Below are 288,358 nucleotides of genomic sequence, written 5' to 3'. Positions count from 1 at the left end.
CAAGTTGCCTTCGAACATGTTTTAGGAGATACAAAAATTTTCCTGGGTTGGCTTTGGATCCCCGTTTCTGTTGATGTTGAGAAAAGAATGGAAGGGCAGAGAACACGCGGTTGTTGGCATACATTAACTTGGGCTCAAAAAGACACAAAGAGTCTTTAACATTAGATAAGACAGTTAGGAATAAAAGACGACCAAGGCTTAACGACACAACTAGAGACTCAGTACCCTTAAGTGTGGGTACCTTTGACCCCTTCTCTAAGGAAGAGACCATTACCATACTAAAACCTTCAAAAGAAACTTTTGGGAGCCCCCATGCATACTTATTGCAAAGTACTACGCTCCTCCGTTGGAGGATTTATTACAAAGTAAACTTATTTATAAGGTTTTTTGTTTTCAACATAATAATCTCACTATCCATATAATTTAATACTCCTTTCATCCCACTAATATTGTCATATCGGAGAGAATTATTTATTAAAAAAAGAGAGGCATGAATAAGGTGGAAAATTGATCAAATAATACAAGGAGTAAAATAAGATAGTTACCCTAAGATAAAGAATTATTATACTTTATGTATATAGAGATTGAGTAAGGATATAAAATAAAAGATAGGGTAATAACAATTTTTCGAAACAACCAAATAAGATACACAATTTTTTGTACGCGGCCTGTTGTACCGTGCGATAGGGGTTACTCGAGTTACTCGGTCAGGGGTTATTCGAGTTTCTCGGTCAGGGGTTACTCGAGTTGTCGGGGTTACTCAAGTTACTCGGTCAGGGGTTATTTGAGTTACTCCTGACCGAGTAACTCCTCAAGTAACCCCTGACTGAGTAACCCCTCAAGTAACCCCCGACTGAACCCTCAAGTAACCCCTGACCGAATTACTCGAGTAACCCCTGACCGAACTCCTTAAATAACCCCTGACCGAGTAACTCAAAACCCTTGATCGAGTAACTCGAGTAACCCTGACCGAATAACCCCTCAAGTAACCCTTGACCAAGTGAACCCCTCGAGTAACCCCTGTCCGAACCCCTCAAGTAACCCTTGACGGAGTAACTCGAGTAACCCTAACTGAATAACTCGGGTAACCACTAACAAAATAACTTGGGTAACCCCTGTCACAAGGTGTGGCCTGCTGCACCAAAAAGTTGCCGAATAAGATAATATAACCATTCATTTTTATGGAGGAAATATTTAAAAACAATTAGTAGTGTTATACACTTCCCTCATTCAACTTAGTCATAACGCTCAGCAATTTATTATGAGGTATAAAGCATGGCACAATTTTAATTGAGTATCTTTTAATTTACTACCTCTTATACTTATTGAATCCTTCTCACAATTTTCTTTGTTCTTAATTATATGCAAACATCATTTAAGCTTTTATAGAATTCACACACTCTCCTTTAATAATTTTTAATTTCAAGGTTTATAAAAGCAAAGATGTAGTCATGGTGATGAGGAGCATTGTTTACCTGCGTAATTATATATGAATATATTTAATCACAAAACATAATACTTATTTACGTAATTAATTGGATAAAATGGAGGAAAATGGGGAAAAAGAGGGGGAATGGGGAATGTTGTAGAAAATTAATGATTTTCCATCAAAATTGGTTATTCTTGCTTGAGATGAGGTTTCTTTCATCATCATGTATACTTTCATGAACTAAGATTTCACTATAAACAATTGTTGAATTGCAAACAACCATAATCAACCATGATTGTATAGCACTATAAACAACCTATGCATCAACGAACAATGGTCTTGGGTGGGTTTGGGTTTGGAAAACCAATGAAGAATTCTCAACACCACCTATATAGGACCCCAAAATGCTAAGTTAATTACATGATTGGAAATTTGGAATAACTCTTAACTATCACAACACAAGAAACCTAAAATAGTCATATAATTGAATTGAACTCATTATTAGGATATTGTAGACCTATTGGTAGGTTTATTTGATGACCTAGAGGGATCCCCCCGTCACATTCACTTCAATTTAGGAAAATATTCTGAATCCAAAAGTATGGATTATTATAGCCTGCTTTAAGTTTGGAAAATTTTAAAGTTTTTCAAGGTCTGAAAAAAGAGAGGACAAAGTGCTTCCCTTGAGCGGTTGGAATCATCTACTTTGCTTTTAAATTATAAATTTAGCTAGTTAAATATACACACATGTCTATTTTAATTAACTTAATAAAGTCACCACTGGCCTTTATGTAGTCAACAGGTCATAAACGGATCCAAACATTATTATATGTCCTTAGGATCCATCCCTTACCATCTCTGGACTTTATGACACCATGTCCAAAAATCATTGAAAATAGTCCGATTTAGGGTGTTATAGCCTTCAAAAATAACCTTAAGAGTACATTTTATGACCTAGAAAGGTTAGGCATCAAGGTGCTTCTTAGGGAGCTAGGTCTACTTGATGTCTAAAACTATATATCTTACTCATGCCTTGGCCCACAACCCTAAAGGGTGTGTACAAGCATACATCAAGTGCAATGGCATATAAGATCTAGTGTGGGTTCAGCACGGGTTCAATGTCTATAAGAATGTTATTGGTTGGCAAGATTGCTTCCTCTCCATAAATGGTTACTCCATATTATATTCTCCGTAGTCCGTAGAGTATATATTGGATAAGGGTAACAATTTAAAAAAAAAGCCTCAAAAAAGTACGGAGTAATTAAAAAAATGTAATGATAACTAAAAATTCAACGAATCAATTGCCAAAAATAGAAGTTATTCTTTATAAAACAGAGGTAAATTGAAAACATGCGTACTAATATAAAACTGTACATAATTATGCTGCTAAAGATTCCATATTGTTTGTCTTCAACGTATGTTATAATGCATGCATCTGGCATCCCTGCTAGTTCGTATATAAATTTGGTTCAGAAATTATCAGATTCTTTCCGTTTAAAAAGGGGACAATGCTCCTATACAGGAATTAGGAAGTATTCTTCACCTTCTAGTGAAAGAACCATCTATCAATTCAATCCATTCTTCCATGTAGTACTAAGATTTTTTACTCCTATTTTATTCTATGAACAATTGAACATAAATAATTATTTAGAGTAATTATCATTCCTAACTGTATCACATGTGTTTCCAAAAAGCGGTTACACTTTTGTTAATTAAGATAGAATTAAGAAATGTATTATTGTATCACATTGTAAAGATAAGTTTAAATTATGTTAAGTTTCCTAATGTGATTAGCTTAGGGTTAAGGAAACTGTTGTACTATATAAATTGTGCTACCTTTTTAAAAAAAAAATTATAAATTGTGCTGTGTTATAGAATTTGATTTTAATCTGTCATGATATTTAGGTTAAGCTAAAAAAAAATTTGAGTTAAATTTTTAAAGTTGAGGTGAGTATATATACAGAGTATAAAGTGATTTTTTTTTTTTTTTTAATGAAGGGATAGTTCTAGAATCTTATATTCTTTACAATTCAACTAAACTTAATCTTTATATCCTAAATTATTCATTTCAGTAAACCAATAAATGTCCATGCCAATTTTCATGGTAATGCACGCGCCTAAACAAGTTTTTTTAAATTATAATTTATTTACTGCAATTTCTTTGTCCGTATTCTCACTCAACTTTAATTTGCACGGAGAAATAATGTGTTTTATTCAATTGATTGTCACTAACCTGAACTAATATGAGTATTTTATAGGAAAAATTGTCAAGAATGATACGACATTTGGTCTGTCTGGTCTGTCTTCCATAAATAAAACCACTTTTTGATTATTCTGCAATAAAATGACCTTTGATACCGATCTTTCACAAATAGGATAAAAAACCGGTGAACGATTTCATAGGGTAAGAAAGGACACATGTCACATTATGATTGGTTAGAATTTTTAAATTTCAATTTTAACATATTTCTTTTTTTTTTTTTTAAATTCTTCTTCTCTCTCTCCTCTTTCTCTCTCCGCTTTTCTTCTACTCCAGTTAGCCCATGCATCACCAATCTCAACCCCAAAATTCTCTCTTTCTCTCTCTTCGAATGTCTTCCATGGCCACCCAATTTTTGCGTCGAGCTGTCGAGCTGAGTGGAGTTTTGGATTTTGGGGAATTTTATTTTGTTTATTTATTTATTTTTATTTTTTTTGGAGCTAATTGAATAGTTCTATATATGCACAATTGAGATATCTCTAATTTTATAATGAGATCGTGAGCTTTTAAGAATATTCTATTGTCACCCCCACAATGGATTTTTACGACAGTATGTCATGTGAACATTAATTTTATGATATACTCTTTTCTCGCCTTTAGATTAAAACTAGGTTAAGTCCCGTGCCATACACGATCATAATTAAATTTTACAACAAATAAATTATAAATAATGGTGTTAATTCAACAATAATTTATTTAAAAAAATTATAAGTAACAAAATAACTTGAATTTTAGTTTATACCAACACCAAATACGTAAAGGTTATTGAATTGGATTGTATAAAAAATATATATATATATATATATATAATAATAGAAATTTAGATGCTATAAGGTTTTATATAAGAAAATTAAAATATTTAGCTTAGGTTAGTACCCATATACGAACTCATGTACATTTATCCTTACATTATTGATACACTTTGCCCGGCATAATATGAAATTTTAGTTGATTTTATTTAACTTTAAAATAATTAGTATTCCGTAATCAAATTTTCAAATATATTTTTAGTGAGTAGTAGGGGTTTTTATTTTTTAAATAATCACATCAATATTTAGAGTAATTAGTTTAAATTTTCCAATATATGTTATGTATACTATAACAAAATGATTTTGTTCTTAAAATTTATACAAAGGATGCTACCAAAATGATTTTTCTTTTTTAATTAAAATAAATTTTATTGTCAAATGATAAAAGTTGGAGAAAAAAAATTGATATTGATAATATTATAATAATCTTGGAAAATAATATATTACAATCCTTATTTTTAATCTATGTTAGTATCTTTGTAACTAAAAGTTTCCTAGTATGTAAAATATATGTAAAACAAAATGAGTATAAATGGATTAAATATGTTGTCAAAATGGAAATAACTATTATTGTAGGTTATAAAATGAATGTCATTAAAATATGGAAAAAAAATAAATAAATAAATAAAGGAAGAAAAGAAAGGCGGAAATTTTTTTAACCAGGGTCATTTCAGATTCCGCCTTTAGTATATAGTTATTGATATATTTTTTATTTATGGTTTTTTAAGGCAGACAAATAACTATATGTTAGAATGTTGTACTTATTACTATATATATTTATATTGCGTTTAAGTGAACCTTTTAGACACGGTAACAACTCAAAACATAAATTGTGAATTCAAAACGAAAAGTAATTAACTTATCCAAAGCAAGCGTATACCAATATTAGGCACTAAGGACACAAAATTTTATGTTATATACTATTATATGTACAAGATTATAACAAAGCTAAATATCATATATGCATAAATGAGACAACCTTAATTAGTCCAATTACAAGCATAAAAAATAAAGATCTCATAAAATTTAAATAAAAACAAACATAAAAGCAAAGAAATACTTGTAATAGACCTAGAAATATCTAGGTAGCTAGTTAATTTCATAAACACAAGGTCCATGTATGATACATGATAAATATGATCATCTAGCTGCTAAAATTATTAAAGGGAGAGTTTTAGTGAGATGTCTTCTTCATAAGTTATGGCAGAAGTGTCAAAAAGATTCAACCTCAAAGTTGTATCTAAGTCATTCATCCCCTTAGTCTTTGCCTTGGAGCTTTCAGCAAGATCATTGAATACCTTGTAGCCATGAGACCTCTTATCGGCTTCTTCTGGCACATAAAACACTTTGGTAGCACCATCATTCACCGCGATTTCTGACCATGGCAATGTCGCCAATATTGAATGTTGCAGCAGCATCTTCTGGTCATCACCACCAAGAAAGTGCTTGTTCAAGGCTTTTTTTATGAGTGAATCCTTGACATGTTGTAAACGAGTTTGCCTACGAGATACTGGACGAGAGGTAGGCGAGTTTATCATCTCCGGAATTTGATTAGTCAATTGCATATCCTTCTTAGCCGCATCCACGGCTTCTACATTTATAGACAAGGAATCTTATCAAACGACACACAAGAAAATAACTAAGAATGATATATAATACGTAGTATTATAAACTTACAGAAAATACAAGTCTATCTCTTTTTTTTATCATATGTCATTTTCGTAAATACATCAATAACATTTTCATTAAAAATAGGCCTCACATTTAATGATGATTGGGTAAAGTATTTGATTTATTTACCAAAATATCATGTCATATTGTGAATTTGTGATCGACATTTTTTTATCACACATATAAACCTGGGCCTCCTCCTTAACTTATTATCAACGATAACTTGCTCATGCACTTTGATTGTACAATTATATAAAAGATCAAGAATGATGGATAGTGTTAAAAATAATATTGATAATCTCTTAAAAGTTTTGAATATACTTTAAACCCGAAATTTAAATAATAGGGACATCAACTTATGTTATATATACAAGTATATCTCTTGCATTGGTATCGTACTTTGACAATAATCGTATCAAATATTATAATCATATCAAGTATACAACCCGAAAACTTTCTCCAAATTAGAATGAAAATTGTGAATAAGAAATTTAGCAATTGTAAAATTAGGGTGGTTCTTGATAAATCTCAATAAATGGCTTACAAATCTTTGAAAAGAGGTGCTCTGATTTGAGGTGTTAGAAATATGATAGTTATGGAGTTGTTTTCATGGAAGAAGGAAGCAAATCTGCAATTATATGTATTGGATTGGACCTTTTAATTTCTTTTTAGCAGGTAATATTTAATTTTTAATTTTGGCCAGTTTACTGTTGCACGCTAGGTATTGCATTAAATGATTTGTAAGGTTAGGATTCATATTCATTTTGTATGTTGATAGATTACTTGGAACTTGAATGTAGTCCTTATATTAAGTAATTCAATTTTAAGCCCTAATAACATCATAATCGTTTAATTGTTTGTACTATAAAATTTTATCGCATTTCTTTAAATGTAGCTCCATCACTATTGTGCATACCAAAATTTGAAGAAAACATTTAGTAATAGAGATAAATTCAACTGTGATAACAAGAATGAATGTAAACTATATTGTACTGTTTATGTACTCTTTCAGTACGAACTCCTACAACATGACGAAGAAAATACTAAAAAGTCAGCCATGCAACAAAAATTAAATAAATAAACTATATTACATAAACAGTTGATGTATCAATATTTGATGAATATGTACCTTGAATTATTGATTCTTGTCGCATGCTTCGGTACATCTGTTTGGTACATGAAAATTTGATTCATCAAATCGTCTCGTTAATTAAATATGATTAGAAGCTAATTAATACTGTAAAAAATTATTAATTAATCATATGCTTTAAGAAAAAATGCGGGGAAAAAAAATGTTGTACTTGCAAGTGGCTTTTAACATGCGACACGGTAATCCCGTCAACTCCCATCGCATGCAAAATCATATTAGGGGTAGCCCCTAAAATACAACACCAAATCCATAGTTTAATTCTTAATAAAATAAGTACACCAAAATATATGTATCAGAGAACAAAAATAAATTAAATTTTGTAGCAATTTGTAGGAATGAAAAAAAAATTACTACCTCCGTTTCATACTTTTTGCAACTTTAAAATATTATTTGTGAGATATAAAATATTTCAAAGTTGCAAAAAATATGAAAGGAAGGTAGTAACAATAATTGTTATTAAGCATAGACAAGAAAAAATTAAACGTAGTAATTCTGAAGCGCATATAATAATTTTGTAGGCGATTAAACTTACTGTCTTCGCCACCAAGTTTCATAACAGCGCAGACAAACCTACGGTGGAGATCATCTGTCCACCTTAGTCTTGGCTTCTTTGATCTTGCATAGGGCCTTACGACACCTTGATTAACACCATTGTCATGATCGACATTCATCATTTTTTTTCCTTCTAGTGAGAAAAAAAGAATGAAGAAGAGTTGGAAATGACCGAGTAGAAATGAAAGGAAGGATAGGAGGAATTTGGGATGAATAAAATGCAACCAAAGGGGTATAAATAGGAGAAAAATAGAGGAAAATACTCGTGTATGTGATAATAATTACTACACTTTGTCCTTTACTTGTACATACTTTGATAGGATTCCACATACTAAAAAGACTAGTTATGGTTTTTGAGATATATAAAAGAGGAAAGGAATTCTCAAAAAAAAAAAAATGTTTTTTACATTGTAATTATGGAAACAAATTAGAAAGCAAAGCATAATTCATTTTGTATGCTTTATTTTCAATTTACTTTTGGGTTAACGCCTTTCCCATTCATTTGTTCTTTTTGTTGTACTTATCATTTTAATTATTTTATTTTGCTTCTTAATTGTAAAGTAGGAGTAATATTTACACAGTTATTATAGGAAATAAACTGCTATTTTTAAAAAACAACTTTCTATTTTATTACTCATGCTCTTTGATTGTTTCAAATTTTTTTTAATACGGAGTAGTATTTAATTGAATGTGAGAGAGCGCAAGATAATACTCTCTCTGTTTTTTTTTTAAAAAAACCTAATTGTTTTTGCATAGTTTCCATCCAATCTAATATTCTAATTAAAATATCTCAAGCTACATTTATAAAAATTTCTAAGAGAAATAAAAAATCAAAATGAATCCAACAAAGTCATACTTGAGTATGAATTAAAAAAAGCCGTTAAAATACTAAATTCTACTTGCATTAGAATCTCTCAAGATTCCAAATGGGAGAGGAAAAAAAAAAGAAGAGGGAAGACCTTTTTTGGCAATTAAAAGAGAGGTGTATTACTCCATTCGTATCTGAATAACTACAACAACTTGACTTTTGCACCATTCACATGGATACTAATTTTGATTTGTTTTATACTACTTCTTCCGATTTTACTCGCAACATTTAAATAGTATACTTAACTTCAATAACATTTCATGAAGTATACTTAAAGAAAAGCATAGTGACATGGAATCTTGCTAAGTTTGCCTCAATGTCTACTTTAATTTATTAAATCTTGTTTTTATAATTTTTACATATGTATGAATTAAAGACATAATTGATTGAAGTTAGGCTCGACAAACATGAAAACAAAAAATGTTGCAAGTTATAAAAACAGAGAAAATATATTATATACTAGACGAATTAAATGGATTATTAAGTAATTATGTAAAGTTTTGCTAGATAGTGTCACGATATATATGTGTCCATAGTATTCATTAATTTTGCTAATAGATAATTAAGAATTTTATTGGTCAAAGTTGTGTATTGCATTAACATGTGTCGATTAATTAGTTCAGTGTAAATAATATCAGTGCAAGTCAGTAAACATCATTTTAGTTCAGTAAAATTAAGTTCAGTTCAATAAAAATAATTTTAGGTAAAGAAAAAATATAATAGAGGATCAGTCAAAATAATTTCAGTTCAAAAAAAATAATTTCAGTTCAGCTAAAATAATTTAAGTTCAGCAAAAATAAATTTCACCTTATTTTTCCTGAACTGAAATTATTTTTTCTGAACTAAAATCATTTTTGCTTAACTGAAATTACTATTACTGATTGTCTATTATATTTTCTCTTTAAAATTACTGATTTTTATTGACCTGAAGTTATTTTTACTAAATTGAACTTATTTTTATTAAACTAAAATTATTTTTATCGACTTAAACTATTTTTACTTAATATTATTATTTTAATGTGAACTAAACAGGGCTTTAAAGTTGATTTTTTTTTTTAATTTTTAAAGGTAAGAAAAATAGAGGGCATTAGGAGACCCTCCTCAGGAGAGGAACTCCTAATGCATCAAAGGAGAGAATAGTAGAAAGACTAAAGTTATTACAAGGAGTAATGTCCATACTATCACTAACTAGATGACCTACATTAGCTATCCAATCAGCTGCCCGATTTGACTCTCGAAAAATATGTCGTATGCTCCAATTATCAAATTTGGTGAGAAGAGTGCAAATGTCTTTAATGATGAGCTGAATCTGCTAGGAAATTGACCAAGTGCCCTTGAGAGAGTTGATGACTAGGAGATTATCTCCCTCGATTTGAATATTTTTTATCCCGAGCTCAAGGGCCAAAAGAATACCTTTGTGAAGAGTTGTCGCCTCAGCAATGAAGACTTTGGTGTTGCCTAGATTGAAGGTACGCACTCCGGAAGAAGTTCTGCTGCTGTCTCTGATAATTATTCCTGCTACTGCCGAGTTGTTGAGAACCGAGCCGTCAAAGTTGAGTTAGTGGAAGTTGAGGGGTGGTGCCTCCCAAGAAACCATGATGGAATTAGGTGGAGGAGGATGGGTAGAAAGGGAGAGGGGAGCTTCTAGATATAATAGGTTACCCCAAGGAGGAAAAAGGTATATGTGAGAGTTCTATAATGCCACTAGTGAACGCAATATGTGCTCGATGGTAAATTCTCAGTATATCAAAGGAGTCTTGCATGAAGATAATGGAGTTTTGCTCTTTCCAAATACTCCAAATGAGGAAGATAAATTTCTTTGTAGCTATTTTGTAATGTTTAAGAAATATAAATGCTTCTATTAAATCATTAGGGAATGGTATAATCTAGCCATTGTCTAACCAAAGAATGATTCTAAACATCTTGAATGCGATAGCACGTAAGGAAAAGATGGTTTATTGTCTCACTTAGACTATTGCATAGAATACAGGTACCACAAGGGGCTATCCGTTGCTTATGGAGAATGTCGCGGGCACTAATACTATTATGCAAGATTTGCCATAGGAAGATTTGGAGTTTTGGTGAAATATCTAGTTTTCAAATCCAACGATGAGTCCATTTGTTGTCACCTAGGTTGAGATCATGAGCTAGCCATGTGGCTGTTTTAATTGAGAAGTTTCTAGATGGAGTAAGACCCCACACAGAACTGTCTCTTACTGGGATGGAGGGCAAGGGGTCCCAATAATTTGAGAAACAATATAAGAAGGAAGAAAAGCTCTAAGTTTCTGACGATCCCATTGATTATTATCGGAGATAAAATCAAACACCCTGGTGTCCAAGTCTACAAGGTTGGGGTCCATATGTAGGAGCTCAAGTAGGCTTTGGTGTGTGACCTAATTGTCAATCCAAAAAAAGATATCCTGTCCATCCCCAATTTTCCAACAAATGCCCTTTCTCAAAATATCTCATTGGGCTAGGATCTTTCTCCAAATAAGGGAGTCTTTGGCACTTAGCATGTATTCAAAAAAGGAAGCATTATGAAGGTATTTATCTCTAACGATCTGAACCCATAGGTTGGTCGGGTCCGAAATTATTTTCCAACCCAACTTTGCTATGAAAGCCTTGTTAAGAGGTAGAGTACGCCGTAAGCCTAAACCCCCAAAATCCTTTGGTCTGATCTGCACACCTTATCCCAAGAGATAAGGGGAATGCTATTCTTGTCCTTGTTTTTCCTCCAAAAGAAATTTCGATGAATGGAGTCTATGTTCTTTGCAACATCTACATGAAGGAGGGAGGAGGAGTATAAATAAGAGGGTAGAGCCTCAAGGTTGCTTTTCAAAAAGTGTATGTCTACCGGCTTTGGAGAGGTAGCCTGCTTCCTAGTGTTGGATGCACTGCTCTGTTTTTTATATAATATTCCTGTAATCACGTTTAGTAGGATGATAGGAACTAAAATGCACTCCTAAGTATCTACCTAGGGAAGCCTTTGGCGTCATGTTAAAGTTGGCAGCTAAACTCGCTTTTCGATTATTAGCAACGTTCTTGGAGAAGATAATAGATGATTTATCGAAATTTACTAGCTAACCAGATATCCCACAAAACTCATCCAACACTGATTTTAGTTTACGACAAGCCAAAGAAGTGGCCTTGCAAAAGACAAGGCTATTATTAGCGAATAGCAAGCAAGGAATATTGAACAATCTTGGACAAATTTTTAAACCAATACCTGATTTGCGATTCGAGCTTTCTAAAGAGAGTTTCCTGATCATTACCTCCATACATAGGATAAATAAATAAGGAAATAAGGGGTCTCCTTGCCGCAAACCTCGAGAAGGCTTAAACCATTCGGTCGTTTCCCCATTTATTTTTAGAGAATACGACACAGTAGTAACCCATTCTTAAATCCAATTAATCCATTGTTCGGGAAATCCAAAAGCTTTAAGGCACTCCCAAAGAAAGTCCCACTCGATCCTATCGTAGGCTTTTTCCATATCTAATTTTAGTGCACACCACCCCGTTTATTCTTCAATTTTTGAAAAGTATTCAGTACTTCTTGAACGATAAGTATGTTATCATGAATAGAACGATCTGGCATGAAAGCATTTTGTAGCTGGCTAATTGATTTTTTGAGAATTGGACATAAGCGGGTGACCAATATTTTAGAAATGGCTTTATAAACTGTGTTTACCAAGCTAATAGGGCGAAAATGGTTAGGCGACTCAGGTTGCTCGATTTTTGGAATCAGAGAAATAATAGTGTGGTTCGGCTTTAAAGTAGACTAGATGGAAGGCCGTACGATGCACGGTTTTTTCATCTAAGATTTTTAATTCATTGATTTATTGTATTTAATAATTTTAGACAAAATTACAAAATTTTAATATTTACTTTTTTTTTTACTATAATTTATAATGAATTTATTAAATATAAATAAATTATAAATATGATATTTTTTTCGTTATATAAAATTTTTAATGTGAAATGATAAATTTTTATAAATTTAAATCCTAAATCATTATTCATTGTTTTACCATATCTTTTATTTCGATAGAATCACCAACCTCGTCCACAACCAGCCTACTACATCAGTGGATAAATTGAACCGAGAAATGTTAGCCAAACTAAAATTGATATAAATTAAATCTTTACATTTATATAAAATAAATCAATATATTTACCAATAAATGAAAAATTGTTGCGATATAAAATCAAATCTATGCATTGGAATTTTTTCATCATCTCCAAAAATAACCAAAGCCATCCATATATTAAGTATACAATATCTAATCGTATGTCATTACATAAACAAATAATCATTAAGTATCCTAAATAAATACAATGTAACTAATAATTACAAATATGAATTTAAACATAATATTTTAAAAATTATCGGGACATTGATGACCTAAAACTAACACAAGATTACTAACACAACTAACACAAAATTACTAACACAAAATTCGCTTGATGGGGTTTTGTATTGATACGAAATTTTATTTGTGTCGTATGATGTGTTAGATCTGCATGTAAAAAAACATTTAGTAAATAAAACATAAACATATAATCGTTGAGTATACCAAATTAATACAATGTAAGTAATAATTAGAAATACTAATTTAAACTTAGGATTTTAAAAATTAAGCTAAAAATTACCCGGCCATTGATGACCAAAAATTAACAAAATTACTAACACAAAATTCGCTTGAAAGGGTTTTTTATTGATACGAAATTTTGTTTGTGTCGTATGATGTGTCAATTTATAATGGTAGGTATCACAAATTTTAATTTAATTATAATTAACGAACAATTTGTATTTCTTATCATAAATACTATCAAAATTTATCTTATAATGATAGGTATCAAACTTTATTATAAGCGTTTATCATTTAAATATTTCTTAGTATATTTTTTTTTGGATTTCTTATACGTATTGAATTAATAAATTTATCTTTTCCTATATTTTTACTTTTTTTTCATTAAAATAATTTAATTTGTAGATTATAATCTACTTGGCATTAAAATTTTAGATATATCAAATCGAATTCGTTACTTTTATGTAGGTGGCGATATAATTTTTTAATTCAAAAATAAAATACAAATCTTTCTTTATTTTTATTGGTCGAAATAATATCTTTTCTTACGTGGCGCGCCGAATGCTCTTGAAAAATGCTTACTTTATTTATATATATATTAGATTAGTTGGGGTATTTTTTAGGGATTTGTTAAACATCGCCCGCAAATCTCCACATAAAGCCCACAAATTAGACATGGTTTGACAATTTTGCCCATTTCTAAAACCGTACCCAAAGTGAACAAATCTCGATCTAACAAATGTGGAGTCAAACTGGGTTGCCCAGGGAGGCCGGAGAGGCGAGGGTCGCCGGAGATACGTCGTCTTCGACGGAAAACGAGGTGGCGCCTAGTTTGGACGCCGGAACCATGGCAAGGACGTCCAGGCAAGGCGCCACAACCAGTGCACTGGCGTCCAGGCCAGACGCCACAACCAGTGCACTGGCGTCTAGCCCAGGCGCCTCAACCAGTGCACTGGCGTCCAGGCCAGGCGCCACCACCAGTGCACTGGCGTCTGGTTTGGACGCCGCCCTTACTTTTTAATTTTATTTTTTTTTTGCCTTTTTTTTTTAAATTATGTTTATTAAATTTATGTTTTGATTTAGGATGTGGAAATTTATGTTTTTTATTTGATTTTATAAAAAATATATATACTAGACTTATAAAAAATAACACATAAAATTAATAATTATTAAAAAAAAAAAATCAAACACATTAAAAAAAAATTAGAAACATTTTCTGATTTTCCAAAAAAAAAAAAATAAAAAAAAAAATTTAAGGCAGCTGGGGCGCCTGGCCAGGACGGCCCGTGGCTGGTGGTGGCGCCAGGTCCGGCAGCCACGTCCACCGGCCTGGCGTCTGGGCAGGACGCCCAGCCACAGTGACTGGCGCCTGTCCCCAAACGCCACTCACCGTGGCTGGGCGTCCTGCCCAGACGCCAGGCCGGTGGACGTGGCTGCCGGACCTGGCGCCACCACCACCTTGCCGCCACGAGCCAACCACCTTGCCGCCACGAGCCTCGACATCCCCGTACTTTGATTTTTATTGAGGTTGTGTTTTTTTTTTTTAAGGTCAAGGGCAATATTGTAACTTCAATATAAGTTTGTGGACTTTATGTGGAGATTTGCGGGCGATGTTTAGCAATCCACATTTTTTAGTGTACAAGTATACGTTGAGGGAGTGAAGCATAGGTCTGAAACTCTTAAGAGTCTTAACAGATGTCAACATGCACCATATACAAAATTCTCTTATTCTTTCAGTTTTAAAATACTACGTATTTATTTTGGATTTAATTTCCAGGAGCTTTTAATAAATTTAAATTTAATATTCTCTTCTAAATTTTTTGAGAGTTGACAAATAGAGAAGGTTGACGTTGGCAAAATTGGAAAGAGGGCACCGTCAAATAATTAAAAATTAGGAAGTTCAAAGTGTAACTAAATTTTCTTCGATGCATGCAATCGGTGGGTTGATGAACTTTATAACTTGCTTATTTTTGCACTTTTTAATTATTTAATAATTTTATGTGCATTGTAACAAAACGGTTTTGAATATTTTCATATATTATTATGAGGTCATATATAGATATTAGATATATATAGTATAATATTTGTTGCACTTGCACGAGTATAATCTTTCGTCCTTTTTTGGGGAGGGTTTAAAGGATGTAACGATGCATGTCATTTCCCAAAATTTATGATTTTGTCAATGTCAAATTTTAGTTGAATATATAAATCTTTATTACGTAATTAATTTTTTTTATATTCTGCATATGAGACTATATGAGCATTAATTCATGACAGTTGTGTTGCATACAATTATATATGTTTTTTTTTTTTTTTTTTTTTTTTTTTGTATGTGTGTGCGCTATATATATACTTGTATGTATGAAATACGAAGTATTACTTTATGAAAATTCTTGTGTTGGTACCACTTAATCAATTGTTAAAGTTACTTCATATATATTGAGCTAAAATGTTCGTTTATTGGAAGTGTTATATTTATTTTGACGGGATATTGGACGTGTTCGTTATATTATTGTTTACATAGTACTCCCTCCATTTTATAATAATTATCGCAATAATTTAACTTTTGCATTATTCATATGCTTACTTTGGCTATACTTTTTATCAATATATAAAAAACATATATTGTCATGTAAAATATTTTATATTAGACTTTATGTATATTTTCATTAGATCAAGGCTTTATACTTCTTAATAATATATAATTATCAAAGTTGTGCATCGACATGTGTGCTGGTCAAAAATTGCGATTATTATTAAACGGAGGGAGTAGATACTTTATGATCTCTAACATTAAACTTACGGGGTGTTTGGTATGAGGGATAGGTATAAGGAGGATAAAAGGGTGAGATAAATTTTGAGGATTAGTAAGTGGGATAAGTATAAAAAAGAGGTTGTCTTTTGTTTGGTATGAATTGGGAATTATATTGGAATAAGTAAGAAAGTTAATTAACTACCTTTACTCAAATTTCTCCTCTTTCTTCATTCTTTCTTTCATTAAGGGTAAAAATGTATTTTACCTCCTTTGTTTTGTCCCCAATCCTCATACCACCTCCCCCTAGTTATTATTTTGAAGGGATAACTTGTATTTTTATCCCTATCCCCCTCTCTTATGTTATCCCTATCCTCCTAAACAAACAAGAGAATATTTAAATCCCTTTCCTTTTATCCGTATCCTCCTCTTTCTATCCCTCCAAACAAACACCTTCTCAAGGCATAACTCAAAATTTGAATTCACACTTTCCTATTAGTTTAAGACTACTAATTAAACCCTCACATGATGAAATGATCAATGAATTCAAATTTATTCCCGAAAATGAACTAAAACAATGGAACTAGAATTACATTTTTGCAATACACTTGGGAGATGAAACATGATACAACAATTCCTAATTTCACAACCTACTAATTCAATCTCCTCCCCCTAAAACAAAGTTTTTCTCGTAATGTCATGGCAATATTGTTACATAAGCTCGAATATAATTAATAAACTATGTCACCCTCTCGTGACCCTTTAAAATAAATCATACACTAATACTCTGTATTGCTTTAGAAAGAGTGTGTTGTGTGGCTCAGTTCGAGCACTACTCGAATTTCCGAGAGTGGCTCTTAGGTTTGAACCCTCGTCCCCCTTTTCTAGACTCCTTACTCTCTCAGTCTCCCTCTCATTTTCCTGAGGTAGGAAGTTGAGCGAGGACTCGACTTGCCTAAAATAAAAAACTTATATAGGACGTGTATGACGCCCTCTAGCCCTACCACAGAGGAGTGCATTCTTAGGAATAGGATATTCGTCTCTCCACGAACGAGAGGGAGTCCAAACCCTCATGTAGAGCTGTTGTCCCAAATATTGCCTTACCCAATTCTCTGATCTTATGTTCCACATTCCTACATTGTCCAATGACACATATATGGCGGTCCATGCCTTTGGATACACCTGAATACACATAGCATTTCCCTTGTTATTAGTATGCAACATTAATCACTTGCTGACTTGCACTGTTATTTCTAAGCAAATGTCCTCAGATTAACAAATTTTTCGAGATACTACAGCACACAAAAAATAAATTTGTGCTGCAATAACACGAGATATGGTGTTACTACTAACGTGTTAGTGTAGATGATTTTAGAGTTTAGAACATGTAGTCATGCTCAAGTGATGTGGAGTTATACCTGAACGGTGGAACGAGTAACTGCATCTCTCAAGTTATAGCTGGCTCTGCTCCTAGGAGTCCATTGTCCCCCATCCATCCTGCTCGTCCAAAATAAAACAGATTTTAGGATATGTAGTCAATGGATTATATAAAAAGGGGTATGATATGACAAGATATGTGGCTCTTACCCGACAACAAAGAAAGCGTAACCATCAATGTGGTAAGATTGAACTGAATCTTCCTCGTTCTGGAACACAATTTCAATAAACGTCCTGTAATCAGTCTGCAACACCCCGGTCTTAAGGTATGCAGGGCGCCATGTAGGGTAACTAGGCACACTATTAGGGGAGTACACGCCAGGGATGTTGAAGTAGTCTGCCAATTTTAGGGGTGTATCTGCCTGCACGTATGACACGCTGTTGATAGCATACCTCTGCCTTTGGTTAATATATGCAGCAGAGTTTGCAAACACGATGGTTCGTTGTAATTTGATCAGACCATAATGGTAGGATCCCTGTGGGTTCGGTCTAGGGCCACTTGCACTCAGATTCATCCTGAGTAGAAAGCGCTAACCATGGTCATATATCATAAATTTCCAAAGACAGTAATTAGATAATGCACTGAGTAATAATACTGTAGGATAACAACGTAAGGCATAGTATCGTAATGTAGCACGCGCATATACCTGATAGAATGGGCCTGGTTGAGAGACCAACCAATTTGTGTGGTGGGGCCGGGAGGGAGAGGGCCAGAGACTTTCTTCCAAGAGTTTCTATAGTGAAGGACGGCTGTGGTGGTGAGAACAGGTTTAGTGAAGCGCGAAGAGACAACAACGTAATAATCAACAGGAGGCTGATCAGCTGTCACTAGTACTGAGTAAGATTGCCCTAAGTGAATGTCAAGGGAAGTGTAGCTGGTCTGCATGGTATGTGTCCCTTCAACCTCTACAAGCTTAAGCTTGTGGCCTGCGATTCTGAAGTTGATGGATGTTGCAGTCCCAACATTCGATATCCTAAACCGGTAAGTTCTCCCTACAGAGCACACAACCATTAGCTGTTTAGGTGTAGTAAAAGACACTAAAAGTCATCAGTACCAGATATTAAGGCTAACTCCTATTATTTACTTCCTGTTTCGTTCTTTTGGTGATACACAAGTATTGTACTAAAGAGATTATGAAGAGTACTGATATATAATAGTTACCTTGTTCAACTGTGAAAGTATAACCATTCCATCCTCGGCCATTGATAAGAAGACCATCAGGCATATGGATGTTGCGACCCCTTTCTAACATTCTTCCCAATTGCTGCAAAAAAATACACAAGTTGATGTTATACAAACATGTCTAGTGTAATTTAGCGTGTAATGTCACATATGTATGCCAATACGCCCTTACACAAACTGACTAGTGTCAGTAGTACTCAGTAATCAGCAATATGAACTCACCCTGTGGCTTTTTTTGTACCAATCCCCTGCAAGAACGGTGAAGTCTCCAGCAGGAGGAGGGAAAGGGACTGGAATTCGAGGACGACTATAGATTCTGATGGCACCAAACCCACCAGAAGCCTTATGAAGACCGATAGAAGGGAAATAGTAGAAGCTCCCAATTTGATCTTTGGCTTGGAGGATGTATGTGAAGTTCCTTCTAGGTGGTATTGGACAAGTTGTCCCTGGCATACCATCTTCAAATGAGTTCCTCCTTTGTTGCAACCCATTCCTGCATAATTGAGGCCACAATAATTATTCGACTATGTAATGCATGGCAAAACCCTATATGAAACGGCCTCATAATATTGTGACTTTTTAAAAAATTTAGAGTAAATTGGAATCTGCATAAAAAAAACTATAATAGACCCGCAATGTCTTTCTCATCATATTAACTTCAAATTCAAAATTATGAGACTAATAGGTTTTAAACTCAAAATTCTATACGAAGTACAAAGTAATTTTTATATCCGGCTAGATTTCTCTTGATGGTATATCTTTAAAATATCAATTTCTATAATATTTCTTGTTACGTAGTTAAAAATGGTCATTTTGTAATCACTTTAATGTCGGTTTAATGTATATTTTGAAGACGGATGGAATACGCTGCAATACAAAAAATTAATCAAGTAATTTGAAACGGATGGAATACGCTGCACTACAAAAAATTTAATCTGTATTGATAGAATGAGTAGCAACAATATAGCACACAATAACATTGGAGCAAAAAACCCAAAAGGTCCAAAAAATAATTGAAAAAAAGCTGAAATTTGTAGTGAGTAAAGTGATGAAAACGTAAAGCCCAATTAAGTTAGTGGAGTGACAGACCATTATAAACATAAAAATAATAATAATTCCTTAAAAGAAAAGGATTATGCTTAGTGCTTGAACTTGACCTACGTGTTAGGTATATCGTGCGCCCATTACCCAAATCAAATGCTCTGTCTAAATTAGTCGGCACCAGAGATCTAATCACGTGTGTGGATCCCACGTGATTAGTGATGACTGAAATACTCATAAATGATTTTTTTTTTATTTTTTAGGAGAGTCACGAGGGTGGGTATTGAGAATCAATTCCAAAATTTTTTAAAATCGGAAGAGAAACTCTAATCACTTAAATTATCCCTTACTCTCAATGATTTTCGTTTAAATGTAAATAGATAAGAAAATATATGGGGTTTACAATGTAACACACTAATTACTAGGAGATCTTTTTCACAAGAGAAATAAATACCGTAAACAATATTGAGTAGTATACTACGTGTAGTATCGTATGACTGTATCATATTCAGTACATTGAAGTTTGGACTTTGGAGTACACATATTTGTTTATCTTACATGTTACTCCGTAAAATATGTGCGGACTATAATTCGCTCATCATGTTCATTTATTAGTCAAATTTTAAAAAAAATTCTTACATTTTACGCCATTAACTAATTATGTTACACTATTGTTACTCATACTACACTTATTAATCAACAAATGTAAAGAGTGAAGTACCAATATACCAATAGTATAATTTCATAATATACTACTAGTCTACTACGTACTAACTATTTATAAGCTTGTCAAAAAAAAAATTTATAAAAAAATTTCCTGTGTACTCGTATAACATGATAATTACCAATTAACCTGAGTACTTATCAATTTTCATAATTAGCAAGTTAAGACATTATTATGATCTCTAACTTTTAACAGATGGCATTTTGCTATCAGCAATTAGTCAATGATTAACTAGCTCATGCATGTTACCTTTCACATTATTCTCTTGAACTATAGTCTACATGTCTCAGTACATTGTCCTATTGTAAATTTGTAATCAATAGACTAGTAAATATTTCTTTTTTCTCCAAAAACCTTTTTTAATAATTGGTATCGAGTGGTGAAAAAAATGGAAAAAAAAGAAATAAATAAATAAATCAATAGTACTCCGTATTATTATATAAACATGAACCTTTAATTATTTTGCAAATATACATATAAACTCATTACTAAGTCTTTAATTATCAATTTTCCAAACGTCCAAATCGATAGTAAGTTATTTTCTCTCAAATAAATTGAAATAATAAATTAGATAAATATTTAATGATATAGGAAATTAAATATTTTTTATTTTTTGAAATGTACGTTGCTATGAAGATTTCATACGAGTCAGTGCTAAACTGCTAAAAAACGAGTTTCCACAAATCTTTGCCATAAAATATAAAAATAGCATCTACATTTAACGCTTGATCTACAGTACTCGTAAATTAGTATTTCAAGGATGATATATATAGAATCTTTAGGGATTAATAAAATAAATAAAACATAAAGAGATTAATAGGTGTAGTAGTTAGTTACCATGAAAGAAGGAATGGTTCATTCAAGTAATTATGAACACTTATAATCAAGTTGTCATTGGTCACACAGTCAATTTGTGGCCCTGGAAACTGTCCATTGATCAAAATCACCTGGCAACACAAACACATAACCCAAACACATTAAAATCGGAATCAACTAACTAGTTACGCGCATTAAGGAAAATAAATATATAAGATTGCATACGTCTGAACCTCCACAAATCACTAATAATATACATAGACAAAAAAGACTTACGTACATTTTGCCTTACACCCATAGGGTAACGAATGCCATAATGCACTTTTAAGTAGATAAATCGATAAGGGCTTTCGGCATAGATGACATTTACTAGGAGAAGGAGAAGGAGAAGGAAGAGTAGTTGTAAGGTTGAGAAGCAAAGTGATTTGCCTCTCATTGTTTTTGGGTTATTTTCTTTAGTCTAATTAACCAGTTTGAGCACTTGTATTTAACTATTTATAAGTGTAAAAGCTTAGATAGATGTTTGGTCACAGAATCACCGCTCATAGATTGGGGTTATTCACGAGTGGAGGTTGTGTGGGTGAAAAGAATTAAGTACTATTGGAAATTTGGAAGTGGTAGTAATTTATAAAGTTGTCTCACTAATGTATGTGTTGTATTTATTTTGTCTTCTATTCTAAATAACTTTGGAATGTCTTTGAAACGTTTTCACATTTCTACAAAAATAGTACTAGTAACTTAAGTACTCTGTAGAAAAATATGATTGAACTTATAGTTGTTATGGGTGAATTTGGTAGGGGTTAAAGTCAAAGAAAGTCAACGACAGAGAAATAGAATTGACGTCCTTCGACAAGTGGAATGGGTGTAACTGGAAGAGATAAGCATGAAAGACTAAAGTCTTGTTTAGTTCAACTTATTTTTACTTATTTCAGAAAAAATAAGTTCAGATCAGAAAAAATAAGTTCAGATCAGAACATCGTTTTATGTGCGGTTTTTTATCGCTAAATATTCTTAATTTCGTAATGAAAAAAATTGTGAAAATTACATATTAATAAACTACACATTATTACGAATCTAACAAAATCCCACTTGATATATTTTTTCCTTATAAATTATCGTACACTTAAGGTTAAAGTTTGGTCAAATCAAATAATCAGATCAGACCAAATCACATCAGTAAAAATAAGGTGAACCAAACAAGGCATAAGTCTATTAGCAGCAGGGTCAAGCCGTTGTTAAGCTGGGAAGTGGCATATTTGAAAATAGTAGCCTTGGAGTTTGTATTATATTGTTATAATAATATTGTTTTGATGATGTGGCATTTTAACTCTCGTAACTTAACGCCGTTTACTAGAAATTCAAAAGTGAAGTACTTTTAGAGGAGTGAGAAAATGGTATTCTTCATATTCAATTCATGGATTCAATTAAAGTCGACCATGTTTCTTCGGCTTTTATTTCTTTATCACCTTCCCGTACGTCCGTACCTATCAATGGTGGCGGAGGTGAAATCTTTGTAAATTCAACTTTAATTTTGCCATCGAATTTAAAGAAAACCCTAAGTAAAAATTATAAAATGAAGGGAATAGTTAACCCTATAGGGAACAAGTGTTTGTCGTGAAAGAAGATCTTCAACAATGGATTAATGGAGTTAACATGAGGAGAGAGAAAATTCATCTTGGGGGTGGAGAGAGAAAATTCAATTTGGCATAGAATAGACATTGCAACCTAGCTACTTACACCTACCTATCATACATTGTAATCATGCAATCGTCTTATATAGTGAAAGTTTGGTAGATCCTCATTCTACCCGTGGTTTTTACCTTCTTTGGGTTTTTCGCATCACCAATTCCTCGTGTCATTTACTTATTTCGTTATTGCTTTTCTTTAAGGTTTTATTTAGTTGATTCGTAACCTAAATTTTACTATTCAATCCCACTTTGCAAAAGATGATTGAACTTTGGAAAACCGTCTTCGATATATATAAATTAATGATTTTTGTGCTTGTGTCAAAAATAATTATGGGGTTACTATTACAAGAATTGAATAACTATAGTAAACAACATTTTAGTGAAGTACTTGAATACCATACAAGTGTTTTGAGACAATGAAGCTACCAAATATGAGAGTTTAAGAAATTTACTGCATATAGAAGGTCAAAACTTGTATACATATACATCTAAAAAGCTCATGTAGTTATATGAAGCAGCTAAAAGGATCAAGTACAAGCGCAATCAAAGACTAGAGTAAATTTCGCGATTTCTATTAATCTAACATTCTAACCTAGCAACAATTTTATGGCGGCATAAGCCACCATCAAAAACATTGATATGGACGGAATTCTCTCCCGATCTAATAATCTATCACCCCTTAAACTATACCGGATAAACGAGTTTGTGTCTACACTTTATTAACACAGTAACAGATCTATATAATTATTGATAGGCCGCAAAGGCATACAATTGATCACGAATCTTAAAGCTTTTCCGACTCTTTTTTTATAAAACATTTCTCGCGTTTCTTTAGTCACGTTTGTCAATACATAATTTCAACTATTAATATCTTTAATTATTGATAAACAAAAATTATAAAAAATTTGATATTTTGAAAATATAAATCATGACGAATCTAACAAGATCTCATATAACTATATTTATCAATATGTATAATACAAAATACGGTCTAAGGAGAGTGAGTGAATAGTTTTAAAGTCAAAACGTGTCAATTAAAATACAAACGGAGGTTACAAAGAGTTTCATTAACACTATGAACCCAAAGAATAAGAGGTTTGAAATGAATGTTAGAGTTAGTTAAATCACGTGATATAAATTGGACATCATATAATGCTCTTAGTTTTAAGATCCAATTTGTACTCCCTAGGCCATTACATGAATATCCAACTCCAAATTCGCTAATAATGCCAAAATAATTAGGAAAAATAATTACTCCGTAAACGAGAAATTGGACCCATAAAAATTTACTGACACAAACTAAATGACTGAGCTAACTGTGAAAGGTTTCAATAGATATCACATGTTTGATCTTGATACATTAAAATTAAACATTAATTTCATATATCATATGCACATAAATCACTTCATACTCCATTGTCCATTGATATACGTAGTAGATTAATACATCTAAATTACTTAGTATTGCTTAGCTAAGAACATGTTAGTTGTCTTTTTTGTTGGTAGCTTTGCTAGTTTTAGTATCTCTAGTAAGTAGACGGCCCATTTGATGGGGATATTTTTAGGATACAACCTTTTTTTAATTTATATCGATTAGATCAAACCTTAAATGGAAAGTTGCATTATGAGAAATACACCATAATAACAAAACAATTACTAAAAGTAAATATAAATATACAAGTATATGTTAGTTTAGATTTCTGAAAAAACACATACGAACTTGCCATATTTATGATAGCACTATTACTTTCAGATCTAATTATAAAGCATCACTTACTATTTTAGTGCAAACAAAAATGTAGTATCTTTCAACTAGAAAATTAATATAGCATTATATTTCACAACAAAATCATAAACACATAATTTCAACTATATATGAACATGAATTTTTCAATGAAACGTATACATGAATATTAGATGTCCCTTAGTCTCCAAAAGTTCTTCCTGTATCGACTTTTTGTGTGTGACAAATCAGACAATGACCGTCCAAATAAGAAGAACTTTTGGAGACGAGTTGGTGGGATTAAAGAACTTACTTGTTGTTTGACACCCAAGGGATAAACATAGCCATAAGTAACCTTCCAGTCATACATTCGATATGGGTTTTCACCATTGATGCCATTTACAAGAAGAACGAGAAACACTACTAAACTTGAAAAACAGAGTGCTCTGTTTTCTCCCATTTCTTGGTTTTTTTTAAGTATATTTTTGTGGGTATTTTTTCTTTTTTGGGAAATTTTCCCAATTTACAGTGAAATTATTTAGTAGATCTCTTTCTCTCTCTAAAATGTAGAGAGAGAGTGGGAGGTTGTAGTTTGAGAGTGTGAGAAGTGGCGCAAAAGAAGTGTAGAAGATGGGGTGACTTTTAGTATGGTAGAACCCACTCACTGAGTCACTGAAATGGCCTAACCTCTGACTTACATTAAATTTTAATTTTTGTATAATAGAATGAATTTAAGAACTCATTAGCTGTGCTCATTAATGGTGTCATATTTTTGGGTGATTAGTAAAACTGGCTAACGCAGTTGAAGGAATTGACTATTGGAAATCACTACTGAAAAATAGGCCATTTTTCCGACGGAAATTCCGTCGGAATCGGTTGTCGGAAAGCTATTTGTAGGAAAAACAACCTTTTTCGACGGAATTTCCATCGGAAACACTTCTTCGACGGAATTTCCAACGGAAATCATGCATCGGAAGAGATATTCCGGCCCGGAAAAGTCCTTCGGAAAATGCTTTTAAAAAAAAAAAAAAAAAAAAAACGCCCCACACCACCCCTACCAGCCAACCTAACCCGTACCACCACCCCATCAGACGCCCAACGCCACCTAGAACCCGACCACCAAAACCAAAACCCATAAACACACTAACCCCTACCAGCCCACCTAACCCGTAAACACACTAAACCACCTCAACACCCACCAAAACCCGTAAACCACCACCAGCCGTCACCACACACCACCAGCACCCACATCACACTATCAACCCAAACCCTCACCAGACCCACCCAAACCGAAAAAAAATAAAAACAAAACATCCAAAAAATTCGAACAATACAACCTAGATCTACTAACCACCTCGCCACCCCTAACCCAAAATCCGAACTCCAAATGTCGCCACCCACCAACACCTGCCGCCACCATAATCCGAAAAAACAACAACAAAATAAAATCAAAATTAAAATAAAAGGAGATACATACCTTAATTCAACCACACAAAACCTTGAAATCGGGTTTACAAAGTCAAATTCGACCATCAAAACTCTAGATCTAGAGTTTTCATGGTCGAATTTGACCTGAAAACCTTCGTTTTGAACATGGGAAAAGAGAGAAAGGGAGAAAAAAGACCGTTTTGCCTAAAACTGAAAACCCGAACTGGTTATTGTGCGGTTTTGTTGTTGTTGGTTGTTCTTGATGTCGGTGTTGGTTCAATTTCGACGATCAGTTTCGCCGGTAGTGGTTAGAAGATGAAAGAGAAGAAGAAAAAGAGAAGAAGAAGAGAGAAAGAGAAGAGGAGAGAGAAGGAGAACGAGAAACAAAGAGAAGAGGAGAGAGAAGGAGAACGGATGAGAGAGAAAGGGGAAGGAGAAAGAGAAGGGGCGAAATGGAAAGAGGGGTGTGTGTAGTGTGTTTTAGGGTTTTGCTTACAAAAGTTTTTTTTTTAAATATTCCGACGGAATTTAAATCCGTCGGAAATTGAAATTCCCGGCGGAAAATTCCGTCGGAAATTTTCGACGGATTTCCGACGAAAATTTTGAATTCGTCGGAAACATCCGACGGAATTTAAATCCGTTGGAAATTTTTCCGTTTTTCCGACAAACTTACGTGTTTGTCGGAAATCGACCTGATTCTAGTAGTGAATATAGGCTAGTTGAAATAATGATGGCTTAAATAACACTATACGAGTATCAGAAAGAAAGAAAAAAAAATAGAGATTTTTTTTTTACAAAAATAAAAACAAAATTACTTGTTGTTGATAAAACGTCATACAACATCGAATTACTCCCTCCGTCCCAAATTACTTGCAACGGTTTGACTTTTTGCACTATTCACACATCTCCCTTTGACCATCTTTTTTAACTATTATATGAAAGTAAATGTAATCATGTAAGATGTTGTTGGGTCTATTTTAATGTATAGTTTCTTAATGTAAACTTTTTATAACTTATATAAATATAATAAAAGATATCAACGGTCAAACATGTGCATCGGCAAACGTGTTCAGTCAAAATGTTGCAAGTAAACTGGGACAGAGGGAGTAGTTTTTAAAAATTATGATTTTTGCTTATAGAACATACATCGTATTACAATGCAATTTAGAATTTAGATCATTTATACTCGTGAATTTGATTAAAGTCTAATTTATCTAGTTACAATTGAAGAATTGACATCTTTTATCTCTCATAAACCACCACCATAAGGGAACTCTAAAACAAAATTATGCCCATAAAGTGAAGAATTATTGAAACTCAGATAAAACAATTTCATGAAATACTGTATATTTTAAGATAATAAGGTTAATATGAGTTATCCAAGTTCAGTATACAAAGCTTAGTCTAGGGGGAAATATTACATTTTCCAACCTTAAGGTATTAGGGACACTTTGAGGGTGGAGATGAGAGTGAGTAATAGCTCAGGCGGTTAGAGGCTTAGCGCTTCCCTCCCGAAACCGTAAGGGTTGAAGTCTAGTCAAAATCCTCTTTTGCTCCGTCTTCCCAAAGCAATCTCCCCTTTTGATTATTCCAAACCAATCCCACCTTTCGATTATTCCAAACCAATCCCACCTCTCGATTATTCCAAAGCAATCCCACCTTTGGCAGAGATCTTCTTTTAACGATCTCTTTGACTTATAACCTGTTAAAATCTTCTTTTGTTCTAAGTCTCTCTCCTCCCACCATGGCCGCCTGAAGTCCTGCCACCATAACACCATCCCGAAAACCCACTTGCCCCCTGAACTGCAGTCCTGCGCCATGATCACCCCCACCCCTAGCTGCTACCTCCACTCACCACTAGCCATGCCGGAAAAACCCTCTAACACCCCGAAAACCCAACCTCAGCCCTGAAAATCCCTACCCCAGCTCATATAACGCCGGAAAAACCCTCTAACACCCAAAAAATCCCAAACGTGTTTTATTTTATATCACCCATATTAACACATCGAAAAACATTTGTTTATCTTGGGTATCCAGGAGTCTAATACCCAAAAAGGACAACACTAGCCATAACCATTTACAAAAACACAGTTTGCATTAGGAATTCCCCTCATGAGGAGGGTTTCCTAATGCTTTCATTTTTTTTTACCTTTCAAAAAAAACAAAAAAAAAAATAACAAAAAACAGTGGATTTAGAGTCCAAAACAAAGATCATGCCACACAAAAAATGTCATTTTACTTCTACAATAAAACAGACTAGTGAAATATATAGTACTCATAGGATATTCTCTCTTAGGGGTGCTTATCGAGCGAGTCAATCACGAGCTGAGGGGTGTTCGAACAACTCGAAAACTTTTAACATGTGCTCAACTTGTGCTCGCTAAAATTTCGAGCTAATAAAACCTGCTCGACTCGTGCTCGTTAAAGTTTCAAATTGAGTCGAGTAGCTCACAATCTGTTCGTTAAAGTTTTGGCCCTTCTATAATTATATGCCTTTATTATTATTATTTTTTTCACTTTACATTGTTTTCTTTTTTTTTATATATTTATTATTAAAGATTTACTCTTTCTTTTTTATAATAAAATTAACACTTATTAAGTGTCTAATTTGTTAAAACATGGTAACTTTGTTTGTAAATTCTATATTAATAAAATATATTATCGAGCTGCTCACGAGCTTATCGAGTCGAGTTAGAGTTTGCTCAACTCGTGCTCGTTAACATCTCAAGTCGAGTCGAATTTGAGTCGAGTTTTAACCGAGCGTTGACCGAGTCGAGTTCGAGTTGCTCGCGAGGTGCTCAACTCAATTAGCACCCCTATTCTCTCCTTTTAAAATCGGAATAGTACGGAGTAATATTTAATCAAATATTGATCGTGTATTGTTGTATGAATTCTAAATCAGCATGTAATCAAGTACATCAATTATGTACATACTGTATCGTTTTAGACAGTTGTATTAACCATTCTATATAACTTGGAATGCAATATAATAGCCTCACATATATATGCTTGATTTAAACATTTGAAAATGGTTGAAGAAGCATCCCAACCTTGGATAGAATCATAGAATTAATGAGCATTTGTCCTTTAAGTTATCCAATTTGTTAGAAACTCAAATCAAGCACTAGACGTAACTCATTGAAAAGATCGAAGAGAATAGAGGCATCCGCAATCAGATGGAAACCCCGTAAATTATGTCACCAAATTGGTCGGTTTTTTTTTTTTTTTTTTTTTATCTTTTAAAATAACTATAAAAACGCATACATTAAAATATTTACGTCAATTATTTTGTAAATCATTTGAGTGACATAATTTGGACTATGATATGCTCATAGATTTCAAGATCTACAAAAAGGTCCTAGGGCATGGACATGGAAAACCCCAAATTCCATAATTCATGACCAAATAATTAATAGAAAAATAGGGAGTGATTGAAGGAAAATTTGGACCAAATAAAATCACCGTCAAAAAAAGAAAAAACTGAGCTCTTACTGTAAGCCTGGCTGGATATCACATGTTTTAACTTGGGACAGCCGTATTTGTTTCATAGTATAACAATATTTAGAAAATTATTATATGGAGCTTAGATTATTTTATACTTAGTAGTAATTTTTTTGTATTTGAGTCTCATTGACCTTTATTACAAGTATTAAGTATACAATACTAATACTGTGTGTTAGTTTGAATACTTGCATTTGTGACAACTGATAATTTGTCACATTGTCAGTCATTTCCAATTTGCTTTTATTGGTCTATTGATTACTCTAAACTCATTCATTAATCTAATTAACTAATAACAAGATGAGTAATTTCGATCCTTATATTTATAGGTTTGAGTACATTTATAGGTATAGGTGTTAATGAGTCAAGCTAGTTCGAGAACTATTTAAGTGAAGCTCGATATATGCAAGAGATGAGCACAACATCACTACTCAGATCAGCTTAGCTTAACTAATAACTCGTGACTCGGCTCTAGTTTGAATGAAAGTTTAACCAGCCTAGCTGGCAAAGCAAGCTCAAGTCTTGCCTTGCTCGATTATCAACCTTAGGTATAAGTAGGAGGGAATTCTAATCACCTGGTTTTATAAATCTGAGGAGTAGCCTAGTAGGAGTTAAGATGATCCAAACCTACTTTAACACTAGTCAAAAATAAATTTGGTACCATTACCATTTTTTTTAATTTAAATTTATTATTTACAAATGATCATTAAATATAATGTTCAAAGTTTCTGGTGACAAACTTCAGAAGCTTTTGAAAGTATTACGGTATAAAACATAAGAACTTGTTGAGACATAATAATAATACAGTTTAATAGATTTTAAATAAATTGCGTTACAAAAGTTCACAATTTGCGGGGATAGCTCAGTTGGGAGAGCGTCAGACTGAAGATCTGAAGGTCGCGTGTTCGATCCACGCTCACCGCATTTTTTACCTTGTTTTTTAAGGAATCACTGAACAAGTGTACGTAATGTATGAACTATGAAGTGAATAGCTAGTTTAAATTAGCCACATGCCATAATACGCAGTTACTCATAAACTTATACCGCAATTCATTTGTCTAGTATTTGGATCACCTAGTTAGGAGAGGCTGTACTAAGGATAGCGATCCTTTAAACTTGTTAATACGCTTAATAGCCAGAAGTTACTGCAGCAAATAGATCTTGTATTCAAAACATATTTCATTACAATGAAAGAGTTGAACAAAAATCATTCTTTTTAATCTAGCAGAAGATCCATATACAAAACCTCAGAGCACAATTCTCTGACAAAAACACATCCATTCCGGCTATACAAAAGACCTGCCTAAACAACGCCAACAAATTCATGGGAAAAGGGAAAAACAGGCGTAGTAACCCTGTTATCCTATACAAAATCTTGGCCATCGTACTACTTAACTGCTAGTAATGGTCAAAAGTAAACCAAAGTGATCACTAGGAAAAACTGGAAGAATCAATTCTTGAATCCTGTTCTTCAGTTTCTTCTGTTTGCTGAATGTCAAACCTGGTATTGCCTCAGTTCCAATCATATCTATGCTGATGATCTTAAAATCAGTCAAGTGGCAAATAAATCTGTCAAGCCGTTTTTGCAATTTACGGTTTCCAGACAACATATTGTTGGACTTAGTATCGTATGTCCATCCCATCTCAGCAGGTCTCAGCCTCTCCCAAGCATCAAACCATCCTTCCAGAAATGGAAAATGGCCATCAAGATTATCATCCCAGTTCATATCACCACAGAATATGACATTCGGATGTCTTTTAAGCTGGTTTATGGCCTCCTTTGCCTGTTCAACCCTTTCCTTACTGTTCATTTGATCCCATGTTGGGGGTCCTGGGGTAGGACTCTCAAGATGGCTAGTAGCAACCACCAGCGACTTGTTTTGATTCACTACGATTTCAGCTATACCCAAATCTCTGCACATTTGTGAGTTACTGAATGGTTTACGACTGAATGATTTTACAGGAAGTTTGGCCAACTGCAGAAAAAAAAAACATTAAATTACAGGCTACAAATGCAGAGAAATATTTAGAGAAAATTATAGGATAATAGTCAGCTTTGAGGCCTCTGACTAGCAGTGTTCAATGAAATTTAATGAATTAGGAAGTCGCAACAACTAGCAATTAGTAGACATAAGACCCAGAAAAAGCTTACAAACCCCAATAGTTACAGAATCACGACATAGGGAAACTACAACAATTATCACATGCATTTAAACCTCTAGGTCTGGTTGGACGAGCAAATCCAGGCTATAAGATCAGTTTGAGTTATATTAGGGTCAAAAACCCATCTATCAGTAATTTTACAGGTAAAAGTAGTTTTTAGGTAAAAATGTCTTCAAGAGCTCAGTCTGAAGGGGGAGGGGGGTGTTCCTGATCGGATTTTGGATCACCGAGTAATGTAACAATAACTTTAAAATATTGGAATAGATGAGCAAGGGGCCATTATATACATGTCAGATCAATCTTAAGCAGCATTACCAGCATATACACAATAAAAACGGACTTGTGAAGAAAAATGATGGAAAAATTGTAAGGTCTATCCTGCTACATAATCACAACTTGTTAAGTGAAAAAGATTCCAGGTGAAAAGGTCAAATGGGGAACTGAAATTATTCACCTGTATGCAATAGTACATCTCAGAGGATGCCCGTTCATAGGTGACAGAGCACTGATATTTCTTCCACCATTTAGATTTTCGAAAAATGTCATAGATATTGGGAGTGACCTCCTAAAAAGCCAAATACAAACAAGTTACAGATGCTACAAATCATAGAAATAAACAGCAGTTATCTCATGAAATTGTAAAACCACAAATAGAAACCTGAAAACAGATAACATCAGGAGAGTGTAGCTGAATAAGGTCGCCAATTGCTTGCATCCTCTTATGCACCTCCAATTCTTCGTTGAACCACACATTGTATGAAAGGATCTTTATCACACCTGAAACTTCCTCAATTTCAGTATTTTCAGCAATTTCCTTGGAAACTGAAGCACCTGTTTTGGCCTTTCCGACCTCTAAGTCAAAGCCATTTTCAGAACCTGAAGCACAAAGTAAAATCATATATCATTTTTTGCCAAATCCAAGGCACAAGATGTCAAGATACAGTAGTTCCCATAATGAAATATATTCTGCAAAGAACTTTAATTGTAAGAACTTTAGGGAGCCTGAATTTCATGAAAATGAATAGGGATAACAACCAAGCGACTAATAAAAAATCACTTAATAAAGGAAGACAACGCAAAATTGTTAACACATTCAAATTAATCAGTAGTTCCCATGGAAGTATTTGTAATCTGAGTTAGTTTAGCTTCAGAAGTGGATTTAAGAAATCGACCGTGGGAATTAGAAACATAAAAGAAGCAACTTATATGAGTTTCAAAGCATCCTACAAAATTTGCACTAACCTTCAACCGAAACAATCTTTCTGGAAGATTTAACTTCGCGAAATCCATCTACTATGATGGGTTTCTCAATAAAACCACCTAAATCACAGAGTTTCCTCTTGAATGAGGCATTGCCCACAGCATTGTCAGCAATCTTTGCCAACTCGGAACTCTTAATTGCTACAGTCTTTTCTTCTTTCTTTGTAGCAAGACAACTGACAGCATCGGCGTTATCTGCCATACAAATCACCCAGTAATTATATGCATTCATGATCATGAAACCTCATTTGAAATGAAACATTCCCCCATTATCCTCCCAGTGTTGTGAGGTGTGAAATCATAGCAATATGTAAACAATAATGCCCATACACTAGTCTTAGATAGCAACATTGATTTGTATCTTGCAATATGATTATAGATAACAAAACGCTCAGCAACTTTATTCTACAGGGTCCTAAATCAATTGTTGTTCAAACACCTACATATATGAAAATTAGCGATTTAGACGACAGACTTGGTGGTTTGGCGAGAAGAAAAAATGAAGGAAATGATTAGTTGTCAAAGATACATGTATGGAATAAGTTTCTTGCCTAGTTCCCAGGTAAAGGGAAACTTCCTGAAGGATGTAGTCCATGTAGAACTTCCTAAACTTCCTATATGGAGCTAAATAGTCTAACATTGAAAAACTTTATGGGAAGCACAGCTTAAATTCCAAAAAAAATCAGAACTTGGAAGTCATGAGAAACTTATAAACATGTAAAAAATGAGCCCTAAGATTCATCTGAATGCAGATGAAATCTTTTTTCGTTTTTGCATGCGTGTATTTATGTTTCCATTTATTTTGGTTCTAGGGTCAGGAAGATGGTGTTAGCTCTGAAATTCATAAAGATGAATTGGAGCAAGCAGCAATAGGCCTAAAACAAGAATAAAAAAGAGGACTTTGACAAAGAACAGATTAGAGCACTTTGTGCCATCCGTATATAAGATTTAGAGTTAGCAACAGCCTACAGGCGATCGACTGGATCGCACAAAGTTGAAGCTCACCTTTTGGCCGTTCAATATTGAAGTGTATATCAAGATGAAATAAGAGACTGACCTAACTATATATATTTAAAGATCAATGGAAAGTTCCAGTGAGCACATAATTGCGGGAATTATTTCTTTTCATTGGATCAAACAAAGTCTTTAGTAAACACTGTAATAAATTTGATAAGTTAATTACTACATTTTGTGTAAAACAGTTTGCTTGGATAGAATTTAACACTTCTCTTTGACAAGTAAACTGTGAAGTACAAGATAATGCAATTTGGAATCAATCTACAGTTATACACCCGTCTGAGCTTTAATCTATCAGTCTTAATTGATATCGCTGAAAATATGAATTAATGGAATCCATGTAATGAAAAGCCATACGATTCAGTTGCTCCAAATCATGACAAGTAGCGTAAGTAGCCTGAGTTTGCGTAACCATGTCCTACACTCCTACCTAGTACATCAACATAAATATTAAGAAGGCTTTGAATCACCATCCACCCAAAAAAAAACAATCACATGAGCTTTGGGCAGCTTAGGTAGCAAAACAGATAATGTCGATTACTGTAATCAACCCCCTAACTTCTAATAATAGCTATTCACTAAATATTTTACTTGCAATAAACATTTCACACCAAGTAGCCTACTACTCCAAGTCAAACTAATTCTTGAAGTCCATCAAAGGTAAATCATACCAAGTATACATCAGTTTGTGTGAACTTGAAAACATCAAGTACAAAGTAACAATGTTTCTACCTATGTAACAATGTTACTCAGACTATTCAAATTACATCAAGTAGACAAGTGCCAATGTCAGATCATTGACACCAAAACACAAGTATGGAAATATGGACAATTCAATTCATTTTAACCCAAAATCAAGGAAAATATTCATCAAATATCCAAGTCTTACTCAAATAATGACACTAATGTTTTATATTTCTGATAAAAGCTCCCAAAGTCCCAAGTCTGAGCAAATACGGATTACAATTACAGCAGATGTTCAAGGTTAACAGGAAACATTAAGTATAACAATAACAAAATATTACTTTGCGGCTTAATAAATCATGCTCAAAAGAGTCAAGCGAGATACCATTAGAAGTTAGTAGGGGTTAATTACAAGTTTAGTATAAGTTCAGAGAGTCCAATTATAGTCATAAGAAAGTAAAATTGGACAAAATTAAGATCCAGTGATAGCAGCTAACACTTGTACAAACAACCACAAAGGTTAAAAGACAAAAGCATAGACTTAGAGCTAAATAAAATAATCACATAAAAAATTGATCATAGTATAAGAGATCAATCACATAAATATAAAATAAAAATAAAACCCACCAATAGCCAGAAATGAAATTAAACATAAGACTGCAAATAACCCATATTTGATCATAGAAAAGAAATATCAAATTCAGCCAAAAAAAATTGATCTTAGGCCAACAGATACTGCTATAAGAAAAACCAGAAAAAGTTTAAACCTTTGGAAACAAAATAATGTGAAAAGTTCTGGGAAAGGGAAAACCCACAGAAAATCATTGGTATGGGGGGTCTTGGGAAGGAATTTCATTCCAAAACCCAAAAATGAGTGAATTGGATTCCATACTCCTTCCCAAGCACACCATACCCATTACTTCCTGTAGACTAATCTCCCATTCCCACTACTTCTCTTTGTTCATTTCACCAATGCTTGGAATTTGGAAGGAAATAATGGACATTTTGGTTTAGAAGATAGAAAATGAAATGAACGGTTGGATTTATAGAAGAGAGGGAAAGCTAGGGTTTAAAGGTACAGTGGTACCCATATAACCGCGTGAATTAGTCATAACTCAAAATGCTCCTCTTTTTTTTCTTTGCTACTAGTCAAGGCACCCTCTTTTTCCTTATCTTTTCTTTCTCTTTGTTGATGGAACAAATGTTTTTGACTTTTAAGGGTTTTGCCCACCAAAAGATGCCTTAACCGGGCAATAATCCATGTTACTCCGTATATAATACTAGAGCATACTTGTGCTAATGCATTAGAATGAATTCAATTTACAAATGAAAAATTATAAAAGAAATCTTTATCACGAGTAGATAATTAGGTAAATTATCAATTAAAATAAAGAAATGAAGTTTACTACGAGTAAAAAATTAAAAAACAATGGTTATTCAACATGTTTTTAATACTTATATCTTTTTATAATTAGTAGAGACCAATGGAGCATAAACAAATACTTTGTCGATGTCAACTCTCTTAGTTAAGTCATTTAAGAGCGTAAGGTAATCAAGTCACGGGATTCAATCACTTGTTTTATATAATGCAAAGTACAATCCATAATCATTTTCAAAGCTCTCACTTTACCAATAACCAATGGGGGATCTATGGATCAAGTAACCTCATTTGATTCAATATGACACTTAGTGATATCATGCACACAATATTGTGCCAATCAAACAAACATTAACAATCAATCAAAAATACAAATATTTAAAAAATTAAAATACTAGTAAAAAAACGTAACACAAAGTTTAGTTCATACTAACCAGAACCTAGGTCATGGAATTTACGCTTATTAGAACCCGAATTCCGAAGCCCACCCAAATGAACAACTTGATCAACAAATTGACCAACACCCATTTGAGATTGAACATTTTCCTTAGTACCCGAATCATCGGGTTCTTGAACCCGACCCGAATTACAACGGCGCAATGGAAAAAACACTGAACCCACAGAAGAAACTCCAGAAAGATCATCATCATCCGGGTCAATAGAATCCAATTCTTGCAAATTGGATCGAGTGTCGCAAATTTCGCAATTTGAAAGACTGTAAGAATTGAGAAAGGTGCAAGCTTTGCAGGCCCATTTAGAGGGTGATGAAGAAGAGGAGAGAGAAAATGGAGTTTGGCAAATTTGACAGTTTGATTTTTGGGAAGGTGGGTTGAGAAATGTGCATTTAGAGCAAGCCCAAGAAGATGAAGAAGGAGAAGAAGAAGACATGGTTGATGAAAAAGAAGAGAGAATTTTGAATTTGAGATTAGGGATTATAAGGGTTTTGTTAGGGTTTTTGGTGGGTTGAATTTGAAGAAGAATACGAGGGAGGGAAGAAGAAGAGAGTTGGGGTTGAAGAAGAGTGAACAGCATTTGAATTTTGAATTTTTTTAATTGGAATTCACAATTTCTTAATATCAGGTTTTTGGTATGAAAGATTGGGTGGATGCCCATATCTTTCTTGTATTATTCAGAATATTCTAGATTTAGAGTTTATTGTTATCCAAACAAATCTTAATTATGTTATATGTATATATACCCCCATTATATGAAATAAAGCTATACATATTAATTCTCTTTCAATCTCTCATGTTTCTCCCTATTTCACAACACGTTATCAGCACCACGGCTTTACCCGAACATTATATTAAAGATCATGATTGTACCTTGATAATCTTGCCAATTTGATCGAAAAAAGGTACGTTTTTCCTCCCAATGGTTTGTTATTTACCTAATATTCTGTGTTAATTTGAAATTTGCTTTTGTATTGGTATAATACCATGGCACTATTATTAATTTATTAGCAAAGTATAATCTGTCAGATTTTATTTTTTTTGGTTGATTTGATAAACTTAAGAAAATTATTAATGGTTGAAAGATAGCTAAAAGCATAATTTTAATGTGTCGTAACTCATATTTTGAATTATTTCACTCTTCGAGGGTTTTCGACTTTTTGAGTGCAGAGTTCAGTAAAGTGAATTGGGAATTTTTGGTACATACTTCGTATGAAATTCATTTTGCAATTATCGTAATTGATATTCTAAAGAGTTTTAGAAAGACCTGGCCTTATTTTATGATTTACGAGTAGTAATAAATTGTTTCGTGTTAATTTATAGGCCCTTTAATTATACAAACTTTATAATGATATTATTTTTTATTCATCTATTATGTTATTGTTACTATTTATTGATTACATGATGTTTTGCGTAATTGTTTATATGGCGAATGATCGATTTTGTATAGCGTTGGAGCATGTTATTGAATTTATTGCCTTTTAATTTAATGATTATTATGTTTGATTTATGATCTTCTTTCCTTAATACGATAAACCATGATATAAGTATTACTAGTCTATTGGATGATGGGTGTTTTAATCTCTAGATTACATATAAATTATATTTACTTATGTTAATTAATTTTAAGTTACTTTATCTTGTATATATCTATTATACTTTTTCTACTGTGTTTTATGTTCAGCCGCAACTTAATACGTTCAACTATACTTGTTAAATCAAATTATCAAATTTATCATGACTTTCCATGATCCTATACACCTATGGGCTAATTATATGTTTAGTTTGTCTTTTATTGGTTTATTATGTTCATATTATTATATATTGTACTTTGTACTTACGTTGCATGTTAACACTCAAGACATAATCTTTAACTTGTTAATGTGTTTTAATCCTTATCCTTGAGAGTTAGTTAATGCTGATCTTGAAGTGTCATATAGTTGATATTTCGTTCTCTCTAGTCTACTAGTAAGCATGCAATGTAAAGAACCAAATGTTTTGAAAGAAATCTTATTGACACTAGTTTCGTCTTAGAAAATCATAATGTTTGATTTTCCTAGTTGTCCTTACTTGTCTTGCAGCCCAATGTTTTACTTGATGGCATTGTGTATATACTGCATCTAATGCAAAGAAACAATTGCAGACTATAGAGAATTATCTCTAATTAATTTGCATAACATACTTCATATTAATTTGCATCAAATACTAACATACTTCATATTACTTTTGTGAATTATATATACAGGTTATATGAATATCAACTAAATTTATGCATGGTCACTAAAATAATACTATATACTTGCTTAAATCGTGATTTGTGGGTTCAACAATTACATATTTATAACTTTATATTATGCAACTAAATATATATGATTCCAATTCCCTTTCACAAGCCTATGATGTTTGACTAGATGTCAACACTCTTTATTTTTCTAGTTGACCTCAAATTATGTTAATCACAATCTATCTTGTTTTTCCACCTACAATGTTGAAATTCTTTTATTTTGTTAATTAGATGGGAATGGATTTGATTGATGAACAATAGTTTGTGATGACAATAATGACTATTACATGAGATATATAAGATATTTACGAAATGATCGATCCAGACATATAGTGTCATACTAGTAACTTGCAATCTAATACTCTATAATTACATATCTCTCTCCATTTCTGGGACTTGAAGTTTCAAATATTGTTCTTTTAGTACTTTGAACTATCTCAAGTACATGCATTATAATTGACATTAACTAGGTATGTACCATATATGGTCATATTGTCAGTAACCTTATAAGTGGAACCTATTATGAAACATAATGCCTTTTTCAACATTGAAATTATTGAGTGATGGGTGATTGATTTCAATATACATGATATTATATGCCAACATTATTAATTTGGATTATAGAAATGATGAATAGGTTGAACATGAAATACTCATACATATGAACCTGAAGTTCCTTAAATTTATGAAGGTTTAAAAACCCTCAAAAGATAATATGAAGATACATATGTGACTTAGAAATTCTGTTAGTTTCACAATACTAATGTGATTTTATAAACATAGTGTCATGAGAAAGAATATACAAAAGTTATTGAATAGTATATCGAACTCTGAATCAAAATTGATGATTTATAATTACTAGATTTACTCACTCCCAGATAAGGGTGTACACCGGTCCAAAACCGGACCGGACCTGTTTGGACCGGGGACCTGAATTGGGTAATTATGAGGACCGGGGACCGGACCTGAATTAACAGGTCCGGTTCCGGGCCAGACCTGAAAAATCAAGTCCGGTCCGGGTTTGGACCTGAATGGACCTGTTTTGTGTCTTTTTCGTTTTTTTTTTTAATACAAAACCTGTTGGACCTGCATATGGACCTGTTTTGTGATTTTTAGACCTGTTGCATAATTTAATAATTACATACAAACCAAAATTATCAATTACAAAACTACATAAAGTCTATAAAGTCCCGATTCTCAAACACCAAAAATACAAATGAGTCCACCGAAAATACAAATAAGTCCACGAAAACTCAGTTTCAATTTTTCAGAGTTTGGTTTTCTTTTTTTTTTTTTTTTTTTTTTAATTACTATTTTCCCGGGTTTCAGGTCCGGACCTGAAAACCCCGGGTTTGGACCGGGTCCGGACCGGGACCGGGAACCTGGATTTTTAAGAACCGGGACTGGACCTGAATCAACAGGTCTGGGTCAGGTCCGGTCCGGTTCAGGTCGGTTCAGGTCCGGGCCAATTTTTGTACACCCCTACTCCCAGAAGTGAATGAGAATTTGTATGATTGGAAAGAAACATGTTTGCATGATGTTTTTGTTATTAAAATCATTGAAAAGTTTAATTATAATTGCTAACATGATTATATATCAACTATTTGACCGAGAAATAATGTTTATGAGTTTAAAAAATTAGACATGACATTGTGAGCAACTAACTTGAAAAAATATATTTATTATATCCATACTTATAAGAGATTAATATAGTTGGGCAAGAGTTACAAGTAAGAGTATATAAGAATAATTTTATTATGCTTGATACATGCATTGGTAAAAGAATTTATGCTTTAAAAGGTGAAAGAGATTTAAAGGTTGTTGAATTCATTTCATGCCCCACATGCAAGGATTAGGGGGGGATTGTAATTATTCCATTAATTTATGTAATCCTTGCACATAAGTAATAAAATATATTGATGGTCAGTTTGGTACATACATTAACTTAAATATTAATGATTTATTTCATAGAAGTGGTCACATTTTAATTAAATATTTTGAAATGATATCATCCTGCAGATGGATATAAATAAATGTCATTGATCATATACTAGTTGTAAATGCTCTAATTTAAAATTGATGTCCTAGAAGGACAACATCAATTGCTGAGGAACCTATAGCACGTCTGAAGCATGATAGATCAATAGGTTCTAAAGACCATTAAGTATATTGATAGGCCGTCGTCGAGCCTACCAAAGATAATAATTCCTATCTTGGTCTCACTAACAATAGTAAGGGTAAGAAAGGGTCGAACCCAAGAGAGGCGTTGAATCAACCACCGAGTACTACCGTTTAAATAAGCTAAACGAATTCTAAATTGGGTTGGTTTTTAGTAACTTCTTCTAACACAATTCAACTAAGCTAAGAGGAGGTTAACAATATTAAGAGGAATCTAGGGCTTGGGTTATACCACTCAACTTCATCACAAATCACAATTAGCATGCAACAATCAAGGTAAATTAATGGGATAAATTAGGGGAAGTCATCTAAAGCACCCAACTACTCTCTCAAGCTAGAGGGATTACTTGAATCATGAATACGACCTACTCTCGTGGTTACATAGCATAAAACAAGTGTTAAAGCATAATCACGATGACATAAACATTCCCTTGACCGGTAATCCCTATTCTCATGGCATTTCGGGTCAATCAAGCATAAGGGAGCTAACTCAAGTTCATCTCTCGATCCTTCGTTGAGAAAGCTTGGATAAATAGTTCTAGCAATGGCCATATACAAGAACTAAGCAATTAAACCACTTAAGCTCAACTAATTAACATCCCACAACAACCAAATTAGCACATGCAACAAGTAATTAGTGACTACATTGAGGGTTTTGCCCAAACCCTAGAATTTAGACTACTCACAATCCATGGGGGTTAAAGCAATTAAAGATTTCAAGCAATTCATGAACAAATTCAAACTAAGGATTAAGCTAATTAACAATCCAAATCATGCAAGAACTAGCAAATAATTAACAACAAAGTAAAGAGAAGTAGAAAAGATGAGTAAGAAATGGTTACTATGAAGCTTCAAGGTGAGCAACAATGGTGGATTTTGTCTTCTACAATGATTGAATTTGAATAATTCCAAGCTAATAATTGAGAACTAACTAATGATTTGAGAATTTAATGTTCTAAGACTACAAACTAAGAGAAAAGCTCTGAAAAACTGCCTCCCCCGTACAAATGAGCTCTAAAGGGGTATTTATATGACCCCCAAATAAAAAGGACGGAGAAAACAAGGAAGGAGTTCGACTGCAGGTCTGCACGGACGTGCCAGATTTGGCACGGACGTGCAAGGCTAAGCACGGCCGTGCCAAGTTTGGCACGGACGTGCAGAGGGGGCAGAATTGAGGCAGAACGTACTGCTAAGAATCGAGCAGTTCCGCACGGACGTGCAGATATTGGCACGGACGTGCAGCTACATCTGCACGGACGTGCTTAATTTGGCACGTCCATGCAGGCCTTGGCAGAATGTTCTGAGTTTCTGGAGCACTTCTGCACGGACGTGCAAAGTCTGGCACGGTCGTGCACCCTCTTCTGCACGGACGTGCCAGATTAAGCACGGCCGTGCAGGACTTGGCAGCTTGCTGAAGCTTTCTGGAACCTCCTGCACGGACGTGCAAGGTCTGGCACAGCCGTGCAGGGTCTTCTAAACCCCTTTTTTCATCTTTTCTTCTATAATGCTCCTTTCCTTGGCTTCTTTCATCCATCTTCTTGCTTCTAACCTCGGCTTTGTATCCATGGGCTCCATTTGGTCGTTCTTTTGAACCTAGAATCTCAACAAAAACACCAACAACCCGTGAAGCATAGGATACACAAGAATTGCATAATAATAGAGTAAAAATGAACCAAAACGCAATTTATATCAAGTAAACTAGGTTCAAAACACCCTAAAATCGTATCAAATAGCAAGTTATCAAATCCCCCCAAGCTAAGCTTTTGCTCGTCCTCGAGCAAAACAAAAATGTCAAACCAAAGGAGGAAAACAAATTGCTAATCATCAATCCAAGGAGAGGCAACAAGGGGGAAGCATACATAAACAAATCCGCATGGTGACAACCATCATCACTTTTAGCACAAGTGAGAAGCAATTTAAACCTCTAAGTCGCCTTAGAGGACGAGTTTTTATCTCGTGAGGGTTTCCAATGAGTTTGCCCCACAACTCACGCAGTCCACAGCACATCGCCAAAAATCGCACAAGTTCAATTTTTCGCCCAAGTCAACTCATCGGGATATGAGACACAAGCAAGACAAGTGAACGACTTTCAAGAATTACCGATCATACAAATGTACACATGAGTTGGGGGTAGAGAGGAAAACTAAAGAAGGTTTCACTAGGATACTTCCTTTGGCCTTTTACTAGTTCATTAGAGCACACCTAGATATTCCAAAGTTGTAATGAGCCCTCTTTCGGTTATAAAATCTCAAAATGCTAGTCCACCTCCCAAAATGCACACCCAAGGCCCCTTAATTACACTCTAACTCGGGAATTTCACAAGAAACAATAAGCAACAAATTCGACAATGTGTGGGAGGCATCCACAAGTTGACCTCTAAAGAAAAGAAAATCAAAATTTTGAGAATTTTTGGGGGAGTTTTTTTTTTTTTGTTCTCCCTTCTTTTCTATTTTTTATTTTTATTTTTATTTTTTTTTCTCATTTTTTTTTACATTATTGCCCTCGCCTCTTTTAACTGTGAGCGGCTCTTTCTTTATTCGAAACGTGTGGCTTATTATGCCACTTATTACACATAATACAAGTATAACCAATTCCCTAATAGAGTTTCATTTCGGGGAGGAAGTGAGGCACATTAAGGGCACAAGGGACCGCAATTTGACTCAAACATATCCTACTTTGGGCAAATTTAACAATATCCTATGCTAGATGTGCAATTGAGCATTCATCGACTTTCATTTCATATACACTAATGCAACCAGGATTAATAGACCTCTAAATGACCCCATCTCTTGCATACACCCTTCTAAGAGAACTAGTACTCATCGCTCAAGAGTCAAGCAAGAAAAACATATAAGCATTGTCATTTGAGTCTCAACCTTGGGCAATTTTATTTTTTTTCATTTTTCAATTTTTTCATCATTTTTTTTTTTTGAAGAGAAAGCGAAAATATTCACATTACTAACTAGAGAGGGAACACTAATATTCACATGACAAGAGGTTTGGATTACAAGGAAGCTAAATTGGATTAAGGGCCTTGGATATTAGGGAAATGAAACAACCAAAACAAACGCAACCAAACAAACCAACATGTCAAGAAGGCATGCAAATGACTCCCCCCAAGTTATCATAAACATTGTCCTCAATGTTAAGCAATAAAAGCTCATAAAAAAAAAGGAGAAAGAAGACTAACTCAAGGATCGGGTCTTCTTCGACGCTTGAACCTCCTTGGTACCTTTGTTCCTGTTGGTTGTTGTTGGAAGACATGCACTTTGTGCTGTTTTTTTTTTCTTCTTTTGTTTTTTCTTTTTTTTTCTTTTTTTTTTTTTAAGTTAATCCACTACAAAAATATTCGGGTTGCCTCCCGGAAGCGCTTCTTTAACGTCACTAGCTTGACGACATTGCACTATCCAAAATTAGGGAGGGTCAAGGCACACCTTTTTGACCCATCTCATTGTTCCCACACACTTGCCATTTTCCTTAGGCAAAATAATCACATTGCTATCATCACTAGAAATGCAACCAAACATCTTGTCTATCAACTTGATCTTGTTTTTCTTTTTCTTCTTGGCCCTCTCTTGCTTTTTCACCTCCGGAGCATGAGTCGATTCATCTTGTGACTCCTCCATGTCTTCTTTCAAAATATTAACCAAAACATCAACCCGATGAACTTGTTTAACCATGGGGTCATTCAACGTTTCCGGAAATGAGAAAGAGATTCTTTCATGCCCAACATGTAAGGTAAGTCGCCCTTGTTTCATGTCAATATTAACACCCGCGGTTTTCAAAAAGGGCCTACCCAATATGATAGGAATTTTGAAATCCTCATCCATCTCCATGATTACAAAATCACAAGGCACAAGAACCTTCCCCACTTGAATTGGGATGTCCTTCAAGACTCCCAATGGGACTTTAACCGAGCGGTCGGCTAGTTGGATTGACATTTTGGTGGGGCTAATCTCCCCAAGATTTAATCTTTTTGCCATAGAGAGAGGCATAAGGCTAACACTAGCCCCAAGATCACACAAAGCATTTGTTGATTCAAGATCTCCAACCTTAACCGGTATAGCAAAACTACCGGGGTCACCAAACTTCTCGGGAAGCTCATTTTGAGGAATAGCACTTATCTCCATTGGAAGAGAGATAGAATCACTCTCCTCAAGCCTACTCTTGTTAGAAAGAATATTTTTCAAAAACTTTGCATATGTAGGCATTTGAGACAAAGCATGGAGAAGTGGAATGTTTGATTGAAGTCCTTCCATTTCATCAAGGAACTTAGAAAGTTTCTCATTTAGCATCTTCTCTATCATTCTATGAGGGAATGGAATATGAGGCTCATATGCTCTCAATGGAGCTTGACTCTTCACTTCTCCCTCATCTCTCTTTGAGGCACCCTCATCACTCATTTTTGACCTTCCTCTCGCCTCCTCACTCACTTCATTTTCAAACTCACTTTCATCTACCCAACTATCTCCCTCATCTCCCTTTTTGGCAACATTTTCTCTCATAATTGGAGTTTCATACCCCCCTTCCATAATCAAGGTGATTGATTTCGCTTGCTCTTTTGGATTCATTACCGTTGTGCTTGGAAATTGACCACCGGGGTTAGAGGTGCACCCAACTTGTTGTGCAATTTGAGATAATTGACTTTCAATCATCTTGTTGTGTGCTTGGAGTTTTTGAATTGAGCTACTAACTTCCCCATTGATATTTATTTGTTGAGTCATGAAAGTTTCAAGAACGGACTCAAGGCTAGTCTTTTGAGGAGGTGGAGGAGGAGGAGCGGGTTGGTTATATTGTGATCTTTGGTGGTTTTGATCCCTTTGGTTGGGATGGCGGTATGGAGCTTGTTGGTTTTGTGATTGAGGTTGGTTGTAGTGGTTTTGAGGTTGGGTTTGATTTTGGTTGTAGTTATTTTGTGGGGGGCCTTGGTTGTATTGCTTCCATCCCGTGTTATGTTGGGGCTTCCAACTTTGATTGTGGGATTGGGAGTATTGTTCATTCCTTTGCCCAATTGCCGCCGCTTGCTCTTGATTCGTTGAGTTGCAATAAGAGGACAAGTGATCATTTCCTCCACAAGTCTCACAAGACATGACTTGCGAGGAAGAGCTTGAGGGTGTGAGGGTGGCTTGATCTAGCTTGTGAGCTAGCATATCAAACTTTGATGCAATAAGATCTATTGCACTAAGATCATGAATTCCGCCCTTCTTTGTTTGAGGTTGCCTTCTATCACCTCCATATGCATAATGCTTGGCCACTTCTTCAATCATCTTGTATGCATCGTCCACCGATAGCTTTTTGAGGCTACCACCGGCCCCGGAATCAAGGTTGGCCCTTGAAATAGGAGTAAGACCGTCATAGAAGCTTTGTACAATGATCCATGATGTAAAACCATGGTGGGGGCATTTCCTTGTGTAATCTTTGAAACGCTCCCAAGCTTCACTCAATGTTTCATCAATGTCTTGATTGAAATTGGTGATCTTTCTTCTTAGTTCGGCGGTCTTTTCCGGAGGACAATACTTTCCAAGAAAGGCTCTAGTGACTTCGTCCCATGTACTCAATGATCCCTCTTCAACCGTTCTCAACCAATGTTTTGCTTTATCACGGAGGGAGAATTGAAACATGTGCATACGGATGAACTCTTCCGAAATGTTGTTTTGCTTGATAGTTGTACACAACTCAAGAAAGTTGTCCAAATGAGCAAAAGGACACTCATGAGGACTACCTCCGAATTGATCGCTTTGAATCATACGGATGAGTTGAGGTGAAAGTTCAAAGTTGTTTGCATTTGTGGTGGGAAGACGTATGCCACTCCGAAGTTGGAATGCGTTGGGGTGGTCATAGTCTCTTAACAATGGTTGAGGAGGATTCTCTCCCATGTTATCTTCTTCGTTAGTTCCAAAAACCTCTTCCGGATCGGAATCCGAATATACAATGGAAAACTCGGGTGTGCCTTGCAAGAGTCTCCTCACGTTTCTCAAAGTCCTATTTAGCTCTGGATCAACAGAAATAAGCGGTGATTGCTTACTCTTTCGTGTCATGCAAAGTCAAACAAAGCTAAGAAAAACGTTAGCAATGACTATCGCAATTTAAACACACATAAACAAAAATTAAGGTAAGAAAACTACTATACATATACACACATCTAGTCTCATTCAACAATAATACATTCAATGTGACTTTGTCTCCCCGGCAACAGCGCCAAAACTTGATAGGCCGTCGTCGAGCCTACCAAAGATAATAATTCCTATCTTGGTCTCACTAACAATAGTAAGGGTAAGAAAGGGTCGAACCCAAGAGAGGCGTTGAATCAACCACCGAGTACTACCGTTTAAATAAGCTAAACGAATTCTAAATTGGGTTGGTTTTTAGTAACTTCTTCTAACACAATTCAACTAAGCTAAGAGGAGGTTAACAATATTAAGAGGAATCTAGGGCTTGGGTTATACCACTCAACTTCATCACAAATCACAATTAGCATGCAACAATCAAGGTAAATTAATGGGATAAATTAGGGGAAGTCATCTAAAGCACCCAACTACTCTCTCAAGCTAGAGGGATTACTTGAATCATGAATACGACCTACTCTCGTGGTTACATAGCATAAAACAAGTGTTAAAGCATAATCACGATGACATAAACATTCCCTTGACCGGTAATCCCTATTCTCATGGCATTTCGGGTCAATCAAGCATAAGGGAGCTAACTCAAGTTCATCTCTCGATCCTTCGTTGAGAAAGCTTGGATAAATAGTTCTAGCAATGGCCATATACAAGAACTAAGCAATTAAACCACTTAAGCTCAACTAATTAACATCCCACAACAACCAAATTAGCACATGCAACAAGTAATTAGTGACTACATTGAGGGTTTTGCCCAAACCCTAGAATTTAGACTACTCACAATCCATGGGGGTTAAAGCAATTAAAGATTTCAAGCAATTCATGAACAAATTCAAACTAAGGATTAAGCTAATTAACAATCCAAATCATGCAAGAACTAGCAAATAATTAACAACAAAGTAAAGAGAAGTAGAAAAGATGAGTAAGAAATGGTTACTATGAAGCTTCAAGGTGAGCAACAATGGTGGATTTTGTCTTCTACAATGATTGAATTTGAATAATTCCAAGCTAATAATTGAGAACTAACTAATGATTTGAGAATTTAATGTTCTAAGACTACAAACTAAGAGAAAAGCTCTGAAAAACTGCCTCCCCCGTACAAATGAGCTCTAAAGGGGTATTTATATGACCCCCAAATAAAAAGGACGGAGAAAACAAGGAAGGAGTTCGACTGCAGGTCTGCACGGACGTGCCAGATTTGGCACGGACGTGCAAGGCTAAGCACGGCCGTGCCAAGTTTGGCACGGACGTGCAGAGGGGGCAAAATTGAGGCAGAACGTACTGCTAAGAATCGAGCAGTTCCGCACGGACGTGCAGATATTGGCACGGACGTGCAGCTACATCTGCACGGACGTGCTTAATTTGGCACGTCCATGCAGGCCTTGGCAGAATGTTCTGAGTTTCTGGAGCACTTCTGCACGGACGTGCAAAGTCTGGCACGGTCGTGCACCCTCTTCTGCACGGACGTGCCAGATTAAGCACGGCCGTGCAGGCCTTGGCAGCTTGCTGAAGCTTTCTGGAACCTCCTGCACGGACGTGCAAGGTCTGGCACAGCCGTGCAGGGTCTTCTAAACCCCTTTTTTCATCTTTTCTTCTATAATGCCTTTCCTTGGCTTCTTTCATCCATCTTCTTGCTTCTAACCTCGGCTTTGTATCCATGGGCTCCATTTGGTCGTTCTTTTGAACCTAGAATCTCAACAAAAACACCAACAACCCGTGAAGCATAGGATACACAAGAATTGCATAATAATAGAGTAAAAATGAACCAAAACGCAATTTATATCAAGTAAACTAGGTTCAAAACACCCTAAAATCGTATCAAATAGCAAGTTATCATATATTCGAAAAGGAAAGGAACCGCTATTGACAATGACAAGTTTGAGGAAGTGATAGATTCCGTTACATTTCTAGAAGAAATCACTTTTAGTACAATTCATATGTACCATGATCACATAAAAGACTCCGGAAGAGTATGAAATATCCAACAAGATTAACATGTATCAAGATTATAGTCAAAACTCCAGCAGAGTATGATTAATTATTGGATAAAATATTAGTTGATTGTCTTGCCAATGGTATAAAAAAACACATGTTGGTGTTCAAATATCACATTATATTCATGGCCATACATAAAGTAAGTTTAAAAAGTGATCACTAGTGTTGAAAAACTAACCAGAGTTCAAATTTAGAGAAGTGATTGGATGTGATAACTAAATTAGGTCATCTGGGTTTAATAATTAATTACCCGTCATGGAAACTTTAACTTTAACTTGATATGAAAGAAATAATGTGCTGACGCTCTCTCATACTAGATATTATGAAATGAATTGAATGGCAAGACATAACGTTGAGATTGAGCTATATTTAGATTATGATTTAATAGTTTTTTTTGAAGAATTTCAAGAGATTATTATATGCTTTTGCATGTGAACAAGTAATAATTGGCCATAAGCTCACTAAAACAACTTGTATGTGTAGAGATTTTGAGTAACTAGAAATTCATTATTAAAGTATTTGGAGAATTAGAAGATCAGTGGCTTTTCATACAAGTGATTTAATGGTAAATTAATCTCTTGATTGGGGCTATTTTATGTCAGCACATACGAAATAGAATAAGAAAATAGTCAACTGCACAAAACATGACTCCCTATTAAGATTGATCTCCAGAAGAGATAGAAATTAAATTATTGTCCAGAAGAGGTGAAAATTGTTGAATATGACTATTTTCTTGCGAGATGAAATTTGTTGAATATGATTATCCTGCGAGATGAAATTTGTTGCACATGAAATTATATTCTAAGTTGGTGAAGAATTGCCCCGATATTTGAGATATTTTACCAATTTAGGGGGGAGAAGAATTGGAGTAAGTTGGCAAAATTATAAATTTATAAATTAGTTGATCCCTATAATAATACTTTGTAAAGTTACATGCCAACTTTTGTATCAAGATATGTTGCACATTTATGATTTGATTTATATACCGTTATGACCCAACCAGAAGCATAGAGAGATACATTTTGCTCATAATGATAATGATATTATGTGCATACATTAAGATAGATCTTGCCAATTTTTCTTTAAATCACTACACCTGAAGTGTAGATTGTAAGATCTGTTCCAATATATGTGATATATTGCAAGATAGTGTAGTTGATATTAATACCATAATGTATGAAATAACGCAGATAGAAGTGGTATATATAGATATCTAAGAATTATAATAGATGGCCTATGATATGAAAAAGGTTATAATGGTACCAATTGGAGATGTATTCAGATATCATAGTAAATTAGCATGCGAAATTGTATCTTGCTGAATTTTATAATACCGGTATACTATGGAACCGATAAATAATATGCATATGCATTATAGAATGGCTTAGTGAATAAGGGATCTGAAATATATATGTCCATTTTAATATCGACATAATGATAATAATTAGAAGTTTATCATGGACCAGAAGTCCAATGAAATATGGATTTTTAAATCCACACTGTATAGCGTCTTGCATTATTCTGAGTCCTATGTATGTTCATATGCATGTGTGAGTCTTAGGTTAATGGATTATTCATTGTATATGTCAGAAGTTGTTAGATGCATTACTCATTGTATATTTTGTTTAATATGTTTATATCTCATATTACATGCATTAGTTTCTATACAATAATTGTGGTGAATGTGAATGTTCATTCAAAGTATAGTAAGACATATTTACAACTTTAATGGAAAATTAGAAAGAGATATTTATATTCCGATGGGCTTATAATGTGATGAAATTATTGATGAAACCGATTTAATGGCATGTTATGAATCATGTAAGAAGAGTTACTGAAGAACCTATATACGATGTATTTAAATATCCAGCCCTACAAAGCTTATATCTTGAATATTGCAATTATTATATATCAAACTCTTGAAAAGTCTATGTGACTACATCATTGACATCTCAACCTGTAGTTTGAGCATATGCAAGTTAGTGAGATTTACTATTTGTATTTGCAAGAGAGCTATCATGTCAATTATGAAAATTCTAAAGAATATCAATAGGATACTTATACGTGAATTGTTTTATTATGGTCCAGAAGAACCATGATCAATGAATATAATTACGTGTTATATTATTAATTCATACGAGATTGAAGAGCAACATGAATAATATCATATGTTGCCATATAATTACTAAAGAATGTTTTATTAAATAATGATCATCAGTTTCTATTATTCACGACCTCCAGAAGAAGGCGTAACCGTATAAGTTTAACTTTTAAATCAACTATTAAACAGAGATTTGAAATTAATGATAGTAAAGATAAACACATGTATGATGAAATGAAGACACTTCACATGTTCACGTGAAGACTTGGAGACTTGAAGGTGCAAATTCAATTTAGGAGGATCGAAGTTCAACGAATGATATTTTACTACATATGAAAAGATATCCAACCATATTGGATTCATTGCTGCGGCACTAGAAGATCTCAAGTTATGTATTCATCAGGGGAGGAAAATATGCGTTGTACTATTTTTCCCTTGACCATGGTTTTGTCCCACATTGGGTTTTCCTGGTAAGGTTTTTAATGAGGCAGCATCTCGAGCGTATTACGAAGAATGTTGTACTCTTTTTCCTTAATTAGGTTTTTATCCCACAGGGTTTTTCCTATTAAGGTTTTAACGAGACACAATCTTCAATAATAATGGACATCCAAAGGGGAGTGTTATAAAATATTGGGTGGATGCCCATATCCTTCTTGTATCATCCAGAATATTCTAGATCTACGGTTTATTGTTATGCAAGCAAACCTTAATTATATTGTATGTATATACCCCCATCATATAGAATAAAGATATACACATTAATTCTCTCTCAATCTCTCATGTTTCTCCCAATTTTACAACATTTTTTTTTTAACTATTATTATTATGAAAAAAGTCATTCGTTTGGTCATGGGCTATGGAAAATGGATTGCAAGTATTATGTATTTCTATAGCTAAACCTTTACAGTACTCGGTAAGTTCGTATATGATCAATGTTTTGATTGTAGATTTGTAAATAGTCGGATGAGTAGGGTATGAAGTATAGTTCTCTTCTTCGATTACCTTTTTGGTCACACCAAGATAGAGGGAGAACTATAAAAAGTGTTCGTGAGAATCATAAGTCATAAGTCATGACTTGATTGTCAATTTTCGATCCCTTCCTTTTCCAAAAGGTGATGTAAATCATGTAATGAGAGATTGGCATAAAAATAGAGTTTTTAGCCCTTGGGATCATGTAATGAGAGATCATGTACTCTATAGTAACAATAAAACTCGGCAAACCTCCAAACGACACTCCTCTAAAGTTCAGTTACTTCGGCAGGATCATAAATAACTATCCTTACTAATACCATATTACCTACAGTCCTACACCATATCGAATAAATTACAACAAGATATTACAGTTGCCCAAAAAATCACCTTCTATCATTATGTACCTAAAGATCCTCAGCTACTTACTAGAAACATGAGTTGGAGAAGTAACGCAGAAACATAATAGTACACAAAGATATCAGGACATTATCCATTAAACTTTTTCGATTGCTTCCATATCTAAAGAATGATCCACTAGTAACTTGAGTTGAATTTACCACCTCCCTTGTGTTATTTCCTTCCTTCTTACTGCACACGAAGAAATAAGATAAGACTTGTTAGTAAAACTTCTAATTTGTCAAAAGAAAGTATTGTCAAAGTTTCTAACTTAGTGGCAAAATTGCCCTTCAGTCACTTGTTAAATGAATTTGTTTTTCCAATATTTCCTTGGGAAAAATTTTCGAAGGCAAGACAAACAAACAATAAGTTATCATGAGATCAAGGTGATAGTTATCAATTTCACATTTTAAGGGGGTAAAATATGAGTGTGGACAGCACCCAAAGCTCGCTCAAATATTTTTTTAGACACGCTTTGTAAAAGAACGTCCTTAAAAGCACCCTTCACAATTACCAAATTACCCTCAAGTTGGGAACATTCAATATCAAAGGTAAACCAGATTTCTTTCACTCACCTTCCAGGAAATATGCAGCTCCCATGACCTACAAAATTTCAGATAAATAGAAATGTTTAAGTGCCAAAATCAATAAATAAATAAATAAATAATAATAACAACAAAAATATACTAGCATAATATTGGACTAGTTGCATTGACATTTTCAGTAGCAAGATGCCCAACATATAATAAAAACATATTAGGTCATTCCAACTGAACAAAAAGCCAGACTATTTTTGCTGTTTTGCATGATGCACTCCATAAAGGATGCAGTCAGACTCAGACAAAGTATGGTTGGGCTCCATTTGTCAAGTATTTCCAGTACAAAGCATCAGCAAATTAACACAGTACTGTAGTTTTTTATATTTAAGATTTCCAGATTATGAAAAGGTGTCATCTTTAATCTTTTTCACTCAATTCCCTCTAAATTGGACCTCAATCCAGGGGAAAATAAAGCTTAAAACTTTAGCAGTGTTTCTTCCCCTTTTTAGGCTAGAAAAACTTGCTCTTCTTTTGCAATTGTTCTCACTCATCAAATACATCGATGCTCTAGTCCGATAATTTGGAGACTCTTGTTTGCAAGTTGCAACCATAACTGTCTGGTTTTCTTAGCATATGTGTGTTAACTAGGTTACTAAACTGTTCAAGCAATATGTTAAACAGTTCAATAATACTACTATATTATATGGAGTAGCAGACGAGAAATAATAATGGATGGGCATGTTATGTTTTAAGAAAAAATATCGTATGGCGGAACCCACTTTTATTCCTTGTCTTTTGTAGTGTTGTTATGCAAATTTGGTTCAAGTTAGGCTAAATGGCTAACAATTAGACAAGGGGGCGAAAAATCCTACCATGCTCATATTCTCTCCTTAACCAAAGCTAACCGTAGTTTGGTTCGTTGAGGGCATATTAGTGTTAGTTTCCTAACTTTTTAAGGCATATGACTTTTCCTATTCCCGACTGTTGTTATAGACCCCAACATTTCTCATTTTCTGCATTGTCATAATGCAGCTTATTCTTTAAATTGTCACCCCATTTGGTAAACATAGTGTGATAAAGAAAGACTGGAAAATCAAATAGAATTTCACTGAAGAACAAATATGCTCATGACGTTAGAAAATCAACATCACTGAAAAGATTCTTCCTTTTTTTTAAAAAAAAAAAAAAAAAAAAAAAAAAAAAAAAAAAAAAAGACAGACAGGATTAGCAGCATGAATCATGCTTTTAAAAATTTGAACTATTTTTAGACTTTACACCTACACATTCGTGCTGCGAGTGATTTACCGACATAGTTAAAGCCATTTTTTAATCTGTAATAAGATGCTTATAAAAATTAAGCAATAACAAAAGTAGCAACCAAAGAGTGTGCCTTCAATTCTTCACCAAGAGGTTATGCATAGTGACTTTATTGTGTTCACTAAACTTTACACTTAACAGTTAACATCTCCCTGCCTTTTATGCATAGAAGAGTGAACTGGTGGCAAACCAAATTCCTATCCCATCCTGTATGCCTTTTGGACTTCAGACAGCTAGGTTATTCATTCATAAACTTCTTAAAGATAGTGACGAAAATCATGTTTAAAGCCAAAAATAATTTATTAGGTACCTAATAATGGCCTTTCTGGTTAATTTAAACACAGGAAAGAATGGAAATATAATATTAGATTTATTACTTCATAGAATAAGATGCTGAGATAAGGTGGAAAGACTTACTAGGATCAGAGGTAGTGATCGTGGCAACGCCTTTGAAATCACAGGATCCAGGAGACTTTCCCTCCATCTGGTAGTAGCTATCGAACGCATAAGAAGCATGATTCTGGACATTGTTGGGCGAATAGCAAGGTTCTCCCGGCTGAATTTTGCTACAATTAGCCCTTCCAGGACCACATGCCCAGTCTAATGCTGTCTGCAAAGTCTTCGTATCTACTCCTTCCATGGCAATGCAGTAAGTCTGGTTTGTTGTGTCATTAGCCAAGAAAGTCCCACTTCCCGAAACATGTAACAAATATACCGGCGTAGTATTTCCATAAAACAATCCCCAATTGGCTTCAGAGATTGGGAGTGACCTCAGATCCTCATTGAACAACTCATATAGATACACGCTAGATGTGATCTCAGGGTGAAACGGGGAGCCAGTCTTGTCGAAAACATGCTTGATGAGATTCGAATTGTATGTATCAGCATTGTCCATAGTGGCATAAGGCTCTTTGGTATCCCCCTTAGAAGGCCATCCAGTCTCACTAACGAGCACTACAACATCAGTGACATTAAGGTTCTTCATAGAGAAATAAGCCGAATCAACCATTGCATCATACACATTAGTGTAATGAAGCAAAGTATTAGGGTCAACCATTTCCTTGGAAGGTGTCAAGGGCTTAAACAAAGCGTTATCCAAAGGCACAACACCCTTGTTCTCCATAAAAACATAGTATGGATACAAGTTCATCATCAAAGGAGATTGAGTCCTAGACAAAAACTTCACAATTGGCAACAAATATTGAGTCATAGAGGTGTTAAAAAACGCCTGAGACGGTGGGAAAGGGTCTAAAATCAGTGAAGCCGATTGTGGGGTTGAAACCTTAATTTGAGAATGAAGATTTGAAGCCACAAGTGCACTATAAAGTGACTCAATAGCAGGCAAAAGCAAAGGGGCAGTTGAAGGCATTGTGGTCAAGACTTCATCACCCACAGCAATGGCAATGATGGTGGTTTCCGGGTAATAAGCAACGACATTCCGGCCCACCCAAGTCGCGGCAGTGGCATTGGAGGATCCAATAGCAATAAGCTGGTTATTAGGTACACCAATTATGACCCTAATCTTTGTTTTAGCAAGGGCTTTCAACAAATCAGGGTCAGCATCATAGAGCCTCACATGGTTAATCTTCTGTACTTGAAGAAAAGATACCAAATCTGATGGTGATAAAAAATTTGAAACATCTGTTCCAATGTTTACACCAATATAGGGTTCATCTTGCCCTTGTTTTTGCTTAATTTCTGCTATTATTTCCCCTTGAGCTGAAATTCATACATCACTGTTCATTAGTTAAATTTCAAACTGGGTTTCACTCAATTTAGTAAACTAACACATGGGTTTGGCTTAAATTCAACTAAAATCATCAAAATACAATCAAATCCAATTTTTTTTCATCTTCAACATAGCTGAATTAAACTGAAAATTGACAAAAAAAAAAAATCCACCAGCTAATGTGTGACAAAAACTAGGTTTTAACATACCAAATTAAACTATTGAAAACTGAAAAAGCTTACATTTTTCTCCAAAATGGTGAAAAGGGTATGCAAAAATTGAAGAAAAATGAAGAGGGTAAGAACCAAAATGTGAGAAAAGTACCTGGAAATGGAGAAAAGAGGAAGATGAGTGAAAGAAAGAGGCAGAAAGCAGCCGCCATGAAAGCAAAAGCTTGAGCTTTAGAGCATCATCCTCAGTTTCAAGCTCAGCTACAGAATTGGAAGAAGAAGAAGAAGAAGTGTGCATATTAATTCCCTCTCCTCATCTTTGGAATTCTCTTTTGAATTGCTATTTTTGAGCAAGTAGTGAAGCTACAGGATATTTCTGAAATTATAAATGGAAGTTTATAAAGATTATGCTTACTACTTGTATATTAATTTGGTAAATATTATTGTTGGTAATCTGTCACTTTTTCTTGCTAGTTTATTCTAGTTCTAGTATCTTAGAGAGAATTTGATGCAAAATTTTGGTAGTAGGATGTGTATTTATACTAATGGACAAGATAATATGTGTAGTAATATCACTTTCTAAGTTTATATCATTATTTGAAATTGAAAATTAAGCACTTCTTTGCCATTTGGTATACTATGTTCTTTAATATCAATTTATATCATTTATCTACGGCAGTCTAGTAGATATATAGGTTCAATTTTGAAATTGAAAATTAAGCACTTCTTTGCCATTTGGTATACTATGTTCTTTCATGCATGTGATGAACTTTGGCAATGGTGATAAATAATTCTATCCCGGTCAACTTGATTTAGGAATATTTTTGATTGGCGAGACACATTGGCTTAAAACTAGTCACCTTTCAGGTAAAATTTACGATCTAATCTATGATATCACTGTTTTTTAAAAATTGATAACTTTATACTCTCCTCCTCACTTTTATTTGCTATGCTCACTTTTAGTAAGATACATATCGGCTGATGAATAAAAACATAAGGAAAAAAAATATGGAATGTGTCAAGGAAAAGTGAAGAGAAGTTATTAACCTTACGGCAATCTGTAATATGGCAAGGCTATTGTTGACTAACTAATTGCACACATGGATTATTATGTGTAGCTTCTTAATACACAAGGCACAACTCAAAAAACCCAATATTATAGGGTTACTACGTAGAAAAACCTTGAAATGTATCAAATAAAACAATGTAGACAAATAATTTTGGAAAAATGTACACGTAGGAGGGAGCAATATGTATCTTGTTGAACATGATTAAGGATCTCGTTTCTTCATTTAAAATAAGGATTTCCTGTATGCTTTGTTAGAATCAAACATGATTTGATTTGATATGACTGAGATTTAAATGCATTTATACATTGATATTAAAGGGAAATATACAAGTAAATGAGATCTCATTGAATTCATACTGATGAGTTTTGATAGAGAAATAGTATCTTCTAAAGTTGCAAATAAATACATAATACAAGTGTACAACTGTACAAGTATAAATTTAGAGAGATATGGGACCTTTTAAATCGAATACATTTTCTATTTACAAAAACTAACAAAAAATTTGGGGATATGATAAAATTCATAGGGATGCCTTATGAGTAGCAGCAACAAAAATGGGCAGCTGGCAAACAACATATGCCACATATCATTGAGCTTAAACAGTAGTTTGCTCAGGCATTGGTTCCTGGACTACACTCTGGCCATTTTCCAGAGAATATTTAAGTTTCTATGGCATTTGTATTTCCCAATTTGACCCTAGTGCTATGTCTTTTGTGGTTTTATTTATAATAAATAATAATAATAGTAGTAGTAGTGCGTTTTTTGTATTGCTTACTAAAACACCGATTGAAGTAACGCTGACCGAAACTTTGTGTAATAATATTAATGAAATTACACCATGCAAACTCACTCCAAAGTAGTGCTGGACTCCCACCAACATATAATTTGCAGTGGCGGACCCAGGAATTTCCGACTGGTGAGTCACAATCGATAATCAAGTATCTAAAAAAAAAAATTTACCGAACAACCAAATAATAGTACTAAAAAATACATCCAAATATTCAAAACAGTACAAAATACAACCAAATGTATGTGGAAGATTAGCAAATTCATGTTCACAATCGATAATCAAGTATCCTCTTTCCTGGATCTTGTGGAAGATTAGCAAATTCATGTTCACTTAATCTTTCACCAAAGATTGGGGCATTAGGAGAACATTGGCCTTGTTCATTTTGAGGGGAATTTTGAGTGGAATAATTAGATGGAGATGAATGTTGTTCACTTTCTTGAGGTGGACATATAGTTTGTTCACTCTGTTGAGGTGGAGATATAGTTTGTTCATTTTGTGTGGGATGTGGAAGAGAAGTTGAAGTAGGATTCTTTTTAGCAAAGAAGCTAGTAATGTTTTGCAGTTCATTTGGAGTGCGTTTTCTCTTCATTCTGAAATTTGAATAAATAATCAACTAAAGCAAGCAAAATTCCCCAGAAAAATTATTTACAAAGATCATTTTACCAAACAAACCACAATTCACATAATCACATATTCACATGGTCAAAAAGGTTCAAACTTCATCTAAAACCCAACAACATTATTACATTAAGGTCATTACTCATTAACAAAAGGTTCAAAGTTTACCAAACAAACAAGTGATTGAAGACTTGAAGTGAACAACTAACAAATCAACCAAAGTTTAATAGAATTAACTAATTAGACTTGATTAAATTGAAGATTAGAATTTTAAACTAAAAATTAGAAATCAACTTACTAGCAAAATGAGAATAGGAGATTAGACTTTAGAAGAAGCGACGAAGCGAAGAGCGGTGAGCGCAGAGCACGCTCTCGACTCTCGAGCAGTGGAGCAGGGCAGCAGGCGACTGCCGACTAGGCGAGCAGCAGGCCAGCAGGCAGTATCACAGCTTGAACAATTAACAAATTCACCATTTCACAGCTTGAAATCACAAGCTCACAGGGCAGCAGGCCAGCATCACAGCATCACAGCTTGAACAAGTATGTAAAGTGTCAATTGTCAAACATTTCACAAATTCACCATTCAGAATTTCATTGAACAATTCACAAAATCACAACAATTAGGGATTATTGAAATTGAGTTGATTATTGAACAATTGAGTTGATTATTGAACAATTAGGGATTTAGGGTTCAAAGAATCAAATTTAGTATTACTAATTCATAACTAACAAGTAATATCAATTATCAACAATTAAACAAATTTAGATGAAGACTAAGTTAATTAATTAATTTATGCGAAGAGGAACTGAGGAAGACGAAGAGGAACTAAAGTGTCAAACATTTCACAAATTCACCATTCAGAATTTCATTGAACAATTCACAAAATCACAACAATATATAACAAAATTAACAATTAACAATAATCAGTACTCAGTAGGCGTCTAGGCAGCGTCTAGGGCCACTGGGCGTCTAGCGATTAGCGAAGCAATCAAGCAATTATCAAGACAATCAAGTTATCAAGTTATCAACAATTAAACAAATTTAGATGAAGACTAACTGAGGAAGACGAAGAGGAAGACTAACCTCACCTGAATTTATGCGAAGAGGAAGACGAAGGGTCGAAGGCACGAACTGCGAGTCTGCGAAGAGGAACTGACTAACTGAGGAGTGAGGAAGATGCTTACTTGCGAAGTTGCGAGTTGCGAACTGCGAAGAGGAGGACTGGAGGAGGCGATTATGGAGGTGAATAGGTGATTGATGATGGCGAAGGATTGAAGCCTTGAAGGGAATTAGGGAAGAGGCGAATTGGCTAGGGCATGAAGGATTGAAGGCCATGAACTGAAATACTGAATTCGTGAATTTGGGAAAACTGATTTTTTTTTTTTTTTTTTTTTTTTTTAAAAAATTAACTTAAAATTTTTTTTTTGGGCCTGGTGAGTCACTTGACCCACCAGGTCTAAGCCCAAGTCCGCCACTGATAATTTGCATACTCATATAATTTTAGCTGATAGTCTTACTGATGTTAACGCAAATACTTCATTTGTATTTTTTTAAATGCATCACTTTTGATAATATGGATTTTTAGATAATTTTTGAAGTAAAAAAAGAAATAGAAAAAAAATAAGGAAGGTCATTGTGACATATATGAAAGAGGTAGAGAAAATTTTTAGTTAAAAAGTAAAATTATGTATCTAGATTGAAACTTCCTTTTATAAAAATTAATACATCTAAAAAACAGAAGAAGTAATAAGAAGTAAAAATTAGGTGAATAGAATAAGTATTGCTTTAAGCCTTTAGCCCAGTTGTTCCCTCTATCACTTTGACCTTATTAAACATTTTGTTTATAATATTTCGTGAGTATAAAATATAAACACTCGGAAAAAACGTATATTACTAGTACATAATACTTCCTCCATTTTTTTATACTTGTAACAGTTTGACTTTTACACTATTCACTTTGACTAGCATTGATAATTTATAACTAAGAAAAAATATAGTCCCCGTCAAAAAAATACTCCTATATATAGTCATGTGGGACCTTATTAGATTCATCTCAATTTATACTATTTAAATATCAAAAGTTTGTAATTTTTACATATTGGTAATTAAAGATATTAGCAATTGATAAATGTATTGGCAAGCGTGAAAAAAAAGTGTTGCAAGTATTAAAAAAAAAAAAAAAAAAAAAAAAAAAAACAGAGAAAGTAATACATTAATTAATTGAATTCATGTGAGAGGGCGTGATAGAATATATAAATCAATCATGGGTTTCACCCATCAGTTTAAATTTTTGATTGAGATGATCTTTTAATATGGTATCAAGAATATATAATTCAATTCTAAGCTAAGATAATCTTTTAACATGGTATTAATAGACAACATGACTTTAAATCTCATTCACCCATCCTTGGATTTCTAATGACTATTTTAAACTAAAAAACATTAAAGAAATGGAACAAATATTCATATTGTTTTCTTTAATTTGAAATAAACAAAAAAAATCTAATTGGGACCATTTATATAAAAACAAACAAAAAAAAAAAGTATTTATTTTGAGGACAATGTTTTGTAAATTTTGCTGCTGCTTTGCCTTGATCATAAAGTATTTATTTTGGGTTTTATATGAAGTTTCCTTATGCAACCAACATTATACTCTACGTAGTACTTTATGTGGTTTCAAAATTTATACTCCGTACTTGTACAACCTATCAAAAAAAAATAAAAATATTTGTACAAGTGTTGAGTGCCTTTCAGAATTTATGATTTTATTTCTGCTATTGCACGGTGGTCCAATCAAATAATGTTTTATTTATCTGCTAAATACTTTTTAATTATAAAGTGATAAAGAAGCAAAAGATATGGTCCAAAGAATATATTCTATCTCAACATAATTATAACACTATTATTATTAGTTTTATCAAATAACAAGAAAATTGAGGATTACATTCCATCATAAGCTACTCAATTAAAGATGGGGTGTTGGTAAGAAAACCAACTTGATTAAATTAAATCAAGACCTAATGGAATTATAAATGATTCAATTTATGATTTGTATATGTTTGGAAGTTCAAATGACTTTTCTCATTTGGACCTATTATCTAATAGCCCATTTAAAAGCTCAGAACTCAGGTTCAAGTGCAATTTGGTTCATTTAATGTTGAAGAGGCCCAGAGGTGTTCATTTTGTCTATTTGAGCACATCGGATTACTTTGGACAACCCAAAAGTTAAATTTACGGATTGAAATGTCAAAAATGAAACATTTAAATAAAAATAGAGGGAGTACTTATATAGTTATATGTGTGCAGGTTTAACATGCAACCCAATTAAAGTCTTTCATAAGCTTCAAGAAACAAATATCTAACTTGGTGATCGTTTAGATTTCGAAAAAGTGCTCAATATGATCATTGTTACTCACATTAGATTCCTTAAATCTTGCAAAGAAAATAAAGACTTGAGATCAAATCTTTTGTAATTTCTCACCAAAAAACTATCTTACCAAGTTTTAAGGTTGGGGGACGGGAAATCAAACTAATTGTGGAAAGAGTACATTTTATTCAACTTCAGGGGCGGACCTATTAAGGGGTCCGGGTGGCACCGGCCCCGCCAAAAATTGATTTTTTATTTTATTTTATTAAGGTGAAGGTGTAAATTTATAGGTTAAATACAATTTTAATGCAATAAATAGTACTCCCTCCATTTCATAATATTAGTTCCATATGGAATAAATCACATAAAATAAGAAAAGAAGAATATTTGGAATCTAACATTAAAGTACAAAATAATTCATAATTAGTTTACCTTATTTAAGTTTTTTGATTTTTTTTTTTTTTTTTGGGAAAGTATATGCATAATTCAAGGTAGAGATTTCCTTACTTAGAACCATGTCATCAATCCACAATCAATTAATTCCAAAAAAATTAAGTTAAAAATGGAACATATTCAATATGGATAGATCTTTTTGAAACGCCCAAAATAGTACTACCTCCGTCAAATGTTTCGTGCAACTTTTGCCAAAAACGGATGATCAAGGTTATGTGCAACTTTCCATTTTCTTTCCTTTTTTAGTAAACAAAAATGCTTAAAAAGACTGATTTACCCTTACTTAAAAAATCTTAATTTCATAAGTATGCTCTTATCTTATTTTGATTTGATTATCATAAACCTAATCCACCAAAAACATCCTATTTCCCCCCAACTACCACTATTTATTCATTTCCCTAACCACCCAAAATTAATTGCGATGGCTGGGTTTTCCCCCTTTTACTTCTGGAGATTTCTCCAGAACATAAACCCTAGATCTTGTTCTTCAACCTTATTACTCCTCTTCAACCTTCATTTTATGCAATCTCTCTCTCCAAATCTCTCCTTCTCTCATTAGTGGTTTGAAAAATCGAGTCCCCCAACAAAATGGTTAACCTTGAACCTCTTCACGGCGCGTATATCGCTACTAATTTAGCAGGAGGGTAATTTAATTCTTTCCCTCATTCAATCCTTTGAGACAAACTCTCCTTTTCCTCGCCAATTCAATGAATTGAGTGAATCTAGTCTCTATTGTACTGAGACGACTCACAAGGCTTTGGGAAAGGTTCTTGAAAACATTGATGAGGAGGAGCAATTGAAGAGGACTGAGGGTCAGGGTGAGTCCTGTGGCAAGAAATCGCTTGATTTCACCCAGGAAGCTATAGATCTGGCTGTTGAAAGCGGTGAGGGGTGTTCTGTCCCAACCAAAAAGCCCAGATCTAAGAGGGCTAGGCCTCCCACTAAGATCCGGGCTAGAAGGAAGGCAGCGCTGGTGGCTCTAAGGCGGATGCGTGGTCTTCCTGATAATGAGGTTATAGAAATCTCTAATGATGAGCCTGAGAACGAGGAGGATTCATCCCCTCCTTCTAAGAAGCTTGACAGCAGTGTTCCTCCCCTTGAAGTTGGTGAAATTCAGGGCCTTGTTTATAAACACTATGTGAAGAGGATGAACCCGAAGGTTCAACCCTCTGAGTGACTGCTTGGTAGAGGTGATCATTGGGCGGGCCGGGCTAGAGCTAAAAAAATTTTCCCACTTCTCGGGCCGGGACGGAATTTTTGTGCCCAAACCCGCCCAAAATGGTCGGGTCGTGCGGGCTTTTCGGGCCGGGCCTAAAAAATCAACTAAATATGCATAAAAACGCATTCCCAAACCTGCCAAAAAAAAGTCGGGCCGGGCCGGGCCCAACTCGATTTCGGGCCGAAAAATTCTACCCAAAATCGGGTCGGGTCATACTTGATCAGGTCTACTGCTTGCATAACGATCTCTAACCCTAACTTCTTTCATTTCGATTTTGAGTCCCTTTCCTTTTATTATTTATCATGCATGTTGTTCATTGATGGATTAAATTTGATTTGAGTCCCTGTTGGTGTTGGTTGTTGTCTGTTTTGTTAATTTATGTTGTTGGGTATGAAGTTGGGTAATTTGATTTGCTATTGTGTTGGATTAACTTGTTCTTGCCTTTCTGATTTGCTGACTGTGTTGGAGGAAATTATTGTTGGCTTGATGAATGTGTTCAAATTATTGTTGTTGCCTTTCTTATTGTGTTGGATGCAATTGGTTTTGCCTTCCTGATTTTGTTAGATTGAATACTTTTGTGGTTGATATGTTTTTGGAATATTGATTAATGGTACATTGGGGAATTTGGTTGATGAGTGATGAGGCTATTGTGTGCTTGGTATTGTGTAGTTGGACTATTGTCAACTTATAATGTTCTCAATGATCAGTTGTGGAGAGAACACAGTCAGTCCCTTTTTGTTGTTGTTTTTGTACATTAAGGAGTCCCCTTATGTTGGTGATTTTGTATACCATGTAGTCCCAATGATAGTGTTTTCATACACTCAACAACTGAGTCCCCCATTCCCTTGACTTGAGTGTTGTTTTCTAATCCAAATGATGAAGGGACTCCATTGAATTTCACTTCATACAAGAGTTTTGCTCCAACAATTTCTGTATTGAGATTGTTGTTGAGGTAATCTTGTTTTGAAGTGTTGTATTCAACAATCACACACACTCTTTTGATGGATTTATTGTCCACACAACAAAAAAGATTTTCAATTTCATTCCATTCAAAATGTGGATACATATGGACCATTACATGATCAAAAGTTGTTATATATGACTGCCTTAGATGTTTGGATCATCCTAATAAACAAAATACACCTAACCACCTATTCATTAACATAGAAATAAAAAATAAAAAATAAAAAAAGGAAGAAGAGTTAAGTGGTTATGTGTGGCAGTCCATGTACTTCTGGTCTTGTGCTCTGGTCTGATGAGTCCCCTAGTTTTCATCAACCTCCATTTCTTCTGCTGCATCTCGAGTGCCTTGATTTTTTGGCCTAAACATAGTGTTTAGGTACTCCACAACTTCCATCACAACTTCCTTCTTCACCTCAACTTTATCTGGTGAAATTCCAAGATTTTCAAGCTTTTTCTTGTTCATGTGGGGTATTTTGTACTTGTTCACACCTTGTGCCTTTAGAATTTTGATCATACATCTCTGCAAAGTCACCCATATGTACTTGTTTGACTTTATGGTTGAATGTGTCATATGACTCAATGAGTTTCTCAACTAGCTCATCTAGGTTGCTAGGATAAGATTGATATTGCAAAGACTGAATTGACTTAAACAACCCTAAATCCAACACATTCAAATCAAGTGATTGTGCTGGTTGGAATACAATTTGAATGTTGAACCCATTTTTTGTTGTTGCTACTATGAACTCTTCATCTCTGGGCACTTGGTATGGCCTTCCATTGTCCCATTGAATGACCACATTTTTTGGAAGACTTGGAGGCCAATTTGACACAATGGCTGGTATGACCTTGGTCAGCAACATCTCCCTAATTACCTCTTTATTGACATTCTGAAGCGCCTTTGTTTCCCATGTGCCAGCTGCTCTGTTTTTGCTTGACTTCTTAGCTATCTCTTTCACAGTGAATGGGAATATGCCATACTTCCCATCATAGAGTAGTTCCCCATTTGTGCCATACAATGGCTTCCCAATGATTGCCATGAACATTTCCTTTAGCTTGAATCTTCTTGACTGTTATGCCTTATAGGGATATTCCTCTTTAGGAAGGAGATAAAATCTCCTCTTATCAGGATTGAGATAGAACCATTTCTCATCTATGTGTATGACGTGGCTCATGTCCATAAAAGTGGGGTCCTCATTTGCTGTCAGTGGGTTTATATGTGACAGAACCCATTTCATCCTAGCTACCTTGTGATTTGATGTCAGTGCAGGCTTGTTACTGCTTGTGTGTGTTCTCAGCCTACCCTTTTTCTTCAAATTATGAAGAGTGATATGAGAAATCTTCAGGGCTGCTGCATAACTTCTTTCTGACTGTCTTAGATGTAAAGGGACTGACTATAGGAATTCATCTGAAAATTATGTAGGAATCAATCATATTCCCCTATGCCATCTATTTTTTTATGTCACTGAATATTCTTGTGATTGTTGATTTGTGCACATTGAATTGAACTGATAACAACTTCTTGTGCCCCCTTGGTAAGTTCCCATCTTGCATTTTCAGCAACATTGCATCAACAATTTCCCTTCTTTACTGTAAAGTAAGTTGTTTCCTGTCTATTTTTGTTGAGTGCCATTCTCATTGAAAGCTTGCATGTCATGGTCATCTTCACCTTCATGTAGAATGTAGACAGCTTGTGTGCCTTGTTGCCCATTTTCTTCTTCTTCGTTTCAGAGTGCTCTAAGTCTTCATCCTGCATTTCCTCTTGTTGATCATAGTAGATTTCTGCCATTGTCTCCTTTGTTAGTACTCCCTCCGTCCCAAATTACTCACAACGTTTTGTCTTTTTGCACTATTCACACATCTCACTTTGACCATCTTTTCTAACTATTATATGAAAGCCAATGTAATCATGTAAGATGTTGTTGGGTCTCTTTTAATGTATAGTTTCTTAATATAAACTTTTTAAAGCTTTATAAATATATAATAAAATATATTGACGGTCAAATATGTGCATCGGCAAGCGTGTCCAGTCAAAATGTTGCAAGTAATCTGGGACAGAGGGAGTATATCAACATCAAAGAACAGAGCTTCAATAAATTCTGCCATGCCTTGTGTCTGATTTTTTTGTCCTCAGATTGAGGTTGATGATATAGGGCTGGCTACTATTTTTTTTGGGAAGGTGAAGCTGCTCTAAGTGAATATGTAGATGTTGAAGCTTGGTAGATGATGAAGATTGAAGATGTGAAGCACTAATTGTAGTTTAGGAGAATTTTTTGGGTAAATATGGGCTAATCGTGGGTAGTTAGTGCTAACTTTTTCTTAAACATTTCAATATTTGAATAATTTATGGTCCGTAATTAATTTTTCAACATTGAATTCTTTTGGATGTTGGTGGATGGTTTTTATAAGCCTCTTAAATGATAAACGCATGGTTTTAAATTCACAATTTAATTTGAATGAATACTAAAGTTTGGTGGAAAAATAGGAGGGAAAACTAAACCCACCAAAAAATTCATTCAATTCGAATTTTTGGTGAGAAAATGGGAGGGAAAACAACTCTCTCGTAAAAGAATCAGATTTTCCCACCATTTTGCATGTGGGCGGGTCTCCTTTTCTCTCTCCTATTACTTTAATTACTTCACAAAACTTTCCCTAATCTTTGCCCCTTAAGTTTTGCCTTGGTAACAGCAACCCCCTCCAAAGTTACACAAGATATTTAACGGAGGTAGTATATAGGACTAACATTATGAAACGGAGGGAGTATCAAATAGACTTATAGTGGTAATGCAATGAGTTTGAGCTAAAAGTCTTAGGTTCAAATATTCATACAAGCATTTTACTTATTTTTTTTATTTAGTGCCCCTCCACACTTAATATTCTACATCCATCATTGTTCAACTTTACAAGGTACGATAAGTTGGCAAAGTTTACATATACATATAGCCCAAGTAACCTTATTATGTACCTGATTGAGACACTGACCAGTGGCTACTGGCTAGTACCCAACGTCGAAATTGATCCATTAGAAGAGATTATGGGCCTCTGGTAGACAGAGAAGCTATTCCCATGCCCATTAGCAGTTACAACATGCCCAAACGAAGGCGGCCCATTTCAGCAACCATATTGTTTTTTTACTTGTATGTAGTTTGATTATCATGTGATAGTTTGATTGGACTTACAAAATTACACAACTTCATATGTGATAATATTTATGATAATATTTGTTCGTAGATAGATTTTATGTACTATGTATCCTTATCGTACTAAGTTTTCTAACGTAATCAGGACTAGTATTGTAAACTCAATATATATTGATTAATGGTACACACTCCAATTTGAGGAGTTTTTCCGAAATCTAACATGGTATCAGAGCTTAGATTTTATGACAATATTTGTCGCAGAGTAGGGTAGATTTTATGTATATTATGTATCCTTATCGTACTAGGTTTCCTAACGTGATTAGGACTAGTATTGTAAACTCTATATATATTGATGGTATACATTCCAATTTGAAGAGTTTTCCAAAATCTAACAATATGAAGTCGTAAACTCGTAACATCAAGGAGGGTTAATTCCAAGGGAGCTGTAAAGTATACACCACAAGTAAAATGGTGTCACCTTCACATTTCCAAAAGGAATATGGAAGGGAACAAATGCATTGGAAGTCAAGAGTTGGACCGAAAGAGAAATAAACTAACTACAATTGAACCAACCTTAATTAAGTACAAAATCCGTGCTCTTTAATATTAGCTTTGGCCTGACCAGCGGTAATGATGATTCATCTAGCATGCTTACAAGAGTCACAACTCACAAGGTACTCAAAGAGTCAAGCTCGGCTCAAGTGAGCTCAACTTGAACAAGTGAAGCTGAAGAAACAAGCTGACTCGAAACACTCACGAGTAGTCTCGGCTGTGTGCCTGTATTGATTATATTAGGAAAATGTGCTCCTTAACTGTATTAGAAATTTTAGTATGTAAGAACAGATTACCGTCTCACGAGTAATTACAGCAAGTATAATTAGTAACAAGCAGAACATCAGAAAATAAACCTATTCCTGAAAATTTTGAGCTTCACAAGCTTGAGTTATGTTGCAAGCTAACCCAACCTTAAGCATGAGTCATTGTCACCCTAGTCCTAGGCATTGGCGGACTTGGCCTTATGCCTGGTGGGTCAAATGACTCACCAGGGCCCAAAATATTTTTTAAGTTTTTTAAAAAAAATAAATAAATAAATTATTTTCTAAGTTTTTTTTAAAAAAAAAAAAATACTAACTTTGAACCTTTTGTTAATGTTGTTGGGTTTTTGATGAAATGTGAACCTAATGCTTGTACAAATTTTAATCTTGTCAATTATTAATTTGTTAATTATTAGAGAGCTAAGCTTGTCATGTTGTCAATTATTAGCTTGTTAATTATTAGTTTGTTAATTTTAGTCTTGTCAATTTTAAGCTTGTTAATTATTAGTTAGTACTGTAATCTTGTCAATTTTCTATTTGGATGATCTTTGTAAATAATTTTTCTTGGGAATTTTGGTAAATTTTTTCTTTTTACATATTTGGTTATCAATTGTGACTCACCAGTCGGAAATTCATGGGTCCGCCACTGGTCCTAGGCAACTAACACTGGAGTTGATCAATTTCGGGTTAGACAAAACAAACTGTTCCAAACCTTTAAGTGACTGAATCAGTGCCGGTGCTCGGTGCAGCCTGACACACTGTTCCTGTAGTGAATTAGCCTTGATACTACATTCATCGGTGTATAGCTATATTCTATGCCTTTTGAGATGTAGGAACAGATGAATCAGTGTTAAATAAATGAACAAAATTGAAACCATTTCCAGAAAAACTCAGATTTATTTGGTGTAATTTTTCTGATACAGCAAATGAGATTCTAACACAGCCCTTCACAATGTACATATAGCCTCACCATTTGAACACCAAAATTTTATACCCTTTCCCATCAAAAAACAAAAGAAAAAAAGAAACAGAGATTTAAAAGCTATATAAACATGCCATCTCCAACTTGTAACTAAACAAGTCATAATGTAGCTCACTATTGACTACAAAAGAACCTCCCTTAGAATCATAAGGGGGATCATATCCGGTAAAACTGAACTAGCTTCTCGGGTTATCTTCCAGTTTGCCATCATTCGGTTATGTTTTAGCTTTCTTCTCTGATATCTACGAAATGTATAACAGCTGTTTAACGCTGATCATTATCTGAGAGCATTGATGAAAGCCAAGAGTGAATCCACATCACGGTTTTCTGAAGGGTACTTGATGGGCTGAGATGAGTGTTTTGGGAAGAGAAGGATAGTTGGGAAGCTTCCGAGCTGCAATTCACTCTTGGCAAATGCCTTCTGATCACCATCGGCCCTGAACTTTCCTACCTTGACACCACTTCCAGCCAATTTGTCAGCCAGCTCTAGGTATGAACCTTCCATTGCCTGTTCAAACATAAAAAATAAAAAATATCAGTTAGTATAACCAACATTCTGCTAGATCAATATCAATGCAGGCGGATGCAAAAGAAAATCGGTGTCTAACCTGGCAAAATTGGCACCATGGTGCATAGAGGACGACAACCCATGGGTCTCTCCTGTCTTCCAATCTCATCAAGTTCTCAATTCCAGCTCTAGTCAACAAAACTAAGTTTTCTGACTCAAAAATGTCAGCAACCTCTTCATTTGATTGAGCACTACCATTCTGATTTTCGGAATTTTCTTTAATATTACCCTTGTGAAGGCCACACTCCTTCGCCTTGGCATCTTCCCACCACCACCTTCCTTCTCTCTCGTGCTGTCCAGGCAAAACAGGCCTTGTGCATGGCTCACACCCGATTGAGACGTATCCTTGGGAGTGCAATGAGTTAACAGGCACATTCATAGTCCTAAGGAAGTTCCACACATTGTCACCCTCAACATTGGCAACAGGGTTCCACTTCACAAGGCTACCAACACCACCATCTAAACCCTCGAAAACAGGGTCCACTTGAACAACAGGGACTTCAGAGCGAGTCCCAGGAGACTGGTCCTTCCTCTGCCCGGTAATCCAGGCTCGTAGACCCTTCAAGGCCCTCCTAAGTGGCCTCACCTTCCTTACACGGCAGCACTCCTGGTGTCCATCCTCGTAGAAAGAGAACAACCCCTTGTTCCTAACTAGACCCTGAACTTCTACTGAATCAGGGAACATGTACTCAATGCGGATGCCATAGTGTTTTTCAACCTCATCGAAAAACCGGTAGGTTTCAGGATTCAATCTTCCAGTGTCCAAGCTGAAGACTCTGAAGGGTCTGCCGGTTAATTTGGCATACTCGATCAAAGCAACATCTTCCGCACCACTGAGAATACAGCAGAATACATGTTAGGAGCTAACCAACATACATAAAAAAAATATATATATATATAAAATAAAATAAAAAGGTCTAATGAATGAATGACCCATTCTATAACATGTAGACAATGTTTGATAGCAAGCATAAATTTGAAATGTTGAAAGATCAAATACAAGCACGAGTCTGAAAATAAAATATTTGTGATACCAAGCCTAAAATTCTTGACTAATTAAGCACCAATTTAATGTATTCCAATTTGCAACATTGTGTATGTAATCACCATTTATGATGTTCTACACAATATGAGTTAATTTGAGATCTTAAACAAAATTTAATGAATTTAAAATATTTTAATAATTTACTATCAACACCATATAAAATCAAATCTTGTTTAAAGTAAATAATACTCGTATTACATCTAGTGGACCAAAATATTAAATAAATTCAATAAATTATCCCTAAAAAAGGTACTAGTCCCAACTCCCAACAGGACCCATAATAGTCAAACCACTGAACCGCTCTAGAAATCAAGTCTACATTCATTCTAGGGTCAATACTGTAACTGCACAATTTACACTATTTTATTAATTTCATTCATTATTTTACCCCTAACCAATTCACATTTGAACCTCCCTGAAATCCAGTCTACATTCATTCTAGGGGCAAAACTATAATTGCACATTTTATACTTTTATTAATTTCATTGCTACTGTATTATTTTCCATGATTAGTTCACATTTGAACCTTCTTATAATCAAGAATACATTCATTCCAGGGGTAAAACAGTAATTAATCCTTCATTAATCATATAATTTTCCCTAATTAATTTACTAATTGGAACAATTTCTTCAATAAAAAATCTAGGAAATTCATCTTAAACAAGTAAATTAACCATAAAAATAACAACTAAAAATAATCAAATTAATGAAATAAAATTATACCTGAAAGCAATGGCAATATCATTTCCAAATTTAGCAAGTGCCCTGTCCATAATCTCAAGCGGAGAAGCATTTGCAAGCTCTTTCGCCAACTCCTCAAAATTCTCCTCTTCTTCAACAAATTTCACTTCCTCTTTTACCCCTTCCTCTGAAAATTCCAACCAAGGTCAATACCGTCATTTCACATTCAAAATTTCCTAACCAAAATTTTCAAAAATAAAATCAGAAAACAAAAAAATTACCAGTCTTAGGAGCGGCAAAGGTGGTGGCAGTGAGTGGCGCAACTGAGTCACTCCGCCGTGACTCGGCGGCGGCTCGTAACGGCTTCACGGCTGAACCAGCTCGCCTTGTTGATAAATTAATCGTAGTCGTTAGATTATTGTATTGACGATCCGACGGTTGAAATGCACCTATGCTTGGAGCTGTATATAATCCACATTAAAATTAAAATCAATAAAATCAAACATAAACCATAGGCAGGATACAAGATAATAAAATCACGCATCGATCGGTGTAATAAATTCGAAAGAATATAATAAACTGACCTTTGAGCTCGGATGATAGAGAGGATGTAAGAGCCAATGCCATTTTTGTTGTTGAAAATGTGTATGCAATTGATATTCTTTGTTATTGAGGTTTTTGAGTTTGGGTTGTAAAAAAGTTTGGAAATTTGATTTGTGGAAATTGTGGTTTGTTGAAGAATTGGAGAATGGGAGGGAGGACAAATAAATGGGAGGCGAGAAAAGAGGGTGAAAACAAGGTTCATTGAACCTGGACGTAATTTCGGAGGAGAGAGAAAAATTTTGAGCTTGCTTACGTGGGGGAAAGTTATTGGTTGAAGGGTATTGAGGATTGTCTCAGCGCTGTCGTCACGTGGCGTTTTTTGGCGCGTGGCTTTCTTTCTCCTTTGTACTAGATCCTGTCCTCTTGGTTTTTTGACACCCTCTTTTTTAAGGTTTTTAATAAATTAATAATAATTATAGGAAAATGATATATTAAGAAACTAAAAGAGAAAAGTATTATTGAAATATATTCATTAATTACACTGATTTGCGTGTGATTTTATCATGCATTTCTAAACTAATACAAAATAAGGAAAGATATATAATGCTTATTTGTAGCCCTATGGGCTACATATAGCATTACCCATAATTATAATTATAATTATAATTATTAATTATTTTTCTTTTTTTTTAGATTAAGCAAAAGGAGCCTTATATTGATAATTTGTCTATCAAAAAATACGGAGAAACCTCACAAGGATTATGATTCTCCCAAATTTGATCAAAACCAAAAGGCGTTAAGCGGGCTAAATTATGGGCAACAACATTCCCACCCCTCTTAACATGGCTCCAAACTACAGAAGAAAAATAAGAACTAGAAGATAAAATATCATCTAATATAGAATCTAAGTCAGCGAAAAAGATAGTTCCCTTACATAGCCGTTTGATGACGATTTCACTATCAGATTCGATGATGATGCTGGAAAGCTTGAAGCTAGCATTTGGCCAGTTTAATAGCTAATGTCGTATCCTTGCCCTTTGCTATGATCGGAGGCCAATGCGCTCTACTTCGATGAGTCGTGGCAAAGAGAACTTCACCCTCATAATTTCTTGCCACTACACCTAGCCCAATCCACCCATTTTCACTCAAAGATGCATCACAGTTGAGCTTGATGGTCCTTTCTGGCGGGGCTTTCCAGGTCTTTGAGCTGCTGCAAGAGTGCTTCCTAATACCACCATAAATTCTCTTTGCATATGACATACAATCAGTAGCTAGGCGAAAGACCCGATCAATGATTGTGGGATGGTACATTTCTTACCATTGAAAATCATCTCATTCCTCCTGTACCAAATATTCCACAAAAGAAAAGCTCCCCTGCATTTCTTCTTATTGTCCAGCTTAGACCATGAGACAATTAAGACTAAAAAGGACATACCTAAAGGCCAAATGGACATTTCAATGCAATCACACTCCACCCAAAGATCACGCACAGTTGGGCAATCAAATAAGGCATGGCACACGGATTCAGAACAACCAACACACCAAGGACAATCTATGAAATCAGACATCTGTCTGAAATTGAGATACGCATGAGTGGGGAGAGTTCCTATACATACTCTTCAGAGGAAGTGGCGGACCTTGGGTGTGACATCCATGTTCCAGATTTCCACCCAAGCCTTATGAAAGTTCTCAAGATTGCAACCTTTCTCAAGAATATAGGCCGTTAGCATCAGGGCTGCCTTTAGAGCTTAGAGGCAATGCAAGAATGCTATGAACATCACTTTCATTGAATAAACTTTCAATACACTGAACATCCCATTCTCTTGAACCATGGTCGATCAAGTCACTCACCAGCGAGACATCCTCCGAGCTAGGGGTAGTAATGAATATGCTTTCCCCATTATCAACCCAAGGGTCATTCCATATGTTCACAGACGATCCGTTTCCAATTTGCCAAATTAGCCCCTCCTTGATTATGCTCTTCGAAGACCAAATACTAAGCCATGAAAAACTGCCACCCACCCCAAGACTAGCACCGAGAAAATTCTTTCCATTGTAGTACTTCGCACTAAGCACCTTATTTAATAAGGAGCCCGGATTGCTAGCTAGTCTCTAATCTTGACGACCAAGGAGAGCGTCATTGAGCACCTTTAAATCTCTAAACCCCATACCCCCTAAGCATTTGGGAGTACAAAGGTTCCTCCAACTCTTCCAATGAACCCTTCTTTTTGCCTCATCTTGCCCCCACCAGAATCGCGCCATCATAGCATGGATATCATCGATCACCCCGGCTTGAATTTTATATACTCCCATGATGTAAGTTGGAATGGCCTGAATCACTGACTTTAGAAGCACCTCTTTCCCCGCTCTTGACAGAAATTTTTCTTTCCACCCCGATAATTCTTCCATATTCTATCTTTGAGTGCCGAAAAAATCATCTTTTTTGACTTTCCGATTATGGTTGGCACCCCAAGATATATATCATGATTATCCACTCATCACATAGCAAGGATTCCTAACATTTCATCTTGGACTGTTTCGTTAACTCCTCTACTAAAGGAGACCTCCAATTTTTCATAGTTAATTTTCTGGCCGGAAGCCTGTTCATATATCTCGAAAATTTCAACAATTTTCGAACACTCCCTTCGGTTGGCTAGCCCTGGCCCTATGAATAGAGCCATCATGTAAAGCTTTCCGAAGTAAGCCTGAAAAAGCATCTGCAACAAGAATAAACAAATACGGGGATAGGGTTACCCTTGACGGAGACCTCTGGAGGGCACCACTGAACCACTAACATTGCTATTGATAATAAAAGAATATTTCACCGAGGTCACACAATCCATGACAATATTAACCCATCTATCCACAAATCCCATCTTCAGAAGTAAGTTGTTGGTTGTTAGAGGAGGAATGTGTTGAGATTATTCGTGGTGCTTGGCATGATTTGGGAGGGCGGGTGTAGGACCAAATAAAGAATGTAACGGGTGGACTTCAGATTTGGAGTAAGAGGAAATTCAGTGGCCTTGAGTTGCAAATTGAAAAACCGGAGAAAGCTCTAAAAGAGGCGCAAGGTGAGGCTGCTTCGGATGATTCTTTTTCAAGGTGAGCCGAACTTGAAAAGCAACTTGATGAGCTTCTAGAGAAGCAAGAAGCTTATTGGTACTTACGGTCTAGAGCTTCGGAAATTAAAGATGGAGATAGAAACACAAAATATTTCCATCAAAAAGCCTTGCAGAGAAGGAAGAGAAATGAGATCTTGGGCCGTTTTGACTCGGATGGCATTTGGCGTGAGGCAGAAGCTGATTTGGAAAAGGTGGTTCAGAGCTTCTACCAAAATCTATTTACAGCCAGCACGCCCTCATAGGATGCTTGTGATAGGATTCTTGACTAAGTAGACCGACTCATCACTCTAGAGATTAATGCGGAACCTTTGCGCCCCTTCCCGAAGGATGAAATTTTTGCTGCTCTTAATCAGATGCACCCTTACAAAGCCTCGGGCCCCGACGGTATGCATGCTATATTTTTTCAGAATTTTTGGCATATTGTTGGTGATGATGTCTCTAGATATGTTAGTAACGTTTTACAGGGTAACGAGTCTATTAGCCTTGTTAATTTTACTAACATTGTTCTTATTCCGAAAGTCAAGTCCCCTACTACGATGTCTGAATATAGGCCTATTGCTCTCTGTAATGTTTTATATAAAATAGCTTCGAAAGCCATTGTTATGAGGCTTAAATCAATTCACCCTGACATTGTCTCGGAGAATCAGAGCGTCTTTATTCCATGTCGGCTTATCACTGATAATGCTCTTATTGCCCTTGAATTGTTCCACACCATGAAATCGAGAAGTAAGGGAAAAAAGGGTACGATCTCTATAAAGCTAGATATGAGTAAGGCCTACGACATAGTAGAATGGAATTTTGTTAAAAAATTACTTCTGATTATAATTATAATTATAAATATTGAGTTTGAAATAATTCAAAATTTTGTTTATATTGTCTCGTCGTTAATGTATAATGTTGAACATTAACATACATTGGGGTTAACTAAATGAGTATTGTAAAATAGTAATATGTATAGGTTGTAAGCCTTGTACCCTATAGTCCCTATGCTATACATTATGTCGTAAAGACTTAAACTATTTCACAATTTTTTTACATAAAATATATAATCAAGGTTAATATATGAATAGTGCACGAAATATAATTGAATCAATTATTCAAAAATTTAATACGGAGTATAAGATTTCTTATCTTTTTACCTAAAATAAAAAAAGGTAAATTATGTACAAAATCCTTCAAGATATTTTTTTTCAAAAACAAAAATCCTTAAGAATAACAAGAGTTATTATTGGAAATATTAAGGTAAATCAAATAATCTATTAAACATATAGATTAATTTGTGATTTTATCATGCATTCATGAATAATTAATACAATGTCAACTTAAAAATACGGTGTACTAATTTGGTGATTTTTTAAAAAATGGTGTTGATATTTGACAATTATGGTTGTTGTTTTGATACTAAGTATATGTAACAATATTAATGTTAGGATGTATATATAGCTATAAATAGGGCATGAAGGGGGATGTTAATGAACCCAAAGAATCAAGTTCAAATTTGGTAGTTTTGCTCTCAATTCTTGCAAGCAAAGGTCGTCATTAATCATTTAGGTTAAGTCAGGTGAGAAACGTGTTGAAGTAATATATGTTTTTCAAAACAACACATGTAACTGTCCCACATTTATTTTTATTTTTATTTTTTTTAAAGAGAGAGAGAGAGAGAGAGAGAGAGAGTTAGGCCCTGTTTGATTTGATGTAAAATGTTTTCATGTAAAATGATTTTCCCATTTTCCTTTTTTTAGTTTGTGAAAGTGTGAAAAACAGTTTTCCCATGGAAAACATTTTCCCTTACAAAACAAGGGAAGCCACATTTTACTCCATCCTCCTTATCTCCTTTTTACTTCCCTCACATTCCCACTCATATTTTTTGATATTTCTTGAACTTTTCTTGTATGCAACCAAACAAAAAAAAAAAAAAAAAACTAATTTGCAATTGTGCTTTTCCTTGAAAATATGTTTTCCATGAAAACTAAATTTTCATTGCAAATGTTTTACATCAAACCAAACGGGACCTTAGTTAAACATTTTATAAGGTTAATGGGTTAACCATATGATTTTGAGATGAAATTTCTTTGAACTTGTAAAGTGGACACTTTCTCTTGATGACGAGTGCGATCCAAACTTGTATTTAACAAAATATTTGTGTAATATCGTCTTACCATCACAAAATTAGGGTCAAATTGCACATAAGGTATTTTTTAAATTTTGTTTTTGAGAAATCACACAAGGTAATAAATTTCCAAACTTTTAGCTTAGTTGAGAAACAATTTCTTACAAGCATGTGCTAAGAGGTGATGATCTAAGTACACCTTTAATTAAAGCTATCACTCGCAAAAATCATGTAATCCATTATACAACTATTCAAGTGGATGATTTGTGGCTTGACTCGCTCAAAATGGAGGGTGGGGAATGGTTATACAAGCAACAAAAATTGTAAATATATGGAATTTCGAATAATGTTTAGTTGCAATGTTTTCTTATCCTCCTTTTTTAGGAATTTCCTTCACCTTATATGTTTCGTACGGACTATAAATATATGGAATTTTATTTATTACTAATCTATATTGTTTTTATTAGAAGTAGCACTTGGCTAACAAATAAAGAGGTCGTGTGTTAGACATGAACTGTACTGTGGGCAGCTAAGCGATGGGAATTGCCTCAACTGAATTGCAATGTTGCAATTTTATGCGTTTGTAGACTTTGTAGTTTGTACTAAGTACTCCGTGTATATATATTTTTTTGGTGCAAACGAGGGGCTAGGCCCCAGTACTCCGTATATATATAATAAGATAACATGTATGCTGGAAAATAGAAATTATAACTAAGCTATGGATGTTATTGGCCTTGACCTCAAAGTACAATTATTATCTTGTCCTTCTCATAGTATTAATGCTTGAAACTTGAAAGCTACTGATGTTGAAATAACGAGTAAGTATTAGCGCATAGCACTTATGTGCTTAGAAAATATATAGGATGACACTGGTTTTCTAGTGGTACAATTTAAAGTACAAACCGTACGTACCACTTTGATTAAATGTACCAATGTGATTTCAGTGGTACATTTTCGGAGTATTAAATGTACCACTAGCACAGTTAAGTGGAATATTCAAGTTTTTTAATGTCTGATAAATTACGCTTTTACCCTCCTATACACTTCGTTTGTCAATAGGTGCTATGCGCTGATATGCACTCTGAAATAACACCGACCACATATCAATGATGACAATAATTCATAATATAAGTATCATACACAATTTTTCGAAATAATATATATATAGTCGATGCATGCAGTCCACAAACGAACATATAATTGCGTGCTAATATGGTTAACCAAACTTAGCCTGGACTAGAGTTAATTTCGGATATACTAGAATATGAAGGAGATTCTCTATTCTTCCATTCATTCTACATTATGCATGGTTGAGAACACATAACTTATTGCTTGGTTATTGTATACCTAGCCAAAAAGTGACCAGTTAGTATTAATTAGTAGAAGGGAAAAAAATTACGAGCACAAATTTCTTTATTTGAACTAATTTATTGCCTTGTAACGTATATATATAGTATCACATGATTAGGGATTATTGCATCATTTGCATGACAATATAAAATTCAAAATTGCATATAAATAATTCTGAATTGCGTCCTTGACCCAAGTGTACATAAAACTTGAATGGACCTAGGGAGCATAAGAATATGGTTCTTGAAGAGGATATATGGATTGGAATTTTGTCCAAAAGATTGCTTAAATGTTCATCATTTCATCAAGCATTAAAGCTAGGAATGTCTCCCAAGTCCAGAAAACATATAGCATTTGTCAGATGTCCTCTTGATCATAAGGTACACTATATAATACTAACTGGATAGAAATTAATATTGGTCTTAAAGATCTAACTTGAAGATTGTATTCACGTACCAACGTACGGAATATATGAATCTCTTGTAATTAGTAAGTTGTAACAAACCAATAAAAAAAAAAACAAAAAAAACTATTAAGGATAAAATGGTCTAAAACTCACATTCTTATAAAAATGGCTATACTTTATGATGGACACTAAAGTTTCAATCTCCAATGGATTTGTTTTGCAATAGTCATATGGATGATGACTGTACATACTTTAATGGACGATAGGAAATTCTTACTATTATACGAGTGATTAATATTTATAAATTATAATAGAAATTAATAAAAAGTTAAAAGCTTTAACTTTCACTTTGAACTTACAATCTTATACAGTTATACTAGTATATGCTTTGTCCTTTTTTTATAGACGCATTACTTTAGTTTTCACAGACTCCTATTTTGATGCATTAGATCGAAATAAAAAATTAATATACAAAGTATATAAAAAAAAAATGTTAATTTGTGATAGCTTGCTTCATTAGTTTTCACAAAACACTATCCCAAAAGCTAAAAACAATCTTTGACTGTTGATGCTAATTATAATTTTTTGAAAGAAGATGCTAATCATAGTTCACAAACAACAATAACCAAATTAGCAACGTTTCAAACAAACAGTACGGTTACTAACAATTTTTGAAAACGTTATCCAATTCAATATGATTCTTCATATTATAATATAAATAACGCTAATGATAAAAACAATACGACATATGAGTAATCAGAAGATTCACAATAAGGCAACTAGTCAAGTCTAAGTACTGATCATCCACTTTTAAGAGAGGATCAAATCAAATTAGTGTTTGCAAAATCTAAGCTGAAAGACGTAGAATTCTCTACCTATAATAATTTGAGTTATAAACGAATTTAATAACACCCGTTGATATTAAATTATACTACTACTTTAAATGATATTATTATGATACTAACATACTAATTCAGTAGTACCATCAAATATAACAATATTTTGTTGGTATCAATATAATTCCTTATTGGTATTTAGATAATACCATCTAAACACAATTTAATAACAACGTTGTGTTATTAGAATAATTCATTACTCAGATTATTAGAGGCAAGATCCTCGCCCGACCTTTGAAATTGGCAAAGGGTTAAAGCGTTACCACTTAGATTAAAATCTCAAGAGAATATACCAAAGCTTTTTAGTGTGCTTTTACGTCATCATTTTAACAACTGATGAGTTGAATAAGTGAGTGCCGGCTATAGAATTTAGAGGGACCATGCTACTATATATTGTATGGTGTATGCAAATTCAACCAGATTCACATTTTTGTCTATTTCTTGGATGTTTCCTTGCGAACATTAAATATGACCACCAGTTTATACTTTGAATTCATTAATCACCACTTGTAATAACATTTTTCCATTTTTTTTTAATCATTTTTGAATAGTTAAGTCATACCCAACCTGGCAAAACAAAGTATTAGATGGGTTTAAATGTCCTAATTAGCCTCAACGTCTAGATTTGTATATATATTTTTTAAATGGTAAACTATGAGAAGGGCCCCCCACCCTATCACATGAATGGAGATTATGAGGAATTGAACCCCATCACTTGGGGTGGGAGGGGGGAGATGGAGGACTAACCATCCCTCCATCTCCTCATTCCTCTTATTGTAAATTTGTATGGATGTGTAATGTGTGTGTGTGTTTTTTATTAATATTTTTGGTAAAAATTGTACAAAATTAATAAGGGTTCTGATGATGCATTTGATTCGTCTAGTATGTTATCCATTTCTTTACTATTTACTCCATAATATTTATATATAATATAATTATATTCTTTGCATATACTTGAGTGATAAATAATACATCAATAATTATTTGAATACTTTTGGGTAAAAACATAGTGTGGTTTAAATGTTGGATAATAATCTCTCCTCTTTATAACACCAAAGTAAAGTTGGCAAATATTCTGTATTGTGAAATCTTCGTGGTTGTGTTATTAGTTAAACATGTAAGAAAGCATCAACGCTAACCCGACCCAAATAATCAATGTGCCGTGTCGTATTGACTTGTTTAATAAAATGTGTCAGAAGCTCTTGACACTTGCCCCTTTTTTTTTTTAAATTTTTTTTTTAATCCAGTGATTGTTGTGTTATACAAAAAATGGTTTGGCTCATTCAAAATATTAATCTTTAGTTAAACGTGTTTTTTTATAGGTGATGTTAATATCGTGTTGGGAATCTCAACACTAACCCAACCTGCTTAATTATATGTGTCGTAGAGTGTTGACATGTTTAACTAAACGTTTTATTAATCTTAGATACTAACCCATTTTTTCGTATCCGTTCATGTCTTGCTGTCGTGTCAACTTTTACTAGTTATTTTAAAAACTACTTCCTCCATTTCTATTTAGTTGACACGTTCAATTTAGGCACACATATTAAGGAGAGCGAATGATAAAGCAAGTGGGGTACACTAATAAATGTAAGACAAAAAAGCTTACCAAAAAAAAACGTGTCAACTAAAAATAAACTTACTAAAAAGAAATACGTGTCATTGTGTCAACTAAAAAAATGGAGGTAAGTACGTATGTATCAACACCGGATTCTTTCAAAAAAAAAAAAAGTATCAGCACCAGATAGGTCAAAAATTACCTAAACAATTGGGCCAAAAAAACTGCATAAGCACATTATTTTTGGGCTAGATTTGTTTTTCTTGGGACCAACCTTTCACCCATTAGTACTTCACTTCATTGGACTGGATTTGGTCCATCAAAAAATCTACCAAAACTATAATTTCAGGCAAAAACCCATTCACATTTAATACAAGTACGAAGTAGTAAGATTAGTAACTGAGAAAGCCTTGCACCATTTTCTCCGTTCACCGGCGACCGAACAAAGAAGCCTATTAACCAACTTTCCGCTTTCTCTCTCCTCCGTTGTTCGTCGGATTTTCCGGCGAGGTTTTTCTCTCACCATTTCTATTTCTTGATTCTGTGAGTAAAATTCGATGATAATTCTTGTGATCTTTCGATTGTTGTTTTCATCTGATTCAAATTTGTTGGTTCAATTTCAATTCAGGAGCTGTTGACTAGTTTGAAGCAAAAACTTTAGGTATTTGTTCAATTGTGCTCATTATTGATTCATGTTTTGAATTTTGAGTTAATTGATGTCAATTGCAGTGGAAATCTTGTGATTTTGAAATTAGGTTTTATATTTTGATTGAAATTGGTTTTTGTTAGGAGGTGTTGAGGATAGATTTGAAGTGAATTTGACAGGTGTTGTTGAAATAAATCGAAATGAATGACCTAATTGTGCGAATTGGCGAATTTTTATTTGATCTGATTCTCCTCTTATTGGTTTTTCTAATGCAGCTTACATTGCATTGATTTCCTGGTTTTGCGAGCAGTTGATCATTGCATTTTGTTCAGTTGGCGAAAATGGTTTCGTTCGAGATGAATGACAGAAAAAGTGAGCAAAATTTAATGTTTTCTTGATCTTTACCTATTGCACATTTTGGCTATGAAGAAAACTTGTCGAATAATTTGAAAGAATACAATCAAGAGTTGACATATCTATTTTTATCGTGTCAATTTGATTTTCATACAATTTAATTTGAAGTTGCAATTTTTTCTGTGATTTTCAGGTGTTGGACTAATGCAATAGTCCTATTCTTTCTAGAAAGAATGTACTTTGTATGACTAATTGACTATGTAAAAAATTAAAACAACAATTTCATTATACTAAATTTTGTACTACATTTGTTTTGTTTTACCATTATTTTGTTTAATAGATAAAGGAGAATTAGTGAACTTACAGTTGAGCAAACCTATCAGTGAATGTTTTTAGGAGGAGATTTTTTGGACACATTGCCTTGTTTTAGAAGGTGATAGTGATTATGAATACCTTGAGTGGACTATAGGATAACTATCTCTTATGAATCGGAGTATACACTCAGTTTTATGACATAAAGACCAACAAGAGTTTTGGTGTAGAACGTAGTATACAAAATGAATATGTGACATTCTTGTCGAGATGTCGTGGGGTGGTAAATGGTTGTGACATTTGTGTGTGGCAGAATTTCTTTTCAATTCAGGGTTCTTTTATAGGAAGTAATTACAAGCGAACATATCCTGTAATTTTTGGATTGTAATTGATTGATAAGATCATAAGACTACAAATGATTTTGAGATATATCTGTTGTGTTTTGACAGATGCCTAGATTTCCTTTTTATTGAATGTCATTCTTCTATTTTATTTCAGTACTTCAGGTTTACTTGTTTCTTTAAGAAGCTTATGAGCTTAAGTTTGCGCTTGTAAGGATCTTTAAGACTCTAATCATTGGTATCCATCCTGTGTTCTATGCCTCATCTTTTCGGCCCTCTAGTCAACAGAGAAAGTATTATGCTGGCTTTGAGTTATGTACCTCCATCTTCATATGCAGTGGATACTTTGTGTGAGTTCGATAATAGTTTTTGAGTAGCTTTTAGCCATAAAACTACTTTAATTTCAAGTATAGTGACGGCGTAGTAGTGATGACTCTGGTGAGCACTGGTATTTAGAGTTTAGGGTAGAGGTTTTCAAAAGCTTCCTTAATAGCTGTATAAATATCTTATTTATTTATTTATTTATTTTGTCAACGTATGCATTTAATAACTAGTTTAAGAACTAACTTCTAAGTGTCTAACGACCACATCATACCAAAAACATCTGCTACAAGACTAACAAGACCTATTATGCCTATTAGAATATGTAAGAACAAAATAAGCTACGAGAATATGTAGCTAGTACTCTTATAGCTAGTTTGGCCCAATAAGTGTGGTCAGTAGCTTTTTTTCTTATAGGTTTTCTGCAGAATTTTGTTCCTGTAAAAAATTCATCTGGGGCCATACTTTGTTGAGAATATATGTTGAATGTAAATTCATAGTTATTAATGTATGGTTTTCACTTCTTGGTGCACCAGTCAAGAATTTACTTTGTGAAGCCCAGATTGAACAAAGTGTAACTTCAATTATTGGACTTGTCTAATCTCTATACACTTATTTTGTTTGTATCTTGGTGATATATCTCATCATAATGAGATTTGGCAAAGAAAATTGGTAGTGCGTTATCCCCTTCATATACTTGTGATTTTGGCCATGCTTTTCTTGATGTTTTCCCAATTGAATACAGAGATTGGATTAGGCTTGACTGGATTTGGCGTCTTTTTCACATTCCTTGGAGTTGTTTTCTTGTTTGACAAGGGATTACTTGCCATGGGAAATGTAAGTGCCTTGCTCTTTTCACTATCTCATGATTCTGACCCTTTTTATTCCTCCTATCACTCAGTACTTATCCTCATTCACGATTATGTTGCTCTCTATGCTTTCTTTGCACAGATCCTCTTTCTGTCTGGGTTGGGACTAACTATTGGACTGACGTCCACTCTGCAGTTTTTCATGAAGCCTTCAAATTATAAGGCATACTTCTCTTCAACATTGTTTACCACTTTCTTTCCTTTTTCTTTTTCTTTTTCTTTTTTTGGTTTATGCATTTCTAGGTGACTAGGTGTTTTATACTTACTACTATTTTTTGACGATGCTCAGGGAACAATCTCCTTTGGTGCTGGCTTCTTTTTTGTTGTGATAGGCTGGCCAATAGTGGGCATGATTTTGGAATCTTATGGTTTCCTTGTACTCTTCAGGTATGTAATTACTCTCAAATAGATGTTACTTTCTTATACGGTGTTTCCTGTTACTGAGGATTGGTTATTTTGGACAGTGGTTTTTGGCCTACATTGTCAGTTTTTGTCCAGAGGATTCCTGTTCTTGGTTGGATATTCCAACAGCCATATATCAGATCGGTATGTGTATATATTCCTTTTGTCACAGATAATATTTGGTTATGTTAAGTCAGATCTGTAACTCTCATTTCTTTTAATCTCACAAGAAGTGTCTTTTTCATCTCATATACAAATTTATATGAAGTAATATTTATTGGTTGTAGTTGCTAAGATTGCTGTATTATCTGGTATTGTTTGATTACTTAATTCTTATGAATTAGTAAAGTGCTAACTCACTATAAGGCACCTGGATAGAGGGTGTGAGTTATTCCCTTCCCCTTGGCTGGCTTATAGAGAAAGAATTGTTGACGAAGGCTATCAAAATTATATCATATTTTGATGATAGGAAGCCAAAAGCAGGAAATGACTAGTCTTTTATTTAAATTTTATTCCTTATGCAGCTCTTCATCTCAAAAGAAATGAGTTGGAATCAACCCGGATGATTACTCTACTAGAGTTGTTGGGTGTGGATTATATCATGTTTGGATTGAGGATGCAATTACGGCGGACTTTTGCCTTGCTTAAAATGAAGATTAAGGTCTTGGGTGTCTAGAAATGGGCTGTCTAGAGAAGATGAATTAGCACTCTTGTTTTTTTCATTAGTATGACTCAGTTGATGGAAGCAAAAAATAAAATAGTTGAATAAATCACATGCATAATTGATGGTAATTTTTCCTCCTGTGTTTAGACTCTAGATGGGCATGGTTTTATCCTCGAGGAGTCAAGGGCAATATGAAAAAACTGTGTGGAGCGATAGACTTGCCAATGATATTGAGCATAACCTCTGTCTCCATACCAATATAAATTTACTAAAGAGTGACACAAATATATACTACCATTGTTACTACTAAAGTGGAAAATTGGCCATATATCGGCACTAAAATGAACTTGTAGATCTTTGTTATTACCATAGCTACTTGAAATGTTACACACTATTATTTTCAAGAGAAAAGCTTCTCTGCTAGTTTTGACTTGTTTGGAGCCAAGGCTGTGACAAGGAATGTCACTGAATCCTGTTGTTTGATCATGGAGACAAGTAGAATGAATACTCCCTCCGTCCAAATAGAACTCCGATTTCTCCAAAATTTGCATCCCTATTTAAAAGCCCCATCTTTTGTTTGGGTGGACTCCATCATCCACTTACTTCTTTTTCCATTCACTTTTAATCTACAAAACCTCTCTAACCCCACTATATTTTCTCTCACTTCCCCTAAAGCCAATAAACTATCCCCATTAGGCATTTAAGCCATTACCTTCCTTATCTATTCAACTTTGATCAACAATACCCAGTACAATCCCTCTCCTAAATTTTACTCCCCTGTAAGATGTGGGGCTGCTGTTTAGGTACGGAGGGAGTAATAATATCAGACATTCTGTGATTTCTGTCTGTATCTAAGGAAAACTATGATGCCACTGCTATTATATTGTGCTTATTCCAACATATTGAAGCGATGTCGTTTGCCAGTTTTTCATATTTAAGTGGAGGATGTTCTTTGAATTTCTTTATTTCTCCATGCTGGTACATTTATTCTGGTGGATGTGGTATCTAAGTTATCTGACATCGGGACTGGTTTTATTTCCCTAGACTTTATACATATTCATTAAGTTGTGATTAATTTAGTTCATATCACATAGTTGTGCCCTTTTTATTAGGGATGGGTGGGGGTTAGGCTTGGAAGGAAATAGCCATGGAATGATGGATTCTATTTGTTGGGCTTTTGGATTTTGTTTGTAGGCACAGTGCTTGCATTTTGCAATATGTTGTTGTTCATGACTTTGCAATGTATCTTGTAGAAGTTTACTTATATTTTCTAATGTACCGGTTGGACAAGTTGAAAGAGCTCCTGTAGTTAGACTCTCTGTCTTGCAAATCATGACTCTTGCTAGTTTAAACTATTTGACAAATAATGGCATTAGTGCCTTGATGAATAGCACTATATTTATATCATGCTTTAGGAGCATGACTTTAAGTTTTTCACAGAACTAGTTCAAGTAGGGTGCTTTGTGCTTGTTTTAGTCTTCTTTCTTTCTTTTTTTCTTTTTGGGCGAACAAACTTGTCAAAGAATTTCTGTTTTTTTCGTCCACTAAATTTGTCAAAGCAGTCGTTATGCATTATATTTTTGATGCACTCTGCAGATGGACTCACTTGGCAGTGAGATTATTAGAGCTCCCGAACCCCTGCCAATAGGGGATCCATTCTAAGTGGTGGCATTTTACATGCTGAACATGCTTTTGCTCTTCATTTCTCTTCTAACTTAAGACTAATTTTTCCTTCAGAAGCATAAGTTAATTGGTTTGAGTTAATTGTTTTACTCAAATCAACTTTGTGAAGTTTATTGTATGAGTTGTTTTTTTTTTTTTTTTTTTTTTTTTTTTTTTTTAACTTGTTATTCAGAGTTTGGTTTGGATTGTAACCTTTTTATTAATGAACGGAAAAAACCTTTGGTTTAAATGACTTTTGTTTTGTCTGACTGTGCCTCCTTTTCGTATTATTAATCAAATAGCTTGGATACTTAGAATTCTGGCATTTGATTACTATATCTGTATTTGTTGAGTTCAAAGAAACACTATTTTCCTTTAGTCTGAACTTACTGTTTCTATTTGTGCAGTTGTTAAATCGATACCGTGGGAAACGCGTGCCTGTTTGAATCCAAAGCCGTGAAATGTTTGCATTTGTAGTCTAACACTGTTGGAGGAACGTGTAACCTCTCTTGATTCTTCCTAAGTGGTGGCAGTGTACAGGTTCTATAGATGATGCTTCGTACAACCTCATCCTTATCATAGTGTATGGAAACCGTAAGCTCCTTGTTTTGATTTTGAATTGCCAGTCACTATTTCCTCTCTTGGTAGACATATTCTTTGTAGTAAATTGTCTTTGTACAGAACCTTTTCTGATATATAGCAATTAGTATAGTCAATATTGGATTCTAAAATTCTGTTATAGGATGCTTGTACCAAATTTTTCCTCGTTTATGATTGCTTTTGGAATGCGTTTTTGTGTGAAGAGATTAGCGTTTGGATGTTGCATTTTTGTTTTCTGTTCTGTGGTTAACTGTATTCTGAAATTGAGTTCATTATCTGAGATTCTGAGGATGTGCCTGTGCTTTAAAAATGACAGTATATATCAAAACGAAATCCCAAGGTTTTAAATCATAGCACAAATTATACAGTCTACCTGCCACATGGGAATCCTGCGCCCGTGATGGGCATGGTTTCTAAGAATGATGCATATTACAGTGCATAAATCAAATTATTGCGATTATGAAAAGGAAAGAGTTCCAATATGGCACTTGTGAAATTCGAGGCTGTGGCATAATGTATCAAATATTGCAGCTAAACTAGATGTCATTAGATTTCCTGAGCTGTAGAACAATTATGTTCACAAGGGGTATATTTCTTCAGAAGTGGCAAGCAGCATAATAGCCTTTTGGAATCAGATGCTGCATACAAATTGAAAAATAATTTTTTTTTGTTGATTTGAAGGTTCACTACTTTGCTCGGGTATAAATGAACACCATTTTAACCGCAAAGTCCAAACTCAAGACCCTACGAAAAGAACAAGATTCATCATTCGAATGTAACTTTTCCAAAAGTGATTGACTCATAATATAGAGCATATAAAATCAGTGAATCGCGAATAAATAAAAATAAAAACCCTCTATCTCTTTCCTGTCAAACATGCACATAAAGCCTTATTGCCTTATTAGTCCTTACAAGACTCGCAAATTCTGTCATACACTTCACTTGACATATATTGCTGAGGATTTTGCACCAAAGTGTCTAATTGTCTAAACAGCATAATAAAACTCGCAAAATAGTCGCAAATTCTATCATACACCTCACTTGTGCGATGTACACCATTAGGAGTAAGAGCACCCGAGCGTATGTACTGATGTACAATTGTACATAAGTACACTCAGCTCGAAAGCATTATTACTGAAACAAAGAAATCGTGAAATTCATGTTTTTTGTGGTGGGTCCTTTACTCCTTACTCTGGGCCAAATTGTAGGCCTTTAGCTCAAGAAATTTACGCAAATAACCGACACACATAAGTCTAAATTTCGACCGAAAGCAAACACTCAAAACAATTGTTCTATAAATTTACTTATTTTTCGATAAAAACAACATAAAAAACTACCACATGAAACATCATTTCTAATTTTCTATTCAATTTTTAGAATTAAATCATGAAGGGTGCATAGTTTATATGATTATATCATGGCAATTCATCTAAAATCTCTAATACTCCGTATATTTGTAACTTTGTCCAATATTACGAAAAAAAAGCCATAATCATATGCATTATTTTATTTATTGTATTTGGTTACTTCCTCTTATTTTAGAATAATTGATACTCCGTAATTTTTTCTTTTAGCTAGATATTTAATACACTACTATAAATAACAAGGACTAGTGAATCATCATTATGAAGAACTCTATATTAAACTATTAATATTGTATTTGGTTACTTCTTTTATTTTAGAATAATTGATACTCCGTAATTTTTTCTTTTAGCTAGATATTTAATACACTACTATAAATAACAAGGACTAGTGAATCATCATTATGAAGAACTCTATATTAAACTATTAATATTGTATTTGGTTACTTCTTTTATTTTAGAATAATTGATACTCCGTAATTTTTTCTTTTAGCTAGATATTTAATACACTACTATAAATAACAAGGACTAGTGAATCATCATTATGAAGAACTCTATATTAAACTATTAATATTGTATTTGGTTACTTCTTTTATTTTAGAATAATTGATACTCCGTAATTTTTTCTTTTAGCTAGATATTTAATACACTACTATAAATAACAAGGACTAGTGAATCATCATTATGAAGAACTCTATATTAAACTATTAATATTGTATTTGGTTACTTCTTTTATTTTAGAATAATTGATACTCCGTAATTTTTTCTTTTAGCTAGATATTTAATACACTACTATAAATAACAAGGACTAGTGAATCATCATTATGAAGAACTCTATATTAAACTATTAATATTGTATTTGGTTACTTCTTTTATTTTAGAATAATTGATACTCGTAATTTTTTCTTTTAGCTAGATATTTAATACACTACTATAAATAACAAGGACTAGTGAATCATCATTATGAAGAACTCTATATTAAACTATTAATATTGGACATGTTAATTATTCTAAAACGGAGGGATATCATCATACTAGGATTTCTACGTATTACTGACGGACAAATCGAAATCGTTGACTCATCCTTAAAAGTTAATACACCTGTCTGTCGTACCGAAATAACTCACAATTGAGCATATCTGCTCTTTTCTAGAAGTCTCTATAAAATCCCTTGAAAGTGTAAATTTGATCATAGTATCTTCTTCTTCTGTCACTACTTCTCATCTCCCAATTTTCAGGTATTTTCTCTCTCCTCTCTCATTTTTAAAGCTTGTGTTCTGTATAAAAATTCTTTAATATGCATTTGCATGTATTTATAGTGATAAAAATTCAATCTTGTGACACAATTTTTGTTAGAAATTCTGGGTTTATATTCTTGTTCATTGTAATTCTGGGTATAGGATTATTTGCTAAGTTTAATTTATTGACAAAAATGATATAAAGAATCAAACTTGGATTTGGATGTTCACGTTATTTTTGCTGAATAATTTAATTATAAATTATATGATTTCAAGCCTATAATTTGATTCAATGTGAAAGCACATTTTATTACATACCCTAAGTTTTTTTTCGTTTTTTTTTTTTTTTTGGTGAAATTACATGACTTGGGTGTTTGTAATTTCCTTTCCTTCGATCACCTTGCCTTGTAACAATTAGCAAACACATTAAGAAAACTATGTTACAGCCATAAGAAGAACCTTTCATAACCCTATGTTGGGATCATCACAACTAGCCTCAATCAATCAGGGATAAATTTGCGTATATTCGACCTCCCGAGACCCTGGAAATGACGATCTAAGCGAAATTGCTTGGGGTTTTCGAGTTTCGTATGGCAAGGAGACAAGGATTGTGGAGTATATGTTTGTAGTAATTGTGTTGTTCGATTGTAGCAGTATATCTGTATTGTAAGCACTATATTGATCATCCCTTAATTTTTCGAGAACTAGTTAATGATATTTTAACTATGGCTTCTTGTGTTGGAGGATGATGTTTCAATATAACTCGATCTTGATATGCTGTGCAATTCAACTCTGCAAAAATTGTTGGCTTGTAATAGTATAATGTTTTGGATTGGCTTGAGGTTTTACTAAGTGGGACTTTGAAGGCATTTTCTCAACTAATTAGTTACGAGTAACATGCTTACTTCTTGACCACTTGAGACTTAGCAAATGGTGGAATGAATGCTGGATTGTTGTGTGATTGATGATAAAGTTTTAGTATTGGGTATGACTTTATCTTGATGTATATACCGTTCAATACTTAGCATACAAGATGATCTTCCTTTCTGTAAGCTTTAATAGGGAGAAATCAGTTACCATTGCAAATTGAGTCTCTAGTAGTAGTCGATTCTATTCACAACATTCACATGGTTTCCTGGTTTAGTGTGTCCGTGGTGCTAATAGCTTAATATAGCTTTATTTTGGTGAATCCACTAGCATCTGAATGGGCTTTTTTTTTTTTTTTTTTTTTTTTTTTTTTTTTTTTTTTTTTCTCTCTCTCTTTAGTCTTTATTTATTATTGCTGATAGTATTTCTTGAATATATCAAGAATTATATGCTATTGTTGGTCTAGATTCTTTATCAAGTTAATAAGCTAGAGTTTATTGGAGGCTTTTTATCTCTTTTTCTCTCATGTATGGAAAGAGCGGTTTTGCCATTTATGATTGTCTGATAATTGTCTTTTTTTTTTCCCCAGCTAAGTTGCATCAATTTGGAAATGGCTGAGGGGGGAGCTGCTGCACCTAATGCAGAGTTGTTGGAATTCCCAAAGAAAGATAAGAGGAGATTTCTGCATGTTGTGTACCGTGTCGGAGATCTTGACAAGACCATTAAGTATGCCCTTGGCAGACTTCCAGCAGTGATTATTTGTGATACAAGTGTCTCATATAACTAAGATCTCTCTCTGTTTATTTTTTTTTTCCTTCACATGTCAGGTTCTACACAGAATGTTTTGGAATGAAGCTGCTGAGGAAGCGAGATGTTCCAGAGGAGAAATATTCCAATGCATTTCTTGGGTTTGGCCCTGAGGAGTCCCACTTTGCAGTGGAACTAACATACAGTGAGTAAAATTGTACTATATGTCTGATTTTTATAAACCGTCTTTACTTCCATGCTACTATTATCTGTACCTCTGGACTACTTCAGAGGAGGTAGGGTCAGGTTTGGAATCCTTTTAGATATTATTCTTCAGCTGGAGTCATATTTTCTTGATCACAGCCTGCCTTGTGGATTTAGTGAAGGAAGACCTAGAAGTTTCTTTTGGGAGTTCTTATTTATTGTATGGAGATTGTTAACCATGTGTGCAAGAAGGAAAGCTCTTACTCTTAGATGACTCTATTGTCTCTATACACTAACATTGTACTTTTATATTGGCCTACAGACTATGGAGTTGATCATTATGATATCGGGACAGGGTTTGGACATTTTGCAATTGCTACACCAGATGTAAGTGACATTTGTCTACATGAAGGTTCAATATGAATTTTAGAACTTGATTCATAACCTTCTTTTCTTCCAGGTTTACAAAATGGTTGAAGACATCCGAGCCAAGGGTGGTACCATCACCAGAGAACCTGGGCCAGTGAAAGGAGGGTCAACTGTGATAGCTTTTGTGAAGGATCCTACTGGTTATGTCTTTGAGCTGATTCAGAGAAGTTCAACTCCTGAACCACTGTGCCAAGTAATGCTCCGTGTTGGTGATCTAGAGCGCGCTATCAAGTTCTATGAAAAGGTATCCAAAGGCTTTTATTTGTGCTGATTTCACCGTGCTTGCACGAAATTTCGTAATCATGTCATGATGAAGAATTTTATTTTGGATGTCAAAATCCTCGCTTTTGGCCAACCATTAGATACTGTGAATTTCAGTGGCTCCTTTTCTATCATATGCGATGGTCTCATTATTTTACACTAATCTTTTTTTTTTTTTTTTTTTTTTTTTTTTTTTTTTTTTTTTTTTGGGGGGGGGGGGGGGGGGGGCGTGGTGTGTGTGTGGAGCGGTTGGAATGGTCTATGTCTTTAGGATCATTACATGCTAAATACGTCCTTAATAAGGACTTTGCATATTTGCCTGTTTCTTAGTTTTTCTTCTTTTACCTGTTCACCCTTTACCTTAACATGATCATATCATGTATACCTGTGAATCCTACGATAAACGCTGCTACAATTATCATTGTACAATGCAGTGAATGAATAACCATTCAAGTTCTATTTATCGTTTTTAAAGTCCTTTTATTTATGTCGTTCTTTAAACCCTTTTGTTATCTTAATTTGTTTACAACTACAGAGCCTGGTGAATATAGCCCAAACAGATAAAGACACGTTGTATCTGATGCTTTAGTTTGATTATTCTTGGTAGTTGGTTAGCAAACTTCACTATTTAAGGAACTTAAGGAACTATTTGCTCTTATACTTGCAGGCCCTGGGGATGAAGGTAGTTAAGAAAACTGATAGACCTGAACAAAAGGTATGCTAAGCTGTTACTCACAAATCTCTATGAAGCTCTAGTCTTATTACTCTTGAATTCCTGTCATGATTTTGCTAATTTGTTAAACTTTTTCTTGATGTGAAGTACACCATAGCTATGATGGGATATGCCCCTGAAGAGGAGACAACTGTTCTGGAGTTGACTTACAATTATGGTGTGACTGAGTATACTAAAGGAAATGCATACGCACAGGTTTGTGTGAACTTACGCCTTCATATCTATCATGTTCTTTGTGAAGTTACTATAATTACTGATATTCTGAATCTGATATCCTGAATAGGTTGCTATTGGTACTGATGATGTCTACAAAAGTGCTGAGGTTGTCAACTTGGTTCACCAAGAACTTGGAGGAAAGATCACCCGACAACCTGGTCCTATTCCTGGGCTTAACACTAAGGTTGTCTCTTTTCTGGACCCAGATGGCTGGAAAACTGTGAGTGCCCTTATTCTGTTTTACCAAGCAAATAGCATTGAACTGTTTCTAACGCTCAATATGTGCATGTGTAGTCATATTTCAAACTTGGCATTTAAGTTGCATACTGTAGCTGTAAGTTTTGAGCTGTTAAAATAATTTTCAACCTTCCAAAAATCATACTTACAGCAAACCTGATGACAACTATCCCTTATTCCCTTTCTGTTAGAAGTGACTTTACTATGGATGTAATTGTTGGTAATGAATCGCCCTATAAACTCCTTCCTGCTTGGTGTATAAATATATACTATGGCAGACAAAATTAGGCATGTTAGTCATGTGTTTTTTTAGCTGCACCTTTCTGGTTGATGACATGAAATGAGAAATTTCCAAAGTGAGAAGGTGAGGAACTACTGATTTCAGAGTTTTCTTGAATTTTAATTTTGAAGGTTCTTGTTGACAATCAAGATTTCCTCAAGGAGTTGAAGTGATCGAAATCGACTTCCAAGCAGTTTCTTCTATGGATAGCCGGCTTGCATAAATAAATGTCTCTCCACTTTGCTATGCATCTGATCTTTAAGGGTTTATAAATGTATGAGAATTCTAGTGCTAATTATCATGTGCAAATAAGTTGATCTTGAGTATCATATGGTCTACTCTATCAGATTGATCCCACGTACATATACAGCACATATGACCAAAAAAAATAAGGTAATGAAAAGGAGAAAAACACTAGGAGATCCTTTACTCGCATGAACTGGAGCTCGTAATGTATTAGCAACAAATATGAAGATGACTAGAACTAGTGCAGGGCAAGGCTCGATGCCCATTTGATGGGAAACCATATGTTCTCCATTCGCTATGCATTTGCTATTTAATTTGCTTCTTGATTTCCTTCCCTGTAATTGGTACTTTATCCATCCGTTTTTCAATATAATGCTACAACAGACTAGGCAAAAAGTTTGTCAAAAAAAAAAAAAAAAAAAAGGGAAAAAGACTTTACAAGCTGCAGAACCACTGTGAGACTATCCTTCAAGAACACAATATGACCTTACCAATAGCATTCGGAGATACATTGATGCATCTCGAATGGTAAACAAAATCCTTCACACATGATTGGTTCATTGTGATACCAAGTCATCTTTACAATGTTACGCGTGTTGACAATTTCCCTGATATCGTGGCACAAGAAGTTTCATATGAGGCCACCTCCCTATGCTCGTGAGCTTGTATTGATGCGTGTTCTTAGTGCAGGTTAGTGTCATTGCCGAAAAGAAAAGAGATCGGAATTTTTCTCATGGACTACATGACACCTTGGAAAACTATTTGGGTTGTTGAAACATACTGCTTTGTCTTTAGTTTGTCACTTTAGCTGTTTACGTACACACCTCCCTCGGTTAATTCAAGGTCATCACGAGCCTTTATATGGCCGAATAGTGGTTATATATGGTTTCAAACAACATTATACTACTATGGAATACATCCCCTACCATATCAAAAGATTTTGACACCAGATCCCAAAACCTCCAAAATAAGTCTAAAGACGTGGATTATAACCTTCAATTTTGGACAATATTTTACTTTTCTAATTCGGGGTGTTGCGCACGGACCCCACAACACCTTGAGAGATTATTTGGATTGTTAAAATCATCGACTTTGCCTTTAAATTATCAATTTAGCTGATATAAATTTATTTATAAAAATGAAAAAATTATTACATCTAGAGGAGCCTCTTTTATTTATTTATTTATGAGCAAATGCATGTTTATAACAATGAGAAACGTGAGCTGTTTATCAAGGGATGGTATTGTACTTTCATCTGAAAACGTAAGGGCAATAGTGTCATTTGCAATGAACACCGTTAGGTGATTAGAATTGACGACATTAGGTGAAATTTATAGTTAATCCTCCTTTAATTTCTCTCTCCTCTTTACTTCATACGAGTTGAGCTACCATCACCATTGGAGCCAATTAGAGGTGGGCAACTACTTGAGAACTCGAACCATTGGAGTGGTGCAATTACTAGAGAACTCGAACCATTCTACTAAGAGTTAACCATACCATTCTTTTCACCCTTTTCAATGTAGTGAAGTGGTCTGGTGTTCACGAGCTACGAGTGGGAAAGAGGCCTAGTGGTGAAGATGGAGGAGTAGAAAGCAGGTGGAGGAGGAAGAAGATGTTGCTTTAGAAGTTAGCGTCAACGTTAACTTGCTGTTACCAAGCTCCACAAGTGCCAGCTAGCAAGTGAGAGAATATATGATATAAAAATACAATTTGCGAAAAACGAGGCAACTTATTTACTTCTTTGCCATTTGATAAACGATTTAAGTTTATCACTTTGTGAAACCCGAGCTTCCTCTTTATTTATTTTTCCAAAAAGAAAAGATTTTGAGCCTCTGAGCAAGATATAAAAATAAACCTTCACAGAAAGATAATTTGCATTTTTCGACTGTGGTCATCAACTAATAATGTACAATTAGTAGCTCAATAAATATTCGAAAGCTAATAACAGTTTCCTGTTGTAAAGGAGTCCTGTTTGCTTTCCCCGTTGAACTTGACCTGCAGCAGCTTATGGACTTTTGTTTTTTAAAACATAGATAAATAAGAATAAAAAAAAAAAAAAAAAAAAGCTTTTAACCTTAAAAGCAACAAAAGAATGGAGTGAATACAGAGAGACAAGAAATAAGCTGCCTCAGCAAGCTCTAGCTCACGTCAATGAGGAGAAAACATATGTACGCGGTGAAAAATGAATTGGCGATCTTTATCTAGCTCGCATGACTTATCAATTACTCAATTAGGCTGTTGTTGGCAATCCATAGGATAACTACCAAGGACTCGAAGAAAGCTAGCAAATTCCTGCAACAAGATGAACAAATGCCTTAGATCTGAATGGACCTTTTATTACACCATACTTTTAGCAATAATTTGGCAGTAAAATTTATCATTGAAATACAGCCAAGCATAAATACCAAGCAGTCCATCCTATCTCACTGCATACATAATATCATGAATAACAGAAGTATTTAAGTATTCGTATGGTTTTGGATATTGAAGCAGCTAATTCATTTAAGCAACAGAAGCAGAAATAATATGGTCAAAAGTGTAGATGATGATGATCTGATAATTACAACTCAAAGTAAGAACTGACCTGCAGATGCCCCAAAGCAAATTGGGCTTCAGGTGCTGCCATCGATGCTTGAAAGTCAATGTAGAAAAGGTAGTCAAAGTATCTGGCACAACAATTAGACAGTCAAGAGAATGACAACGATGAAAAATGCTCAACTAAAGTATTGCTGAAGAAAGTCTGAAGGCAACCACACACACCTCCATCCCTACCCCAGGAAAAAAATCTCCTAGTAACACTATCAACCAAATCATAAATTTATTTGATTGCGATCAAGTTCTAATTCGTATTCTTGTCTCACCTATCTTATTGTATATCATCTCTTATTGACAACACCAGACATTATTATTAATAGTGAATGCCGATGGTGTGGTAGAATCAGAGACAATGGGACATAAGATGACCAGATGAGATAGAGAATGGAACATAAGATGACCAGATGAGATAGAGAATGGAACATAAGATGACTAGATGAGATGCAGAATGGGACAGAGGATGACTAGATGACCTTTATCATCCCAGGTCCCAGGAGATTTTCGAGCATTTTTTTCCCTACACTTTCTACCGGGGTGCTATCTCTAAAGCAAATATCAATCCTTTGGATTCTCTGATTTGTTGAAATTTCTTCAATCATCCAGCAAAATATCAGTAGTACACTTCCTTATCTTGCAGCTCTCAAAACAAGTTTGCCCCAAAACCCTCATTGTTCACACTTCTTAGTTTCCATCATCCTCTACTGAGCTCGAAGGCACCAATGTTCCTAATTTTCTTTCCAACGTATCTCTAAGCAGATTTCTCATTTCCATTTCTTTGCTTGCAATACTCTTATTTTTCCCTAGTTCACAACCATTATAGTTAGTCCAGGTGACTTGCCAGCACCAATGTTATTTGGACTCTTTACAAGTATGGTGTTGGATTTTCAACACTCTGATATGGCCATATGGATAAGGAAACTGCCACCTAACACTTCATATTGGACCAAAGACAAGGAAATATATCAAAAATAGCAGAGTAGAAACTCTTGGACACATACAATATCCATGTCTCATACCCTAAGTCCACACAACATATCTTGCCAGGGATACACTCCTTTAATTAGAATAGAAGTCCTATTTTCTAGTCCTCATCTACTTATTATTACAGATGAGGACAAATAAAGAATGAGGACTGGGGGTCTTGAATGAAAAATAAGATGTCTACGATGGAACAGAAGAGGCTGATTTCTGCATCTAAATAACTCTAACACGTATCACTATTTAAAACCTCATCCCATACTCCGCTAAAAAAACCCCTAAGAACCCAGCTCGACAGGAAAGAACATTAACTATTTTGTGGCCACATAAATTGATAAACTATGCAGAAGCTTCAATAGCACCCACTATCCAGAAATCCAATGCAAAGTATATTAACTTAGAGGCTAGAGCACTTCAAAGACTGCAGCATGAGCTAATGATGGCATATTAAAGCAAAGTTCTAGAGATCTGAAGTTAATTACTACCCCGTAAAGTATAATCAACTTTATCTGGTAAGAAAATTCTACAACACACTAACACACACAAGGAAAATTGGACAATTCCCTTATGTCATTTGCAGATGAAAAACAAACAAATTCTATGCTTCACCACAGGAAGGGGATAATATGGATAACAACTCAAAATGTCAAACACTCCAATAGGGTAAACTTTCTAATAATCCACAGATAAGTTAATGTCTATTTTAAGAAAACTGATGAGTTTATCCTACTAATTGCAACATGACAATATTGGTCACCAAACAAAAATATTACTTGCAAATCTAAAGCCTTTAGTTTATCACTTACTTTGGACTACCCTTATTTGAGTCATCTACAATGCGAAGTGGGCGCTTCCTTTGCGGTCTGCTCTCAATCTGAACACTCATGGAAATAAACAAGCTGAGTAAACACTGAGTTACAATGATTAGACACACAAAAAAAAGTTCCGGTTAAACTGACCTTTGTTAAATTGATATTACGAAGGGCAAATGCTGCTAAGGCCTTGAAAAGTACACCAGGACCTTCCTCCAAAGAGAAAACAATACTTGTCTGAAGCAAACATACCAGTTACAAGAAAATTCATAAATACAACCTCTATAGTCTTGTTAACTTTGGTAAAAAAAAAATCAAAAATTCAAAAAATCCTGATTCCTGACCAATAACTTTGGATCACAAGACCACAACTCAAAAAAGAAAAGAATCGGCCATTGAAGATTTAGTAATGACAGTGGGAGTAATACCCTTTCTTCAATTTGCATTATCACATAATGTAAAGACAGCTTATGTTTAGTCTGATTTAGGATGAGATAGAACTATACCTTATAAGGCTTGTCTGTGCCTGGAATAATAGGCTCTCTTGCAAGGATCATAAAACGGGTAACATTATCATCATCATCCTGCAAAGTGTGTCATGAAACTGAAAACTTAGGACACTTACGTTGTTTGGTCAGAATTAAGATAGTATTTTTACAAAGTGAATTAAATTCAAACTCAGCACATACAAATCCCGTGACATGCTAGTTAGATATATAAAATTATAAACCACTTGCAGGTTGCAACAACACACTTTTCTTAACAAGTTAGGTTTCATTGACAAGGAAGACAATCATAATTGATGCCGCAACTCAGGCATTGCAAGCTCACTCCAACTGTTCAACATTCAACTTATAATAAGCTTATCTTGGTCCTGTTCTTAAAAGCATTTATTTTTTACATAAAATCAGGTCTATATGTACATAACAAAGTAAATTCAAAGCATGGGTGGTGGTTTCACATCCAAAAGGTTCGCAATGATTCAGCAGACATTTAACAAAACAAATTTATAGCCTATATGAATCCAAAAACAAAAGTAAATACAATCAAGTATGATGAGCATAGAGGACAAGCAAGTATGATAACAGGATCCAATAAATCCAAGTTGACAAAAGACTACCATTACCACCATTGAATCTACATGAAACAAATGTTAATCACCTGACATCGATATGATGGATACAGATAATATACTACTGTTTAAATGAATGTTCACTATGTAATTTTTTGTGGAAAGTGGGAGGATTCACCTGTATTCTTTCTTCAAGGATATTAAGGCCATATATAGCTGCAGCACGAGCACTAGCCACTGCCCCTGTATCTCTTTCACGTTCTGAAGCTACAACCTGGGTCAGAAAAAGCAACAAGATGAGCATTACAACATCTTCAGCCTTAAATCAACTGAGTGTCCTTTAAAGTTTTTGAGTACCACCTGTGCAGCACCAGCAGCATCAGCAGCACTGATTCTAATTAGGCCCAAGTCGCTTAGAGTCTTTTCACACTGATCAAGTGCCTGCAAGAAGGAATACTCGCTAATTGAAGAATGCCTCATTAATGATCTTCTAGGAAGAGTTTAGTAAACATATTCAAATAAGTCCACTACATCTTGTGTTAAGTATGGAGAAAAATAAAGCCTAAGCACCTGAGGATGACTCAAAACACGCTTTAGATCTTCTTTTCTGATCCCAGGCAATCCCATCAAACAATGGTTAACATCTAACTGAACCTCGCCCACTATATGTAACCTGTGCCGGAGGAGTAAATCATAATTGCGGTGAATACTACCAGCCACAGAATTCTCAATAGGTATAACTGCTCTATCCACTAACCACAGTTCAACTGCCTGCAGATAAGACAGCACAGAAATCACTAATATTGCAAGTGGCAGACCATATAGATGGTAAGAACACAAGTTGAACCTTGAAAGCAGCTTCAAATCCGTCACAAGGAACAGTCTCACAATTTGGATATGCTTTTAGAGCAGCATCCTCACTATACGATCCTGGTATCCCCTAAGTTAATGTATACAAATCATATATTAGTAAATAACAAAGAATTTAATCATAAATTGAAAATACAATAAATAACCATTTACTTGATAAGCGACCCGGACTTTTGAGCCACCATTGCGAGACAAAGCGAGATCAGTTGCAGACAATGGTTCTGCAGTTGACATCATGTACGCAATAAGAAATTAATCAGTATGATCCATATGAGAGTGAAGCCACTAATACGCAGATAATAATAAGTTACCATAAAGTTAAGATTTTCAGAATAGCCAGTATATGACAATGTAACCTTAAGTTGTAACAGTCGACACAGATCAAACTTACACAGAGGAGAGAGAGAATATTGTAGAATTGCAGTAACTAGACAAGAGCAGTAAATATGTAAAATATCACGGGTAAAAACTATGGAGGTCCATCCATAGTTACTAATACAATGCTCAAGTAATCTCTAGAAATCAGATCACCTAGAGCAACATTTGTTTCATTAAATTAGGTATATATTCATCGCTTCCTAGTGCCCTAAAGATTCCCAAGTGTAATCATTTAATGGTTTATTTTATAAAAGATTACAAATATAAGAAATGACAAAGATTTTGTAATTTAACAAGGATTATCCATTATGGTGACACTTCACTACCAGGTATGTATGTTATCTTCATTGATTCACATTCCTTGTAGAGGTGTGAGAAGGTGATAAATGGTTTTAAATTGCTGTGTAGTAGCGATTGAGGATTTGAGGTGATAGTTGGGAATCACAAAAGGGTAGTTTTAAGCAGCATCAAATCATAGGAGTCCAATAGCCCATCATCAGCCATATAGGCCTTCCATCATTCCATTTAGGCCTTCCATCATTGGGTCTTTATAAACCTTATCGGGCAATATTTACCAGGCCTTCTACAACTCAGAAAATATCAATTGATTCGGTTTGGTAAGTTAATACGTAATTGACGAGATTTACACCTTGAAGGAGAGGCAATTACTATGATTTACAACCAAAGATTATCCCAAGAAAGGAATGTTTCACTTATGTTAAAACAGACAACAAAGTGTATTGTTTTAATCATATCATGATGGAGGACTAAGTAGCATAAATAAATTATCATGGGCATTCCAAGTGGTGTTGTAAGCCTTATGTTTAAAGACAGCGTCATTTTCTAAAACTACAAAATGTCCAAAACAAACTTCTATGGTGGAGAGAAGCTTGGCACTTGGCTTTAGGAAATGAAACAAAGTAGCCACTGGCAACGCGACACAAAAATGCTTCCACAACACATAGCATTCCACTCCAAAAGTATTCAGTTTCAAACCTTAAAACAGACACCATGGTACACCAATACTAATAACACTTTCTAAATATAGCCATGTGGGCCCACGTCTAACCCTTAAATGGATACACTGATCTGATCCTTGTACCCAAGTCCAAATAAAGCTATATCTCACCCCTAGAATAAGCACACAACTCCTAGATCATACGGGGTAAAAAAAAACAGGAAACATTCCTTGCATCACAATCACATAGAATGCAGTAAGGTAAACAGAGTTATATACGAGGATAGACCATACAGAATATCACCAAAATGCTCAAGGATATCTCCCTCTATATCACTAATTGCTTCAAAGAAAGGATTTTACAATAATTCAAAACTATTAAAGCTTATGACTCAAGAAACATTACTTCGACAAGTTGATTAACCAACTTGTACCAACTGAGATTTAGTCAACCAAAATAAATGAAGTAAAGGGCATACTTAATAGCAAAAATCTATTACCATGGGATATTGCGTGGCAAATTCCAAGTAATGATCCTTTAAATTCGTAACCATTACCCTTACTTTATGAAATTTACAGAGGCTGTAGAGTAGATGAAAACCTCATAGTTCGTTGGCATGGAGTATCCTCTACCAATGCAACACAATGTGGCTCTCACAATTAAAAGCATTCAATTCCTAACCTTTGAAACACACCGCAATAAGATATGTGCAAAGTTTAAGTTATACCAAAATCCAATAACAATTCCTTGAAACAGCCACGTCTGACCTTTGGATGGCCACTTCAATCTAATTCTTATTGTTAGGATCCATTCGGACCATGACCCTTGCCCCCTAGTCTCGATCAAGCTACATCTCACATTTTACCAAGAACAATTACGCAAACTCTAATAGGTTATATCTAAAATAGGTAGCATCACAATCACATACAATGCAAGATCATCATGCAAACAATTACCAAAATTCTCAAGAAAATAACAATTTCTACCATTCACTGCTTCAAATTAACACACAAAATTCAATAACATTGCAAAACCTAGAAAAGCTTGTATTTTTCATCCTACGCAGATCTCAACTAACAACACTCTCATCCACAAGAACAAAGTCATAATAATAAAAAATAAACATCAAATTAAATCAAACCAAATTCAACAAAAGTGATACAATTTACAGCAAAAATCAGCAGAAAAACTCACTAGGAAGGGAATTCAAATCCCTGTGAAAGCCAGTATGCTCAGTTCTTTGAACCACCCCAGAGGATTGAGGTTCAGCAGCAGTGGGCCCAGGTTTCAATGGCTTCTCATCTTCAACAGGGGTGATTGCCCTTTGTCCTGAAACACTACAACAACACTCCCATTTCCCTAATTTCTTAAGATCTTTCCTAAATTTCAACCCTCCAAAACAAGGGATAGTACCCAAATCATGAGATGATGAAAGAACCCCACATCCCAAAATGATTGTATCAGCTTTTAGAGCCATAATTTAGGTCAAAAAATCAAAGAATCTTCAATCTAAAGGCTTAAACTGAAATACCCAGAAATAATAGAATTGATTTTGGTGGGGTTTTGAGGCACCCAATTCAGCATTGTTCAGAAAAAAAATGTGGGGAGAAAACTGAAATTGGACCCACTTTGTAAGAAATCTGTTCTTATTTAGGGTGATTATAATTAAGCAATTAATTTGGTAATGAAGAAATAAAAAGGTTTCAGAAAAGTATAATCTTTTTTAGAGGGTAGATGTCCTGAGGGATGTGGGTAGGTGAGCAGAATGAATTAATTAAGTTAACAAGTAATCAAAGATGAATTACAGAAAGAGTAGATTGAGATTTATACTTCAATTGTAGAATGTGTTGGCATAAAAATATTGGATATGACTTTGAATTTGAGTCTTTAGAACAGTGAACAGCAATGGGGAAGAGAGAGAGAGAGAAAGAGAGAGAGAAAGAGATAGAGATAGCAGAGGAAGAAATATACTACTGTACCAGCTAACGAACGCCTTGTTTTTTCCTTTAAAATAGAAGTCCTTGTCTTTTAGGTCCTATTCACTTCACCTTTAAAAAAATAATATTCAGTAAAAATATTTTCACATTGGTAAAAATAATTTCAATTCAGTAAAAATTAATATTCTTCTTTCAAAGAAGAAATACAATAGAGAATCAGTAAAAATAATTTCAGTTCAGTAAAAGTAATTTAAGTTCAGCAAAAATAATTTCAGTTCAGCAAATATAAGGTGAAGTGAACAGGGCCTTAATCAATGTCCGATCTTCATATTATAACACCTAAATTATTTCTACTAGTACGGAGTAATTAACTTGTGGAATATGAAGCAGTGGTGTATCACTGCCATCCATTAGAGTTTAGTTAGGATAAAAATTGATTTCTCAATTTGATACCATGTAGATTTGGTGAATATCGGCTTGATTCTCATTAATCATAAGCAAAGCAATATATTTCCTCCGTTCTTTTTTATTGCATCATGAGAGATTTCACGCTTTTCGATGCATTACTTTAGTTATTAATATCTTCAATTATACTTTTGTAAAAATTAAAAAAAATTGATATTTGAAAAGTAAATTTCGAGACGAATTAACTACATCCCACGTGACTATATTTTTCCTATTAGATAAATCACAAATGATGGTAAAAAAAAATCAAATGAACAGTGTAAAAGTCCTTATGGTGCAATAAAAGAAAAGATGGAGGAAGTATATGGTACCTGCTCTCAACAACTCTAGAGAAAACTCTATCTTTATGGCAACTCTAGGATTTAGGCAAATAATCAATATATATCCTATCAAGGATTAAACTTGCATGGACCAGGTGGACCTAAGGTTTATACGCACGTAACTGGCGTTATATTGAACATAGTGACCTTCATTATTCATATTGACCAGTATATTAAAAATTTAATTAAAAAAAAAAAAAAAACTCTTATAGCCTTTATAATACCATAATGACTTTTATTTTAACATAATAACTTTTATTTAAATATAGTGAGCTTTTTTTTTATTAATAAAACAATCATAGTGTCTCTAATGTTAGTGATCTACAACAAATTAGTGTGAACTAGGTTCATTTAAGAATTTGTATCCTATCACAAGCTATTTTATCTCAAAATATATCTCAATAAACACTCGTGTTTTTAAGTGACCTATAGACTATAGTTTTACTCCGAGTACTTTTTATCCAAAGGTCTTGATCATAAGCGGGTCTAAATATTGTTTGGTGTTTTGGACTTTTCATGTAAATCAGTTCTATTGTTTTTTTTTTTTTATTATTTTTAAAATGGTTGAGTAACAATATCATAAATATGTTTACCTTAGTTTTACCTGCTTATCAAGTTAAAGGAGGCAAGTAAGGAAATCCTAACTCTCAAACAAATATAATTGGTGTAACTCGAACTTGTACTGTGACCTCAAAATCTTAATGTAAGTTTTCAACAAACAACACCAAACTTGCTTGGTACTACATACTCCTATACGAAGTAGCACTACTCCGTAAAATGAATTTCAATAAGTTATGGGATATCTAGTTAAGAAAATTGCGGGTAATCAATTAATAATACATATTAGCTAGCTTAGGAAACATATTATTTCAACAATTTGTTAATTGAAATTATGAAGATACATTTAAGGGTAATTTGGATAAAAAAGCAATGAGTTTTGTCTTCCCCTTACGTAAATGTATGGAGAAAATTCAACATTGTCTTGCATAAAATAAGAATATAGTACTTCGTATTGTTTATAACGGGGTACAAAAGTTAAGTGTTTGACAACAAAAGGTAAATATAGAATATTAGTCATACAAATTAGATAATTAATACAAAGAAAATGACTAAATAGTTCATATGACTTTAAAAATGAGTTGTCTTTTTCTTCTAGACAAACTTTAATTATAAAATTAAAGTGGAAAAAAAAATTTGTGGAATTATAGCAAAACATTGATGTTATTACTCCGCCATTTTTCATGAGACAAAGTCTCTGGCTGCAATTTCATATACTCGTAATTATTCTTGCTTTTTCTTGACCAAGCATGATTAGCTTGACTTCGTTAAGTCTCACTGATTAATTAAGTATTACCAAATGTTTAGTACTAGTAATCCTTATTAATAAAAGGCTCCGTTGTCTTGAATAAAATGTTCTCATTAAAAGCATTTTTAATAGTTACATCTCACACGTAAATTATTAATTGTGTCAATCTGAATCAAATTTTTTTTTTTTTAAATCGGATCGAATTAGACCAACCGAATAAGTTTTTAACACCTCTATTTATAACAATGAGATATCTACATACAGGGGCGGACCCACCTTTAGTCATAGTGGGTCCGGTGACAGTTTTTTTTTTTTAAAATTAAAATATCAAAGAGACCCCTTATTATAGATAGGTGGTCTCTTTGATGCTGCTATTGGTAACAACAAACAATATTAAAGAGACCCCTTATTAAGATAGGCGATCTCTTTAATGCTGCTATTGCTACAAAAGACTTGCTGTGGTTTTTTTTAAATATTAAAGATACCTGTTATTTATATAAGAGGTCTCTTTGATGCTGCTATTGCATTTCGCAATTTTTTTGCGCTACTTTCTTTTTCATTAAAGAGACCAGTTATATTTAATAACTGGTCTCTTAAGTTATCTCACTTTTTTTTATATAATTTTTTAATAATTTTTTTTCCCTTTTTATATCTTATATATGTACAACCAATTTTAATATTTCCCCATAAAACTTATCAATTAACTAAAAAATCATAAAGTTAATTCAATATAATAATTTTATTGTACCATTTGTTTATAACATGTTATTTGTAATATTTTCGACTTGTAAAATTGAATTCTTAAGTACTGTATTTGGTTGTGGTATGAATTTTTGTGTCCTATTTTTGGATTGAAATCAATTTGGTGATATATATATATATATAATTTTTGGATTGAAATTAATTATGAACAAGACATGGAAAAAAAAAATTGTACTTTCACAAATGATCAATAATTGATGGTGACACACTATCTCGGAAATCCTGGATCCGCCACTGTCTACATAATGCTAGTTTTTTTTTTTTTTTTTTTTTTTAAAAAAAAAACGCTAGTGTTATTTTTATTGCAAAATTGACCTATTTTTACTACTACAGTATACTACTATAAAGTTTATAATAAGTTAGTACGTACATGGTAATAATGGTATGATATCGATGTGTAAAAGAAATAATAAATGAGAGTTGTCAGTCCAATAATATCATTAGTTATATTCAATTCATGCAGGAAACATGATGACTTAATACATATGATTATTACAGTAATTAGTAATTAGTCGAAAGCAACTAATGATAATCAGTTAATCATTTATAGTTGCCGTTATGCTGTACTTGTCTTGCTTACCAATAAGGCAACTCATGCACATTTGTCTTAGCCAAAAAGAACATTTGTCTTACTATGCTCATTATAAATGTTGCACATTTGCATAAAATAATAAACCACTTACAACAAAAAATAAGAAACGAGTGATATTTCAATGTGAAAAAAATTAGTCACATGTATAGTTGTGAGAAGTTCGGAAAAAAAAATTAACATATCGGTTGTGTAATTTTACATGTTAACAATTTGTTCGTACTCATAACAAAATCGTTTTAAAATTAAAAAGCTACACCTACAATTTATATACTCTCCTAATTTCTTACATGTACTTAATGAATCATTGACATTTAAGTACACGGGATGATTTAAATAAGATGCTTTGCATATATATGACAATTAATTAGAATACTTTAAACTCTTACATTGTGTTTGGGAATTGAATTTGATTAATGGAAAATTTATATGTAGAAATATGTAGGAAAACAAGAATAAAAAAAATAATTGTCTACTTTTTGATTAACAAATACAAAGTATATATATAGATTACAGAGTTACAGTAAAAATTTTGAAAAAATATAAGACCTTACAATAGCTATTTGTATAAAGAATTTCCACAAGTTTGTTTTCTGGTGTTTTTTTCCCCTCAAAACACTAATACACACAAACATGATAGATTTAAGAAATTGTACTCATTGCTACTCCCTATGTTCCTTAAAGAGTGTCCTATTTGATTCAGGCCAGGATAGGCTATGAAGAATTCGGGTTAAATAGGATGCATTTTCTTTACTTAAAAATAAAAATAATAATAATAATAAAGTCCAATGGTTAAGAAAGTCCAAAGGCCAAATTATATGGGCCATTGACCCTACACATAGGTATAGTTTGGAAGAAGAGGATAGGAATATGATCCATCTTATTTTGGGCTAGCCCAAAAGCAACAAAGTAGTAAATTCCACAAGTTAGACTTTGAGCTAAACAGTTCTAAAGCCCACCACTCTCTTTTTCTTTTCTCTTCTGTTACAAAATTTGTGTAATCCAAGCGATCATGTAAAAATAAGTAAAATTATGTACATCATTTGCCCATTTTGCTGCTTTTTTTTTTTTTTTTTTTTTTGGTGAATAATAATCATTCAAATTCTTGTTTTGCAATACTAAAACATCAACATTCTTGGTACATAATATGATAATAGTCATAAAGAACCGAACAAAATAGAGGAGTATTGTTTTATTTATTGAAAAATTCACGCAACAAATCAAATTACTATCAGTAGTTACTATTAAAGTAGTTAAAGCATTTAAATATCCTATAATTGCTCACTGGAGTAAACATCTATGTTGAACTGGGAAATAAGATACAGAGATTGGCGGATCTGATTTTTTCACCTTAGACTCGTCCTTTGTTTTCGTAAATTGATCAACAATTTTGCAGCTTGAAGCTTGTTCATCACAAGTTGCATGTTTAGGAATCAAAAAACATCTTAACAAGTTAACGAATAAAGCCATAAGAAAATTTTATGACATACACCACGTTAATCAATGTTACTACGGAGTATGGATGTAGTAATAATGATAAGAATTTCAACCTATTTATATGGAGAAAGATTAAGTGGGTTTTCTAGCTTTGAGTTTTATGGGTGTATATATAAGGGTGAGACACTATATAGGCTGAAAAAGAATACACGATCTTCCAAAAGACGAGGAAAATCGACAAAGAAACGGTAGATGATCTAATAATTGAGTGTTGATCATTTCTAGATGGCTTAAACTTAGGGGTTTAATTAAACTTACAAATGTCAAACTTTTCACTCATGCCTACAAATTAGGAGAATATGAGGATATGATAAATGTGACAATTAATCCTTTTTTTTTTTACACATTGCTCAAAAGCTAAGTTAATATAACATGATTTGAAAATATGGAACGTTACATGTTAACCTCCAATCATAAACACAAAACACTCTAATTTCTCCCTTCTTCTATAAACAATATCGATATCTATCAGTCGTGTGATAATAATACGTAAAAATGCCTTAATTTTGATTATGGATCAATACATTTATAAAGAGATAATGTGATTAAAGTAATTCAAAATATTTTACATATTGATAATATAGTACATAATAAGCCGGTTTGATACACGATTACAAAGTATATAATACTAATCTCGTCGAATATTACATTATTACAGTGATTTATCACCGTGCCACTGATTTGGTAGCTATTTAGCACACCATCTACAAACAATTAGGCACAACTCTTAGCTCGCAATAATGTAAAATCTAACATTAATTATTTTAAAATAAAATAAAGATCCCTTGAATTGGACATTAATAATAATTCCCTATAAATTTAAGCACTGATCACTTATGTCACCTTCTCGGCTTCTCCTACACAATGGTAGAGGGATATATTCATCTAAGGATAAACTCATGGACCATTTTTCTTGACATTCTTTGACAATTAGAGAGATACAAGTACTTTTTCTTGAAAAAAAAAGTTTATTTTATACTGGATTGGATGATTTTGCCCATCTTTAAGATGAGTTTCCTTGTAACTCCCCAAAAGGCAGTCCTTGCCTCTCCAAACGACTCTCAAAATAACGACCTTTGATTGATCATGTGTACGAGCACGATCACAAGCGAGAAAATCTAGCACCAACAGGAAAATATGACATAGGAATAGGAGCTGAGGATCTTTTAATTTCGGAGTTGCTCTTTGACTTGGATTTTTTGTGACTTGCTTCTTCACAATCAACCTGATTTTTGAAACAGCAAAACAACCTGGAAAATAAAGCCATATTTGCAAAATTTAACTTTGATCAAAAGAATGAAGTGGTGAGTAGTATTTATATAACGAGGAGGCCGTGATGAGCACGAATAGGATGACCATTCAAACCCTCGAAACTTCCTAGGCACCCTATATTGATGTATTTTTTATATTAATGTATGTTAAAGTGACTAATAAGTTCAAAAAACTAATGATGATGTCCTAATCAAAATAATTAAGTATTTTATAAATACTTCTATGCCCCTGTTTGGCAAATCGGCGGTTAGCGGTTGACTGGTTCACTTGCCATGTTTGACCAGCTAGAATGTTCGGCTGTTTATAATGGCTTTTGAAATTAGTTTTTTAAGCTAGCTGTTTATAAAAGTGTTTGGTAAATTTAGTTGTTGGTTGTTTATTAGATAATTTGTGAGCTAACAAGCCAAAAGCCAATAAAAAAAGCTACTCAAAACAACTTTTTCATTTTGGCTTACGCTGAATGAAAAGTCAATTACCAAACACTTTTTTTGGCTGTTTGACCACATAAAAAAGCCAAAAGCCAAAAGCTAACCAGAAAGTCACAAAAAAATTCATTTACCAAACATGGCCAATATTTTTAAAGTGGGAGTAAGGGATAGCTCAAGTGGTTAGAGTTTCCCTCTCAATTCTAGGAGACATCGAGATTGATCTTCACCTCCGCCCTTGTGGCTCTCTAAACAACAACTACAAAAAAAAAATATCTTTGAAGTGCCTAGAATTTCAATTTTAATACTAAAGGATTATATTGATACGGGTTGTAATACGAAATACGTACAATGACATTTTTGGATTATATATTTGAATATGATTTATTCCCTCAATTTTTTTTCTTTTAAATGCACCACTTGGTGATGGGCGGAGTTTTAAGAGACTAATATAATATAGTAAAATTAAGATGGGGACCATGAAAGACAAAGTATGTGAGAGAGAATATATATTTTTACTATTTAAGTGGGGACCATGGAAGAGAGAGAAATGATAAAATAATTTAAGTAGGGTTTAAAGTAAGAGAGAAAAATAATGAAATATACACCATCATATGAAGTTACTATATTTAGAAGTGATGCATTTTAAAAAAAACACCCATAAAAAAAAGTGGTGCATTTAAAAAAACGGAGGGAGTACTTCATATTTTATTTGGGTGTTGAGGAAGAGTATGAAATACAGAGTATGTAATTATATATGAAGAATAATTTATCAATGAAATCAATTTGTTATTGGTGGAAAATTTGTGTGCGTATCATTGATTACGATTGATTTGTTCGATGAGAAGCTATTGCGTGAGGCTTGCCTTACCAATAATTTCGTGAGGCAAGCCTTAAAACAACAAGTCCAATAACTTTTCTTTTTTTTATTTATTATTATTATTATTAATATTTCTTTTTAACTAATTAAAGGATACATATTATTTGATAGAGGATACATACAATTTGTTGGAGGATATGTATTATTTGATAGAGGATATGTACATGTTGTTGGAGGATATATATTATTTGATATAGGATATGTACATTTTGTTAGAGGATATATATTATTTGATAAAAGATATGTACAGTTTGTTGGAAGATATGAATCATTTGATGGAGGATATTTACAATTTGTTATAGGATATGCATTATTTGATGGAAGATATATGTACAGTTTCTTAGAGGATATGTATTATTTGATAGAGGATATGTACAATTTGATAGAGGATATGTACAGTTAGAGATTGTAGGAGATCAGAGGAGAAAGAAATGGAGCAATAATTCAGTAGATATGAGGATGTTAAGGAGAGAGAACATGAGGGGTGGGTTGAAGGTGAAGGAGGAGAGAGAAAGTGGAGTAAGAGTGAGTGGGAGTGTTGGTGGTGGTGAGTGAAAATGAGGGAGGGTGTGAGAAGTCAGTCATGTAACTATGGCCGCACAAACTGTTGAAAGTTATTGATATAAAACAAGAGTGTTTGAAGGAAATACAAGAGAGAGAAAAACAATGAAAAGGAAAAGTCCCACATTGGTTGGGGGAAGAGTTTTTGCCTTATTTATATATTGTAGTGCTTTAGCACTACCTAGTTGAGTGACTTGGAGGTGGGTGTTGTACCACACACACGCGCGCGCGCGTCGAGCCGTGCCGGGTCAGGCCTCAGGACTTGGGGTCTTGGGGAATGCGATACGGGGGCATGGGTTCTTATCTTTTTGGAGAAATTTTATTTCCTTTCTTTGTTGACAGAATATTCCTTATCTTTTAATCCCTTTTTTTACTGTTGGGATTTTCTGATTGTTAGGAATTTATTCAGCCATTAATCCCTTGATTATAGCTGACTGTTACACTCCCTTAATTATTGCTCTTGACTGATCGAGTTAATCTGGACGGTTTTTTTGGCTAAGTTCTTCCCTTATTTTTTGCTAGTTGTTTCTTCCTTGCTGCCTATTTATACTCGGTTCTTCTTCAGCCAAAATATACAACTCGTAGCTTTCTCTCTTCTCTAAAATACTAAACACTGGTTCTTTATTTTTCTGGGCAAGTATTCTGAATTCCAATCGGGTTTGTGAGTGCACATAAACTCCAGCGTCGTGCTTATCCTGGAGGGCGACCGCTTCTTGTCTATAGCACCGGGAGGTAGCGCGAAATCGCCTTCTAGCACTACTTGAAAATAGGCTATTTTCGACGGAAAAATTCCATCGGAAACAACCTGTTTTCCGTCGAAAATTGTGTTTCCGATGGTTTTGTTTGATCACTACTCAAAACAAAGGAGCTAACACAGCTACTCTTTCTCATGTAGATGCAGTAGCCGTAATTAAGAAAGCTCTGCCAGGTTGACGGTTGGATAGAGGTCCATGGCATGCAAGAAGCTGCAAGGTAAGAAAATAGAGAACATCAGATGAAACCCCAAAAGGCTGCATCAGCATTACTAACTGAGAGCTGAGGAGTGAGGACTGCCACCAAGTACAGCAAAAACAGAATTTACAAAAAGTAAGCAAACTGAACATAAGAACGTCCCTGAAACAATAGTAATGCTTCTGAGCTCATCCAAGCTAAGATCATCGACTACATCAAACCAGACTACAGCTTGTCTGAAATCCTTTTAAGCATAATGTATATCAGTATGATACTAAGGGCAACTTTAGCCATATACATTCATACTTGATGTTTGTAGCAGTCCGTAGCAGGGAGAGCATACGTAGCAGGGAAGGGAAGAAACCACCAGAGACACAGAAGTAGCCACCAGGAGAACCAGCAAGGCTAATGTACAGAACCAGCAACACTGCCAAAAATAAGAGTATATACAGGCAATACAGCATAACAGAACAACAATTATTGGCATCCTTTCCAGTAAAATCATTATCAGGGGTCAAGAATAGCATGCAGTGGCACTAAAAAACAGAAATATAAGTAGAGAAATGAACAGGAGAATATTACTTAGTAGAAAGGGTCTGCATCATCATCCTCTTCTTCTTCAATGATTTCATCTTCAAGTTCACTATCAACCTCTACTTGATTGCTTTCACGATGCCAATCTTGCATAATACTAAAGCTTGAATGTTTTTTTACTTTAATGAACTTCGCGATGCCGAAACAATCTTTCCTCCAATACTAAAAGCAGACTCCGAACCTACAGTACTTACAGGAATAGTCAACAAATTCCGTGCCATCTTAGATATCACAGGATACCTCACAGAACTTTTATGCCAAAACTCCAAAATATCTAATTGTGAATTGAGATCTAAAGCGTCATCATCTAGGTACATCTCAAGTTGTGACTTTCCTACTTGAGATCTTGCACTAGTACCGGCAAAATGGTCATAATCATCAAAGTAGTTTCTAGCTACGGAAGTACTAGGAGGAGAAGGAGCAACTACAATAGGTGAACTACTAGCATATTGCAACTTATAGTCCTCAAACATTGAATTCATAGTTCCCAACACCAAGTTAATTCGTCTTGAGACCTCTACACTTCCATATAACTTACTAAAACAATATTCCACAAATTTCACTTTGTACCTCGGATCAAGAATGGCGGCACATGACAAGTACAAATTGTAATCCGACCAATACTTGTCAAATTTTTCAAGCATTGGTTTCACCATTTCCTTTAAATAATTATAAGGACCTTTCTTCGCCTCAAGCAAATGGCGATGCACCATCCATGCACCTTTAAAATACACATTAGAAGTAGGATAATTCACCGCCGAAAACATACAAGTAATCTCATAAAACAACTCCAAAAAATTGTGAATCACGCTTACTTTTTCCCACTCATCCTCTAAAGGAATATATGATTGAAATGAAGCATGACTAGATCTCAAGTGAAGAAAAACATCTTTGAAGTAAAGAGAAGTGCCAAGCATTTTATACGTGGAATTCCAACGAACATGCATATCAAGATTCAATTTCCTTTCTGCATTGCAAAGCCACTTAAAAACTGCCACGTGTCCCTTATAAAGTACAAAGTACATAAGAAAGAATATTTGCTTTTTAAAAAATTAGGAAGTGGGACACGTTGCAGTTTTTAAGTGGCTTTCTCATATTCTCATATTCTCATTTCTCATTATATATATATATATATATATATATAAACTACAGGGAAGGCCCCCTACCCTATCACATGAATTAGGGGCTGTGAGGAGTCGAACCCCCATCCCTCCATCTCCTCATTCCTCTAATATATGCATTATATAGAAGAAGACATTATTATTACAAATTTTCATATGTAGCTGGCCACGGTGAAGTAGGGGTTACTCGATTGGGGGTTACTCGGTCGGTTATGGGTTACTCAGTTGATCAGATGTTACTCGGTCAAGGGGTTACTCGGTCGGTCAAGGTTACTTGGTCGATCATGGGTTACCCGGTCGGTTAGGGGTTATCCAGTCAATATTTTGATGTGTGTCCCCGGTATAGTTGGTCATAAAAAAAAAAAAAAAAAAAAAAAAAAAAAAAAAAAAAAGCACTGCATTATTAAATATAAATAAAGGTTTCCTTAAAGACCAGCCCAATACATATTTTGTTATTAGGCCCAACATTATGCAAGTCCAACACAGGGCCAGCCAATTCAAAAGTAGAGTCACATTACATTTTGTGTGTGTGTGTTTACGGATACATTTTGTGTGAACTCCAAGGCAGAAGTTTAACTTGGTTTTACGGTTTTACCTTGGCTTTAATTACATGAGTGCAAATGTAAATCATGAAAATTTCATATCTGAATACTACGTATTAAAACAATTCTATCAAGATCTGTTATTACAATTTTTGTTTTGTATATAAATATCAATAGACGGTTAAATTTTTTTATAATTTGACCCATATATAATACAAATAATACAAGTAAGTGAGTTTAAACAAAAAAGAACGAAAGTAGTATGGGAGTATTACTTTACAAGCAAGTGTTCTCGCCTCATACACATTTTATTTTTGCTTTCATGCCTTTGTAATTGTTTTATACCCAAAATAAGTACTTCATAGTTCATCACATTTGAGGAAGATAAGAATATAAGTTATAACTACCTTCGTTTCACAATACATTTGTACATACATGCTCTTTATTTTAAAATTTTACATTATTTACTTGTTAACATTTAAAAAATTAATGTTAATATACAAATTTTTATCGGATGAGTTTCAACATAAAAAGTATATTTACAAATTATATCAGGCCTTAGGGTATAAGTTATACATAAAATAGACATGAAAATTAAAATGATACGTATTGAGATACGATATGCACGTGTTGTTATTTTGTGAAATTGTTTATTGTACAAGTAAGCAAATGAAAGAGTGAAATATGGAGAATGGGTTTTATAGTGTAAGCATAGTAGGGAGTGAAATTGGTAATAGGGGAGAAATGGTCTAGGTAATCAGAGACAAATAACCCTGTTTTAAACTTTGGCTCTTTTTGGCTTTGGTTACCATTCCACCTGACAAACCCCTTCTTCCTCTTCACCTTTCCTTTTCCTTTTCCTTTTCCTTTTCTTTTCAAAGGTTTTGGCCTCTTTCTCTTGCTCCCTCCTTTCAATTATTTTCTACTCGTTTTAAACAACCTTTTTTTGGGAATTTAACTACTCAAGAGAGAAACTTATGTTATTTCGCTTGTTTTGTGTGCACTAAATCATTGACTGTACCAAGTAATAGCTCATCATTCTGGCTATTTTGAATATTCTACTTGTATAAAGCTATTCGAAAACAAATCTTATACGAGTAATAATTTTTTGATATATTAATGTTGTGAATTTTTAGAACCATGAAAAATATAAACAAGCACTTTAATTGGAATGGAGCATTATTTGTTTAAACTTATCTTGTTTGATTTTATTTGAGACTGTTGTTTTTTAAGGTGACATTTTACAGATTATTTTGCACGAGTTTGATCTACTGAGATTATTTTGCTTTAGATTATCTTAATTCTTAATTCTTCGATCAAACTTTATATAGTTGAAAAGTTCACATCAAGTGATTCCATACATGATACATTTTTATATGTTTTTTTTTAATTATATTTTTTATTTTTATAATTAATACAAGACGGTAAATCAAGGCACAATAGAACATTGTTTAAGTTAATGAAACAAGAGTAGCAAAATTATATTGTTGGTTGAATAAATCATCTGGACGAAATTTTAATAAAGTGTAATTATTTTAAATATTTTGTGTGTTTAACAAATATTAAGAGTAGAACAGAGTAATAAACAATATAGTATTTGTATTTTACAAGAGAAATTATTTATGTTCTTCAACCTTTCAAAATTTGAAATAATTGCACTTTATTGAAACCCTTCCAACTAATTTTGTTAATGAAAATTGTATTAAATAAAAAAAGAAGTGTAAGCAACTTAAAATAACATTAAATTGTCGATAATGGTTGATAAATTTCTAACTTAATACTAAAAAAAGAAAATCTGAAAGTAGATTAAATTGTCGATAAGTTTTCAACTTAATACTAAAAAAGGAAGTGTATTAGGGTTGCATATAGCATTACCCCTTTTATAAATATATTTCGATAATCTAATTAGTAATTACTAACCTCGTTGAATAATTTTGTTCTTAATTAATACTAACCTAAGCGTGACAAATACATAGACGCAAAGGCGTACGCACACAAACAAGTTGTTAATGTATGTATCGAAGGGTACCCTTCTTCTAAATCGTTATTATTGAACAAATAGGCTAAGCCGTGCACTCACAAGCAAGTTGTTAGGTGTATTGAAGGATACCCATTTTCTAATCGTTATTAATGAATAAAATAAATTTCCGCAAAACATTAAAGCTCAAATTAGTGTGTAATTAATTCTACAGTTATATATTGCTATACATATACAAAATTCTAAATGAATTAGATCTTGTTTGATCAGATTTGAACCTTTTATTAGTTTAGTTGAGACTCCAAAAATATCTATCCCGAATTTTCATTTCATTTGTTTTTTTTTTTTGGAATTGTTTCATATTGACTTTTTTCACATTCCAATATAAAATAATGATTATAGTCAAAATACATAATTTAAAGATCTTAATAGTCAAATTTATCTTTCAATAGTTTAATGTAAAACTGTAAAAGTTCACTATCTATCAAAAAAAAAGGGGGGGGGGGGTAAAAGTCCATATGAAACTAATAATATGCTACACAATTTTATTTTTTTTAATTCAATACCATGTTATCTCTCTTCTCTCTCTCCTCTTTTCTTCTGTTCTTCAACTCATCTTCTTCAATTAATTCCACAATTTCCAGATTTTCTCCTTTTTAGGGTTCCATCTTCTTCAATCTCAATCAAATTTTTGGGAAAGTACCTGATTGCGGAGTCGAGAATTGAGGAGTCGGAATTTAGGGTTCCATCTCCTTTAAGAATGCTGTTGCTGCTGCTACTGTTGTTGGTCGAGAATTGAGGAGTCGGAAGCCACGGCTGTCGTCGCAGCGTGGAGGTGTAGAAGAAGAGGAGGAAGAAGATGAAGTTGTGGTGTCGCGGATGGTGAATTGCGGTGCGATTGGTGGTGATTGGTGAATTGCGGTGGTCGTGTTGGTGGCCGGAGCCGGGCGGCTGGTTGTGATGGTGGCCGGAGGCGGGCGGCTGGTCGTGATGGTGGCTAGAGGCGCGCGACTGGTCGTGGGGAGATGGTTGATTGTTGTGGTGGTTGGAATTGGTGGTTTGGTGGTTGCTTGACATAATCTAGTCGTATCACCTAATCAAAAGAATTACCTAAATCCTTTAACTAAAACAGATAGGGAATTAGGATCGAATCCACAGGAAACAATGTCTTTCTATTCCTAAATAAATAATATAATCTAAATCATCAAGTAACCAAGTTGTTTTTGTGAGAATTAAGCAAAGGAGAATAAATTAACAAAGCAAATAAATTCAAGGGGAAATCAATAAATCAAAGCCTAGGGTATAGGTTCACCAATAAATAATTTTTCAGGGTAACACACAATAATCAATCATCAATGCATCAATCAATCAGATCATAAAGAGATTTCGCTACATATTACAATCACATAATTAATTTAGCGGTATTAAATCGCATCTCTCGAATCTTGACTTAGAGTTAACCATTTATAAATTAACCTGCCTCTTGAAACTAAGCCTAAACATCAATTCTCATTTGTCGAATCTCGAATCAGTATTGCATAACTCATACAATTAAACTAGGCCTAATCTAATTGCATAGCAGTAAATCAATCAATAGGAAATCAATTAATGCATTGACAATCAACATTAATAAATTACCCCTTCATATTATTTATGGATCCCCACGAATCCTAGAAATAAACTACTCACACATATTGAAATCTAAACTAAGCGAAGCAATAAAACAAGATATGATTAATCAAAACAATTAAATTACTGGAAATAAAAAGGAAATAAATCGTTACCAAAATAAACGGAAATATTGAATTGCATAAACCAAAAGTGTTGAGAGAATAAGAGTATTAATCCAAAGCTTAAAACTAAAATCTGGAATTTTACTAATGAATGACGCAATTGTTTCGCTTAACAAAAGCGTATTTATACTAAGCCAAGAAATCCTAAATTAAAACAAAGTAAAATCGTCAATAACACGCGCCCGTTCGGGCGCCATCTCGCCCGGTCAGGCCCGCCTTCGAGTAGGAACCTCTCGCTCGCCCGGTCGGGCGCGCTTCTCGGGTGGAGGGTTGCTTCTCTTTATCTGCCTCGCCCGGCCGGGCGCGCCTCAGGGCGAGGGCATCTCCGGTTGGGCAAACATCCGGGCTCCATGGACTTCTTTGATTGGGCTCCTACTTAGCCCAATCTGGATTTTCTCTTTGGGGTTTTAACACTTGATCCATTGCCTCAGTCTCTTCTTCTTTACCGAGCCCTCAATTACAGTTTGATTGCTCCAACGCAGTCTACGAAATGTGGTCATATGAACGCAATTCTAATCTAATGCTCGTAGTGGTCTAAATAAGTCCTGAAAAATGCTCCAAATCTGCAATTTCCTATAAAACAATACCAAAGCTACGAAAACACTAGAAAACGCAAATTAGTAATAAAAGTGGCTCCGTAGAACCAAAAATACTCCTAAATATGACAAAGGGACGAGGGTAAATCACTATATAAAATGAACATATCACTAATTTAGCGGTGGAATTGATGATTAGGTCAGAGGTTACTTGATCGGGGATTACTAGGTCGGTCAGGGGAACTAGGTCAGTCAAGAATTACTTTGTTAGGGGTTACTTGTGTATTAGCTGACCACACCGTGTGGCTAGCCATATACAAAACCTGCTGAATATGCTAACCTTAAAAACGGCAAACAAATCACTTTTTCATCCTTCCTCTAGTTTACAAAATCTCTAATTCTCAAAAATCAAAAATTTAAAATTAAAATACTAAAAAGGAAAAAAACTGAAAAAGACATAATAGAAAGAAATCCAAAAAGAAAAATAAAAAAGACAAATAAAATCCAAGACGTCCGTATTTCATATTCTCACATCCTCAACAAAAGACGCGCTCCTCCCTCTCTTCTTCTTCCATTCTGTCCTTGCGTGTTGTCCACTTCTCTCTCTCTCTTCCCCTTTATCTTTCTCTTTCTCTCTCCTCCTGAAATTACTAAACTATCCTCATCTCCCTTTTTATCACCACCTTCACCCCTCTCACCACCCCTCTAAACACAAATTCTCTCTGCAACTCACTCACTCACTCACTCCCCTCCAATGTCGAAACCACCACCTCACCCATCATCAGCCCAGCCCCAGCCTATTAACCCATCATCCTACTCCCACAGCCCAGCCCACTACGCCGTCGCACTCCACGACCACCCCACCCTAACCCGCCTCCTCTCATCCCTCCCCAAACTCGCCGACCCGACCCGAGTCACCTCCGAGTCCGACTCACTCCTCCAAGAAAAACTCTCCGATCAGATCTCCTCCCTCCTCGACCGCCGCGACGATATCCCTTTCCGTGACACTCCCCTCCACCTCGCTGTCCGCTTAAACGACGCCGTTTCCGCCCAACTCCTCGCCTCCGCCGGCGCTGACGTGTCACTCCAAAACTCCTCCGGATGGAACCCTCTTCAGGATGCCGTGTGTCGCCGGAAACTGGAAATTGCGAGGATTCTTGTTCAGCATCATCATCTTGCTGCTTGGGCTAAGTGGCGCCGTCGCCTTCCGAGGTTACTTGCTGTTCTTAGGAGAATGAGGGATTTTTATTTGGAGATTCAATTTCATTTTGAATCCTCTTTTGTTCCTTTTATTGGCAAAATTGCCCCCTCTGATACTTACCGGTAATTTCATCACTAATTATCTATTCTACATTATTCCACGACCCGGGGTGTTGTTACGGGTTTGTCTTTATGTTACGTTACATCCCGGGTCGTAAAATTACACGCTCTCATATCCTCTTCTTTAACTATACTCTATACATTAATTTACCAAAAATGTATCCCATGTTAAATTTATATGGTATCTACCAAAAATGTCATGAATTGTGTTGTGGAAAGTAACTGGAGTCAATCTACATTTTTACCTATGTTAATTTTTTAATGTATTTTAATCTACATTTCTATAAACAATGCAATTTTGCAAGTCTTACTCAAGTTTGGTAACTTTGAATTTTTTGAAAATTAAGTTTCAATTTCGTCTCGTTACAAAAAAAATACTGTATAAAAATTTCAAATTCTTTAATTTTTAATTTTACATAATCAATCATAATTGTTTACAAATTTAGCTTAAGTTTCGTCCTAATTGCAGGTTTGCAACATTTAAGTTTTTTTACGGAGTAATTATTCAACGTTCAACTGAACCAGCATTAAGTTACAATTAATTAACTAATTAATTTAGATAATTAATTGCATTAAGCTTTAAATTTTCATAAAGATTGTACTACTAATAACGCTAAATTAATGCTGACAGAATATGGAAGCGCGACGGAAACTTACGCGCCGACACAACACTTGCCGGATTCGACGGCATGAAAATCCAACGAGCCGATCAAAGCTTCCTCTTCCTCGGCGATGGCGACCCTGAAAAAGACATTCCAGAAGGTTCACTAATCGTTCTCAACCGCGACGACGGCAAAATTTTCGACGCTTTTGAAAACGCCGGATCACCAATGACGGATGATGACGTGGCGGCGTTTTGTTCTCAAACAAGCGTTTACCGACCGGGAATGGACGTCACAAAGGCGGAGCTAATTCCCCGCACAAATTGGCGTCGGCAAGATAAAATTGAAAGCGTCGGAGAATGGAAGGCGAAGGTTTTTGACGTACAGAATGTAGTGTTTAGTTTTAGGTCGAGGAAAGTGAGTTCTAGAGATGAACAAGTTCTGCCATTAGAGCTTGATGAAGAAGATGATTTTCTTGTGGCAGAGAATTTTGAGCTTAATTTTGATGATAAGAGGAGGCATAGTAGTTTTGTTAAGGAGGAGAGAGAGTGGGTGTCGGTTGGGAGAAAAAGCGTCGATATTAATTTTGCGCCGTCGTCTAAGGTGGCGGAGAGGCGGCGAGGTTCGAGTGTTAATGAGGCGTCGAGGATACCGGTATTGGAGAGGGGGCGTGGTTCGAGTGTTAATGAGGCGTCGAGGATACCGATAATGGAGAGGGGGCGAGGTTCGAGTGTAAATGAGGCGTCGAGGATACCGGTGGTGCCGGAGAGGCGGAGAGCGTCGTCAGTGAATGAGGGGTCGAGGATACCGGTAGTTGCGGCATCCTCGGTCGAGGTGAAGACGAAGGAGAAAGAGTATGTGAAGAGTTTGCGGCCGACAGTGTGGCTGACGGAAGATTTTCCGTTGAAGACGGAGGAGGTGTTGCCGTTGCTTGATATATTGGCTAATAAGGTTAAGGCTGTGAGAAGGTTGCGGGAGTTGCTCACTACCAAGTTTCCACCGGGGTCATTTCCTGTTAAGGTAAGGGCATTTTTGGCATTTCACTTTAATTTTACCTAATTTTTAACTTTGTTAGTTTTTATTGTTGGTATTTCTTGCTTGCTTTATTAATTTCCATTATTAAATTAATGTGAATTTGATTTATTGATGATTGGGAAATATGGGGGCTGCCAAGTTTTGTCTGTGTCATGTCATGTGTTACTGGGAAATGGTATATTTATTGACTCTTCACCTACACTGCAATTGCTCAATTGATTTCAACTTGTTTTGCTAGGTTTTCTTGCTTTAACCTTCCTTAAAACCTAAAAGAAATGATAAATCATCTCTGAAATTTGCATTGTTTGATTATTTGGGTATATCAAGTGGTGTGTATAATATGTTGTGTTTTCAAACTAAATAGAGGTGCAAGTTTGTAGCAAGCTAACAAACAAGCTCGAGATTGAAGCAAATGTAACTACCTCGGATTGTGATCAATTGGTTTATAGTCTAGTTAAAAATTGTGGGTTTTCACTTTCCAAGTTTCCTCAGGGATTGGGATTCCCTTAATCCCTTGTTTGACGGATGGTTGGTAATGTGTGAAGGGAAAATTAAGGTTGCTTTTGTGGGTTATTATTCTTCTAGCTTAGGTGTTATAATTTGAAGATACGAAACACTGTATGAAATAGATAGAACTCTATAGGGAACTTTTAAGTATTTTCTGTAATTCTTAGCCTAAATTTTCTTAGTTTTATTGCTTACCAGTTTTGCTTGCTTTGTTCATAAAGAGCATACTAGTATAGAATTATTGATACTTGGGAAATGTCAAATGTGGGGTTGCAAGGTTCCCTCCTAGGGCTGTTCCAGTAAAGATGAAGGGCAGTTGGGGTATTTTTCCCTGTTCATAGTACCTGATATAGTGATATTTAACTTTGTTCTTTTTTTTGCTACTAGTCTTACTTTGCTTTATTCACTCAGATATTTTGATTTTTATTGAAAAATGGGAAATGTGGGGTGCCAAAATCTTACCTTTTAATGTAAACAAAAGGGCATTTTTGGCATTTCACTTAATTATTATAAAATATACAAGTACAAAGTATATACAGGTTAACTTCATTGGTTTATCACTATTAGTCTTGTTTGCTTTGTGAGTATAAGTAACAATGTCTGTAATATAATACAACCGATTATACAATAGAAATTATGACTTTATCAATATTAGAAGATATTTTTCGTTAAATGTGAAATTTGGAGGGTATTTTGGACATGTTACATAATTCCTACTTGATTTTTGACTATACTCTTTATTTGCTAGTATTGGCTTGCTTTATCTATAGAAATAGTATATAGATTTATTGATAATTGGGAAATGTGGGATAGTTTTGAGGCTTTTTAGGGTAAAATTGAAGTTTGGAACTTTTTACAATATTTGGAGTGTTGAGATTTGGGAGAATGATTTGTCTTGGTGTGTGTGTGTGTGGATGAATTAATATAGAAGGATCAAAACAAAGCTTTGTTTGGGCTTTATGTAATCCAAATGGGTCCACTTGATCCGATGTTTTTGTCTTGGAAATGTGACCGTTTGATTTTGAATATTAAAGTATTAAAGTATAATTAAGGAATTTATTTTGTAGGACCATTGTTTTTTTAATGTCGGACTTGGGTCACCCTTAAGCATGTGGGTCACCCCTTAAGTACGTGGGGCCATCCATTGTTAATTGTACTTAGTGTGTTGTGATTATATTGAGATGGAGTGAAGAAAACTTAACCTCTAAACTCTTATTATAGTCTACCAAAATTAAGGAATGATGTGGGCATGTGGCATTCTCTATAGTAATTATTTGTACAACCAATGTAGATTATGTCTTTTTATGAGAGATTGGTTTTCAAGGTATTCCAGGTTGTTGGTGTATTGGGGGTATGTATGACTTGTGAGAGGAGTTGTCTTCATCATCAAGCTGGATCTAGGGGAATTGAGTGTATCAGACTTTAATGATTTGTGTAATGCTTTTGAAACATTTAAAGTAGTACTCTGTAAGTCCATATATTTGAATAACATGATAATCGGACTCTTCATTTTACCAAAATCTTGCAAACATTGTTCGGAAGCCAATTTGGCGTTTAGAGACCATAGTTTTTCTTTCCCTTTGAGTGTTTCAGTGTTGATGAAGCCTGTCCGTCTCAATTTTGGGCAGTGAAATGCTATTTTTTAGGGTGTGGCCTGGCCCGAATGCATTTTTGTCTTTGGCTGTTTGGCCTGCTATTGCTAGATATGGGCGATAGATTTCCGACCTTGTACAAATGACCAAAACAGGTTGGCTATTTTGGGTGTGGCTCGGCCAACTCTTAGCCATAACTATTGTGGATCCAGACCAGCTATTATGGAATCTATCATAGCCAGAATCTATCATAACTATGTGTCAAAGTGAAAAACCGGTTGTGGGCTATAAGTTAATAGGATCATTCTGTTGAATAGCTTATAAATATGAACTGCAATGGTTTCTGACAGTTTAGTTGATCTGATTCAAAACTTGGGTGTGAACTGCTTGAGATGCATGAATATTGAATAATGGAAATGAATCAAGTTTGTTTCAGTATGTTATTTGTGTATGTAAAGCGATCAAATTACATTCTGCTGTCAATCCTGTCATACTGCAACAAGTGACTCATTTTCGGAAGGATGGGAGTTTTTAGGTCACGAATCGTGATCATATACCTAATTTCTCTTTTATTTGCTTTAAATTAAAGACTCGAAACTTTATAGGTCACGGATGTTATGAATCTTAATGTGATGAATTTCTTCTTTTGGTTTCTTTCTTGGTGGTACCAATCTCAACAACCAAGTATGCATCTTTGCTGTATAAATCTAGTGGTCCTTTGTTTCTGCCATCTGTATAATTATTGCTACCACTCTGAATTAATGCATGCAATGTTGTCTTGATGATGCAGATTGCAATCCCTGTGGTTCCAACAGTGAGAGTAGTAATTACGTTTTCTAAATTCGTCGAGTTGCAACCAACCGAGTCTTTCTACACTCCGTTGTCAAGTCCCAGATTCTTGAGCAACGGAAATAGTGCTTTTGAAGAGGGAGAAAATCGCACCACACCTGCATCTTCGACTTCTTCGTGGCTAAGACAAAGTAACAGCAGTCGATCATCTAACAAGACGCAGCAGTGTCCTGAGGCATTGATTTCAGACCCATTTGCAATTCCCAGTGGATACAGCTGGGAAAGTATTGATAGTAAAAACCGTAAAATGAAAAAATCTAAATCAGTTAGGAAGGCAAAGTAGTTAGGCAAGTACAGAATTGTAGTGTAGTTGCTAATTATGCTTTCCAACTCTTCCTCTTTGTTGTCCGAGTTGCATTACTTGCATACGTTGTAGATATAACAAGTGATATTTATCAGCCATAGGATGCTGAGAATGAGAGCAATGAAAGAAACACGAAGTCTACGGCCCAGCACGTCTCTTGAATTTACATCCATTCCTTGCTTGGACGTTAAATTTTATGCAATTGCTCACTCTGCTCTTCGGGTGTGCTGAACATCGAAGGCTCAAAGCTACTCTTTCGTTGAATGCTATTATTGGCGCAATCAACCATGAACATGAAGTATTTTAATTGGAGTAGGTTTTTATGTAAAATCCACTTGCACATTCATAATAAAGAAGAGCCGTCTACTGTTAAACTTCGTACTGAACAGGGTATCCAGCTATCTAAAAGCGTTCAAAGGTTGAAAATTTGTTCCTAAATACTGTACCTGATAGTAAAATGCAATCTTTCACCAAAATTAAAAAAAAAAATGCTGAATTTAGCTTTGAATATCTTGAGCTCTAGATTTCCCTTTCAATGAAGCGATTCTCTCTTTGTATCTTTTTCTTTTTGCTTTTCCTTTGCTTTTCTTTGCAGGATTCATGTTAAATTCTGTTTTTAACATTCTTATTACATTGGAATATTAAAAAAAAAAAAAAAAAAAAAAATCGGAATACTGATTCTTAAATAGAAATACCAAAATTAAACTACATCCAGGATGTCATATTAATTCAGCAAGCTAAGGAAAGGGCAACTGTTATAACAGGTGAATAATCAATCTCAAGGAAAGAGACCTTGTATCCTATGAACTTGTGAAGTTGTGGTTGCCATATGCGAAGTATGATTTAATGATAACTTTAATGTTAATTTAATGCTAGACATTGACAAGTTTGAAAGTCAATTTGTTACGTGTATTTAAAAACAGAGTAAGTATATAACAGTGCAGATTCAACATTACAAGAAACAACGGCTTATATTGATTTAGTTTTGGGTTTTTGCATAACCATCGAGTAGGGACAATTTATTCGGATCCTGGGAGAATTAGTTAGCAGTAATGTTTCCTTTGATGCAAGTGAATTGAGTGGCTAATGAGTTGGTTCTTTCCTTTAGCGACATTAAGCTATAAAGGATAGTTGCATGTATTACATGTACTTCTAGTATTGTATTGAAATTTCAAAGCAAAAAACTGTATCAAGTATTATTCTAAAGTGAAAGGTAACGTAACATTGATATTTTTGTTGAAAGGATAACTTTAAAGGGACGAGTATTAGGTTAGGATGATAATACACTTACCTTCTAAACTTGAGCTCAGTAGTTCACTAAGTCACTAGTAGTCCTAGAAGGAGTGTTCATAACCTCACAAGGGTAGGGCCTTAGGGGGGATTGGGTCGAACGGATCGGCCTGAACACATGGTTGGTCACTATGATAGCTAGACGGCCCATTTTAAGGCCTATAATGCCCATGTCACATCATAATCACAAAAAGTAGTTAAAATGGATTTATCTTTTTATAGATGTTAACTAAATTAGCTATTTAAGATCAAGAAGAAAATAGAAAAACTAGCCAGTAATTGTAACAACTTCCAAATGAGGAAGAATGATGGGACAACAAATAAGAAAGAAAGATTAATAAAGGTGTTGGCACACAATAACACTTTGCTTAACAAGAAGGAAAAGGTACATGTAAGAAAAGTAAGTTGCCTTGTCTAATGTCCACTGAAAAGAGGTTGAAAGCAGCATAAAACAGCCAAACCACATGCATAATCAAACCATTTTTCTAAGACACATTGTACCATATTTTTGCTCCTTAGTTTCTTGTTGCTAGAGCAAGCACAACTACACAAATCACACCTCAAATCTCTCCTCAAAGGTTGGTATGGCATCGGAGGCGCCTACATGGGCTGATCAATGGGGTGAAGGAGGCTTTGGTGCTATGGACAACGTAAATCCAACTGATAAGATGGAGAACAAGAAGAAGAAGAAGACTTTCTTAGGAGGATTCGGGGCCAAGGTCGCGGCATTGGTAGGAATCAAGCGGGCAAAGCGACAACATGATAAGAAGGATTCTATTCCCAAATGACAAAATTGCTTCCCTTTTTAGCTCTTATGCTTTGCTTGTTTTTCTCCTTTCCTTGTGTGAGAAATCAGCTTAATTATGAATGAAGTTTTTGATCAAATTGTTTAAAGACTTGGTGCACTTAAGATAGTTAGGAGAACAATCTGCATCTCAAAGGTTACTGGAAAAATACAGGTCTCAAAATACATGAAATTCATATATAGGTCTAGCACAAGTGACCTACAATCCATATATGATTACCAACCTAAACGCGAATTGTTCTTAGAACTGCAAATTAGTGTGACTAATATTTATCATTTTTCATAATACAACCCCAAACCCAACATAAATGGTCAAATACTCAAATATGACCCAAACTAATCCGAACAATGTTCTAATACAATTAGACTCATAGAATGTTATATTTTCAAAACCATTCCCGCTTCTATACTTACATAGCATATACAAGGACATACAAAGTATTAAAGAATGTTGTGATTCCTATTGGATTAGATATTGGAGATGATTCAAATTCTTAAATTCAGGTTATAAACATTTGCAAACTAACTTAACATTCACCAACTGAACACAACTTCGAATAATCAATAAGATTAGTACCACAATAATGGCAAACTTAAAGGCAGTATACATTCTTTATATTTGTATATCATTAAGTAGGGATTATTGGATTGATACTATAATTTATGGCAAGGACAAGCAAGCAAGGTTAGCTTATGGTTCTTTTCAATCGATTGGGTGAGCCAAACGATTCACGGGTTTACTATAATGGTTCAAAGGGAAAAACATCTTAGGAATCAGTACCCTTGTTCTTTTTCTTTCCCTTCTACGGAGTACATAATTGTTCTTTCCCTTCCAAAACAAAACTCAAATATGAACCCATCTCTTTTGCAATATAGACTCAAGATGCATTGTCATGCTTTAGCATGAAATATAACAGAGTAATACTCCACAAACTTGTAAGTCGTAACAAAAAGATGAACAGCAGTGGCCATGAAGTAGCGACAAGACATCAAACTAAAATAACATATAAACCAGCAAGCTGTTCAATCTAAAGAATCTCCAAAATACGTAGTTAATAATATCAACAGAATCAAGCCTGACTGTCAGGAACACAAATTGTGCTTCTAAGAAAACAGCAGTATGATAAGCAACCGAGGATTTACATTTCTAGTTTATGTCAACTTTGATTATTTACGAGCACATCAATCGAAGCTATCACCAATGCACCTCAATCCAAACACATTCTCCCCGCTGTAAGTCATGTAAAGAAACCCATCTTCATCCTTATTGTCCTCATAAATTGTTGACATCAAAGCAGCTGTAGCACAACCAAAGAACGAAGTTACAAACCATAAAATGAAAAAAGTATGTAAGATTGTTAAAATAGTATTAATCAACATTAACAGATTGTTCCAACTTACCAGTGGGAGGTAAAATGTTTTTGACAAATACGAATATGGCTTTCTCAGGACTTAAATTCACTCTCTTCCTCACCACATACACAAACTGTCCGACAGTCAAATCAGCTGGAACAAGGTACCTGCAAGAATTTACAAGAACAGGGATCCCAAACATAAATAACTAGATCGAAGATACGATAGGAACATTATTCAGATGCGCACAACCTATGAATAATAGATGTAGTTGCAATTTGGCAGACTTTCACAAACTGGTGATTACAAGGGTCAATGGAAAAAGAATGAAAGAAGTTTCATAATGCTAAGTCAGATCTTAATATCAAAATGTTTATTGAGACAAAAGTGTGCATATGCCATGAAACCAGTTCAATAGGTGCAATATTTATCAAAACACCATAATATCATGCTGCTTGGCCTCAAATATTGGAAATTAAACACAGATAACCAGAAATGGGACTAACTTTTTCTTATCAATGTCAGGAATATCAGTCCTTTCAGCCTTCTCCACAATCACCTGCATAGATTGGTAAAACAGGTGAGTTTAACCAATTGATAAGAAATCAAAGATGAAATTGCTTATAATCAGAATCAATTAACAAATACAAGTGTCTTACAGGAATTCTATCAGGATATTTCTCCCTGATACGAGAAGCTTCAGCTTGTCTCTTTTCTGAATAAAAAAAACAAAAACAAAACAAAAACAGCTTCAATGCTTTTGCATCCCACAACTTTAGCAATCAAATACACATACTTCAGGGAAAAAAAAAAAAGAAAAAAACAAAGATACATGATGGAAAACAAAGCTACAAGTCCATAGAACAAACACGGGAATAATTAGACCTACAACTCTAAAACACATTTTTGTAACATGGTTTAAAAGAAGCAAAAACCTTCAATACACATTAGAAAAACTTTTATCTCAAAAATTTCCAAGCAAGGTATCTAATCATGACATATTTCACATTTAGAATAGCATCTTACAAACACATTGCACAAACCCGTGAAAAAACAGAGAAAATCATTTTATCAAACAAGCAAGATGCTTAATTTGATGATTACTAGTGAAAATCTCATACTCTTATCTCCCCAAAGTTCACTAGACTTACCAATGTAAGTCATCAATACGACAATGCCAATTGAATATTCCTAGTCTTATTAGTTTCCTTCACAAAGAATGAAGGATATTCCTTCAAGAAAAGAGCAAAACTTCAATTGCTTAACTTATGCAATACTTAATGTTTATCATATCCAATACGTTTTTCCAAAAATAACTAGCCAATGGTCCAAATTAAACTGAAGCAGGACTACAAGAATTGTCACTCCAGTAAGTTCCCGGTTTTGATGCGAAAATGTACAAAGAAAGAGTCATATTCCAGAACACGTTTGCTAATGAAATAACACAAGACTCAGGACATGATCAACCAAAATTCCCGCATTCCACAACAGTTCATCAATCAAATCAACATCCTTAACTATATTTCATTATTAGAAAAACACAAGACTTTAAACTTTGCAAGCAAAACCTTTATCAAATTACAAATTATAAGATACAAATTACTGCAATAATCAACATAATCAAGCATAATTGTTCCGACATTCATATATAGTCTTATAAAAACTACCCAGATGCATAATTCACATAATTTGATCACCAAATATTCAAATTACACCAAGAAAAGCCAAAAGCGCTTCGAAGATTCATATTTAGAAACAAACCCAGATAGATATTCCACAAAATTTGATCATCAAACATCCAAATAACACGGAACAAAACCAAAATTTTAAGGGGGCAAAAAAAAAAAAATCCCAAATCAAGAAATTGTAACAAACCAAGAGGGTGCTCGAATTTGAATGAACTTTTAGCCATCTCGCACTCAAAAAGGTAGAACTGATACCTGCAAATATCAACCAAAAAAAATTAAACAATATTAAGGAAAATCAACAATAGAAATAAAACTCCATAGAAAATTATAAATTGGCAAATTAAAATTACCCAGAACAAGAAAAGGGTAGATTTTTGGATTGAAAAAACTCTTTAACCAAGAACTCAATGTGGTACGTCGCAATCCAAAAAGTAATCAAGAAGAAAAAACAAAAGAGAAAAAAGGGTTTTATGGATATTTATATAGTGTTTTGATATTTTATTTATGTATTTATTTATTTATATGGAGATAATAATTTAATATTTTAGGGAAAGGATAGAAAGAAGGCTACGGAATTGCGGGGTGATCAAAAGGATAGTTTGTTGGATTGTCGTAGTAATCAAGGTATTCTTAATTCTCTTCCTTTAGTGTTTGGTAAACATTTCGATTTTAAATCTTTTGTTTTGCCTTCTGTTATGTATAACTGATACATGATTACGTGTCAATTGATATTATCTTTTTTTTTTTAAGGAAAATTTATAGTTTGCACGGAGTATTTAGCTAATTATAAATGTTTTTACTTTTATAAATTTTTGTTTTTAAAATTTGTTAGGATTAATTTGCTCTGTAAAAATGGTAAAAGGTTGAGCCAACACGACATGAAAAAACATGATATTAAATTTTAAATTTTTTTTTAAAAAATGTATATGTACTAGGTTTGAGCCCGTGGTAATTTTAAAATTTTAGATTTTCATCAAAATTATAATATAGTACGACAACGTCAACTAATACATATTTCAATGTAGGAGGTTATTTATTAGTATGCCATTTAAAATTACTTTAATTTCCTAAGATAAATTGATAGTTTTAGTTGTAATGTGGAAGCTTTCAATATTTAATTTTAAAAATGTTAAATATAATAGCTCCCCCCAAAAAAAAAATGATATCATCTTTGCATTTAGGCGGGAATTTTTTTATTAAGAGAGCGACATGTAGTTGGTGATGTCAGCATACTCTGTTTTAGTAATAGTTAATACATTTGTTTCTCTGTTTAAGCCAGCATGATATGAAAAAACATGGCACGTTATTAAAAAAATTAAATCTTGCAAATCGACAAGTTAGAACGTATATCTAGGTGTTTGTGTTTGTGTCTATGTACTCCGTATATGTTTAATTTATGCCAAAGATTAAACAATACATAAGACAAACTAAAAAGGACAATGCATTGTAAATTCATAACTGAAAGTCTGGAATATGGCCAAGGTATATTAGGAGAAAATTCATGTATCTCAACTTGAGATACATTGAACCATCTCAACGGGACATTATGGTCTTTTTGCAAGTTAATAGTAGGGTTAATGTTGTAATTTTGACTAAAAAACCTCTATTTTCAAACAAAATTAGAAGTTTTCAATGGAGAAATGAAAAACTTTAATGGAGATTTTAACAAACTTCAATGGGTAAATCGAATATGGCGAAGGTCTTCAATGGAGAAAGACACAACCTTTCCCTTAAGGGTTAAGCATATCCTTCTTTTCTCTCTTTTCTATTAGGGTTTTAGTTTGATTCGGTGACGAAGCCGGAAATATGGTGGTGAAAGCATGAAGAAGATGGAGGATGGAGATGGAGGAAAGTATGAAGAAGATGGAGAATGGAGGGAAAGCATGAAGAAGATAGAGGATGGAGATGATGAACACTAAGAAGAAAAAAAGGACAAAAAAAAAAGTACAAAAAAAAATATTAAAAAATTCATACTTTTTTTTATATTTACAATAGTGCCATTTTGAGATACAAAAAATATATCTTTATTTGAGATACTAAGGCTCCCTCGTATATTAGGCCTATCACGATTTGACATGAAATCGGGTCATATTTGGTTTGGTATTTGAGATTTTATCTTCAATAAATTGTACTCAAATGCTCAGTTTTGTGATTCGATCAATGATTGATTTCAAATTGTGCATAATCAAATTTTAGGATTACCTTTCATGAACATTATTTTCCTGACCTTCCACAAACCTTGAACTGAGGTGCTCAATCAATTTTAAAGATGAATTTGAAAGTGTGTTATTTGAATCTAGTTGAGTGTACCAAAGACAATAAGACATGACATATTGTCATATTGACAACATTCAAGAATTATGTGACTTCCATTATTAGTATGTTATGAATTTTTAAATCATTTATACCTGATATCCATATGATTAAGGATTTCAACAACGACATACATTTGAGATAACTAGTCATTGGTCATGTTTAGTAAATGGTTTTTTGGTTAGCTTTTGGCTTTTTTATGTGGTCAAACAGCTAAAAAAAGTGTTTGGTAATTGGCTTTTAAGCCAAAATGAAAAAGTTGCTATGAGTAGCTTTTTTTGTTGGCTATTGGCCCACAAATTATCCAATAAATAGCTAGCAACCACCAACTAAATTTACCAAACACTTTTATAAATAACCAGCTTAAACAGCCAATTTCAAAAGCCATTATAAACAGCCAAACATTTCAGCTGGTCAAACAAGCCAAGTGAACCAGCCAACAGCCAACAACCATTTGCCAAACAAGGCCAATTTACTAGCAAATGACAATATAACTAAATTGCGCATACTTGTTATATATGGCTTGGACTTTGGAGGTCTCTAATTACATTATTGAACAACTTTTTTGATCATTGGAGTATGTAACTAAAATCAAAACAAGCAATCTTACTAGAATTTAATACTACCCCCGTTAATTATTATGTGCAACTTTGAAAATTTTTATATCTCACAAATAATACCCCAAAATTACACATAATAATCAACGAAGGATTAAAAAATTTAAAGATGAATTGTTATGTTGAATGTTGTGGAGGTGAAGTCATTCAAGATACAAGTGTTGTACTTTTTTATTAGAGAACTTTGGACGGTTGATATACAAAATTTTCGAGTACTAAGTACTTCATATGATGTATCTAAAAAAAATGTTGGATGAGTTGACGTGGCAAGTCAAACTACTAGTGGACTGGTCTTGCTTAACTATTGAAATAACAATGATTAAGGCTCTATTCTTTTGAGCTTCTGGGCATAGTAAAGCTCGGGTTAGCAGAGCAAAGCATAGCAGAGTAGAGCATAACATAGCTTCCAACACTGCAAAGTAGAGCAGAGCAGAACAGCTCAAAAGAACAGGGCCTAAATCTGCTACTAAAGTGCTTGTTATGCTTGACGGGCTGACGGCGTAAGTAATACGAAGTAGGTATTAGAATGGAAATTAGCAAACAATATGATGCAATATTATTAACGAATAAATGAATAACTAATTTGAATGATAAATAGTTTAGTTTAAATCTTGGGATGGATGTGATAAACAAAATTAGGAATCAAATCAAATGTCATTTTTACCATTTCCTTTCATTTAGCATCAAATACATACAGGGTCAGGGGTGTAATGGACCGCTACCCGGTAGGGACACTTGTGTCCAATACCAGGGGCAAAACAGTCATTTCGTCGGTTAGAAATCACGGTAACTTAGTAGTTGTTACTGGGCTAAAAAATTCTCTTTCCTCTCTTTAGAAGTTACAGCGCTGTCAAAAAGATCTATTTTTCTCTCTTAAAATTTCTCACCGGAAAACTCGTAGGAAAACCTAGCGAATACATAGCAAAAAAGGCCCTAAAAATCGTGGAAATTGGTAGACAATGGTTCCTGGTCAAAGGCTCCCGGTAGTTCGACATTGTTGCGAGGGTTAGTGTACTGTTTACAACGTGGTGTGCAAACTCAATTCAGTACAATTACCCCTAGCAATGTGAAAGGGATACTGAGGAAAAATTTAGTGGATGAGTTGTAGCTCCACTTGAGGATGTTCTTGAGTTTAAGGTTGCATTCTTGTTACTAGCCCTAGTCCCATAGGGTCTGCCCGAAGAAGCACCCCTATTTTGAATAATCAGTGGGAGGATAGCCTTACATGTAAAGATTTGCTTTGTGCAGATACGCGTATTGGAAAAGAAGTTTGCAAAGGGCTACACGGGTGTATACCAGGCTAACCGTATTCATGTGGTACGTACAGTTTTTCAACCTAGAAATAGCTGAGGCTGAGTGTTGCTAGTTGATGAGAGAACATCAAACAACGGTTGCGGCGTTTGAGAGTCACGTATGCCCAAAACTTGCGTATAGGGGGCTCACCATTGGTGACCCATTCTTGCAAGGTATCCACCTCAGCTTGTGGTTCTTGGTCCCTACGGCGACGAAATGGTGGGTCTAGGACGTTGTAAAAGGTGGGGTTGAATGGCTGTATCATTGCGAAGAACGTAAGCAAAGAAGAAGATGATGGGGCCATGATGTTTTCTAGAAGCAAGAGTGTTGGGGTATGAAATTAACCAACGACTATTTTGTTATTTAAAGGGAGTTACAAAGTTTCCACTTAAAAATCCCATAATTAACAAAGAACAAAACCCGCTGATAACTTCCTACTTGATTGACATAAATCATAATTTCTACATATAACGAACAGTTTAAAGTAAGATATAATTGTATATATAAAATAATAACAGTATGTAGAAATAAATTCACAGTTTCCAGGTTTTATACATACACACAATAAGATAAATTATAAATCCATAGTAATTGGTGGATACGTACAGTAATGTAGCATATAAAAACAGTTTAGGAGCAATTTATAACACCATTATAACATTAAAAAACAGTATATAAACAAAAAATAACATCTAAACATTACTTAAACATCAAATAACAGTACCCCAACTCTTGTTTCCTACATCAAATAACATACAGACAATAAGATAAATAAAAGTACGATAACATAAAATAAATGTTTCATACTTCATCACGGGCCCACATTGTAAATATTTTAAACACAAACAAAATTACGAAAGGTTATTAAGTCACAATTGCCGTCATGTAGCTGTTTTGTGTCCGCGTTACTCGATATCATCAAGAGAAGTCCACGGCTCGTCTTCTTCCTCAAGATCAAGTGGCTGCAATTAAACGTAGTAAAAATGTCAGTATTGGTATTATTCCAATAAAAACACTAATTATTGGCATAATTGTAAATCATTACCAATATAGACCCTGTCACACAAACAGGATATGCAGTTGTGGTAATTTGAATGTCTTTTGATTCGCTCTTCCGATGGTCCCACAACACGAATGTGCCTCCCGTATACCCACGCTAAATATAATTTGCATTCCATCATTATTAGATTATAATCCGTTTAAACTTATTAGTAGATCTTATAAGAACTCTGAAAAGCAGACATGGATTCCTTTGTACGTAAAAAGCGAACACCATGCAATTAAATTTTATACCGTTATAATGTACTGAATACTGTTAAATATATTTTACATTCGTTCATGAGTTGATTATAATCCGTTAAAACATATCCTGTAGTACATCTAATAAGAATTCTGAAAAGCAAACATGAATTCTTGTTATAATTTATTATACCGTTATAATGTTATAGATACAGTTTAATTGAAATTAAATTCAGTTATTAGTGGATTATAATCCATTAAAACAAAGCCAATAATACATCCAAAAAAGGACAACCACCTAGGACACATTACAATCAAAAAATTCACATATGGGGTGTATGCTGTTATTGAAGGAAAATAAAGTGTTTTTAAATGTCTATATACCACTATAAAAAAGGGCATTCATGATGCATTAACAAAAAAAAATTATAAACCTACCCCTTGAATTAACGATACAATTTCGATTTGTTGAATAAATTAATGATTAAAATAAGGGTTATGAAATTTAAATGATGTTTATGGAGTTATTTAACCCGCATATGTGGTCAAGTTGAACAGATACGATATGAAGTTGTTCACTTGATACTAGCGATAATATGGCCTCCTGCATTGTCGTAAATAGGGGTGGTTATTGGGCGGGTCGGTTGCGGGTCATGATAAATATTTAGCGGGTTAGGGTCAATGCGGGTTAAGGTTGAGGTAAAAGTGAAATGGGTCGTTAACGGGTCTTTACCCAAATTTAATATTTATTTTATTTTTTTTTATTGAAATACGATAAAGCATCTAATTTTCTGAATCTACTTCAGGAGTAAGGAAAAACCATTGTGCATCATGTACTTTTGTTGCTTAAAGTCAAAGTTAATGTTGTCTTAAAGTCTTCAGTCAGTTTATGGCTTTGTGCAGAATATGATCCACGACTTCAGGAGTATAATTTCAGTCTTGACTTTGAAAAAAATGTGGTTAATCAACACATTCAAAGCGAAACTAAAATTGACATGTTTTATCAATCGACTCCCATAGTTGATTATATGATTATATCAATTCAAAGAACAAATTTTACCCAAAAACGTTAAAAAAAATTGAACAATTATGTCGAATTTTTATAGCAAAATAATCGAAATTAACTAACCTCAAATGTTTTTAGTGGAAATCTACACACTGCCAAGCAAATCTTTACTAATTTTTTTTTATTTTTTATTTTGATGGCTCTCATTACAGTAGAATTATATAACTACAACAGGAATAATAATCAATAATTCGAGACAAATAAGGAACAACATATCAATAACATTAACAAAACGAAAACATGAATCAAAATTGAAGAACAGATTAAGAGAGAGAAAATGATGATACTTGAGAAGCGGCTTCAATGGAGAACTCTGAGTGCGCTTCAATGGAGGAGAGAGAAAGGTTTTTGGAAATTATTATTGGGGTTAAGTAAGCGAAGGGGTGAGTGGAGCTGACCCTTAACCATTATTATTGGACTTTTTATTTTAATTCTTAAATTATTGGGCTCTAATTGAAACCCTATAAAAAAAGACCCTATAAAAATCCTATCCACTAAAAAATTAAAGAGTCAAAACCCTTTAGTATTAGACCCAACCCTTTTGCCATTGGGTAGCCCTACCCAATAACCAGGCCTAGTCGTAAAGTGTGATAAAGTAAGTGAACAACTTTTTCGAGGAACGGGTATTAATGGAAGAGCAACCACCTTTCCCTCAGGTAAATTTTAAAATGTCTTATCATTTATGATATCATTTTGTAAATGTGTAGTCACTGATGATCATATCATTTTGTATATAGATCAGGAAGGAATATGCACCCTATTTTATCCGACGAAGGTTGATGGTGGACATGGCAGCTGGTCTGGCTGTAAACAGAGTTCATTAAAATGCTAAGAAGATGAAGGAAAATTCTTTCGGAACAATAACCATGGAGAAGAGTGCCAGCCATGATAATGTTAAATAAATATGTAATTGCAATGAAAATGCAATAGTAGTTTTAGTATGTTTAAAACTAATATTTAACATGAGTAACTTACCCTTATATAAATTACTCTTGATTGTACTACGAATTAAACAAGACTATGGTATTAATATTATATATTTTCTGAGTTAATTTTTAAATATTAATATATTTAAAAATTACGTAAAATAACAATCATCGAGGACTTATTCATTAACACAAATAAATATATGAAAGTTTTTATTTCACCTTAATATAAACTCAACCACTTTTAACTTTGTAGTACATAAAATAAATGCTCTAAATAAAAATTGGTGTATGTAACAGTTATTAGAAAAGATAGGCAAATTATTAATGTTTTTCCTACTAGAAAGAAAAAGATCAATGTTAAAGGGTTTAGGACTTTCAAAGTTCACACTCTATCTTATATAAATACAACTCCATACATACAATTCCTACTGATTTTATCAAAAGAGGAAAAAAGTATGTCTTCATCTTCTTCATCTGATCACACGGATAAAACCAGGAATAGTATTGTCTTGGTTGGATCAAAACAAGCTTTGAACTTCCTCCTAAATATGCCCCTGTGTATGAATTAAAACAAGCTTTGAACTTCAGAATACCATTGATTTAAAACAGCATACTTTTACAATCCTGCATTTTAATTAGTTAATGACATACTGGCATAACAGTTGCGGGAAGTTCCTGCTCTTTGGACTTCCTTCATCTTTTTCTTTTTTGCTTAGGAGGGTTGTTAGATTCAGGTTCAACCTCAGTCAAAACACAGTTGCCCTACACTCACAACAACACCATCAATGAATTACAAGTAATGTAGCATGAACTACAAAATATCCAAAGAAAAACAACAAACTTTAGGTTTACCACATTGTCTGTCTTAGTTCGTGTGGACAATGCTTTCTTGGCACATTTCTCTGCAAACGAAAGGAAACACTTAGCCCTCGGTCTATGTGGTTTTTTCCGAGAGATTGGATCGCCAACAGACAAGGCCTTCTGCACTAATACATCACAAGCCAGGTTCTCATCCACAGAACTTCCCGAATTATGACAAACCTCGTTTGCAACAAGTACAGCTTGAGTTGGAGTGTTAACTAATGGGTCAACTGATATATCGTCAAGCCCCAATGCAGAACTGTTCAGACACGAATCCCCTAATTCAGATGGAGGCATGGTACCCACCCCTTCCACATCATTATTCACTGAAGGGGACGATTCCATAGTGGCAGAATCACTATCAGCACCATTAACACTTTCCTTTTGGATGGCAGCATTAACACTTTCCTTTTGGATGGCAGCATCCAAGGTATTTTCCAGCTTGCATATTGCATCTAACGCCATTTTAGCATACTCTGGACGACTTGCTGCCTTAAGACACACACTCTCAAACTGGACTATTATTCTATCATACCTCTTAACTTCTTCTGTTTTGGAAGGATCATGGTATGCCTCCTTCACCCGAGTGTGACACCTATGGACATCTTTACGCCACAGCCTCAATATATATTTTGAAGGGACTTGTTTTACCCCATTATCATCAAACACCTTAAATTGATGCCTACACATGATTCCATGACACTCAGCTTGCATTCACATAATGCGTCATTTGTTTCAGAGTTGAACATTACAGTGTAGACTCTCTTCCTATCCACAGGAATTTCCTTTTTCAGTTGTTTATCGTAAAATTAGACCCTATCTTGAACCAAATGTTCCACAGCATTTTTAGATACCTCCCTTTTCCCAACAACGCTCAAGTACATAAACCTGGTGCATTGCTCCTGTACCTCTACGAATTTTGCATCAGTGTACACCTTCTGGAAGGCTTTCTCATATGAAAAACCAGTGATTACATGCCTCAATCACATGGCGCTGTTGGCATCAGCTTCTTTCTCCGCATTGACCCTGTTTTCCATGGCATCACAGTACCTCTCCACAAGCTGGTACAAACGAGTGTCCCTCTTCACGTACTTGTCAAAGAAGTTGTTGCTGCTCTCTGAACGCTGCGTGGTTTTCATCCCTGCCCAAAATAGGTGTTTCATGTAGGCTGGGATCCACATATGCCTCTCCTTGAACAGACCTATGACAAAAATAGATTAAATCTTTACACCTCAATGAGTTCAAAAGATCAAGACACAAGTTCACCATTACTGTCTAATCATAAAACATTGACAAAGATCTAAATATATAAAAATAAATTAAATCATCAGGAGAAGTGAACAAGTCCTAAAAATAAATAAATAACCAATAATGATCTTTATGCAAACCACATAGCCAACTGTCAGGGGAACACACCAGACCATATCACTCAATCAAGAGTAAAAACAAACCAAATATAAATGGACATATGCAGAACAGTATTGACTCTATCAAGGTTATAAACAAACATGCATGAACAAAATTATAATCAAAGACATAGGATGTCATTGCAGCAAGTTGCAGATTTGTGAAGATCACATTAATTGCAGCAAATTAGGCTCTCCACCTTAGTTACTTACAATATCACAAACTTAGTTCGTTAGGATGTCAGCCTCAATATAGCATCCATCACTTTTGCATATTCATAGGTTACTTGATTTATTTCAACACAAGTTCCATATTTTTCAAACATTATTGTTAATAAATGCCAAAAGTTATACTACCTGCTTTATCATTCTACTACAACCATTCTCAAAAACAACTGTCCTTGAACATTAGTTTGCATATCTAAACATGCCCTGCTCTTCTAAACAAGTGAGTAATTTTTCTGGTTTGATAGTTTGATAATAAGTGCTTTACTACTAAAACACCAAAATAATAACCATCAAAATTAACAAATCACAAGTAAAAGACTTGGAAAATTAACATCACCTGAAAGCCACTCATCCGATCCAAGACCATAAGACTCAATTGCTAAAGTCCAATTAAGCTCAAATTCATCTGCGCTTAAACTGTCATATATAACATTCAGTAAGACATCATGAAATTCCTGGTACTTCGCATAGCTTCCGAGCTTGTTACCAAACTTAATCACAATATGCCACAAACACCACCTATGCTTGGAATTGGGCATGACAATACTCAGAGCTTTCCTCATTGCAGCACATTAATCTGTCAAGAAACCACCAAGTGCTTTTCCACCCATGCAATCTAGCCAATTGGTAAACAACCACACAAAAGTTTCTGTGTTCTCATGGGATACTAGAGCACATCCCAAAAGAATGGTCTGTCCGTGGTGATTTACACCCACGAAGTTGGCAAACGGTAGCTCATATTCATTGGTAACATATGTCGAGTCAAAACACACAACATCCCAAAACTCTTCATACGCTACCCTACTACGTGCATCCACCCACATCACATCCGTTAACCGACCCTGTTCATCTAATCTGTACTTGTGGAAAAAAATTCTGATTATCAGAACTCATTTTGTTAAAATAGGCAAGCATGGCATTAGCATCACCACCGTTCATCTTCAACTTCTTCTCCCGAGCCAGTACATTCCTCAAGTCCCTCTCCGTAAGGGCCATATTCTCTACCCCACCACGCTCCTTTGCTAAACTACGATGCACTTGTGTAACCTTAGTACCAGCACTACAATCATTGAACAAATTCCTCCTAACCGCAGTTGTAATTTCATCCTGCCGGTACATAGAAATATATCGAGACTTTCGGGGAGTTGGATTGTGATACTGATGTTCTATGATTGCCTTCCGCACTTCCCAAGAACCATGAGGTTTACAAGCAGCCCTCATTTCCACAGGACGGCCACACTTCTTAGTCTTCCTCCTATTTAGATCCAATGCTAAACCACCACCATACACCCTTTTCCCATTTACTCTTCTTCGTAAGTCTGGCTTACCAGCACATTCACACCGCCAAATGTAGCTCCTCTTCTTACTCTTGTCTGTTTTACCATTCTCTATCTTGTAATTCCGAGCTGCCCGGAATACTCCAAATCCCCTTTGTCTGCCATATTTCCTGAAGAATTTATCGGCATCCTCCCAAGTAACTAATCAAATTATGCTTCATTTTCATTTGGACCATCCACAAACACAGACGACCCTAACACGTCATTTACTGGGGTGTCCATGATACCAACCTGACATAGTTATAACAATCACATTAAGATCAAATTATGCCTCTGGTCAGGCCAAATTAATTACTTACTTAACAAGTTTGTTCGCAATACAAAATTCAATACATTCATATACAAAATTAATCCCTTGCCATAAGCAAACTAATTAGTTAACAAATCTAACCAAAAAAACCTTCACTTAAAACTAACATTATCAAAATCTAACCAGAAAATTCAATACTCACAAACTAATATTCATTTAGGAGCATATACTTACTGACATTTATTTACTTCTCCTACTTCCTCATATCTAACAAAACTCATGACAACAAAAGCATATAATTACATTTACCTTAAACGAATGCTTAACTGAAATAAGTAAAGCAATCAAAAACTTATATCGTAGTCAAATCTTAAGTCCAGAAACACATATCCAATTATACTTAAATAATCAAATCTTTACTAACTCAAATCAAATCCAACAATAAACACAATTTTTATACTAAACCAATCTAAATTTCTTCTATAATAACTACAACAACCATAAAAAAAATCAATTACTAATAAAAACACCTACATACTTCTTCCGGATCCAAGTCTAACACTTCAAATTCAGGGTCAAAGTTTCCACAGGAACCTTCACCTACTTCCATTTACAATTCGGCGCCGGAAGTATTTGAAGTATTTTCAGCTGTCACATTATCTCGCTAATGTCACTTATATCACGGTTTTAACAAAAAGTTTGACATGCTAAAAAAAACCACAATATGCGGCGAAAGAATGTGTATTAGTTTATTTGTCAGGACAACAAGTTAGTAAATGAAAATGAATAGCAACAAATTATGGATTAACAACTTAAAATGTATTTTTTTACGGTAGATTAAATGTAATTATATCCAAAACACAAGTCATATCGATACGTTTTTTTTTCTATTTTTTTTTTTTTTTTGACAGGCATATCGGTAAGTTATTACTTCAGTCATTCCATAATATAATGTCCACCTACATATTAGTGGTCAAACTTTTAAAAATTAAATGTTGACTAATTTGGTTTCGTCTTAAGTTTAGTCTCAATGATACATTTTGAAGATTGCGTAAAATGAAATAGACACTACATAATTATGAGATGGAGTACATATATGTTAGTCTACAATACCAATATAGCAATAAACCTCACTCATAATAAAGCAATGTTATAATATACTTTGTATTTTTATTGAATAGTATTAGTACAATATTATATGTCACTTCGATATACCAAAGACATTAAATATATAACATGCATCCAATTTCTTAGTATATGCAAAATAACATAGATTTGAATAAGAATTGTAGAGTAATATTTTTTGAAAGACAAAATACAGTGCATTACTTTTAAAAAAACACTCATTACAAAAATGATATACATAACTCTATCTAAACAGTGTGTAATGGTTAGGTATAAATCAAATATTATTTATAATAGTAGCATTAGTAATGCACATCCCTTCATTTCTAAAATTGCTGTAAAAAAAAAAAAAAAAAATGGCGTAGAACAAATTATGCGCATCTAATTAATTATTTAATTAATACAATTAATGTATAATCGAAGAGTGATCTTTTGATGATATAATGCTTTAATATTTCTTGTAGTTACACTATAATTTTAATAACTAATTCATTATGATCTAATGTCAAATTTAACATCATTGTATACCCATTTTCACAAACTTTCTACCCGTCTTCTCTCCTATTAATATAGTATTTTTTAAATATGATGAAATTTTATTACAATTTTTTAAAAAATAAATGAGTAAATAAAAATATAAATAAAAAAATATATATATATATAATTTGATCGGATTAATTACTTTATTTTATCGATCATTTTTAAAACACAAGTAAATAAATCTGTAATTAACCCATTTCCAGCCTCATTAATCCCAAAGAAATACAAGTTTATCAATGAGATAAACCATTTTGACGTCGTGCAATTTTGTTTGTCACAAACATAAACTTGGATCTCCTCCAATAGTCCCCTTATTAAGTAACCTTAAAACTTGCAAATTGACTCAGTACAACCACCTCCTTTAAAGTTTGAGTCTCTCTTAATTAATCTTATACTGTTTTTCACACCATTGAATTATAACATATATGAAGATCAAGCTGGTAAAAGTTTGTGACCAAACTTCCCCCTAATTCTTCTTGATTCTATGATTTTTTTTTAGTCAGAAAGGTACACAAAGCATAATATCCTCTTTTTTAGTCAGAATAACATGTGAATCATGGTGCTTACTATGCTATACAATCCTTTTAAATTACTTTTAATATATAATTTTATTTTTTTTACTAGACATAGTTTGACTTTTGCACTATTTATGCACTCACTTTAATTTTGACTATCTTTTGTAATTTATAAGTAAGAAAGAATATAGTCATGAATGAAGTAAAAAGGAACGGAGAAAGTCTTTTCCTAAATTAAAAACATTGCAACAATTATAAAATAGAAAAAGTTAAGTTTTACCATTCATTTTATAACAATGCTACAATATCACTAATTAATTTGAATTCTAACATTACAACTTATAAATTTGTTTTAAATCTTTTTATATTCCATCCAATTCAAATTACAAGTTTTTTTTTACACACAAATTACAAGTTATTTACAAGCTGTTATTACTCTGACATCTTCCTATCCATATGTTATACAAAGTACTCCCTAAGTCCCTATCCCATATTAAGTGCTTATTTTAAAGCATTTTTAGATGGTTTGATAATCAATAAGATGGTAGCTACACATTAAGACAAATTTAACAATTTATCACATGGCTATGGTTTATGGAAATGATTTTGGCACACCAATATTTATATGTAATACTCTTCTCAATAGAAGTGTGCCAAAAATTTTGAGCCTATCAGCAACCCCCCACATGCAAGTGAAAGTGTTGTCTCATATTAAAAGAATGTAAAAATGAAGAGGAATATTGGGATGTGTATCCCACATTAAAGAAGAGAAGAAATTGTGTCTTGTTTATAAGGTTAAGGGGCTACTCCCCTCATTGCCATATGGTTTTGAGGTAAACCTACTTGGACTTAGGGCTCCTATAATATATTTAGATATCTAAAAATCAGGTGAATAGAACATACCCTTATATAGTGGGCACTTGTGGCGGGTGTTAGGTGTGGCCCACACCCGTTTATCAAAAACCAATCGAAAGTGTGCCAAAATCAATTTTCCTACTTTTTTTTTGGGTATATAACTAGCCTAAAGTAAAAATTATCAATCCTAAATCAAACGTAAATATTATCGATCAATGCTTGATTTTGTTGCGCATTGCTAAACTGACTCCATTTTGAAAAGGTACAATGTATACAATCCTCATTGCTACATAAATCATTTAATTTATTTCCGTACTATTGATTGAAGGTAAGAAAAAATCATGCTTTTATCGAGATAATTATTTTCATAGTAACTTAATTTTTCACTTTTAATTCTTTATACAAAGCCTCCATCATATTATAGTATCTATCCATTTGCACAATTAATATATAAATATACCTTTGACTATTAATCTCTTTAGTTACAAATTAAAGAAACTTATATGAATTAAAAAAAAAATAGATATTATAAGTATAAAATTACACAATGAATCTACAATACTATATGTTTTTATATATTTATGAGAATTATATTTCAAAGTTTTTTAAAGTTTGAACATGAAAATGGAAATAAACACTATATTATTGGAAAAAAGGAGTATATAAAAATTTTCATAAATAGCCCTAATTGATTTTTTTTGGGTGATGATATATATATACAGCCTTTAGGGTTGTAAATATGAAGCCTAAAACAAAAATATTACTGTAAGTATGTATAAACAAGCTTAAATAAAAGGATAATGCTATATTTAACCCTAAGGAATATAAAACATGCGTAAATTAGTGTAATTAGTGTTTTTTTTTTATGATTTTCTAAATTTATACGATTTCCTAGAATGTATTTAATGCTTATATGTAGCCCTAAGGGCTATGTATAGCATTATATATTTATACGATTTCCTAAATCAAATGCATCGATGCATTATATATTTACATCTACTTATAATTTAACCCACATTTAACATTTTCCTATATAAAAATGTTAGCACCAATAAATAAATTCTGTACAATTTTCTATCCCGACTTCCCTATTTAATTGAAAAGTTACTACACATTTACTTGGGATGAATAAACATTAATAACCTGCTACTGCCCACCTATTTATTTATTATTTTATTAATAATAATAAACCAAAAGAAACATACTCCAATAAAGATGACTTACCGGTGGTTGAGAACATGAAAAAGGCAGTGTTGTGTTGCTCTCCCATATCCTGCATACAACAAAATTAATGTGCTCTACGCACCACCAATATTCATTACTACACGGGATATTGGCACGGCTCAATCAAATACACAAGGTTCTCTACTACGAGAATCCGGTTTTCTGATTGAATCGTACCAATATCCCATGCACAAGTTTAAACAAAACCAACCATAAGGGAAAAAAGGGAAATGTTTATTTCATTGAAGATGCATAACTAGTCCGAGAATTATAATTTTGGGGCGTGTCATCGGGAATTCTAAGGATAAGATTGAGTACATCTGACAGCCCTAGAAACCCTACTTGAGGCGAAACCTCTTTTTTAATGGTTTGTTGTTGTTGTTTAAGAGGTTTGAGAATTTTGGATTGATATAGGGGGAGATGAAAAGAGGAGAAAGGATTTTGAAAGTTTTGAGAATGAATTCATTGAATTAATATGACAACAACCAAATGCATAAAAAACAATAAGAGAGGGGGAGAAGAAATGAAATGAGTAGGGCAAAAAGGAAATGATATAAAAGCCTCTAAATGTTTGGTATTTATGAGGATGAGTTGGGAAGGATGGGAAGAGGGGGGCAAGAATCAAGATGAATGTCAAAAAAGATGCTATTGTATTTAATTTTGAAATTCAAAATAATTATTTTGGGTTGATATGCAAAATTATTTATTGATTTATTATTTATATTTTTGGTAGGTGAACTAATAAAACACTGATTTAAATGGGGGCAGCTGAGTTTTTATGGTCCATTTTTCAGGTCAGAAATTATTGCTCTTTACTCTATATGATTTGATTTTTCATTAAGATTTGGTAATATATTGAAATTGATTTGGAATTAGTCACCTTTTTAACTAACCACCCTTTTCTATTTTCAAAGGGCTATGGATTATATGATGGGATCTTGGCAAATCGTGTATGATTGGGATTTTTAATTCTTTAAATTTGAGGGGATATCATATCATGACTGATTCTTAGGTAATAATAGTATTATGATTTGACAAAGAAATCAAAAGAATTAATAACATAATTCATAGTCGAAATGTGGAAAAGTCTATTAAACAAATGGAGTGGTATTTGACGTACAATTACATATAATAGTCAATCTAATGCATAAAGGTTGACAATTACAATAATAAGAACACTTCCTATGTCAACATATTCAACTAATTCAAGTAAGTAACAACAAGTGATGCAAGTATAATGTATACAGGCGCTTGTGATGCATAAAAGTTGTTTTTAAGATACAGATGACTAATAAAATGTGAACCACCAACCTTTTAATTATAAGAAACGTCTATTATCAGTGGCCAAGTAAATCTTGTATTAGAACTAATTTGAGTTTATCAAATATACTTTCAAATCTATTTAAAACGATTTGAACTTATCAAGACCTTTTTGAACTCATCTTCATCAAGTTTATTATTTGAGCGTTATCTTACTTGTGAATTGAAATAGAATGTATCTGTGCTAATGCACGTGAATACATGATACATCAAACTTGAAAAAAAAAAATGAATGCTGTTCAAAGGAAAGTATAGTACATTTATAAATCATTCCTTGTATCATCATGCAGCAATGTAACAATCTCACACAACTTCTAAAATCATTTGTTGTATGCATTAAATTATTCATGATGTATACTTGTAACATGACACGATTACTTCTTATAATAAGTTTTGGATACGCAATATTTAGTTTAATCAGTTTAGTACTAGGTAGATTGGTTGGATAATTGTGTGGTTAATGTACATGTTTAGCCATCTAACTTATGTTTAGCCATCAAACGGTGTGTATCATATGTATTCATACTTATTTGCTCTCAGCCTCCTTTTAACCCTACTAAGAAAGAGTCCAAAATCCCTTAAGATTTCCGATGTTGTTAAAATAAATGATCGAATTCACTCCATAACATCCAAAAATTCCTTTCTCAAATATGTTTACATTAGTCACCGGAGGGAGTACGATTGAAGTATGTCACTAACACGTACACGCATTGGGTTTGATTTTTTTTTTTTTTTTTATTTGACAACCATAACATAAAATAAGGAGGTGAATTGAGTTTAAATTCGGTTTAAGTACAATCTTCTGTTGTTGTTCACTGGCCATGTAAGAGCAGTTAGAAATGAGTATACTATCATGACTTTGACAAAAATCCTAATAAGATGAATTCAATGGATAACTAGTACTCACTGTTTTAGAAGTAAATTTGGTAAAGGACTATAAAAGCTATGTCCGTCATATTGAGCTCAAGTCTTACTTGTGGACCCAACTTTGGTTGATAGATGTTTCTATGTAAATTGGAAATGGGTTGATCCTTTATTTCTCTCTTTGGACACTTATTACTAATGTGGTGAAAGAGAAGATAGGTGATTTTTTGTCCCTAAATGTATATCTTGGGGAAGGACAACCAATAGGTCCCAAATTACTTTAAAATGTCAATTCAAAAGAGGATTTAGCATGGTTAGAATGAGGGTAATGTAACATTTATTAAAAGTGAAGACATAATGGTTGTAGAAAAAATAATCATGTATAAAAGTGAACACGTAAAAAGTGGTTGTAAAAGGTAATGATTGTATAGGAATGAGGATTGAGGAATATGTTCGGGAGTATTAGTTACCCACCATCACATTAGTTAGGGTGATGCATAACCCGAAATGAAGGTAATAGTCCTTTTCTCCCTCATTTCAATATTTTACTCTCATTCAATTTAATTGTCACATTAAGAGTTACACATAATCTTGTGTGATAAGTTGTTTGTTGGTTTATTAAATACTCTATGTATAAATTCAATCACAAAGTAGATGTGATGGGAGATAGTACAGAAAAAGAGGTGTGAGACCCTAACTTTAAATGATATCATAAAAAGAAGTGTGACGATTAAATTGAGACAGATAGAGTGCATAGTGCTCTTTATCTTTATCTTGTTTGCATAATGCTCAATCTAAGCATGTTTTATAAAGGAGTGAATGAGAGAGAGAGAGAGTTATTTGTTATGTTAATATAAACTCTTGGAAAGCTAAAGTCTCCCCCAAAGATAAGGTATAGGTAAGAAAGTATCTTTACTTTAACTTTACTAGAATAGAAAGTCGTTAAAATTGGCATTTATTTGATTTAATATATGTCAATCAAGAATGTTGAGATAAGCCCTTAACAGTATTTCTAAGAGGTGGTAATGGCAATGGATTGCGGTCTTCTTCTAAGTTTCATTAACACTCGTTACAAGTATAAGGGATAGAAATTATACTAGAAACTTCAAAGTTGAGGAGAGTGTTGGAATAAAGAGAAATAAAGCTTGAAATATCTTCAACAATGATTGAGTTTGAGAGATTCTTTTAGATGCTTTGATTGAAATGGAAACTTATGAAAATAATACATTCATATTGGAGATGAAATTGTATTATCAAAGATAGCTGTTTGAGGTTTCCCTTGCAATGCTAATCACTAACATATTTCCATAAACATTATTTATTCCCGTCTATCGAACAGCGAGTGCTAAAATCACTCCTGGAGGATGCATGTTTTAACAGGTAGGTCCTAATAGAAGCATCACCATCTCAACTGGAACAGGAAGTAAAAACATAAAAGGTTTGGTGTTGAGCTGCTGATCTTAATTGCATGGAATAGAGAATTGCCTTTTTCCTTTGATGTGTACAAAAAAGTACAAAAGATACAAACAGTTTACAAATTCTTTCTATAGTACAGTCTGATCTCCAACATACTTTACCAAAATCGACAGAGCAGAGGAGGTCATATAACAAGGTGGAGAAAGAATAAATCAACCTGAGACAACATCTCATACAACACACCTACTTACACAAGACAACCATCCAAAACTCTCTTGATATAATACATGTACAAAGAAAAAATTCTAACATGCTAACTGATCCGAGCTGAACGAAAACAAAAGGGCAATTCATGGTAGAGAAACTCTCAATATTGGTTCTCTAACCAGTTGAACAATAGCTTAGAAAGTCCTTATTGCCTCCCCAAAATGCTGCTTGTCGCTTCCTCACTCATTCAAAATGGAGCACCACCAATATAAGTTTTCCTTTAACCCAACCACTAGTATTTTTATCTCACATGCAGGACGTGTTTACACAAAATTGCTCTATATGTGTTTCATATACATAGGCAAAGTAGAAAAGTATGATACCACTGCTATATTCTAAAGAGCTTGTGCCTGAGATTTTCAAAAAGTGGCTTTCCATAGTTCATCCTCACTTTCCCCACAACGCTGGTGAACTTCGTGAATCCTTTCATCAGAACGGCAAATGCCACTGCAGATCCAGTCGAATGAAGCACCACAAACATTTCCTGCCTGAGCTTTCCATTCACAATCTGTAGTGATACAATAAGGACAAAATAATAAAGTGAGGTTGTTATCTTCTTTATCTATCAGGAGGAGACCAAGATTACATTCACAATCTGTAGTGATACAATAAGGACAAAATAATAAAATTATGGAAAGAATCCTACCTGGGGGAGTACCACAACATAGATTCTTGTCATCAACATGTGTTACATCCAGACCAATAAGCCATGATCCTAAAGAAACATCTTCATTCGCATATTTGTGCAGCAGATGTCTGGCAAATCATAAACATCACCAAAACAAATCACATTACTAATTAGGAAAAGAAACATTGTTCTGTTGAGGTGTCCATTCTTTCAAGTAATTATGGTCCAAACACATTAGAGTTAGCATATCATATAGCTAGCAGTTGTGGACTTGGCGGGTAGCCAAATCATTCAAAATATAAAATGACGACTCACAAAGATGCTAAAAGTTGTGGATTTACTTGTTGATGGCTATATAGGTTGCCAAGTCATTTGAAATAGCATATAGCTGTCCTGTAGCATGTCGGAAATACTTGTTTCCCTCTCCACCAAATTTCCAATGCTCTGGTTCTTGATATCTCACTCCCCTGTTCATGATAAGCAGCCATTAGGAGCTATAAATAAATGGTCCCTTATAGTAGATCAAAAATGACGGAAAACTCAAATTACTTTTTAGCAAGGATTGGACCAGACTTCATGCAACCTACATATACTCTAGGCTTCAAGCGATGGCTGGATAAAATCTTCCCTAATGTGCCTGCATCAACAAAATCTAGGTAAAAACACAACCTCAAAGTATAGACGCATGAACCTGTTGCTATGAGAACTTAATTATCAGATAAATTATCATAGAGAACAAACTGTCTTGCTTTATTGAAAATAAGAATATGCTTGTATTTAAAAAGACTTTCCTTTGAGAGGTCAAGAGGATGAGATGAATTCTACTACCTAGCTAAAACAATCGAATATAGCTATACATTACAAAGTATAAAAAAATGGTGACCATGAAGCGATAAAAAACTAAGATTCAAAGCACAATTTTCTCACATCTTCCCAGTAAGAATAATCCATATACAGACGTCCATCATCAAAATTTGTTTAGACTACAGTAGCTGCCTTCAGCCGACAAAGTATCCTTGTGTTTGAACATTGTAACTCTAAACAATTAATCGTTATGGCCACAAAATGTTTAGCTAGAGATAAAAGGCTACCTTGAACTCCACTTTATTTACTTTTCAGAATACACTAAAGAAGAGGCCATTGGGTCTTTCAGTCAGTACTACACAAAGTATATTAATTCTTTGTGTAAAAAAATTTATAGGGAATGCTTGGACAAGAATGCCTGAAACTTCTATTATGTTCCTGTATAAAATTTATTCTATTCATGAACATCTTCAACTGCACAAACTACTATGAGAGCCAGACAAAAAGAGTTAAAATTTATAAATGGTTGCAAAACCCTTAGCAGTAGCACATCATGCTAGATGCTACATCATGCGTTGATTTTAAATACTAGTAAAAAAAATTGGCTTCAAAATGTGGGCACTTGAAAAAGCCTATGGAAGGGATTTAAAGAATGAAAGTAATTGAGAAACTCTTTACCTAGATTAACATGAACATCGTCATCTACTTTTACATAAAAGTCAGCATCCCACAGGCCAACAGCGGTGGAAAAGTATGTCCTTGTCTTGGCTGAGAGTTCCAAATAGCCCTCTACATGTTCCTGCTTATAGTACGAATGTACATTTTAAAAGATGAAAGATAATAGTTGTTTCATGTATCACAGTTAAGATTAAAAAGGAAACAGAGCTCACCAATCTCAAAAAGTCTCCATGTTTGTTATCCTCTGCTTCGATTGCCTTATCAAGAATGCCACCAGATGTTGAACTGATGACAAAAGATGTTTCACACAGTTACATTTTTTGTACAATTGTTCTTATACAAAAGAATCTCTCATAGATTAATCTTTTGAGAAAAACAGAAGGAAAAACCAGCCAAGGTTAGCATCAGATTACGAAAACATAACATTATAAAGGCCTGAGGTGACCTTGAGTCAATGAAGGATAGCGTGTTTGTAACCCGTTAAATTGACAGTAAGAGGCAAAGCGTATGGTTCCAACCACCCAAGTGGTCTCCCAGGGTCTTGTGGGGTCAATGGGAAGCACCTCATCTTCTTTCCTTTCCAGACGCGGAAAAGTTGAAAATTCTCCAAACTGAAGACTATAATCCATGCTTTTAGACAAAATAATTCCAAAATTGAAGTGGATTGGGGGGTGTCTAATGGCGTCAAAATATGGCCATTTCAAAGATATATTTTCGGCTCCACCCTGAGACTAGTTAAAAAAACACTTCACCACCAGCTGGTGTTCCTGCAAGTGCTAAAATCTGTACGCATTTACAAACAAAGCCAACGGCTAACCACTTCTTGTACATTGATCAACCTTCTTGGGAATAAAAGTCCATGGTGGGGGAAGTGAAGAAAAAATATGAAGGTACAGCATAACATTTATTCTTTAAACTGCATAACCTAACAGATTTTTACCTGTGGCCAATAACAAATCGTATAACAATGCCCTTTTCTTCTTCTAACTTCTTTCTTTTGTCACCTTTATATTACAAAAAAGATCCACATATCAACATTGGAAACCATGCTTATAGAAGAAAAGAAGAAATATTACAAAATGAATGCCCAACCACAAGTTTATTGTACGCACCTTGTGGCATCCAAGTTGCACGAACTGAATCTCTTCGTTTCCGGCTATTAAAAGCAGTGTTAATTCCTATGACCATCAAATATTTTCGTTTAGAAGTTAAGTCAGCAATCCTCAAGCTCTCTGTTACAGGAGATCCGTTCATTATTGACTCCTGTGCTGCTCTTGCAGCAGCTAATTCTTCCTCAAGTTTTGAAATTGTTTTATCCAATGAACTGTATCAGAATAAGTCATCCAGCTCATTACACGCGAGTTATGAGCAAAACTAAAGGTGCATAAGTGAAAACATTATTCAAGCATTAGAGAGCTTACTGTATGCTGTTGCCTTTCACCAAGGATTCCCTAGGGACATGATTAGATTCATGCCGAAAAACCTTCATATTGTGATGGGAAATGTAGGGTTAGATGTGATGGTAATTTACATATTAAGAAGGATAAGCTTGGAATAAAGAGGCAAGTATTACTTGAAACTAGACAAGTGAAAATTGTAATATGAGCTATGTTAATCGGACACTGCTAAAATCATGAAGTGTCCGTGTTGACACGACACGACATGACACGGACACGGGACACGTGTCCGACCCTTCACTATGCACTCGAACACTTCCATTAAGAGTGGAGAGGAAAAAAGAAGAGAATCATGAAAGAAAAACACATCTTGTTCGAAGACCACCATTAATAAAGGGAAGAAGATTGCCATTTATTAGGATAATTTACTGAGGAAAGAATTTTAAGATTATAAAAATTAGGAGTGGACGTAATGAAAAATTTAAAGCTTTTATAATATATAATTTATTTATATAAATTTAAGTGACGTATTGACGTGTCCCCGGATCGGACACTTGGACGTGTGTCTATATCCGACACCCGTTTCCGAGTCCATGTAACATAGAATATGAGCATGAGTCATTCATAGTTTAATAAGGAGAATAGTTTATGATGCCATACTAATATATTAAGTGTTTGTTTAGATATTGTGCAGCTAAGGTGATTGCATATGAATTCAAACACCTTCACAGCATATCTGGATAATGCTTTAGAGATATGCGCTTTATATAACATCAAAGGCAAGTCATCATTGAACTGATAATTAAAATAAGCTGAACTATTACTAAATAAATCAGTTCAAGTCTAAGCCACACATGAAAGAGCTCAATAGTTTACAAGAGCCAAGGTATGACTGAACTTTTCTGCAAAACAGGATAGCCAAAGCTCTGTGAATTAGTCAGTGGAACAGGGAAAAGGTCTAGTTTTCTAGTGGCAGTGCTAGAAGAATAGGTGAGATCTATCAGCATGAAGATTTCAAAATCAAATTTCATCCATATATTTGAATTGGGGCTGGAAGATAGTATCCTAAGAGGATAGACACCTGTTTCTGCTCTTGTATTGTCCGTATGCCTTCACCTCTGCTCCTTGTATTCACAGTATCTTTTTCATCAGGCATCATCCACATCCTGGGACATGAATGATGTTGTTAGGGAACATACATCACAAGAATAGTTAAATTCACCACAACAGCTCTACAAAAATGTACAAGAAACTACTAAAAGTTCAATGCCAGAAACTGTAAAGGCAACTATTGAGCTAATTGTTGAATTTTATTTTTATACTCATAATTATATAATAATAGATGCATATGCTTCAACCACATGAAACTAAATATTCCTTAGCCCTTAAATCAGGCATAACCATTCAACTAAAATCACATGTAGGTTTATCACAAACCTCTTTCACAATTGTAGGTTAAGGCAGTGTGCATTTAACAAACCCATTTTACATGAGTCTCTTGGTATCATTCACCAAAGCATTGTACTAGTGTAATCACTCTTAGAACTAGTATAACTACAAGTACTAACAATGAAGGAACTTGCTTGGACTATTGACCAACAAAAATGATGTGCTAGCTGAAAAGGTTCACCCTTTTGCTTTTACAAATCCAAGCAGCCTATGAGTGAGTAGATTAGTGACGGTACCAAAATGATGAGAGCTTTAACAGTGAAAGGACAGTTGGAATCATAGTAATTGACATGCATCAAGAAAGATAGAAACGATTTGGAATCTAATCAAACTTTTGCCTGTGTTTTTACTCCAGAGAATGATGCTTGTGGTTGTGGGCACTTGAAACATGAGAATGTGATGCTCAATGTTAAACTCAGATACAAAGCAACAAAATTTTAGTTAAATTGTCATTGTAGCCCTGTATTTTGGTTGATTATACAGTCACGAAGGAAAAAAAAATATATGTTTTTTTTTTAAAGGACCCTGTATTAATGCATATTCTACACCATGACAATGATGATAAATTTTTGGTTAATTTTTCTATTGAATACTCTATTAAGGTAAAGTAAGGGTTAATTATATATTCAGGCACAATATTGCACAAATGAAAACACAAAATCGTTTAAAGAACATTGATATAGAGCCATATGGGTTGAGATTTCATGTAATAACATGAATTTTCAATACTCGTATGATTTTGTGTTGTTCAATATGTAATCTTGTGCTATAATAAAATCAATCGACCTTAGATGATCTTACACAAGCATACTTAGCAGAAAAAATAACCAAAATCAATCATTAATGTGAATTTGTAGAATAAGAATAAATACAGATCATTAGAAAGCATAGCCTGTTTCCCTGGTTAGTGGTTACCCTATATACTCAGCCAACACAAGGTTGCCAATAAGAATTTATCATTTATTATTATGGAGATATAAAAAATAGAGTGAGATATTTATCATTCTCGGGGCTATATAGACCTATTGGTAGGCTTTCTGTGGTTCCAAACATATTATGACTATAGCGGACAACCCCACATCCACTTCAATTTTGGAAAAAAAATCCAAAAATTGGTCTGAAACTCTGACCAATTGACCAGATTGGTAAATGAAAAAAGACCCTTAGCGACAATTTGGTAAAAAACCTTAACTCTGGCGACAATTTGGTAAAAAAAGCTAACCTAAAGCGACAAATTGATAAATAAAATAATCTCAGGCCACAATTAACCCAAAAAATACAACAATTTCCGATAAATTACTCGCGAATGCTTAATTTAGTTTGTTTTTTTTGTTTTTTTACCAACCCTTTTTATGGAAATTATAATTTGAAGAAAAAAAATGTTAAGTATCAATTTTCACTAAGTTTCATACCCCTTATTAACAAAAAAAATTTTAAAGGGGGTTGGAAATAAAAAGGGATGACATATTAATTCGAAATTTTAAATGGGAAAAATAAATATAAAAACACAAAAACAAATTAAGTTAGGATTTTTAAAGAGTTTGTCGGAAAAAAATAGATTTTTTGGTCTAAATGTCGCCGGAGTTTATTATTTTTACCATATTGTCGCATATGATTAGCTTTTTTTACCAAATTGTCGCTAGGGGTCTTTTTTATTTACCAATCTGGTCAATTGACCTAACTCTGAAAGCGTAGATTATAGCCTTCAATTTTGGACAATTTTCAGCTTTCCCGGATCCGGAAAATACAAGAGAACGAGGTGCTTCCCATATATCCCACGAGACCCCAAGAGGCCATTTGGGTGGTTGAAATCATCCACGTTGCCTCTTAACTATCAATTAGCCAGTTGCATACACATCTCTCTGCATTAACTCACGGACACCAAGGACCTTTCATGTTATTGTATATGGTTCCAAACAACATTATATGACCCCAGGAAACATCCTTACCATCACTTGATTTTTCTCGACACCATATCCCAAAATCTCCGGAAATGGTCTTAATTTGTATATTATAGCTTTCAGAACCGGCAAACATATTCAGGCCATTGCAACCGCTTCTCAACAGAAACTTGACTTCCAATAATGCCCAGATATTCAAAGTTTAAACACAGATTCAACATGAAGTTTGAAGACTGCTGAGATACTCCATGCATGAAGCATCCCAAGAAAAATTTAAAGTAACGCATATGCGATGCAAGTTGGCACCTATACTGCCTTAAGGGCTGACATCACAGCAGACCAATCCAATAGTTATCATAATAATAAGTCAACAATAAACTAGTAACTGCAGCATTAGAACAGGATTTTCTTAAGCAGGTTTTCCTCATGCACTTCTAGTTGATTCAACTTTCCAGATTATAGTACCAGTGATATCACATTAGGATAGTACTGTTAAACCTGTGCACACAGCAATTGAGAAAGAGATCATAAAGAAAAGGCATCTCAGCCTTAATTCACATTTATCATACAATCTCCATCGCCTACAAGTTCAGCCACCCAACAAGCAAACCACTCTCAAGCAAGAAATCACCATAGCGCCTCCTTACACAACCTCGGAGAACCCATGGTATCCACCAATGAGTCAATAGCCATAGCAAACCTATCTCAATTGGCAATCCTCCAGGGTGCTGCAGCAGTAGACATAATTTAACTACTCCTTCAGCTTTGCAAAGGGTGATAAATTTCACTTGCACACCTCCTTGACCGGTTTGCCAATGATCTCCCTCCATGGAATGGGGCATTGACACTCTCTCTAATCATTGCTCAATAATCATCAGTTTGAAGATAGAGGGAGCATTAATTGATCCTAGGTTTTTGGTTCCCCGCAAATTGCAATATTCCCCAAAATCCTACTTTTTAACTAAGAAAGTGTTATCTACCTACTACTAGATCAGAAACTCTTCTGCTTCAAAATAACACACACAATTAGCAACATTATTACAATTTCTACTGCAATGATCTCTGCTCAATCCACAACACATTTCCACATAATATTCCAAATTTCCAACTCATCGACTAATAAAAATTAAGCAACCCCTATATTCTTGATCACTTAAAACCCCATTTTAAATCAAATCTCAATACCCTTTCCCAGATTAAGCTTATCATAAAATTTAAAACTTTAATTAAATGCACAATAAATTAAACTCAGAAAAAATAATCACAAATATAGGAACAAAAATTAGAAGTTACCTTTCTGTGAAGAACATTCCAGCACAAAAGCTACCAATACATAGCAAGATTACAAAATTCCTTGGTAAAAAATTCCTTGAAGATGATTCATTACCACCAAATCCAGCTCTATTTTTCACCGACATTTTTGTTCTGGGTTTTCTCTCACTAAGCTCATTTACAAAGAACAAAGAAAAAAGATTGCAACTTTACTTTAGTGAAACTATGACACTGCAAATAATTTGGTATTTCTGAAGTCAAAACTGGTTCTCAACCAAATTGATGATCTGGTCTGGTGGTGTTTTTCTAAAATTTCTCTCTCTAATTCATACGAGATAATATTACAGTATTATAACAAAACGAGTTATATTTGAGTATTTAATTAACACTTGTATTTTCTACTTGTGGATTTTCATTGTTTTTCCCAACAACACAATTATTGGGAGATTAAGATCCAAAATCAAGAATTAATGGATACCCTACCAACAACACCAACCACATGACGTCTTAACAGTATTATGACTTACATATCCTTCAAATACCAAATTGGTTGGTCAGTTGGGTTGGGTTGGGTTTGGTGTATTGAACTAATTTTGTGAGTTTGGAGAATTTTATGGAACCAAGTTCGTAAGGTTTCGAGATCTATACCTAAGTACTTAACTTTAGTTTGTCCGGTTTGGTTGACTAGAGTTCTCAAATTAAGTGTGATTTCTTATTGTTTCTAATAAGTGGGTTTCATTCGCAAATAACAATCAAATACAATGTATTAATAATAAAGTTCCAATCTCATACCACTTTAGCTTTATTCTTGATTTCAAAGTCATGTCATTACGTGAATTAAATGCCCCTTAAGCTAGTTTTCTGGTTTGAAAGTTGTTTTTTTCCAACATTCTTTACATGAGCTTCCGAGATTTTAAATTAATTTTAATATTCTCATGATTTGTTCTCCTCAACTTATCTAGCTTAAACTTATTGTGACTAAATTATGAGTGTTTTTAACAGTCCAAATACGTAGGTTATAACATTTAATTTTGGACAATTTTAGATTTTTTCAAGCGTGAAAAGGAAAGATGATAATGTGTTTCTTATGTATCCCACGAGATCCCGTGAGACCATTTGGGTCATTGAAACCATTCATTATGCCTCTTAATTATCAATTTAGTCAGTTACATACACGCTTTTTTTTAATAATTCAATGTCACCATGGGACTTTATGAGACCGACTAGGGGGTTGTATATGATTTCGAACAACATTATATGACCCCAAAATGCATCTCCTAACATAAGTTGAGTTTTCGACACCAAATTTTGAAATCTCCAAATATGGTTGATTTCACGTTTTATAGCCTTCAAAGTTAACATATGAACATTTTTCAAGTTAGACATCGAGTTGTTTCCTGAGAGGTCTCAATGGGCATCGTGAGGCCCATTTTGTGCCCAAAATTATCTAATCCATGTCGTGCCTCACCTTTCATAGACTTTATCTATTTTTTTAATTTTTTTTCTTATTGCAACATTTTAAATTTAATATTTATCATTGGATATCATCAATTCATAAAATTTAAAATTATAAAAAAGGTGGCAAATTTACAAATATAAAATCAAGACGCACATGGCTATATTATATTTATTCTCGATACTTGCGAGTACGATAATATGCGGTTACCAGCCATAAGGCCACGGCGCTCGCTTGTGTAGAGTTGCATGCTCTTGATAAGATGCTGAATTTCTGATCCATTGTATAGGCACTTTCACGCTTTGGGTTTCAAAAGTGATAAAAAAGGCCTCGTGTATAGATGAGCTATGCTAAATGATCCAATAGTCGTTTCCAATTTTGGGTTTAACCCATAAATCCATAATACGCTTGCAAATTTTGCAATTTTGATTTGGTTTAAATTATAGAATACACCTTTAGATACGTTTCAGATAATCTTTTATACGAGTAGCATATTACCATACATCCTAGGCTTATTACTTGTTAGAGTTGTTACAGTGTAGGCGTGTAGCATATCACCATATAGCATCTTTGATGGGATAGATTATACGACTAACATATTACATACGAAGTATAACATTATTACCATATATTCTATGTTTAATACATATATCTCATGCATTAGCATGAGTACATTCAAATTATTTTGAAATGAAGAAAGAAAGTAATTAATGCTCTTATTAGGAACTTTCATAGCTTAAAACTTATAGAATTATTCTGTAATAGTTTATGAGATCGTAAATTGTGAAAATATACGATTAAAAAAGTTTGAATTCAATTAGTGAAAGAAAATCAAATTCTCAATTTGTTGATTAAGATGTTTGTTTGTGCCTATACACATTTTGCACATGTTCAATTTGGACAAGATAAGAAGAGGGAGAATAGTTTAGGCGATATTTTTCTTTATGTATGAAATATACTTTATTTGTTCAAAGATTCCTTTAGTACATATAATTTTCACATATACAGAGTATATATTCTTAGATATAGAGTTGAACCCTAATCTTCCGTCATTGTTCTTGTCGACACGAACTACACATAGATTATCCCGGTGTTGGTTCTTCTTTTAACTTTAGAATGTGCATCATGCATGGTATGGATCATGCATGATATGGACTATGTTACTATTTTTGTACTACAGTCCAACAAATATCAAAAGAAAACTTCAAGGCTTTATCACGTTAACCAAAACCCTACAATTGCTTCCTGCTTTGAGAACCAACATCCAATAGCTTTTCATCTAATTTTGAATTTGAATCGAAATTCTCTTTTTGAGTGGAATGAAAACATCTGTCACCCATTAAACTCGATATCCTGAATTCTATACTCCTAAATTCATAATTAATTGAAAGAAATGGTGGGTTATCCAAATCGGGCTAGCATCATTAATTCAAGATACCTTAAATGGTTTATCTTAGCCAAGGGTCGTTAGAAACTATTTTTAGCTAAAGCAAACTAAAGTATGACATTTACTAGTAGATATCATGATCCAGACTAGAATCGATATTGACATGAACCAATTTGACTCGAAAATGTATGTGAATAGATGATTATACAATGAATATTTAATCAAACTTATTATAACTTAATTATTTAATAGCAAACTTTTATGCGTGCACCTCAAATACAATTTGATACAACTCATTTAATTTGAACTAAATCTGATCAAATGAAATCATATAATCTATTATGAACAACTGTTGGGTATTATAAGTATTTATGAAGTATAACGGATGTAGTACGTCATTTGGTCATTAGTCTATTGCCAAGTGTTTCATTCATGAGAAGTTCGAAAAATGTAAAATGCACCTGTATGTCCCTAAAGGCTTAAAGGCCTTAAATCAACACTGAAGTGGGACAACAACGATATAGGCTAGAGCAAAAGATACATAAAACAAGAACATAGAAAAGATTAGAAACAACAAATTAAACTAGTCACATTAAAATCTCTCATATTATATAATTAAACATTGAACTTCCTCCTAACAAAATTTCAGAGGACTGCCAAACACAATTTCACAAAATTAGGCAGTTCCTCTGATAAAACTCACCAACTAAGAAAACAAAAAACTAATTAACCATACTTAATCAAGCTAATCAACCATACTTAAGGACTAAAAAATTGAAAACAACTTACATGGGACCCCTTATGTAACAAATAGATGACATCCATATATTGTTCATGATGAACCCATGCTGATGTTGTTTCATTATCCCCAATTATACAAAATTGATGATGTCTTCCTTGGATAATGCACCAATTAATTCTTAATTATATCCTAATTTAATCTCTCTTTTTTTAACCTATGATTCCTTGATGTCATTGCATGATAATCCATGCACACAGCACATAATAATAAATAATAAAATTTTAAAAAACTAACCCATAAAAATTAAAATAAAAAAACTACTAACCCATGAAAATTTTCACTCTAAAAAACCAGTTTTAGTTAAAATAGCATTTCTTACTTTACTAAGGTCTCTTCCTTTAAGAGTCCTTCCAATTCCTTCATAAACAGAGAAAGATGAAATCTGACTTCTTGCTAACTTCTTTGCTAAATACTCATGTGGTGGAACCATGTCATCATCATCATCATCACCATCATCATTACCATCATTACCATACACATACCCATCACCATCATCATTCACATCAGGACCATCATCATAACCATAACCATGACCATAATCATTACCATGACAATTACCATAATACCCTTGATGATTAACAGCATTATAATCAACCCATGATGATGCAGAACCACCATTCTTCTTCTTTTTTGATGTCACACCATAAATTTTTGACCAATCAGGAATCTCCAATGGTGCTGATGACATCTTCTCACATGATGATGATGATGATGATTTGGGTATCATTCTTGCAGTAGCAGTAAATTTTTTTGTAGCAGAAGATGAATTTTTCAATGATTTTCTGAGTTTTGGACTTGAATTTTCTCTGCTTTCTAGAACATTCCATACTTCTCCTTCTTCAAAGTCTTCATCTTTAGCAAATTTTCTGCCATTTCTTCCTGCCATGACCAATTTTTTTTTTTTTTTTTTTTTTTGGGAATTTAAATCTGTGGAAATATAAACATAAATTATTTAAATTAAATAAATTTGAAGGAATTTATTATAAATGGTGAAATGGGTGTGAGGAAAAACTGAAAAAGGAGCAACAGAAAGTAAAGTTTAATGAGAAATGAGAGTTCATACACTCTCTTTATAGGAAAGAAAATGACTTTTCTTTTTTTTTTTTTTTTTTTTTTTTTTGGGTTAAGGGTTACAACTTACAAGTACAACTTCTATGTTGCAAGTATTTTTCTTGTGATGATTTATAAAGTGGGTTTATTAAAGATAAAATGGGTGGGAACTCACTCACTTTATTGTATACTTCGTATAATAAACAAGTTGTTCACTTTATTGCATATTATAAACACTACGGAGGTATATACGAAAATACCGATTAATTTAATTTTAAAATAACTTAATTTGAAGATTTTAGTGAACTCTTACTCTTATAAAGCGGTCACATATCTTTAAGGGGAATACTTTAGGTTTGTTAGATGATCACATTATTCATAAATATGTACTATTAGTTACAAATTAGCGAGTGATGATGTAAGTTATATTTTTTTTCTTATTTAGCAATGTAACATATTATAAGTGAGTGACCAAGACTAGGGGTGTGCTAAAAAGGACCGAGATCGGACCGGAATTGAACCGGACCAGACCGTTGGATTCCGGTTTTTCGGTCCGGACCAGAATGGACCAGAAAATGCATTTGTTTTTATCTTTGGGTGAAAATTTTAAATTTCTAAAAAATTTAGGTACAAAACTTGTAATTTATAAATTTTAGGTGCAAAATAGGAAAGCACGCAAACAAAAACAAGACGTTAAAAAATGATGTATATATAAAGATATGAAAATGCAAAAAGAAAAGAAAAGAAAAGAATATAACCGGTCCATTCCAGTCTAAAACTGGACCGGACCGGAATAAACACCGGAACCCTAACCGGTTGATTACGATCCGATCCCTTGTCAGCAAAACAGGCGATTTCAGATTTCGGTCCATTCTGGTCCCAGTCCGGTCCAGTTTTAGACCGGTGCACAACCCTAACCAAGACCACATATAACATATTATCATGATATCCATCATATTTGATTTTTTTTTTTTTTTTTTAAAATATACATAATATATTTACAATTTTTTTTTTGGTGGTCATTTTTGGTTGATGCAAGAAAAAATGAAATGGGTTTGTTACAAAATTAAGTAACTCCATAAATCACATTAACTATATGAGCTAAATTGATTGAAATCTAGGTAGTCATAATTGGTTGTTTTGGTGAAAGGGAATAAAACCAGGAATCTTCCGTTGGCTTTTAGCTGGCAAATGCTTCCAAACAAAAACCTAGGGAAGTTAATGCAAAGTGAACTTCCAAAAAGAGGAACAATGAAATTGGGCTACCTAGGTATTTAGGTAACTGTTAAAGAAGATTTTTCCCCCCATTAAAACAACAGTATATTAATGTTAAGTCATAATATATCTGAAAATTAGTTGTTCAGTAATTTATTTACCTGTATTTTCTTTTTAAGTTTCGTAAGTAATATGGACTACGGTGTACACATTTTTTATAGTTTAAGGCTCTGTTTCAATTTACTGAAAACAGCTGAAGTGAAGTGAACTGATTGAAACTGAACTGAATTGATTGTGGTTGAACTGAACTGAAATATTTGACTGTGGATTAATGATTTTTTTACTATGGATTAGTAATGATATTAATCCACTAATAATTATGAAAAATAAAATGAAGTTCAAAATCAATCCATTAATAGTTTTTTTTTTCATGTTAATTAATGCCTGTGAAATTAATCTACTGTAATAGTTTGGCTGTTTAAAAATATGAAACAAAAACAAACCAAAAAAAACGAAGAAAATATCCAAAAATAAAAAATAAAAAAAAAGGAAACAAAGACCCAAAACTACGCACTTCCATTATTATTATTATTATTATTATTATTATTATTATTATTATTATTATTATTATTATTATTATTATTATTATTATTATTATTGTCGTTGTTGTTGTAATATATACTAAAAAGTATGAAATTTGGCTTTAATTATCATTAGCAATATCATTAGACATAAAGATGAACTTAAAAAGATCGGCCCAAAGGCATGCCTAAACTAAATTGTCACTACAATATCATTAGCTAAATCATATAAAACAAATAAATTAGCAAAAGAACTAAAATGAACTGATTGAACCTGAACTGAACTGATTGGAGTTGAATTGAACTAAACTGAAATTAAGCTAAACAGAACAGGCCATAAGTTAACACGTTTTGACTTTAATGTTGAATTTTTAATACATCATCTATAATTTACTTATGACTCCCATATTTCAATTAAGAATAAAGAAAATATGTGGTTCAAGGGTTATATTTATATCTATGACAAATTAGACGCTATGTAATCAAAGAAATTCACGAGTATTTGTTTACATGGTGTGTATTTAGTATGAGTATCGAATATATACGTTATCAAAGACAATTCACGAATATTTGTTTACATGGTGTGTATTTAGTATAAGTATTGAATACACAGGTTATCAAAGAAATTTACGAGTTTGTTTATATAATGTCTTTTTATTTTTAATAAATGACGTCTAATTAGTATGAGTATCGAATACACACGTTATTAAAAAAAAAATGTACAATTAAAATATATAACTGATTTATACTCGAACACAGCTCCAAATTCAGGAGTTTATCTAAGGCTTAAAGAAGGAAAAGAAAGAAAAAAAAAAAAAAAAACCTCTTATAAGATCTGAAACTCACCACTTTAATTAGAAAAATGTGAAATTCCGAGGATGATATACGTGGCATTCAAGTAAATGAATAGGTCCAAAAAATCCACGGATTCCAAGAGAAGTAGAAGCTGCCTGATCAATCCTGATTCCTGCAAAGAAGAAGATAGAGTTTTCAGAGCAACAGTCAGAGCAAAAAGACAAAAACTTTAACCAAATTATTTGATTTAATTTTAAAATTTTAACACTAAAATAATTAAATTTAAAGAAGGGAGGTTAAATTAGATCCAATGAAACCCAAAAAAAGCAAAAAAATTGATGGGATTTAAGAAGAGAATCTCAGTTTCTAGTACAATTTTTACCTGAAAATAATACTGTAGTTTAATTTAAATTATGGCCAGCTCAAAAGAGTAAGAGTGCAGTAGCAGAGGACAGAGAAAATGTGCAAAATAAATTAAAGAGAAGTGAGAGTGGTCTCATCTCAGCTCAACTTCATAGCTAGCTCTGGAAATTATAAATTTAGAGCTAAGTGAGATTATTATTGACTGTTATTTGCTTATTTTAGGGTGTCCCTATCCATCACCATTATTTATTACTTCCTCCGTTTTTTTTAGTTGACACGTTTTTTTAGTCACATTTGACAATGTAGAATTTCAACTATTCATATATTTAATTAATGATAAGCAAAAATTATAAAAATTTGATATTTTGAAAATATATATCGTCATGAATTTAACAAGATCTCACATAACTAATTTTTTCATTACGTATAAAACACAAAATGCGGTCAAAGGGGAGTGTGTGAATAGTGTTAAAGTCTTAAAACATGACAACTTAAAAAAACAAAGATAGTATTATTGTAATCTTCATTTTTTAATTTTTTATATATTGAGAATAAATCCTTCCTTAGATGTGTATAATTGAGATGATTGAGGAACTTATCCAAGTAAAGTGAGACGAATAGAGTATGAATAATGTGGGTTTGAATACGAATTTACTGGTTGTATTAGTTTAAACAATATTGAATTTACGCTAATTGACTTGTAACTCAAATGTCTTGAATTGAATTAAACAAAATCAAACTCAAATTGAATGACTCTTATACTTTTATTTCTATAGTTGAACACATCAAACATTGCTCAATTTATCTAAACTATATATTTTTTTTTTTACACAACCAATTGTGCTCTCCCTGTTTCTTAATATTTACCCTATTTTCATTTTAACTCATGTCTTTGAATTTGCTCAATACGCACTAGTTCTTTACTTTTGGTGGTAGGGGTTCACATTTTCCTTTTTTTTACCTTTTTTTTTTCGACCAATACATTTACTCCGCTACTTTTCTCTCTCATCATATTATCTCAATCAAAAAGTTTAAAAAGTAACCCTTTTCAATAGAACAAACAAAGGAGGACAAAGAAAATAGATATTGATCTCAATAAACGGGATATCTTAAGCTCATTTTAAAGTGAAAGAATCAATAAAGATGCACATACTCATTTACCCTTCAAGTTCCAAGAAGGTCAAGACAAATGGAGGATAGAGAAGGAAGATATAGACATATGGAGGCTCAAATATTGTTGACACATCTTGTTTAATTTTACAAGTGTCTTGCTAACGAACGTTCTCAGTGCGTTAGATAAGCATTTAAAATATTTTTTAAATTAGTATTTCGTATTATTTTAGAAATGCATGTCAAAATTACGCGCTAATGGATGTAACTAATGTTCATTTTGATTCATTATTTTTATTTTGGGTAATACTATATGTAATCATTAGGGCTATGAATAAGCATTTAATATCTTTCTCCTACTATGGTATTAATTTAGAAATACATGTCAAAATCACGCGCAAATCAGTGTAATTAATGTTACATTTTTTTTGTTTTTTCCATTTTTAGTTCCTTATATGTAACTCTTAGGGCTATGTATAGCATTTTCCTTTTATTTTTAGTTACCCCCTTTGTTTTTTTTAAGTGTCCCATAGTTACATTTCACGCATGCCGATCCAAAACTTTAACCAATAATATCTTTAATTAATTATCAACTATAAATTATAACAATTGGATATTAATAATCTACTCATTGAGATGATTCCAACAAGTACCTACAATACCTATGTATATATAATTCACAAACATTGGTCTAAGTATGTTTTGAATAGTGCCAAAATCTCCAATGGGGCACTTAAAAAAACGGAGGGAGTATCTTATCCAACGCCCCCGAGTTTTCGTTAGCTTTTGCCATTTTATAAAGTATTTCCTCAATTTTTTTAAGAACCCCGATTTAATTTTTACTCTATTTATATAAATCACTTTGATCAATATTTGTAGTTTACACATAAAAGTAAATATAATCATATACTCCGTAATTGTTAAAATCGTTTCAATGTGTATATCTTAAAAGTCAACTATATATATGTGTGTGTATACTTATAATAACAAAATATTATTAGTCACAATATATATCATGTAGGCAAATAATTAAACTAATCAAAATAGGTCACTAAACCGTAACAATTAATTCCTTAATGAACCCTCTAGTGCAAGAAATTTCCATTATTTATTTATTTATTTTTTTTAAAAAAAATAATAATTAAAAAAAGTAGATGAACAGTAGGCAAAGGCGTTATGATTGGGAGGAAAGGAAAAGAGGGATTGGCGTGATGAGGCGTTCACTAGACTCACTGGATTCAGTACTAAATAAACCTTATCCATAATCTCAGTTTTCTTTCTCCTGCGCAGTAGTCTCAGCTGATGCGGCGTCAGCAATAAATACCTATTTCTATCTATCCATCTGCCTGCTTTTTAATGTTTCTACTTCCAGATTTTTCATGATTTTACTATAATTAAATATATTGCCATCCGATTGACTAACTGTAGGCATCAACTACACCACGTTTAATCGCACTGATTACGGACTTGTTCTCTTACACTTATTATGTGACTAGTATTTAGAGGTGTTCAAATCACACTCAACCCAATCAGACCCAAAACCAACTCGAATAACATCTGATTCAAATTCGATTCGAGTAGACACAATAATTTAACATGACTCAACTTTAAAAATTGACATAACCCGACCCAACCTCACCTAATCCGATCCGATTATCCGAATTGACAACTCTTACTACTGTGTATTTAAATTAAAAAAATATATAAAAATAAGGTGAATTAAACAGACCATGCATTAAAAATATATTTCAGATTTCTTTCGCTGATACATTTTACAAATAAAAGTCAAACAGTGCCAACTCATAAAAAACGGATGAAGTAATATACCTAAATAATAGTTTTAAAACTTATACTAAGACATGAACTTATACTTATAATACAAGTATTAAAGGTACTCTAAAACCATTAGGAATGTCGTATGTATTAGTACAAGCTAAGGTTTTCATACCCACTATGAAACTTCCATTACATTGTCACTTATTAATTCAATAATTCATGGCAAATATGCTTACCCTAAGCTTTTTTCTTTTTTTAGTTTAATCTTATTTTACATTATCCTTTCACTTTGAAAGTAAAAACTCACGCAACCGAAAGTGCAATTTTCCTAATAAAAATTAAAGTCTTGAAGATGGTGAGCTTAAAACAACTACATGCATAGTTGCATACACCATAGTTGTAATAAATAAACTAGCCTAGCAAAATTCAAAGCATTTCCAAAGGCTAAAGACATATTCCTGCATTTGAATAATTGCCTGTATTAAATTCTGTTGCAAGATAGGTAATCTTAAGGCTATTTAATTTTAGGAAAAATTGACATGAATATTATGACCTTTGTCCGATCCGCCATAAATTAAATCACCTTTTGATAATCCTCCAATAAAACGACTTTTGCACACGATCATCCAAAAATGGGGCGAAATCGGTTGGTAACCTGTTTAATGGGTTAATATAACACGTGTCCCTTTGTAATTGGTTAATTGTCCCCTTTTTTTTTCTTATTTAAAAAAAATAATAATAATAAAATAAATTATTTTTAATTTTTTTTTTAAAATCACCCCAACAGCCCCTACCCCATGAAACTCCCCACCCTATCCCCATAAATCACCGACGCCAACCACCGCCGATGGGAAATCAGACGAAACCCTCCACGTCGTTAGCCACCGTCGCTGGCACATTCTTTCTCCTCCCTCCGCCATGTTGGAACAACAAGTGTGTAGTGTGTGAATTTTGTGAAAAAACTCAAAGTCCCACATTGGTGGGAAATGAGAGTTTTACTCTCTTTATAATATAGAGAGTGGGCTAAAGGGGTGTGGCCCTTGGGCTACCCACATTTTGTGGAGAGGGAGGACCTATATGGTAAACCATCTATCACACACGCGCGCCGAACCGAACCGAGCCGGGCCGGGTTGGGTTGGGTCGGGTCGGGTCGGGTCGGGTTTATTAAATAAACTTATTTTTTGGACAAGGCTAATTGCGTGATTAGTTCCTTGATTTTTGCTAAACGTTTTTGACTGATTACATTTGACCGTTTTTTCAAAACTGATTAATGGAGCGTTAATCATGCAAACGTTTTCACTGATTTTTTGCTAAACGTTTTGCCACGCATTAATCTTCTGTAACCGTTTTGAACGTTCAACTTATGACCGTTTTAATTGCGTGATTAGTGCCTAATTAAACAGCAGCAGTTACGTTGCAATTTTGCCTATAAAAGGCGTGTTGATTTCCTGTTTTTAATATACAAAAAAAAAAACAGAAAGCAATCTTCTTCTCCTCTCTATTTTTCCTCACAAAAAGCAGTTTCTTTTCTTTTTGGTGTTTAGTTGCCCGGTGGTTTTGTGCAGTTCCACCGGTATAATTACAATACAGAAAGGCTGTTTTATCCTGGGGAACATCCGGTTTAGTACGAACTGCTTGCACATTTTCAGGGCAGTGCCGTGAATGTTCTAAAGAGAGCGACATAGTCCGCGACTCAGTCTAATTTTCGGTAACTTTGTTCTTACTGTTTTTGTTCCCGCAGTTCTGTCTTAACAATTTTAGAACATTCATTTTCTGCCTGTATGAACTATATGTCTACCGAAGATATTACTATGTCTGCTGACCTTAACAAGCCCTTCCGTTTTGAAGGAGCTCACTTTAAAAGATGGAAACAAAAAATGCAATTTTTCTTAACTGTCAAAAAAGTTCATTCTGCTTTAACAGCCCCTCGGCCTTTTATTCCTGATAATGCTCCTGAAGATGAACTGCCTTATCTGAATAGTGAAATCGAAACCTGGAATGAAACTGATTTCATGTGCAAAAATTATATTCTTAATGGTCTGTCTGATAACCTCTATGACTATTATAATATGGAAAACACTGCTAAGGATTTGTGGGATGCCCTACAAAAGAAGTATGATACTGAAGAAGCAGGTGCCAAAAAGTATGCTGTCAGTAGGTACCTAAAGTTTCAAATGACTGATGATAAGTCCGTGGAAGTGCAATCCCACGACCTTCAGAAAATAGCACATGAGATAATTTCCGAAGGTATGGCCCTTGATGAACAATTTCAAGTTGCTGTTATTATTGACAAGCTGCCTCCTTCCTGGAAAGATTTCAAAAATAATCTCAGGCATAAGACTAAGGAATTCTCCTTAGAGAGTTTGATCACTCGGCTCCGTATAGAAGAAGAATCCAGAAACTAAATTCTTCCTCATCCCCACCACCTTCCGCGCAACTCACTTTCTCTCTCCTCACCACCACCACCTTCGACTTTTGGAGGGAAATGTGGGGTTGTTGGATTTGGGAGGGGAAGGTGGTGAAACTCCAACTACTTCACGATTCTCGCAGCTCGAAACCCCTCGATTTAGCGTAGGCATACGTTGGGCGAGGATGTTTAGCGGTCTAGCAAGGGTTGGGTACCTCGGGATTGGGGTTGATTGGCTGCGCATTTGCGCTGTGGGAATGAAGGGGAGGGGGCTGGGTAGCGCGGCGATGTTGAGGGGAAGGAGGCGGCTAACCAGGTTGCACCGTGGCAGGGGAAGGAGGGGGTGTTGAACAGGCTGAGATCAGAGAAGGGGAGTGAGGGAGGGATTTTTTTCCCCTTTTTTTAATTAAATTTTTTAAAATTTCATGTTAATTTTTAAAAGGAAATATGTTAAAATTAAAAATAAAAAATCCTAATCAATCACAACATGACACGTGTTCAACCTTAACCTTTGAAACAGGTTACCGATTTTTTATCCTATTTTTGGAAGATCATATGCAAAGGTTGTCTTATTGGGGGATTATCAAAAGGTGATTTTATCTATGACGGACCGGTCAAAAATCATAATAATTCTGTTAATTTTTCCTTAATTTTATGAATATGATGGATGTACTAAATTTAAGGGATATGAATGAGAAGTTAACAACACTAAAAAAAAAAAAGCGTAATTGTATCATTCATGAAGTTTTAAATATGCAATATGTTAGAAAATGTGTACACCCTATCTAATACGCAATCAAAATTCTTACTCTCTATAGGGTCATATATACGGAGTATGTATTAAGCATAAAAAAAGGTCTAGCTAGATGAACTAACTAGTTAGACAACTAACAAGTGATAAAATATGCTTTTAACAACTAAATTAAAAAAGTCTACTTAGAAAAATCAAGGGCACTATAACTAATATTTCGCCCTTTTATCTGCCTACTCCAGTACTCCTAAGACAATAACCAATAAAACACAACCCATAAATATAACTTACAAAAGTAAAGTAGTCATAACTAGAATTGATCGAATTATCTCTTTATGCATAGAATATTTTTTTTAATAGGGCACCTAACTAAATCTTACAACAAAAAATCTATGTTAGAAAAGTTGTTTGAGATGCACCCAAGAAAAGTAAAAAGAAGTAGAGAGAATATGAATTGGCATCAATCAATTTAGCTCAAATTCATTCATCAATGCAATTCCACTTCCCTGGCTTTGGGAAATTATGGCTTTATACCAACACACTACAAACATACAAGAAATAAAAAGAGTATTTATTTATTTAATTGTATTATTTTTGATGGAAAATAAATGTACTCTAAAATATTACCTCCTCCGTTTTTTAATACTTGTTCCATTTTTTCATGCGCGGAGTTTTAGAAAAAATGAAAGAAAGTAATAAAATATGAAGGTAGTGGGGTAGGTGATAGAATAAAAAATTGTAAAAAACAAAAGTAGTTGAGAGAATTGGAGGAGAGGGAATATGAAATTAATAAAATATGATTTATGTTGGGTCCACTAGTTGAGATAAATGAATTAAATATTGTAAAAGCTTTCCAATTAAGGAAATGGAGCAAGTATTTAAAACGACTGGAAATGGAAAGTGGAGCAAGTATTTAAAAACAAAAAGAGTACTCCCTCCGTCCCTTTATTTTTGCCCCATTGTCATTTTTTGGGTCAAACTTTGAATACTTTGACCATAAATTACCGTTAATCTATAAACGATAATATAGTTATGAGTGGTCTTGTTAGATTCGTCTTATTGTATATTTTATTAATATCACGTTTTATAATTTTCACATGTACGGACATAAAAATATAGACGTTTTAAGACGCGTTTTGAAGAGCGTGTATACTCAAATGGGGCAATAAAATAGCAACAGGGAGTAATAGTTAGAAATTTGGGATTTTTACTTTTTCTGATTTTGGTGGGTCCAATTTCAATTAGGTGTCGACACAGTAGTATAAATGTATAGTAGTACTAGCAGTAGTAGTAGGGATAAGGGCTGAACGGTCATAGTCACACACCATTTGGATTGATTTTGGGTCATCTGGAAATATCAAATTATTTGTGGGTCAACTTCTTTTGTTTTTTTCCTTAGTTTTACAATTATTGTTTGTATTCTTGTTTGTGTACTAAAATTAAATAAATAAATGTACTACAAGTATTATTCATATTAATCATATATACTTTTGTCCAATTGGAAAGAGTTAAACAAGAGGCTTGGTCAAATAATTGCAACTAGCTTGTATTGTTGAGAAAATTGTACTAGCTTATTGAATATGCCATGCATCAATCATCATGCATATTTTGTTTAGAACTTTTTATTAGGGATTAAAGTTTGTTAAGTTAGATATATTCTTGGTTGGACTTACTATATATCCTTTCATTCTAACTATTGTAACATGATATAAGAGACCATATACCATATTCAATCCTATATATCTATACTTCATATGATTTTTATTTAGTCTGCATTAACGCTATTATCCAAAGTCTTCGTATCAAACCATTATCCATCATACTCCACTAGTGAGTGATTTTAGGTCATCACACCTCGATGCATAAATCTGTAATCAAGTGGATTTTAGAGACAGAGGGAATACAACTTGTAGTAGTAATACTAGTACATGGAGAAGTTCGGGCCAAAAATGAAAACGAAACAAGTATTTAGTGGGCATATGTTACCATGCTTTGTCCCCAACTTAAAATATGTATTCATGAGAATCATGGCCAACAAAAGAGCTAGTACCTCGGCATCGAAACTGACCATATATATACTACTATATAATTTGTGATTATTTACTACCATAACTTTTAAAATTATATGAAGTAATAGTTTATGAGCATATGGCTAGAAACTTGTGCTTTAAGATCTTTAATAAAATTTTGTTGTTTTTTAAATAGGTGCTAATTGTTTCGGGGTTTTCTGATGTCCTGCGGGAGAGTTACAATTCCGAGACTGGAACCGGACGCCTGTACCTGCAAAACAACGGAGACTCCTGGTGGTGGGAGCTCCGCCTCCGACGGTCAAGTTAGTACTTGATTAAGGAGTAATTAATGCGGAAATTAAAGTGATTGGGTCTCTCTAGGTGAGAGTGTTTAATGTATGTAATCTGCTTTTTAGCATGCCAATCATGTCCCCCCCTTAATGAGGATTAAGGGAGGTATTTATAACCTTGGGAAACGTGTCAATCCTAGGTTTAGGTTAACCTAGGGCTGATTGGGCTTCCCTCGGAAGTTGGGCCTGGGTGGCCGGTTTCTCCATTAGGCATGGAGTATGCCACGTGTCATGACATAATAGGTCCAAGGTGGACGAATAAGCGTGTGCCACGTGACAAGCCCTGACAGTTCCAACTGGGGGACACTTGGCAGGACCTGATTGGCCCACGTGGCGCATTCCGATTGGTGAGAGCAAAATCCCCTAATCATTTGCCCCTCACAGGTGGCACGTGACTGGTCACGTGTTACCTGTGACAGGTGTCGCACTGTAACAGGCGACGACCTGCTACAAGTGTCACTCGGCGAAAGGCCGAGAGATTTTCCCGCCCAAATTATGAATTCTGGAAGTGACCCTTCGCCTTCTTACTTCGCCTATATAAGGGAGTGTTGACTTCAGTCATTTTCACACTTGAGAACTTTTTGAGAGAACATTCGGACCCCTGAACTTGCTCTGACATTTTGGACCCTTTCTGCCTACCGCCTGCTCTGACAAGCCGACTGCACAGGATTTTCAGAACTCCATCAACGTCACTCGTTCAGGTAACCGTCGGTTCTCTTACTCTTAATTTTCTCTTTATTTTATTCTTTTTTGAAATGGCACCACGGAAGCACACGACACGACCTAGGTTAGTGATCAGCCGGTCACCGGGGACGGCTGAATCTAGGACTAGGAGTGCCGCCTGCCTTTTTCCGGACCCATCTTTGCCCTTTATACAAAGTCCGACCGTATCTGTGTCTATGCAGAGCATGATGGCCAGAACAAAAAAGACTGCCAGGATCTCAAACTCAGACGGCTCCTCCCACAGGGTGCCGATTAGTGAAACATCTGACCAGGCGCCAGATGTGGAGGTGAAACAAAGCGGCTTGAAAGCCGGCAGTTCTGAGGGAGGAGTCAAAGTGACCCCTTTCCCATTTTACAGTTGACAATTCTTCATTCTCTCCTGCTCCTTTTAAAGGAGAGGAGGCAGGCCCCTCCGGGAGAGGGGAGGAGTCGTCCTCTTCGGACTCGTCAGAGGACGATTCCGAGTCTAGCTCTTCTGGCCATGCTTCTCTGGACTCAGAAGAGAAAAACAGTCGCCTGCAAGAGGCGAGGCTTTCTCACGCAGTTGAGAAGGGGGACGATTGGGCGGAGCCATCCGCCTCTCACCGAGAGCAGAATACCCCCTACTACTGCACGGTACCTCGGGGCCGGATCACAACCATGCAAGAGAAAGTGGAGAGCTTTATCGCAAACCACACAATGGGCCCCGGCTTTTTAGTGTTTGTGCCGGATCCAGAAGACACAGTCGTCTGGCCGGCTGGTACCAGTTATGATAGCGCCTGCTTTGGCTGCTACGAGGCGGCCATCAAGGCTGGGTTGCGCTTCCCACTACATCCGGCTGTTCAGCGGATTTTGGATGGGTATGAGTTGGGGTTATGGCAGTTAGCCCCGAACTCCTGGGTCAACGTACTCGGCTATGTGGCCGGGTGCGAACTGCACGGGGTGGAGCCGAGCTTCGAGGCTTTCGCCCACATGAACTACCTCAGCCGGACCCCTAAGGCAGGCTGTACCGGCTGGTATCAATTGACGAGCTACAGCTGGCCACTTCTTCTAAAACTCCAGCTGGGCCACCTAGAAGTATGAAATTGTCTTTGTAAATTTTAGACTTGCTCCCTTCTTTACTAGGTCTAATCCGCTTGTTTATGCTTGATGCAGCCGGCCCTCAGGAGCCTGACTTGGTCGAGGTGGCCAAGTCTATGATCAAGGCCGTTCCTCCAGCTGAAAGGGAGGCGGTCAGGGGTGTCGGCACCCTTGACCTAGACGGGATTGCAGGGGTCCTTGCTGAGGTATACTTAGCATATTTTTGAGTATTTGAATTCCAGGTCGCCTGTTTTCTTTTTGTTTGGAAACTGACGCCTGTTCCTTTTTACTTAGGCCCTGCTCCGAGTGAACGACCTTCGCAAGCCGCTTGACCGGAAGAACAAAGAGGTAAAGGCTGCAAAAGCTATGGCCGCCTCTGACTGTGATAAGGCAATGTTTCAAATTGCCCAAAATGAAGTTCTGACCATTGATATTCTTTATTATCAGGCGCAGGCTACCGCCGCTATCCGGGCTCAGTTAGAGGCGGCCCAGAAGAGGAATAGCGAGCTGGAGGCGACCATCAACAATCTCAAGGCCGAGCTGAGACCTCTTCGCCAAAAGATGTCCTCATACGAAGCCTTGGAGAAATCCTTGGCCAACGTAAAGGAACGTCTGGTGACCCAGGAGAAGAGTCTTACTCAGGAGCTCTCGGAAAAGGCCGAGCAAGAAAAGAAAGAGCTGGTCCGGGAGATGATGGAAGACTCTGCTCAAATCCAGCGCATGACTTGGGGTCGCCTCTTCCCCAATGCCGACTTTGCCTCATGGGAAAAAACGTACCGCCAGTGTTTTGATAGATATAATCAAGAGATCCTGGCGGCTGCTGAGGAAGAGGCGTTGGAGGACGCGTTGGAGAAGGAGGAGCATCCGGTAGTGGCGCTTGTGCCGCTTGGGGGTAATGCATCAAAAAAGGATGCAGCTGAAGCCGAGTCCAGCAAGAAGAGTGCTGACCAGGCGGCAGCTGCTAATATTGAAGATCTGCCCCCTTCTTAAGCTTTATGTCTTCTTTCCACGGCCTGCGTGCCGTTTGTTTGTATTTACCCGGCCAGGGGGCCGGGGCTCTGAATATTTTGCCGGTCTTTAATGACCGGCTTCTTTTTAATGAATTTTTTTTGTTTTGCTTGCTTCAAATTTGTTTAAGTATTGAATATTCTGATATCCAATTGTTTTGCTTGCTTCAAATTTGTTTAAGTATTGAATATTCTGATATCCAATTGTACACTATACCGACTGTTTTACATGGCCGATAGTTGCAGACAGGTACGGATAGTTAGTCATGCCGCCTATGCCCCTGGACGACTGGTTGTCTGTTTCCAGGCTAGACGATCAGTCGGCCATTTATCCAATCGGTATTCGAACCATTTTAAAGACTGGATCCCCTTTAGGCAGGCGGTCCTGTCATTTGTAAAATTAACCAAGAAGAAAAGTGGTCTGACCAAGTAAACATGATTGTTACCTAGTTGCCAAGTAACTGAGTAGTAGAGGTATCAAGCGGTGGGTACCGGTTGTTCCCCTTTATTCGCCAATGTTTGTTGGCTTTTAACTCATAAGTTGTTAACCTAGCAGGAGTAGTGGTTGAGAGCCCCTGTTTGCTAAAAACAGGCGGACGACTCATACCTTTTAGGCTCCATACTAAGTTTGAGGGAGTGACCATAAGTTAACATAGGAGTTACTTAGTCTCCGTCACACTCTAGCTTGAGTAGTAGAGGTACCAGGCGGCGGAGGCCGGCTGATCCCCTTGATTCGCCAATGTTTGTTGGCTATTAAGCCGAGTGGTTACCTAGTAGGAATAGGGGTTTGAGTGCCCCTGTTTGCCAAAAAACAGGCGGTCTAATCAAACCTTTTAGGTTCCATACCAAGTTTGAGGGAGTGACTATGAGTTAACGTTGGTGTTACTCAGTCGCCGTCACTCTTGCTTGAGAAGTAGAGGTACCAGGCGGCGGAGGCCGGCTAGACCCCTTGATTCGCCAATGTTTGTTGGCTATTAACTCAAGAGGTACCCCCTGCATTTATCCCAAGTAATACAGGCGGTCATCTGACTCAGATGTCAACTGCTACCACTGGTTTGGTTAGTGATAGAGTTATCCTTGTCTCAAAAACGGCTACGTGGTTGCCCTTGGGGGAAGTCGTATAGGTGTCGTGTAATTAGTTTATAGAGCAATGTTCCACCCAAAAGGGAGCTGCTCTCTGCGACGAATTTCATCCGGAGGGATGCCGCCGGACGCCTGCTATGATGTTGGGACAGGTCGTATTAGTTTTGAAGATTGGATCAGTTGGCTGGGCGCCTGGTCTGATCATTCGGCTGTGGCCTTGGTTAGTTCTTGGTGAACGTAGGTGCTAAGTAAAAGGAGGGTAGCCGCCTGTTTAGGCACAGGGTCGGCCAGGCCCTGATCATTTTTAGTTAAGTATAAGGGGGGGTTGTTGTGTGTTTGGAACCAGTCGGCCCTCTTCTATGGAGAGTAGCCGACTATATGTCCAGACGGCATGCCCTTATGGTGAGAAACTCAATGGAGAGTAGCCGTCTGTAAAGATACAGACGACATGCCCCTCTGAAGATAGAGTGAAATACTCAATGGAGAGTAGCCGGCTGTAAAGGTACAGACGGCATGCCCCTCTGAAGATAGAGTAAAATACTCAATGGAGAGTAGCCGAGTGTAAAGGTACAGGCGGCATGCCCCTCTTAAATAAGAATAAAAATTAAACTTAGAGAGTAGCCGACTGTTTGTTAGTAGGCGTGTCCCTCTTAGTACAAAATTGAATATCAAGTATGCAAACTTTTATTAAGTAGCCCTTGACTATTTACATCATTCAAAAGAAATATTTCTTAAGATTATCTACATTCCAAGTTCGAGGCAACGGTTGTCCGTCTGGTGTTCCCAGACGGTAGGTACCGTCCCTGACCTCTTCACAGATTCGGTAGGGTCCTTCCCAGTTGGGAGTTAGTTTTCCAGACTCATTAGCCCTACCAATTGCTTCCATTTTTCTAAGTACAAAGTCCCCCACTTTGAGTGGACGCCTGTGTACTTTTTTGTTGTATGATCTAGTCATTCTCAGGCGGTAAATTTCATGGCGCAAGACAGCATTGCCCCTCCTTTCAGGAAGTGAGTCTAATGCCAGGTGCATGGCTTCCCAGTTTGCCTCTTCGTCATATAGCATTACTCGAAGAGTCGGCTCGTAGTGTTCTATTGGAAGAACAGCTTCCGCACCATAAGTTAGGAGGAATGGAGTTTCTCCAGTCGCCCCTTTTTCAGTCGTCCTAATGGCCCAGAGAACATGTGGTAATTCATCCGCCCATAGGCCGCCTGCTCGTTCAATTTTTTTCTTGAGACCGTCTGAGATGATTTTATTAAAGGCTTCTACCTGGCCGTTTGCTTGTGGACGGCCGACAGATGCAAAGTAGTGTGCAATTCCTTGGTCACCCAACCAACTTTTGAGAACAGGCGTCTCAAATTGGGGACCATTATCAAAAACCATAGACATGGGAACCCCGAACCGAGTGATGACATTTTTCCAAATGAATGAAATTACATCCTTCGTCTTGATTCCCTTTACAGCCTCCGCCTCTACCCATTTAGTGAAGTAGTCGACGGCAACAAGTATGTACCTCCTTCCGCCTGTAGCAGGCGTATATGGACCCAGAATATCCATGCCCCACTTAGCAAACGGTAGTGGGCTATGAATGGTAGTGAGGTCAGTAGCCGGACGGTGAATTAGCTTGCCAAACCTTTGGCACTTGTCACATTTTTTCACCATCTCCATTGCATCTGCTTCTAAAGTAGGCCAAAGTAGCCCTGCCGCCTTGCCCGTTGAGCAAGCGTCCTACCGCCTATATGAGAAGCACAGTAACCAGAGTGAAGATCGTCTAGTATCTCTCGTCCCTTTTCTGGAGTAACACACTTTAAGAAGGGTTGAAGGTACCCCTTTTTGTGAAGTTCTCCCTTTATTATTTCAAAACTGGTTGCTCGTTTTTTCAGTGCTGCCGCCTGTTGATGATCATTCGGCAGGGTACCGTTTGTCAGATATGCCCTGATTGGATCCATCCAGGTTGAGCTTCTGTCTAGGATTGCAATAGGTTCTTCCTCAATGCTTCTCCTAACCATTACTTCCCAAAAAACAGTTCGAGGAGTATCACAGGAGGCGGATGATGCTAATTTCGAAAGTGCATCCGCCTGGTTGTTTTCTGATCTCGGCACTTGGGTCAGATGGAAATCCTCAAGGGATCCGACTGCTTGTCGAACCGCCTGTAAATACTTGATCATGGCCGGATGGGTTGCTTCGTATTCGCCATTGTACTGACTCACTATCAATTGTGAATCGGAACAGGCGTCTATTTTTCTTGCCCCTGCCGCCTTGCACATGCGGATTCCGGCTAGTAAAGCTTCATATTCTGCCTCATTGTTTGAGGCCTTAAAACTGAAGTGTAGAGCATACTCGTACCTGTCGCCCTCTGGCGACTGACATATGACGCCTGCTCCACAACCATTTGAAGTAGAGCTTCCATCCACATATACCTTCCAGACTTGGTCTGGAACTTGAGAGTCAGGAGGACGAGTCATCTCAACAATAAAGTCAGCAAAGGCTTGCCCCTTCACTGCTTTTCTAGGCTCGAAAGTAACTTCGAGGCTCTGTATTTCTATGGCCCATTTGATCATTCGGCCTGACGACTCCATGATGGTCAGTGGCCGCTTGATAGGTTGGTCTGTATACACGACGACTGCATGTGCCAAAAAGTAGGGCTTCAATTTTTTAACAGCCATGAAGAGTGCAAGACCAAATTTCTCCACTAAGGGATACCTCAACTCGGCATTTTTCAGTACATGACTGACAAAGTAGACCGGGAGCTGACAACCGTCTCTTTCAGCAAGAAGAACAGCGCTTAACGCATGATCAGAGACGGCCAGGTACATGTAGAGTACTTCTTTGGGCAAAGGGCTGACCAGCCTCGGCAAGGAATGCAAGTGAACTTTCAATTTCTGGAAGGCCGCCTCAGCATCCGGCCCCCATTCAAACCTTGCCTTTTTCTTAATTGCCTGGAAAAAGTATAGGCATTTGTCGCCTGATCGGCTTAGAAATCTTCCCAAGGCCGCCAGACAACCTGTTAACTTCTGAACCTCTCGGATGGTACGAGGCGACTGCATGTCAATGACCGCCTGCACCTTCTCAGGGTTCGCCTCTATTCCTCTCTGATTGATAAGGAATCCGAGAAATTTCCCAGACTCAACTCCAAAGACACATTTCTTGGGATTGAGCATGACATGGTGCCGCCTGAGTGTGGCGAAAGTTTCTCGGAGGTCCGACAGATGATCTTTCTGAAGTTTAGACTTGACAATCATATCATCAATATATGCCTCGACATTTCTCCCAATTTGATCAAAGAACACAGTGTTTATCATTCGCTGGAAAGTGGCCGGGGCATTCTTAAGACCAAATGGCATGACCGTGTAACAGTATAACCCCTGATCAGTGACGAAGGCCGTCTTCTCCTGATCTTTCTTCCATAAAGGAATTTGATGGAAACCAGAGTAGGCGTCCATAAAGCTCATCAAAGCATGGCCGGTGTTGATTCGACCAGGTTATCAATTTTAGGCAGAGGGTAACTGTCTTTGGGGCACGCCTTGTTTAAGTCTGTGTAGTCTACACACATTTGCCAGGTGCCATTCGCCTTTTTAACAAGCACCACATTTGCAACCCATTCTGGGAAGTAACATTGTCGAATGAACCCTGCATCAAGTAATTTTTTAACTTCGGCGGCTGCCGCCTGACTTCTTTCTTCGCCATGGTTCCGCTTCTTCTGCCGTACCGGCTTCTTTTTTGGATCCACGACCAGTTTATGTACCGCCAGATCAGGACTAATGCCTGGCATTTCATGGACTTCGAATGCAAAGATGTCCTTGTATTCTTTCAATAGTTTGTGAAAGTCGTCACCCAGGGCCCTTAGAGCAGTCGTCCCAACCTTGACTGTTCGGTCAGGACGCGAGTCGTCTAAGATCAAGTCCGTATGCTCACCAGCCGGCTGAGGGCGGAATTCATCCGACCGCTCCTCTGCCAATGATTGCTATTTTCTGTCTTTTCTTGCGGCCCCTGTCTGGGATGCCTTTCTCTTCTTGACGCCTGCTTCTTGAACAGGAGCACTCTCCTTGACATTGTCAAGGTCTGTTTTTCCACCAGTCGACCCAGTGGCCATAACAGTGGGCTTGACATCCGAGATATAGCACTCTCGGGCCATCCTCTGATCTCCCCTTAGGGAGCCGACTGTTCCATTATCCCTCTCAAACTTGAGCAACATAAGAGATGGGATTATAACAGCCTTGGAATTATTCAGGGTTCGTCGTCCCAGAATCATGTTGTAGGCCGAGAGTTCTTCTACTACCAGGAATCGGACTACCATGTGTCGTCCTTCCCCTTTTTCGCCCAGGCGGATGGGTAAGTCCACTCGTCCCAGTGGGTGGACGACTCCTCCTCCAAACCCTACTAAAGGGTGGGATGCCGGATGTATGCAATTAGTCTGATATTTTAGTTTCGACAGACATTTGCTACTGATGAGATATGAGGAGCTTCCGGTATCTATGAGGATTCGGTCAACTCTCTGGTTGGCTACTTTACATTCAATAACGATAGGGTCGTCATGCGGCCCTCTTACCCCTCCTAGATCTTCTTCAGTGATGACAATCTCAGGAAATGAATATTTGGAGGGTCGTTCTTGGTGAACGGAATTTACATATAACCGTCTGATGTTGTCTTTGTTGCCTTTAATAGTGGGGCCGCCTCCTGAGAAGCCGCCTGCAATGGTGTAGACGACTGCATCATCTGTATCGGAGCTGTCGGCCTTTTGATTCTTCTTGGTCGACTGCTTTTTTGAGGAAGTGTTCCCCGTAGATTTCTTGACATAAGTGTCAAGATCACCTTGCTCAGCCAGGCGGTCCAGATACCGCATGAGACTGATGCAATCATTGGTGTGACGACCAACATCTTCATGATAATCACAAAATTTTTCTTGGTTCCGATAGTTTGCAGAACCCTTCATGGGGACCGGCTTCTCAATTGAGATCCGTCCCTTGATTTCCTTTAGGATAAATTGGCTATCCTTATTAAACGCATACTTTGGGGAGTATGGTTTGAATTCTTTTTTCTTTTTCTGGGCCGGCTGTTTAGAGGAATCAGCCGCCCAGACCTCTTTCCTCTTCTCGTCTTTGTTTGACGACTGTTTCTGTCGTCCTTCTCTTTTGTCGGACCTTCTCCCGTCTGACTGTTTTGCCGTACTACAAAGATCAGTCGCCTGTATATAGGCTTCCGCTTCAATTAAGGCCTCTTGAAGAGTCGCCACCCTCTTTCGGACTAAATCAAATTTGAAGGTCGACCCGTCTTTGAGACCTCTGAAAAAGTCAGTATAGGCTACTTCATCCGGTAACCCTTGAATCTGTATTCTCATCAGGTTAAACCGCCTGATGTAAGAACGAAGCCCCTCCTTCTCGCCCTGCTGAATTGTTCCTAAATCAAGGGTCGTCTTCTTCGCAGGGATGTTCATGGCGAAGTTGGAGGTGAATAAGTAAGCAAGCGTCCTGAAGTTATTTATACAACCAGTCGGCAGGTTGCCGAACCATTGTTGTGCGATTCCTTTGAGAGTCGCTGGGAAACACTTGCACCAAGTGGGATCATCCAACCCTTGAAGGTACATCAGGTTGGTGAATGCCATCAGATGGTCTTCTGGGTTAGTAGTGCCGTCATAGGCGCCTACTAATACATTTTTCACTTTGGCCGGCTGAGCGGCTTCAGTAATTTCCTTGGAGAAGGCCGACGGCTGTTCACCAAGTCTAAGCAACCGTAGCTGCCAGTCCATAGGTTGGACATTTTTTGCTACATGTCCACCAAACGGAGGTGGCTGTAAAAAATACTATTGTTGCGGTACAAACGGTAAGTTTGGTACCGCCTGGTCGCTATGAAAGCCGGACTGACGGGAGGTGCCGCCTGACTGACCCTCATGATACGACTGAGTATGCCTCATCGAGGTATTTCGCAGACTGTCTTGGAAGTTTGAAGTAGAGGCCGACTCTGACAATCGGTCACTCTTCTTCTGCTCTAGCAGTAGCCGAGCGTCTGTGTATGTTTGCTTCGACCCGTCCGCCTGAATATGACGAACATGTTTCCTATTTCCTGGAGTAGGAAAACGGTATTTTGTGAAATCAAGGGCAGGTGGTTCCCGCTTCCTAGATTTAGGATGAGGAGTCGCCTCTCGCCCTTGAACTGGCTTCCTCTTCTGTGAAGTGGAGGGTTTCTTAGCCGACTGCTCCTTGTCCAGAGCAGGCGGCTTCTTGTTGATCAACTCTTGAATTTCTCCCTTGAAGTCCCTCATGAAGGTCATGAGTTCGTTCCTTGTGATGGGAACAGACCCACCAGTCGGCTGCTGCCGAACAGGCGGTGCGCCTGCTGGCTCACTTCCAGTTTGAAGATGTTCCCATTCTCTCCTTTCGGTATGACGGGTACGTTGGGCCCTTAGGGTCCCGTCTGAAGCTGTGTGAGCTTCAACTTCAAATTCATTCTCAGTATCGTGGTCCGACTGAACTTGAGGGTCGTCTAGGGGACGCCTCTCTTCAGGAGTCGGTACAGACTTGGATGCCATCTCAGAAGTACTCTCCCCACAGACGGCGCCAAATGTTTCGGGGTTTTCTGATGTCCTGCGGGAGAGTTACAATTCCGAGACTGGACCCGGACGCCTGTACCTGCAAAACAACGGAGACTCCTGGTGGTGGGAGCTCTGCCTCCGACGGTCAAGTTAGTACTTGATTAAGGGGTAATTAATGCGGAAATTAAAGTGATTGGGTCTCTCTAGGTGAGAGTGTTTAATGTATGTAATCTGCTTTTTAGCATGCCAATCATGTCCCCCCCTTAATGAGGATTAAGGGAGATATTTATAACCTTGGGAAACGTGCCAATCTTAGGTTTAGGTTAACCTAGGGCTGATTGGGCTTCCCTCGGAAGTTGGGCCTGGGTGGCCGGTTTCTCCATTAGGCATGGAGTATGCCACGTGTCATGACATAATAGGTCCAAGGTGGACGAATAAGCCTGTGCCACGTGGCAAGCCCTGACAGTTCCAACTGGGGGACACTTGGCAGGACCTGATTGACCCATGTGGCGCATTCCGATTGGTGGGAGCAAAATCCCCTAATCACTAATATTGCTCATTTGCTCAAGCTAGATATAAACCTAGTATAGAGATTAGAGAAGGTGATATAATTGCCATGCATAAGATTCTTAAACCTAAATTAATCAGTTGATTGTGGGTCGAGTCACACCTACATTGGTCATATATAACTTTCTCATATCTAGATGAAAATGATGAGTTTATCACCAATCATTGAAAACTATTGAGACAAATTTTCACCTTCACTTAAAAATATGTCTATTTAAAGTTCGTCCAATGATGTTCATTCTCGAGATTCAACCCACAAATAACATAAACCAAAATGAAACAAGATAAAAATATTTTTATACTGGCTCACAAGCATTCTGATCTAGCTACTGACTTAGGACATGCACACTATGTAACTATGTTTTATTTGTTGATTCCGAAAGCATTAAGATTCCATGCATGCCAGGAGCAACATTATCAACGATGTTACTAGTAATATGCATTAATTGCTTATGTGAATGAATTCATTTAATCATTCACTTACGTCTTATTATAAAATGCATTTAGCCAGGTTCAATTGTAATTAATTAATTTCAACGTAGAGCAATCATCAAAGGGAACAATATTAGTACCAATTAACATCTATGTAAGTCCTTTAGGAGAAATGAGTAGACAAAAGAGCACAAAGTCTTGACTTTACTTTCAATAATTTTTGTGCTTCTTTATTTAATCTTTAACATATTGGTGGGGGCTAGAACTAGGGGTGTACATGAACAGGACCGGACCTGAAAACCGACCTGACCCGGACCTGTTGGGACCGGACCTGACCCGGACCTGTAGATTCAGGTCCGGTCCCGGTCCTTGAAAATCAAGGTTTCCGGTCCCGGTCCGGATCAGGTCCAAACCCGGGGTTTTCAGGTCTGGACCTGAAACCCGTTAAAAATGCGTTTTTTATAAAAAAAAAAAAAAAAAAAAAAAAAAAAAAAAATCCCAAATTTCAAAAGAATCCGTTTCATTTTTGTTAACACACTAACCCTAACTCACTTCTCTCTCTCTCTCTCTCTCTCTCTCTCTCTCTCTCTCTCTCTCTCTCTCTCTCTCTCTCTCTCTCTCTCAGCCGACAAGCAAACACGGCAACACCCACTCCCTCCAGACCACCGCCCACCAGACGTCCAGACCAGCAGTGACTACACGCTGTACATCCTGCAACGACGAGTCGACGACTACACCCTGCATCTGCATCTCACTGTAAGTTCTTTTTTTTTTTTTTAATTAAATCTAATTATATTTGAATTGGGTATTTTGTATTTCAATTGCTTATAATGATTGTTTGATGTTTGCATGTTTGTAAGTTCTGTTTTTTAGTTAATTTTTTTTCGAATTCATGATTTTTTTTGAGGTTTTTTTTTATTTATTTTAAGTAACTGTTTTTGAATTATTTTAGTTCATTTGTTTCGAATGCATGTTGAATTTTGGTATCCTGTAAGTTCTTTTTTTTTTTTAAATTAAATCTAATTATATTTGAATTGGGTATTTTGTATTTCAATTGCTTATTATGATTGTTTGATGTTTGCAAGTTCTGTTTTTTAGTTCATTTTTTTCGAATTCATGATTTTTTTTTGAGGTTTTTTTTTATTTATTTTAAGTAACTGTTTTTGAATAATTTTAGTTCATTTGTTTCGAATGCATGTTGAATTTTGGTATCCTGTAAGTTCTTTTTTTTTTAAATTAAATCTAATTATATTTGAATTGGGTATTTTGTATTTCAATTGCTTATTATGATTGTTTGATGTTTGCAAGTTCTGTTTTTTAGTTCATTTTTTTCGAATTCATGATTTTTTTTGAGGTTTTTTTATTTATTTTAAGTAACTGTTTTTGAATTATTTTAGTTCATTTGTTTCGAATGCATGTTGAATTTTGGTATCCTGTAAGTTCTTTTTTTTTTAAATTAAATCTAATTATATTTTAATTGGGTATTTTGTATTTCAATTGCTTATTATGATTGTTTGATGTTTGCAAGTTCTGTTTTTTAGTTCATTTTTTTCGAATTCATGATTTTTTTTGAGGTTTTTTTATTTATTTTAAGTAACTGTTTTTTAATTATTTTAGTTCATTTGTTTCGAATGCATGTTGAATTTTGGTTTCTTTCGATTTGTGTGTTTAAAATCTGTTTATTCCGTGAATTTGCTGGGAGTAGATTGATAAATCAGAAAAGATTGATAAATCTGTTTAAAGTAGATTGATAAATCTGTTTAAAATCTGTTTCTTTCGAATTTAGTTCATATTGTAGAATTTGCTGCCTTGTTGGTGTATTGTATATTTGTATGTATTCTGTTTATTTTGTGAATTCAATTTGAATTGTAATTGAATTCTATCGTTTTATATGTTTAGGATCAACAAGAACCACGGATTCTTACTCTTGCAATGTAAGTTGTTCTCACATTTTTTTATAAAATGTTATGTGTTTATAATTGTTACTTAAAAATTACTTATATTGTGTATAATTATATTGAAGATTGTGTATAATTATATTGAAGATGGAGAGCTCTCAATCCAAAAGATCTGCTGCTTTTTCTTAAGAAATGTCACAGCCACTTTTTGAAAAGGATATGGAAGAATTGCAATCTACTTTGCCTCCAGATAAGAAGTTAAAAGCGGGGCGGGAATACATATGGAACAGAAAAAGTAAGAGGATATGGAAGAAAATTTGAAAGAGTTACAAGAAATGGAGAAAGGTAGTATTAATTTTATGTACTTGTAATTTTGTTAACCAAATTTATTATTTCATTGTTATCATTCATTAATATATTCTATAATGTTTTTTTATTTAGAGGTGCAACATAATGTATCTAACGATGGAGACGATGAAGTTGTTTTCGTTGACTCATTAGTGTGAATCACGCAATCAAAGGGAAAGCAACTCGCCAAAATTCAAGTTGTCTTTGGATAATTTATGTATTTCTAGTATTTGAGACTTAGAGACTTTATGTAATTTAATGAATTATTTGTTATATTTGAGACTTATAGATTTTATGTAGTTTTTGTCATTGATATTTTAAGATTTTATGTAAACAGGTCTATAATTAGGTCCAACAGGTTATTTATTTTCTTTAAAAAAAAACAAAAAAAAAAACACACAAAACAGGTCTGTTCAGGTCTGGACCTGACCCGGACCTGATTGCTCAGGTCTGGACCTGACCCGGACCTGCTGAATCAGGTCCGGTCCCCGGTCCTCAGAATTGGCTGATTCAGGTCCCGGTCCTAACAGGTCCGGTCCAGGTCCGGTCCGGTTTTGGACCGGTGTACAGCCCTAGCTAGAACAAGTCTAAACTCGACATGATGTGTGCATTATATTACATGGAATTAAGATTCACACAAATTTATCTCTCTTCAAAATAGCTAGAAAAATCCTTTGCTTCTATATATCGGAATTTTAAAAAAATGTCGTAATGTAAAGGCTATTTATAAGTCAATTTAGGTATTGTATTGAGTGACCCGAGCCTATCATTCAATATCTTGTGGGACATTATTATTGAGAACCAATTGGAAATATTCTCCACTACAAATTGTGTAATGTATCTCTCTTATCCTTGTCAAAAACCCACCTGAACTAGTCATTTATAAAAATTATGCCATTATCCTAAAGTTTGTTGCCTGGTGGTCATCACTGCGTGCATCATTAATCTACTAAAAGGACCAAAGCATATTCTATGGCTCTTATAGACCGATATATCAGCTTACTCACAACATAAGAAACCCTACTTATCTATTAATTATTACTAAAATAAAATATTGCTGACATTATCTCTCCTCAAAACTGTATACGTGTCGTTTTCTTATTAAATTGTTTCCCGCCTAAAATCATTGATGATGTCATTTTATTGTAATTTTTTTTTTGAAGGGATTTTTTTTCTTTTGTGTGATAATTCGTAAACAAGCTAATTAAGTTCTTTCAACAACTTTAATATAGTAACCGAAGTATAGTAAATTGAATAGAAACTGTATTCCTTTTTTTTTTTTATTTAAAGATCTATCATTCCCTCTCCTCAATTCCTTAACACTAATATTCAAATGTCCAAAAATTTCCTGAAATATTCAAACTGTATTTCTTTTAAGAAATCTCCTTCCAATAAATTTATGACAAAATTGAAAAAAATCATTATATATACGAGTTCTATACTATAATATATATATTTTTTTTATTAAAACCGTGTGTCGCGCGGTTTTAATCTAGCCATATCATATAGTACAAATACAATAATACAATGCAAAGATATATAAAAACAATTCGTCCAGGTTACTCATTGTACAATCTGTTATGCCGAAAGGCATAAATTGCCTATGCATATGCTCACAAGGTACAAATATATAGGTAAAAAAATAGTCTTGACCGTGCCATATACAATGTACACTCGATTGTACGTATGTTCGAGAATATCATATATATATATATAAATATAATGGTTTACCTTTGGATTATTCCCGGCCATCATTTTAAGTTTTTAACCTTAAAGCTACTAATTGAAACCGTTCATTAATCTAATGTAAAAGGGGTCCTCTCTAATTAATTATAATTAGCTTGAAACTATAACTAGTGGAATTAGTCAAATGAACTTGATTGCGAAAGAACTACTTTATTGAATTCTACCAATCGATTTAGTGTAAATTGATTATATTAAAGGAGGTAGCAATTACGAGTTCGTACATGCGTAATATTAATTACTGACTTAGAAAAAAATATACTCCTTCCGTCCAATATATAGTTCCTGATTGTGTCACGGTACTTAAGAAATAGGAGGAGAAAGTAGATAAAGTACATTAATAAAAGTGAAAAGTATAATTATAGTCAAAAGTTGGAGAGAGAAAGTGGAAAAAAGTACAAAGCATGTGCAAAATTCAAGGGTAATGTAGGAAGTATAATGAATAAAGTTAAAAAAATAAGGGTATAATGATCTTTACATACTATTTAAAATAGAAACATGAATAACATTTTGGGTCCCAAAATAGAAAAACAGTAACTATATTATAAGATGGAGGGAATACTCTAATATAATAAACATGAAGAAATTTAGTACTTGTATAACAAGCTGTACTCGTAGAGTTGTAGCTCAATTGAATGATACATATCATACAATTAAGGGGGATTAATTGTGATAGAACACACGTGTAAAATGAGAGATTGTCAAGGATTTTTTCATGTGTGTGGAAGGGAAATCATTTAAAATTAGAAATATGGTAGAACGTGACATGCATAGTGGTTATTGTCTTTTATTTTAGAATGAAACTATGGTTAACTTATATGTGGATCGTCTCTCCTCCTACCGCACATCTTAAATTTAAACCTTACATAATTTATCATAGTGTAATCCCGCCAATAACAAATCACTAACTCCAAAGTCTTGCGTCTATAGGATCTAATATGACTTTCATATGATAAATAATTGATAAACAACTTACATTAATGAAAATCAGTCAATTTCAGCTTAGGCATGTAATGATGCCAACAATGGTCAACACAAGAGAGTTGGTGCGTGGTAGTGACTTGTTTAACAGTCATAATGTATCAATTTCACGGTTGAAATGATTGATTTGTACAAATTGTAATATTTGATGATGAAAACAGCATAACCTAGACCAAACAAATTATAACCTATTCTCAGGTTACAATTCCTCACCTATGAAAAATTGAAAACTATAATTTGTCTTTTCAAATTTTATGCATCATGTGAATGACAAATATGTACGGAGTAATATATATGGTTTAGTTTTACAAATCTAACGAAACCTTCTTAAGTTTAAAGGAAGTAACCCAACCTTCATCAATATTAGTTTAGATCAGTAAAAATTAGTTTTCACTCGTAACTCTATTGAGTACAATAGGTATTTATTGGAAAAAAAAAAAAATATTCCTCAATAAAACAAATTTTGATCAAAAATAAGTTTGGAGGTTCAAATCTGTCTGTATGAATTTGCATAAGTATTAACTTTTCTTTCAATTTAACTAGTAAAATTTAATATATTAAAGAGTAAACAAACTAGAGAATTAAGTGCGAGCTTAATGGTTGTATGGTATTGAGGAAGGTGGGGATCCCAAACTTTTGGGGCCATTGTAACCATAATAAACAACTTCGTAATACATACGGAGTAGTATATAATAGAATAAACTTTCCATAACTCTGGTCACTCGATTCCAAAACAAAGTCCAAAAGAAGAAAAGACGGAAGATGAAATGATAAAATGTTTTTTTCTAGCAAAAGAATGAATCATTTTATTGATATTTTGAAACAGTATAAATAGCTTTAATCATTTACTGTTCCTTTATGGTATGCTAAAGTGTATGCCTAGAATTCTGCTACTTCACATTATTAAGAGTTATGACTAAATATTGATACCTTATATGAAGCAATATGAAGACTAGACGCTTTTGAGTGAACAAAAACTTATCAGCAAAATATTGATGAACCTATACAATCTGTAGAATGTCCTAAACCCCTTTTGCCTAAGCCAGAGTGAGATCCTCAGTTTTTCCGTGCTGCGTGATAAAGTTCCATATACTCTAGTGCAGGCCGATTCCAAGACCAGTCTTGTTCCATCACACGCTTGCGCAATGTGTTAAACCATTCCTTTGCATCATACCAAGCTGATATAGCCCTGAAAATTTCATCAGGAAGTAAGCATCCTTCAACTTTATATCGTACAGACAGATAACCATGGTAGTCCATTGGCCCTACAAATCTCAGGTTATGGGATCAAATTTTCATCTGGTTGGGGACTTGAGAGGGGGATAATGGGCAGGAGGCTAGCAATGTAGTACTGTACATGAACAAAACATGGCCTGTTATAGTGTTATGTCTCTACTCATTAGGAACTCCTGATGTCACAAGAACATGTAAATATGTGATTATGAACTTGTCGTTTCAGATAATGCTTGGACACTCTACACGACTTTATCAGACTAAAAGCTTACAAAATGCAAGAACCTGTCTTTCCTGTACCTAAATGTGCATCTTTGTTAAAGTGACATAGGCCTGAAGTTCTTAGGGAGTTATCTTAGACAAAATACAAACCTAGCTTAGCAACTCTGAGTAACACAGACTTGAAATTAGGCTCTCTTGGCTCATTAAACCACCTACACCTGTAATTCATTATAAACTTACGCACAGTTGTAAATCAGACAAAGAGTTAGAAGGAAACAGGCAATTTAGAAGGGAGAACTTTAGAGGCTTTGTGGTGATGGTGTAATGTAATGTTGTTGATGAATTGGTGGTGATCTTTGAATTAAGATGATACATGATGTTAAAATATAACCACTTTTAGACTTTATTAGTTTCTTCTTTTTGTTGCTATTTGAGCAAGTATAGAAATATACTAACCTGTCAAGAGCATAATCTACCCCGGCAGGATCAGCTCCTTCAAAATTAAATCCATTTGGTTCCAAACCTTGTGCTCTTGCTCTCTCTATGTCATGATCAACGTCAAATACAGTATCGTAAAGTCCTGTAAAAACATGAGTAGACATTGATAGTTTTAACATATTGACTACTGAGGTACAGTTGTAAGCTTGTAAATATATAGCATGATAAAGACGAGAACACAAAGACTGGATATCTCACACCAGTAACAACATGATTTATGAATGCAAATTTTGAAGCCTACATAAAACCAAGACATGACTTCAGCTTTCCAATAAAGATATCGAATTGAGCAGGGAATCAAAAAACCAGAAACGTAAGGGAGCTGAGGCAAATAACTTGAAGAATTATCTCACCATAGAACCAATGTAGAATACACAAGAAGATTACATAACTTGATAACGTGGTTAATAAACTATTTATGTTGATGATGAGTATGAAATATGAGAAGATTTGTACCTCCAGTTTTGCGAACAACCGGTATTGAACCATATCGCATAGCAACAAGCTGGGTTAGGCCACATGGCTCAAATATTGAGGGGACAAGAATCAAATCTGCACCTGCATATATCTACGGAGAAATTTAATGAGACTAGTAAGCCTACATGCACATTATATTCAGTTACTAGAAGACAATTTAAAAGAGCAAGCAATTGAGTTATATGATCAATACCAAGTGTGAAAGAGGTTCGTCATAATTCAAACAAAGGCGAGCACGGTCATGATGCATATTATGCAATTGATTTGCAACATCAACAAATTCTTGCTGTATGCGTGGGTCGGGAGCAGAGCCCAGCAACACAACCTAAAATCATAGAACACTGAAATTGACCAACTGTGACAAACCAAGAAACAATTATTAAGAAAAGAAACAAGATAAATAGGAGGAAGACCTGTCCGCCACGTTCTATAGTGCGCCAAATAGCATGCTTGATGAGATGGATTCCTTTCTGATGAGTTAAACGAGTAATTATTCCCACTAATGGGAAATCACCTTTTTTTATGCTAAACCTTTGTTGTAAAGCTTCCTTGGCTGCTTTTTTACCTTCTGCAACATTTTCTGATGTGTAATTTACCTGATATTATATGCATCATGCAAATATGTCAGATTAAGAAGCTGTGCTTGAGTTTTGATGGACAAGGGAAAAATAAAGTACCATCTGAGTCATATAAATTGCTATCTCAAGCTTTAGAATCAGTAGAACGAAATCCTAATCAAAGATGCTTCATAAATAAGAAATTTTAGTCTAAGCTAAGATATCAGTGCCAAATTATCCACCTTCATATCTCAGTAAATTAGAGAAAATAATTGATAAGACTAAAAAAAGCATACTTAAGCTTTTCGAAAAAAAATAAAAATTACAGATTAAATGAAGATGAATTACTTACTGGAATGAACTTATCATTGAATGGATCCCATATGTCTGGATCAATCCCATTTAATATGCCGTGAAATTTGTACAGGTGAGGAGCAATAGCAGGATTTCCAGCAACCTCCTTTGCATAGGTATTTGAAACCTGATAAGTGATAATATACATAAATTAAAACCACCATCACTTGCGAACATAGGCGTAACTAGACCAAAAGTAATGCAAATATCCATAGTATGCCCCCCCCTCCCCCCCCCTCCCCCCCCCCCCCCCCCAATTCTTTGACCTCAGAGATCGTAGCTGCCACAGCCACACAACAAGATGTTAAACAGGCAAGTATAGACTCACAGTTGTAGCCTTGTCTGCATATGCCATTGCTCTTCCAATGAAGTACGCCCCAAACTCGAGGTTATGAATAGTGAAAACAACACGAGCATTAGTAAGACCATACTGCCCATAATGCTCTTTATACAGCCATGCCACTGGAGCACTTGACCAATCATGGCAATGAATTATATCCTGCACCAAGTGAACAAATTACAAATTGCATCTAAGAAGAAACGGAATATATTTAGATCTCATTGTGCACTACAAGAGAACTTAACTTGTGACAAGATACACTACTGAGAAAGGCTATAGATAAAAAGACAAAAACCTCATGGACAGTAAACTGACGGAGATCAAAGAATCAGCAATAGCAATTCAATTAAGTCAAAGTCTGAACTTACAGGATGAAATCCACTTTGGAGGAGATACTCAAGTGCAGCGTGGCAAAAGAAACCAAATCTTTCACCATCATTTTTACCAATATAGACAGAATTAGTCTGGAGCAATCTGTCCAAAGCAAGGAGGGAATTTAAGAACCATGGCAAATGACCAAATCATACACAATAGTATATATACAGCAGAGACTATAATAGGCTGCCAAACACTATAGACTAGGGACATGTGGAATAAATGACATTCTTAGAAAAAGAGCTAGATTTTTAGCGTAGAGAGAGTACTGCCCGAGATTCATTCAATAATGCGATGATTTGTTAAGCTGGACAAGGACCATAAAAAAAAAGAAGAAGATGGCTGTTTACATCATGATCTATGAGATTATTTGTAACACTCTATCACTTAAATGTATTTGCCATAAATGAAGAGAAGATCTTTTTGTCTTGAGTCTAAACTTCACCTTTAAAAGGCTGAACAGTGATAAGATTTTATAAAGGAGAGTCACACTTGAGAATTTTCAGGAAAAAAAATAAAAATAAAAATTCAAACAAATCCCAAGAGCCAAGACTCTATAGCGTGGATACAAATATGTAGCCAAAAGGAGATAAAGTTAAGTCTCATAATTAAAGATGCGGCATAAATACTTATCTTAGTTCATCAGAAGCCCAGGCACTATCTAATAACTTTGTACATGCTTACTGCTTTTTAATTTCCAAACTTTATCTGTACAGATTACAGAACGTTTTTCTAAAAGTCTTTTTAAAAAATCTCCGTATTGACTTCAGCAAATTAGGTTAAAACAGCACATATCCTGACCACAGGCCTCGCCTACAACAGTTGCTGTTTATTTTTGTTTTCCATCACTAGCGAGCAATTGCTGAAATTTTAGTAGTGGCATAAACATAAGAGCACAAAAGGTTTACCCATTTAGAGGCTCCAAAAAGTGGACAGACAAGCCTTCAACCTTCCCAAACCAAACTTTTATCTCAGTACCACCCCATGAATAGCTCTTTGCGTGATGGAAGTCCTTCACCTGTTGCAATCAAATGATGAAAATGCATATACTTAAAATTAAAATACATTTTTCTAAGACGGTAAAATAAAAGTTGGTAAATCTGGCTTTTAATATATTTTTCTTTTGAAAATTAGTTATTATTCCATTCCACTTGCCCTCCCCTTCCAACAAAAGACCTGTTTGTGCCCTACTGCTCTCCCTCTCCCCTTCTCCCTCACCTGCCCTTCTCCATTAGACAGTAGTTCCCCTTCCACTGCCCATCCCTTCCCCTTCTTCCAGCAAGTACTGTAACCCCTGCAATTGGTTGGCTATGGTAAGGGGAATAGGGCACATGAAAATTGAAGGAGGATTGTAAGGACTAAGGAGTAAGAATATGGTGATAGGAACTGGGAAGCAATGGAAATTGAACGGGAAGAGAGGTAAGAAGAAGGGCTCAGCAGATGATGGTGGTGCCCAGCGGTAGCAGGGGCTGGAGTGGAAACACATTGTGGTGGAGGCGGTGGAAGCGGCAGGGGTGGAGATAGCGTTGTTTTTTGTGGAGCTCCTTGCATAGTTATGTGTTCTGACTAATCCGTTACCATAGAGAAAAACCATAAGCTTTCGGACATTTTAAGTAGTAATGTAACTTATAAGGCAGTTAGTTATTGAACTCAGCATAAAATAGGTATTAAAACCAAAATTTCTAAAGTTTATGAAGGAAACATTTCAAGTCTTAATGAGCTTATGAAGCCAATCTAATTAAGACAGTAAGAATTAAAAAAAAAAAAAAAAAAAAAAAAAAAGTGGAAAGTGGCTTACATGATTAAGGTTCAGGCACTGATACTTTGGAAGAATTACATCAACATGATGGTTTAAATCTTGAACCGCACGAGACAAGCTAGTAACAATATCTCCAAGGCCACCCACCTGCAGCAATTTCAGATTATAAATTTGTGTGTTTGTAACATTAGCTTAAATTGCATATAGAAGTCCGTTATCTAAATAGAGAACCTTTTCTTTTATTTAGGATTCTTATTCCAACTCAAAGACTAATTTGGAGAGGGGAAAAGCACCAAAATAGAATGATTTATCAGACACAATTTGTGAGCAGGAAAATAAGTTGAGGTCACCTCATTTTCATCATCATGAATCTTAGGCCTTGTTTGGTTACACTATACTAATGGTGGAAATAGAAATTCATGGGAAGTGTGTATATGCATAGTTGTTTGGTTAACATATATGTGGGAAGTTGAATTTCCTTGGTAAATGGAAACTCCTCCAAAACATGGGAATTTAATTCCCCCACTATACCTTGGTCAATCAAAATTCCCTTATGTATTTTTGGATAAAATTACAATTTTACCCTCAAAAATTGGAAAAGTAGTTAAGATAGAATTTAATATATGAGAATTACACAAGGTTAACCAAACAAAACATAGGAAATTAATTCATGGGAAATACAATTTCCTTCATATCAACCAAACATGATTTTAGCATTTCCTAGGAATATTAACTTCCCATGAATTATAAGTTCCTATGGGTTTCCATTTCCCTAATGCAACCAAACGAGGCCTTAATGTATTTTCCGTCCGTAATCCATGGTGAAGGGTAATGCAGATGTATTTTCCTTCACCAAATCTGGTTTATGTGTTTGACTACTTGCTCATATTGACCCAGATCTTATTTCAGATTATAGTATAATGCAGATGTATTTTAAGAGTCTACAGCACAATAAATACTTCAATATAATAAAAAAAAATATTTTCCTTCAAGTAGTTTGATTTACATGTATGAGTACTTGCTCATATAGACCCAGATTTAATTTCAGATTATAGCAAAATGCTAGTAAAACCACAATCTCTACGGGAATAAAATCTCATGTATCACCACAATTGTAGCCCAAAGGCAGTTTATCAGGAAAAAAAAACTTCTTACATACACTCGCATGCACAGATTGAAAATTGCATCAAAAAAAGAATAAACTCAGTGAAGATTTTACCTTAGCAATGGGAGCCATTTCAACAGCTATATGAACAATATGCATTGGAGGCTCTTTGGCTATCCCACCAAAGACAGGTACATGGTAATCCATACCAAATTTGTTGTCAAAAATTCCACCATCTTCCCACTCAGAGAAAACAAAATCCATCATGTACGCATCCAATGGCACCCTGACTACAAAAAGAATTTTGCATTAGGAGATATCTAGTGTTATAATATCAACGGCAAAAGCAACTGTTGTCTCATGCTTGAACTCAGCCTTTAAATAATTATATGGGTAAATAAATGAATGAATGCTTTACTGCCCTAGTAACATCAACAAAGGATGTTCCAGTCAACAAACTTTCCTAAGGAAAATTTCAAACAAGCAAACTAATTCATAGCACACCATTTTGAGTAGACATAATTCAATCATGAGAACAAAGAGTACAATTAAAATACAAAGATCAGGACAACATCAATGTTCACATGTACAAGAAATGTCAGTCACCCATCCAATACAAAATTAACAGCATGTAATTTCAATTATATATGACACACAATGCACATCAGCAAAACAAAACACATGAAATTTTCTGAAATGAGAGGCGCTTTCTTGTCTCAGTAAATAATAGAAAAAGACACAAATAACGTGGCTAGAAATTTTCTCAACAGTGAAATCCTTCAAGGATTCACTAGACACGTGAAGAAACAAAGAGGTAAAAATACACAACTAACATCATGAAAATGTATTCATGAATAAAAATTAATCGTACAATTAAGCAGTTGATTAAGCTTACCAGTTGTCTTGACATGAGTACCATTCTCGGCAGGGAACATTTTCTGAGGAGGCAACGGACCTTTACGATGGGTCCATTGATTAAAAGAACCTCTGAACCAAACTTCTGGCTTCCCATTCAGAACAGTGTTAGAGGGATTGTAATACACAGTAACATCTTGTCCTGCCTTAACATCCACAGGATCAGTGTAAACAATATGCCTCTGAGACAGCAAGAATGTCTTCAAAGTTTTTTCTTTGGTTTCAGCTTTCATGCGAGCTGTTTTTTCAGCCTGTGCATAGAACAACATTGTTATTATAGAATATACATGTTACCGATGTCAGTCAACAAGGCCAGGTAAAATACAGTACAAAACAATTACATGCAGTACAAAACAATTACACAACAAAAGGGGATGATAGACCCAGAGAGAGAGAGAGAGAGAGAGAGAGAGAGAGAACTTCTAGGAAGGTGCCATAAAACAAGTCCACTGTTAGTTGTAAAATGGCTGTTTCAGGCAACATCAGTCTACTAATATGGCAATACCTGTAAAATCTTTTCTTACTAGCAATAGAACCACCCTCCAAAAAAAAAGGGGGTAGACAAAGAGAGGAAGGCACAAGTAATCAAGACAGGTATCTAAAGCCTAGAACACTAGACACATATAAAAAAGTAACCGATACATGTATGGTGTATCTATACACATCCAAATTAAAAACTTCAATAACACCAACCAGGGAAACCCAGCATCATTTGACCAGAGGACTCCAGACATCATTTGTTCAACTCTTCATTACCCTCACGGATTTTAAAGTGGGCAATAGGCGCTAAGTCCATTCCTTCTATGGAAACTATATGCTGTGATCATAGAAGACTTAGGTGAGTACTCTCCAGCAAATGGTTAGATTTTGAGCAGATAGTGGTGTGTTGTCTATTTCTCAAGATATCAAAATGCACTACAAATAACACTGATAAGCTCCTAAGGCGGTGAAGACTACTTGAGGGACCAGAGACGGGGACACGGGGTGGTAAATTGATGGCCTTTCCCAAGAGAAAACTGCCCATTCAAAATAAGGAATGTTTTTTTTTTAGCATTTATTGTTGTTACTGCAGCATGATGATAGCTAGTAGATAGTTTCTTTAAAAGGCCAGGAATTATCTGTTGTCAATTACAGCACTTTAGCAGTACCAATATAACTACAACTCTAAAGTGAAAGGCTAGCATTACGATGAAACTTAATAACAAAGTAATCACCTTGGCACGCAAGACCTCCTCTTTTACTCTCCTGTCCTCTTGAAGTTTCTGGTATATCCGCAGTTCTTCCTCAACCCAGTATAGTTCGTCAGGAACAGACTTGGGAACAACAGCATGGAAATCCTGGCGCTTATTGTTATCATATATGGAAGCCTTCTGTGGTGGCCCATCAGCAAACACCCAGTCCAAGACAACTGCTTGATCAGGAACCGTAACTATACAAAGATGCACTCAAACGCATCAGTATAGTAAATTATAAATATTTCGAGAGCATTTACATTTATAACATATTTTTATTGATCTTTTTGGTTCATTCCAAGGATCCTTCTAGTCCATATGCAGTATCATTGCAAGGGGAAACAACTCTTTCCTTTTAGTCATTATTTCCTTCTAGTCAGTTTGTTATGAATATAACATTTGGGCACCAGAACTGACAAAGAAAACAAAGTAATTTCTCAGATGTTAATGGTCACCAGCTCATCACCTTAGTTCACTTTTCCCAGTTTCCAACTACAAACAAGGAGTATCAGCCTCGCTAGTCTGAAAGTGACGTCACCACCATATAGAGCAATGATTGTAACTTTTAGGACAATAATAACTACCATAGCACTTCGTCAATTGACCAAAAATAATTTCCCTCATGCTCACTCAAGGAAATAAGCAAAGAAGCACAAATGGACTATAGTTGAGTGTTTTATAGTTAATAAAAGTATATATGTTGCTACTTGAATAAAAAAGTACTGTAATTGAAAACAAAATTCTATAGGTCAGGCCTATAATAGAAAATAAAAGCTCTGTTTCACACTCCTTCAATCTTACAGTTTCCAGGCATCTAGAAAGATTCTAAATTAAGAGCGCCAAACTTCCTGTAATCAGATTGAAAACCAGAATGCACATTTGGCAATACCAGAAAATATCTAAAGACCTAATGGAGGTATAATCTGGCAAAAGAAGAACAAATTCCCATTTCCAGATTTTAACAACAATGCCTAAGCCTTGATTTAAAGGATGAGATTAGCAGCATGATCCAAGATTTTATCTCCTGTGGTCCTCCAAAAGATCCTCATTATATCACTCCTAGCTAGTGCTATATGCAATAACACATCCTTAAATATATTGCAATGGGGATTCGCAACTGACCACAGCTCCACAAGAGCTACTGGCAATATTAGCAGCAAACTTTTTCAAATTTAGATTACAGACAATGCAGCAGTCATTTCGTTAGTTTCAGATAGCTCTAATTGTTGGGTGCAAGTGGATCTGCGAGTGTGACTTGAGATATCCCACATTGGAATTAGAAACAGTGAGCTTTCTAATAAGCCATGTGAGTTACTCCTATTGTCAATTGCTTTTAGGATGGAACCTCTATTGGGTATTGTTGATGGGGTTTTCTGAACATTTGGTACTAAATGGTTTGGCTGGACATGTGCACTTTACAGATGCTATTTTGATTTGGGCTTGTGCATCCCTTTTGTTGTTGACGATCTTCAAAGTGTTGTTTCTAAAATTTAGTTCTTTGCACTGTTGGATACAAGTGTGAGTGTTAGGTTGCCCCACACTGTAAGCAGGAGGGGATGAGCTACTCTTATTGCCAATAGATTTATGGTTGGAAACTCACTTGGTTTTGATGGTAGGCTTTTTCCCCCTGCTTTGATTCATCCAAACAGTGATCCCAAGCTAGTACAATACAATTAAGATTTTCAAAAAGTCAAATCACAATAAAAAATGTGCACTACTAAGGCATGGGTGGATGTTATCTTCCTAATACATTAAAATGTTGCTCGAGTGAGATTTTCATTGGTAGGAAAAGCATAAGCAATCGTTTACTGTGTTAAGAATAATGCTTAAAACTGCAGGAAACAGATAGAAATCTCCAACGGACAAGAATATATCATCAATTAACAAAGAGTGCATCTAGTTAATGAGAGGTGCCTTGAGACTTTAGACAAGAAGCAACATAAAACCCCTCGTCCAGCCTTCAGACTTTTGTCAATGGTAAAGAACACCTTTTCAGTTATCAGGCTGGTATGTTATAAGATATGAATTCTATTATCCTGAATTCACAGGCCACAGCGGGTACAATAAGAGTGGTATGTTCGGAGTCTGTTCTGGTGTAGGACTATTAGCAGCCACTGGATGAACTTAATTGCAAAATCCATAATCTGTTAGCATATACTACCTGCCCTTTCCCCAAAAAATGATAAAGAATAAAGAGGTGGAAAATTCATTAAAATGTGAATTTAGTCAAGGAAATATTAAATATAGCATTATCATACCTTCAGCATACCACCAGTCACCATCTTTCTCCTCAGATTTCACTAGTCTTGCAATAACTGAGAGCCCAAAACTCCAATTATCATGACCCCCATGAATCCAAACATCATTGGCATGAACAAGAGGGCCGGAGCTCTTGTTATAATACAAACGAACCAAATCACCATCTTTAAACTCACGAGGTTCAAAAAACCAAACATTTTCCATGGATGACACAGCTTTCTTCACCAGTTCTCTCAGTTTCTCTTTTCGTTTCTCTACTACTGCCTTTGCTTGTGCTCGATCAGCTTCACTAGCAGCCCTCTCTTCCTCCCTTCGCCGCTGCTCCTCAGCTTGTCTTTTCCTCTCAGCTTCTATCTTTGCCAAATTCTCTTGCTCTCTACGTTTCTCCTCGAGCAAGAAATCTTCAAAAGTATCGAAGTCCATGCCCCCTTCCACTATAATGTGGAAATCTTTCTTTTCATTATTGTCATAAACATCTTGCCCGTTAAAAAAAATAAACTCCATCTTGTATGCTTCCTTGGGAACATGAATCTGACAGGACCACCAATCACCCCTGAGATGGCTCTTTTGAAGTTTTGTGGTAAATGATTTCCAACGCCAATCATTAAATGCTCCCATGACCATCACATCTGGTTCATCTTTCAGAGGGGAAAGACTTCGATTAAGGAAGAGCTCTATATCCTGATCAGGTTTTGCTGTCTCCGGATAAATAAAAACTTTGTTTCCTTTGGAAAAATTGTCCTCCGCCATTTCCTCAAGTACTTTTTGCCGTTCAAGAGCTTCCATCTCCAACTGCAACTTTCGCAAAGCCTCTTCCAGTTCTTTCTCATCAGTGGTTATAGCAGCCCTTGTGCTTGAACCCACCACCTCAGTTTCTGTAACCCTCTCATCATCAGATTCCTTACTATCTAACTCTTTGGTTTCCCTCTCATTGCTAAGGACAGTTTCAGATCCTGGCAGCACTTCAGAGTCAGTAACATTCTTGTCAGATTCGACTCTTGGGTAGCTCATCAAAGATATATTCTCCTGAACGCTAATTATATCCTCTACTTTTTTCTCGTAAGGGGTTAAATCAGAAACCTTATTTTCTGATACCAACAGTCTAGTTTCAGCCTCATAGTTGTCTTCATTACTTTCCTTATTTTCTGAAGCCATGTCCTCAAAAATCTCAGAACCCCCTCTATCTAAATCTAAAGCTTCATTTTCGGTCATCTTATCCTTCTCATTCTCATCAATGATTCCAGTACCAGAAACTATTTTTTCAGATTCCAACACTTTTCTTTCAGTAGAACTTCCTTGTTTGCCCTCTAAATCCTCGGGTTCTAATCCAGTTTCATCAATCAAATCACTAGTACTTCTACTACCTTCCCTGATAAACCCTGTAACCGTGTCAATTTCCTTAAGCAGATTTTTATTACCATTAGTTACTGCTTTCTTGGTTAGGGATGAATTTCCAGCTTTCCCATTAGTTGAATCCTCCCTTTGCTCTTCAATTCTATTTACTTGAGAAACTTCTGATCTCTCAGTTTTCTCAGCACTAGATCCTACGTCAGATGCTCTTCCACCAAGCTCAGGAGACGAATCAACTGAAGGACTGTTATCTTCTTCGTCCTTTTGATCCCTCTTTGGTGTGCTAGTGCCAACAGGAGCCTTTGGGACAAATCCTTTGGGAGCAGAACCTTTGGGCCTTGACCATTTTTTCTGTTTCTTCTTTGAAAATTCTATTAAGGAGAATAAGCATTGCTAAGGCACGGTCAGAGAATGCAAAAGGAAAGTATTCCCGAAATTAATCTCAAATGGGAAACGGTAATGAAGACGCACTAACCTCCAGTGGCATAACACGGACGGAAATTTCCATTCCTTGGGTACTGCAGGTGCCTAGAATAAGACTGGGACAAAAATGGGTAACAAGAAACAATTCTTAGTCAATGATTTAATGCAGATACAAAATCACAACAAAGAAGTACTGCTCAAAATTGAACCACACAGCACCAATTAGTTTCAATTATCCAAAACTGATATTGGAAGGATTACTGCTACACATGCTACCAATTAGTTTCAATTATCCAAAACCGATATTTGATTGATCACTGCTACACATGCTAATGCCAGAGAAGGCATCCAAACACCCACATGAACTAATGAAAAGGGGTTGGAAAGTGCAATAATATGAACATATTTAGCTACAATCATCAAAATAAACACTTTCACAGTTTCATAGCAAATCTAATAAAAACCCACAAAAACACACAGCATTCTCAAATAAAACAAACAGATTAACAATGAAATCAATAACACTATTCACTTATCAAAAGGGTAAATTAGAGAATCAAATGGGAATTTCATCTGAGATGTCAGCTAACTAGGCTCATAAAGTCTCGGGGTCATACCTAGAACTAGAATCAAATCTCGTCTACATCACTGCCCTCTATGGCCCTCTATATACACTCGGCAAACCGACACACAACAACAATGTCTGAAAATTCACCATTGAAATGTAAACCATCTACAGCACATATTACACTTTATTAAAATCGGAATTAAACAAACAAAGACAATCAAATGAAAATTTCATCACAAAATCATTGCAAAAACAAGAAATTAAATTACTCCGTACCAATTACCAATATCAAATTAGAAATAAAATTTCATCACTTACCCATAAAAAAAGATTTAATTTTGTCAAAAATTAAGGGAAGAAACTTACATGAAAAGATCTGTAAGATGATTTGCAAGGGACTAAACCAGTAAAAGGTCTGAGATTAAAGTGGGCATTTTGCCTACTAATAATAAAACTTTGACTGCACCAAACAGGCCTTTGAGATTGCAACCCAGAAACTTCCATGGCTGTGAAGCTTTCTCTCTCTAGTTTCTCTCTCCTCCTTCTGAAATCACACTTCCCGAAGTTTCTCCTTCTGCATTATATTCAACACTCCAACATCCCCCTCTTTCAGTGATCAGTCATTGATATTCGGAATCAGCAACATCAAAAAAATTAATTATTTATTTTTAATAAAGATTTGATTTTTATTTGTTTTGGAATTTTTGGGTGTCAATTTAAATGAACAAATAAAACCAAATGGGAAAATATCAACAAAAAAGGACAGGCTAAATTTGGATAGTAGTAAACACATTGTATTCTCTTGCTCAAGTGGAATTATCAGTCATGGCCTTAGAATTTTGAACCGTAGGTTGGAGACTTTGGAGAGGTTTATCCTGGGTTTAGTATTGCTTGGGTGTCATCGATATCGACCGTCCATTCACTAGCTCGTGACCACATAATTGAAAAATTAGAAATGATCCGGCGGTAATAAATAGTGGTAATAAATGTTCGTTTATATTCATGTATGAAGTACTCTATATTGTATAAGGAACGTAGCTTTGTCAAAAATCTTGTAGTGATTATATCCCTTTTGTGTGATACGGAGTAATTCCTTTGTTTCAAAATAAATGTCTCAGTTGGACATGTATATCGATGCAAAACTTTGATCAATAATATCTTTAATTATTAATAAACACAAATTATTAAAAAAAACTGATATTCATAAACTATACATTTCTTATGTAAATTATTTAATTTTAGTGAAAGTAAATTATTTACTTCAAATTACCATAAATTCCAACTTCCTCCATTTTGCACTTTTTTGGTTAACCAAACAACTCATTAATTTTGCATTTTCTAGAAATTTTGAGTGCCCATGAAAAATTAGTATAACCAAACAACACCTTGATATAATTTAGTTTGGTTTGATTTGGTTAATTGTTGGTGTTTTTACTTAGTATAACCAAACAAATATCCTTTTTATTATTACACACCCTAGACCAGACTACCTCGTATTTGGTTGTGTATGTCGAGAAGGAAGTGATAAACAAGTTCAAGGGTAGCATCAACAAGACAACAAGTGTACATTTGAATTTGACGTGTCAAATGAAAAGGTGCCATGTGGAGGTGAAATGAGAGGTTGCGGTGATAATATCTCAATTAAGTGAGCCACATTGTAATTAGCAAATGTCATTGTTGTGGGGTTATCATCATTTATGATTCTTCTAATTAGTTAGCTAACTTCCTAGCTAATCTTTTTCTTTATCAACTTTTTAAAAGCTAATTGTCAATACATACGGAGTAATTAACTATGGGCCTAATTATCTGATATATTGTAACACCCTTTTTTTGTTTTTTCTTTTTTTTTTTTTTTTTTTTTTATATATATATATGTATCATTCATGATGATAAGAAACAGATTGAGGATTTTCCTAATGTATATTAATAATGACTACTTTTTTTTTTCTTCTCATAAATAAAGTTATGATATTATCGATCATGTAATGTAGAAAATACGAGTAGTATTTAGGTGAGAAATTTTACTTGAGTTTTGTTATAAATTAAAGTGAATAACAAAGAAACTGATATACTTCCTCTTTATTTTAATTTGCAACACGGGGAACTGAGGATAGGGAATTACGTTTTTAAAAATACAATTAAAACTTTAAACATCTACAATTAAGTTTTTTTTTTTTTTTTTTTTAGGAAATATAATTAATTTAGTTCACAGTCAACAATACACATTATTGACAATTATATTAAATCTCTGACTTTGTAGTACGAGTAGTGAGAAATTTATAAAATTTTAAAAGCTTGAATATTTACAATAAATTATTTTTAACAAGTTCCTACATATTAATAATATAAACCATGATAAATGATCATGATAAACTGATGGAGTATTATGTTAAATATATTACTTCATATTTATCATGAAAGTATATATACAAGTATATAATGATGTGAATTTAATAAGATCTTAATCATCTTATGTAATATATTTTTCCTTATAAATCACATGACATGTATTTAATTGAGGAAAGGCGTATTAATAAAGTAAATTGAACAATATGTTAGCAACGACCCATGTAAATTTCTGTTAGTTTGTTTTGTTTTTGGCACTAATCGTTTCACAATCGTCTATAACTAATACTAAAGTAGCAACACATGTTGTCATCTTTTCTCAAAGCTGTACACGTGACGCTACCTTATGAAAAAAATTTATGCTCAAATATTAAGTCCATCCATCTATATACCTAAATTATACTTAGTGTTAGAGTTTTTTTTGGAGGAAATTTTCCCTCCTAAACTCTATATATATATTTTTTTTCGTTTAGATTTTTGCAGAATTATTAATGTGCCTAAAAACTTTAGACTTTAATTATTTATTATTATGATGGACTTTTAAATCACATTTTCATGAGACTTCTATATTTAATTTCAATTATCCTCATTAATAACTCCTTTTGATTACGGAATCAAGCTTTATTAAAATCAAAACCACTTGTCATTAAAGTTTAATGGGCTTTAAGTTACCCGACAGTTCACGCTTAAAACTCTAGTTACTAACAATAACAATGAGCAGATAAATTAGACAACGATGATGAAACATCCAATTGTTAATTGTCAATATTAACTTTCCTTTGAAAATAGAATCCATCTCGATTCAAATCAAAACAAAATTAATCTAAATCTAACAACCGGTTTTGAAGCCCCATGACCAGATAAATTACTCATAAGTATCAATTGTGACAATAAATAACAATGTCCCTAATTTATTTATTTAAGCGATAAGCCGATAACATACAAGTAATACAAGTATAATTTCATGATTAATTACTCAGGTAAACACATGAAAGGAGTGGTTAGTTCAAAAAAGTTGAAACCCTAATCCCGCCTTTATCATCCCCTCAAACCATTTTCCCGCCTCCCAACCTCCATCCCTCTCCTTTAAACCCTCCTTCCTTCCTTTCACTCTCTCTCTCCTCCAAATCTCACCCGCCCCATCTTTCTCTCTCCTCCAATTTCCACCCCTCTTTCTCTCTCTACCCTCCATGAAAATGAGACCATCCTCATCATCCCCATCGTCGTCGTATAGCAGATATCTAAGACCAGGAGCGCTAGCCCAGATGAGAGATACTAAACTCACCACCATCAGACGCTCCCAGATATGTTTCTCTCTCCTCCTCCTCACTAACACTCACATACACCCTACCACACCCGATTCCAACCCGAACCCGAATGGTTCTATTGAATTGGAGGTTGGGATTCCTTTCTTCCCTCTCTCTCCTCGCCGCTCTCGCTGTCTCGGTCGTAAAAAGCTCGCCGCTGTTGCCCCAATTTTCACCCCTTCTCCATCCTAACATTTTTTTTGGGTTTAGTTTGAGTTGATTGTATAACGGGAAGTGTTAAATTATGTAACAAAGAAAAAAGTGTTAATTGTTGAGTTGAATAATGTTACAGTTGCAATTAATTTTGTAGAATCTTGATACATAATTGTTATACTGTTTGATTTTGAGTTGATTAATAATAATACGGAGTAATAATGATAATGAAATGGTGTAATTAGCAATTGTGGCTCTTTATTTTTTGTTTAATTTTCGATCCAAGGTTGTTTTGCTTGCATTGATTGATTGGTAAAGAATTGGGCGGTTTCAATTTTGGCGGCGAAATTGGATTGAGGAAATTATTGTTCATCTAATGTTTTGTACCTTGTGATCCGATTGTTAGGGTTATAATAGATGTAATTATTAATAGACTTCAATAAGCTTTTAATAGTTAAATTTTGGGTTGTGATGGTTAATTACTTAATTGACTTGGTTAATTAGATCTTGGTTTCATTGGGTTTATGTTCGTGCTTCAATGATTTGTTCATTCGTCTTGATATGTGTTACGATTGCTATGAGCTCGAATGCCTGATCGGTTGATCATTAGCTATGGTTTACAAGAACACTTGTAAGGTGTATGTGTCAATGTGTGTTTACTGTCTAGTTTTGCTTGCTTGAACAAGCTAAAGATCAGTTCAAAGCTCACTTCCACGATCTCATCAATCCGATCTATTCAATCTTAGTCTTGTCATAACTCTATTCAATCTTGAGGAAGCTTACAATGGTATGTCGGATTTGTTTTCGATAATCCTTTTAGCTGCGATTAAACAGTTACTTTAGAGAGGGGATCAAATAAGTAAGTATGATTTATTGCACAAAGTCTAATGAGCTTGCTTTAATATTGATCTTGCCTTAATATCTTGACAATCTCAGCTTCTTGGTGGAATAAGCACCTATAATGCCTATAGAGTGATCAAGTTTTTTAACATTTAAGCATGTAATTGAACTTAGCAATCATTCTAATGCAACATCTGTAATAAAACATGCTAATTTGTGTCAAGTATTCAATATAATTAGTATCCATTTACAGAGTAATTGTTAGTTATGACTCCTATAAGTAGGCATAATCTACTTAGAGTACCTTTCAATCACTAATACAATCCAATTTTATTCCTGAAATGGCCTAATCCCAACCGATTATGTAGTATAATCGGAAACCTATTGGTTATTCCTCGAGAGCATCAATGTATATATCAATCAAGCTAATCATATGGCAAACACGTTTCAAAAACAAGGTTACAACTATAAAAGGAACTAGCTCTTAATAATGTGTTATCACAAAGGTTGTGAAATTTGTTACTATATAAATTATGAAACGTAATTACAAATCAATATGATCTAATTAATCTCCTCTGCACTTGATACCTCTGTTCATTAGAATCATCACCAAAACATAAATACATAATATTAATACGAGTATCCATATTTATAGTAATTATACCAACAATAATAGCCATAGTTCTTTCCAAAAATAAGAATAATAAGAACAAAAAAACAGACCATATTGTAAAACAACCAACTCAAACCAAGGCATTAGCACCAGCAACAATCTCCAAGATCTCGCCAGTAATCTTAGCCTGACGCACTCTATTATAAACAACAGACAGCGATTTCCTTAAATCACTAGCATTATCAGATGCATTACTCATAGCAGTCATCCTCGCAGCGAGCTCGCTAGCAAGCGACTCCTGCAACGCCCTCAGAATCTGACTGTTAAGATACAAAGGCAGCAAAGCATCCAAGATTTGTGCAGGATCCTGCTCAAACTCAAGAATCGGCGAAAACGAAAGAGTTTCTGTTTTCACTGTATCCATCTCCACCGTCAGTTTTCCCTCTTTCGTCGTCAGACGAAACAGCTCGTCTTCAGCAGCATCCACACACTTTCCATTGATGTCGCAGATCTCTCCCTTAGGAGAGAGCGGCAAAAGTGTGTGGATTACAGGATCAGATTTCACTAACGATACGAATTTAGTATATAACATCTCAACCTTATCGACTTCCTCGCTTATAAACAGGGAAAATACATCGTCTGCTATTGCCTGTGCTTCTTTAGCAGTAGGCAGATTACTGCCGTCGAAGTACCTATCAACGGGTATGTTTGGTCTACGAACGAAGTACGTATTTCCTTTCTTACCAACACTGATGATAGTATAATCCACACCTAAATCCTTAAGCTCGGCGATACGAGCCTCGGCTTTTTTAAGCAACATGTTGTTGAACCCCCCGCAGAGGCCACGGTCTCCTGTGACTACCATTAGAGCTACCTTCTTTACAGGGCGGACCCTCGTCAGAGGCACGTCGATGTCGTCGGTTTGCAGTTGCTCGTTTATGTTGTACAGAACCTCGACGAGGGTCTCCGAGAAGGGACGTCCGTTTACGACGGCTTCCTGAGCACGACGGACCTTAGCGGCCGCCACGAGCTTCATTGCTTCGGTGATCTTTTGGGTGTTCTTAACTGATCCTATGCGGTCGCGGAGCTCGCGGAGGTTGCTGCATTGGATAGGGCAGGTGTTGGGAATTGATGCGTTGGAAGGGGGTGGTGCTTGGGTGGATTGAGTGGTGGTGGAGAGGTGGAAGCTGCTCACTGAGGAGCTAAAGGAAAGAGAACAGGCCATTGTTTGGTGTGATTATTATTATTTTTTTTTTTTTTTTTGGATTTTTTGAGGTTTGATTGATCTCTCAAAGCTAAGCTAAGAATGGAGTTAGCTTAGGAGAAGAAGAAAAGGTGAGAAATCTTATCTAAGAGAGGGTGTGATGTGGAAGAAAGGAAGGGAATGAGAGGTGGAGGGGAGGAAGGATTGGATGAGGTTTTTGTTTTGGTGTGGATAAGGAGGGAGATTTCAACCGTTGAATTTTGGAGGTAAATTTGGATTTTCTTTTTTAACTTGGAATTTTTTTTTTTTTTTTTGATGTGGTTTATAGTATGAGTACTACATTATAATCTAAGCAAAATATACATGCTGTGTAATAGTGTAATAGATTTATTAATTTGGGGGCTCAAAACAAAGTTAAAGTTAAGATTAATGTAGTGGAAATGAGATCATCTTTTAAACAAGAGGCTGGAAATTTATTACTCGTTAAATATAATTTAGGGAGGGGATTCTCTTATTTTCTCTGTACTCTATTAAATTGTTTAGCCCACTAACTTAACCATGTTGAGAAACTAGCTAAAAAAAAAAAATCTTATTGCGTAGCTTATAGGTCAAGTCACTATCATATACTTCCTCTGTTTTTTATACTTGCAACACTTCCTTTAAATGGAAATGTCACAATACTTGCAACACACTACAATTAGAGAGATTTTTTTTTTTTTTGTTAAAAGTTCTACTATTACCCTTATTTTAATCTCATGGCCCACTAAATTATACTCCTAATCATCTCTCACCCTCATTTTAAGTATATTAAATCATATGAGCCCCACTTTTCTTAAATACCATGAAAAAAGTGTGCATTGCAAGTATAAAGAAACGGAAAAAGTACAAGTAAAATATTCAATTGTGGGTTAGGTCATCTTTATTTTCCTTGTAATACTTGGTTCTTTGTTGTACACCATGAAAATTGTATTTAGCTTATAAGGATGTGTTTTATTCACATACTTTTCACTTGTTGGAATCAACTTGAAGTTACATGAACTTATTTGAAATAATTAACACTAATTTTTCTTGAACTTATCTCATCTGAACTTATATTTGCTAAAATAAGTGAAAACAAGATGAAAAGAGTAGGACGTAAAGCACAAGTCTCGATAAGTATTCAGTGTATTTGGAAAATACTTAAAGGAGACATACAATATCAAGAATAATCAATATGATAAAATGAGACTAATGTTGATTTTTAATACAATTACCTACTTTTATAAACTCATAAGTGCTACAATTGGCTAATCATAATATAGAAGGTCATAGACTAACAATTCACAAGTCACAAGTCTCAAGTCTCAAGTTGTGAAATGTGTGGTATTTAGCATTTTGGACAACATATATCAAATATGTATTCCATTGTCCCCACTCTAGGAATTTAACGAAGGGAATATGCGACCATAAGCCAGTGATTCATTTGGAGGGACATGTTGCTAGTAATTGATTTTGCCTCTTCAATAGGGAAAAATGATGCTATTCATAAATTGTTAACCTTAAACAATTGGGCTTACACCAACAATGGGCCATTTTAAAACTAAGAGTGTCTTCAACTCTTCAAGGAACAATTATTGTAGGCCCATTCATCAATTGTTCTACAAATTATAAGCAAACGGAAATGCTTAAGCAAACATTTAGAGGACGTTCATGAATATTGGAAGAAAATAAGTAAGAGAGAGGTAATTAATCATTTTACTCTTAACTTTTCATATATATATAAAGTAATTTTTTTTTTTTCATTCAAACGATGTATGAATAACGCCAAATCTTTTGAAAAATAGCTACAGTCATAGGAGTGTAGAAGCTAGAACAAGCTTCGACAAAGATCTTATGTTTATAATACACCTTTTGTCCCAAAATATCTGACACAATCAACTTTACACACATGTTAGTTTGACTATATTTTTATATAATTAAATATTAATGAAAATTATTTTAAAAATTATATTATAAAACTTTATATTAATAGTTATCTAACAACATATTTTATGATTAAATATGTTTTATTATGTTAGTAAAAAATTAACGTCCCAGATATTCTGGGACAGAGGGAGTACTCCTTATACTATCTTTGTACATCACCGTTAATAATTGCAATTCTATAATCAGATATAAACTAGATATGAGCAATTGTGTACACTCATCCTCTATCTATATAGCTCACCATCCTGTTTATTTTTTGACAATTCCTCTTAATTACAAACAACCGTCCGCTAACCCAAGCCTTGAGAGTCGAACCTCATCAAATTTACCGTCGAAAAATCCGAAAATATCCAAACAGCTTAAAACTAAAGTAATTGCAAAAGTCTATTATAGTCAACCCAAAACCTTTAAAAAATGGTCGAACACCAACCCAAACCCAAACCCAAACCCAAACTGATCAGTTGGTATTGGTTAGACTTGTATCACTTGGTCTATTACTCTACTAGTCTACTCTAACCTAAACAACCCATTTGGCCATTTGCCCTCTTAACAGTGAGTTCTTCTATCGACTGTTTTGTTTACAAAGGTGCGCGTGTGTGACTGCCGTCTGCGAGCGAGCAAAAGAGTGAAAAAAAAATGGAGTTTGAGAAGAGGAAAGCCGCAACAATGGCGGCAATATCATCAACAGAATTAGACAAATCTCCCAAAGGAACAATCGACGCACCAATCATACCTCTCCTCAACACCATTAACAACCACCCTTCATACTACACCACCTCCTCTTGCTCCGGTCGCATCTCCATTTTCTCACACCTCCCAGACAAGCCCAAAGGGGGCACCTGGGCCTTCATCTCCCACGACCCAGTGGACCCCACTTCGATCCTCAACCTCATCTTCCCTCCCTCTTCAACCCCCGCCACCGAGTCTGCTGACTCGCCCGAGTCGACTCAGTCCGAGTTGGTGTTCCGGTTCGAGCCCCTGATCATTGCGGTGGAGTGTAAGGACGTGGGTGCGGCTCAGTTCTTGGTGGCATTGGCTATATCTCGTGGGTTCAGGGAATCTGGGATTACTAGTGTGAGTAGTAAGAGGGTGATTGTTGCAATTCGATGTTCAATTAGGTTGGAAGTTCCTTTAGGGTGTAAAGGGAGGATTATGGTGTCTCCTGAGTATTTGAGGTATCTTGTGGAGATTGCTAATGATAAGATGGGAGCTAATTGGAAGAGGACTCAAGGGTTTTTGGAGGGTTTAAGGAAGAATGGGTTTGTGGGGCCTAGTGATGTGGAAGCCGAAGCCGAAGCCGGGGACGGGTTTGTGGGGTTGAGTGGTGGTGCTGATGATGGTGATGGTGCAATTTGGGAAGAGGAGAAATGGGTTGGTGTCAATCAAGAAGGGACTAATTTTCAGAGAGATTCTGGTAATTTTGTGTTCATTTTGCTTTTAGTTTTAGTTTGGAGGCTGATTTGATGTGTGTAAATCGTGCTTTGTTTCATGTGATTTGCTTGTCTGAATGATTTTATGCTGATTAAAATGCTCATTTTGTGCGTTAGATTTCATAAGTTAGCACAATGCTAATGTTTTGTTCATGGGGTTTGTTCATGTTATTCATGTATCTTGTAATATTTGGGTGTGTTTGCCAGTAGTAGTAGCAAAGTTATGAAATTTGATATTAGGCTATACTGCTATAGACTCTAATAATCTAATTTCTTACAAAGTTGAAAGTATAGAATGGAGTTTGCAGATGATCCTCGACTATATAATGTATGAGTGAGCTTACTTGTTATAAGAGGATGATGAGGAGGAGAGGAAGTGAGCATGAGGAGCTTTCTCCTTGTGAAGCACCTTGGATTTGTTGGAGGGTGTTGATTGTCCAACTTTCACCTTTGGAAAAACTAAAAGCCAATCAGATTTCTTTTGGGACATCTTGAGCTCAATGGAAGAATTTGTATTGTATCTCTACGAAGGCAAATTATTAGTTTTACCTCTAATTTGAATGCTTTGTTCCTTTTGCACATCATAGATTTGCTGTAGGACTTTTCTTTCTATACTTAAAGAGCAAAAGAATATGTGATTAGGTGAAATTTATGCAAATGTCTAGTACTTCGTAGTTGAATACTCTGTCAATTAATGTGGTACAAGGAAGTAACTCATAGGTGAATGGTACAAGGAATAAATCGTGGGTACATCATGGGTGAATGGTAATAAAAGTTGTACTCAATTTTCAGAATTATATCCCGGGAATATGGCAATACAATCCAAATCTTTACAGTTGAGGGAGGTGGAATTGAACTTTGTTGAATTGAGGGAATGAAAATAGATGGTTGCTTTTTGGTCCATTATTTTGGGTGTATAAGAAAACAGTCCTATCTCCTATCATTAAGACACTCTATACTATCATATTATCATTCTCATCTTTTTCATCACCAGGAAGTAAATGGATGTAAGACAGAAACTGTAATAGTGTTGGTCCAAATCATACCCCCTCTTGTTGCATTTTTATCTGTAATTATGTTGGTCTGACTTCTGAGTGTTATTATGACAATCAACTATTGATGGTTGCAGGATATCTTTTTCTCCCCTAAGAGAGCTAGTCTGAAATTTTTGAATCATTGGCAGGGCCACTGGGAAGTTCTGGTTCCAGTCTAGCCATTGTACCCATTAAAATTGTCGGAGAAAGCATAGAGAGGCTGTTACTATGGGGTCATTCTTCTTGTACAATCTGTAATGCTGATTGCAAAGAGATTCTGATATATGGTGGTTTTGGAGGCATAGGTAGGCATGCACGTAGAAGTGACTTTTTATTGCTGGATTTATCGTCAGGCAGATTGTCTGTGCTAGATGTTAAGGGCTCTCCCTCTCCGCGTATGGGTCATACATCTTCATTAGTTGGAGGTTCAATGATTGTTATTGGAGGCAGAGCTGATCCTACCAATATTCTGGATGAGTTATGGATCTTCGATATCATGAAAGCTGAATGGAAATTGGTAGGCAACACTGGTGATGTGTTTGCTCCAAGGTGATGATACCAACTACTGATAGTGCTCTAGTAGATGTTGCTTTTAAAGGACATTTTTCATTTGACAGATTAGCTAATGATGTAAATTTTTGTGCAGGCATCGTCATGCAGCTGCTGTTGTAGGTTCAAATATTTACATATTCGGTGGACTTAATAACAACACATTGTATTCTTCCTTAGCTGTGTTGGATGTGGATACATTGAAATGGAAGGAGGTACAAGCAAGTGGAGAATTGCCCTGTGCTCGGCATTCACATTCATTGGTTGCTTATGGCAATAAATTGTTTCTGTTTGGTGGATACAATGGTGAGAGAGCATTGGGGGACCTTTATAGTTTTGATATCCATGATAGTCAATGGGCAAAAGTAAAAACAGTTGGAAAAGGTCCTTATCCAAGGTTTTCACACTCAATGTTTGTGTATAAAGATTATTTGGGAATTGTTGGTGGTTGTCCTGTCAGACAGCATTGCGAAGAGTTGTCCTTGCTTGACCTAAAGTCTTTCTCATGGAAGCAGGTGATCTTGAATTCAATAGGCAAGCAATTGTTTGTTCGAAATACTGCCAACGTTGTCAGTGATGATCTGATTATGATAGGTGGTGGAGCATCCTGTTATGCATTCGGTACGAAATTCAGTGAGCCATCAATGATCAACTTGCTATCATTGTTAAATTTCAATGATGCTACTGTGTCTTCTTTGTCTAAAGAGAAACAGAGCACACCCCGGTATGAAGATTCCGTTGAGAGAACAAAGAATAATTTTGGTTCACTTCCTGATGTATGTGTACAACCATCTGATTTGGGTACTAACTCGAATGTGGACAAAGCACCTTGTAGTGATGTTGGACACGTGACTAAGACTTCGTATTGGGTACTGAAACTGCAAAAAAGGTATGCTAAATTGGGAAAGGACGTACTTAAGAAATTTGGTTGGCTAGACCTTGGTCGAAAGGTGTATTCCCATGAAGATGGATCTTATATATATTTCCCTGTTACTGTAAAGTTCAGTGTTATATTCTCTGATGAGCTATCCCAAAAAAGAGGGATAGCTGAAGGATTGAGTGACCTTAATATGTCAAAGAATATTCTTGATTCCTCTGCTTCTGCCTTGGATTTTCTAGTGGCTTGTGGTGCCACTAAGCACGTTGATGAGGTAGTTGCAATGAAGAAAGCCTCTATATCTCCCTTGGAAGCAATGAAGGAAGCTGTGGCTTTGCTACTGAAGCAAAAATCCCTATCTGAAGGGCTGTTGGAGCAGCTACCAACCAGGTTTCTCTTCAGCTTTTGTAATCTTAAAGCTGTTTTTTTTTTTCTTTTTGTTTTTTCTTTTCTTTTCTTTTCTTTTCTTTTTGTGTGTGTGTGGGGGGGGGGGGGGGAGGTAAGTTTCCGTATTCCAGAGAAATCTTTATCTAGGCAGCTATATAGGAAATAGTTCGTCAAGGATAGTGGTTGGATGAACATAGCTTTATATGTTGACATGTCTTTGTTTGCATGATCTTAACTGAAATTAGGTGTACCTTTTCTTTAGGTGGGAGCGGCTTGGTGACGTTGTTGTCCTTCCTATCACTTCCTTCAGAGATCCTGCATGGGACACAATAGGTAGCGAGCTTTGGTCTGCTGTTGCTCAAACTCTTGGTGCTCGTCGTCTTGCTCGCCAGGTACACTACGTAATTTATAACCACGAGTTGTGTTTACATTAAAGTTGCCAAGAGTTTCCTGATACAAAAATTTGATTAGACAAATTGTAATTAGATTCTGCCATAGGTCACATACAGTGGAAGTTACCGACAAATTGTTTTATAATGCCACTGCAGTACTATGCTGCTGTACCACTGTGGTAATGTCATCTCTCCTATTACTAGTTTCCTGCTGTAACTCAATGCTCATACATGTTGTTACAGGGTCGTGTTGCTTCAACTGGAACACGGGACAGTCGTCTAGAGATCCTCATTGGAGATAATGGTTGGGTTGAACATCGCGAAAATGGTATAGCATATTGTTTTGATACCACAAAATGCATGTTCTCCTGGGGAAATCTTTCAGAGAAACTTCGCATGGCCCGTGTGGATTGTAGAGGCGAAGTTATTGTGGATCTTTTTGCGGGAATTGGATATTTTACCTTGCCTTTTCTTGTAAGGTATTCTTGGATTTCCTAACTTGACACATGTATACAACATGTCTATGTGAGTTCTTCTAAGATTGGAGCTATTGATTTATTTTCTAACAGGATAAAACCTTGTTTGAAATATGCTTGAATCAGTTCTGTGCTCCCCTAGTCCCCTGTGGACTGTAAGTGTATGTACACAATTTCTTTGACAAATCTATATTCTATGTCATGAGATTGTAGGGTTGGTCTTAATCAACAACCTGAGATTTTTGCATTAGTAATGAGAAGAGTGGTACTGAAAAAGAATGATACTTATGTGTAATAAACTGGAAATTTGCTAATCAGTGAAGACCGAGAAGTAAGATTGAGAAATTTTTAGAGGGTTTTGATTACATCCACCTAATTCAAGTGCCCAGGGGACCTGGCATCACTCCCAAGTTCCAAAAGGCAAAAATACAAACACACTTTCTGAACGAATTGCCTCTCTAGTCCCCACCTCTTTTAATTACATCTCTGATATTTCCTTTCCTTTAGTTAGCTAACTTGCTACGTCATACTTCTCATTAGTAGAATTATTAGGGGCTTCCCAAATTTCCCTCCTTGTTGGGCCTAGTTTAATAAAAAAGAATGGGGGTTTATTTAATCATGACAGCTTGCAATGTGGCAAATTTCAAATATGAGAACTTTCTATAAATTTGACTATCAGAACTTTGAAATCAATGGCAAACTTTATTTGTCGTGTATGGCTTAGAACCAGATCTTTTAAGAGGGTCATACAAGTTGGTCATGGTATTAGCATTGAATTCTAACTCTTTGAAGAGTGATTTTTGTGCTTTGTCTCTTTACTTTATAATAGTAGTAACTAGTATAGTACCCGTGCAATTGCACGGTATAATAAGTTCATATGTATAATTTATTTATCAAATCAATTTTTTAATAATAATGATGAAGTGGAAATCAAAAGTTACGCTCTAACATATATAGCTCCTACAAATATCATAGCATGATTTAACGTTGGTATTTACATCATTATTCTACTATTATTTTACCTATTAAATTAATTATAGACTTAAAATTAGGGATGGCAGGTGGCTAAAAAAATGCGAGTCCCGCACCGCACCCGTCCCAGTTGGAGCAGTTATGGGTTCAACTTTGGCGGGTAAGCGGTGGATTTGATGTCATACCCGCCTACCCGCCAGTGACCTGCCAACTTATTACTAATTTACTACCGCTAATTTTTTATGTAATTCGTTTTGTATTTGTAATGATGAAGGACTACTTTTATACCAATTGACTACTTGTATAATATATTATTAAATTATGTATTTACAACAATTTAGAGATAGCATAATGACATGTTCTATAGGAAATTTATCAAACAAATGTTGTTAGGTTAGCGGATAAAAGGCGGCCAGGTAGTGGATATCCACATGGGTGGTGGATCGGATGTAGGTCTCCCGCTTAGGCGGGTGTGGGTGTTAAAATTTTACCCATCGCGGGTAGGGGGTAGATCACAGGTATAAATTTTTTTTGACATATGCGGATACGGGGGAGGGGGTACCCGCAACAGTGCCGCCCAATTGCCATCCCTACTTAAAATTATGAACCAGTAATTGGGTAAAAAATTTTAGTATTTGTTTTATACTACCTCTGTACTTTTTTGTTATATTCACTTGCATTTGTGATGAGGTATCCAACGAAAACTTTTAATATCAAGGTGACACGTGGAGCTTCGCCCTCTGTTTTAATATAGTTATAGATTGTGCTTTACCTTTAAATTATAATACATTGATACTGAATAATTTCCTACTCTTGGTCGATCAGAGGTAATGCTACATTGGTTTATGCCTGTGAGTGGAATCCCCATGCTGTTGAGGCTCTTCATCATAATCTTCAAGTCAATTTGGTTTCTGATCGTTGCATTGTACTCGAAGGAGATAATCGTCTTACAGCTCCTAAAGTATGGCCCTTTCTTTGTTTGATTATCTTTGTAAATCATACATCTGCTATTATAGATATTCACATGATATGTTAGTGTTTATGAGCCCTTTGATCATCTACATCTACTAATATTGATTTTCATGAGTTGTTTTAGTGTTAATGAACCCTTTCATGATTTATCTTATGTTTCTAGTTTGGTTATGCTGAGCATTCTGATGCTGATAATATTTCATAGTAGCTGTCAAATTTTGATAACAGATAGGTATATTGGGGTTGTGTAGTTTGCTCAGCATTGGGGATCCATTTTCTGCAGCAATTGAAACTTTAAAAGTAATTTCTTTTGTTGAAGCTGTTGCTGATGTTGATTGATTATTCATCCTTCCAATTTTACAGGGAGTTGCTAATCGTGTCTGTCTTGGTCTCCTACCATCTAGCGAGGGCAGTTGGGTTACTGCTGTAAGGGCATTAAGGTAATTAATCTGGATGACCTTTTCTTTTAATTTGTAAAATCAACATGCGCATCACAACAGAATATGACTATCTTGTCTCACCTTGTTGTTCATTTCAAGCATTTCGCCATCTCACTTAACTTCTATGCTATTTTTTTTAGTAGAAGTAAAATCTGATTCCAACCTTAAAAGGCCTAAATAATAGGCAACATCTTATTGGGGGTCATTTGAAGGAATAAAATTAGAAACACCATTATTAACAAGTTATAATCCAACTCTATTTATAAGTTTTGCAACTTTACCAATACGATATTCCAATGTATGTCAATCGCTGGACACTGTTTTGGTTTAGGGTGTGGATATCATTACTATATCGGTAGGCGCCTAGTCAGTAAGATGACTGTTATGGTTTGTACTCTGTTATGTATGGATAGAGGGAGTAGCTACTAGGTAGACAGAAGGAGATAGTACATCTATATATGTCCATTTTTGAGTTTCCTCGATGTTCTTTACATAATCTAATACATGATTGACTTGGATTTGGATGGTAGGTGTGAGGGTGGCACACTTCACATACATGGGAATGTGAAGGACTCAGAGGAGAGTCAGTGGACTCTACATATCATGGACTCTATCTCTGAAATTGCGAAATCTGAAGGTATCTTGTATTCTTGTGGCAAACTTGTTTCTTCTTTTCCCTTCTTTATGCTACTTAACTCTCAAATTAATTGCTGCACTGAAAAAGGTTGAAATATTTTAAGCCTCCGACTTGCCAAACTGTAATGACTTCGAACATGTCTTATACAGGTCGCTGTTGGAATGTGTCGGTGGTGCATTTGGAGAGAGTGAAGTGGTATGCCCCTCATATCCGTCATCTTGTCGCTGATGTAAGATGTGAACAAATTCTAAAATGAAGAAATTCAGATGTTGGTACCATTTTGGAATTGTTAAACATAAATCTGAGTCTGCTGTACTACCAACTCGCTAATCGCAGTCACAGGCTCTTATGGAATCAGAACTGGGTTACATTTTACAATGAAGTATGTAAGGATACATGCTATTATGCATTTTAAACGACATTTGCTATGTTAGTCGCTTTTTTGTAGCTTAACTCATAGTTGAGCTCAAGCTCAGGTAAAATTTTGTTGGATTTGATTGGTTATAGACAATTAATGTGCTTGTATTCCAGTAATCTTCATTAATTTGTAGAACTTCTTAACATGGTAGAACATAAAAGTTCAAGGGAGAGATTTGGCCTTGGGTTTTGGAAAGAAAACCTGCATAGCAAATGTTTGAAATTTGAGTTCATTTTCTGATTGGTGAATAACTGAATAATCTGAATACTGCTGCTTGGACATATAGCTGGCCCACCCAAAAAAAAAAACTTATAAAACAAAAGAAGTTGAAACAGATAATGAAATGGTCCAAGCATGAAGGTGGAAAACAAGTCGTTTGGATGTGATTTCGATTCAAGTCATTAGAGAAGAATTACTCTGTATTCAGTTTGGTTTCGGTTGAGGCATGGGCAATATATTGAGTTAATTATTCTGTACTTTTTCATATAAATCAATTAATTTTAGGTCGGGTTGTGTTGCTTTGATATCGGCTCAGGTTAAAATCAGATAATTCAATTAGAAATTTGTTCGCGTTGGATCAATTTTGCAAGCTCTAGTCAACTGAACAATGAACTAAAGGTATAGAATCACTAAAATCACTAGGGACAACGATTTCCCAATTCACTATGACAAGAATAATGGACTATAGCATTGAATTCCTCATTATATTTAGTTGCATTCTGTTATTGTCCTCATTTATCAATGGCTAAATTTAGTGACATGCCAAATTTTATGGTGTATATGTCTGATTGCATTGTTTTTTTAACATGATTTAAAAAATGTATGTTAGGCCTACTTGTAAACAAAATTATATACTGCATTTCTGGGTTACTGTTAAAAGTCCAAATTATTATACCACTTGTTTTTAATAACAATTGTTCACAATTCACAAGGTTCAAACTTATTATTTGTATAAATTTCATATGAATGCATCCATCCATCTGTCCATCAATCCATAACTCCCAAAACAAGCAACATTATAATAACCAAATAAATTAAATACATAATTACTAGAAAATTCAAAGTTAGTAAGGTGGGATCCAAAGCTGATGTTCACTGCAGGAAAGTGAAAAATTACCAAATAATTTAGTTAATAATACACGTATTTTCAAAAATGAACTTTGTATGGAAGTAGCATTTATATAAATTTATAGTTGCATACATTGACATGAACATATAATTAATAATTTATCAAAATATTTTGAGACAAATTATACTACGTAGATGAAGTTTTGTTTTTCGAATAGCCAAAACGACAGCTAATATATGGAACAGATGAAGTATGAAGTAATCTTGCACCCGTGTTAATTATTGCATACATTGATGCCAAGTGGCCACTAGTAACAATAGCTTATCACTTACTCGATCACATAGTTCCCTTATTTAAGGAGTAACAAAGGTGTACAAGAATTCAGAAAAGTGGGGCAACAAAACCAAAAACTAAAGATAGAGAGAAAAAAAATGGGATTCAAAACTTTGTTGTTTGTGTTCATAGTTGTTGTGTTATCTTTCTCAGCAGCATTTGCAGAAAATAATGAGGAAGAAAAAGTTGTTGGGCTTGTTATGAATTACTACAAGGACACTTGTCCTCAAGCTGAAGATATCATCAAAGAACAAGTCAAGCTTCTTTACAAACGCCATAAAAATACTGCTTTCTCTTGGCTTAGGAATATCTTCCATGACTGTGCTGTTGAGGTAACTAACTTATACTTCCTCGGTTTTATTAGATGAAACACTTTTACTTTCACACTATTCACATACTGTACAAAAGGTTGTTACATGTATGACTTAACTAGTGATGTATGTGTGTAGAAGTTTATAACTTGGACTTGAACAATGTATGTGGATGTCTATTAACTTAATTGTCGTACTGGATGTTTGGGGTAGTTTTTTTTGTAGAGTTAGTGATCTGTAGTTTGACTCGATGACATGATCTGAACTTGAACTGAAGCTAGTGAACTAGAGCTAATGCTAAGTTTAAACAGCTCGAATTTGTTCCATTTATCATATTTTATCATGCATTTTACATATTTGTTTTGACAGTTTGAGCATAACCTAAAATTGCTCTGAAACCAAACCTGAACTTTACCCATACATCCTCTAGTATTGAACCTTCTTTGCAAATCTGGAGGCAAAAAAAAAGGAAAAAAAAAAAAGAAAAAAAAAGAGGCATGAAGGTTGAAATTATGAAATATTAAAACATCCATATTTAAGTTAGAATTTGATCATAATAAAAGGTTGAAAAGAACATAAGATGAAGTATTAACATGTAACAAGTCAAAAAAATCAATGTCAAAAAAAAAAAAAAAAAAAAAAAAAAGTCAAAAAAGATATAATTGGAAGTTTACTAATTTAATTATTTTTTGAGCTTTAAAGTGCGCTTGAGAGAATCTAAGCTAATTTATCTTTGAAGAATTATAAATACTTTATGAGATTAAGATAATTAAATTTATTAATTTAGGCTATGTATGTATGTTAGTCATGTGATGCGTCATTGCTGCTGGATTCAACAAGGAGGATGATGTCAGAGAAGGAAATGGACAGGAGCTTTGGGTTAAGAAACTTTAGGTACCTTGACACCATCAAGGAGGCTATTGAAAGAGAGTGTCCTGGCGTTGTTTCTTGTGCTGATATTCTTGTTTTATCCGCTAGAGACGGCATTGTTCAGGTAATTACCCTTCATTTTTTGTTTAAAATAACTCGCACTAGGCGTGTCTAAGTCTAACAAGAAGATTAATCGATGTTAATTTCATTTTTTCTTTTTTTTTTCCAGTTAGGAGGACCCCACATTCCTCTGAAAACTGGAAGGAGGGATGGAAGAAGGAGCAGAGCAGAGATATTGGAGCAATATCTCCCAGACCACAATGAGAGTATGAGTATGGTGCTTGATAGGTTTAAGTCTATTGGGATTGACTCTAAGGGAGTTGTTGCTTTGCTAGGTAACTTTATTCATCATTTCTTGTTTACATGCTTGTCCTTACATACATACATACATCTTAATATATGCTTATACATACAACCGTTCTCACATGACATATATGAGATAATTTTATGATCATATATTTACTATGTCATACACTGATCATCACAATAATAGAGTACATATGTAAGTGTCAACTACGAGTACTTCGTAGTTTAGTTGGTTGTTATAATTTTCAAATTAATATTTTTGAGTAATCTTGTACGCAGATTTCAAATCTCATTTATGACAAATTACTTGAAACATTTTTTTCAAATAATCTCACCAATTTTGAAAACAAAAGTAGTTTTCAATATGCATATAGACAAAGCAAAGTAACTATGTATGTGGGGTTTATCACATGAATCTCATCATCTCATTTTCACTTCTCCAAAGATACCATCACAAAGTGTTCAAGTAATTCAATTTAATATTCTTCTTTTATCTACTCAAGTTTTAATTTACTTTTGAATATATATTCCACTCAAACTTTACTTTTGAGTCTTGTAAGTGACATCCAGCAAAGTTTTTTTGACCTTCTATTCCAAGATTTCAATCCATTTACCAAAATTGTCTAATGAATATAATACTACTAATTACTTTGATTAATAAACTTCTTAATCACAACCATTGATTAAGTACTTTCTTTTGGATAATTAAGGTGTAATTATGAACCCACAAGGGCCACAACCCTAATAAAAATAATTAATGCTAAGACAATGAACCTTAACCAAAAAAATTAGTAAACCAACTAAAGTTGGTAGTTAATAATTATTTAATTTAACCTTCAACAGGTGCTCATAGTGTGGGCAGAACCCATTGTACAAAGCTGGTCCACAGGCTGTACCCAGAAGTCGACCCAAACTTGAACCCGGACCACGTACCCCACATGCTAAAGAAATGTTATGACCCGATTCCAGACCCGAAGGCGGTCCAATACGTGAGAAATGACCGCGGTACCCCTATGATTTTCGACAACAACTACTACCGGAACATATTGGACAGCAAGGGTTTACTCATTGTGGACCATCAACTAGCCACAGACAAGAGGACTAGACCATATGTGGTTAAAATGGCTAAAAACCAAGACTACTTCTTCAAGGAATTTTCAAGGGCACTAACCATTTTGTCTGAGAATAACCCACTTACTGGCTCCAAGGGTGAGATTAGAAAGCAATGTAGTGTTGTAAACAAGCTTCATTAGATCATCATCATCAACTATATATTAATCCTTGTTATGCATGGATTAATGTTGCTAATATGTGATAATTAAGTATTAGAATAAAATGGTGTTTAATCATTTTAGCTCTATATATAGTGGTATAGTGATCTTAATGATTGCATATGCCATCATATTGTAAGCTTATTTGCTTTCATAGTTTCATGTAATGAATGCAATATGTTAAGACTGTTAGTAGCTAGGGTGGTGTTTTCTTTTTAAGATGTGAGGGAATAATGATCAATTAATGTATTTCCCTTTTTTTAATGCCCCATATATTAATATTATACTCCGTATTATTCTAGTCATATATAATTACATCCTCGTAATATCTACTAGTTCAAATTACATTATTGCTTCATTCATTACCTATGTTGATAAAGAACAAATTAAATAGATTTTTTTTTTTAATTTTTTTTTCAATTTTGAAGATCATTTAGAGTTCAATTGGTTGGTTATTTAATTTAAACTAAAAGTTTAATTAACTTATTGAGCTTGATCACTTCAGAAGCTCAATTCTAACTAGTCTGTATTAAATGATTTAACACAAAAAAAAAAAAATGATTTAACACAAATAGAGTAAGCCCTCGTTCACTTCACCTTATTTTTGCCAAACTGAAATTGTTTTTAATGAATTGAAATTATTTTTGCCGAACTTAAATTATTTTTACTAAACTAGAATTATTTTTACTGAACTGAAATTATTTTTGCTGAATTGAAATTATTTTACTGATTTTCTATTATATTTCTTCTTTATAATTACTGAATTTTACTGAAATGGAATTATTTTTACTAAACTGAAATTATTTTAATTTTATATTATTTATTTAAGGTGAAATGAACAGGGGCTAATATTCAAACTCAGCTCGACTTATTTACACGCACGTCTAGTAGAAATTCTCTTTTAGTTAGTACAACCTAAGCCAATAATTATTGTACTTGTACTTGATAGTGAAGCAGCAAGTAGGGTAAATAAAAATCATTTACATTCCTTAAATCCTTATCCATCATTAGTGTCGGTGGCTTGTGTAATGAATATCATATACAAGTATAATGTCAATTCAGGAAGGGAGTGTTACATAGAAAATGTCAATTCAGAAAAATATAGAATGTAGCAAATTATAATAGTGGACCATAAAATCATAGCACATGCATAACCTTATATTTTATGTATAGTGGGATATATATTAAGAATAAGATTCCAATATGATACTAGAGTAGGTAAGGATCTAATTATTCATATATTGTTTCCATATTATACTAATCAGTTTGTAGGTTATTTGAGGGCAATGGAGTTAATGATGTTTAGCTTAAACAATAAATTCATTAAACACTCCTTAATTCCAACGGACTAATTTGTTATATGGAATTGTAGGTTACTTATATTAATCTAAGAATATTTTCTTGCTCATGAAAGTATTGTACAACTTGGCATAAGGTTGCACTTTGTTATACCTATCCGAGTAATTGGCCTGATAGGTAGATACGTAACAACAATAACAACAAAGCCTTACGCTAGATACGTAACTAAATAAATTTCAAAAGTCCTTAGTTACCATTCTTTTCAAATTTTCTTTAGGGTTTTCAAAACTTAAGGTTTTCTATGCTAGAAATAGCCAAATTTCGATCTTTTTAATTTATTCATGATCTTTTTTGTTTAAGCTAATGTGAAGTGTAGATGTATGGACCTCTTTTATTTGTATCACTTGTATGTAGAGCTTTAAGCTTTTCCATTTTATAAAGAACTGTTATGCAGTTGAAAATTGTTTAATAAAGATGCATGAACTTTGATTTATAGTCAATTTCAAGGTAATTTTGGCGCCTTAATGAATCAATTTACCCTTGATATTAGTGAAAGATGAAAAGATGAAAACTTTTTAAAAAGAGACTTGATAATGATATCCCACCAAAAATTAAAGGTTTTGAACACAAATTATCATGGATATAAGAGTTTAATACTTTCAAGTTAAGACTATATAAAGGTTAATAAGTTAGAGATTATTCCGAAGCAATAACGAAGTCATTCAAAGAGACTAACAATTCTTCAATTAACCCAAATTTCGAGTACATGGGCCTGGCTTGGTTTAAACATCCTATGAGGAAAGAAGCTACGGCCCAATTCAAGCTAATCGGCCGGTTCGGCTAAGGCCACTAGTACAACAGTGCAGCTTCTGGTTCACCAATATCAGGCCACATGACAGCATGAATGTTATGATACATGTAACTATGTAACATACGTTCCTTTAGTTAGCAGCAACAAAGATTCTCTGATTTTCTGATCTCTTTAAAAAGCATTAGCACTTGGATTCAACTATGGATTGTATGGAAAAGGTTTCAGGAATCTGTAGGTAGGTTAATCTAAGAAGACATACTCTATTTAGGTAACACAAAATATTCTATGCGGTCCATCTAAGGCAAAAAAAATTATGCTACTTATGGTTAAGAAATTGTTCAGATATTCTAAGAGCGCGATCCATGAGTTGTGTTGTTGTAGTTGTAGTCCAAGAAAAATGTCATCGTCTTTTAAGGTGTTACAAAGTTTAGGCAAAAAAGTTTGGAGGAACAAAGGTGATGCGATAGAGGATATCCATGATCCTAATGATGATCAAGCTGTTCAAAAGTTACGCGAAGCACTGCTTCAGGATCAGGGTGGGCAGGAAGCACAGCCTGTGGCAGATAGGAAGCCATATGATTATCATACTCTATTGAGGTTTTTGCACACAAAAGACTATGATATCTCGAAAGCCAAAGAATCATTTCTCAATCATCTGAAATGGAGGGAGGAGTTTGGGGTTGACGCGATTGCTAAAGAGTTTAAGTTTGAGGAATACAAAGAGGTTCAAAAGTTTTATCCTCATGGTTATCATGGCGTGGATAGAAGTGGGAGGCCAGTGTATATTGAGAGGATGGGGATGTTAGACCTTGAGGGACTTCTTCAGAGAACAACTCTTGATAGGCTGGTGAAGCATCATGTGTACGAGCAGGAAAAAACAGCGCGATTGAGGTACCCTGCTTGTACAGTTGCTGCAGGGAAGCGAATTGGTTCTACCACGGCTATTCTAGATGTGAAGGGGATTGGAATCTCAAGCTTCTCCAAACAAGCAAGATATCTGTTCTTGGAGTTTCAAAAGATTGACAGCAATTACTACCCGGATACTCTGAACAGCCTTTACATTGTCAATGCAGGGTCTGGTTTTCGCGCTCTTTGGAAGGCCTTGAAGACTTTTCTTGATGCACATACTGCTGCAAAGATACAGGTGTTCATTTGCTCTTTAAAAAAAATTGTTCTTTTCAAATAGGTAAAGAAGCAAAATAATGCTAACTTTACAGGAAATTAAATTATTGTTCAAAAAAATAAAAGTTCTGAAACATGTTTTCAATGCATCAGGACTAATAAGAATATGTGCAGGTTTTAGGGACTAACTTCAGAAGTAAACTCGTTGAGGCTATCGATCCAAGTAACTTGCCAAGTTTCCTTGGTGGAGAATGCTTGTGTTCTGATCACGGTGGATGTATGTTAAGCGATAAAGGACCATGGAATGATCCGGATATTTTACAGCTGCTTAAGTCAAATAAGATTGAAGAGTATTATGATGATACAATGAATGTGGAACAAACTTGGTTGAGTGCTCAAAGCACACCAGATTACAAATGCAGGCAATTCACAAAGGAAGAAGACAACGTACCATTGTCAGAAACAATAAAACAGCTGCAAATCACAGCAGATGAAGCAGAGAAAAGATTTCGCACTATGGAAGCAGCACTTGGAGAGACTAAACAGGTGTTGCATAGGTTTTCAGAACAGCTAAAAGGTTTGCAGATGAAGCTGGTAAACGCTGCAGAGCCGAAGACAAGTTAATTTACATTTAGGTGACTCCTACATGTTTAACTAGTCAAAGCCTTAATTCCAATACGAAGGATTCATTCATTAGTAAAAAACTTCTTAGTACTAGCGAGTTTAGAATATGGTGTAATTGGTTTTCCAGACACCAAAATGTCATAAACGACAATAAATGTGTATACACAACATTGTTTAAGAATAACAGATTTTAAAATTACTACTTCGTACATCCTAGTTTCTGTAACCCTTCTTGCAGTTAATCATAACAAAGTTCAGATTTGGGCATATACAGTTATCCAAAATTAGTTACTATTAATATTGTGTTTCAGTTAGTGTTTCTGTATGAAAATCTCACTACTGAACTTGTCATATTCTATTTCCCTTCCCCCAACTGATGTTGCAATTGTAACTCTTCGTATTAAACTGTAATTTTTTTTTTCCTTAAAACATTGCTGATGTAGTGTTACGAAGAATTATAGGAAAATAAACCAGCAGGAGCCACCTTTTCTAATACCAAGAAATAAAGTATTCTTTTTTCTTTTCTGTTCCTCCCATAAAAGAGGAAAAAATAGGTGCAAATGCACATATGGACCAATGCATCATTGTATCAAGGCAACATAGAAATGGTCTTTGCACAATGCAACCTGACTAGAGCTTACTTATGCTCGGTACTGCTTGCAGAGTCTGTAATGGCAGCTTCGTTTGAATCAACAGCAACGTGTGTTCCTAGTCTATGGCTATAACAAGGCCATGGATGGACTGGCATGTAGTGGCTTTGATTAATTCCATCTAAAGACCGATATTCATAAGTTGAAGCCGGGTGAGGGCAAGTAGGATATGCATTCTGAACCATAGGCCAATACATCAAAGGTGTCATTGCATTAGCTGGCCGAGGTGGGAATAACATCGGGCATAAAGGATGTTGATTGACATGATTGTAAAATATATTAGGCTGCAGGGAGTTGAGGATCATATGATTTGATGATTGCATAGTCTGAAATGTTGCATTAGGAGTGACAAGGGGAGCTGCGGTTGTTGCTTGTGGAGGCGTCTTCGAATTTTCATTGCTTGCAAAACTTGCAGTTTGCTGCCTCTTTCCTTTTGATCTTCTTGTTGTCTTTGTATTAGGCTTCTCCAATTCAGGAGGAGCCTGAGGAAATTACTCACAGAATGTCTCAAATTATTGGCCGGAAAGAGGCTGTCTAAACAAAATAAATGCTAGTATAATACAGTGAATCAACTAAAAAGAAATTATCTTACTAGTTCAGAAGCTGAAGCTTTTGTAAGAAAAAGCTCCTCCCCTGCTGCATCTTCATCTGTTCTGCAATTATGCTCAAAACAAAAACAAAAGATCGATATTGTAATTTGACAGTGATTATAGTGAGAACCTTATTTATTGAAAACAGACTTGATTTACATACCTGTAGTACTTCTGCAACAGGTCTAAGCTCCTGTACTTAGTTTCCCTCTGAACAATGTCATCAGGAAAACCTGCCATGAAGAGCAGTGTGATACCAAGAGCCTTAAAGAAGAAACTCCCCGTTCTAACATTGACTAGTCTCGCCATAAGGCATATGAGTGGACCAAATGATTTCAGCTTGTTTCGTCCCATTCGTTGCCTTACATATCTTATGCAACTCACAGAAGGTTACATACTAATATTAGCTCACAAGTACAATATGCATATGTAAATTTGTATTTTTATTAGCTAAGATAGAGCTATATGGTTACGTGCAAGATCAATATTGACAAATCCATGTAAGTTATGATAAGGTGTAATAAGTTCAGATAAGTATTTCTAGGTAAAAGTAAGGAAGCCTTACTCGTCCTGCGGAATATTTCTTGTACTCCCACCATATTTGATGCTCAGAAACAAGCATGATGGACAGGTAACATCACACGGGCGCATAGCTTGTTCCTCCTCTAGTATCCGAACAGGACATAACACTTGGTTGTGTCGATTGGGGTAAAACACCTTCCTCTTCACTCCAGGATTTTCGAATAAAACATGCTCCTATAATACATGAAACCAAACTTACACCCTACTAGTTTTGAAGCACAACAAATAACAAGAAATTCTTTATCATACAAGAATTGATTTCATTGGTTACCCCTGGATTACTTTGTGATATATAAGGCTCTCCCTTCCTCAAAATGCTGAAATGATTGAAGTCCAATTCATACATATCATCACACCCATGCCTTAGGCCTAATGACGCGAAAACTATGATCTTCCTCATGGTATGAGCCTGAGCATTCTTCATATCGAGCATACGAGACTCCAATATTCCCCTTACTTCTTTGGGGCAGAAAGCAACTTTAGGAGGCTTCTTTTGTAAAGACAAGTTTCTAAATCCTTTACTCTTCTTCACTTCTTCCCAACCTTGTTCTAATTTTTGACTCATGCTCGAAACATCTACCTCATTTAGGCGGTCTCGGGTTCTAAACTCTTTGGAGTTCATACACATTTCTTCACCAATGGCTTGGCCTACACTTTCTTCATCTACAATTTTCACATGATCTTGTGCATCCTCATAAGTGCACGATTCGTCTTCATCATCATCATTGTCATCTGTATGATCTTTACATTCCAACATAGATTCGACATCTTTAGATTTGTCGAAAAGTAGAGATTGTGTCTCATTATCCATACACATCCAACTTACAACACCCTTCTCATGTTTCGAATCTTTTGGAGATCTTATGTCATTCATATCAAGTTTTTCAGCACTTGTTTCAATCTTTAGTCTCTTATGTTTCATGCTGCATCTATCTTCAGTACTATTTGGATGCCTAATCTGGAAATGAAATTTATAAAAGCATTAAGATTGTGTGTCATTTCCCCTAGCTAGTTGATCCTTAAGTACGTACGTTCAATATATAGTAGGATAACTACCCAGTGAGTAGATGTAGCAATGTCTGTTATTAATCTTTTTTACATACATAATAAATTGAAGTATAAATAACAACTCAACAACTTTTGAAATGCCAAGACAACTTTTTTTTTTTTTTTTTTTTTTTTTTGTGTGTGTGTGTGTTCTTTCAAGTCTCAAAGAATACTTGCCTAGGATCTTGAGTCTTATTTTAGATTAAAAGGAGCCAAATTTGAAGCAACTTAAGCTAACAATGAGGTTCATTGTCTTCAGCTGATTAATTGATTTTGAAGATCATATCCTGGTATAAATTATCTGTCCTATGCAAGGAGATGCTTCATGGTTACTCCTAAAACATACTTTAGCACAACTATCGAAATTAAGAAACATGAACTAGTTGAGATTTTTTTTTTCTTTTTTTCACAAAACTAGATGACTAACGAGTATGCTCCAGTTTCTCACAGTGAGAAACAAAAACTATTTCTCACATGGCATTTTCGTAAATTAATAAACCAACAACTTTTTTATTATTGTGAGCCCCACAATTGATGGTGACTGGATAAAGTTGTTGATTTATTTACAAAAATTCAATGTGAGAAACAATTTTTGTTTCTCACTGTGAGAACCTGGGACAAGCCCCCAATAATACAAGCAACCTCGATCACTAAGAGAAAGTATGTACCTAGCTCACGACCTATAATAGCTTTTTCTAGGTTTAGACATACGTAACCTTACCCCAAAATTTCATTAATTTTTGAATATATATTACTCGTTACTCACTATATACGATCAACGATAAATAAAACACACATATACACTCTTTAGATCAAACCTTTTAGTCCAATATAATCTCAAATTGTTGAATATATGTTTACATCAATACATGTAGAATAATCTTTACTAAATAAAGGGAAGTTTGGTAAAAGTTCTTTGGATCAAATGTTTAAATCCGATCTAATTTCATCCTCAGGATCAACTTGGAGTTCCTTACGATTAGCTTGCTTCACTACCAACCCTTATTAGCTTCCTACTTCATCGAAAAATAAAAATGAACTTAAGAAGAATACATCATTGCACATAAAACGAACTTATAATTAACTACCAATAATTTCATAATACTAATCATATATGAATAAAATAAAAACACTTTTAATAGACAAGGGGAATAAATAAATAAAAAAAAAAAAAAGAAATAAAAAAACATACTTGACCATTAATTTTCATGAGTGAAGTAGAAGAGCTCTTTTCTGTTTCATGTTGAATTTGAGCTTCTAGAGCTGATATCCTTTGCAAAAGCTCGGCATTCTTTCGCCTTTCGCTTTGTAGCTCTGCTACTACTTCATCCATGTTTACCTTAATTTGTGCTTCATTCATTGCTTATACATACTATTGTATATTAATGCAAAATTAAGGAAGAAGCAGCCTAACTAATTACCAAAGTAAACATTATAAATTTATAAGTCTATAACTGCCTCTATAGAAGTTAGAAAATCTTACTACTTCAGTAGAAGATACTCCTACAGTAGAGAAGTGGAGAGGAAAGTGATGGGCAAGAAAAAGAAAAGAGGGTGGTGTGATATTAATATTTGGAATTGTTGCATTAAGAAGGGAGAAAGTGTGCATGGAACCCCACGTGCGCCCTTATAGCACAAATTTAACTCCTTTTTGCTCGGATCTAGTTGTCACATTTCGGATATACATATACATTTAAGAAATGTTCGATTGTTATTTCAATTTAGATAAATGAATAAGTTGTTGAAAATCACGTACATTATATCTGCATATAATGAATTGAAATATACTGATAAAGTTAAAACTTAAATTGATGTTTTGGCGTATCTTTAGTCATGGTGATAAGCTAAAATGAGGTTTTTACATGTGAATATATATAGTAACATCTGATCTTAACTATTACGTAACGTACTCCTCTAATTAATAGAATTCATTTGTAATATTCATACTCTCTTGTAAAAGATGTAATCAACTTATTACGGAGTATATGTTTACATGATATTTTGCATCTAGTAAGTTGGTAAATTAAATTGATGTGGAATTAATTAAAAAGATATATTTCGTATATAGAAATTCACTGTTCGATTATTATTTCATTAAGTGTTAGATAACAAACATGTTAACTATCCAATGATCTATTGCAAATTCGTTTTATTAGACAACAAACATGTTAACTATCTAATAATCTATTATAAACTCGATTTATTTTATCATTAAAATTAAAACTAAGTTTTCTATACAAGTTGCCTTGAGAAGTAAGTATGCTCATAGAAATATAATTTCAGCACACGTGCATATAATATTCTTGAGTGAAGGTAATGATTAAGAAATTAAACCTCACGTGCAACTCCTAAACATGAATGGTTGTCTGTTCTGCAAGTTGCTTCATTTTTTAAGTCCCAAAACCTTGGATTCCTTCCTTCTAAGTATTAATTAATTAATTAATTGTACTTTAATTAAAAGCTTATTAGAAAGGTATAAAGTCCTTCAGTTTAAGGACAATCCTACGACACCTGTAAAATGTGTAACCTGAAAATTCAGATGTCCTTACTCTATAAAGTAATGTGCCATTTTTAGGATCTTACTCTTAGATTAAGACGGATGTACAATGAATATTACTCTAGTAGACTCTTAAGATTAAAACGGATGTACAATAAATATTATAAAACGGGTATAATTTTATCCTTATCATATCATATCACTAATATATAAAGTCAGTCGCGCAGTCAGGTCACGAGACAACGACACTTGACATTCCAGTTATTCGACATGTATCGCGCCATGTAGATGAAAATTAGGTATTATTGTGACACATATGATGCTAAGTAAGCAAACTTTGGATAGATTTTTTAAGATAAAATTGTCGGATAAAGTTTTATTGTCGATAAACTTCTAATATTTCATATATACAAAATTAATCATAACTTTTAATAAATATCCTATAACTCGGTTCTATTTCCATCATAAAATTCGTTTTTAAAAAGTTCTTTAAAGTAAGTTCCATATATAATATATTATTTTATTTTAAAAAATAACAGTGAATATTGGTAAAAAAAACTTCCATTTCTGTAAAAGTAATTTAAGTTCAATAAAAATAATTTCAAGTTAATAACAACATAAATATAATATATTTATTCAAAAAAATAGAGAATATGTAAAAATAAGTCCTAATCAGTAAAAATAATTTTAGTTTGCTAAAAATGCTTTCAGTTTAGTAAAAATAATATAAGTTCAATAAAAATAATTTCAAGTCAATAATAACATAAATATCTATTTACAAACTAAACCACAAAAAGTACACTACTATATAAATTATCAAAAGGGATTATATGACCGTATTTAACATTCACAGCAAAATTTTATTATAAATCTTATCTACCAAATGGGCAACCGCCAGGCACCAAAGCCGGTCTCGCAGCCAGGCCATGAGACAATGACACTTGACATTCCAGTTTTTCGTCAAGTGTCGCGCCACGTAGGCGACAAATAGATATTATTGTGACACATATGATGCTAAGTAAGTGAATTTTGGATAGATTTTTCTAAGATAAAAATATTGTATAGTGTTTTATTATCGATATACTTCTAATATTTCATATATACAAAATAAATCATAACTTTTAATAAATATCGTATAACTCGGTTCTAATTTGATCACAAAATTCGTTTTAAAAAGTTTTGTAAAATAAGATCTATTTATAATACGAGTATATTTAATTAATATAAAAAATAATAGAGAATTAGTAAAAATAAGTTTTAATAATCTAATATATATAAATAAAGTAGGCATTTTTGGAGAGCATTCGGAGCGCCACGTAAGAAAAGGTATTATTTCGACCAATAAGAAGAAAGATTTGTATTTTATTTTTGAGTTAAAAAATTATGTTGCCACCTAGATAAAAGTAAGGAATTAGATTTGATATATCTAAAATTTTAATGCCACGTACACCTAGATAAAAGTAACGAATTAGATTTGATATATCTAAAATTTTAATTCCACGTAGATTATAATCCACGAATTAAATTATTTTAATGAAAAAAATAAAGTAAAAATATAGGAAAAGATAAATTTATTAATTCAATACTACGAGTATAAGAAATCCAAAAAAAATATACTAAAAAATATTTAAATGATAAACGCTTATAATAAAGTTTGATACCTATCATTATAAGATAAATTTTGATAATATTTATGATAAGAAATACAAATTGTTTGTTAATTATAATTAAATTAAAATTTGTAATACCTACTATTATAAATTGACACATCATACGACATAAACAAAATTTCGTATCAATAAAAAACCCTATCAAGCGAATTTTGTATTAGTAATTTTGTGTTAATTTTTGGTCATCAATGGCCGGGTAATTTTTAGCTTAATTTTTAAAATCCTATGTTTAAATTAGAATTTCTAATTATTACTTATATTGTATTAATTTGGGATACTCAACGATTATATGTTTATGTTTAGTTACTAAATGTTTTTTACATGCAGATCTAACACATCATACGACACAAATAAAATTTCGTATCAATACAAAACCGCATCAAGCGAATTTTGTGTTAGTAATTTTGTGTTAATTTTAGGTCATCAATGTCCGACTAATTTTTAAAATCTTGTGTTTAAATTTATATTTGTAATTATTAGTTACATTGTATTTTTTTAGGATACTTGACGATTATTTGTTTATGTAATGGCATACGACTAGATGTTGTATACTTAATATGTGGACGGCTTTGGTTATTTTTGGAGATGATGAAAAAATTCCAATGCATAGATTTGATTTTATATCGCAACAATTTTTCATTTATTGGTAAATATATTGATTTATTTTATATAAATGTAAATATTTAATTTATATCAATTTCAGTTTGGCTAATATATCACGGTTCAATTTATCCATTGATGTAGTAGGATGGTTGTGGACAAGGTTAGTGATTCTATATATCGAAATAAAAGATATGGTAAAACAATGAATAATGATTTAGGATTTAAATTATTAAAAATTTATCATTTCACATTAAAGATTTTATATAACGGAAAAATATCATATTTACAATTTATTTATATTTAATAAATTCTTTATAAATTATAGTAAAAAAACAAATATTAAACTTTTGTAATTTTGTCTGAAATTATTAAATACAATAAATCAAATAATTAAAAATCTTAGATAAAAAACCGTGCATCGCACGGGCTTCCATCTAGTCATAAAATAATTTTAGTTTGGCAAAAATACTTTTAGTTCAATAAAAATAATTTAAGTTCAATAAAAATAATTTCAAGTCAAAAATAATATAGATATCTACTTTACAAACAAAATTACAAAAAAATACACTATCGTATAAATAAGCGATATGATATCGTACATCTAAATATCCTGCAAAATCAAAAGGGATTGTATAACCGCATTTAACATTCAAGCCAAAAAGTTTATTCTAAGATTTTATCAATAATCTGGGTATCGTCCGGGCATAAAACTAGTAAAGATAAAAAGCTAGTCACCTTGATGATCTATATAACAAAATTAAAGTCACCTATATTTTACCGATAACATTGTGCTCTTCACAAAAAGATAACCCTTAAAAAGTACTTATAAATCATAATGCATGAAGATAATTTCATTTTTAATTACAAAAAGATAACAAGAGAGGATTAAAATCATTCAAAAACATATGAAAAGTTAATAAATACTATACAATTAAATTATTGTACATGCAGAGCACATGAAAAGTTTTGTAAGACCTCATAAATCATGATTCTTAAGATAAATTTTCAAGGGAAGTTTAGTAAATTCAGTCCATAAAAAGCTGCAATCTTGCCAAATTTAGGCCCTGTTCTTTTGAGATTCTGGATAGAGCAGATTTCAGCAGGGCAGAGCAGAGCAGATTTCAGGATTATTATTATTATTATTATTATTATTATTATTATTATTATTATTGTAACAAAAACCTACAAAGTCAAACAATTTACAAGAAATTAGTGGGGAGCCGAGATACAATCTGGGCCCCTACCCCTCTAGCTATAGCGAACCAATCCTGTTGAAGATGTGAGCAGCTACACGAGCACCAATATCTTGAGTCCTAGCGTACGCCTGAACCTGCTTCAGCAACGCAACAACATCCTTCTCTAATTCCCCCAATGAAGAAAAGGAGAAAGGAAGAAAACCATAGCCAATAGCCCTGCAACGCACCCCATACTTGTCTCGCTTCCGCTGAGTCGCAGCCGACACAACACGGCCAGGAACGAAGTCAGACAACCCAAATTGTGTCAAAGGAGAAGACTGTGTCAAGTCAACACATACATTAAGGCCTCTATCCCAGGCATAAAGCAACACATCTGCTGGTCGAAGAGCCCCGTCGTTCCCTCTAGTCAACCAAACGTTAACCTCCTTTCTTGCAGAAATCCCAAAGCGAAAACAAATATCAACAAGGGTATCACGAACAACGTTGTGCCGATGTTTAATACCCACCATCCCAGCACAAGACACTGCATGATCCCCATATATATCCCCATCAAAAACCCTTGAGCAAGCAGAACACGGTGTCGAAACGGAGAATTAGGGAATACCCAACCGATAGCAAAGAACACAACGGTAAGTCTTACCATTCATAGTCTGACCCAAACCTGATATTGGGACCGCTCGCAACGAGGCAGAAGTGTGATCCCCCTACTGGGACTTCCATAAGGCAACCTGACGCGGAGATAAGGAGAAAGTGGATTTTACAAATGCAGTGACCTTCGTGAAATATATATCTGCCAATTTCTTCATGAGCTTGGGGGCAGCGATCTCACTAGGGTTACGCATAAGGTCAGTCTCCATAGTCCTATTAAAAAGACTAAGAGCACCATCGAAGGCTGGTCCTGGACCAACAATACTAGAATTGCGAAGAAACGTAGCCTGAAGACTAGAAGACTGCAAACACGACGCAAGGAAAGCATCCGCATAGAAAAGTAGAGTTTTGAAACCCCAGTACACGCACGAAGTAGTAACAACTCACATTGGGGTTCATCAAGCTTAGCAACATCATCCATTAGCACAACAGTCTTCGACACTCTCTGCGAAACAAGCTCACCACCAAAAGAGGAATCCGCACTGGCAGGACCACCAAGCAACTTAACACCATGTATAGAACGATCAATATCTGGAGGAAAGACACCGACCAGACGGCTACGTGGGTCCTCCGAGGGCCAGAAAACTTCCGTTTTCTCAATGTTCACATGGAGGCCGAGACGAGATCCCTCCACCAAAATCAACTCCATAACCTTTCCTATCACCAAGGTGCAGTGTCACCAATAATAGTGCCGTCATCCAAATACCAAGCCTGCAAACATAAGTCGAAATAATCCCTGATTCGGCATACCAACGGATGGAGCACTAAAGCAAAAAGCAAAGGACCAAGAGGATCACCCTGCTACACTCCTTGACAAGACCTTAAGGTATGCTCCCCATAAAACAGTCTAGTTGGAGAAGAGTAACAGAATTCAACCCAATGCGAGAGAGCTGGACAACGGAGACGGACCTCACGCAATAAAGCCGTACGATCAACCAAATTAGAGGCATTTTGGAAATCCACGAGCAACATAGAGAGGCCAACATCACCACCACAAGCCTCAACCAAACGATTAACAGCATGAAGAATAGCCTCACCACCCGCCAGCACACCAACACCAAACTGAAGACCTCCTAAATAGTTTCCTAAACGCGGACCAATTAAAGCACCCCCAACCTTTGAAACCAGACGCCTCCAAACGGTACCCACAACAATAGGCCGAATACCACCACCAGGCTTAACAAGTGGCGTGAGAGGAGCACTAGCGATGTATTCTCCCAACACAGCAGGACATTTCCCAGCGAGAAAGAGATTAACCACCTGCGTAATAGAGACTACTAACTCATCTGAAATAGCAACTGCAGCACTACTCAAGCAATCCATAAGGTGTTGAGCACGCAAGCCGTCTCTACCGCATGACGTACCACGCAGAAAACCCCTAATCTGATCCAAAACAACAGCAGGAGTAGCAATAAGGTGTTGATCAACGGGAATATCCGGTAAGATAGGAGCCGGAAAGGAAGGGTGCTTAGCTTGTAAATCTCCAAGAGTAGCATCATTGTAAGGGGCAAGACCAGAAGACGAGAGAACCCTAACTGCAGCAGTGTAATGTCCGTCACAAATCTTTCTCTTACATTGCTTAATATTACGCGCAGACAAATCATGCTCATCATCAGCATCCAACAAAGGTGGAGACACATTAGCCAACGTGTCCCGCACAAGATGCACAGAACCACCAGGCTCACACCAAGATCGAATAGCAGCGGCGATACTCTCATCCTGCTGCTACCGCCTGACACCCGAAGAACACTCACGACTACTTCTCGGAGAAAAGGTTTTTAGAACACAGAGAGGCACACAAGCAGTTGAACCCAACTAGAGACGTCATCAGGCTTGCAAATCACCTTATCAAGCGCTCCTTTGAGAACCCGAGAAAAACCCAAGCGAAACTTAGGAGGAATAGATTTCACCGAACGAAACCGCTTAGAAAGCAAACTATCCAGGAGAGCAACATCGAACGCAAAAAGAGGCTCACGAGGCACACTAGGAGCAAGATCAGATACCTCCGAAGATGGACCCTGTGGTTTAGGAAAACCATAAAGAACAAACTGAACAACACCATCCCCAGAATCAGGTGGGGCCACAATATCATCGGAACCATGACCATGTCGACACTTCGTATGAAGAGTATGTGTCTTGAAACACTCCCCACAAAGCCAAATACCCATACGACGAAAGATTGACTCCGCCTCTAAGAAAATAGTCAAATAAGAGGTAAGAGAGTTTCGAGTCATATCCCGCGCATCCACACAACAATGACGGTCACGGAGATGAGTGATCAAAGAGGTTTTTGTGAGCCCATTACCCCGACCATCATGATACCCATTTAGACCCACAAATGGAAATTGAACAATAGGAGGCATAACACCCAATTCATTATTATTATTATTATTATTATTATTATTATTATTATTATTATTATCACATTATTATCATAAATTATTTATTATTATTATTTTTTTTAATATTATTATTATTATTATTGTTGTTGTTGTTGTTGTTAATATTATTATTAATATCATTATTATTAATATTTATAATATTATTATTACTATTATTATTATTTGATTTTTTTAGATTTTTTACTCTTTTTATAACATTAAAAATGTGTTAAATAATATAAAATATTAATTATAATGGTTAAATATTAGTTATTATTATCAATTAATATTATATATTATTTATTATTATTATTATCTATAAATATTAGTTATTATTATTAAATATTAATAGTTATTATCATTTTTATTAAATATTAATTATTACTATTATTATTAATTATTATTTTTAAGCAGGGCAGGGCAGGGCAGGAAAGAGTAGGGCAGGACAGAGCATAGCAGGACAGAATAGAGCAGAACAGCTCAAAAGAACAGGGCCTTACTAAAGCTTAAATCACACTGAGGGACCCATAATGAGTACATGACATGGCCTACAGCCAGTGCTTCACTGGCTTTGGCCACTCTTAATTAAGAAATTACATGCTAATCCACATAGTTTATTTTATAATTGTAGTTTAACAAGCACTAGCTAAACAAAGCCTAAGAAGCCAAAGAGTGTGAGTAAGTGGTGTACCATGTAATGTATAGCCTGGTTGTCTTGTGTTGTGTGCGTGTAAATTAGTATAATAATATAAGGATTTCAACATTATTGTTTAATTAATTAAGATGGACTTTTGATTAATGAGCTACTTTCTATGTTTTCAATATCATTGGAAATGGAAGCTAACCCCACGAGTGGAGATCACTTCATTCAGAATATTAAAGCTATTTCATTAATAAAAGGCAAAATTATTGGCCACAATAACCTGAATTATAGCTTGGGTGCATCCAACACCTTGAACTTTGACTATTAGCTAGAACACCACCAATTATTAATTGAGGTGCAATATATGCCAATGCCATCAATTGTTCTTTAATTACAAAAAATGTTTTAATTTGAGTGCCCAAAAATACTTATTAATGACACGCGTTACATCGAAATTAATAGTTGGTGGTGTTCTGTGCTACTAGTCAAAATTTTGGGTATTAGTTGCACCTATGATATAATTTAGAGTGTTGAGGCCAATTTTGCCTTAATAAAATGACATACGACACTTATAAAAAAAGATTTTGGATCTAACAAATTGAATCTTAAAGTATGAATCTTACATCAAGACTACAATCATCAAGTATATCTTACAAACTATAAGATATAGATCTCTCGGTCATTGTGTTATAAATTATAAAGTCAAAGTGTGTCAAGTGTAGTTGAGACGTTTCAAATAAGATCTCATGTAATTATGTTATATCATAATTATAAATCACAAAAGCTAGTCAAAGTGTAGTTTGTAATTATATAGTGCAAAAGTTAAAGTGTGTCAAGTTAAAAAAACGAAGAAGTATATGATGTAGATCAATCAATATAAGGTCCTATTCTTTAGAGTTGCTCTGCTCTACTTTACTGAAATCTGCTATGTCTGCTGAGCCCTATACTTTGCTCTGCTAAAATCTGCTCTGCTTTACATGCTCAAAAGAACAGGGCCTAAGTGTAGTGATTGACATACTTGTGATTCAATTCACAACTAACGTGGTCGAAATTTTGATTCACCACGAAGGCATCTATCGCACCTCCTTATAATATAATCAACCAAAATTACCTTGTGCAAACAAACAATAATTATTTGGCAATCGAATTAATTAAAGGACAACACATTGATGTTATTGCTATCTTCCTAAGAAAAAATAGACAAAAAGTGAACTTATAACTTAGTGCATGCAGCTCAAAAGTGAAAAAAGACTTCAAGTAACAACCTAATATTGCCAAAATGATGTTTTTCTACGAATAAAGATCCCCAAAAACAATGCCTTCATCTATTATATGCTTCTTTTTTTCCCATAAATGTCTTTATAATTGCTGCATTTCAAAGTTCTTACCATTACAATACATCTTCCATTATACATCTATTTTATTACAATCATATATTCCTATTTATAGAAGTTGGCTAAAAACTTTTTCAGCTTTGATGTTTTGATTCCATTATTTTGATTGGCTCTTTTTTTGTTTTATTAATGAACGTAACATATATTCTAATAAGTGGTTTCTTATTATAGGTATTTAAGCTAAATTTACTTCATGATATAGAGTTGTAGATAGAGTAGCTTAGCAAACATTATTCCTCCTGATTATTAATGATTGATTTATTAGCATTAATTTACATACATTGAATAATTACTTTTTATGTGTAGCATAATAAAGTATTGAAAATTATAAAATAATACTACCTAAAAAATATTTACATCACGTTAATTATTGATTTAGATATTAATGAATTTAGTACTCAATATAAGAAGTTGATAAATAATGTACCTATACCATGAAACTAAATCAATAATTTACTATGGAGTAAAAATTTATGATAAGAAAAAAGCTAGTATTATATATTTGAATAGTGTAAGATAAAAAGTTTTCCTACAAAAAAAAAACAAGATAAAATGTTTTGCAATTATTTTGAAACTGATGGATTATGGGTTTTTGAGGATGTTATATATATATATATGTTTTACATGCAACATAAGTATTTCTAAAATTGGAAAAGAGAATGTCATTTACAATGAAGCTTTTGTAAAATAAGCATTAAATTAAGATTTGAAACTAATTTTGCGGTTCTTAATCATGAAGTGCCTATATTTTCTTTAATGGAAGTGACAATCAAAATTCATACATTTTTTTTTTCTTTTTTTTTTTTCTTTTTTTCTTTTTTTTTTTTTTGAAGAATCACAATTCATACTTTGTTGCATTTTAAAAAAATTTCAAAAAAGGAAATTAAAAGTAAACAATAAGTTAAGGCAGTTGTTGCATACTATAGAGTAGTAGATCTAGGCCCTGTTCTTTTGAGCTTTTGGGCAGAACAAAGCAGATTTATTATTATTATTATTATTTAATTTTTTTTTTAGATTTTTTTACTCTTTTTATAACATTAGAAAATTTGTTTAATAATATAAAATATTAATTATCATCATTAAATATTAGTTATTATATCAATTAATATTATATATTCATTACTATTTATTATTATATAATATTAATTATTATTATTAAATATTAGTTATTATTATCTATAAATATTAGTTGTTATTATTATTAAATATTAATAATAATTATTATTATTTTTATTAAATATTAATTATTATTTTTAAGCAGAACAGAGCAGGGCAGAACATAGCAAATTTCAGTAGAGCAGAGCAGAGCAGAGCAGAACAACTTAAAAGAACAGGGCCCTAGTATTGTACAGAGTACAAAAACACAATAACTTATATTTCCTTGTTTTTAGTGGCCTGGAGAAAACACAAATAACTTTAAGTCGATCTTTAGCATCAATTATTAGACAAACCACAAATAACTAATGAACTATATATAAACTCATATGATGTTGTTCTTCATTCTACAAATTTTACAAGATACAAGTTAACTGCTTATGTAATTATGTGCATGAGTGCATCGTATATTCCCAATTCTTTTTTAAGGTAGGTCATGTTAAGATAAGTTTGTCTTAACTTTGTAAGTACGAGTAGGTTTTACCTAAATAACCATATTATGTAAATTTTCAAAGATATAAGTATATGTCCAGGCCAGCTTTGTGCATTAACTAGCGTAAAAGTCAAAATATTGCATGCATTAATTAAGACACAAAAGAAGTAGTACTTCGTTAATGTTATTGGATCGAATAATTCTATGATTGAACTCAACTAGTACAACGAATATCCAGGTCACAGCTAGCAATAATATTGAGAATCAATATTTATATAAGTTCTAATGTTCTTGATAAATAGGCCAGGACCCAAATCAATTGCTCTTATCTAGCTCCTTAGGGTATCTCAGCTCAACCATGTTAAGTAAATACGACTTAGAAATTAAACATTTTTTCATTGTATATATATGAGGTAAATTATCAGTATATACCCAATTTTGGTTGTTCATTTTTTGTTATTACTACAAAACTGCTTATAGTATGTCATAGATTCCCACCTCAAGAGTATAAATGTAAAGCAAGGGACAAAGAAATTAAGCTATAGTTTCCATTTAAACACATGCACTAATTACACTTTTAAATGCTTAACGTTATTGTCTCTTTATGCATCAATGCCGTGAAGAAATACCATTCAAAATTGATGTTCTTGTCGCTTAAGAAAGTAATTAAGCTCTCTATTAAAAATACAAAATACAAATTAAAAGAAAATCCCTAACCATTTGCAAATTACTACGTACAAAGGGTATATTGGCTTATTGGAAAATGTGTTATTTAAAGCTAATTAGGTGTTAAACTGATGAGGTAGCTTTTGAATGAGTTGTTTGGTAGAATTAGTTGCTGAAAGTGCCGAAAGGTCTTGAATACGAAATACTGTTTTTGATTAATAAAAACGAAGGTAATGATATACCATGGAAAATTTAAGATTTTCAATTGATATGACGCTCTATGTAACATTATTGTTTAATTCCATTTCAATAATTTAGCACCTTGCAAACATTTAAAGAGCTTGCTAGCCCAACAACTTGTATATAATTATAGTTGTTTTAAATTTTGAGCACCTTATCATCATTTAAGATATCTGAAATGGGTTGTTAAACAGTAGTCACAATATTCAGTATATATACAACAATAACATGTTTAATCATCTCAAATCACATGAAAAGTTAAATTCACAAAGTATTAACTTTTACGTGAATTGGGGTGAATAAACGTGTATGTATTACACCTGTTGTAAACCATTTGGTACCTTTTTTTTTTATTATTTTTTTTACCCCCACTTTCCTTTGGCAAGTTTAATTGAACTTCTTGATGTCGACTCTAATCTTGTAGTCTATTAATTACCCCCTTTTATGCTTTATATATTTCACCTTCTTTTTCCTTATCTTCTACGTTGTTCTCTCTTCGTCATTCTACATTTTGCTCAAAAAATTCGAGAAATTTTGCTCGAAAATTTCGAGAAAAGATAATATGTATCAAATTGACGACGATGATGATAGAAGATTTCATCTCCCACCTCCTCTTTCAAACCAACCCAACAATGAGATTAATTCATCCCAATTTGGCATTATTTCATCAAATCATAATAAATTCTTACCAAATCTCCACTCTTATCTTCCACTTCATGACCTAACAACATTAAACCCAACTCTCAATATTGATTCACCATCATCATCTAGCCCTAATAATAGCATTATCAACACTTTATGTTCAGATGATCAAACAACCAAGGAACAAAGCGAGGAACAAGAAATTAGAAGGCTAAAGAGGATGATATCGAATAGGGAATCAGCAAGAAGGTCTAGGCTTCGCAAACGCAAGCAACTTGAAAACCTTCAATCACAAGTATTGCAACTTCTCGCAGCAAATCACCAACTAGCCGAAAAACTCAACCTAGTCATGGAGTCTAACTATGAACTTCTCCAAGAGAATGCTCGGCTTAGGGACGAATCCATCTGCCTACGAAACGAGTTGCTCATGTCAATGAAATGCGATCTAGGACTCGAAGATGGTGAATGTACTAGAGCTAATAATAATCAAATTGCCACTAGTCCAAATAGCATCACTAGTTCCATGGATGTTCTACGTTAAAATTGTGAGTTATAATATTTGAGTTATTTTAAGTATGATGAGGCCTTTTTCATGTTGAATTAAGAAAACTCTTGTATATTTATGTAATTGGAATTTCATATCTATAATAATAATGTATGTAGTAGCATATGCTATGATCTTTTAATAGTCATATGTAAGGTTGTAAAGTTATATCCATGTTTTTGTTGCATTTGAGTTTCTCTATATATGTATGATGTTACGATAAACAATTCCCATAATTGTTTCGTATGAATTGGTACATGCCAATTTTTAGAAAGCTACAAAAATTATGAATTATGATAGCATGCATGAAATCCAACAATGTTTATATATTAATCTTTGCCTTTGAGGAAAAAAAAATGACTAGAGTGTCTATTAGCAAGTAGAGGTAAAAATTAATTAGCAGATTTTCCTGAGAAACATATTAATGTATAACTTTGATCGATAATATATTTAAAAAAAAAAAATTAAGAAGTTGATATTTTGAAATTTAGTTTACTTGATTGTGAATTATTCAGTTTAGGTTGGATCATATCTAGGTATACTAATAATTACGGGAATAAATTATGAATTGTGTTATTTCATTTGTTACACTAGATTGAATTTTTGCATCCTACTCGAGCATGAGCTAGATCTTGTAAGATATAGGCATCCGATAACTATCCATGTTCAATTGTCACATTATCTTAACCTATCGTAAGAAAAAAATACAACACAATCCAACTAAAAAAATAACTTTGGGTTATATTTAGGTGATGAATCATTTATTTCAAATTCAACTTGAATCTTGTCAATTCAAGTATCGTCAATTAATTTACTATGAAAATATTTCAATTCTCGTCTTATTATCTTTGCACTAATGTGTTTAAATTCAGGTCAATTTCAAGTTATTCAATTGGGTATCTTTGAGGTCTTGTCTAGGTTGGATCAATTCCTATTTCACATAATTCAGGTTAATTTCAAGTTATTCAATTTGGGGCATTTTTGAGTTCTAGGTTGGATCAATTCCTATTTCACATTCTCCCCGTTGCTTAACCTTGGAGATGAGTATATTGGAAAATGGAAAGCAATTATTTAGAACATGCTTATTCTTAACAGCCTAAAATCTATTAATTGGTATATCCAAATCGTAGTACAGAGTCACACGATTACATGACTACCATAGCAGCTGGAAGTAGACACAATGTAGAGCAACAACTTCAGTGATCCTTATTAGCTGATAGAACTGGCTTCAGAGCACTGGAGTGCTTTAGTCTAGCTCAAGACATCAAATCCACATTCGACAAGACCTTTGCAACTTGCAGCTCATCTCGAATTACATATAATGGAAACCATACTTTGTTTTAGACTTCACTGACAAACTAGTAAGCTTCCTCTCACGAAGTTGTGCACAGCAGAAGATCTCAACCCAAGTGACCAAAGAATGAGCAAAGCAAAAAGTTATGGGCCTCTTTCGTCATTTGAAGGGAGAGCATATAGTTAAGGTTTAAATCATCAATAATACAAGGGAACATATACTCGACTCTTTTCATTCTCTTCTTCAAGGAAGAAAAGAAACTTTCCGGTTCCACAACACATAGCACCATCATATAATACTTCACAGTATGAACAATAAACCTCAAACGCTACTAGGAGTTGTGAGGGTTTAATCTTTAGATACAGGTACAAAATTACTCTGCTTCAAGCAGAGATTCAGAAGGAAAACCTAAGCAATTAAACAAAATCTATGTAAAAATACATATACACATGTTCAAACTTCCTGCAAAGATGCAGAGTAAATGTTCATAGACAAGGTTTCCTGCTGCTCCCGTTGAAAATAATTTAATCACAAGCAAACTTACCGGGCTGACTATACAAAACACCTCTGCTATACGGACTGAACTTGGAACTAGAAGAGTTTTACTTGTGCTGTTGTACCACTTTTCATCATAGCACAAAATTCATCGTAGTTGATTTTTCCATCCTATAATATGTCAACAAAATCAGTCAAATGCAGAAAACGATACTCTATCCTAAATTGTGATGGCCTGATTGGCCACTGTTACTCCCTCCGTTCCTAGAAAAAAAACTCCAAATCATATATACCCTATTATTTGGAATTAGGGATAAAAGATCAATTTTTTTTACACTCACTCGCACAAAGATCAGTAACAGTACTCATAGGTTACCAAATATATTGTCTAATGCACTACGCCAATTAATTCTAAATTTGTGTTTACTAGATACTTACATTATCAGTATCAACCTCTGAGAGAATTTCTTTGATGCTGCTTTCATCAGCGATTCCGTATTCCATCATCTCACTTTCCAATTCATCCATTGTAATGAATCTGACATATAAGAAAGGTAATTTCAGTAACTTAAACTCTGTTCATCCTCACAATAAGCATTGCTTTGGAGAGTCAAGAGTGTTACACAAATACTAAGGAAGTGGGCTGATAGCATTAATATTTATTGAAGTAAATAAAAGCTGCCCTCATGTTAATAATGGCTCATAAGCATACGCCACCATTTTAGAGCAATATTTTGAAGAAAATAAAAAGTTCATAAGATAAGACTATTTGTTAGATACAAGGAAATTTAATTTATAAATTTGAACAAAAAACATCCTTGAAGAACTTGTTTCATGAATATCTTCTAAGATAATCAAGAGAGCAGATGAGCTAAAAAAAATCCAAGAACGAACAAGCTGCATAAAAATACCTTAACTGAACGTAATTAGAAGCAAACCTCAACAGAAAATCACGTCGCAACATGTCCAACTTATAACAGATGAGATATTATTTCAAGATAAGAAACCACAGAAAGAACGAAGTGGAAAACATGCAACCTCCTCGAGCAGAAACTGATATGGGAATTTCATGTGCATATTTAAGCAACACGCAAAAACTCAGAAATGCTGTGGAGGGGAAAGGAGAAGGGGGGAGGCAGAGGCAGTTGTTATGGACTCACCCACTATTATCCTTATCAAAGTATCGAAATGCTTTTAATAAATTTTCATCTGTTTCCAGTCTGTGTCTATTCATTGTTGCAGTGATAAATTCCGTATAGTCAATTGTCCCATTTCCATCAACATCAGCCTGCAAAAGATTCAAATATATGATAACCAGCAACAAAGTAACGTATTAAAAGATACCATGATAGGATAAAAATCGTATGTAGCTGAATGATAGTCTACAACTTACAGCTTCCATAAGTTGCTTCACTTCAGTTTCAGTAAGCTTTGACCCAAGTTCAGCTAATCCTTTTTTAAGTTCATCATAGGTTATTGAACCGCTGTTGTCTGTGTCCATGTTATCAAACATAGCTTTAAAACCTTTAATATCCTCTTCGGACATATTTTCTGCGATAACCTGCAGTAAATGAGCCAGGGTCATCAAAATCCAAATTGCAAATCTGTTACTATCACAAGCTGATTGTCAAATTAAAAAGGTATAAATGAAATGAAATATGTAATCAAACTTTCAAAAACAGCAAGAATCTATTTACTGCAACACCAGAAGTCATTTTAGTATGGTTGTCCAGAAGGATGTAAATGAAGCTAAGGAATAAAAATTGTGTACAACTATTTCAAAGGTCAAACTAAAATGTAAAAAGGGCATGGAGCAACTCAGTACTGGGCTATGCATAAGTGAGTAATCAAGGCAACGTTAATAGAGGTAAAGACATGTACCAATGCAGGCATAATGCTATTTTCTCCAAACGAAATCCAATAAATACCAACATATCTAGCAATAGACCTTTGGGGCTCTCCCTTCCTTGTGACTTACAGGTCTTACACAATAGAAGTATTGGGATATTTACTTCAAAAATCCCTTGACAGTATTGATCAAACTAAGACTGACCACAAAAAATTAGAATTTTAAATGAAGGGAGGGGAAACTACTTAATCAGCTAGCTCATAAGATGGTTGGTCATAAAGCTAAAGTAACAAGGCACTATGCTTATTTTAGATGGACTCTTCATTTCACCTCCAGGCATGAGAAATTTATATCTAGACAATTCAAAATAGGCAAAACCAAGCTAATTGTTGGAAAAATGGCAGAGTGAAGGATATGTACCATGTTTAGTTCTAGTAACTGGCCAAATTCATATACTAGACTACAGGTATAAGGCTAAATATATAAAATTTTCAGAAAATAAAAAATTTCCCAATGTCCAATCTACCTGGTTAGAGAATTCTCAGCCTACATCAGCTTGTTTCTTCCCAATTTACTAGCCAACACTACAACTACTACTACTAAGTCTAGTTGGGTGTAAGGGAACATTCCTCTGTAGTCCTCTATATAAAAATGTTATTTTTTATCCCAGAAAATGAAAATTTCGGATAGAAGTCAAACTCTGTCAAACCATACTGTACCTAATTTTTTCAAGAAAAAATCCTCCCTGCCTGAAAGAATGTGTAAATACCATATACAAGAGAGGGAAAAAAAAAAAAAAAAAAAAAAAAAAAAAAAAAAAAAAAAAAACAAGGAAAATTTTAAAGTTCCTCATAGAAGCACACCTTTAAAGCTAGCTTCTTTAGCTTATTCATTGCCCTAAACTGTTTCATTCTAGAGAGCACTGCACTATCTATTGGCTTGTCTGATGCATCTCCGCCTTCTCTCATCCAAGGATGCTCTGTGTGGTTCACAGAAATGAAACATGTTAGCTTTTCATAGAAATTAATAACATTGCTATACTGTTATTAGTAAAATCAGAAAAAACGGCACGTAGAGCAAATACCCTTTCAACTGGTGATTAACCAGAATAATATAAAGTCAAAATGTAATAGAAATAGTTGTAAGTTCACAATTTTACATCTTAATATGGCAATGACAAGATACATCGTGTGAACGTGATAGCAAATACGTTGAGTTGCTAGACTTAAAAGTTGAAAGGGTAGCATATTGAAGAGTGGAGATACAGGACATATTCAAGAATGGCACTCAACCAAAAGGAAGCGAGAAAGCACATTACCAAGCACTTCTGCAGAAGTGATTCGCTTCTTTGGATCTGGATTCAACATCTTTCTGACCAGGTCCTTTGCACTTTTGGATATAGATGGCCATGGGTCGCTTTCAAAGTCAATTTCTCCTTTCAGTATGGCATCAAATATGCCTCTCTCATTTTCTTCAGAAGAAAATCAAGTGAACTGTCGGACTTTACAGCTCAAATTGAATATAATAAGAAGAGTAAGAGAAAGATTATCATACCAGCCCAAAAAGGTGGGACACCACTGAGTAGAATATACAGCATAATTCCTGCACTCCAAATATCTATTTCCTTCCCATACCTTCTCCGAAGTACTTCAGGAGCAACATAGTAAGCACTGCCAACCACATCACGATACACCTTGCCTACAAATTTGGTTCATATCCAAATTTAGTTTTCAGCTCTTCCAAATGATTAGTAGTTCACTAATAAGACAGCCAAATGGTAAAAAGCAACAATAGAAAAGTTAGATTCATATTGAAATTTGATTTTTAGATCTTTCATAAGATTGACGGCCAAAGAGGTAAGAATTATAACATACGAAGTATTTGAAAACAAAAACATACATTATATAACAGCTTAACAGAAAAGTCTTGCAGCTGAGACTACAGATAATTCCATCATACAGTCAGAAAAGTACCCCCACCCCCATATGCTTTGTGCACTAAGACATCGACAGTTTTTTCAATTGACACATCCAAACTTTCAAGCCGAGAGTAATCATCACACAACCTGGTATTGGCCAATACTTACAAGACAAAAGAAGAATTCCACAAAAAGACGACAAATCAACCAGAATATCCCCATAGGAAGGAATTACAACACTATATCTTGATATAAAGGAATACCTGCTGATACTGTAATTTTAGCTTAGCCTTCAAATCTGTCTGCTTATGTCCAATCAATCACAATTAGTAACTCTACTTGTGTAATCCAAAATTCAATAGGTAAAGCAGAATCAAATCCATGATCACCTTAAATAAACTACGTTTCTTCTATTACTATTGAGTATGTCAAAAATTGAAGTCCTAACTCAATACAGATAAGACACAAATGTGAATATGTGATAGCCCTTAAAATCATTATGCCTCTTCCACAGGGCACAGTTGCACTAGATGCCAAATGTGACATCTCTAACTAGTAACTACTATAACTAGCTTCTGAAGAAAAGCAAGCCTTGTCAATTTTCATACACTACAAAACATAATTATTACTAAGAGTGTCATAAGCATTTTCGAAAAAAATAACAAACCAGTCAGCAGACCAAAAGACATCAATACAAAAAAAACCATGATGATGAAATAGAAAACATAGTATCTCTTTTCCATTACCTTTGCTTTAAATTCTTTTAGATGGGAAAGGAAATTAAGGTGTATACACATTTAAAAAAGCAGCAATACAAAACAAAGAATAGTATGTAAATGCCAATGTATAAACAAACACAATGTGCACACAAATTAAGTTAAAGCAATGATTACAAAGAGTATAAGAAATCAACCTTCTTCTATAAATACCGACAACCCGAAATCAGTAGCCTTGAGCATAGCTCCTTCATCCTTACTAGACAGCAAGAAATTCTCCGGCTTAAGATCACGGTGCAACACCCCCATGAAGTTACAAATCTGAACAACCTTAACAATCTGCCTACAAACCGCGGCAGCGGCTCGTTCGGAGTAATGCCCCTGAGCAATAATCCTATCAAACAACTCCCCTCCAGCACAAAGCTCCATCACCACATGTACAGATTGTCTATCTTCATAAACCCCTTTAAATTCCACAATATTAGGCTGCCCTGATAAATGCTGCAATATCTGAATTTCCCTCTTAATATCCTCTTTATCAGCCTTAGTAACTAATTTCCTCTTCAAAATTGATTTACAAGCATAAGTTTGTCCAGTTGAATTCTCAGTACACAAATAAGTAATCCCAAATTGACCTCTACCCAATTCTTTCCCAAGTTTATAGTGTGACCTAATATCTTCAAAAGGCTTTCCCAAAATAGTATCTGAAGGTGGGCCAGCAATTGCAATCCTAGGTTTTTGGGGTTGATGATTACTATTATTAGCAGTGGTATTATTATTAATATACCTTTGTTCTTGTTGAATGATTTGGGAATTGGGTTTTTGTTGTTGAACAACAATCTGCTGCCTCTGTTGCTGATGTTGCTGGGGTTGTTGCTGATAATTTCTAACGTGTTGCTGAGAATTTTCTGGGTTGCTTGAACTGTTGCTGGTTCTTTTCTCTGATCTAACAACATTCATTTTGGTTTCTGAAACCTTGCTTCTACTTGCACAACAACCCATTATTATTCAAGATTCTGCAAAAAATAGTAGATCAAGAAATAATAATTATGATGATAATTTTGCAATTGATTGACTTGGGTTTTTTTTCAAAAAAAAAAAAAAAAAAAAAAAAAAAAAGTGAATTTCAGTTCAAATTAACTGAAATTGGGGTGAAAAGAAGAAGAATAAAATCTGGGTATTTGAAACCCAGAAAATATGAGATTTTTGATGATTTGATCATTCAAAAAAAAGGAAATTCCTAGAAGAAAAATTAAAACTTTTGAGATGGGAGTTGAAAAGAACGAACGTTTTTTTGTTTTATGGAAGAGTTGTTGACTCACCAGCTGAATTACAGTCGTCACTGCTGTTCTTGTCCTCTCACATAAAAAGAAATTTAAGATTTTTAAAACCGCAATTTTTGGTAAGAGTATTCAAAAACGTGTTTAAGGAAATTACAAAATTGACATGAACTTCTAATATCCAATCGACTTTACTCTAGTAATAACATACAAATTTGAAGTTGAACTCCTTGTCAAAAAAAAAAAAAATAACTCGAAATGATATAAAGTTGAAATGATTAGAGGATAAAATCAATTTAAATCGTTATGACTTAAACTCAAAACCAAATGAGAGTTCGACATAGAGCCCTAGGCCCATAGTGGTAGCTAGTAGCCACATAAAATTTTAAACATTACTCTCCCCATCCCATAATTATAGGCAAATATACGATTTTAGGTGTCTCAAAATGTTCCTCCTATTACTACAAATAGCACTCTATCATTACTGACATTTTAGCTTTTTTATACAAATTATACACATACCTAAAAAATCATTACTTATTTTTTCTCTTTTCATACAAAATACACATACCTTAAAAATCATTACTTACTTTTTAATTTTTCCATACAATATTCTCTACTTTTTATTATTCCTATACAACATTTTTCACTTTTTATCTTTTCCATACAATATTCCCTACTTTTTCCATCCTTCTTAAAAACCATTTTATTAGAGTTATTTGCCTGTAATTATGGGACGGAGGGAGTAATAATTCAAACTTTGCTTAACTCTAAAGTGAAGCTCGGTTTGATTGTTTAATTGGCTATTACTCCCTCCGTCCCTTAATGATAGTCTCTTATGGGCAATTTTCACGGCAATTAATAAATATGAATAAGAAGTAGTAAAAGTACATTGAAAAGGTAAATTTATATAGGGTATGCAAAAAAGTAGAGAGATAAATGATAAGTGGTTTATTTGACCACTTATTGTGGTGATTTTAACCCGATTTTATAATCTTTTCCCCTCTTTTCTAACCCCTTTTGTATATAAATGTTGCGTTTTGGCTTTCTCCCCCTCCATGTGTGTTTGTATACTTAATTTGCAGGTAATGGTGAAGTGAGGCAAAGCAAGGAAGTTCATGAATTGAGATTAGAGGCAAAAAGTGATGGAGGGAGAGGCCGCTCCTGGTGGAGTGGTCGTGCACCTCCCCAGGAGCGGGCGCTCCTGCAAAGTTTACATAATTTTGCCATGTTTCTGAACCTGTGAGGAGCGGGAGTGCACCCTAATAGGAGCGGGCGCTCCTCCAAGACTTCAACATTCTGCCTCATGTTGAAAGAGCGAGGAGCAGGCGCTCCTCCCTGGATTTTTGAATCTGCCAATCTTTTGAAGAGCAGGGGAGCGGGCACGCATGTATATGGAGCGGGCGCTCTTAGCTGGAAATCCGTTTTCTTTTGACGGTTCAACCTATGTAATTCGGGGAGTATAAATACTACCCCTTTAGTTCATTCGGGCAGTAGTAGCATAGTTCTTAGCAACTTTCTCTTAGTTTGAAACAATCATCTTTGGTATTTTAGCTTAGAAGTCCTCAAATTAATCATTGTAGTAGCAAGTTTCAAGGATTATTCTCAGCATTTCAGAAATTGTTTTCAACATTTGAAGCTTCAATTAGTAACTTCTTTCACTTTTCTCTATTTATTTTCTGATTTTATTTTGTTATTGCATGTCACCTTAATCTCTTTAGATCTTGATTGTTGTTGTTGAATGTTAGTTTTATCATTAGTTAATCACTTTCCCCCAACTATTGGACTAGTTAGAACCTTAATCTTGGTTTGCATGTCACTCAAAATGAGTTGTGAAGAGTCCTCTTTGCTAAGGGTTGGGTAAAACTCAACCTAATGGTTAACTAAGTAAACTTGGGTGAAGTATTGATGTTTGATTTGTGAATAAATTGATTGTATGAGATTGCTTGTTAGTTCTTCATGATAGGAGTAGCTACCCTTTAATTTGGAGCTTGATGGCATGTTATGCTTAGTTTGACATGGAAATGTAGATTAAGTATGTCATTACTTAATGCAATTTGATTATGTATCTCCTATTGCTAAATTAATGAGGGATCTAAGTTTAGGAGTGTGAGTTGTTTTCCTAATTGCATGAGGTTGGTCTTACATATAGTCCTTGCTATCTCTTGTCTCTTTTACTCCCAATATGCCTAATTGTCATGGTTGAGTGGATCTCATTCCCTAGTGCTTTTGATTACTTGATTTAGAACAATAGTTTGTTGTCTACTTGACGAATACCCCTTTCAACAAAAGACTTCGAATTAGGTTGAGTGATAAGATCTTTAGCAATTATACCCCGTTCGCTGTGGACCGAACTCTTACTTATTATTGTGCTTGGTTTGTGAGATGTTTGCTTATAAATGTGTTTGAATGAGAGTGGAATGTGCAACCGTTCTAACGCCCATAAAAAAAGTAATAAAAGTTCATGGAAAAACAAAATTCCCCATGGGAAAGTTAAATTTGCACAAATATTGTTGCAAATTGGAGGGAATTTTGGTAAAAAATTTATATTAACTAGGTTAGGTCCCGTGCCATGCACGGTACGTTATTTTAATTACTTTTGACAAATTAATTTATTTATAGCATAAAATATAAAAATTGTTTAATATCTTGAACAAAATTGAAGTAACATGGAATATTTGATCAAGATCATATTCTTAAAAAATATTCCACCAAAAATACATCTTCTGGAAAAAAATTATATATTTCCTTATTATTCCGTAATTAATTGAGTATCAACATAAAAATGGTAAATATTATTGCTCATTTGTATAGTTGACAAAAAAACAAACTTTTTTTTTTTTATTTATAAATAACTTCCTTAAATAAAATTTCGTAATTAATTATTAAAAAAAAATATACTTAGAACACACCAGAAATCGACATGTGTCATTGTTGGTGTGTCTTTTAGTATATAGTTATTGATGGTACTTAAAAAAAGCAAATGGGACTATCATTTTGGTACTTAAAATTGGCCATAAGGGACTATCAATAAGGGACGAAGGGAGTAACAAATTGAGTTCAAGCTTAAATATATTACGGAATGTTATAATTCGAGTATGAACTGAGTGAACCACCACAATCAATTAAATTCAATTTATAGGCATGCAAATAATCCAATATACTTCGTATCTAATATCTATCTAGTTTCCTAATTACAAACCTCATCAACTCATCTAATTAGGAAAGCATTAAAAAAAATACATTTTATTTTTTCACAAAACAAATTTTGTTGGTATTTGAAAAGTTTAGCTTATTTTCTAACATGAAAATTATATCTTTCTTTCACACCTGAATATCATGATCAAAACCATATTTTATAAATTGACACTAAAAAACACCTTTTTATGATGTTTATTAAAGATATAACCATACAGTAAACATTAATATATATACCAGCATTGTTTACAGAAAAAATTTAGGCTGAAATAAAGTTCTACTCCATCGTAAGAGATACAAAGTATATTATATCAAACTCATTGCGTTCAACCTAGCCGAAACTAACCTGTATATTGTTCAAATAGATCTCGAGCCTAATTTACTCATATATATCTAAATAATCTAATCATGCATGTTTATATGTTCCTTGTTTCTATGTAGCAAACATATAGAATAAGATCAAATATAATTGTATCTTACCAGCATGCGTAAATCAAAGAATTTCAAATTTCAATTTCCTACTTTACTAAAAGATTTAATTAACTAATGTTTAGAGTCCAATTCTTTAATTTAAGAAGAAGGGGTGGATGAGATTTGAAGCTATAAGCTATAATCCCTCTTGTCACATTAAATCACCAACTCTAATACCATGTCAATATGTCAAATAATCGATTCAATCAAATATATAAGCGGGTGGTTATAGCCCTAAAAAATTGGTTTTATTATTGTACTACTATCATTTAAGCTTGTTTTGGTTAATAAGAGGATAACGCTCTCATTCATGTAAAGTAGATCGATATTAGCAGCTAGTTAACCACCATAAGAAATTTAGTGGTAAGATTACCTTAAGCTATGATATAATATTGAAGTGGTAGCACCATTGTGTAGAATGCTACTGGTAACACTACCTTAAGCTAAAATATTATATTAGGCTTATCAACAGCTCCCTCTGATTGTTTCATGAGTGGTGTCCAAGACTACTGTCCAGTTGCACGTACTATGTCAGTTTGAAATGGCTATGCTTTGTTTATTTTATAAGATTAGGTTACATTAGATTATTGATGAAATTTCTTAAATACATTTAGATGAATATATATCCATCTTAACTCAAGTGCTTATGTGCGAAGCAAATTTGAGCTTGTGAGCATGAAAATGTGAGGGGCTTCATCTAAAATAATCCGCATGCTAATTTAATATGGTGCTCGATCTCTAGATATATCGCCCTTGATAGAAAAGTATTAAGGGCTTTAATTTACCAATCAACTAAGAATAGTGACTTAATTGGTCACTTACTCACTTGTTACAAGTGATTGAATATGGTTGGTCCTTTGACATGGTATAGGAGCCAGCGTGACAAGAAGGTCACGAGTTCAAATTTCATCCATTCCTGCTTTCTAAAGTGGAAAATTTAGTGCTGAGTATGGAATAGCCCATGATGCATCCACACTTCAAGTCCAATTGATGGATTCTTATATGAGGGGGCGTAATAGAGTATAAATTCAATCTTGAGACTCCATCCAACCATTTGCTTAGACTTTAGGTTGAGTTGATCATTTTATAATAAATCTCCACATTACACAACAGACTAAGCTATAACTTTCCCACCTAGAAATTCATATAAATTCCTCTTTAATAGAATGTTACGTTGTTGATGCCAAAATCCGGATCAGGCGTCAACTTTAAATTTAAGTAGTGGAATATAGCTTCTCATACTTATTTAAATTTTTTCTTACTTTTAGCCGATAAATCATACAAAATTCTCTTAATTCAAATTTCCATTACAATAAACTATTTCATCTTTAAATTCGTAGCAACACCTTTTCTTCTGTTTACAACCTTCACGCAAATATTATGGTGTATATTGTTTTCCACAATATGCTTGACAAAAATGAGTTGTGCACAATGGCCAAATTGTAATTAGTTCCTTTCACATAATTTCTTAACGAAGTTTGCAAATACGCCGCTTGTTAATATCAATGCACAAAAATTTTATGTTTTGAGGTAAAAAAAATAATTAGAAAAAAAAAGTTTCAGTATGAAGTATGAACTATCTTATACTCTCAAAAAACAAAACAAAAACAAAATATTAACTATTTTATAACTGGTTGATAGGGTTTAAAAAATACTCCATCCGTCCCTATTTAGTTGACACGCTTTCCTTATAAAGTTGTCCCTTTTTTTTTTTTTTTTTTTTTGTATAACTATGAGGAGTTTCCCACTGCCTTTGGCAAGTGGACTAATCTCCTGCGGGAGTTTGCATGGCTATCTCAAAGAGTAGCATCCCTCCCAGTTGGAATTTTTTCCATACCCAAGGCTTGAACCGAGACCTTGGTTAAGGAGAGAGAGGCCCTTAACCACTCACGCCAACCCTAGTTGGTTATAAAGCCGTCATTATTTAGTTGACACATTTCAACTTATTTCCTTAAATGGAATGGTCTCATTTATATTACGAAGTATATTGTTTCTCTCTCTTCAAAAAGGACTCACTTTATTCCCCAATCTCCAAAAGATAATAAAAAACTACTACCCCGCTCACACCCTCTAAAAGTAAATGGTTCCACTATCCACTAACTCTGATAAAAGAATACCCACCACTAACTTTAACACAATAAAATACTAAAGTAAAATAATATGCCTAAAACTCTAAACATACACATATTTCTCCAAGTCTACTTCAAAATCTTTAAAGATAGTGTACAAAAGAATTTCTTACCCTACCTTGCAGTTTCGGGTAATGCAATGTTTGAGATGGGCGATCATTAGCGAGGGAAAGTTGATAGGCCTTTTGTTGGCTAAACAATAAATCAAAGTTGCATCAAGCAAGTTTGCCTCACTCCTCTTTTGAGCTCTTGGCACAAGACTTGTTCTCACAATGTTAAAGAGGAGTTTATGGTTAGGAGACATATCATTATGGCTAGTTAAAAATTTTGTTTTTAAAATTGAATAATTCAATCATTTGAGAAAGCTTTAAAATAATGATCATATCCAATCGCAGGAACTTGAAACAAATTGGCAAGATAATTCACATCAAATTTAATAAGCTTCCCATCCTTTCTTTGAGATGGAGTTGGTTTAGGTTTTGGTGGTTCTTGAGTGGGTTGCTCGAAGATTTCCATGGGAGAGCCGCCGGTTATGGATTCTCAGGTTAGGGTTTGGTTTAAACGAGTAGCGAATGCTTTTGGGAACGGGGGTTTCAACTGGAGAGGTTTCCCTGGGTGCAATAGTTGAGGTGCCTTCGGTTGAGGATGATTGTTCAATGAGGGTTTTTAGAGTTTTTGGTTTGGGAAGTTGAGTGTTGAGGGAGGTTCACATGGTGGCTTTTGTAGTGATGAATGGTGAAGATGGAGCGTTGGGTTTTGTGAATGGTTAAATGTATTTTTCATCCAAGAGGTATGATGAGGGTGTTTAGTTTAGGTTCTTTGATTTTGGTTGATGAGGAATTTATGAGGGTTTTAATGAGGGATAAGTTCAAAGTTTCCAAGTCGATAGGAACATTCTAAACTAAAAAGATAAAATTAAAATTTGAATTTGAACTAGATTTGGGTAAACAGAAAAATTGGAATAACTGAATTTGGATAAATCTGATGAAAATATAATATAAAATAAAAAGATAATAAAAGAAATCAGCTTGCTAATTTACAGAAGGAACAAATAACAAGTCAACATGATTCATCTACTGCCACACTTGAATTCTTCAAGTTGAAAGAATATGTAACATGCCAGCATTAAAAATTGTACAGAAAAATTATTTACAAGCTCTTAACTTAATTGCATCATTTAGCAATGAAATTTGTGTTAGCTATTTCTTTTTAGGACCTTGGATTTTCATATGAACCAATCAAGAGAATAAAAACACATGAATTAATTTGACTATACCTAGTTTCAAACACATTTTTTCATGTCTTTCTCTATTGAGAGGTTTAGTTAAAATATCAGCTATTTGAAACTCAGTTCCACATAATTCCATTCTTATTAAACCTTTCTCAACATTATCTTTTAAGAAATGATGACGAATATGAATGTGTTTGACCCTAGAATGATGCACTGCCAAGTGTAATACTAAAGTCTCTTAATTGTTGTTTTATCCATAACAGTCGGGAACAGCATGCAACGGCTGCTACATACTCTACTTATGCTGTGGATAATGAAACAGTATTTTGTTTCTTGGAACCCCAAGAAACTAGACAAGGACCTAAGAATTGAGTCATACCTGATGTGCTCTTTCTATTTACTATGTCACCTACATAGTCTGCATCAGTGTATCCCTTCAAGTCAAAGCAATTATTGTTAGGATAAAATAAGCATAGATCATCAGTTCCTTTTAGGTATCTTAGAATTCTCTTCACAGTAGTGAGATGTGACTCTTTTGGATTTGCTTGGAACTTGACACATAAACTAACACTAAAAGAGATGTCAGGTCTACTTGCAGTTAGGTAAAGCAAAGAGCCAATCATTCCCCTATATTGGGTTTGATTGTCACTCTTCCCATTTGAGTCTTCATTGAGTCTTGTGTTTGTTCCCATGGGAGTGTGATTCACTTTGGAGATTTCCAAACCGTACTTCTTTTGAAGTTCCTTGATGTACTTCTATTGGTGAATCATTATCCCTTTTTCAGTTTGCATGATTTGCAAATTAAACCAAGAGAGAATGAGTTCCCCCACCATGCTCATTTCGAATTCTCTACTCATCAAGTTAGCAAAGTCGTTGCAAAGAGATTCGTTAGTTGCACAAAAAATAATATCATCAACATAAATTTGCACAACTAAGAGATCAGTTCCTTTAGATTTTAGAAATAAAGTTTTGTCAACTTTTCCACATTAAAAACCATTTTCTAAGAGGAACTTGGATAGCCTCACATATCATGCTCTAGGAGCCTGCTTTAGTCCATAAAGTGTCTTGCCAAGCTTAAAAACATGATTTGGAAAATTTGGATTTTCAAAACCAGGAGGTTGTTCAACAAAGACTTCTTCTTCTAAGAAACCATTTAGAAAAGTCCCATTTAACTTCCATTTGGTACAGTTTAAAACCCATGAAAGCATCAAAGGCAATTAAAATTCTAATAGCTTCTAATATAGCAACTGGAGCAAAGGTTTCTTCGAAATCAATACCTTCCTGTTAATTGTAGCCTTTAACAACCAACCTTGCTTTGTTCCCAACGATTGTGCCATGTTCATCCAGCTTGTTCCTAAACACCCATTTGAGGCCTATTATCTTCTTGTTGTCAGGTTTGGGTTCTAGGTGCCAGACTTTGTTTCTTTTGAATTCATTTAGTTCATCTTGCATGGCAATTATCTAATCAGCATCTCCCAAGGCTTCAGTATGATTTCTTTGTTCAACTTCAGTATGATTTTTTTGTTCAATTTGGGACAAGAAGGCATGATTTCTCTGTTCAGTATGATTTCTTTGTTCAACATTGCATTACCTACTTTTATCATTCCCTTTTCCTTTTTTCCCCTCTTATCATTTTCATCTCCCTCTACCTCATTTGTTTCTCTCTCCTAGGGGTTTCTCCTTGCATTTTGCTTTTGAGGGTTCCTCTGCACACTTCCTCTCTCTTCTGTTCCATAATCTCCATCTTCTTTCCTCTCCTGTCTTACAAAAACTATCTTGTTCCTTTCATCTGCTTTTTAAGATGATAAATCAACCATTATGGTGATAGAGAAAAGCAGAGGACAGAGATGGGAGACTTCTCATGGCAAGGAAGAGGTAAATTTTGTTTGATGTGTTTTTTTTTTTTTTTTTTACTTTTATTATTTGATCATTCATGTTCAACCCATGTTTCTTGGATTTATTGAAATTTTTTGGCTTGATTAAGGATTTGATCTTATCTTTTTTTTTTTTTTTTGACGGGATCTTATCTTTAATTGTCCTTTAATTTCATAGTTTATGATTGATTTCGTTGTTTGATTATTTGATTTGCTGTTGGCTGATTGTAGATAAAAGAAGAAAATGGGTCAAATCAAGTTGAATTACTTTAATAGTACTTGTGAGCTCAGGTATAAATCTTGATTTTGAATGATTTCTTTTAGGTTTTCAATGGTTTGGTTCCTATTATTTTTGTTGTCCTTGACCCTTCGCCATTATCTTATTTTCTTTGTTGCTGCTCTTTCTCTTATTTATTTTCTCTTTGCAAGTTATTGCCAGTTGGGTTCCTCACAACTCTTGCAAGATGGGTTTCCCAGATCGAGAATATGTTGCTATTTATTATGTTGTGTTATGAATACTATCCGTTGCAATACTAAAGAATTTGACTATCCGATAGGGTTTCTTCGGATCTTATGAAATTCTCTTGGAAGTGTACTTTAAGCCTGTGTACATTATCTATCAATTCTTTTGATATTAACTACTGTTTGGGTATCCTTTAAGAGGCCTCCCCTCTTCTCTTTTTGGATTTTTGTATTTTTATGTCAACTAGATTTTCTCTATAGTCATAAAGAATGAGCTTTTTTGCCTTTTATCTTTCCGTCTTTACGCCTTTAAATGATCTTATAACAGAATTTTAGGAAATTGTTCTTTACAAGAAATAATACTTGTTTTGGCTTTGTTGTAAAGCATATGCCTGTTGCTCAACTGGTTGTTAAACTTTTATTGACTGCTTCATAGTTAAGAGACTTGGTTGGTAATGCAGCTCATCATCTTTCGGAATAACTCCTCTATCAGCATCTTTAGGCGGTCTTTTGAGATTGGAATGATCATCTCAGAATGCTTGAGGTAGATGCATGTTGTTAAATATGATGCGCAGGAGTTTTTGACCATCAAGATGGCTCGTATCTCTGATATGTTCAGAGGGATTCCTCTAGGGATTTCTCTTAAAATAAGTTTGAGAGGCAAAGATTTGTGTTTTTCATCATACAGATATGCTATTTTGTTGATTTACCTTTATTGCTTATACTCGTTATCATGCTTCCCGAAAGTCAAGTAGCATATCAAAGAATGCTTCGAATCCTGAACGAGATAAATCTTTAGTGTCAAATATCTGGCTTATTTTTCATCCCATGGTCTACAAGGAATTTGGTAGGACATTCGGTTTTTTTTTTATTTATTTATTTTTTTTTTTTTTTTATGTGATTAATCTAGGATTATATTGTAGAATGAGGACGGATTGTGCATTTGTAAAAGCACCAAAATGTTTGAACAACTGTCTTATATTGTTACCATCATTTCTTCCAGCGGGTTTGATGATTGGTTTTCCTGGTTGAATTTACTGACCTGTAGCATAATATATTGACTTTAGGAGTTACAGCCCCAAACAAGTGCTCACTGTGTTTTATTTGGTTTGAAATTGAATCTTTGATTCATCTCCCTACCTCAGTAATTGAGAATTTCTTGTCGTGCACTTCTTATTGGAATCCTCAAAGTCTTACTTTATTGTCATAACTTATTGGAACCATCAAATTCTCATGGTAGGAGAGAAATGAGAAGTTGGAAGAGCAAATACTGAAGGCAGAAAAGTTACAAAGTTGTTGAACAATGATCAATTCTTCTACTTCTCGTGGATGCTAAAAGCCTATACAAGCTATTATGATGTTTGGTTTGTATTTTATATTGCTTTGCGTTTTATTTGTCTTAGGAATACTAGAATTTTCTAGGATCACTCATTCTTGTTATCTTGCTCTTTGAAATATCAGAATAATCCATTTTGATTGTATTGTTGCTTAGTTATTAATTTAACTAGCATTCTTCTGTTATGAATTACACTTAGTGAAGAAGAATTAAGATTCATAAAGTGGATGGAGTTGGGTCAGTGAGGTGGACAGGTGGTGAGCGGAGCTGGTGATTGATATTTAATTTTTTATATAAGATAATCTAACCAAACATACCGGGTACCTATTCAAACTGGTCTCTTTCTTTCTCTTCAAAGAAACCTTTTTTTTTTTTTTGCCTTAAGACAACTGCTTTTGGAATAATATAGATGGTTCTATAACTAATATATTAATAATGCAAAACACTTGAAAAGACCTAGGAAACATTGACTATCAGGGGCTCTTTCGCCTACTCTGGCACACTTGACTAATCTTCAACTCCCTTTGTTGTGTAGTCTTTTGAGTCTTGATTACACTTGATATAGTTTTTGGATTGAATTGTCAGTTTATGAAAACAACCTCTCAGGAAGAATTCCCCTAAAGTTTGGTAATCTGACAAGTTTAGTGAGCTACTTTACAATATTCTTCCAATGACTTGGTAATGTGAAGAATTTGTGGGATCTATAAGTGTCTCTCGCTATGAACTTTATGTTTTAAGAATGTTATGTATTTGGTCTCTATGTCCATATTGAACCCTTAAATGCATTATATGATTCTAGATGTGTTATTTAAGTCTTAAATTTAAAGGAAGTCTTTGCAAGTAGTTTAATCTTTAGGTACTCTGCGGTTTAATAAGCTTTCAGGTATTGTTGCTAATGCTTTAGATTTGAATGTGCCCATTTGAACTGATAATGTTGCGGCCTTGCTAAAATCTTACTATTTTTGTATGGTATTTGCAATAGAGAAATTTGAAGCTTGTATAAAAGTTCTATCCTTTCTGTTTTTTGGATAATGCTCATTCAACAGGGTATTGCTCAGCAGGTTTGAAGTTTTTACTGTGATCAGTGCCAAATAATGCACGTCTTTCACTGGTCAGTAGAAAGGAGAAGAAAAGATAACCAAGTTCATCTTTAGCACATGATATTATTTCACTTGTAGATGATCTGATAAATGTGCTACTTTACAATCATGTTTTTAAAGTTACAAGATTTCTTGAAAAATTGCAATTATATGGGTGAGGCTGTTAATATGACCTCCCTAATTGCCCTAGATGGGATCCTTGTTGGAAGCATTGGGTTAATATTATGTGTATTATTGTCAATATTTATGTGGGATGATATTTAAATCTTTTGACTAGCGTCATAATTTTCTTTCGCTCCATATTAGCTTGTTCTCAAATTCTCATTGGTCTCCAGGAAGTGGTAACACTTTGATTGCAGTCCTATGAACTGCTTTAACTGCATAGCTTATAATCTTTCTGGCATATTTGCTTCATGAGAATTAGAGAAGATATCTTGGATATTCAATCCTTTGTGATTTCAATATTTTTTTTTTTTTTTTTTTTTTTTTTTTTTTTTTTTTTTTGCAGTTGTGCATAATGTAGCAAGTTTAGTGAAGTCTAAAAGCCGTACAAACTATAGAATTTGTAATCATTTTTTTGTTGGTTTGAAATTTTGTTGTTTGTTGATCCTAAAGGTTTTCTCTTTTTCGGTTTTTCCTTTTCACAAGTACCTTGGCTAAATCACAAGCTGAGTGGTATTCTATTATAGTCTAATAACTCTAACTGGGGACTTGATTTCTATTATATCTTTTCTGATATTACTGTTATGTTTTGGGTTTTTTTTTTTTTTTTCCCTTCCGTCCCAGCTGCATGGAATATGCTTTGTATTATACATCTCTGTGAGAAATAATATCGGACCATTAGAGATATGAGTTATATTTGGTCAACACTTTCTTATTGCTTTACTGGCTTACTGCCTCCCTTCATCTTCGTTATGGACCTGTGGTCTACTTTGTCTATATATGTCAAATCTCAAATAGGTGTTTATTTTTGAAAAAAACCTCAAATAGGCTTTAGATCTCTACGAAGCTCTAATGTGCAACATATATGCTAACTAACAACTGGATGATCAGGTTACCCATTTTGCTTGCAGGCATGAGTAGTTAATGTGAGGGCGGAAATCCTATGAAAAAAGGCATAGAAGGTGGACAATAGTTTTGATGTCACCATAAAACCATTAAAATAAAGGAAAATTTGGTATTATTAATCCCAACTTTAGGCCATTTAATTTAATTAATCCCAACTATCGGTTATTCTTGAATAATCTTAACTTTGAGGGGAATTTTCTTTCATCAGGCCCTAACCGGTCAACAAAAGTCAATAACCTGTTATACCAGGTTATTGGACACGTGTCAACACGTGATTTGTCCAAAAAAATAAATAAAATGAAAAAACAAAAACCACCAGCCCCCACCCTCCTCCCCTTCCTCCCGCCGGAAACACTCCCACCAAAACACCCCTCCCCTTCCCTGCCTGCTGGAATCCAGCCCCACTGTTCCCGAAAACCGCCGACTAGCGTTCTCACACCCTTGAAAACATCCCCTCCCTTCCCCCATCCCGTAAAACCATTAAAATAAGGGAATTGCAGTATATGTTTCTTTGATTTGCACCTGTTTCAAGTGGATTCATAAAACCTTTTTCGCTTAATTGACACATCAAATGTGCTCTTTTTGAATAATTTCAATTTCAATTACGCGCGCTGTACAACTAGTTAATTAAAAAGTACAGCAGCCCATGCACCCATCTACAGCAGCACCTCTTCAATAAGACGCCCCAAAACCCAACTTAAACACATAATTAAGCTTAGCCCATTAATGCACAACCTCTAAAAACATAATAGGACCTAATAAGAATAGGTTTGAGCATGATAATTAGGCAAAACATATAAATAATAGGCTCTATTTACATGATACATGAGATGGCAGCAGCGCGCGTGTGCAAACAGATCACTAAAAACCCAATCAAAACTCTTAGTTTAACTTAGCCCATTTTTATACATGACCATAAAACATAGTAGGACATAATAGTCATAAGTTTGATCAAAGAAACAAAGCAAACCATCCCCTAAAATTCATTTTCGCACTGCAAACAGGTCTGAAATTTACAGCAGCTAAGTTATGGATTTTGGAGGCGTAAACATGTTTAAAACTCAACCAAAATTCATTCTTAACAACATGTAACCCATCCCTCATGAATCCCTAACATGTTTGCTACATAAATAGGCTAGAAAATTAACAAAACAATATGTTTATACCCCCAAAAACCCACACAACATTGAAGACATTACAGCAGCCATTTTCATGCTTTCAACCATGATACTCCATGCATTTCATGCACAAACATGACAAAACAACAAGGTTTGATCATGATAACAAATCATACAACCCAAGCATGGGATTACATCATAAACTAAGCACAAGACAAGATGTAACAACCCTAGAAAACCACGAAAATCCCAGCAGCAACAAGGTTTAATAAACTCCTCGAAACCCAATTAAAACTTAGCTTCCTACACATTAATCTAAGCCTAAAACCTACTATTTCTAACCCAAGGGAGGAAAGCTAGTTACCTTGTTGTATAGGCCACCAAAAATCAGAAGAAAAGGAGAAGAATAAGCACCCAAAACGCCCAACAGCCACGCAACCCACGTTCAGCAACACGCCCAGCGAGCACCCCCCTTTTGGCTTGATTTTTGTGACGTTTTTTTGAGCACGAACCTGAGCAAGAACATACTTACACTCAATAGACATCATACAAAACCATTACGGACTTAAAATTCATGGTTTAACATGCTTAAATAAAATTACATACATAGTAGCCCCAAATTCATTCACAGCAGCACCACTTGTAATAAAACTCCCAAACCCCGCCTTAAACACGAAACTAAGCTTAGTCCATTACAGTATACACTCTAAATGCATAATAGGCCATATTAATCATGCATTTGGACTTAGAAATTAGGCAAAACACATCATAAAACTCACAACATCATACGCCCAAAACTAACAGTGGCAGCAGCCCATTGTTCTCTTTTTAGGCCATATAATCGACACAAATTTGCCTAAAAATATTATTCTATAAATTAGGTTTATTCCCAACATGATACTAATTCAAATTAAGCAATAAAATCAACCAAAATAATTAGTTTAAGTCCTAAAAACTATTAATAAACATTGCTGCAGTTGTTTCGCGGATTTCATGACAATATATCAAATTTATATGCTACTAAATTATTTATACCTTAGAGGACCACTCTTTGTGGATTCTAATTTTAAGAAGGTACACATAATTTTATTTTATTTTATTCTTAAAAAAATTAAAGATAGGACAACGAATACAATTAAGAGGTCCTTTCCTTGAGGATACACCTAGTTTATCATTATAAAGGATCGCGAGGAGTTGCCAACTATAACAAGTATCAATTTACAAAATGTCCTACATTTATTATCCAATTTGCTGCTCTATTTCTTTGTAGACATAATGTATTATTGTATTTCTCAATGCTCAAATTTTTGTACAGATAATATGTCTTATTATCTTTATGTTAGTGATGACGCTTTAGATTTTTCACGAAGAAACCTATAATTGAGTCTACCGTCAATATAAAATCGTCTTCCATCATAATTCTGGTATAAATATATATACCTACGAATCTAGGATATAGATGTATAAAATATACATAGTATAATACTAATGCTAAGTATTTCATATGATTTTATACGTGCATTAATTCAAAGTTCAACTAAAAAAAATATAGGTGAAAGAAAGTGACAAGGTCACAAAAACACGAATTGTAGGAATGTGGCCGGTAGATTATACCAATTCAGACCGCACATTGGTAAACTTAGTTACTTTGTACAAGTATATGTTTTCAACCCTTTCAATTTATCCAAAAATCCAAAACTAATATAAGCATCATCTTTTTGCCTATAGATATCGATAATTTTTGCACCAGTAGAATTCTGAAATCTCAAACCTCTTGTTCACTTAGGGTCTGTTCTGATTTACTGAAAACAACTGAATTGATTGGAGTTAAACTAAACTGAACAGAACTGAATTGAACTGATTGGAGCTGAACTAAACTGAACTGAATTGTTCGTGAGTTAAGGAAATTAGGAACTGAACTGAACTGAACTGATTGGTGCTGAAGTGAACTGATCTGAACTGAACGGAAATTAAGCTGAAAAGAACAGGCCCTTAGTCGACTACACAATAAAAGTTTTGCTTATATTAGCCTATACATTGAAAAAATTAGCTTTAAACTTGTGTGATATACGGGTCTGTTCTGTTCAGCTTAATTTCAGTTCAGTTCACTTCAGCTCCAATCATTTCAGTTCAGTACAATTCAGTTACTAATTTTTTTCTCTCATAAACAATTCATTTCAGTTCAGTTCAGTTCAGTTCAGTTGTTTTCGATAAATCGAAATAGGCCCGTAGACATAACAAAACATAAAACAAAATATTAATATTAGGATATAAAAGACAAACTTACAAAAATAAAACAGTAGAAGAATTGCAATTATTGTATTCTCAACTACAATAATAAGACTAAATTTTTTTTGCTCATACGGAATAGTATTTATAGAGTCCACGTAAAGAATTTCTTAGAGAATTTTAATTTGTACTTCTAAGTTCTAACATGACATGCTTAGACAATGCATGCGATTCACAATTTTCTATTATTGAGTGTTTTATAAGTATATGATGTATGAATCCGGAATTAATTTAAAGCAAATCTATTGATAAGTCCTAATTTGTACACATTTTAGGTGTTTATCTACGCTTAATTGCTTATAGATTTAGAGGTCTACCTAAGGTGTATATTTACATTATTTGCTTAATTTATGCTCTAATATTCTCCGTTTGTGTGTTTTGATGATTTTCAGGTGATTTAGATGCAAATGGATTATGGTTGGCTAATTTTGAGTATAATAATCATGGAGTATGATGCTATCTCGCTCAAGGATCTCAACTCATATCTATGAGGCGAAAATGAACTATAATGAAGTAAAGCGTTGATGAAAGACTTGATGAATATGAGTCCCGTCCATTATTTTGATCATAACTTTTAATATACAAATGATAATGAAGTGATTCAAATTGCATTGGAAAGTAGACTTCAAGAGCTTTCCAACGATATATTACACGCCTCAATTAAAGCTCTAGATCTCAAATTATGACCGTTCTAAGACAAGTTATGCGTACAGCAGCGAGACACGGACGTGCCTCATGCTGGCATGCCCATGTATGGACGAGTGAACTAATTAAGGCACGTCCGTGCCTAGACGAATAAAGGAGTTTTATTAGCGGATTAGTTTCCTAATTCTATCTAAACTCCTAGCTTTATTATAAATACTCCTTAGGCTTATTATTTCATTACCCCATTACTTATTAGTTTAGAACCTTAGTTTTCTCTCTAGTTTTAATTTATTAATTCAAGTATTATATTTTCTTCTTCTCTTTCATTATACTCCCTCCGTCCCGTAATATAGTTCCTGTTTTCCTATTTTGGAGATCCAAAATGTTCTTTATGTTTCTATTTCTGGATAGTATGTAAAGATCATTATACCCTAACTTTTTTAAATTTATTCATTATATTTCCTAATTTACCCTTAAATTTTGTACATGCATGCCTTGTACTTTTTCCATGATTGTATCTAAACATTTTTTCTTTTTATAAAAAAAATTGATAAATACTTACTCTAACAATTTATTGCTAGCTTCATGACGAACAAATGCAATACATGCACCACTGACTCAATATAGTACAAACGCAGAAATTATTATTTCGTTCGTCTTTTTACACTTTATAGCATTATTATTTGCTTCATTCTTTATTATATATATATATATATATTCTTAGCAAATTGAATTGTAGATAAGAAAATTAAATAAAATCACTAATAAATTAAATGAAGGAATGGAGAAAGAGAGGGAATGGGCATTTTCTATTTAATTAATGAACTTTCAAACATGGTATAGCGAAATATATAGTGGCATTGCTCATTGTTTCATAGACAACCATTACACACGATCACTGAATTTGGTTTATTATCATGCATTGAGATCGACAGCTAGCTAGGACCATAATTCTTTGTTTCAATATAATGTCATCTTTAAAATATATATATATATATATATATATATATATATATATATATTCCTTGCATTGTTTGGTTCTATATATGGGTAACGATATATACAGTTCTAGTTCGATCTGTAATTTTGCATTGAATTAACTGTTGATTGGTGATATTAATTTATAAAATTGACACTACAAATGAAAGTGTTGATTGGTGATATTAATTTTTTTTGACTTAATTATATCTCTAAATTTTTACTATTATTTTTTTTTTTTATTTTGTTTTGCATTGGCTACATACCCTATGGCCGGGTTGTAGAAATAAAATAAGTATTTGATTAATACATTTTCAAATACTACATATACTGTAATATTCTAAAATATTTCCTCACTTTAACTATTTTGTCGCAATTACCAAACATAAATAACTTTAAGAGACAAAAAGAGAATTAATTTTAAAATGTATGACAAAATCATGTATCATATTTTGCTTTACTAATTTTTATTTGATGCAAATATTGTTGTACTAATGACTATGCTTAATATTATCTCTCTTATAACTTCTTATTTTTAACCTTAGGATTGTATATACAGGAGTATATATTTATCTAATTTCTCAAGTTCCAATGGCTTTTTTTTAGACCATAAGAATTAATAAAAAGGATAAAAAAAAACCCCCACAGAAACAGAAGTAGGAGAAGTGTAGCACCCGGTTTTTGAGCATGCAACCAAAAAATTGTGAAAATATTCCTTAGTTATAATGTCTCATTTAATGAGAGCATTATTACCTATGAACTACTTACTCAAAACAGACATGCAAACAAGATTATTGGATGTAGGTTGTACTCCACATTTACTCCAATTATATTGTTAGAGAGTACAAGCTGATGATGTATTTTTTCTAATAAAAAAATTATTATTGACCTTGGAAGAAAAATTAGTCTAGTGTCTAGCTTATAAAAATATCTTAACTTATCCTTCTTTTTTTTTTAAGGAAAATTCAAGTTTATCACCGTTATAAATATATTTGTTCGTTTATCATCATAGGGGCAAAAGTGTAAATTTTGCAATAAAATGGATAAACCTGCTACACAGTCTATCCTTAAAACGTAGCGGTTCATCTCAAAACCGTTACTTGATATAGAAACTTGTTTATCACGAAGATTAACTCGGACGGCCTCTCCTGATAATATATCGGAAAAAATTAGTATCAAATATCAAAAGCGTGTACCAAAATAAAAAAGACGTGCTAGGATGACCCTTTGCAAGCCATAAGATGATAAGAAAATATTTTATGCCATTTAACCTCTCAAATATGATTTTGAAAATTTTCATGCCATGGTAAATGTTAAACCCTAGCCAGCTCGATCTTGATGAAGTTAACTAAATTAAAGTTTAACCTTCAACAAATCACTATTATTCATTGTTCTTAATAAAACGTGTCACCATGACACACTTGTCATTTTCACAGTGCCAAATTAAGCCTCCGATGTGAGATGAAACCAAATGTTCAAGAATCACAAACTCGAAGTCACCTCTAATTTGGGATTTTAAAAAAAAATTGTGTAATACAGAGAAGTTTAATACGTATTGAATATATAGATTGATAATACTCCGTATGTTATTTTCACTCTTTTGAAAAAACAAAATAATGTAAAATGTTTAATAATTTCAACTTTATAAAAGTTGACAATGGGATAGATATTTACAATAGCTTAACTTTTACTAATACATAGTAATATAAGTATAATAGTAATAATTAATCCACTCGCAAATTAGTACATTGTACACATACGTGTTCCTATATCTTCATTAAATCTTCAAATAGATCATCCAATTAAATCAAGTTTCTCTAAACTTTGAAGTTATGACATGTAACTTCAAAGATTAGTGAAACTTGATTAATTTTTGAAGTTACATGTCATAACTTCAAAGATTAGTGAAACTGGATTTAATTTTTGAAGTTTATTAGTGCATGGTTAGTGGTTTACTGAATTGCTGTGTTCGGTGAATGTCATTGAAAGTACATGAAGTCATCGTGATACACTGTGAAGACTGAAGCATGGATGTTTGTACGGAGCAATAAGCTTCTACTTCGTAATTTCGTAATAGGAGTATTAAATTTTGATAGATTAGATATTTTCCTCTTATATTATTCACGTGGCAAAATCTTGGGAGGTGATACACATACAATTGTTGTATGTGGACCAAACATACAACACCAATTAAAATATGACAACTCATCATTAGCTAAAACATGAGAGGGAAAAAAATTTATTTTTTGGCGCAATTTACTAGACTAAGGCGGAATAAATTTTATTGGCGCCAAATAATTTTTCTTATTACTAAAAAAATATTTTACGTTACTAAAAAATACAATTATGTTACTAGAAAAATAGCATCCTAATCAACGTCATTAATGAAGAAAGATGTTTAATATAAGAATTGAATAATACTTCATTTGACGATATTTTACAAACTACAACTCAAAAAATTATTAGAAAAAAACCAATGAAATTATTTTTTCATGATCTTTCTATAAACATGGATCCATATCGATATATTTTCAAAAATGTTATGAAGTTGGACAATTTTAACCTTACTTTAGTTTGTTATTTTATTAATAAGTGTTAGTAATTTGTCATTATTGTAACTATAAAAATTTCAAACATACCAAAATAACATACATTATATTTTTATTACATATAAAGTAACCATACAAAATTAAATACGTACGTATTAGATACAATTATACAATTATCTATTGTTTTACGGAATAAGTCATACATTGAAGAGTTTAATTCATTCGTTAAAGGTTTTTAATCAAATAATTAAGAGTTAAAATGAAATCACGAAAGGTTACACATAAATTATTATCACTTATTACTAAATACTCCCGTGTGTTTATAACTGTCTCCTTAAACATAATCTTGCATATATTGTTACCATTTTTTGTGGAAAATTAAAGATTTGAAAGTGATATTTAATAAATATAAATACATTGATTATGATTCATACATTTGTGGGTTACACAATTATTATCATTTACAACTTATTATTGTTAAAATACTCATATGCGTTTACAATTTATTTTATTAATAAAAATCGTGTTACTAAATAAGTTGGTTTAATTATTTTTTTATTTGATTTTATCATATTTACGGATACTAGTTTAATCATCATATAACTAATATATAAAGCTAAACTTTTAGCTAGGTCACGAGACAGCGACACTTGGCGTTGTAACTTTTTGCCGAGTGTCGCACCACGTAGGCGACAATTAAATATTAATATGACACATAGGATTTATTTGAATATATTTATTGTATAATAGGATAAAAAGAGTCATTTTAGAGTTTTATTTTCAATAAAAGTTGAATGGATTTAGTAGGATAAAAGAGTTATCTTAGAGTATTATTTTCAATAAAACTTTGATTTAAAATTTTATTTTCAATAAAATACCAATATTTTTATACAAAATGGCGGATCCAAAAAGGTACAAAAGGAAAAAATAAAAATCAAAGAGACCTTTTATTATATATAACCGTTCTCTTAAGTCTTAACACGCAACCAACCTTTCCCTAGATGTTACGAGAAAATAAAAAGAGATCAAAGCTTAAGACAACCGTTCTTTTTAGTTGTACATTATTACTTCTAAATTTTTTAGATTGACAAGTGATTATTAATCCATAAAATACTCATAAACGGCAAGTATGATTGTCAAGTGATTATTAATCCATGAATTGAAAATTCAAATAATATACATATTTTAGATAAAAATTTTAATTTTTAAATTCAATAAACAACCTGGGCATCGCACAGGGCACAAAACTAGTATTAATATGTGGAAAAAGGCTAGTTTGTTTATAGCATAAATAAATACAAAGAATAAAAACAATTGTTAGACACAAAGTCTTAATATAATAAATACAAAGTGTTTATAAAAAAATAAAAATAAAAAGGATGAATTATTGTCACTTATTACTAAATATCCCATGTGTTTAAGACTTGTTTCTTTAATAATAAATTTTTACTAAAAAAGTGTCATTTATGCATAGAATGTATAGTTTTGGATACTATATTTTCATTCTTTGTTACTAGTTGATTATGTGATTAAAGATACTATACTAAAAAAAAATTATGATTAAGGATGAGATTCAAATCCGGTCAAAATTGAATGTGTAACAATTTATGAGCTGCGTTATATAGTAACCAACATTGCGAGATATTCACCATGTAAACATTATGCAAACAAAATATTTTAGGCAAGCTTAGCCTCAACACTCTGAAGTATGGCTTAGATGTACTGAGCACTCTGAACTTTGCGTAGTAGTCAAAATACCACCAACTATGGTGTTAGGTGCGACGTATGCCTTATATGAAATTTTAAGCCACAATTTTTTACCGGAGGTGGTGAATTCATGCAAGCCAAGTGGATGAAAACTGTTAATCATTTCTGTAAATTGTTCTGGAGAGTGAAGATTCACCTCCTCCAGTGAAATAAGTGGCTGAAAATTTTCATTTAAGACACACGTCTCACCTAACACCATATTTGGTGATGTTTTGGCTACTACACAAAGTTCAGTGCACTCAATGCACCTAAGTCATATTTCAGGGTGTTGCGACCAATTTTGCCAATATATTATTCTTCACTGCATTGTCGATAATTAATCATGTACTTACCCAATTAACGGTATTTGTTACCAATTAATTTACAAAATTATTGCGTTAGTCATTTACATACAACTGGTTAAACTTTACTCCTAATATCTTCTATTGTTTAGAATAATTTCGCGATCCATCTAATCATTTTCATACAATTGGTTAAACTTTACTCCTAATATCCATCACCATGGTATGTTCCGAATAATTGTTTTTGTATCCCCTCCCATTGTCAAATTAGATCTCAATTAATTGAGACTTTCATTCACTTATTTATAAATTTTTATAACGTACAAATTTCTTATGACACTCTAAATTGCTAATAACTTCATTAAATTTACTTATTCAATAACATTTCAAGTTCTTTGTTAATAATGTTACAATGTTACGTGTATCATCACATCATTCTCCATACGATTATTCCCATTACTAACAACTTATTATTGCTAATTTAATCGATCCTTTGTGTTTACAATTTATATCATTAATTAGACTCCTGTTACTCGAAAAAGTGGTTATATATTTTTTATTATACTCTTGACATATATAAGGTTACTATTGTACTAAATATATGAACTTAATGAATCAAAAATTATAAGTAACCTTTTGGTAAATAAAAGGTTATATAGATTGAATCTTGTACGTGTTTTTATTATTTTTATCATTTCAAAATAAATTTGTGATCTTTAAGTTTTATTTTATAAATTCCAATAAAATGTTAAAATTGTTAGGGGGATGTGGTTCACAAAGTGGTATGGGTTTGGAATTAGGAATGAAATTAGGGTGGTATGGGGTTGGAACTTGATTCTTAATATATTATATTTGGTTGTTGTTCAAGAATAGGTTTTTATATTTTATTTGATACCTAAAGGTGTGGTATTAGCCATACCCACCTTCCCCCTTGGGTTTCTAAACCCCATACCTTGTGGGTTTGAGGTATGGGTTTAAAAATTATATTTTTCTTAAAGAAACTGCATTTATAAAATATAAATTATTTATCACAACAATTTGGATACAATATTTGTTGTTGTCGTTACTAAAATTATTATAAGCATTTTTAAAAAAAAGATCAATGTAAGGATTTTAGAAATTTTTTGATAAAAGGGCAAATTATGCGCTTAGGAGGGATCGAACTCGAATTAATATAACATCGGTGAAATTTTATATTCAGCGTAAGTAACTAAGATTGTGGGATCGGGATAAACACCATGTCAATAATTGCAAAAATAATATTAATATATGTGCTTATCAAAATTTAGCGCTTGTGTTACTAAATAATTTACAAACTTTATTGCTTGTGTGTACTGCTTATTTTCAAAATTATTGGGGGTTTTCTTCCATTACAAACAACCTTAATACACCATTTTTAGCCGAGGTTTTACGAATCTCCAATTTCTTTTGTAATCAATATGTCTTTGGATACTTCTGTGCCTTTAATAATAATTATTATAATTCAAAAAAAAAAATCCAAATTCAATAGAGAACGGGAGGAATTGAAGAATACGAAGACTCATTTCAATATTTCATTGGAATATGGTAAGAAGACCTATTTCAATAGTTGAAGATTGTTATAGGATGAAGAATAACTCAATTAAACCACAAAATATAAAACAATGATTCATTTAATTTGTTAATTGGAATTAAACTATTTGAACACCATATAATCATAAAACTAAAGGAGATTGCCGAACTCGTCAAATCTTGATATTGTCAGCTACACAACAATAAATTAATCCAATAAAATCGAGTAATTTGAGTAGTGATGTAAATTCAAGTTTTGTAGACGAAAGTGCACCACCAACCTTTCTTGGAAAACGGACGAACAAATCGATGACAATAGGATGAAAAGTTTAAGGGAAATTCTACACGTTGGCCTCTCGGTTTCAATTTTTCTGCGTGGACAAACTTTTTTCCAACTCTCTCAAGTGGCACGCTGGTTTTGCAAAATTAAGTGTAGTGTCCTTTTTTGGTTTTATGGCTAACTTTTATAATTAAAATGGGTTAACCTAAGGTTTTTTAGTTTAAAAATTAATTAAATTATATTTTAAAATGATAAAATTAAAAAAAAAATCCTAATATTCTAGGTCACTTGACACGTGTCAAGTCGTAAGTGGTCCAAAAAAATAAAAATAAAAATAAAAATAAAGAAAAAATCAATTAAGAAAAAAAAAAATCAAAACTAGCCACCACCAGCCCGCAACCACTGGCGGTGGCCAATTCCCTCCACAGCCAACCAAACCACCCTGTCCCTAACCCCAGCCTCAAAACCTCCCCTGAAACCGCCTCACCCTCGCAAAACTAGCCCCCTCTCCCTCCCTCCCACCCCCTAAACCAGCCATAGCCACAACCCCAGCCTCGAAACCGCCACCCATAAAACCCAAAACCACTTATAACCGTCCCTAAAACTATCCTCATCCCCTCCCCAACCCCCGTTCCCACCTATAACACCAACCCCAACCCTCAAAATCACCTCCCCTACCCCCAAAACCACCAAAAGCGCATCCCCTTCCCTTTCTCTCTCCTCTAATTGCCGGAAAACGCAAATAAAGGGAGTGATGAGTGGGTTTGCAGTGCGGAGAGGGTTTCCGGTAGGTCGGAAAAGTGGGTTGGGGGATCAAAGAGGGTGGTTTATGGGTGGGGCTTGCCGATTAGGGAAGGTCGGCCACCAGCGTTGGGTGGCTGGTGGTCTTTGGTTTTTTTTTTTTTTTTGTTTTTTAATTTAAATTAATTTTTTTTTTTGAATCAATTAGAATGCAACACGTGTCAAATTGTTTTTTAAAAAAATTAACCCTTTCTTTAGGTAACCGGTGATCGTGGGTTGGGGGCTGTTTTTTTTTTTAAAAAAAAAAATTTCTTTATTTTTTTTTAATTTTATTATTTTTAATTTTATTATTTTAAAATATAATTTAATTAATTTTTAAACTAAAAAATCTTAGGCTAACCATTTTAATTATAAAAGTTAACTATAAAACCAAAAAAGGACACTACACTTAATTCTGCAAAACCAGAGTGCTACTTGAGAGAGTTGGAAAAAAGTTTGTTTTCCACGTAGAAAAATTGAAACCTTGAGGCCACCATGTAGAATTTCTCAAAGTTTAAATTATCGGTTTTTCATATTTGTGTTCATGGTGGTTTTTTTTTTTTTTTTTTTCCTTTTAACGCAAATAGGAAACATATAGATAGAGTCCTAGAAGGATTTAATTATAAAGCCATATCAAGTTCGAAGTTTAAGCAAAATAGGATAGTAGGAGCAAAATATATATACATCCAAAACTAAAAGGCTGATATGCCTATAGCTGTCAGCCTGTCACTAATACCCACAGTAGAAAGAAAAATAAAGACTAATATATTACAAACATCCCAAAGTGACATCATGAAACAGCCAAAAAGAAGATTAGTTGCCATTAAACTCGTTCATTTGATGAAGAAACATCTCCTTGGTGCAGTCAAGGACTAAAGAAATGATTTTTTTTTTTCTTTAAAATAAATAATTTCAGAAATAAAATGTGTCATTGGAAATGACAAATATTGTAAATTTCAAATATTAAGTTAGTTTGAAATTTCATTCGATTTTAAATGAAATTTCAAATTTTAGCGGATTTAGGGGCCTAATATAACTTCCAATGAAAAGTTGTCATGTCAAATTGTATGTGGGTTTCGCATACAATGGTCGTATGTGTAGCCTTTTCCCAAAATCTTATAAGAAATTGTTTTATAATAGTCATAATTAATTATGATTAGTTGCTTAAAATTGAGGGTTACTTCAATAATTTGTAATGTTTTTTCACAAACAACTCTTAATGTCACGCAATAAATTAGTGAAAAAAATTTTAATGCATCTAAAATAAAATCCTAGAATACATTATCAATGTACTAATATGCATGCAAACACTGCTTTAATTTATTCTTTCCCCCCAATTTTCTGCCAGCATGCATGGTACTCCGTAATCCATTTTGCGGGCTTGCTTATTTAAGCTCCTTCGCCCTTATTCTAATTATAATGGATCGAAATGCATTGATTGATGATGTATAAGTACTCCTTGATTTATACTTGTATAAATCGAAGTATGAAGGACGAAAGTCATTTTCATACCCTCTAAACACTTCATAAATTTTATTTCTATACATTTGGTTGTATCACCTGTAAGGCTATAACCTATAGTTGTACATGTAAAACCAATTACGGTAATAAATTGATGAATATATTCTATGTACTTCGTAATTTACATCTACTGTAATTTGTTTACTTATGATATATACAATTCTAAGGCTTAAGAGATGAATGACGAAATAATTAAATCACTCACCTTAATGACAAATTCTTATTAATGTTTACATTTTTAACTTCTTATATGCAGCCCTTAAGAATGCAATGTATATATCATTTTCATTGTTTTAAATTGGGTAGAATTATTTGGTTACATCAGTACATTAATTGCACTTCTTCTATCCATGCATATATGTGCAGAGGGAAGAGCAAGTAGTCCACACCCTCTTAAATGCATTTTCTAAGTTTCAAGCCCCATTTAAAACCTCGCTCTTTTAGTTCTCTTTCCAGTATTACTCACTCTCCCTCAATTTCACACTTTCCCAAGCCCTTTTTTTCCCATAAATTTCAAGATATTTTTGTTTCAAATTAAAACTCTCAATTATAATGGATGTTCATAGAATAAGTTCTAATTGTTCATTACAATTTAATTATCTTTGTAGAAAGGTTGTTCATTTGTTGGAATGTATTCATATTAGAGAATTTGGGTTTCATCAATTTGCTTTCAATTTGTTGAAGAATGTTGCTTTGGCCATTGCCACCATCATATTTGCACTTGGTAAGTTTGTTTATCATCTTATTTATATAATATTCTCAATTTCTTACATATATACGTGTTTAAGGATGTATTAAACTTCGACTTTTACTAATTAAATATATAGATATATTTTTTTTTATTTTATTAAACCCCATGGTGGCGACCCTTTGAACATTTTTGATGGGTACGTGTTAGACGAGGGGTCACATGTATATCATAGTCTCATAATTTCTCTTTCTTAATAATTAAGTTTAAGAAAACGCGCTTTTTAGGAGCATTAGTAAATTCGAAAGAGACTAATTTTGAGCATGCATTATTTTTATGTGAAATGTACCTATACAAAAACAAAAACTATGATCATACAATTGTTAATTTTTTTTTTCTTTTATTATATTTTATACTTGGGAATATTTTGGCAGGAGGGGTGATAATAGGAGGCATTGCAGGAGCCATAAAAGGGCAAACAACCGAGTCAGGGTTATGTAGAGGTGCCGCAATTGGGGTCATGTCAGGTGCCATTGTTGCCCTTGAGTTGCTTGATTCACTCCTCAATGGTCATTTTCCGTTCAAAGTATGTATTACTAATTACACGGATAATCAGCTAGCATATTTGGTAAGGTCTATTGTTCAATCACGATGTTTTTTACGTTGCGAAAGAAGTGGGTTCACAAAAGAGTGACATTTTCTATGACAAAGCCCATAGTACATAGAAAAATTCATGCCCATGTTGTTTTCCTAGAGATGAGGTGCATATGATCGAGTCAATATAATTTTGCTTTAATACAATGGACCATATAGTTGTGCGTTGATTTTTTATACACGAATTAAACCCTACACATCATGTAAGCAACTTGTTCATCACAATAATATATAGTACTTACCATGATTATAGATTCTGACATGTAACTGGCAAAAAGTTTGATAAGATATGTAGATATTAATTTACACACATAATTGATTAAGAAATTGGACAACAAAAATTCAGTTCTTTGGTTAAGAAATTGGACTTATAAAATAGGGGTTTTTTTTTCGATTTTCTTTTTTAACATGGAATAATGAGAAAACAACCTCATCTCATCAATAAGTTGTCCTTTTAATTCTCTCAAAATATCTTCTATGTTCACGGAGTGTACTAATAGTATCTCTTCATAGTGTTACTCAAAATGGTCACGTCTATTAGAAATATCAGATATGTACATCAACCATCCTTACGAGTGTAACATAGATGCATCGAATTGGCGAATCTAGATCATAGATTTCAATTTAGTAAAGATAAAATTCATAAAAGCTGGGCCCATCTATTTTTTTTTTTTTTTTTAATAGCTTTATCGTATAACTTGAATTTATTCCTCTTACTCTTCTACAGAAATTATTAAATTACTTGCCCATAATAGGATGTAGGACTATCCTATGATATTTTTCTTAATTGAATTTGATTGGGCCCCAAAAGTAGGTATAGTTTGGAGGATGAAAATTAAGGCAAGGCTTTACATATCAGAATAACCTAACCAAATTAAGCTACCATATTAAGAACTGTAAATTGCTGCTATTCTGTGTATAATTAATCACCTAATTTTAGTTTTATTTTTAATTAATTTTGTTACAATCAGGTTGCTCTTTTCGGATGCATATTTAATGGCAAGGCCTTTAGGGAATTGGTCAGCCCCGCTGTTCTTAAGGCGTACCAGTGGCAAGTAAGTTTAATTACATAAAATGAAGAGTTTGAGTAACATAGATAATCACTTCAATAATATAATTATCAAGTCTATTTTTAAGAATAAATATATACATAATGGTATAATACGAAGAATTCATATGGTTTTAATTTGGCTCACTAATGGATTTACTTTAATTCAGACAAGTATGAATGAGGGATTTGGGAATGAAGAAGGATCAGATTTATATAACATCGTCGAAATTCGAGGGTTGTTCCCTGAGCAGATCAAGAAGCTCCCTGTGATCAATTTCCATAGCAATTCATCGAATTCTTCTCTTCCAATGATTTCACATAATGATGTTTGTTGCACCATTTGTTTACAGGTAATTATTGCTTTCCTATATCATAATTAATGCCTAATACAGTGTTAGCTACGAAGTACTTTCCATTAATAAGTAGAGCTGACAATTACTGACACAACATCATTCAATAATACGACCTCAGTTTCTCATTAAAATACAACTTGAATTTGCTTAATTAAGCAAATACACTAGTCACTAGGAGACATCTCACTTTTGTTGGCATCATTGATTAACATTTTAAATAAGAAGCACTACTCATCATGTAAATTATATAGATTATAAAGTTATAGTCTTTAAAGACCTTGTGCAACTATATATAACTAATACAATATCAAAACATAAATACGACCCATTCACCTGAATTGATTATGCTTCTAAAAGCAATGGTTTATTATTGTTTATTTGGAACGAAATTAAAGATAGTGATTTTGTTAATAAATTGGAAATTATTTGTATTTCGCTCATTCTTGTCCTTGTTTTTTCCCTGATTTAGGGTATTGAGGAAGGCGAAAGAGCACGAAAGCTACCAAATTGTCAACATTTGTTTCATATGATGTGTATAGACGAATGGCTAATACGAAGTACATCATGTCCTGTTTGTAGAAAAAATGTTGTTGATTCTACTCAATATTCGGGCTGCAGAAATGTAGTACAAAGTTAACTAGTTGTACAAGGAATATGAAGATGTAAAAATTTGGGATCATAGGCCACTTTGCTAATTGTGGAAATGAGTTGATGTGAAAAGGTTAACCACCAACCATTCTTCATTTTATTTATGCCTTATTTTCCTGAAATGCGTATCAACTGTGAGAGCTTCAGAGGAATCTGTTACATGCTGCACTGTTGTAAGGACTTGTAACAAAAGAAAGGAAAAAAAACGGTTATTAATATATGATATATACGCTACCGTCTTTAGGAGAGTATATAAATATTAAATACATTTTTTAAAATGGTATAACTTTAAAAAAAATTAGGACAAAATCATGTGTTGATTGGAGTAAATTAGTTCATTATTGCTTTCCTCAAAAAAAAATAAAAATAAAAATAAAATAAAATAAAAATATTAGTTTATTATTGCTTATACTAATTATTTATCTTTTTTTCAATCTTCTTACATACAACCCTAAAAAAAAAAAAATTTAAAAAAAATTGCATCCTTTTGCACCAAAAATACAAAAACAAAGCTCGAGTATTATAGAGTTAATAAGATAGTAAATTGGTCATGACCCTGACCTGTTCTCAACCCCCATAGCCTTGACCAAATCCAATAAGTGCATTAGTGTAACCCTTTATTGAGTATTGAGTACTAACCCACCCATTTCAACCCGCCAAATAACCAGGTCTATGTAGAAATTAGAAGAGATGTAAAATTGGACGTATGGCACATAAAATTATATAAGACATATGGGCTTCACAATTAGATGATAGCCCATCAATATCAAATAGTCCACATAGAGTTATACTGTTATACGATACGACTATACAGGTGGGCTCTGCGAGTTTATATTTGTCATATGAGAAGGAAATATAAACCATAATAATTATGTGGCCATGTATTGTCTTTTTAAATTCAATTGAAGTATTGGGCTTTAAAAATAAACAGTATAATTTGGACTGCCATTAAGAGTCCTTTTTTTTTTTTTTTTTTTTTAAGTAAGACAACTCCGTTAATTGGATTGCTCACTAGTGAGGTAACCTAGTTACGCAAGTTAGACTCTTGGGAATAGGGGACGATAAGGGATCGGAGTCTCAACCCTTAAGAACTGTAGCTAGTAAACATCAATCAAACGCATAACCTCACAGTTATGAGATGAAACTCTTGCCAATCATGTCTTTGCCTCCATGCATAATAAAACTATAAAAGAGATGCGCAAATCAATTTTAAGAATAAGAAAATCAATGTTCAATTATAATACATTGTATAATGTATGATATGAAATCATTAGGAAACAAAATGATTGAAGTTTGTCTAATAAAACCTTTTACTGATAGGCTAGTCCCTAATCTACCTTGATTGTGGTCCTAGGAAAAGAAATATTACAAAGGACAGAATCAAGTGGGTGTACTACTTAATCCATCAAAAGAGGGATTATGGCATCACCCACTTTCAATGGCAACAAATATTTGCCCTATTTACTCAGGAGATTCAGAATCATGGTCCAACTAGTACGACTTATATAAACGTAGTATATGAATCACGAAATGCTCCAATCAAGTTGTTTGGGGTGTTCGATTGTTACTATACACAACTGAAAGGTCGATAGTTCAATTCTTATCCATAGTTGTTGAAATCTCGATCCGGATCTTACGATCCTACGATTCTACGATCCAAAATTGCGTGATCGACCCCTATCTTTGGTAAGATCTTAAAGTTTGTAGGATCTTACGATCCTACTCCGATAATAATTATGAGTGGTAGGATCCCAACACGATCCTACGAATTTATTACAATCCTACAATCCGATCTAACATTTTACTATAATATGAGACTTTGATTTATTTTGACATATTTTTTATTACTCATTAGGTTATATGCACCTAAATTTAATGTATTCAATAATTATCGCCAATAAATTAGCGAATCCGAGACATTAATATGATTTTATCAATTGACAACTTGCAATTGTCATAGTTAAGGTCTCATTCTTGACAAATTTGCACATAATTTATTAATTTAAACTTGTGTTATTAATCTTCTAACTACCATACAGACAAAGCTAAATGAAGATCGATCTTTCTTAAAATAATATATAATATTATTCGTTATTAAGTAGGATCTTACGATCCTACGATCCTATTCTATCGATTGAATCCCACCCCCCCTCATCGATCCAAGGTAGGATCCCGATCCCAACAACCTTGTTCTTATCTGACCTTTTTTTTTTTTTACAGGAGATGTGGGGTAAAGATCGAACCCAGGTCACTCATGGGGGAAATAGAGGGACAAACCATCCCTTCACTCCATGATCCTCAATATGAGACTTAGCGAAAACAAAGAAGTTGTAGTATATAGCGACTTAAATTGATGGGATTGTACATATTTATTTGACTATTTAGTGAATCACATTTCCATTTTTTTTTAAAATCTCCAATCTCTTAACTCAAATGATGTCTTTTAACAGTTAGGTAGACGGGATACATGTAAGATATTTTATGTAAAAATTATAAGATTATATCTTATAACGACGTACTCGTAATCCATATTCCAGAAACAAGAAATGGTCCTAAACTAGCAATTGTTGTATTTAATTACGGTGATTTATTAAATAGCGTGACCTAATGATTAAGGTCTAGTGTAGTATGTAGACT

The 288,358-nt window shown here is 34.3% G+C and overlaps 21 protein-coding genes, 2 long non-coding RNA genes and 1 other non-coding gene across 32 annotated transcripts; 10 read left to right on the top strand and 14 right to left on the bottom strand.

Moving 5' to 3' along the window:
* Positions 1-16,614: 16,614 nt before the first annotated feature.
* On the bottom strand, positions 16,615-26,230 carry LOC110687387 (L-ascorbate oxidase homolog). 2 transcript variants are annotated; one of them, XM_021864034.1, is made up of 8 exons: positions 25,006-26,230; positions 21,303-21,412; positions 18,923-19,193; positions 18,680-18,782; positions 18,165-18,510; positions 17,668-18,033; positions 17,499-17,577; positions 16,615-17,262 (listed from the first exon to the last, which is right to left on the bottom strand). In XM_021864034.1, the coding sequence occupies exons 1-8, from the start codon at positions 25,150-25,152 to the stop codon at positions 17,050-17,052; spliced, it is 1,635 nt and encodes a 544-aa protein (XP_021719726.1). In that variant the 5' UTR covers positions 25,153-26,230; the 3' UTR covers positions 16,615-17,049. The 2 variants fall into 2 exon arrangements, with proteins under 2 accessions (XP_021719726.1, XP_021719725.1); XM_021864033.1 differs by lacking the exon at positions 25,006-26,230 and adding an exon at positions 21,562-21,787.
* A 4,242-nt stretch (positions 26,231-30,472) lies between these two features.
* TRNAF-GAA lies at positions 30,473-30,545 on the top strand. The gene has a single exon. It is a non-coding gene; the product is annotated as a tRNA-Phe (tRNA).
* Positions 30,546-30,761: 216 nt separating this feature from the next.
* LOC110687386 lies at positions 30,762-37,283 on the bottom strand. The gene is made up of 5 exons (XM_021864032.1): positions 36,558-37,283; positions 33,027-33,239; positions 32,443-32,660; positions 32,239-32,349; positions 30,762-31,597 (listed from the first exon to the last, which is right to left on the bottom strand). The coding sequence occupies exons 1-5, from the start codon at positions 37,234-37,236 to the stop codon at positions 31,013-31,015; spliced, it is 1,806 nt and encodes a 601-aa protein (XP_021719724.1). The 5' UTR covers positions 37,237-37,283; the 3' UTR covers positions 30,762-31,012.
* Positions 37,284-44,450: 7,167 nt separating this feature from the next.
* On the bottom strand, positions 44,451-46,913 carry LOC110687520. The gene is made up of 2 exons (XM_021864179.1): positions 45,127-46,913; positions 44,451-45,042 (listed from the first exon to the last, which is right to left on the bottom strand). The coding sequence occupies exons 1-2, from the start codon at positions 46,911-46,913 to the stop codon at positions 44,451-44,453; spliced, it is 2,379 nt and encodes a 792-aa protein (XP_021719871.1).
* Positions 46,914-52,424: 5,511 nt separating this feature from the next.
* LOC110687385 (glucan endo-1,3-beta-glucosidase 1-like) lies at positions 52,425-56,934 on the bottom strand. The gene is made up of 4 exons (XM_021864031.1): positions 56,530-56,934; positions 54,894-56,195; positions 53,196-53,223; positions 52,425-52,812 (listed from the first exon to the last, which is right to left on the bottom strand). Exons 1-4 carry the CDS (start codon positions 56,585-56,587, stop codon positions 52,650-52,652), a joined length of 1,551 nt encoding a protein of 516 aa, XP_021719723.1. The 5' UTR covers positions 56,588-56,934; the 3' UTR covers positions 52,425-52,649.
* Positions 56,935-69,676: 12,742 nt separating this feature from the next.
* Positions 69,677-72,980, bottom strand: LOC110687384 (5'-adenylylsulfate reductase 1, chloroplastic-like). Its single transcript, XM_021864029.1, has 5 exons — positions 72,669-72,980; positions 72,366-72,545; positions 72,127-72,271; positions 70,399-71,191; positions 69,677-70,298 (listed from the first exon to the last, which is right to left on the bottom strand). The coding sequence occupies exons 1-5, from the start codon at positions 72,709-72,711 to the stop codon at positions 70,068-70,070; spliced, it is 1,392 nt and encodes a 463-aa protein (XP_021719721.1). The 5' UTR covers positions 72,712-72,980; the 3' UTR covers positions 69,677-70,067.
* Positions 72,981-82,419: 9,439 nt separating this feature from the next.
* LOC110687383 (vesicle transport protein GOT1-like) lies at positions 82,420-88,462 on the top strand. 2 transcript variants are annotated; one of them, XM_021864027.1, is made up of 8 exons: positions 82,420-82,579; positions 82,698-82,730; positions 82,991-83,087; positions 84,789-84,880; positions 84,995-85,075; positions 85,202-85,299; positions 85,377-85,458; positions 88,048-88,462. In XM_021864027.1, exons 3-8 carry the CDS (start codon positions 83,057-83,059, stop codon positions 88,084-88,086), a joined length of 423 nt encoding a protein of 140 aa, XP_021719719.1. In that variant the 5' UTR covers positions 82,420-82,579; positions 82,698-82,730; positions 82,991-83,056; the 3' UTR covers positions 88,087-88,462. The 2 variants fall into 2 exon arrangements, with proteins under 2 accessions (XP_021719719.1, XP_021719720.1); XM_021864028.1 differs by having other exon boundaries at positions 82,422-82,612.
* Positions 88,463-90,701: 2,239 nt separating this feature from the next.
* Positions 90,702-95,393, top strand: LOC110687381 (putative lactoylglutathione lyase). Its single transcript, XM_021864026.1, has 9 exons — positions 90,702-90,839; positions 92,296-92,432; positions 92,534-92,658; positions 92,980-93,044; positions 93,118-93,330; positions 94,015-94,062; positions 94,168-94,275; positions 94,364-94,516; positions 94,945-95,393. The coding sequence occupies exons 2-9, from the start codon at positions 92,317-92,319 to the stop codon at positions 94,984-94,986; spliced, it is 870 nt and encodes a 289-aa protein (XP_021719718.1). The 5' UTR covers positions 90,702-90,839; positions 92,296-92,316; the 3' UTR covers positions 94,987-95,393.
* Positions 95,394-96,892: 1,499 nt separating this feature from the next.
* LOC110687380 (arogenate dehydratase/prephenate dehydratase 1, chloroplastic-like) lies at positions 96,893-104,739 on the bottom strand. The gene is made up of 11 exons (XM_021864025.1): positions 103,918-104,739; positions 101,540-101,607; positions 101,364-101,456; positions 101,087-101,287; positions 100,877-100,957; positions 100,695-100,790; positions 99,951-100,028; positions 99,592-99,681; positions 99,439-99,506; positions 97,644-97,725; positions 96,893-97,351 (listed from the first exon to the last, which is right to left on the bottom strand). Exons 1-11 carry the CDS (start codon positions 104,198-104,200, stop codon positions 97,286-97,288), a joined length of 1,206 nt encoding a protein of 401 aa, XP_021719717.1. The 5' UTR covers positions 104,201-104,739; the 3' UTR covers positions 96,893-97,285.
* Positions 104,740-120,420: 15,681 nt separating this feature from the next.
* Positions 120,421-126,842, top strand: LOC110687379 (ankyrin repeat domain-containing protein 13C-like). Its single transcript, XM_021864024.1, has 3 exons — positions 120,421-121,575; positions 122,204-123,194; positions 126,099-126,842. The coding sequence occupies exons 1-3, from the start codon at positions 121,007-121,009 to the stop codon at positions 126,438-126,440; spliced, it is 1,902 nt and encodes a 633-aa protein (XP_021719716.1). The 5' UTR covers positions 120,421-121,006; the 3' UTR covers positions 126,441-126,842.
* Positions 126,843-129,527: 2,685 nt separating this feature from the next.
* On the bottom strand, positions 129,528-132,106 carry LOC110687378 (autophagy-related protein 8C-like). Its single transcript, XM_021864023.1, has 6 exons — positions 131,948-132,106; positions 131,785-131,849; positions 130,569-130,624; positions 130,416-130,468; positions 129,958-130,076; positions 129,528-129,854 (listed from the first exon to the last, which is right to left on the bottom strand). The coding sequence occupies exons 2-6, from the start codon at positions 131,819-131,821 to the stop codon at positions 129,739-129,741; spliced, it is 381 nt and encodes a 126-aa protein (XP_021719715.1). The 5' UTR covers positions 131,822-131,849; positions 131,948-132,106; the 3' UTR covers positions 129,528-129,738.
* A 4,298-nt stretch (positions 132,107-136,404) lies between these two features.
* LOC110687088 lies at positions 136,405-138,678 on the bottom strand. The gene is made up of 3 exons (XR_002504388.1): positions 138,413-138,678; positions 136,866-136,976; positions 136,405-136,782 (listed from the first exon to the last, which is right to left on the bottom strand). It is a non-coding gene; the product is annotated as an uncharacterized LOC110687088 (long non-coding RNA).
* Positions 138,679-139,364: 686 nt separating this feature from the next.
* LOC110687377 lies at positions 139,365-148,123 on the bottom strand. The gene is made up of 5 exons (XM_021864022.1): positions 147,396-148,123; positions 141,887-143,117; positions 139,907-141,116; positions 139,706-139,816; positions 139,365-139,608 (listed from the first exon to the last, which is right to left on the bottom strand). Exons 3-4 carry the CDS (start codon positions 140,627-140,629, stop codon positions 139,748-139,750), a joined length of 792 nt encoding a protein of 263 aa, XP_021719714.1. The 5' UTR covers positions 140,630-141,116; positions 141,887-143,117; positions 147,396-148,123; the 3' UTR covers positions 139,365-139,608; positions 139,706-139,747.
* A 2,927-nt stretch (positions 148,124-151,050) lies between these two features.
* LOC110687376 (probable beta-1,3-galactosyltransferase 2) lies at positions 151,051-159,832 on the bottom strand. The gene is made up of 11 exons (XM_021864021.1): positions 159,413-159,832; positions 155,851-155,935; positions 154,794-154,855; positions 154,485-154,696; positions 154,313-154,376; positions 153,585-153,657; positions 153,373-153,493; positions 152,440-152,527; positions 152,232-152,357; positions 151,909-152,018; positions 151,051-151,770 (listed from the first exon to the last, which is right to left on the bottom strand). Exons 1-11 carry the CDS (start codon positions 159,535-159,537, stop codon positions 151,622-151,624), a joined length of 1,215 nt encoding a protein of 404 aa, XP_021719713.1. The 5' UTR covers positions 159,538-159,832; the 3' UTR covers positions 151,051-151,621.
* A 2,980-nt stretch (positions 159,833-162,812) lies between these two features.
* On the bottom strand, positions 162,813-167,248 carry LOC110687374. Of its 2 annotated transcripts, none has more exons than XM_021864019.1 (3): positions 167,060-167,248; positions 166,729-166,849; positions 162,813-164,999 (listed from the first exon to the last, which is right to left on the bottom strand). In XM_021864019.1, the coding sequence occupies exon 3, from the start codon at positions 163,920-163,922 to the stop codon at positions 163,314-163,316; it is 609 nt and encodes a 202-aa protein (XP_021719711.1). In that variant the 5' UTR covers positions 163,923-164,999; positions 166,729-166,849; positions 167,060-167,248; the 3' UTR covers positions 162,813-163,313. The 2 variants fall into 2 exon arrangements, with proteins under 2 accessions (XP_021719711.1, XP_021719712.1); XM_021864020.1 differs by having other exon boundaries at positions 162,813-163,963.
* Positions 167,249-187,399: 20,151 nt separating this feature from the next.
* Positions 187,400-189,482, top strand: LOC110687373. Of its 3 annotated transcripts, none has more exons than XR_002504432.1 (4): positions 187,400-187,597; positions 188,741-188,775; positions 188,887-189,084; positions 189,181-189,482. It is a non-coding gene; the product is annotated as an uncharacterized LOC110687373 (long non-coding RNA). The 3 variants fall into 3 exon arrangements; XR_002504431.1 differs by having other exon boundaries at positions 188,865-189,084; XR_002504430.1 differs by lacking the exon at positions 187,400-187,597 and having other exon boundaries at positions 188,410-189,084.
* Positions 189,483-192,589: 3,107 nt separating this feature from the next.
* On the bottom strand, positions 192,590-206,272 carry LOC110687372 (starch synthase 3, chloroplastic/amyloplastic-like). 2 transcript variants are annotated; one of them, XM_021864017.1, is made up of 16 exons: positions 205,845-206,268; positions 204,963-205,026; positions 203,137-204,858; positions 200,861-201,075; positions 199,627-199,897; positions 198,846-199,021; positions 197,666-197,773; positions 196,776-196,885; positions 195,861-195,966; positions 195,481-195,651; positions 195,151-195,279; positions 194,655-194,837; positions 194,435-194,566; positions 194,221-194,332; positions 193,723-193,846; positions 192,590-193,000 (listed from the first exon to the last, which is right to left on the bottom strand). In XM_021864017.1, exons 1-16 carry the CDS (start codon positions 205,980-205,982, stop codon positions 192,868-192,870), a joined length of 3,894 nt encoding a protein of 1,297 aa, XP_021719709.1. In that variant the 5' UTR covers positions 205,983-206,268; the 3' UTR covers positions 192,590-192,867. The 2 variants fall into 2 exon arrangements, with proteins under 2 accessions (XP_021719709.1, XP_021719710.1); XM_021864018.1 differs by lacking the exon at positions 192,590-193,000 and adding an exon at positions 193,029-193,484 and having other exon boundaries at positions 205,845-206,272.
* A 4,345-nt stretch (positions 206,273-210,617) lies between these two features.
* Positions 210,618-212,256, bottom strand: LOC110687371 (ATP synthase gamma chain, chloroplastic-like). Its single transcript, XM_021864016.1, has one exon. It carries the CDS (start codon positions 211,960-211,962, stop codon positions 210,868-210,870), a length of 1,095 nt encoding a protein of 364 aa, XP_021719708.1. The 5' UTR covers positions 211,963-212,256; the 3' UTR covers positions 210,618-210,867.
* A 2,181-nt stretch (positions 212,257-214,437) lies between these two features.
* Positions 214,438-222,975, top strand: LOC110687370 (tRNA wybutosine-synthesizing protein 2/3/4-like). Its single transcript, XM_021864015.1, has 9 exons — positions 214,438-215,320; positions 216,520-216,919; positions 217,017-218,186; positions 218,446-218,575; positions 218,819-219,054; positions 220,849-220,984; positions 221,359-221,435; positions 221,966-222,072; positions 222,222-222,975. The coding sequence occupies exons 1-9, from the start codon at positions 214,543-214,545 to the stop codon at positions 222,326-222,328; spliced, it is 3,141 nt and encodes a 1,046-aa protein (XP_021719707.1). The 5' UTR covers positions 214,438-214,542; the 3' UTR covers positions 222,329-222,975.
* Positions 222,976-223,836: 861 nt separating this feature from the next.
* On the top strand, positions 223,837-227,011 carry LOC110687369 (peroxidase 42). The gene is made up of 4 exons (XM_021864014.1): positions 223,837-224,224; positions 225,009-225,197; positions 225,303-225,468; positions 226,283-227,011. The coding sequence occupies exons 1-4, from the start codon at positions 223,991-223,993 to the stop codon at positions 226,690-226,692; spliced, it is 999 nt and encodes a 332-aa protein (XP_021719706.1). The 5' UTR covers positions 223,837-223,990; the 3' UTR covers positions 226,693-227,011.
* Positions 227,012-228,700: 1,689 nt separating this feature from the next.
* On the top strand, positions 228,701-230,826 carry LOC110687087 (phosphatidylinositol/phosphatidylcholine transfer protein SFH11-like). Its single transcript, XM_021863714.1, has 2 exons — positions 228,701-229,964; positions 230,117-230,826. The coding sequence occupies exons 1-2, from the start codon at positions 229,134-229,136 to the stop codon at positions 230,564-230,566; spliced, it is 1,281 nt and encodes a 426-aa protein (XP_021719406.1). The 5' UTR covers positions 228,701-229,133; the 3' UTR covers positions 230,567-230,826.
* Positions 230,827-247,241: 16,415 nt separating this feature from the next.
* Positions 247,242-248,375, top strand: LOC110687086 (bZIP transcription factor 11-like). The gene has a single exon (XM_021863713.1). The coding sequence runs from the start codon at positions 247,524-247,526 to the stop codon at positions 248,142-248,144; it is 621 nt and encodes a 206-aa protein (XP_021719405.1). The 5' UTR covers positions 247,242-247,523; the 3' UTR covers positions 248,145-248,375.
* A 1,657-nt stretch (positions 248,376-250,032) lies between these two features.
* LOC110687368 (calcium-dependent protein kinase 2-like) lies at positions 250,033-256,105 on the bottom strand. 2 transcript variants are annotated; one of them, XM_021864012.1, is made up of 8 exons: positions 254,617-255,421; positions 253,340-253,483; positions 253,104-253,256; positions 252,649-252,764; positions 251,330-251,497; positions 251,097-251,224; positions 250,375-250,474; positions 250,033-250,107 (listed from the first exon to the last, which is right to left on the bottom strand). In XM_021864012.1, exons 1-8 carry the CDS (start codon positions 255,419-255,421, stop codon positions 250,033-250,035), a joined length of 1,689 nt encoding a protein of 562 aa, XP_021719704.1. The 2 variants fall into 2 exon arrangements, with proteins under 2 accessions (XP_021719704.1, XP_021719705.1); XM_021864013.1 differs by lacking the exons at positions 250,033-250,107; positions 250,375-250,474 and adding an exon at positions 255,742-256,105 and having other exon boundaries at positions 251,093-251,224; positions 254,617-255,435.
* Positions 256,106-282,699: 26,594 nt separating this feature from the next.
* On the top strand, positions 282,700-285,806 carry LOC110687367 (NEP1-interacting protein-like 1). Of its 2 annotated transcripts, none has more exons than XM_021864010.1 (5): positions 282,700-283,051; positions 283,450-283,643; positions 284,641-284,724; positions 284,888-285,070; positions 285,543-285,806. In XM_021864010.1, exons 1-5 carry the CDS (start codon positions 282,880-282,882, stop codon positions 285,708-285,710), a joined length of 801 nt encoding a protein of 266 aa, XP_021719702.1. In that variant the 5' UTR covers positions 282,700-282,879; the 3' UTR covers positions 285,711-285,806. The 2 variants fall into 2 exon arrangements, with proteins under 2 accessions (XP_021719702.1, XP_021719703.1); XM_021864011.1 differs by having other exon boundaries at positions 282,701-283,051; positions 283,450-283,601.
* Positions 285,807-288,358: the final 2,552 nt, after the last annotated feature.

The sequence above is a fragment of the Chenopodium quinoa genome, unplaced genomic scaffold (assembly GCF_001683475.1).
Source record: "Chenopodium quinoa cultivar QQ74 unplaced genomic scaffold, ASM168347v1, whole genome shotgun sequence".
Classification (NCBI taxonomy): Eukaryota; Viridiplantae; Streptophyta; class Magnoliopsida; order Caryophyllales; family Amaranthaceae; genus Chenopodium; species Chenopodium quinoa.
This window is presented reverse-complemented; position numbering and strand designations above follow the sequence as displayed.

What these genes read in the sequence shown, in the direction of transcription:
- LOC110687367 (XM_021864010.1), top strand. Translation starts at nt 282,880, where the DNA reads ATGGATGTTCATAGAATAAGTTCTAATTGTTCATTACAATTTAATTAT. An exon ending in CACCATCATATTTGCACTTG is followed by an intron (nt 283,052 to 283,449) that starts GTAAGTTTGTTT and finishes ATATTTTGGCAG; the next exon opens with GAGGGGTGATAATAGGAGGC. An exon ending in GTTGCACCATTTGTTTACAG is followed by an intron (nt 285,071 to 285,542) that starts GTAATTATTGCT and finishes TCCCTGATTTAG; the next exon opens with GGTATTGAGGAAGGCGAAAG.
- LOC110687387 (XM_021864033.1), bottom strand. Translation starts at nt 21,717, where the DNA reads ATGAGAGGCAAATCACTTTGCTTCTCAACCTTACAACTACTCTTCCTT. An exon ending in AACCAGGCCCATTCTATCAG is followed by an intron (nt 18,034 to 18,164) that starts GTATATGCGCGT and finishes CTTTCTACTCAG; the next exon opens with GATGAATCTGAGTGCAAGTG. An exon ending in TTACTCGTTCCACCGTTCAG is followed by an intron (nt 17,263 to 17,498) that starts GTATAACTCCAC and finishes ATGTGTATTCAG; the next exon opens with GTGTATCCAAAGGCATGGAC.
- LOC110687381 (XM_021864026.1), top strand. Translation starts at nt 92,317, where the DNA reads ATGGCTGAGGGGGGAGCTGCTGCACCTAATGCAGAGTTGTTGGAATTC. An exon ending in TGCAGTGGAACTAACATACA is followed by an intron (nt 92,659 to 92,979) that starts GTGAGTAAAATT and finishes ATTGGCCTACAG; the next exon opens with ACTATGGAGTTGATCATTAT. An exon ending in AAGGAAATGCATACGCACAG is followed by an intron (nt 94,276 to 94,363) that starts GTTTGTGTGAAC and finishes TATCCTGAATAG; the next exon opens with GTTGCTATTGGTACTGATGA.
- LOC110687374 (XM_021864019.1), bottom strand. Translation starts at nt 163,922, where the DNA reads ATGGCAGGAAGAAATGGCAGAAAATTTGCTAAAGATGAAGACTTTGAA.
- LOC110687372 (XM_021864017.1), bottom strand. Translation starts at nt 205,982, where the DNA reads ATGGAAGTTTCTGGGTTGCAATCTCAAAGGCCTGTTTGGTGCAGTCAA. An exon ending in CATCTTACAGATCTTTTCAT is followed by an intron (nt 205,027 to 205,844) that starts GTAAGTTTCTTC and finishes TTTTTGTCCCAG; the next exon opens with TCTTATTCTAGGCACCTGCA. An exon ending in GGTTGTTCGCAAAACTGGAG is followed by an intron (nt 193,847 to 194,220) that starts GTACAAATCTTC and finishes ATGTTTTTACAG; the next exon opens with GACTTTACGATACTGTATTT.
- LOC110687371 (XM_021864016.1), bottom strand. Translation starts at nt 211,962, where the DNA reads ATGGCCTGTTCTCTTTCCTTTAGCTCCTCAGTGAGCAGCTTCCACCTC.
- LOC110687087 (XM_021863714.1), top strand. Translation starts at nt 229,134, where the DNA reads ATGCTACTTATGGTTAAGAAATTGTTCAGATATTCTAAGAGCGCGATC. An exon ending in ATACTGCTGCAAAGATACAG is followed by an intron (nt 229,965 to 230,116) that starts GTGTTCATTTGC and finishes GAATATGTGCAG; the next exon opens with GTTTTAGGGACTAACTTCAG.
- LOC110687385 (XM_021864031.1), bottom strand. Translation starts at nt 56,587, where the DNA reads ATGGCGGCTGCTTTCTGCCTCTTTCTTTCACTCATCTTCCTCTTTTCT. An exon ending in GATCACTACCTCTGATCCTA is followed by an intron (nt 53,224 to 54,893) that starts GTAAGTCTTTCC and finishes GAAATTTTGTAG; the next exon opens with GTCATGGGAGCTGCATATTT. An exon ending in AGCTGCATATTTCCTGGAAG is followed by an intron (nt 52,813 to 53,195) that starts GTGAGTGAAAGA and finishes CTTCGTGTGCAG; the next exon opens with TAAGAAGGAAGGAAATAACA.
- LOC110687386 (XM_021864032.1), bottom strand. Translation starts at nt 37,236, where the DNA reads ATGGGCATCCACCCAATCTTTCATACCAAAAACCTGATATTAAGAAAT. An exon ending in ATTCCATGACCTAGGTTCTG is followed by an intron (nt 33,240 to 36,557) that starts GTTAGTATGAAC and finishes TTTGTATGGCAG; the next exon opens with ATAACGCCGATGCTGTCAGT. An exon ending in CTGATGTTATCTGTTTTCAG is followed by an intron (nt 32,350 to 32,442) that starts GTTTCTATTTGT and finishes TTGGCTTTTTAG; the next exon opens with GAGGTCACTCCCAATATCTA.
- LOC110687368 (XM_021864012.1), bottom strand. Translation starts at nt 255,421, where the DNA reads ATGGGTTGTTGTGCAAGTAGAAGCAAGGTTTCAGAAACCAAAATGAAT. An exon ending in TGTCCCACCTTTTTGGGCTG is followed by an intron (nt 253,257 to 253,339) that starts GTATGATAATCT and finishes TTTCTTCTGAAG; the next exon opens with AAAATGAGAGAGGCATATTT. An exon ending in CACTTCTGCAGAAGTGCTTG is followed by an intron (nt 252,765 to 253,103) that starts GTAATGTGCTTT and finishes TGAACCACACAG; the next exon opens with AGCATCCTTGGATGAGAGAA.
- LOC110687383 (XM_021864027.1), top strand. Translation starts at nt 83,057, where the DNA reads ATGGTTTCGTTCGAGATGAATGACAGAAAAA. An exon ending in GATTACTTGCCATGGGAAAT is followed by an intron (nt 84,881 to 84,994) that starts GTAAGTGCCTTG and finishes TTCTTTGCACAG; the next exon opens with ATCCTCTTTCTGTCTGGGTT. An exon ending in GGTTTCCTTGTACTCTTCAG is followed by an intron (nt 85,300 to 85,376) that starts GTATGTAATTAC and finishes TATTTTGGACAG; the next exon opens with TGGTTTTTGGCCTACATTGT.
- LOC110687369 (XM_021864014.1), top strand. Translation starts at nt 223,991, where the DNA reads ATGGGATTCAAAACTTTGTTGTTTGTGTTCATAGTTGTTGTGTTATCT. An exon ending in TCCATGACTGTGCTGTTGAG is followed by an intron (nt 224,225 to 225,008) that starts GTAACTAACTTA and finishes TATGTATGTTAG; the next exon opens with TCATGTGATGCGTCATTGCT. An exon ending in CTAGAGACGGCATTGTTCAG is followed by an intron (nt 225,198 to 225,302) that starts GTAATTACCCTT and finishes TTTTTTTTCCAG; the next exon opens with TTAGGAGGACCCCACATTCC.
- LOC110687378 (XM_021864023.1), bottom strand. Translation starts at nt 131,821, where the DNA reads ATGGCTAAAAGTTCATTCAAATTCGAGCACCCTCTTG. An exon ending in CCTGACATTGATAAGAAAAA is followed by an intron (nt 130,077 to 130,415) that starts GTTAGTCCCATT and finishes AAATTCTTGCAG; the next exon opens with GTACCTTGTTCCAGCTGATT. An exon ending in AAACATTTTACCTCCCACTG is followed by an intron (nt 129,855 to 129,957) that starts GTAAGTTGGAAC and finishes GTTGTGCTACAG; the next exon opens with CTGCTTTGATGTCAACAATT.
- LOC110687376 (XM_021864021.1), bottom strand. Translation starts at nt 159,537, where the DNA reads ATGTCGGTGAAAAATAGAGCTGGATTTGGTGGTAATGAATCATCTTCA. An exon ending in GGAATGTTCTTCACAGAAAG is followed by an intron (nt 155,936 to 159,412) that starts GTAACTTCTAAT and finishes TTCATGTCCCAG; the next exon opens with GATGTGGATGATGCCTGATG. An exon ending in CGATTTGTTATTGGCCACAG is followed by an intron (nt 153,658 to 154,312) that starts GTAAAAATCTGT and finishes TTTTGTCATCAG; the next exon opens with TTCAACATCTGGTGGCATTC.
- LOC110687520 (XM_021864179.1), bottom strand. Translation starts at nt 46,913, where the DNA reads ATGGGAGAGAATCCTCCTCAACCATTGTTAAGAGACTATGACCACCCC. An exon ending in CAAAATGAGCTTCCCGAGAA is followed by an intron (nt 45,043 to 45,126) that starts GTTTGGTGACCC and finishes TCTTGGGGCTAG; the next exon opens with TGTTAGCCTTATGCCTCTCT.
- LOC110687370 (XM_021864015.1), top strand. Translation starts at nt 214,543, where the DNA reads ATGGAGTTTGAGAAGAGGAAAGCCGCAACAATGGCGGCAATATCATCA. An exon ending in TAATTTTCAGAGAGATTCTG is followed by an intron (nt 215,321 to 216,519) that starts GTAATTTTGTGT and finishes AATCATTGGCAG; the next exon opens with GGCCACTGGGAAGTTCTGGT. An exon ending in ATCGTCTTACAGCTCCTAAA is followed by an intron (nt 220,985 to 221,358) that starts GTATGGCCCTTT and finishes CCAATTTTACAG; the next exon opens with GGAGTTGCTAATCGTGTCTG.
- LOC110687384 (XM_021864029.1), bottom strand. Translation starts at nt 72,711, where the DNA reads ATGGCATTGGCTCTTACATCCTCTCTATCATCCGAGCTCAAAG. An exon ending in TCTATCATCCGAGCTCAAAG is followed by an intron (nt 72,546 to 72,668) that starts GTCAGTTTATTA and finishes GATTATATACAG; the next exon opens with CTCCAAGCATAGGTGCATTT. An exon ending in CTTTGCCGCTCCTAAGACTG is followed by an intron (nt 72,272 to 72,365) that starts GTAATTTTTTTG and finishes TGGAATTTTCAG; the next exon opens with AGGAAGGGGTAAAAGAGGAA.
- LOC110687377 (XM_021864022.1), bottom strand. Translation starts at nt 140,629, where the DNA reads ATGCAAGCTGAGTGTCATGGAATCATGTGTAGGCATCAATTTAAGGTG. An exon ending in GAACTAAGACAGACAATGTG is followed by an intron (nt 139,817 to 139,906) that starts GTAAACCTAAAG and finishes TTGTGAGTGTAG; the next exon opens with GGCAACTGTGTTTTGACTGA.
- LOC110687380 (XM_021864025.1), bottom strand. Translation starts at nt 104,200, where the DNA reads ATGGCTCTAAAAGCTGATACAATCATTTTGGGATGTGGGGTTCTTTCA. An exon ending in ATGCTGCTGGTGCTGCACAG is followed by an intron (nt 100,791 to 100,876) that starts GTGGTACTCAAA and finishes TTTCTGACCCAG; the next exon opens with GTTGTAGCTTCAGAACGTGA. An exon ending in GCACAGACAAGCCTTATAAG is followed by an intron (nt 99,682 to 99,950) that starts GTATAGTTCTAT and finishes TGTTTGCTTCAG; the next exon opens with ACAAGTATTGTTTTCTCTTT.
- LOC110687379 (XM_021864024.1), top strand. Translation starts at nt 121,007, where the DNA reads ATGTCGAAACCACCACCTCACCCATCATCAGCCCAGCCCCAGCCTATT. An exon ending in GCCCCCTCTGATACTTACCG is followed by an intron (nt 121,576 to 122,203) that starts GTAATTTCATCA and finishes TAATGCTGACAG; the next exon opens with AATATGGAAGCGCGACGGAA. An exon ending in CGGGGTCATTTCCTGTTAAG is followed by an intron (nt 123,195 to 126,098) that starts GTAAGGGCATTT and finishes TTGATGATGCAG; the next exon opens with ATTGCAATCCCTGTGGTTCC.
- LOC110687086 (XM_021863713.1), top strand. Translation starts at nt 247,524, where the DNA reads ATGTATCAAATTGACGACGATGATGATAGAAGATTTCATCTCCCACCT.